The sequence below is a fragment of the Rhododendron vialii genome, chromosome 12a (genome assembly GCF_030253575.1).
Source record: "Rhododendron vialii isolate Sample 1 chromosome 12a, ASM3025357v1".
Lineage (NCBI taxonomy): Eukaryota > Viridiplantae > Streptophyta > Magnoliopsida > Ericales > Ericaceae > Rhododendron > Rhododendron vialii.
In genome coordinates this window covers 18,482,773-18,768,459 of record NC_080568.1, presented here as the reverse complement: position 1 = coordinate 18,768,459, position 285,687 = coordinate 18,482,773, and the positions used below count along the sequence as shown (strand labels likewise).

General features: G+C 38.6%; 16 protein-coding genes, 8 long non-coding RNA genes and 1 pseudogene across 43 annotated transcripts; 11 read left to right on the top strand and 14 right to left on the bottom strand.

Annotated features, from left to right (window-relative positions):
* Positions 1-23,553: 23,553 nt before the first annotated feature.
* On the bottom strand, positions 23,554-28,096 carry LOC131310075 (transcription initiation factor TFIID subunit 4b-like). 6 transcript variants are annotated; one of them, XM_058336875.1, is made up of 7 exons: positions 27,550-28,096; positions 27,289-27,364; positions 26,903-27,029; positions 25,790-25,845; positions 24,888-24,979; positions 24,705-24,788; positions 23,554-24,337 (listed from the first exon to the last, which is right to left on the bottom strand). In XM_058336875.1, the coding sequence occupies exons 4-7, from the start codon at positions 25,800-25,802 to the stop codon at positions 24,236-24,238; spliced, it is 291 nt and encodes a 96-aa protein (XP_058192858.1). In that variant the 5' UTR covers positions 25,803-25,845; positions 26,903-27,029; positions 27,289-27,364; positions 27,550-28,096; the 3' UTR covers positions 23,554-24,235. The 6 variants fall into 6 exon arrangements, 5 of the variants coding, with proteins under 5 accessions (XP_058192858.1, XP_058192860.1, XP_058192859.1 ...); XM_058336877.1 differs by having other exon boundaries at positions 26,903-26,965; XM_058336876.1 differs by having other exon boundaries at positions 27,737-28,096.
* A 4,296-nt stretch (positions 28,097-32,392) lies between these two features.
* LOC131310074 (uncharacterized) lies at positions 32,393-33,067 on the bottom strand. The gene is made up of 2 exons (XR_009195111.1): positions 32,954-33,067; positions 32,393-32,502 (listed from the first exon to the last, which is right to left on the bottom strand). It is a non-coding gene; the product is annotated as an uncharacterized LOC131310074 (long non-coding RNA).
* An 11,435-nt stretch (positions 33,068-44,502) lies between these two features.
* Positions 44,503-53,869, top strand: LOC131310073 (proteasome subunit beta type-5-B-like). Of its 2 annotated transcripts, none has more exons than XM_058336872.1 (8): positions 44,503-44,668; positions 45,446-45,571; positions 45,669-45,798; positions 45,908-46,014; positions 52,003-52,137; positions 52,228-52,331; positions 53,251-53,351; positions 53,502-53,869. In XM_058336872.1, the coding sequence occupies exons 2-8, from the start codon at positions 45,458-45,460 to the stop codon at positions 53,627-53,629; spliced, it is 819 nt and encodes a 272-aa protein (XP_058192855.1). In that variant the 5' UTR covers positions 44,503-44,668; positions 45,446-45,457; the 3' UTR covers positions 53,630-53,869. The 2 variants fall into 2 exon arrangements, with proteins under 2 accessions (XP_058192855.1, XP_058192856.1); XM_058336873.1 differs by having other exon boundaries at positions 44,646-44,838.
* Positions 53,870-58,770: 4,901 nt separating this feature from the next.
* LOC131310072 (xyloglucan endotransglucosylase protein 2) lies at positions 58,771-62,080 on the bottom strand. 2 transcript variants are annotated; one of them, XM_058336871.1, is made up of 5 exons: positions 62,012-62,080; positions 61,632-61,822; positions 61,370-61,470; positions 60,401-60,594; positions 58,771-59,388 (listed from the first exon to the last, which is right to left on the bottom strand). In XM_058336871.1, the coding sequence occupies exons 2-5, from the start codon at positions 61,816-61,818 to the stop codon at positions 58,989-58,991; spliced, it is 882 nt and encodes a 293-aa protein (XP_058192854.1). In that variant the 5' UTR covers positions 61,819-61,822; positions 62,012-62,080; the 3' UTR covers positions 58,771-58,988. The 2 variants fall into 2 exon arrangements, with proteins under 2 accessions (XP_058192854.1, XP_058192853.1); XM_058336870.1 differs by having other exon boundaries at positions 61,933-62,013.
* Positions 62,081-81,976: 19,896 nt separating this feature from the next.
* Positions 81,977-82,756, bottom strand: LOC131309523 (uncharacterized). The gene is made up of 2 exons (XM_058336142.1): positions 82,439-82,756; positions 81,977-82,330 (listed from the first exon to the last, which is right to left on the bottom strand). Exons 1-2 carry the CDS (start codon positions 82,754-82,756, stop codon positions 81,977-81,979), a joined length of 672 nt encoding a protein of 223 aa, XP_058192125.1.
* Positions 82,757-83,871: 1,115 nt separating this feature from the next.
* LOC131310071 (mannosyl-oligosaccharide glucosidase GCS1-like) lies at positions 83,872-97,951 on the top strand. The gene is made up of 22 exons (XM_058336869.1): positions 83,872-84,262; positions 85,023-85,096; positions 85,168-85,419; positions 86,430-86,604; positions 87,177-87,263; positions 87,524-87,592; positions 87,697-87,796; positions 88,680-88,762; positions 89,950-90,057; positions 92,170-92,291; positions 92,433-92,540; positions 92,629-92,702; positions 93,736-93,861; positions 94,806-94,873; positions 95,857-96,006; positions 96,084-96,134; positions 96,372-96,428; positions 96,646-96,795; positions 96,940-97,031; positions 97,181-97,290; positions 97,378-97,441; positions 97,525-97,951. Exons 1-22 carry the CDS (start codon positions 83,960-83,962, stop codon positions 97,667-97,669), a joined length of 2,568 nt encoding a protein of 855 aa, XP_058192852.1. The 5' UTR covers positions 83,872-83,959; the 3' UTR covers positions 97,670-97,951.
* Positions 97,952-99,154: 1,203 nt separating this feature from the next.
* Positions 99,155-103,862, bottom strand: LOC131310069 (nuclear pore complex protein NUP54). Its single transcript, XM_058336868.1, has 9 exons — positions 103,309-103,862; positions 103,144-103,197; positions 102,552-102,611; positions 102,329-102,439; positions 101,490-101,555; positions 101,281-101,367; positions 100,605-100,706; positions 100,351-100,506; positions 99,155-99,574 (listed from the first exon to the last, which is right to left on the bottom strand). The coding sequence occupies exons 1-9, from the start codon at positions 103,714-103,716 to the stop codon at positions 99,458-99,460; spliced, it is 1,161 nt and encodes a 386-aa protein (XP_058192851.1). The 5' UTR covers positions 103,717-103,862; the 3' UTR covers positions 99,155-99,457.
* Positions 101,306-101,556, top strand: LOC131310070 (uncharacterized). Of its 2 annotated transcripts, none has more exons than XR_009195108.1 (2): positions 101,306-101,424; positions 101,461-101,556. It is a non-coding gene; the product is annotated as an uncharacterized LOC131310070 (long non-coding RNA). The 2 variants fall into 2 exon arrangements; XR_009195109.1 differs by having other exon boundaries at positions 101,314-101,424; positions 101,455-101,556.
* A 1,652-nt stretch (positions 103,863-105,514) lies between the features above and the next one.
* On the bottom strand, positions 105,515-192,547 carry LOC131310062 (sulfite oxidase-like). 6 transcript variants are annotated; one of them, XR_009195104.1, is made up of 13 exons: positions 192,389-192,530; positions 189,403-189,518; positions 189,266-189,328; positions 189,119-189,155; positions 188,906-188,987; positions 188,664-188,782; positions 188,465-188,560; positions 188,028-188,138; positions 187,857-187,958; positions 187,693-187,740; positions 187,339-187,557; positions 186,538-186,837; positions 105,515-105,525 (listed from the first exon to the last, which is right to left on the bottom strand). XR_009195104.1 is itself a non-coding variant. In XM_058336861.1 (13 exons), exons 1-12 carry the CDS (start codon positions 192,461-192,463, stop codon positions 186,727-186,729), a joined length of 1,179 nt encoding a protein of 392 aa, XP_058192844.1. In that variant the 5' UTR covers positions 192,464-192,530; the 3' UTR covers positions 185,625-185,643; positions 186,724-186,726. The 6 variants fall into 6 exon arrangements, 5 of the variants coding, with proteins under 5 accessions (XP_058192844.1, XP_058192843.1, XP_058192842.1 ...); XM_058336861.1 differs by lacking the exon at positions 105,515-105,525 and adding an exon at positions 185,625-185,643 and having other exon boundaries at positions 186,724-186,837; XM_058336860.1 differs by lacking the exon at positions 105,515-105,525 and adding an exon at positions 185,765-186,089 and having other exon boundaries at positions 186,724-186,837; positions 192,389-192,547.
* On the bottom strand, positions 107,083-111,664 carry LOC131310064 (F-box/kelch-repeat protein At1g67480). Of its 2 annotated transcripts, none has more exons than XM_058336866.1 (4): positions 111,343-111,664; positions 110,097-110,250; positions 109,133-109,995; positions 107,083-107,903 (listed from the first exon to the last, which is right to left on the bottom strand). In XM_058336866.1, the coding sequence occupies exons 3-4, from the start codon at positions 109,660-109,662 to the stop codon at positions 107,276-107,278; spliced, it is 1,158 nt and encodes a 385-aa protein (XP_058192849.1). In that variant the 5' UTR covers positions 109,663-109,995; positions 110,097-110,250; positions 111,343-111,664; the 3' UTR covers positions 107,083-107,275. The 2 variants fall into 2 exon arrangements, with proteins under 2 accessions (XP_058192849.1, XP_058192847.1); XM_058336864.1 differs by having other exon boundaries at positions 110,097-110,164.
* Positions 120,420-120,692, bottom strand: LOC131310065 (ATP synthase subunit 9, mitochondrial). The gene has a single exon (XM_058336867.1). The coding sequence runs from the start codon at positions 120,690-120,692 to the stop codon at positions 120,420-120,422; it is 273 nt and encodes a 90-aa protein (XP_058192850.1).
* Positions 136,177-141,484, top strand: LOC131310061 (small ribosomal subunit biogenesis GTPase RsgA 1, mitochondrial). The gene is made up of 5 exons (XM_058336858.1): positions 136,177-136,927; positions 139,104-139,325; positions 139,425-139,619; positions 139,739-139,932; positions 140,805-141,484. The coding sequence occupies exons 1-5, from the start codon at positions 136,259-136,261 to the stop codon at positions 140,983-140,985; spliced, it is 1,461 nt and encodes a 486-aa protein (XP_058192841.1). The 5' UTR covers positions 136,177-136,258; the 3' UTR covers positions 140,986-141,484.
* On the bottom strand, positions 145,888-146,028 carry LOC131312214 (U4 spliceosomal RNA; annotated as a pseudogene).
* LOC131309522 (uncharacterized) lies at positions 154,276-159,401 on the bottom strand. Its single transcript, XM_058336140.1, has 3 exons — positions 159,318-159,401; positions 157,098-157,500; positions 154,276-156,752 (listed from the first exon to the last, which is right to left on the bottom strand). The coding sequence occupies exons 1-3, from the start codon at positions 159,399-159,401 to the stop codon at positions 154,276-154,278; spliced, it is 2,964 nt and encodes a 987-aa protein (XP_058192123.1).
* On the bottom strand, positions 165,605-181,309 carry LOC131310060 (uncharacterized). Of its 2 annotated transcripts, none has more exons than XM_058336856.1 (21): positions 180,701-181,309; positions 178,850-178,935; positions 178,627-178,728; positions 175,927-176,033; positions 175,736-175,836; positions 174,801-174,888; positions 174,228-174,316; positions 173,756-173,895; positions 173,486-173,651; positions 173,237-173,372; positions 173,047-173,143; positions 172,415-172,544; positions 172,084-172,212; positions 171,826-171,944; positions 171,615-171,739; positions 170,821-171,045; positions 169,790-169,950; positions 169,050-169,213; positions 167,581-167,663; positions 167,411-167,496; positions 165,605-165,867 (listed from the first exon to the last, which is right to left on the bottom strand). In XM_058336856.1, exons 1-21 carry the CDS (start codon positions 180,986-180,988, stop codon positions 165,724-165,726), a joined length of 2,766 nt encoding a protein of 921 aa, XP_058192839.1. In that variant the 5' UTR covers positions 180,989-181,309; the 3' UTR covers positions 165,605-165,723. The 2 variants fall into 2 exon arrangements, with proteins under 2 accessions (XP_058192839.1, XP_058192840.1); XM_058336857.1 differs by having other exon boundaries at positions 172,084-172,143.
* Positions 192,548-195,956: 3,409 nt separating the features above from the next.
* Positions 195,957-201,854, bottom strand: LOC131310066 (uncharacterized). The gene is made up of 3 exons (XR_009195105.1): positions 201,723-201,854; positions 196,530-196,722; positions 195,957-196,088 (listed from the first exon to the last, which is right to left on the bottom strand). It is a non-coding gene; the product is annotated as an uncharacterized LOC131310066 (long non-coding RNA).
* On the top strand, positions 197,700-201,418 carry LOC131310067 (uncharacterized). Its single transcript, XR_009195106.1, has 3 exons — positions 197,700-199,445; positions 199,657-200,102; positions 201,155-201,418. It is a non-coding gene; the product is annotated as an uncharacterized LOC131310067 (long non-coding RNA).
* Positions 201,855-201,873: 19 nt separating the features above from the next.
* Positions 201,874-202,460, top strand: LOC131310068 (uncharacterized). Its single transcript, XR_009195107.1, has 2 exons — positions 201,874-202,059; positions 202,157-202,460. It is a non-coding gene; the product is annotated as an uncharacterized LOC131310068 (long non-coding RNA).
* Positions 202,461-205,102: 2,642 nt separating this feature from the next.
* LOC131310056 (65-kDa microtubule-associated protein 8) lies at positions 205,103-210,078 on the top strand. 3 transcript variants are annotated; one of them, XM_058336853.1, is made up of 12 exons: positions 205,103-205,392; positions 205,704-205,907; positions 206,530-206,787; positions 206,919-207,131; positions 207,227-207,382; positions 207,460-207,619; positions 207,714-207,865; positions 207,951-208,038; positions 208,416-208,489; positions 209,235-209,309; positions 209,439-209,631; positions 209,770-210,078. In XM_058336853.1, exons 1-12 carry the CDS (start codon positions 205,309-205,311, stop codon positions 209,787-209,789), a joined length of 1,677 nt encoding a protein of 558 aa, XP_058192836.1. In that variant the 5' UTR covers positions 205,103-205,308; the 3' UTR covers positions 209,790-210,078. The 3 variants fall into 3 exon arrangements, with proteins under 3 accessions (XP_058192836.1, XP_058192835.1, XP_058192834.1); XM_058336852.1 differs by having other exon boundaries at positions 208,416-208,486; positions 209,232-209,309; positions 209,439-210,078; XM_058336851.1 differs by having other exon boundaries at positions 209,439-210,078.
* On the bottom strand, positions 206,004-206,551 carry LOC131310059 (uncharacterized). The gene is made up of 2 exons (XR_009195103.1): positions 206,429-206,551; positions 206,004-206,159 (listed from the first exon to the last, which is right to left on the bottom strand). It is a non-coding gene; the product is annotated as an uncharacterized LOC131310059 (long non-coding RNA).
* A 5,192-nt stretch (positions 210,079-215,270) lies between the features above and the next one.
* LOC131310057 (uncharacterized) lies at positions 215,271-235,137 on the top strand. 3 transcript variants are annotated; one of them, XM_058336854.1, is made up of 10 exons: positions 215,330-215,759; positions 217,500-217,619; positions 218,170-218,426; positions 220,794-220,960; positions 221,223-221,275; positions 221,367-221,484; positions 221,708-221,796; positions 229,217-229,330; positions 229,578-229,653; positions 230,075-235,137. In XM_058336854.1, the coding sequence occupies exons 3-10, from the start codon at positions 218,308-218,310 to the stop codon at positions 230,332-230,334; spliced, it is 996 nt and encodes a 331-aa protein (XP_058192837.1). In that variant the 5' UTR covers positions 215,330-215,759; positions 217,500-217,619; positions 218,170-218,307; the 3' UTR covers positions 230,335-235,137. The 3 variants fall into 3 exon arrangements, 1 of the variants encoding a protein (XP_058192837.1); XR_009195101.1 differs by lacking the exons at positions 218,170-218,426; positions 220,794-220,960; positions 221,223-221,275; ... (3 more) ...; positions 229,578-229,653; positions 230,075-235,137 and adding exons at positions 219,751-220,007; positions 220,147-220,199; positions 220,291-220,422 and having other exon boundaries at positions 215,271-215,759; XR_009195100.1 differs by lacking the exons at positions 215,330-215,759; positions 217,500-217,619; positions 218,170-218,426; ... (1 more) ...; positions 229,578-229,653; positions 230,075-235,137 and having other exon boundaries at positions 220,469-221,040; positions 221,367-221,544; positions 221,708-221,840.
* A 2,546-nt stretch (positions 235,138-237,683) lies between these two features.
* On the top strand, positions 237,684-243,355 carry LOC131310058 (uncharacterized). Its single transcript, XR_009195102.1, has 5 exons — positions 237,684-237,763; positions 240,614-240,717; positions 240,849-240,932; positions 241,646-241,755; positions 243,065-243,355. It is a non-coding gene; the product is annotated as an uncharacterized LOC131310058 (long non-coding RNA).
* Positions 243,356-249,619: 6,264 nt separating this feature from the next.
* LOC131309521 (eukaryotic initiation factor 4A-III homolog B-like) lies at positions 249,620-251,234 on the top strand. The gene is made up of 6 exons (XM_058336139.1): positions 249,620-249,691; positions 250,232-250,408; positions 250,490-250,538; positions 250,828-250,918; positions 250,966-251,029; positions 251,175-251,234. The coding sequence occupies exons 1-6, from the start codon at positions 249,620-249,622 to the stop codon at positions 251,232-251,234; spliced, it is 513 nt and encodes a 170-aa protein (XP_058192122.1).
* A 3,202-nt stretch (positions 251,235-254,436) lies between these two features.
* LOC131310054 (uncharacterized) lies at positions 254,437-257,024 on the bottom strand. The gene is made up of 2 exons (XR_009195099.1): positions 256,619-257,024; positions 254,437-254,681 (listed from the first exon to the last, which is right to left on the bottom strand). It is a non-coding gene; the product is annotated as an uncharacterized LOC131310054 (long non-coding RNA).
* Positions 257,025-262,071: 5,047 nt separating this feature from the next.
* On the top strand, positions 262,072-263,178 carry LOC131310053 (uncharacterized). Its single transcript, XM_058336849.1, has 3 exons — positions 262,072-262,328; positions 262,432-262,581; positions 262,822-263,178. Exons 1-3 carry the CDS (start codon positions 262,218-262,220, stop codon positions 262,912-262,914), a joined length of 354 nt encoding a protein of 117 aa, XP_058192832.1. The 5' UTR covers positions 262,072-262,217; the 3' UTR covers positions 262,915-263,178.
* Positions 263,179-285,687: the final 22,509 nt, after the last annotated feature.

Below are 285,687 nucleotides of genomic sequence, written 5' to 3'. Positions count from 1 at the left end.
ATTAAAAATTAAAAAAAAGAAGGAATTTTTTTTTTCTCCCCTAAGTTTCAAACAAACCCTATGAAAGTAGTAGTTATTTTTTTCATTAGCATAGAACACAAAGTTGTACGTACTATTTTATTTTCTATACTTTTAGCTAAAGCCTAAAGGTCTATTTATATTAGTCCAAATACCTTGGCAGAGCATTTCCAAATGCTTGAGAGTTTTTTTTTTTTTCAAGACAAGGCTATTTTTAACTTCCATAGACCCTAGTTGCTAAATTACCATTTTGTTAAATTTTGGCAAAATCGCTCTCAAGTTGTGCGGAATTTCTTCTTTCTTATTTCTTCACCTTAACTCATCGCAACAGTTGGATCATTCCAAGTGACTAAATTCATCTTGTGTGCTTGAAGAGTATATAAACATTTTTTTTTTTTTTCCTTTTACGTACGGGTACTAAAGATTTACTGAGCGTACTTTCTAAGCATATATAATACTCCAGCGTTGGCCGGAGTTCAGTAACCATTGGAATTAGTATTCACTTGGGGAGGCCTAAGTATAATTAAGAGGACTTGGCAATTAACATAATAGGAATTAATTAAGCGGGGATCGGATCAAGAACCACGTACATGCATCAACAGCAACAGCTACAGCTACAGCTATTGCCACGGTCGTTGTTCCAGGGAGCACTGCATGCCTCTCATTATTTTTGGACTGAAAAATAATATTAATTAGATTCTATCCGTGCATCTATCATGCATGAAAACTATATAATTATGTTATGGTGCCTGCAGCTTATGTATTTTTTTAGACATGTCCAATTTGTGGTGGGATAGATGATCTCTCTCTCTCTCTCTCTCTCTCTCTCTCTCTCTCTCTACTTTTTTCTTTTTTAAATTTTTTTCGCATTTGTAAGTTTTGAACCAAACTTTTATTAATTATTGATTATATTTGTCTCGTCGGAAATCACCACTTTTAAGCAAAAAAAGAATAAGTCTACTTTTAATTAACTTGCCAGGCACAGTATAAATAGGTTTTAGTTTTACAACAATTTTTTTTTTTTTTTGTCTCGTTGGAAATAACCACTTTTAAGAAAAAAAAAAAAAAAGAAAAGGTCCACTTTTAATTAACTTGCCAGGCATAGTATAAATTGGTTTTAGTTTTACAACAAATTTTTTATTTTTTTTGAAGCCACCAGGAGGCCAACTTCTCAAATTTACTTGACGTCATAATAAAGTACATTAATAGGGTGAGATTTTCCCATGTCCAAAGTGTTTACTAATTGAAGTACAATATTAGCTACTACTATTTGGTATAAAGTTATTGAAACAATTCCTAAAGGGTATTATAGGAATTATAAGTATTGATTGTCATTGGAAGATATAAATGAAAGTAGTTGAAAAGGTTTCTCCTTTAAGAACTCAAAGAGTTAGGACTCATAAGTCAATTTACTGAACTTTAAGAGTGTTATTATTTTTGTTTGATCAAAACTTTTAATTAAGGCCCTGTTTGTTAATCGGCTCCAGCCATGGGATTGGACTGTTCATTCTTTGTTTGCTTTCACTCTCAATGGCCAGACTAACGTAACCATGGGACTGTGAGTCCTGGGATTAAGGTAAATTACTAATACCTCTTGGGACATTGTAACGCCCCCAATTTCGGGTACGTTAAATAAACATTTTATTGATAAAACCAAATAAAGTCTGGCTCGTTATTACATCAAAACTCTCGCAAGAGTTCAGTATTTACACAAATGAAGGGGGTTCTAGGGTTCCCAACTACAGCTCCACCTGCTCCTCTATCCTAGCCAGCTTCTCAGCTCCAAAAGCCTCCAAGGTATACTGTTCATCTTGATCATCTACAATGTCTGACACATTATACCAGCGTCGCCACCAGTATAATATGTCAGGGTCACCAAACGTAACACCATGAGCTACGAGAGCTTAATAGAATAAATCATACCCACTAACCCTTAACTTACAAGCAGCAAATCGTAATACTAACGATTTCCACATAAAACATGCATATCTAACAAAACGGTTCACAATGACACATCCATATTCGCTAATCAACTATCGTTTATGTCCATGGTTTTCTAAGTTTCTCCTAAGCAACTTGTAACGCTCCGAATTTCGGAAACGTTAAATAAATAATAAAAGAAAATTTTCTCAAAGGATAAATCCGATTTACTGCGTCAGTCATTCCAAAAGCATACGTCAAAATATTACAACCATATCGAATTAAGTTTAAAGTTTCGAACAAGTCAAGTAATTACATTTTACAAATTTAAACGTTTAAGCTTTCAAAATCAAAGGCCAATTTTCTGCCAGAGCATCTAAGCGTACGGCAACCAGGGTTCCTCGCCTCCGTCCGTAGTAGGGTTAAAGTTAGGCTGCTCGAACGGCACTTCCGTTCCGTCTTCAGTACCTGGCGTTCGAGTTACCAGGGCAACATAGTACCATGAGCGATGACACTCAATAGCCAAAACCCACCCGAACCCATAACTTACAAGCAACAAGATTTATAATGGGAATGCAATAAGAATAACATCAAAAGAGAACAAATCCATTATTTCATTACTATTCTTTAACCTAAGTGAAATTTCGGACCTTATCCACAGATCCGTTCCTACCCATAACCTCTGGCACTAACACTGGTGTGGTTCGACTCCCCTTTTCCAGATCCGGATGAAAGATACCTAAGTTATATACCCGATATCCCATCCGCGACCATAAGTTCGGATAAAACTTCCCGGGTGCGCACGCGAGCACACTCTGTCTCGGTTTGTGACACAAGCACAATACCACCCTTATGTCCCGTCCCAAACATCCGAGAGTCGACCACCACCATGCCGTACCCAAGGTTTCGCAAACCAACAATTCACAAATTCACCACCAATCAATCTCCAATCCATATATCACCACGGGTTTCAAACCCGGAATCCAAATATCAGCCTCTCACTTTATTATCTTTTCCATTAATCCTGCTTTCACGTCTAACGAGTTAAATCCGCACATCGCAACCAACCCCGGGAACCTATTTGTCCATGCTATCATTACAATCAACATTTCACGATTAAAAATTTATACGAAACATGATAACAAGCTAACAATAATTAATTTTACGATATTAACAAATCATGCGGTAAGACTACTCGTGCGATAAAATTTATCTTGCCATAGAATTTATCATGTGATTATATTGATCATGCGATTAAACTAACCTCAACCGAAACTATTTAACTTAGGGACTTCTAATATCAATTCCTATCCTCTAGGGTGGTTTTAAAAGCTATTCAAACTCAAGGGTGGGATTTACAACTAAGCAACTTGAGGGGCTAAACTGTGATTACTCAAAACAAGTTTTAAAAAGAACAAAATCAGCAGTAGCATCTTTTCGGGAAAAAAAAAGTGAACACAGGAACAATGGTTTTCGGGAATTCAGTGGGTTTCGGCTGGGTTACGATCGACGGTGTCGGGTTCGATTATTATCATACCAAAACATAAAAATAATTACGGACACAATATATACGTAGGGAGGTGAGTTTCGGACTACCTCTCGTCCGTCGAAACGAGTTTCGGAGTGATTCAGTGGCGGGTCGGAGCGGCGGCGGAACTCGGTAGTTGGTGATGGTGCTACGGCTGTGGTGACCCGGCTGTAATGGAGGAAGGAGGTGGTTATGAGGAGGTACTGGTGGCCGAAGGTGGTGGTGAGCAAAGTGAGTGGAGTGGAGCTACGGTGGTTAGTGGTGCTCGGTGGTGGCTGGACATGGGGGCCCGGCTGGCTGTTCTTCTCTCTCTCTCTACAATTCCCTCTCTCTGCCGAAGTGGGAAAACAAAAGGGAGGCAGGGGTTTTAAAAATTGGTTTGGATTTGTCTTAAGGGTATTGACCCATGGAAAGTTATGTGCTGTCTACTAGTGAGGAATTTAGGGAGGAGATGAGGGATTTGCTCCTTTTTTCTCAGCCGAACCAATTTAAGGAAATTAGGGTGGGAAAGGTTTGGTCCGGATCAACACACGCACAAAGAGAAGAGTACTCGTCAGGTACGCGCGCACACGATCGATTACGGAAATAAAATTGGTGTGTCGACATAAATAATTATTTTTTTTTTCGTATTAAATAACTAACGAGCAAAATAATATATATATATATATATATATATATATATATATATTGGTAATTATTATTATTTATTAAAAATACAGGGTTTTTACAACCTATCCCCCTTAAGACAATTTCGTCCTCGAAATTAAGATGTACCTTCGATTTGAAACAGGTGCGGGTAGTTGGCTCTCATTGTGTCCTCGCGTTCCCAAGTTGATTCCTCTAGTCCTCGGTGTCTCCACAGAACTCTGACTAATTTGATTGTTCGTCCTCGGGTAACTTTTTCTCCATGATCCTGGATTTCTACCGGTTGTTCTTCAAAAGTCGTATCCTCGTCCAGTGTTACTTCCTCCCAATTAAGCACGTGGGTGGGATGGGCCATATATTTCCGCAGCATAGAAACGTGAAAGACGTCGTGAACTTTGGCAATCTGCGGTGGTAGAGCAAGGCGATAAGCTACTTCTCCAATTCGCTCCAAGATCTCAAACGGACCAACGTAGCGAGGTGACAACTTCCCTTTCTTGCCAAATCGAATGATCCCACGACGAGGCTTGATTTTTAAGAACACATGATCACCCACATTAAACGTCAAAGGTCTTACCCTCTTATCAGCATAACTCTTTTGTCTATTCTGTGCGGTCGAAAGTCGTTCTCTGATCAACTTTACCTTCTCATTAGTTTCTCGAACTAGCTCAGGTCCAAGTAAGGCGTTCTCTCTAACCTCGGTCCAACAGATGGGCGATCGGCATGGTCATCCATATAGTGCTTCGTAAGGGGCCATCCCGATGCTAGCTTGATAGCTGTTGTTATAGGCAAACTCCACCAACGGTAGGTGTCTCTCCCAACTTCCTTTAAAATCCAACACACAAGCTCGGAGCATGTCCTCCAAGGTTTGAATCGTCCTCTCAGACTGTCCATCAGTTTGAGGGTGAAAAGCTGTACTCAGGCGAATATCTGTTCCCAGTGCTTTCTGCAAGCCTCCCCAAAAGTTGGAGGTGAAACGGGGGTCTCGATCAGAAACTATAAATACTGGCACTCCGTGCAATCGAATGATTTCGTTGATGTAGAGTCTGCTGAAAGATTCCATGGTATCAGTCATACGAACGGGTAAGAAATGAGCAGATTTGGTTAGTCGATCCACAATTACCCAAATAGCGGTGTTCTTCTTGACCGACCTAGGCAATCCTGTCACAAAGTCCATAGTGATGTGCTCCCACTTCCATCCTGGAATCGGTAATGGCTGAAGGGTCCCTCCTGGCTTCTGGTGTTCAGCCTTCACTTGTTGGCACGTGAGACACGTGGATACGTACTTGGCTACGTCATTCTTGATTCCTCCCCACCAATATAGTCTACGAAGGTTCTGATACATCTTGTTCCCTCCAGGGTGCACGGCAAAGTTTGATTGATGAAACTCCCTCAGAACGGCTTCCCGCAAAGTATTCACATCAGGTACAAAAATTCGATCTCGGAATCTGAGACTTTTATCGGCGTGGATTGTCCATCCTGTTGCGGCTTTTCCTGTTGCCAATTGGTACCTGATGAAGTCGCATTCCTGATCGAAGGTCTGCACTATAAGAATCTCTCGGTGCAATGCTGGTGTGGCGACTAAGGCATACAAGCAAGCTCCTCCTTCACTATTGGCTGGTTGTAATTGAAATTCATTGAGAGTTGCTACCATCTCCCATTCTTTCATAGCTAGTCTAGCTAACTGTCCCCTTGTCTTGCGACTAAGGGCATCTGCCACGACATTGGCTTTGCCTGGGTGATAAGACAACGTGAAATCATAATCCTCTAAGTATTCCATCCATCTCCTCTGTCTCAGATTTAGCTCCTTCTGAGTGAATAAGTACTTGAGGCTCTTATGATCTGTGAAAACCTCGAATTGCTCCCCATAGAGGTAGTGACGCCAAGACTTGAGAGCATACACGACTGCGGCAAGTTCCAAATCATGCGTCGGGTAGTTCTTCTCATGCGGTTTCAGCTGTCGTGATCCATAAGCAATAACCTTCCCGTTTTGCATCAATACACAACCCAAACCCTCTTTAGAAGCGTCACAATACACTGCATAACCCACATTCCTCTCTGGTACGATCAATATGGGCGCGCTAGTCAATCTTCTTTTGAGCTCTTGAAATGACTTTTCGCAAGCCTCAATCCAGTCAAACTTAACGCCCTTCTGCGTCAGTCTAGTCATTGGCTTGGCTAGCGTGGAAAAGTCCTGAATGAACCTCCTGTAGTATCCGGCTAACCCAAGAAAACTTCGGATCTCGAATACTGTTTTTGGTCGCTTCCAATCCATGACTGCTTCCACCTTACTTCTATCCATCGAAATTCCTTTTTCCGACACAACATGACCAAGGAATTTCACCTCTTTCATCCAGAATTCACATTTACTTGCCTTAGCATACAACTTGTTCTCTCTTAACACCTGCAGAACTATCCTTAAGTGCTCCTCGTGGTCTTGCTCCGACTGGGAATATACCAATATGTCATCGATGAACACCACAACAAATCGATCGAGGTACGGCGTGAAGATCTTATTCATCAAGCACATGAATACGGCAGGTGCGTTGGTCAATCCAAATGGCATCACAACAAACTCGTAATGCCCGTAGCGAGTTCTGAATGCAGTCTTGTCGATGTCACTATCTCGGACACGCAGCTGATGATATCCCGAGCGTAAATCAATTTTCGAGAAACAAGTTGATCCTCTCAACTGATCGAATAAATCGTCTATCCTCGGGAGAGGGTAGCGATTTTTGATCGTGACTCGATTGAGCTGACGATAATCAATACAGAGTCGAAGAGTTCCTTCCTTCTTCTTGACAAAGAGCGCAGGTGCTCCCCATGGCGATGTGCTTGGCCGGATAAAACCCTTCTCTAACAACTCTTCAAGTTGAACCTTCAGTTCCCGCAGTTCCGCAGGTGCCATACGAAATGGTGCCATGGAGATAGGAGCAGTACCTGGTTGTAGCTCGATGGTAAAATCTAACTCTCTTCGCGGCGGTAGTCCGGGCAACTCGTCAGGAAATACATCTGCGTATTCACAAACGATCCGCGGTAGTCCCAACTCCATGCGATCCTCTTCCTCAAGCATAAGGCTCGCAAGCCATCCTGATAGCTTATCTTTCCACCTCGATTGTGGTGCTGTTGAGGCGGGATTCTGTCTATCCCCCTTAAAACGGAAACATAGCCCATCCGGAGAGTAGGCTGTCACGATCTTCCGGTGGCAATCAATCACAGCACGATGGGCGGATAACCAATCCATTCCCAAGATTACGTCAAAGTCAGCCATATCCAGGACTCGGAGATCACAAGTCAACCGCATATCAAACACTTCTATCTCGCACGTTCTGCATATCAAACTTACTGAAATCTGACCCCCTAACGGTGAAGTGACTCTCAACGATGACACTAAACGTTCGGTTTCTAGTCCTAACGTTTTAGCACAAGAAGCTGATATAAATGAATGTGACGCTCCGGAATCAAATAGTGCTCGTACACAAGTGCTAAAAAGAATAAGGTTACCTTGAATGACCGCAGGGTCGTATGCTTCCTCTTCACCCTGTAGTGCAAACACTCGTCCCCCGACTGGCTGATTCTGACCTCCCGGTCCTTTCCTCATTCCCTGGTATTGAAATTGGCGCTGTTGTTGTTGTTGTGAGTTCCAACCTAGCTTCTGGTGGTTAGGGTCTCCCTGGTACTGATTTCCTTGCCCAGCTGGTCTCCCCTGATACAATTGTTGCTGTTGTCCCCCATATCCTGAGCTTCCAGATCCTACTAGCTGCGGGCAGTGGCGCTTGATGTGTCCCTCTTGATTACAGTGGAAGCACTTTACCCCTCCAGGTGCTTTGTTCTGCTGCTGACTCTGATATGGTCCTTGGTTCGAACCTCGATTCTGGTTATTGCTTCTCCACGGTTGGTTGTTCCGATTGTTATTCTGATTGTATGGCTTTGGTGCGACATACCCCTGACTGTTATTGCGGATCGGCCCTCCAGATGCTGGTGCTGCTTTCCTCTGATTCGAAACCCTGATCGAGTCGTTGATCTCTCTTTCATTGATCAATGTGGTCTCTACCACCTCTGTGTAAGTCTGCAGTCGCATCCCAACTACTTTAGTTCTGAGAGTGTGCTCCAATCCCCATTCAAATCTCCTTGCTCTAGTAGCATCATTGGGAAGGTATTCTGTCGCATAATGGGATAGCTCCTCAAAACGTGCCATGTACTGAGTCACGGTCATGTTTCCTTGTTTTAGTGCCAGAAATTGCTGTGCCATCTCATCCGTCAGCGGGGTTGGGAAATACTTGTTCAGAAAAACCGTCTCAAACTGCGTCTAGGTAATGGTCGTAAGGTTCAAACTGGGCTTGATGGCCTCCCACCAATAATCAGCCTCTCCTTCCAGTTGATACGTGGCCAGAGCCACTTGATCAGCTCCTCGCAAAACTCCCATCGTGTCCAACATCTTCTTGACTTGTCGGATCCATGCATTAGCGACAAATGGGTCAGGTGCCCCATGGAAGGTTGGAGGTCTCTGCTTCCTGAACTCAGTGAACAGATGGGTACGGTCCGGGGCTGCTCGAGGCTGAGGTCCTCGCGGATTAGCGACAAGATTCTGGAGTATCTGGGCCACATTCCCTAGGGCGGTCGCTACATTTTGATTTGTGTCTCCATTGTTGTTGTCCCCACCTGAGTTGTTATTATGGTTGTTGTTGTTACCGCCGTTACCATTTCGTGTCCCCACCATCTACATTAGTCGAATTCGAAGGTCAAAAAAGGGTTTCTAGTTGGGTTGCCCATTTGCATAAAATTTTTATTCAAGGCAAAAAAATAAATAAAAAATAAATAAAAAAATACACAATATTGAACTGAAATATCATCCCATTAGTAGCCAAAAAGAGTGCAATCACAAGTCTCGACATCATATCAATACATAAAGGAAATCATACTACTAGCACTACCATCATCAGAAGAGTACTACGAGAAATCCTACTACTAGCACTGCTATCATGAACAAAAGAGTGCTACCAAAAGTACAGCGACCCTTCCCTTCTTAGTACTATAACTAGGGTTCGCTGATAAGTACTATAGTACTCTAGTCTGAATCGTCCATCGGTGGCTCCTCTGGGTCCTCATCCTCTGAGTCCGAAGATATGTCGATATAAATCGAAGGTGCGGACGCGGGTGGTGGGTAAGTTTGTCCAGGCGACTCTGGTGGCAAAGATGGACCAGCGACGTAAGACCCCACGCTCTCTGGTGACGGTAGTCTATAAGACATATAAGGCTGAGCTAAAGCCTCTGCCCTCAGGCGCTCGTACTGCTCATCGTTGGCAATGATCTTTCGAGCTTCCTTGTACTTCAGGCCGTGGTTCTTGAGGCGATAGTCCACCAGCAGCTTCTGCTTCTCCAGGGAGCAGTTCGGGGAGTCCTCGTGCACTTTTTTGATGTCCCACATAACGCTCTTCTCCGCTTGCCATTTGAGTTTTCCCTGAAGCTGACGTGCATCTCGGGGGATGATATGACGTCCTCTCTGCCTCCATCTTCCGTAGGTGTCAAAGCTCAGGTCGTCCGATTCCGACTTTGATGTTGATGAATGGCTCGACATCCTACATTTTAAAATTTAAGTTTTATTAGTAAAATATTATAAGAACTTGATAATTTCAAAGAAACGTAGCGATAGTGAATATATGGTATGCTTAGCTACCAATACTAAATATCCCCGAGCTTCTACCCATTACTCACGTCCTCGCGATTATCGTTAAACCTAAGCTCTGATACCAAGTTGTAACGCCCCGAATTTCGGAAACGTTAAATAAATAATAAAAGAAAATTTTCTCAAAGGATAAATCCGATTTACTGCGTCAGTCATTCCAAAAGCATACGTCAAAATATTACAACCATATCGAATTAAGTTTAAAGTTTCGAACAAGTAGTAATTACATTTTACAAATTTAAACGTTTAAGCTTTCAAAATCAAAGGCCAATTTTCTGCCAGAGCATCTAAGCGTACGGCAACCAGGGTTCCTCGCCTCCGTCCGTAGTAGGGTTAAAGTTAGGCTGCTCGAACGGCACTTCCGTTCCGTCTTCAGTACCTGGCGTTCGAGTTACCAGGGCAACATAGTACCATGAGCGATGACACTTGTTGAAAAATGTATGCATTATAATTTGTGAAAATTTATATGCATCTCTATTAATTATTTTGATGATTAATTCAATGATATTTTTATTCGGCAAATACAAAATTATCGAAAAGTCGATTCCCGAATTAAATATTTTCGTGACCTTGAAATATAGCATAAAGTCTCTTGGATTCATGATTTATATTTACAAAGACTTTATTGAGCTCAATACATGCTTTAACGGTTTATTTAGATGAAATTGTGAGCCACAGGTTGACGAACCGGCTGACAAGCCGGCTGTCTGAACAGAAAGCTGTGACAACCGGAAACAACCGGACGACCACCCGGATGACCACTCTATCAAACGGCTAGTTTCCAACGGCTAGTTTCCAACGGCTAGTTTCAAACGGCTAGTTTCCAACGGCTAGTTTCAAACGGCTAGTTTCCAACGGCTAGTTTCCAACGGCTAGTTCCAACGGCTAGTTCCAACGGCTAGTTTCCAACGGCTAGTTCCAACGGCTAGTTTCCAACGGCTAGGAAGCATATGGATGGCTATATAAGGCATCAAGAACTCATTAATGAGCACATATACACAAGCTACAACATTCCATATTATTGCAAGAGCAAATTCTCAAAAGATCAAAGCCAAAAATTCTCATTGTTCATCCACTTTCATATTATTCTTGAGAGAAAATTTGTACAAGTCGTGAGCGATAATTTTCATACCTTCTTCACATACTTGTATTTCCTAAGTGAGTGTTTGAGTCAAACACTTGAAAGCTTAGAAGACCAAATTCGGGTTGGAATTTGGGTGTTATTGTTTTTGAGAAGTTTTCGGAGAAAATTCTTGCGGTTGTGCTAGCTCCTCGGGAAAGCTAGAGGCATTCGGTTCTTGTAAGCACCCGCAAGACTTACAAGTTGTAATCTTTTAAAGATTAGTCTAACCTTCAAGTAATTGCTTGAGGAGAAGTGGAGTAGGGCCGGACCGTGGACAAATCCGGACCGAACCACTATAAACGGGTTCTATCTCTCTATCTCTCTATTTTGATTGCATACTTATTGTTTGCATATATTGTTAGAGATAAATTTTTATTGGTAATTATTACTAGCAATCCTATTCACCCCCCCTCTAGGTTGCATAATTTGGGTAACAATTGGTATCAGAGCCTCGGCTCTTGTTTGTAGATTTAACCATCTAAGAGTTAAGATCCATGGCAACCACTAGTAATGTTTCTTGTATCGAAGGTCAATCGTCCAATAGACCTCCCTTGTTCACCGGAGAAAATTACTCTCATTGGAAAAATAGAATGATGATCTTTATTCAATCCACGGATTATGATCTATGGAAAATTATCAAAAATGGTCCCATTATTCCTACTAAGAAAGTTGGAGAAGAGACTATGCCTAAACCAGATTATGAGTGGAGTCATTTGGAAAAGGCTTCAATAGAAAAGAACTATAGAGCTATGAACCTTCTTTTTTGTGCTATTACTCCCAATGAATATGATTGTGTTTCCGCATGTGAATCGGCTAAAGAAATATGGGATAAGTTAGAAATGTCACATGAAGGAGATAGTCAAGTTAAGGAGTCCAAAATTGATATTCTTGTGCATAGCTATGAGCTCTTCAAAATGAAACCGGATGAATCTATATCTCAAATGTTTGCTAGATTTGCTAGTATTACTAACGGTTTAAAAGCTCTTGGAAAGATTTACAGTCAATCCGAAATGACAAGGAAGGTGCTCCGTTCCATGCCAACCAATTGGGACACTACCACCTCCATCATCCTACAATCCAAAGATTTCTCAACATACACGATGGACAAGCTCATGGGATCTCTCATGACGGAGGAAATGCATCACAACCTCAAGGGTGAAAAAGAGAAGAAAGTTAAGGATCTTGCCTTCAAAAGTACAACAAGCAAATCAAAAAGCAAGGAGGATTCAAGCAACGAAAGTGAGGATGATGAAATGGCGCTCATCACAAAAACGTTCAAGAAACTCCTCAAAAATAGAGCATCTCACAAAGGCAGAGGATTTTCAAGAAAAGATGGAGGCAAAGAAGAAAATAGTAAAAAGGATCCAATCATTTGCTACGAGTGCAAGAAGCCCGGCCACATCAAAAGTGAATGTCCATATGCAAAAAAATATTCAAAGAAGGACAAAAAGAGAGCTATGATGGCCGCATGGGACAATAGTGACGATAGTAGCTCCGATGAGGACGATGAGCAACAAGAGGTCGCTAACTTGTGTTTCATGGCCATCGAAGAAAACGAGGTAGATCTCGACTCATCCTATTCCTTTGATGAATTATTTATTGCCTATAAAGAGTTGAAAGTAGAATTTGAAAAGGTTGTTTCTAAAAACAAATTTCTTAAAAAGGTTGCTAAAGATCTTTCACTAGAAATAGATGATTTAATTGAAGAGAAAGATATTTTGGAGGAAGAAAATGAAAGTTTAAGAACCTCTTTGGAAAAAGAAAAAGAGTATTTGAAGGATACTTCCAAAAACGAATCTTTAGAAAAACAAATTGATGATTTAACTAATTCTCTTTCAAAACTCACTAATGGAAAAGAAAGTTTAGACATTCTTCTTGGAAAACAAATGGTTTCTTTTCACAAGGCCGGAATTGGTTATAATCCCACTCAACACAAAAATCTTTTTGAAAAAGATGTTCCTCCTTCTAGCCATTCTAAATTGACATGTCATTATTGTGGTAAAATTGGTCATATTTCTCCTACTTGTCCTATGAAAGGATACTCATCTTCTAATGCAAAAAAGGTCTGGGTTCCTAAGAACCGTATCAATGCTAACCTTCAAGGACCCAAGATGATTTGGGTACCAAAAGTCAAGAAATGATGTGCTATTGTAGGTATGCTTCAAAAGTTCTCTCAAGGAAGGAAGTTGGTACCTTGATAGTGGATGTTCAAGACACATGACCGGTGACAAGAGGGCTTTCAATTCTCTTTCGCCTAAAGATGGTGGACATGTCACATTTGGAGACAACAACAAAGGCAAAATCATAGGAATCGGTGATATAGGTAATTCTCCTATTATTGAAGATGTTTTACTTGTTAATGGTTTAAAACACAATCTTCTTAGCATAAGTCAATTATGTGATAGAGGAAATCGTGTTATCTTTGAAAAATCCAAATGTATCATTGAAAATGACAAAAGCAACAAGACACTCTTCGTTGGACAAAGATTTGAAAATGTATATGTTTTTAATCTCAATGATTTAAGTAATTGTGATATAAAATGTTTTTCCGCTTTGAGTGAAAATAGTTGGCTTTGGCATAGGCGCCTAGGACATGCAAGTATGGATGCTATTTCAAAACTCTCTAGAAAAAATTTGGTAAAAGGTCTTCCTAAAATCAAATTTGAAAAAGATAGACTTTGTGGTCCTTGCCAACAAGGAAAACAAACCAAGGTTTCTTTTAAGTCCAAAAATGTTGTTTCAACTACTAGACCTTTGCAATTACTTCATATGGATTTGTTTGGACCAACTCGCTCTCCAAGTCTTTGTGGAAACTATTATTGTCTTGTTGTTGTTGATGATTTCTCTAGATTTACATGGGTGATGTTCCTAGCTCATAAGAATGAGGCTTATCCTAATTTCACTAAACTTTGTAGAAGAGTTCAAAATGAAAAAGGATTTGTTATTTCTAACATTCGTACGGATCATGGAAAAGAACTTGACAATTCTTTATATGAAAAGTTTTGTGATGAACATGGTATTGGTCATAACTTTTCCGTACCTCGTACTCCTCAACAAAATGGAGTAGTAGAGAGAAAAAATCGTACTCTGGAAGAAATGGCCCGCACTATGCTTTGTGAAAACTCTTTGCCAAAATATTTTTGGGCGGAAGCCGTTAATACCTCATGCTATATTTTGAATCGAGTTTTAATTAGGCCTATCCTCAAGAAAACTCCTTATGAGCTTTGGAATGGTAGAATACCCAACATTAATTACTTTCATGCCTTCGGTTGTAAATGTTATGTATTAAACAATGGAAAAGATAACTTGGGTAAATTTGATTCAAAATCGGATGAAGGCATCTTTATTGGTTACTCTCTTACTAGCAAAGCATATAGAATTTATAATAAGCGCACTAATCTTGTTGAAGAATCTATTCACGTTTCCTTTGATGAATCTAATCCTTGTGCTACTAAGGATGTTGTTGATAATGATGACTTAGAGATTACACATAAGATTCATGACTTGACAATTCAAGAAAAAGTTGATGGTGATACTCAAGTAGAAAGCTCTCAAATCAAAGAAGATGAAGTTATTAATCAACCTCAAGATGCCATGGGAGACAACCAAGATCTTTCCAAGGATTGGAGATTCGTGCAAAACCATCCAAAGGACTTGATTCTTGGAGAAGTTTCGAAAGGGGTAACCACTCGCTCGTCTCATAGAAATTTTTGTGAAAATCAAGCTTTTGTTTCTCAAATTGAGCCTAAAAACTTTCCGGAAGCTCAAGATGATGAAAATTGGATTTTGGCCATGCAAGATGAGTTAAATCAATTTGAAAGAAATAAAGTTTGGGCATTAGTACCTAAGCCTCTTGATCACACTATTATAGGTACTAAATGGGTTTTTCGTAACAAGCTAGATGAATCCGGAAATATTGTTAGGAATAAAGCTAGACTTGTTGCTCAAGGTTATAATCAAGAAGAAGGTATTGATTTTGAAGAAACTTTTGCACCGGTAGCTAGATTAGAGGCTATTCGCATATTACTTGCCTTTGCATCTTTCAAAAATTTCAAGCTTTATCAAATGGATGTGAAAAGTGCATTTTTGAATGGGTTCATAAATGAAGAAGTTTATGTCAAACAACCTCCCGGCTTTGAAGATCATGTATACCCCGATCATGTTTTTAAACTCTCAAAAGCTTTATATGGTTTGAAGCAAGCACCACGTGCATGGTATGATAGACTTAGTTCATTCTTGCTTGACAATGGCTTTACTCGTGGAAAAATTGATACTACTCTTTTCATTAAAGCCAAAGGTAAAGATATGCTCATTATTCAAATATATGTTGATGATATTGTCTTTGGTGCCACTAATGATAATATGTGCAAAGAGTTTGCTAAGTGTATGCAATGTGAATTTGAAATGAGTATGATGGGGGAGCTTAACTTCTTCCTCGGACTTCAAATCAAGCAAACTAATGAGGGGATCCTAATCAACCAAGCCAAGTATGCGAAAGAACTTATTAAGAAGTTTGGCATGGAAGGATCAAAGCCAACGAGCACACCAATGAGCACATCAACTAAGCTAGACAAAGATGAGAATGGTAAGGCCGTCAATGAAAAGATGTATCGAGGTATGATCGGCTCATTACTTTATCTCACGGCAAGTAGACCGGATATAATGTTTAGTGTTTGCATGTGTGCTAGATTTCAATCATGTCCTAAAGAATCGCATTTAAAAGCTATTAAACGTATTTTTAAATATGTTGCCGGTTCTCATGACTTAGGATTGTTTTATCCACGTGGAGTTGCATTTGATTTAATTGGTTATTCGGATGCGGATTTTGGAGGTTTCAAAGTTGATCGTAAAAGTACAAGTGGGACTTGCCAATTTCTAGGGCACTCTCTAGTGTCTTGGCATAGCAAGAAACAAAATTCCGTAGCTCTATCTACCGCCGAGGCGGAATATGTAGCGGCCGGAAGTTGTTGTGCCCAAATATTGTGGATCAAACAACAAATGGAGGATTTCAATTTGCAATATGATCATATTCCTATTAAATGTGATAATACTAGTGCAATTAGCTTAACCAAGAATCCAATTCAACATTCTCGAACAAAACATATTGAGATTAGACATCATTTTATAAGAGATCATGTTCAAAAAGGGGATATTGAACTTAACTTTATTAGTACCGACAAGCAATTGGCGGACATTTTCACAAAACCCCTTGGTGAAGAACAATTTTGTTTCATTCGACGAGAACTCGGCATGTCTAATCATTTATGAAAAAGTTGTGTTCTTGATGTCAAAAGTTTTTTTTTGGATTCAATGTTGAGTTGATTGAATTCGTAAATATCATACTTGATGGAGAGTACAAATGATCTTGATATAGAAATCACCCTCCAAACATTTTATCATATGATTCATTTTCCTGTGTTTGGTATGCAGAAAAACAGTTTTATGGTCTTTAATGCTACTCCTCTTAAATGTTTTCTGGACTTAACCTGCATTTGTCAGTGTAGAGACCCGTATTTTATTTCCATAATTCTTTATGTTTTATTAAGGCATGAGTTGTGATATAAAATGGAGAATGAGTTCGGATGTCGAATGTGCTAGAATTTAGAAGTTCGGGATGCAAGTGTAATATGCATGGGTGTATAAGTGAAGGTGTGTGTAGGGGATAATTCTCCCCCACATATATTTCTTTTCTTTTCCGGGCAGACACACACACGTTTCTCTCTCTCTACTCCCTCGACCGACTCTCTCTCTTTCTCACCTCTCCTCCAAACTTCTCTCTTCGATTTCATCGCCTTAGAATGAGATTTCGGAAAAATCCCAAGTACTAAAGTTGTTCTACGCGACGAGATCTTCCTATTGATCGAAGAAGAATCATGATCGGAGCACTTTGAGGTTTCCTCCATGTTCGGGCTTGCTTCTAACCCTCGAGGTAGGGATCTCCTACCTTCTTTACATGTTTAAGTGTTGGTTAGATGTACAAGAATCAAGTTTGATCATTTATTTTGAGTCTTGAACAAATCTGTTATATGCTGATAATTTCGTGGGTTTTGGAAATCTGTCTTTTGGGAGCCCTCTGCTAGAAATCACTGGCATTTGTCATGATTAAGACCTCAAGGGGCGGGTCAGGGTCGTGACAGTCAGTCGGATGTCCAAGCGGATGTCCAACCGGACAACCGTGAGGTTGAGACTTATTCAAGCTTTTGCGTTGCTAACTCAGATTTATTAAGTCTGTTACACTTAGTTTGTATGAACTTCATGGCTTAGTGCTTAAATTGTCTCTTATATACTTCGCCGATATGAATTTCTTGTCTCTAAGCTTGCAGGGATAATCATTTTCGGTAATACCCCTCGCATTCTTTAAAAAGCTCTCTTTTAGGGGGAGCATGTATTAAGGGGACACAACAATAAACACCCGAACACAATTTTCTTCCCCTATTCTTGTTCTTTTCGGCGCCACCCCTATTCTTGTCCTATTCGGCGCCGCATCCCCTATCCTATCTCTATTCGGTGCCGCATCCCCTATTATCTCTCCTTCGGCGCAGCATTTCAAACAATTCGGCGCAGCATTTCAAACAATTCGGCGCAGCATTCCAAACACTTCTCTCATACTCTATAAATTCCACAACACTCTCTCTATCTCCTCATCTATCTATCTCTCCTTCTTTCTCGGCCTAAAACTCTCCAAATCTCTATCCTTCAAAATCGAGCAATGGCAAACATACCGCAAGGATTACCGATTGAGTTTTACGAAAGAGATGCCGAACGAGCAGAGTTCAGGTTGTTTATCCAAACCATTTGGATGCAACTCTTTATCTTCATTCTGCTGTGTGCGTTACTTACCATGAGAATACCACCATGGTTCGGATGGAATGTAAATGTGGATACTCTGTGGTATTGGATTGGCATTATAGCTGCCGTTGTAGCAGCCATTATTCGAGAATACGAAAATCAAGGACGCCAAGCTCTCAATGAACGAAGATAGAGTGCTACAGGGCAAGAGCGGCATGGTGCTGGAACCATGGCCCTATTGTTTTTCTCTTTTTAGTTTTTTTTATGATGTCACAGGGGGAGAAAAAGCCAAGTTTTAATTGATCTATCTTGCCATTTTGGGCAAATTTAAAAAATTGCTTGCTATGATCTGATGATTATTGCTATTACATTGATCTATCTTGCCATTTTGGGCAAATTTAAAAAATTGCTTGCTATGATCTGATGATTATTGCTATTACTCGTTGATCATAGATAACTGCTTTGGTGCATGTATTAAGGGGGAGATTGGCATAACTCCTACTTGAATAAAAACTATCACTTTGTGTCATCATCAAAAAGGGGGAGATTGTTGAAAAATGTATGCATTATAATTTGTGAAAATTTATATGCATCTCTATTAATTATTTTGATGATTAATTCAATGATATTTTTATTCGGCAAATACAAAATTATCGAAAAGTCGATTCCCGAATTAAATATTTTCGTGACCTTGAAATATAGCATAAAGTCTCTTGGATTCATGATTTATATTTACAAAGACTTTATTGAGCTCAATACATGCTTTAACGGTTTATTTAGATGAAATTGTGAGCCACAGGTTGACGAACCGGCTGACAAGCCGGCTGTCTGAACAGAAAGCTGTGACAACCGGAAACAACCGGACGACCACCCGGATGACCACTCTATCAAACGGCTAGTTTCCAACGGCTAGTTTCCAACGGCTAGTTTCAAACGGCTAGTTTCCAACGGCTAGTTTCAAACGGCTAGTTTCCAACGGCTAGTTTCCAACGGCTAGTTCCAACGGCTAGTTCCAACGGCTAGTTTCCAACGGCTAGTTCCAACGGCTAGTTCCAACGGCTAGTTTCCAACGGCTAGTTCCAACGGCTAGTTTCCAACGGCTAGGAAGCATATGGATGGCTATATAAGGCATCAAGAACTCATTAATGAGCACATATACACAAGCTACAACATTCCATATTATTGCAAGAGCAAATTCTCAAAAGATCAAAGCCAAAAATTCTCATTGTTCATCCACTTTCATATTATTCTTGAGAGAAAATTTGTACAAGTCGTGAGCGATAATTTTCATACCTTCTTCACATACTTGTATTTCCTAAGTGAGTGTTTGAGTCAAACACTTGAAAGCTTAGAAGACCAAATTCGGGTTAGAATTTGGGTGTTATTGTTTTTGAGAAGTTTTCGGAGAAAATTCTTGCGGTTGTGCTAGCTCCTCGGGAAAGCTAGAGGCATTCGGTTCTTGTAAGCACCCGCAAGACTTACAAGTTGTAATCTTTTAAAGATTAGTCTAACCTTCAAGTAATTGCTTGAGGAGAAGTGGAGTAGGGCCGGACCGTGGACAAATCCGGACCGAACCACTATAAACGGGTTCTATCTCTCTATCTCTCTATTTTGATTGCATACTTATTGTTTGCATATATTGTTAGAGATAAATTTTTATTGGTAATTATTACTAGCAATCCTATTCACCCCCCCTCTAGGTTGCATAATTTGGGTAACAACACTCAATAGCCAAAACCCACCCGAACCCATAACTTACAAGCAACAAGATTTATAATGGGAATGCAATAAGAATAACATCAAAAGAGAACAAATCCATTATTTCATTACTATTCTTTAACCTAAGTGAAATCTCGGACCTTATCCACAGATCCGTTCCTACCCATAACCTCTGGCACTAACACTGGTGTGGTTCGACTCCCCTTTTCCAGATCCGGATGAAAGATACCTAAGTTATATACCCGATATCCCATCCGCGACCATAAGTTCGGATAAAACTTCCCGGGTGCGCACGCGAGCACACTCTGTCTCGGTTTGTGACACAAGCACAATACCACCCTTATGTCCCGTCCCAAACATCCGAGAGTCGACCACCACCATGCCGTACCCAAGGTTTCGCAAACCAACAATTCACAAATTCACCACCAATCAATCTCCAATCCATATATCACCACGGGTTTCAAACCCGGAATCCAAATATCAGCCTCTCACTTTATTATCTTTTCCATTAATCCTGCTTTCACGTCTAACGAGTTAAATCCGCATATCGCAACCAACCCCGGGAACCTATTTGTCCATGCTATCATTACAATCAACATTTCACGATTAAAAATTTATACGAAACATGATAACAAGCTAACAATAATTAATTTTACGATATTAACAAATCATGCGGTAAGACTACTCGTGCGATAAAATTTATCTTGCCATAGAATTTATCATGTGATTATATTGATCATGCGATTAAACTAACCTCAACCGAAACTATTTAACTTAGGGACTTCTAATATCAATTCCTATCCTCTAGGGTGGTTTTAAAAGCTATTCAAACTCAAGGGTGGGATTTACAACTAAGCAACTTGAGGGGCTAAACTGTGATTACTCAAAACAAGTTTTAAAAAGAACAAAATCAGCAGTAGCATCTTTTCGGGAAAAAAAAAGTGAACACAGGAACAATGGTTTTCGGGAATTCAGTGGGTTTCGGCTGGGTTACGATCGACGGTGTCGGGTTCGATTATTATCATACCGAAACATAAAAATAATTACGGACACAATATATACGTAGGGAGGTGAGTTTCGGACTACCTCTCGTCCGTCGAAACGAGTTTCGGAGTGATTCAGTGGCGGGTCGGAGCGGCGGCGGAACTCGGTAGTTGGTGATGGTGCTACGGCTGTGGTGACCCGGCTGTAATGGAGGAAGGAGGTGGTTATGAGGAGGTACTGGTGGCCGAAGGTGGTGGTGAGCAAAGTGAGTGGAGTGGAGCTACGGTGGTTAGTGGTGCTCGGTGGTGGCTGGACATGGGGGCCCGGCTGGCTGTTCTTCTCTCTCTCTCTACAATTCCCTCTCTCTGCCGAAGTGGGAAAACAAAAGGGAGGCAGGGGTTTTAAAAATTGGTTTGGATTTGTCTTAAGGGTATTGACCCATGGAAAGTTATGTGCTGTCTACTAGTGAGGAATTTAGGGAGGAGATGAGGGATTTGCTCCTTTTTTCTCAGCCGAACCAATTTAAGGAAATTAGGGTGGGAAAGGTTTGGTCCAGATCAACACACGCACAAAGAGAAGAGTACTCGTCGGGTACGCGCGCACACGATCGATTACGGAAATAAAATTGGTGTGTCGACATAAATAATTAATTTTTTTTTTTCGTATTAAATAACTAACGAGCAAAATAATATATATATATATATATTGGTAATTATTATTATTTATTAAAAATACAGGGTCTTTACACAACTCGTCGTGGACCGTGTCACCATTTTTCGTTTCTCATAAACCAAATCATCATTTCCAAAATCGTTTTTACACACTCAACCTCGGTTCCGCCGCTTTGGGTTCCCGAGTATCCACACAATGGTTCCGCCACTCCGGGTTCCCATTGGCACACAAAATTTACATTGGCTCCTCTCCACGGATAACCAAGCCATACCTCGGTTCCGCCGCTCCGGGTTCCTGAGGATCCTCACCATGGTTCCGCCGTTCCGGGTTTCCATGGGAACGCACACAACCTCACAATGGTTCCGCTGCTCCGGGTTTCCATTGGCACACAAAATCATTGAATTTGGCATTGGCTCCTCTCCACGAATAACCAATCCACAATTCAAAACCCTCGGTTCCGCCGCTCCGGGTTCCCGAGTATCCCACAATGGTTCCGCCGCTCCGGATTCCCATTGGATTTTCGAAAAACACACCCACACAATAGCTACCACGTCCGGCCATTATATAGTTTCAAAAATATTTTATCCAATTCAAAACACACCTTTTCGTTAACCACACCCTAGGTGTCATGTTTCTACTTTCTCGATTTCCGTGTCTCGTTTCATGCATTGACTCCGCCGTAGGACTTTTCACAAAAGTAATCATAAATCATTCATTGAAAACTTGGAACTAACTAACAAGATCATCCAACTCAATATTATACCACAAGTAATGCAAGCAATTTATGTAAGCATGCTCATAACCCTTTTTAAAGATCAAATTCCGAATACTTCCGTTCAAGCGATAATATTCCAATCTTTCGAAAACCGTTCTATCTTACTTTATGAAAAATTCTAAACAACATATGTTTATCGAAGTCATGTTCATACCACCATTAGCAAAATGAGTTTACTAACTATCATTCATTCCAAACATTGCAAGCAATAGATAATCTTATATACTTATAGAAAACGGTTGAGGACATTCTACATATACTTAGAGATAGCGTATATGGAACTCTACTTATACTTTGGAGTAGTAGATAAGGAGAATCTACATGATCATACAACTTTTATACTTAGAATTAATGAGTAAGGGAAAATCTACCGTTCTTCTTGGCAGTAGGTCGGTTTTGAGAATAGGTCGTCGGTTTTGCAAATCGGCGGCGTAACAGCTCCGGTTTGCTTCGAAAGGAAGAGAGATGGATTTTCTCTTCTTAGAAACAACTTTGCTAACTAAACTAGGCTACTTCAAAGATCTAGGGGTGGTTTTGGAAGTGGTTTGGTGGTAGCTCTCAAGAACTTCAAGAAAACTTTTAGAACAAAAGAGCTTAGAAATTCTAGAGAGAAGTTGGAGCAAGGAGTGAAGGTGTGAGAAATGACTTGGAATGGCTTGCTATTTATAGGCCAAGGCTCCTCCCTCTCACCCGAATCTCTCTCCCTCTCCCTCTCCATATCTATTTTTTTTTATTCAACTTGCATGCTATCTTTGAAAGATCAAGACCTAGTTCTAGGCTTGCATGGCTAGATTTAGTACTTTGGATTGGATTATGGAAGATTTGATGGAGGAAAGGAGGGGTTGTACAAGATTTGGTGTTTAAAAGAACATAAAAGGACAATGAAAGATAGATTTTGCTTGGAGGAATATATAACCATAGATTGCAAGCAAGTCAAAGTACAATGAAAGAAATCAAGGCAAGGTACACACCAAATCTCTCTCTCTCTCTCTCTCTAGTACATATATATATATACACACAAAACTTCTAATAAGGGCGCCCTTACCGTATTACGGTAAGGACGTCCCTTTCCCGACCAATTTGTGATGATCCGAGCCGCTCAATGTGTTCAGAACGTGATTTTAAGGGTACTCAGAACGTGATTTTAAGTGTACTCGCGATAAATTAGCAAAAAAAAAGACCGAAAAGGGCTTGATCCGAGCAGTTTTTGTTTGTATTTTATCGAACGGTTCAAATAAAAACTGCTCAAATCAAGTCCTTTCCGGTCATTTTTTTTGCTGATTTCTCGCGGGTACCCTTAAAATCATGTTCTGAACACATTGAGCGGCTCGGATCATCAAAATTTGGTCGGGAAAGAGAAGAAAAGGGGAAGCCCTTACCGTAATACGGTAAGGGCGCCCTTATTAGAAGCTTACTAATATATATATAATGTACTTAAAGTACTAAGGGATTTCAAAGCCAAGATTTTCTAATAAAAAATTCTAATATACACATGGTACTTTATAATAATACTAGTTTTAATGCCCGTGCTTCGCACGATTCGGCGTGCTCATTGAATGAATTGGTATCGGAAAGTGTTTTTGATTTTCATAGTGATGATAGTAAAAAAATAGCAAGAGGTTATTAAGCACAAATTCAATTTTTTTTTTTGCATACCTTATGTGTTCTAAAACTATGGTACCCTGATGTAGCTGCAGTGACTGTTACAAGTGTATTCTATTTCAGTGGCAATGCTGGTGGACGAAGGACAAATTATGTGGCCAATGGAGGACGATCGCAATATTAGAGCGCAACACGGAAAATGTCCTAGAAAATACGAACACTCCGTTTGGTTGTTATTGGAGTGTCCAATGCATCATTCAACACACACTTGACAAGCACCTTTGGCATGTACTATAAAAACTATCCCAAAGGAAAAAACAAGTTACAACGAACTTTTCTTGTTTGTCTCGTCGAATGAGAGAGACATTCGTCTTTTCAGCAGAAATCTAGCCCACAATTCTACGTGTTCCCTCAACAATCTAATTGAAGCTCCTACATTTCGGGAGCTGAACATCCAGCATATGCTACTTAGGCAATAGGAATGTAAGTACAACTTAAAAACCAAACTCAACCACAATCATATCCAATAGGAGTACCGTATCCATTTCTACCCAAAACCTCCTACCACCTAAGTGTAAGGAGCAAGTAAAACAAGAAAACACTTTGGAATTCCAAGAACAACCATCAGAGAGAGGACCCTTTTCGCTCCTCCTTCAATATCCTTTGCATTTTTTGCAAAGTTTGATGAAGGCTTGAAACTCATTTCTTTGCCCGTCTGAGAACCAGAAGCCACATCGATTCCCCCTCCTTTGCGTTTCTATCGGGCTTGCTCAGCCATTAGCTCTGCCATTTTGACAACATATCATCCCCTCCAACAGTAGTTCGAGCAGCAACATTTGCAGCTGTGGCCCGCATCTTGTCATCCTCGTCTTTGTTTGCCTGCATATGTGGTTAAAGTTGAAAAAAGGAAAAAACTATTTCCCCCACTTTTAGTGGTGAATATTTTTCTATCAATCATGCTCTATGTTACATGGAGTGTGGATCGGGTATTTAATGCGAATCTGTGTCTTTAAGTGCTCGTTTTTTCAATTTTCATTCAAAGGACACGGGGACCCACTGTTAAAAAATTCATATTCTTAAAATATTCCTTTAATTTCTAAGATAAATAGTGTATACAAGGCACATTTAGGTGTATAAGTTTTTTGCAAAGTCCATGGCAAATTAGAATTACAAAATATGCTTGCTTGGTGTCCAAGACAGGTGCTTTAAATCTATCTACTTTTAGAAGAGTTAAGAGTCCATGTACCACACAAATCATGCTCGATACCTTGAGTATTTTTACACAACCATCATCTCTCTTTTTTATCACCATCAACTTCGGCATCACCATCTAGCTGCAATCATTTACAAAAATATAAATAACACATAAAACACATATATCTAAGCAGTCAAATGCATATAATAAATTGAATTTGTAAGAGCAACTCACTTCATTGAGCTTTTGGAGTTTTTCTGCTTCCAACTGCTTTTGCTCTCCTTCCCTGGCTTTCTGGTTAATCACCAAGATTTGCTTCCGAACATCTAAAGTTATAAGCTTCTCAATATTACCCTCTACAAGACTTCATGTCAATATCAACTTTCATTTCTTTCTTTTTTTATCGTAAAGAAGAATTTTACTAATCTTAGAAACAGAGTTACAAAGATTACAATGAATCTTAGAAACAAGCTACAAAGATTAAAATGAAACGGGAAATCGGCATCACAACCAGTAACCTACATCCCAATTATGTTGGCACCTAGGCTAAAGACAATCATTTGCCACCCGCTACCAGGGAAGGGGAAGAGTTGGCGAGAAGCCAACCGAAAAAGGCAGAATCCTATCAAGTTAAAGGTACATCAGCAATCACAAAGAATAGATGGGATACATTTTGCCAATCATCCAATATGATTGCCGTAAGGAAATCTCTACTTTATAGCGGCATACATTTTTCCAAATCAACTTGCATAATTGGCCAATATGATTCCGAGGATTAAAGTCCTGCTCCCATTTTTCATAGAAGGACTATACAGAGAACAGATTGGACTTGCTCTCCCATTTCCACATTAGTGAATCCCCAACTATAGGTAATAGGCTGTATAATTAATGGAATTCAGTTTTACCAACATACCATTTAACTGTCTGCTTCCCAATCAAATAACCACCTTTTATGACTACGCATTTTCACAAAGAGGAAAGAAAAAAACGAGTAGGCAAAAAAAGATCGACTTGCTTTGGCAGTCTGTTCAGATTACTTATCAGCCCACGCATTCTTTCCTCTACACACTGGACTTTCAGACATAAGGAAGGTACAACATTAACAATGAAAAAAGCAGACTGGTCAAGAATCTCACCAGGGACAAGCATCACTCCACTTCATTGCTTCAACTTTTCACACTGCATTTTGACACTGCCACAATACACATTCCAAATTGTTAAGCAACGTGCTTCAAAAAATTGGTTCTCTCTAGAATATAATTAATTTGGATTTTTCCAAATCAATGTTCCTTGACAGAAAATCTAGCACAATTAGGAACCACAACAAACATATTTTTCCTTCACTAGCTCCCATTTTGAGTTGGGTGTAATGCATTGTTTAGAGGGATTTACTTCAAGATGAAACGATCACCAACTACAATAGAAAATTTGAAGGAAAGGTATCATTTCTAAGTTGGCAATAGCATGACTGCAAAATCTTTCAGTAACAGAAAGGTACTTACAATCAGAACTATAAATAAGAAAATTGCACTTTATGTACGAATTAAAATCTGCACGCCCTGGAAAGTTGGTATGCAAAACGAATAATTCAACTAATTATTACTCAAAGTCAATGAAGTTACTATTTTTAGTTATAGAGATTGAAAAGCTATTAACTGTTTTGTAATCCTAGCGGCTTTTCTTTTCCTTTCTTATGGGTGTAATATTTCTCTTCCATCTCCTTGGTACTTTTCTTTTGTTTTCTCATAGTTTAAAATAGCACTACAGCTTGTGCAAACAGGGATTTGCATCATAAACTTTTGGAATTCTCCATACAAAATCCAAAATGTTCAAACTCTTCAATGGATGAAGATAGCCTATTTGTTTATGTTCATTGTTCTTAGTTCATTCATAAATCTTGTACCAATTTGAGATTCATTGCTGCACTATTGCTTTACTTTCAGCTTCTACTTCGATGTTTCTTGAATTATTGCTCTTAATTTCACAGTCAACCTATGAGGTTCCAATTTGTTTTAATGCCAAAGAATTCACACTCCCAAGGATGTCTAAGGAACAAAAGTAACCATGAGAAGTAATACATAGCAAGAGATAACATATGGAAGTCAAAAAAAGATGTGCAATTCGAATCATCTCTAAAAAAAATAGTAAGACATATGGCACCAAGGCTGAAGGAAAGAATTTCAAATCAAATTACAGAAAATGAAAAAAGCAAAAGATTCCATGCAACGAAAGAGAGAAGCATATATGACTTGTGGTGAAGCACCAAATGGGATATGCTGCCCGCCAATAGTAAACCAAAACTCTTCCCCAAGCTGGACGACGAGAAAATTGAACAGGATCAGTCAACCAAATCCACTTTGGGGGTCGTGCGAAAGTCTTCAAAAGAGGCAAAATTTTACAGTTGTGTCAAAGAGCTATAGAAAAAGCATAGTAACATCATAGACGGCTAATGGGAAGCATGTCCAAATTTGAGTAAATATTGGTAAAAAAGAAAGTTTGCCTCTAAAACTGTATCATAAAGAATCAGTTCACAAAAACCCACTACCTTCAATCTACTAAACATGTATTTTAACAAGCAATTTATATGCATATATACATATACTGATATACAAAATCAAAGACCCACATGACTCACCATATTCGCGAATGGAGGGTTTTTTGTTTTGGTGTTAACTTGGTTCTCATATCAGTTCACACTCCATCCGCAGATTCTACACTCGAAGAAACCAAGGAGATCGGAGAAAGAAAATAAAGATGCATGTCCAAAGAAATTAATCGTCAAAAAGAGAGAGCAACCTTTAGAATCTCAACATCTAGGTGAAATCAAAAGTCGATCTTGTAACTACTGGACTGAGAATTTAAGAAAGGGATTTAATGCATAAATCACAAAATTTACCAGTGTTATGCGTATTCTCTTTCGAAGTGGAAAGGTTTTCGAGTGTGTTCATTTTTTTCGGCTACATCTTCAATAATACTTGCCATGGAAGAGAGGAGAGAGTTCTGATATTTATTGAGAAGAGAATGAAGAGGAAACTCATGATATTGGGTAAATTAACTAATCAAGGCGATCGAACCGAGCATACCTCTCTCTGTTAATCGCGATCGATCGGCGGAGGCAGTACACTATCTCAGTGAAATCCGAGACACAGAGTACAATTTCATGGCGTAAAATCCGGAGAACCAAGCGCCGATCTCCGTAAAATCCGAAATCAGTACAATTTCGTGGCGTAAAATGGGGAGAACCAAGCAATCGTTTCTTTTGTTCTCGATTGAGCGCCGAACAAAGGACAGTTCTTGCGTAAATGAAGGAAAAGCTAAAATACCTAAATTACCCGTGCCTCAACACATGCAAGAACAAATTCATAGACAAATCTAACGAGGGCAAATTCGTATTTTCACACAATGCCATGGCTTACCCACCTGGGTTCTTTTATTACAAGTGTATTGATAAGTATACATATATATATAAGTCCAAGTACACAAATATATATATATTAGTATGTACCAAGCAATCTATGAAGATCCCAAGTATCCAATAAAAAATTATAAGATTAAAATCTCTTATTAAAATAATCTAAATTAGCACATGTTTCTTATTAAAATATTAAATTAAGTACTTTAGGAAATTTAGGCTTTTATATAATATGAGATATATATGTACTCATGTCCCCATATTCAATTAAATAAGTAGGTACCAAGGATCCAAATAAAAAAAATTACAAGATCAAAATCCCCATTAAAATAATCAAATAGACACATGTTCCATTAAAATATTAGATTTTGTACTTAGGTTATCTTAGGGAAATAATTTATAAAGTACATACACACGCACACACACACACACACACACACACACACACACACATATATATATATATATATATATATATATATATATATAAGTATATCATCACATGGGAAATCTAGAAAATGATTAATTAAACAACCCTTGTACTTATTGGCAAGACTAATGCTATTATCCAATGGATAATAATTTCTCTAACGGTTATTGACCAATGGATAAAAGGGTGAGGTACTATATACACTAGAATAATACCATATGTCCTTTAGACATATGTATATATACCTATATATAACTATATCCTTGTACTTTAACAAATCTATCAAAAGATCTTGGATAAAAGATCTATTGTCCAATGGATAAAAGTTTTTCTAGCTTTTATCGTCCAATGGGTAAAGGTTAAAGGTCCAAAGGGTTCCACTAGGGTTTGGAAGGTTCAAAAAGGCTCAAAGAGGTTCAAAAGGCTCATCTAGGGTTAAGAGAATTAACTAGATGAACTGGTAGTTAGGTCCCTCTAACTAATTGATTAGAATCTAACTATACTTGCCAAGTAGAATTTCTAGCCAAGAAATATAATTTTAAAATACTAAAATTCTATTTATGACAGATTTTTAGAAATACAAAAGGAATTTTTGGAAGCGAATCCAAGTAAAAAAAAATTCAAAATTTTAACAAAATTTTTACTTACTAAAAATCAGAGTTGTTACAGACATGGTATTATCAATCCAGTTCGGAGTCCCTCCAATACAATGACAGAAGTACCCATGACTTTCTCAACTAATTATTCTTTGTTTGGTTCTATGACTATCTTAGGGCTCATATATGAGGGTTCTAGAGTCAAAAATTAATTATGAGCCTTTATAATAAAATAATCAAAAATAAAAAATCTTTGCACCGGTTTTAAACGGATTGAAAATTGGAGCACTTAATTTTTTTAGACTATTTATATATTTAAAAAATATGGTTAAAAAATTAAAGTGCTCCAATTTTTAATCCATTTGAACCAGTGCGAAGATTTTATTTTTTTTGATCATTTTATCCTAAAGAGTCATAATTAAATTTTTTTGTATGTTATCCTTCAGTTTTGCATAAGGGTAAAAATGGAAATGTTTACTATCAATCCAATCTTATCTCATGTGAAACAAACATGATATTAATAATCTCATCCCAAACAAACATACTCATTATCAATCATTTCTCATTACCAATTCATTCTCATTACCAATCTTAATCATAATCTCATCTCCTTATCAAACAAGGCCTAAGAGTATTAATTACAACCAAACTAGCCCCAGAGGGACACCTTTTAATTAGCTAAATGCCTTTATCAAATTAGGCGGCTAACTTTAAAACTTTTTCTTTTGGCAAATGTGAGAAATTGTATTCAATTGTGAAGCGAAAGCCTACACAACAAAGAGTTAACCCCATGGGGGCAAATGGGCGTCTACAGATCGGACAAAACCATTAGAGAAGGCAATTAGAACACAGTATGTGTAGCCCTATTTCAAACTCGCCTAACGAGATCAGGTTCGCAGAGAATAAAACTAATACCAAACACATGACCAACAAACCACCGCTCGTCATTGAGCAGCCCTTCTCTTGCCTAGCCCCCTACCAATCAAGCTCCCAAGTCAGCGACCCATAAAGCCACCGACGACCACGCAATTGCAAGCCTAGAAGCAGTGCGGCCGCGAACGGCAAACGGTTTTGGTGGAGAAGGGGGAAGGGAAACCAGATCTGAAAGCAAGGATTGATCCCTCTCCTCCCGTCGCCCATATTTGGGTATAAAATAAACCCAATGGAGAAGGAGAAGAGAAAGTGTGACAGCTGTTTTAGGGTTAGAGAGAAGTGCTCCTATTTTTTAGAGAGAGAATTGTGGCCAGACAAATTCTCGGCTAACAGTAAACTTAATTATCAAGAAAATAAGGGTCCTCTTAATTTGGTCCCTATGTAACTTCATGTTGCACATTTCATGAGTTTTATGCATTTTTTTTTATAACTTGATGTTCGGGCCAACTTACGAGCACCTTATGAGGAACCATAAATCCACTGTCTATTAGCGGGGACTCAATTAAAGCGGGAGCAAATGCTCCATATGAACTGACTCCAAATGAGTAATTATAACATCTAAGAGGTTTCGAACCTGCAAAGATTTAACCACTAGCCAGTAAATCCCAGGCTTTGACCATATATTCAACCCCTTGGCTTTAGTTCTATGCATGCAATTGGTGGAGAAAGGGATAAGCTTACTTTATGTTAATCGAATTACGTTTGTGATGCTCTTCCATGGGGAAATGTGCAGATATTTGTGTTGCTTACGCCTTGGACATCACAATTTTTGGCGGTGAAGGGAAATTGTTGCTGTCCCTTAGGCGCAACAGCTTGCGGCTGTGCCCAAGCTATGGGTCCACTCCGGTCTTGTTCCAATGATCGAAAGCATTCACTTCATAGAGCTCATTGAGTAGAACAACAATTCAAAAAATCAGCTCAATTGGATATCATTAAGTGTCTGATTGGACACATATAACTCTCGGTCCATAGGTTACAATAGATTTGATCCAGTGTTTCAGATTCATTTTTTTCAAGGTAAAAAGATTCCGATCAGGCACTTAATGATATCTAATTGAGCTGATTTTTTGAATAAATGAGCTGATTTTTTGCATAAATGTTCTACTCGATGAGCTCTATAAAATAAACGCTTCCGATTATCGGAGCAAGACTGGAGTGGACCCGCAGCTCGGGCACAGCGGCAAACTGCTGCCCCTAAGGGACAGCAGCGCCCCACACCCCCTATAGGCTAAACATTAATCAGCTCTTAAGCTAAAACGGTGGAAGTCTCAACGTTGCAGATTCTTTGAAAGCCTTCAAACCCAAGTCAGAAGGATATATAGCATGATGAATATTCTTTTCAAAAGTAGTTGTATGTAACTTTCGCTTTCTTTTTTAACTTTTTTTTCAAAAAGAAGATAATTTTAAATTTAAATATATTGAAATTAAAAAATAATTTTTAAATTTTTTTTGCATTGTTTAAAAGATCTCAATGAGATCTATCAAACAAGATCCATATTGGTAGAAAAATTATTTGCGTATGCACATGATTTTTTAGCTTGAAATTACCTTCCTTTTCTAAAAGTTCCCTTTTGGAGAAACCAGAACACCCAACTTGGAAATCAAATATGGTATACTTCCTTCATGTTTTACATTTTACATATCACACTGAGTTTGAGCAAAAACAGAAAGAAAATACTCCGTATAAATTGCAATAGTAGGAAAGTACTTAGAGGAAGTAATTAAAGTTTTTTTTACCCCATTTGTTTTTTGTTATTTTGTTGCAAGCTATTCGCAAGGAGCAATAGTAGGAGCAAAATTTTAGAACACAAATGTGTACCGAGCCGTTTGATGTACGTGGCCCATATAATTGGAACGGCTCTGGAATGTTGCGTTCTTAGATTTTTTGATTTGGAAATTCTCTGCATTGGTCTAGTGGCCGATAGTGTTTGGAAAGAACTATTTTTGGTATGTTAAAAAAAAACGTCAATTAGTAACAACTAACAAGGTCCAAACTTGGGATAACATGCATGCGCAACGGGCAGAACCATAAGTACTTTTTTTATAATTAATGGTAATGTATTATGAAAAAATGATATGTCTTATAAAACGAGAAATAAGTACTTAAAAAATAAGACCTTAGTGGAATGGAGCCTAATTAACTATATTGACTGAACCATAATAAGTTTGAATATACTTATTGTAACGACCCACTCAAGAAGGATTAACATAATCAGTCTTAATGAAAGCTTAATATCAACCTTAATGAAATTCATTCCATAAACGCAAGACAATGTCAACTAAGTATATTACAACCGGCTTCCAAAATAAAATTTACAAGAGAACTTTACAAGATGAGTTGCATTCACAAATGTTACTACAACTCTCCAAAAAATTATGTCAAAATATGAACTATGCCAAGAGGACACCAAGTCAACCCTCGTCCTTGTTCCTACAGCCTGTCAGACCAGTAGTGGACCAAAACTCTACTTCAATTACCTGAAAGGATTGTGAGTGTTACTACTTCATTCAAGCGGAAAGCATAAAACAATTTACACAAACAAACATGGATCGAGTTATGCTTCTAATCATAATTAGAAAGAAACATACTATTTTTCACAAACCATTAAGTAAGCAACAATATTTCAAGAAACCATAGGGTTGCTTCTCTCGCAACCAGGAGTTATGACGGTACCGTGACCCTGTGAACAGTGTAATTCCAACAATTTATATCCTGTTTGTGTACATCAAACAGACAATTTATACCATTCTTGTGTACATCAAGAAGAAAACAATTCCAACCAATAATACAACTATGGCATGCTCTTGAAATAAAATCATGTTTCAAGCAACTTGATCCATATCCACAACCGTCAAAAATTCCCATCATTTGCAAAAAAAAATATAAGTTTATTTTTAGCTAGCCTCTTCAATGAAATAGCACACTCACCTTAGAGATCCAAAAGACAAAAGCGAAACGCCTCCTTCTCAACCTTGAGGTGGAGACTCGTCCCCCGATCCTAGAATATGAATGACACTACACTTAGTATATTTCACACTCCAATTCATGTTAAAATGCAAGCAAAATGCGTCAATAAGTCTAGCATATGATCTTTTTAATCTCCATCCTTAGTATGATACTGAATGAGACCAATAAAATAAAAATGATGGATGATGTGTTTCAATGCTCCAAAGATGATTCAATGAAATTTGATACAAGAATTCCCAAGAATAAGACTTAGACCATGACCAACATGTACTGTTCTGACCGTATCCAAAACATAATTGTGAATTGAAGAATGACACTTTAACCATTGAAAAGTAAACTTCTTCCTCTTCGGATCGACAGGTCATTCATAAAAAACGGAGTTCGGGTAACCTTACTACGGCCTCGCGATTATAACCTAACAAATACTAAAACTAGTGCAGAGACAGATTTTGGGTCAACTTTAACAGCAAATCTGTTATTGCTCAGGTATAACCAAAGCACATGGGTTGCATCGTTGGAAAGCTCTACGAGTCTAGTTTTCAGCAAAAAAGCGGAATGTGATTTCGAGTCTCGAGCTAGGAGATATGACTGTTTTCCCAACTTGTGCCAGTGCAGTCAGCAATACGAGTTTCACAGCAGCAGTTCGGTGCGCGATTTTTAACTTTTTCCCCTCTTTGAAATAAATTCTGAAAATTTTACCCAATAAACTAGACATGCATATCCATCTCCAGTAAAAATTCCAGAAAATTACAAGGTCGGAAAGTCTGTGAGAAAAATTTGCTAAGAACAGGACAGATTCAATTATGTTCAAGCTCTAATTGACATGCCCCAAAGATGGACGAATTTGGTACAGTAAAATCCAATCTTCTATAACCTAATTAAGACTTAAACTACATGAATATCCAGGTATAAGATGGCTACCTTCAATTAGTTTTCCCCAATTCCTCCTCCTCTTCTTCTTCTTCTTTTCTTCTTCTTCTTCTTCTTCTTCTCTCTCTCTCTCTCTCTCTCTCTCTCTCTCTCTCTCTCTCTCTCTCCGTGATACAAAAGAAAGCGGTGGAGGGGTGGAATGGTGTAGAATACCGTAGAAGGTTAATTAGGGAATAATTATCCCATGAGGTTGGGTGTATGGGTTTAAATGTGCCATAACTCATCTCTACCCTTCATTCCACCTACCAAGTCAATCTCTTTTAATTAACTTAATTAAACCCTCAAATTTAAATCATGTATTGCTTAACAATTAATGAATGATATGCGAATAATAACACAACTCGTGTAACAAATAGCATGACTTATGCAACATAAAGTTAAATGACATATGCGATGCACGTGCATGCTTGGAACGGGTGTTACACTTATACCAGGGATAGTGAAATTCCTGTGTTGCTATCCGAATACTCAACAAAGAAAATAAAAGGTGTTGAAAAATAATAAATGGTGAACACAAGGATATGTCACGCCTCACCCTGCAAATGTCACCCAATTGGCCCAAGTCGGCATAGCCACATGGCATCTCACACAAAGACCAAACCATATTCCTAACTAAACAGAAATAAAACCCAGCGGAAGACTTCTCACAAAAATACAACCAAGTAAAAAAACCTCAACTCACAAGTTAAAGTAAATAAACATCATTCGATTAATTACAAAATACTTAAGTTAACTTTTAGATTAACCAACTACTCAACAGCCTAACAAACGCATCACCCGACACTAGTCCAAGCACTCCTCAAAGCGTTAACCGGTAGTGGACCCACTCTAAATCACCTGTTATCTAGCAATCCAAAAAGGAAAACCAAAGTGTGTGAAACATAGAAGTGCTCGATAAAATATCACAATACCCGAAGGAATATCAACATAAATATGAAACTCTAACATAACCGAAATACTCGAATGTAAATAACAGTTATATCCATCACATACTCCAAACACAATAATAATATCCAATGAACAATACACATATAAAATCACACCACAGGGAGTGACACGTCTGCCACATTCCCTTGTACCATGGGATTGTGTCCCACATAACATGCTCTCATCCATTGATAATTAGTCGGCATGGCATATGTAGAGACTCGTAAATCTCAAAAATTATTAAAAATGATTCATTAAATGAAAGGATAAGAGGGAAATGTTGGGTTTATTTGAATTTGAGGCTTATGTGTTAAGATTATAAGATGAGGGGGTGTGTGTGTGGTTTATAAAAATGCTAGTATATATAGATGTGTATGTATGTGTGTGAGAATAACATCCCCCTTAGGAATGGCAATGGGGCGGGGCAGGGCGGGTTTTTGCATACCCCGACCCTAACCCGAAAATCATTTCCCGACCCCGCCCCAACCCCTACCCCTACCTGTAATGCCCCTGATTTTAGGAATGTTAAATAGAAAATTTCATTGAGATCTAAATAGAGTTTGGCTCAATATTACAGCATAAATCTCAAAAGAGTACTTTTATTCAAATAAGGGAGAACTAGAGTTCTATCTACTGCTCCATTTGTTCCTCCATCCTGACTAGCTCCTCGGCTCCTCGGCTTCCAAAGTGTAGAGTTCACCCTGTTCGTTTATAAGATCTGACACATTATATCAGTGTCGTCACCAATATAATATGTCAGGGTTATCAAAGGTATCACCGTGAGCTATAAAAGCTCAATAGAATAACATATACCCATTAACCCTTAACTTACGAACAAAAGATCACAATTTCAATGATTTTCACATAGTTCATACATATTCGGCAAACAGTTAACAATGACACATCTGCATTCACTATTCAACTAACGTTGGTATCCATGATTTTTCGAGTTTTTCCTACGCGACTCCTCATAGACCGTATCACTGGTTTCATCTTTCATTAACCAAATCAACATTTCAAAATCGTCATTTTAACACACCCAACCTCGGTTCCTCCACGCCGATCTCCCGAGTATCCTCATAATGGTTCCGCTGCACCAGATTCCCATTGGCACACAAAACTTTGCATTGGCTCCTCTCCGCGGATAACCAAGCTACTCACCCAACCTCGGTTCCGCCGCGCTGGTCTCCTGAGTATCCTCACAATGGTTCCGCCGCGCCAGGTTCCCATTGGCACACAAAACACACACCACACAATAAGCTACCACGTCCAGCCACATTGTGGTTTCTAAAATATTTCTCCTTTCCAAAACACGCTTTTTCATTAACCACACCATAGGTGTCATGTTTCTAACTTTCTTGATTTCCGTATCACGTTTTCATGTATAGACTCCGCGGTAGGACTTTTCATGGAAATAAACATAAATCATTTATTGTAATCTTGAAACTAAACTAGCAAGATTATCAAACTCTATGTTACTAATCATGCTCAAATCACCACTTAAAGCATAACGCCACATGTACGGTCGTCTTTGGAGTGAAAATCACTTATGCTTTACAATGAGACAAATAATACAAATAATTCATAACACATGCTCATAACCATCCAAAATACGAATACTTCTATCAATGATAAAATCTTATCTTTCAAGAACTGTTCTTTCTTTCTTTGTGAGAAATTCAAAACAACACATGTTTATTAGAATAAAAGTTGATTATTCCAACATGTTCATGCTTCTATTAGCGAAAATAAGTTATTAACTATCATGCATTTCAAACATTATAAGTGACAGATAACCTTATCTACTTAGAGAAAAATGGTTAAGGATATTCTATTTCATACCTTGAACTAGAGAGTAAGGGCATTCTACTTTCCAACATACGATTCTACGTTATGCGTGGGGTTAGTGGACAAGGGACTCTACCTTTCTTCTTGGCGGTTGGTCGGTTTTGAGAATAGGTCGTCGGTTTTGCGAATCGGCGGCGTAACGGCTCCGAAGTGCTTCAAAAGGAAAAGAGATGGATTTTCTCTTCCTAGAAACAACTTTGCTAACTAAACTAGGCTACTTTAAGGATCTAGGGGTGATTTTTGGAGGTGGTTTGGTGGTAGCTCTCAAGAACTTCAAGAACTTAAAGAAACTTGAACTTTGGAACTTAGAATTTCTAGAGAGAAGTTGGAGCAATGAATGAAGGTGTGAGAAATGACTTGGGTGAGCTTGCTATTTATAGGCCAAGGCTCTCCTCTCTCCCTCTCCCACCTGAAATCTCTCTCTCTTTCTCTCTCTATCTCTCTATCTCTCTCTCTCTCTCTCTCTCTCTCTCTATATATATATATATATATATATATATATATATATATATATCTTTGATTTTTTTCACTTGTCAAGCTTGATTGAAAGCTTGATAGGTTAGGTTAAGGGTTGCTTGTACATCTCCCACCTAGTTCTAGGCTTGTATGGCTAGATTTAGTACTTCTAGGGTTGGTTTGGAAAGATCTTGTGGAAGAAAGTAGGGTTTGTACAAAGATTTAGTGATTAAAGAACATATAAGGACAATGGGAGATAGATTTTGCTTGGAGAAGTGTAAAACCATAGATTGTAAGGATGCAAGAAGATCATGGAAGATCAAGGCAAGGTACACTCCAATCTCTCCCTCTCTTCCTCTCTCTCTCTCTCTCGGCAAATCTCTCTTTCCCTCTCTCTCCAGTACTAGTACTATGGAAGAGTGTGTGTGTGTGTGTGTGTGTGTGTGTGTGTGTATATATATATATATATATATGTATATATGACCAAGTATAAGTACATAAGGTACTATATAATCCTTTAAGATTTTCAAGTATCCAATAAAAATAAATATAGGGTCAAGATTCCCTAATAAACTAATCTAATAAGCACATGTTTCTATTATATTATTAAATTAGAGTACTTTAGTACACATATTTATATATAACACTATCTTTAGAAAATCTAGGGCAATAGATTTATAAGGTACATATACATATTTAAAATATATATATAATCACATGGAAAATCTAGGAAATGACTATTTAATAAAATCCTAGTACTTGTTGGTAGACTAACCTTATTATCCAAGGGGTAAAGTTTACCCTAGCATGTATTGACCAATGGTTAAAGGAGTTAGGTATTATATACTAGAATAATACTTGAGATGACTATGCTTATAATAATTTATGAAGTACGTAGGACTATATAATCTTATATATGTATTTTAATAAACCTAGAATGGTACCTTAGGTGGAAAATCTAGGTTTCCTATTGTCCAATGGATAAAAGTTTTTCTAACTTTTATTGTCCAATGGGTAAAGGTTAAAAGATTTATCTAGGGTTAGAAGAAAGTAACTAAGTGAATTGGTGGTCCAATTCCTCCAACTAATCAGTTGGAAACTAACCTTACTAGCCAAGTAGGGCTTTTAATCAAGAAATGAATTTTAAATGACTAAAATCTAATTATAATGGATTATAGGAGTTAACAAGAAATATTAAAAGCAATATTATGAAATTGAAAGAAATAACGAAATTTAAATGAAAATTTTATTCATAAAAAAAAAAAATTAGAGTCGTTACACGACCTGGTTTTTTTGGGTTCCCCGCGTTCCCGCCCCGATCGGAGAACGGGTTTACCTGCCCCACCCCGCCCCGTAAAAATTTAAAAAAATTAAAGTATAGGTAAAAAAGTAAAAAAAAAATGCTAAATAAGAATAAAAATTATCCAAAAAATAAAACTTTTGAAATTATTTTTGTGTCTTTTGGTATCGCGATTTTACTTTTATCTAAACTTTTAATTGCAATCAATATTTTAGATACTTCATTCCATTTCTTTATGTGTAGAATTTATTATTAAAAAAATCCACTAAACACCAATAAATATCAATTTTTATTTCTTTTTTAAATTTAATTAGCCTACTTGACGATGAAGAGACGTTGTTTTTTGAATTAACGCTAAAAAAATGAAAGGACGTGTATATAAGTATATATACATATATAAATAAAAATATATATAAATACGCCGGAGCAGGTTCGGGGCGGATAATTTCAGGGTGGATATTTCGGGGCGGGTTCGGGGGTGGGGCACTTTCGCCCTGAACCTGGGCAGGTTTGGAAAATTTTACCCCGACCCGATACCCGAAAATAGGGTAGAAAACCCGTCCCGTTTAGGGTGGGGCGGGTACGATTGCCATTCCCCCCCCCCCCCCCCCCCTTCTCAAACTCACGCTTCCCTCTCTTTTTCTCTCTCCTCTCTCTCTCTCTCTCACTCTTTCTCTTGAAAACTTCACTCAAGGCTCGAAACCCACAAAGTTCAACCTTCATTCCACACTCGAGACGTGATTTAAGCTCAAGTTTCGTTGGTTAAAGCTTGGAAAGAAGTATCCTTGGAGGAATTCGAATTTCACGTTCTAGTGCTCGATCAATTGGGCTTGGATCTTCGTTTTTGTTCATTGAGGTAGGGATTTCTTGCTCTCTCTATGTGTATATGAGTTCATTGTGCACTTAGATCGTGCCTTGGTTCGTTATTGTTGTTGGGTTTTTGCCTTTAGAAGTCTGAAAATTCGCTGAAAAATTCTGCGGTATGGATACCCCAACCTTCTCTGGACAGCAGCCGCCCTGGTATCGATACCTCATTTTGGGGTATCAATACCCCATTGTTTTCTAGACAGTTTTGACATGCTTTGTTTTTTTCATGCTCGTTTGAACCCCAATCACTTCTAACACTCTTTAAACATCTTTGAATCACTTCTAGACTTGCTTGTTGATATCTCGAATGGTTCATTGATCTCTCGAATCCCTTTGGCCCTCGTTGGAAGATAAGAACATGTTAAGCTTAATGAAATTGGTATCCGTTGGTCGTTCTTGCTTTAGATTGATTTAGAGAACATATTTGGCATGTTAACATGATCGTATTAGAGTTGATATATGTTGAACTTGAGCTTATTAAAGATTGAAAAATGGTTACATGAATGAATATGAAGGAACGATACGAAGAAAGCCACGGATCCACCGTAAGGTGTGTTACTGGAAATGGGACACACGAGGTCCCAAATACCCGAAAGGGCACAAGAAAGCCACGAATCCATCATATGGTGTGATGCCGGAATAAATATGGGACGCACAGGGTCCCGAATGCCCGAAAATGAGATCTAAACACATAACGAATATAGTGAACTTTGGAGGTCATTACGTTGCTTGTAGTTGAATGGAGTTGGCTTCACGGCTCATGTCCTTATTGTCGATCATATGAAAATCTTCTTGTTGCTTATGTTCCTCTCGGTGCATTGATCATCTCATTTGCTTATAACTTGAGCATAGTAATCTCTACTGGGCTAGTATAACTCAACCTATCATTATTTTCAGGAACATCACAAGAGCACTGATTTTGGAGCGCATGGAGTGCATGTTTGACATCATATCTTTTGAAAGCCGACATCGAGAAGTTGTTCTAGCATCTTTTGTATACTCCCTTTTGAAAAGATGCAATTGTAACTTCATTTAAATTCTTTTGACTTGGAAAATAATGTAATCGCTAAATTTATCATCTTCTGTCTAATTCTGAAAATTTGGCCGAGGTGCCTATATTGTAACTCTTTTTAAACTTGATCTTTTTTCTCTCGAATGAATTTTTTTTTTTTTGATCGGCAAAAATAACATTTTATTAAGGGGAAAGGGAGAGGGGTTTCCAATCAAAGGTTGGAAAATATACCAAAATGGGTAAACCCATAACACCTAATGGCCTAAAAGCCCAGATAAAACAAATAAAGCCAGTAAAAATCTGAAGGCCTAAAAGCCCAAATATTACAAATAAGCCCAGCCAAAGAAACCCAAAGCATAACCCTAAAAATTTGAGAATACTTCGGATGAATTAGGGGAACATTTTGGGGTATTATGATGTAATATTGCGTTAGACTTTTATTGGAAACGCTATTATTATTATATTGAAAATTCAGGGCGTGACAGCATACGACATGGTATGCATCACACGCAAACCCTCGGCGGTACAAAAACCACCTCAACAAGCACACATATTTCTTGAGCATGCATAATCTTTAAGCATGCACATCGATGACCAAACTTTGTGTCTCACACACTATGCTCCCAACCACTGTTAATTAAACGGTATGGCTTACGACATGGAGCGCCTCACTCACAGACCTTTCAACATTATTGACACGATAGCATGATATACAACCACCTCCACATTAATATCTTATTGAATATAACCATGTCAAACACATTGATCACCTTTGATTTGACTGGAGTATACCAAACTTACGATTTCGACACTTCCTGATTAACAGGCTCACTACCTAGCCACAAGCTAACTCATATCAGTTATAAACACCTTGGAATATTTAAGCAAATATATGATAACACCCTATAATATTTCCACTATGTTAACACATGACAAGATGCCAACACACCCACCTAACTTTTCTTAAACCATTTAAACGCACAATTGATATCATCAACTTTCAAAGATAACGAGGTATTATTCGATACCCAACGAATACAAATATGTCCATTTCTAAGACCTAGAAGTGTGCCAAATCATACGTAAAGTTCGAATACAACTTAACCCCCAAAATATGAATAGAAACTTACTATCAACCTGTCATATTTTGGCCATAGGTTCTTTTAGGTTTATAATTAGATCATGAGACCACCACCATTAGAAAACATACTTTTTGTACATTAATTTTAATATAAAATTTACCCAAAAAGGAGTTCGGATGAAAAAGATATGTCCATCCGAAATTTCTTAAAAATGTAAATTTTAAGACTGTACCGCTACGAAATTTCTTAAAAATGCATATTTTAAGACTGTACCGCTACAGCCAAAAACCTTGTACCGGTACAGGTCCAAAAATCCTTGAACGACAACTTCTAGTCAGCTTGTACCAGTACAGTCAAAAACCTTGTACCGGTACAACTTGTGTTTTTAGCAAAAACACGGCTAGTTCTTTTTTCGATTTCCAACCTTTTCCTCTACTCAAATCACATCTTAAACTCATCAAAACTTCACAAAATAATGCTCAAACATGAAGTTATCGTAGAGCTACTTCAAGAACATCAAGTTCATGGATCAAAACCAACTATAAACATCAAATTCAAAAGATTCAAGGTAAAGTTCATCCCTAAACCAAAGTTCTCCCTAGAACAACCAAACTAAACATGAATCCAATATTTAAAGCATAAATCCATGCCAATACATGAAATTCAACTTGCAAAACAAGGATATCAAGTAAAAGAACATGAATTACCAAGTAGTGCTTCAACTATAAGTAAAGAAGGATCACCCCAAGCTTTTCCCCTCTTTTTCTCTCTCTCTCTCTTTCTCTCTCTCTCTCTCTCAGACACACACATGCGTAAAAATAGGATAAGAGGAACGAATGAGATATTTACAAAATATCTCCCCAAGGGAATATTATATGGTGTACTCACACCATCTCCTCACTTATACTCCCACTAATCTCTAAATACACATATAAATCACACACAAGGCCCTCGTAATTCCTAAAGCATACAAATTAACCCCGTAAACATATAAATCAATTAAAATATGACTTAAATATTAAATATCTGGGATGGGTATTACAATATACGTGGAAATCCTCTTAAAAATGGTAAAAATCACGAGAGGAAATCAACACATTAGAACCATCATTGCGTAGTTACAAAACGACCTTAATTTAAAACAAAACGTGAATCCTCACCGACTAACCAAAGATCGATTTGTCGAATCCACGTACACCGCACTAAGTATTTGATTGCCGAATGCCTTGAATTCTCAAGTCCTCCAGGATGCTTCCAGAAATCCATCGGCAAATGACTCAAATATTTAAAACAAAGTTTGGAAGAAACTTCTTGAAGTTAATCTTGTTGCTCGATGATCATATGATCATGTGTTTACTTTAAGAAACAAAGCAAAAACCCCCTTGGATGTATTCTAGGGTTTTAAAGTGCTTGGGGGCGGCTATCATATGTTCAGTGAAGTAGAAACCCTAATGAGCCGCATATAAATAGATAGCAGAAAACTGGCAAGTTGGTTGAGCACTGTCTAAAACTTTTCTTGAGTTGTTCGAGCACTGTTTCTGATAAATGATTCTATATTTCCACACCCTTGATTTTTTGACTCCCTTTCTTTATTGAGCTGTTATATGCACGAAATCCCTTGATTTCTTCCACTCAAATTATCTAACAATCTCAATTTCACAATTACAATATATTAATGACATAATTCCTCAACAGACACTCTAAATATAAATTACAACTCGATAATTAGGAATATAAATAAATGTGTGTGTTTTCATGAAATTTGTCGACAAAGAGAGGTCGTAACCTATGGACCTTACAGATAGGATCCTTTGCGGTCCCTCCATATCCTTAATACCAATGAGGGCTTTATTTTTACCCCAACAATTAAAGCACTAAGGGTTTGTTTAATTAGCGAGAAAAATATAATAGAGTGACAAAGTGAGAAAATGAAATAAAAAAAAAGAAAGAAAGAAAAAAATGTTTTTTTTTTCTCACATCCATTTGATTAAGATGAAAGTTCTACAAGAAAATAAAGAAGTTAGAGTATAATTGTTATTGATTCTTACAAGAAAATAAATTTTTTCTGCACTTTTTGTGAAATAATAAAATTAGTTGTGTTAGCTAGTTGAGAAAGACTGGTTGTGTTGATTTTGCATACATCATGATTCATAAGGTTGGGTGAGATGAGTAATATAAATTAAAGTAGCAGTAACTTTTGTGACTGCAACATCTATATATATAATAAAACAGATCGGTTTTTGTTGAAAATGTATAGGCATATAAATGAGAGTAACATTTATAGCCATCGGATCATTTCTTATTTATAAAAGATACGGAGAACATTCTCCTAATAAATCTATCCCTCTATCCTCACTTTTTAGGTAATGTATATCTCTATGTAAACTAATGTTGCCTTATATGATCAAATATGAAAATATCTCAAAATGGTAATTGACGTTTTGTGGAGATTACAATTATCCCGTAGAACAATCGCAGTACAGACAATTTATTTAAGTTGAAACTATGATACATTCTGACGTGCCTTTAGGTAAGAACATCCGCTAGTGATAGTACAAAAGGGGAGGTACTTAAATACTTTTTTTTGTTTTTTTTTATCCGCCAAAACGCCCCTCGATCGGTACTTAAATACTACTAGTAGTAAAACTACAGATTTTTTAAAAATTTGGGCTAGGCCTGGTCAAGTACAAAGTTCTCAGTCTGACCAGCCCAGTGGATCTCTTTAGGCTGCGTTCTCTTGGATTTAACTTAAACTTATCTTAAATCTGAAAATTTTGTTCTTATTTGAATTTTTTTCACATTTTTTAGTTTTGCACCAAATTTTGTGGGTTATTGATTCGTTTCGACGAGAAGAATTAGAAAAGTAATTTTTTTTTTACTTTTACCCAAGTATTTTGAGAAATAACCACTATTTAGCGAAAAAATGACCTATAAAAATTTGGTGCAAAACTAACAAATGCGAAAAAAATTCAAATAAGGACAAAATTTTCAAATTTAAAAGTTCAGTACAACGCAGCCTTTGCTTCAACATTCCAAAAAATCGAACCGGCAATTAGAGGTGATGTTGAGAAGGCCCAACCCCAACCCAGATCAAGCGGAGTTATCGGAATGGGCCTGTCACTCGGCCTGCTTACTCCCTCCCTTCCTTGTATTGTTGAACAAGAAAAGAAAACCCCCAGTTACTACTCCCGTACTCCGACAACTCTTTTGCAAATCTTCTGCGACTGGATTTCGTTTCTTTCTCATTCCAACAGGTGATCTACACGTATATTTATTTCCATTTCAATCGATCGGTATTCTGTAGTAGTCCGCCTTTGCCGTGTCTTCCGTTGCTGTCTTCCTTCGAAGCTTCTCCCTCTCATACTCTCTCACTCTCTCTGTGTGTACATAAACATGTATATATAGGAATTTACACTCAAATCCGGTATGCTTGGTTTTAAATTTGTTTACGGTTGTTTCGAATCTGATTACGAATTGGTTTAATGTAAGCTTTATTGCTTGTGTATATGTGTATAGATGTATATATATATTTGTCTATTAGGGCTTTTTAATTGCTTTGTGAATTAGGGCTTTCTTTCTTGTTCTTTATATTTTGGGGATTTTGTGTGGGGTTTAAATAAAGCCTTGTTTGACAAGTAGTCAATTACCGATTTTACTTTTCTAACTACAAACAAAAATCACCCTTAGAAAAATATCTCTTTCTAAGAAAATCACTCGGAAAATAAACCTCTTTTCAGACCCAAAAGACCCTAGTTCTGTGGAATTTAATGTGACAGTGCATACAGAACTACTCCGTGACAGATATTTTGTTTTGTGAATTGTAATTTTTTGTTCAAGTTTAGTAAAAAAAAATTGGTGCCCCCACTATAGAGAATTTCTGGATCCGTCCCTGGTCGTTATTTGTTGATTCTGTCCTATTCTAGGGTTCACTAGTTCGGTTGTGATTTTGAGTGCACTTTGTGTATATATTTTTTCTGCTCTATAAATTCTTGTCTTGGTTCTGTTGTTTTACTTTCCAATTGTCGAAGTAGGTATTATTAAGCATGAAGTTCGATGCAAGTGGTCTCGAGTCCCACGTGCTGCGTGGCGGAGTGAGCGATGACCTTCTCAGTGTGTTCCCAACTGCTCCATCTTTTGAGATTCCTGGTGCAACCGATGTGAGTTTGATACATATATTTTTCAGATTTCAACAAGCTGATTCAGTTGAGAGGATTTTCTTGACAAGTACTATTTGGTTGTTGCTTTGTTTTTCAGTTTGATGGATTTCAGAAAGAAGCTATCCAAATGGTGAAACCGGCAAAGGGCACAACAACGCTGGCTTTCATTTTCAAGGATGGTGTAATGGTTGCTGCTGACTCCCGTGCTAGCATGGGAGGCTACATCTGTATGTTTATGCATCCATGTTTGATATTGTGAATTTAGTTTCTTCTTTTGAGTAGTTGGGAATGTATAGAATTCTTCATGCTTACCACTTAAATCTGTAATTTTGACAGCTTCACAATCTGTGAAGAAAATTATTGAAATTAACCCGTACATGCTCGGCACAATGGCTGGTGGAGCAGCTGATTGCCAATTCTGGCATAGAAACCTGGGCATTAAGGTGATTCATTTATGTTTCCTTTATATGCATTCTATGAATTAGAACCTGTACAGGTATTCCTTCTTACACTCCTATTGTCTAAGGAATGATATTTCTAATGGTGGGTAATGACTGTTGTGCCGTTTTCCTTTTATGTGTAACTTTTCTTTTTGGGGTTATTGATTCCATGAAAGCAAACAAACCCAAACAGCAGTCAGGTATAGAACCTGGAAACAAACACAAATCAGTCAATCCAAAATGTATAAATAGAAGTAAGCAAAGGGAATAGGTCACCTCGGGATCAAAGATCCTGAAGGAAACCCTCTAGTCAGTAGTCACTAGCTAGAAGCCCTTTAGAATCAGCGTTCTTGTGATTTTCGTCCAAGAGCTAATGCAAACTCAATTGCCTTTTCTATTAGCCCAATCAAACTTCTAGCATCGAGCACTTGTGTTGGATAATCCTGCGATTTCTTTCCCACCATAGCTAGTAAATAGTCACAGCATGAGGTAGCATATATGGTACAAAAAATGCCCCCCCCCCAACCCCCCCCCCCCCCCCCCCCCCCCCCACACCAGTTCTATCCACCAGCTCATCTCTTCTGCCAAGCATAGCACACCTCTGTCATGTAATTCTCTAAAGCCCCCAAATTTGTCCAGCATAAGAGTACTCAAAGAATAGATGCTCATGGGAATCGTGAGAATTGCAAAGGACACATTTAGGATTCACATTTATTCCCAACTTACAAGCCCATCTTTAGGGTTTGTTTGGAACCTAGGGAAAAGAAAAGAAAGGAAGAAAAAAAACAAAAACAAAAACAAAGAATCAAGCACAATAAATTTTCCTCTACACTTTCCTTTCCTTTTCCTTTCTTTTCCCCAAGTTCCAAACAAACATTTAGTTGTAAGTCTCCTCAGAAAATCAACCATTCAATAAAAGTCCACCTAGGGACATGATGGATAAACCAAGTGATTTTTCCCCATAGAATAGAAAGTTGCATTCTCCTCAAGGCCTGCTAATGCTCATTTGTTAAATTCCTTCCCAATATTGAGGATGGAATCAGCAGGGATTTGAGCCACAATTTCCATGGTGATTGTGTTTCTAGGTCTAGGCCATCTCCACAAGCCCTAGTGTACAAAAGGATTTACCTTACCCATATTGAATAAAACACTCCCAACCTTAAAGACTGTAGACCTCCATTGCCAATGGTCTACGTGGTCGAAGGATGAACAATATCCTCAGTTTGGAAAATTTTCTAGTGGTCCAGGATGTGTCATTAGTGATGTTCACCCTCCACACACTCTTCCGCTTGAGTAAAAATGTGTTCATTGTGCACCCATCTGACCAAAAGGGTATCCTGGCTCAGTTTGAAATTTTTTCCTAGTGGTCCAGGATGTGTCATTAGGGATCTTCACCCTCCACACACTCTGCCCCTTGAGTAAAAATGTGTTCAGTGTGCACCCATCTGACCAAATGGGTATCTACTTTCTTGCAAAGCGCCAACAAGTGTATAGCCATGGAAGTCTGAATAAAGTTTTTAGCAATCTGAAGCCTTACCAACCTTCATCCTTAGCGGCTCGTTTGCCGTACAGATAAGATTTTTGGTTGGATAAGGAAGAAAGGTGGATATATTATAAGGGGGACTAGTTAAAGAGGGGGAATTAGCTTATACTTGGTTTGAGTCGTAGTATGGGTGATTAAGAGTGGTGGATAAGAGATAATGTGAGAAATTTATTGGCTGCCCTCATTAAATCATAGCATTGAGAATACAAAAAAGGTTTAAGGGGTAATTTGGTCTTTACCCCACCCGTATTAGCTAATCCTAGGGTGGGGGGTGGTGTTAGCTAAGATCCCTCCAAGGGGATAAGCTCTCCCTCTAGAGCCTTTCTCCGCCTAAAAAATGGGCCCTTGGAGTACAAATTGAGCTCCCAGCAACCATAGCTGCAGGTTTTCTTAATTTAGGCCCAGATGATTAGAAAGCCTTAATAAGCGTTCAATCTCATTCAAAGCCTACTGAAAAGAACTAATTTAACCAATTGTGCCCTGCCCCCTAAGGATAAGTTCTTGTTAGTCTATGACTAAATGCTTTCCGTGATTTTCTCTTTTAACTGCGAACAGTCTTCACTCCTAAGGCTAGTAGGAATCAAAGCCACTCCAAGGTATTTCACATAGAGAGATCCTTCAGGAATAGGGAGGACACTGCACAATCTGTTTTAGTTCATGGATCCACCCCAGCAAGGAAAATAAAGCTTTTCTGCATATTATGTTTCAAACCAAAGAAGAGGAAGGGAACCAGATAATGCCTCTGTAATGAGTGTTAAGGAATGGGCATCAGCCTCCCTGGGAACGAACAATTCATGAGGAAAAGTGAGGTGTTTAAGCTGCAAAGTATGACATTTAGTATGGAATGTGAACCCTTTCTGATTAAGTTGGTAGTGAAGCAATGCACCTTACAACGGACCATTTATCATCACTTAGAACATAGGTAAAGTAACACAGGCTACACAGCTCTTAACCCATTGTATGAATGTGCTTAGGAATGCCATAATACAGTCATAATTACAAAAAGAAAGGCCCAGCCCACTAAATCATATGCTTTCATAAGGTCCATTTTGATGGCACCTCTTGGTATTCCTTCACTCTTATGATAGTTCTTCACTAACTCCTGGATTAGCATAATATTGTCCAAAATTGACTTTCCCTGCATAAATATAGATTGGCAAGAATTAATAATACTAGATATAATTGGTTGGAGCCTGTTTGCTAGAACCATGGTGACGCACTTGTAAACCACGTTGCAACAAGCAATTGGTCTAAAGTCCTAATATATTATGGGACATTAGCATTAGGATCTATGAAAGATCTATGGAATCCGCTGGCTTAACATGTTTCCAGTGCTAGAAAAGAGTTGAACAGCCTCAATCACATCTGCTCCCATTGTCCCACAACATCCCTTTTCTTATAAAAGAAAGCAAAGACGAAGCAATAGTGCCACCCAGGGTGGTGGTGTAATTTCTACTACTCCCTCCGTCCCAAATTGGATGTCAATTTTTGATATCCGTGTCAATTTCAATTCCTTATATCTTTGATCTCAAAATATATGCAATATGGATCTTGGTTGATAGTTCTCGATTAATTCTATTATACAAAGTTTTCAAACTCGTGAAAAATATTATACATTGAAAGATATAAGCGATGAAAAATGACACGAGTTTCAAAAATTGTCATCCTTTTTGGGACGGAGGGAGTAGTATTTAAGGAAAAGTTGTTAAAGAAGTCTGTTTATGACTATGATGGTGAAGTGGATAAGTGGTTGGCTGTCAAGCCTAGTGTTCTCAGCAGAGGAATTAGAATGAGTGGAAGAGAAGAAGATTGAATATTGGATATTGCTGATGCATTGGAATCTGATTAGCTTAACCTTGCTTTAATACTCTTTTTCCAACATGAAAGAACAGTATCCTTCATTTATATCTCCCTGTTCAACTTAGATAATGTTATCAATGATACTCCTGAATTGGGTGAAGAAATTACTCCACGTGATGATTGTCATTGTCTTCCTTTATCCCTGGACTGATTTACTATAGAAAACATATTATCTATAAGCTTTCCTTTTCCCTGCTTTCTAATCACATGCATCTCTCCACTTTTGAGAACCTGGTTTTACATTTGGTCTTTGATGTTGACAAGGATTGCTTTTACCCATGTTTCCTTGTCCGACCGTGTGGACATTCTTGACACATGGCGGGCATATTGTGTTGGAGCAAATTGTCATGTTTTCAAGCCTAGAACCCTTTTACTCTCCCTTCAGAAAATAGTAGTGTCTGTTTCTCTTTTTATAACCTAGTTTTACATTAGATCTTTGAAGCTTGACTAGGTTTGATAACTGATTCTCAAAAGTTTCATGTATGGCCATTCAAAAATTTTTTGACACATGGCTAGCATACGATACCATACATGGGGCTGGCATATGGTCGTGGATAATATGGATTATATGTACACCTATGTATCAATAAAAGGATGTTGTTAGCCTGTTAATGCCATGCCCAAAATTTATGGCGCTACGCAGGTTCTAATTTTTAAAATTTTCCCTTTAATCATCCATTTGCACAACCCCCACACCCCCAACAACGCCCCGCCCCCCCCCCCGCTATTAGCGTTTTTTTGTTCTTTTATAATTCTTACCCCCCCCCCCCCCTCTATTAGCGTTCTTTTGTTTTTTTATAATTCTTCCCAATCCCCATCTCGTCCGAGCTATCTCTGTACCCCTCCATCATCACCAGCCATTATGAATAGATGGGTCCATGATGAATCGGTGGTGCTAGGAGCTTCAATATACCAATGAGAGCTTAGTTGCAGGAACCTTGTATCGGGGTGGGCAATCCATCTCAAAACCTCGCTCCCGCTTTCCGAAGTCGGACTCTCCTAGGAACCCCACTCCCCAACTAGGATACAACCTCTAGGGATATAAATCCGAAATGAAACAAAAGTAAAAGATACCCCTCCCAAGCAAGAGAAAATATGGAGTAATGAATATTAACTTAAATTTGCTCAAGTACACAATATTTACTTACATTTGCTAAAACAATATTTGCAGTTGACATGAATTACGAATTACTCCCTCTGTCCCAATTTGTTTGTGCAATCTCAACATGCGTGCCCTTCAAAAAATGTCTATATCTCACAACCTATAATTTTTTTAATATCCAAAACATCATATTATAGGACTAATTGAGATCAATCAAGCAAGCAAGGTTCATATTGGATATAAAAAAACATTATAAATTTATAGACAATTTAGGAGATCCCAAATAGTGGAAAGGGACAAACAAATCGAGACAGAGGGAGTATAATATTTACTTGTACTACATATTTACTTTTTTATAAATTATTCCTAAACGCTTCCCTTGGCACTCCCAAACAATGAGCTTCTATGGTCCTACGCCCCTGCTCTGGGCAACTAAGAGATAGAGTAAAGACAAACTGAAACCATCGGAAACCGCCAATGTTCGGCAGACATTCTCGCCACCGAAGCGGTCAATATCACTCTTTTCAACCCTTCGCATCCTACTCTGTCCACTTTATCTACTTTTTTGGTTTTGCATCTTTTATCTCTTTAAAAGAGAGCAATAGCTTATTTTGAAAACCATAGATCCATCTCCAGCCATCTAACCCAAACCCCATCATCTTTATCTCCACCAGAAAAAACTATAGAACCATTTACAAGGACCAACGGAAACCCTCAAAAGACACTGCTGTTGGAAGATTAAGTTAAGGACTGAGATTACTAGAATTGTTGTCAAGATCTTAATTACTTGAAGAATGAAATTCAGAGAAAGTGAAGCTTTTAAGTGTGTTGGCAATTGGTATGGTACAAAAGGGCAAGGGGAAACACGATTTACCAGTGATTATATTCTGTATTCTAGCATTGGGATGGCTATGGATGTGAATTTTGCAGGGATTGGTGTTTCAATTAACTTGTGGGTTTTTTAGACAAAGCAACGAACAGGCAATGGTATCAGATATGTATACAGCCGTTGTCATCAATAGAGTAAGATCGCCATGACACATTGAGGTTTTTTTTAGGCTCAATTGGATTGGTGAGAGATTGTGAGAGAGAAAATTGAGTGGGAGTTTAGTGAGAAAAAAGGGAAAGGGGAATAAAGAGGGGCAGGTGAGTTCGAGGAGCAGTTTTGTCCATGCAACGACATCTGTCGTGGCTCCATAGTTTAACAGCTAACCTTTACAAAACAGTTATTATTAAGCCAGAGAATTAGGTTCCTAGTATATGACATCTAGTGCCACTCTGTAGTTGCTGAGTGTGGTAGCCTTGCGAAACTGCGAAACCAACTTAATAGCTTGATGCATCCACGAGTTTGACTGGTTTAAATTTGACGGCAACATGATATTGCTATTTTCTGAAACTTTTGGTCATAAGATCTTGTAACCTGAAACTGTCAGTTTGATAGTTCGGTTGTTTTGGGGAGCTAACAACTTGTTTCTTTCATATTTAGTGCCGACTGCATGAACTTGCAAACAAGCGAAGAATTTCAGTTACGGGGGCCTCAAAGCTATTAGCAAACATCCTTTATAGTTACCGTGGAATGGGTTTGTCTGTGGGAACCATGATTGCTGGTTGGGATGAAACGGTAACATAACAGGATTGTGGAGTAATGCTTCTTGTGTACGTACTTGCATTCTCGGACTCTTGAGCTGTATTCCTTACTTGTGGCTTGTAGGGTCCTGGGCTGTACTACGTGGATAGTGAGGGAGGACGTCTGAAGGGAATGAGATTCTCTGTTGGATCTGGTTCACCTTATGCTTATGGAGTTCTGGATAGTGGGTTAGTTCTTTTCCCCATTCTGTTTTTTCATTTTTGTCGCAGTTAATTTTATGTTCTATGCTGATAATGTCGGTCTTGTCGGCTGTGGCTATGATATTGGGAAATCTTTTTCCAAAAGCTGCTTCCAAGTTTGTCTCTTCGATTGCCCTTATGACATAGTACATACCATAAAGTGGAGGATAGCTGTCATTATGCATTTTTAGATAACTAACTCTTCTGGGAGTCTCATATGAAGGGGGGATTTTAAAAAGAACTAAGATTGTGAAAGTTATAAATGATTGGATGCATTTGGGAAGGTTGCTTCACCTTCCCAATTCCCAAGGTTGCCTTTCTTTGTCCATGCTCCACCTCATGGAGCTCACTGCAAGAAATGCTATCTTGATATTGTGGTTGCTGCAGCGAGATTCATTACCATGATGTTGTCCCGTGCTTGAACAAATTGACAAAATTGAACTCCTTATAAATGCCAAAAAGACTCTCTGTCCTTTTTTGTCCGTTGATGCAACTCTTGCAATATCTTAACATTCTAGTTTTCAAGATATAACATTCTAGGTTTAGATCTTGGCGGTGTAATAAAGGAAAGCATGCATTGTTATTTAAGTCTTAACTCAACTGACAAAATTGAACTCCTTATGGATGCCAAAAAGGCTCTGTACTTTTTGGTCCATTGATGCAACTCTTGTAATATCTTAACATTGTAGTTTTCAATCTTGGCGGAGTAATGAAGGCATGCATTATTATTTAGTAATTCCTCACTCAACTGTGTGTATTCCGAATGAATTTGCTGGACCATTCGTAACTATTTTGCTTGATTTTCTCTCTCCATTTTCTTGTTTCTGTTTTCTGAAATATGTTGAAGCATTGGGTCAGATCTCTGTAATGTATTTGCTTATTCTGGTTTTCTCTGTCGACCTGGTAGCTATCGTTATGATATGTCAGTGGAAGAAGCTGCAGAGTTGGCTAGACGTGCCATATATCATGCTACATTCCGAGATGGAGCAAGTGGCGGTGTCGCTAGTGGTAAGCTCTCTCTCTCTCTCTCTCTCTCTCTCTCTCTCTCTCTCTCTCTCTCTCTCTCTCTCTCTCTCTGTGGGCGCATGACGTGCATGCATTCGCGCACTGCAGGACAGTGCATGTGAGATTTCAAACTTGTATTGTTTGTCTTTTCAGTATATCATGTGGGACCCAACGGATGGAAGAAACTCTCTGGGGATGATGTTGCTGAACTTCACTACAATTACTATCCAGTTGAAGCAACAGTGGTAGAACACGAGATGGCTGAGACTTCGACAGCTTGAGGGGAGATGGCTGTTTAAATCTCTCTTTCTGTAACTCCTTTCCAAGTACTGTTTTAGGTTCTCCAACAACTTCTGGAACAGGGCTGTTGCACACCAAAGCAATTTATTTCTGCTGCCATTTTTTTTGGGTTCTGAAACTTAAAATTAAAGCTTTACTTGGCGCCGGATGTTTGTGCTTATGTATTTAACATTATTGTTTGATGATCTTTATATTCCTACTACCTTGGTTTCTTTCTCCTTCGTCTTTGGTTCTGTACACTTGGTCTCAGAACGTGTGCTCTCTCTCTCTCTCTCTCTCACACACACACACATGCTCGCGTGCGTGCATACACAATCTGAGTCTTTGTAGAAGATGAAAAAATTGTGAGTCAGACTGTAGGTAAAAATCATTCTCCACCCTCAACCCGAACATTTTGCTTGGGTCTTCAAATATGGAAGTAATCCTTTTTTATCCCATGCACATGACGTGCCACTGAACTTGTCTACAGCAAAGGTGATTCAAGCTGAGCGAACCTGAGTTCTTATTAGTTGCGATTCATGATATGAACTGTCTGGTGCTTCTGCTTCTTCTTCTTCTTCTTCTTCTTCTTCTTCTTTTCTCTCTCTCTCTCTCTCTCTCTCTCTCTCTCTCTCTCTGTGTTTTTAAGCCAGCCTGTACGTTTTTTGGCAGCTTACTGGAGAAACTATGTCCCAAACCTTCGGTGGTGCGCCTTTTGCTTTTGACGTCCAATCCCATCCACTCAGCATCATCAATCTGTATAATGAAACACTGAACACTGTATTGTTCAAGGCTCAAGCAAACTCTGGAGCTGGCATATCCAGCTTCTATTTTTGGACGAACAAGATTTTTTTTTTTTTGATCAGCGATGAACAAGATTATTCCTGTTATATTAATACGGACAAAAGTTCAACCAAACGAAATACAACATAAAAATAAAAAATAAAGAAAGTAGCGTGAAACCAAAAGTCGGAGCTAGACCCATTAGTAACACTCGTGAAGGTGGGTGGAGTAGCGAAATGGAGTGAGGTTGAGAAGGGTAAGGGTCCTAAGGGATTTGAGTAATAATGTCCACCATCAGGTTATTCGTTGAATTTTGGCAATCTAGTACTTGCAGTTCAGCCCTTTAGGCCCTCCAGGACGGAGCTGGGACCAGCATTGTGTTGTGCTTTTTGGATGGGTATCTTACCGAGCCTATGAATGTGATATGAACCATTTATTTTGTTCAACATCTTGAGTTTGTCAGCGATGTCATAAACCGATAAACGAGACTAAGCAGGCATCGGTAACAATATAAACGAAACACGTACCTTTTGGAGTTTATGACTAGAATGGCTTCACAGAAAAAGGTGTTTCGTTTATATTTTTGCCGACATTTGATCAGTCTCATTTTTGCATAATTGACTAACTCGACAATCCGAACAAAGTGAACGATTTGGATTCACTCAAGATCTCGGGACAATGTCTTACTGGATGATTAGTGTTAGGCTTAGCTTGAATGGACTAATCAATAAACGAGGGGCGGCTTAACTATATGCGATTATGATAAGCATAGGTACTATTAGTTCCCCACTTATACATGCCACAAAACAATTCAGAAACTATAAAACAAAATGACGACCTAGAAAACAAAATTGAAAGCTTATTTATCCACACAACAAAACACACACACACACACACACACACACACACACACACAAAAAAAGAAGACAATTTGCTGGGAAAAGTAAGAGGGGAACTTATATGACTTTAAAGCTGTTTTTTCAAGTGTCGGTAGTGGGATCAAGGTTATTGGTGACAACACTTGGAGATATAAAAAGTGAGAATGCACTCTTACTTTTTAGGCTTTCCATAGATAGGAGTAGATTGGAGTTATCCTGCTAGGCCAATTTGTTTGACATAAATAATACTCCTAGTAAAGACTTCTATAATTCTTTTTTATACGTGCATGTAAAAGAGATTCCAAAAAAATTAACTATCAACGGGACAACCTTGAAGGTCTCTTCTTAAATCTCAAAGCAAACTGTAGGAGCTAAAGTTAAATTAATGGCTTAATGGGGTTCTAGTACGTTCCATCCCTGAAAGCACCGATGGCGGAAGAGAGAATTCAAACAGGCATGCTTAGCTAAGTAATCAGCACACTTGTTGTCAGCAGCATTACAATTACACCAAACAAATAAAATTAAAATTACATTCACTATTGAGCTAGACCTTGAAGGATTTAAATTTAAATAAGCTGCAGCTAAATAGTCTCCATTGCACACAAATTACGGAATTGGCATGGATATATAAATCCCAGAAAAACAATCTTGTTCCTGCTCTTCCAAATAAACCAACACATCTAGGCTACGATCAATGCCAACTCCTGAAAGGGGGATTCCTCCTGATGAGCAAACCTAGAAATCTACTCAAACCAACACATAACAAAGGTAACAAGTTTCATTGAATCTACGCTCGTGGCATGGGACATTTGTCAGCAGAGGGAGTCTTATATCTAAGCGAGAGGTCGGACCGATCCCATTCATCCTGGTCTAACTTCTAGCCACTCCTCTCTCAAACCTCCATAGTCCACTCACAAAGGAATAGATCAGGTTCAATGGTCTCTATTTCTTGAAAACGTAAACTTATCATAATCCAACATACTTTATTGAATATTCTTTTCTTTTTAAAGCTATCATTTCCATAAATTTATTATTTTTATGTCTTATCATGCCTTCTAAAGTTTGATAAACTTATTATTTTTGGTTTTAAAGAGGGTTGTGAGATTTCGGAAGGGCAGTGAGATTTTTTGAGTGTGGTGGTGAATGTAATGAAAGTAATTGATTGAATGATCTCAAATATATTCGACTAAATTTGAATAGCGAATACGTACAATGTGAACAATAAGGCACATCAGGATTTTTTTAAACGCAAGGATCTCAAAGAAAACAAATTGAAGTGATAGGATCTATATGAAAACTTTTTCCAAGTTTAATGTATAAGTTAGATCTCCAAATGGAAATGTTTATGGTTTATTTATTGTTTGAATGTACAAAGATTTAACAAACGATTTTTAATTACTACAGTACAACTTGATAAGGGTATTCCGGGGATATTCTGAATTCGAGGATCACATGGGTCGTTATTTTTGTTCAGAGGAGGTCCCCGCAATTTTTTTCCCCAATTAAGGACTTTGCAGCCGAATGTCAAAAAAGAAAGGAAAAGTAGTGCTTGATTTACCTTACAGCCCATCACCATCATCTTGATTCTGGCAGCCACAAATGGGCACTTTTTGAGTGAAAAATTTTCATTTGGTTCCAGATCATTCTTGGTAATTTGCATGATGTGATGGTTTATGAGCCAGCTGGTAATTATTCAATACTTTGCGTTTCACTTAGTGCTCCCGACAAATCATAGTATCATATACTACTACAAACGACAAGTTTTGCAAATAGAATATGATGGACATATTTTAATTAGGTGAGTGAGAGACAATGAGTGATTCACATCGTCTACATAGTACCAATTTTGTACTCTTTGTCGAGAGCATTATGTAGCGATGACGTATTGTAGTATGGGACTACTTATACCTAATACTACTTCACACGAACCTTACTTGGCATTTCGTTTTGGAAATCGGTGAACTCACACAAAAGACTAAAAATACTGTACAGTAAGTAAGCACCCTCATGTCAAACTATCTTGAAAATAGAGTTTGACCACAAAAATCCCTAAAATTCAGCTGGCAGCTACCTACTAGTATGACGCATATCGAAACAGAAAAACATGCCTCTAGGATCAGTCTGTTGGGAAGGAATCATTAATTGCGTGCCATCTCTCTGTAACACTTTTTTTTTTGGATGCATAAATGAATATGGCAAATGCTAATTGGTGCCCTGGGGGCATCGTTTTGGTTATAGTTAATGAGGAGAATTTATAAGTCCCAATGTCATCAATAAATTTCTATTAATTATGTTATTAAACTATAAGTAGTTATTATGGGAACAGTTCAAATTCATACCTCTTCTTCCCCTATTTAACTGCTACTCAATATATTAGGAGTATTTTAAACATGGTGACCTAGACTTTAAATGGAAACGTACGTCCAGGTCAGTTTGCGTGCACCACGACTAATTTTGGGGCCCTGGAGGTAATAATCGGGCATAACCCCAATGGCCCCAAGATTTGGGATGGTTGGTCTTGTTTTGGTTTAATAACTAAACCATATTTTTTGGTCTTCATTTAATTTTTTCCACTTATTTTATTTTATTTTTGTGCCAACTTTTATGGATTATTGGATATTCTCGACAAGAGGAATAAGCCAATTTTTTTCGTCTTTATTTAAAAAATTGACTATCAATCGTAAATTTTTTACCTTTTAGATTTCTCTCGTCGTTACGAAGCAATAATCCACAAAAATAATAATGAAAAACTAACAAATTCGGAAAAAATTTAAATAATGACAAAAAAAATAAGTCATTTTGCTCATTAGGCCAAAATAGCTAGGCAACAACATAAAACTGTGATTACTTCTATTTTCTACTGCAAAGTGACATAAAACACCACCATTTTCTTATCTTATAACAAAAGAAAGAGGAAGGGACCGGATAACATAACTACAAGGGAAATTATTGAAACACTTTCAATGATGTATTATTAAATGTCACCACTTTACCCGGAAAACCAATTAGCTTTAATGAGAAAATAATTAATACAGAACACACTAAAGTGGAAGCACATGCACCATTTACAACTACTAAATTAATGCCCTAAATTTTTGCCCCGTGTTGGTTACCAGGATCGAAATTTTGACCGCACCTATGTCGGGTCTGAGTCTATAATCTTACGGCGTCTTAGAGCGCCAAGAGGTAGATTCTTTGCCCAAAAGAATACTCCAATATACTATCCTATGCATTTTCAATCATAAAATTATACTCCATAGGGCATCAAACATTTTCATTTTGACTGCTTACGTGAAGCTAAAAGTGCACGAGAACAAAGATAAACAAAGGACCCCACGACACCCGGGGATGTTACTAATATAACCAAAATGGCATTGCGTAAGGAAGATTGAAAACAATTGAATAGTAGAGATTCAAGAACAACCAAACCAAACCAAACCAAACAAATGAACATGATACATACGACAACAGTTGGGCGGAAGTATGACAAATTAAATCATCAATAAGGTAGAAGTAGAACAACAAAGGAACAGATATCCCCACCACCACCACCACCATTCATTCTCCCAAGAAATTGAGTGCATATGGTTTGGCTGGTAGTACTTTCCACAATTTTGATACAAAAATAAATAGATGCAACATTAACATATATAGTAGTAGTAGAGTAGATGAATATATTTATGGTTTCCAGGATTAATACTTAAATGTCCCGGTCTCTCGCGCATTCAGGGGACATGGTGGGGTATCTCTTCCTATCAGTGCAGTAGTTGTAGATGGTGAAGCGTTGGCGGACCCAGCGGAGCCTCCGGTATTGGAAGGAGTCGAGGTCTTGGAAGTCTTTCTGGTCCCACCACCGCATCCCCTGGGTGGCACAGAACTTGGCCTCCACCGACGCCTCGCACCCGTCCACATGGAAGCTCTTGTACGATGCCACAAACGGGGCCTTGGACCAATCCGTCTTCTCCAGTCCACCCCTCGTGGCCCAGTCATCCGCGTTCCATAGGCTTGAGTATATCTTCATGGGCTGGTTGAATGGAAACTTCACTCCCAAATCTTTGCTGTTTTTGAATACCCGTATTGGGATATCGTCCACGAAGAATCTGGATCCATCATCAACCACCACCACCATCATTATAAAAGAGTATCGGGCACCCAAAAGTATTAGTTGAAAGTCATACAGTACATCTCTAATTATTATCCATATCAAGGTAAATCTGGACCCATCTTAACTGATACAAAAATGCTATATGTACATGGACTAAAGTACACAGATTTGATCCGAACCGTTTGAATGTTCATGGCCCCTACACTTACAAACAAGGCGAGACCCACGTGCATCGGATGATTCTTGTCTGGGACTCTGAATCTATGCACTTTCGTTATCATCCATATCATTGTTCTAACTGATCATATGACCGATATTAATTTGGACTTGATCAATGATTTCAACGAGCTCTAAAACTAAACACATTCGATCATTGAAACGAACCCGAAAAATGTCAGCAGCGCCTTCCTTCCCATGACAATAATCCCACAGGACCCACACCTTAAATGTTTTCTAAGTAATCTATAACTTTTCTCATGCGAGAGAACATCCAAGTCACTGTTTTGACTAATTGACTATATTTTGGAGCATATGATGAGTTTATCAACATAGTAGTGGAGCTTTGAAAACTAGTCTCCTTCAACCAATGTACTAGTGGACTTCGAAAAACTAGAAGACTCTTTCGACCAATGTACTGGTGACACATATATACAGTAGTATGATATTCATATCAAAATATAGATCACAAGTACTGTCTTTCTACCAAAATTCGAATGCAACTCCATTGCGAGTAGCAAATTTCAACCCCACTAATGTTATTGTCGCTCAACACCCACATGCATATCGTCAATATTCAATTCCCGCTAGATTTTTTTTAATAACTCTAGTAGATTTACTGATTAATAACTCCACAATATAGAATTATAGATCAATAGTATTGTCTTTTTGAGTACCATGTTATAGGCCACCATAGCATTGCTCAAAAGTTTAGTGTCAAATTTCAAAAGATCTGCAACTGAGAAACGAAATGCGAGGGAAGAGAAAGAGGTTCAGGAAATAAAGCTTACACAATCTGGTAGAGATTCCACAAAACAGAGTAAGAGTGGTATTGTTTAGTAGGGTCGAACCAGAGGTAAATTCTCTGCTCTCTGTCCCCTTTCCCTCCTGTGAACACATTTGTCTGCAATATGTATGGCTGTCCGCTCCTGTTCCCCAAGAACTCAAAGTCTATTTCATCGTGCTCCGAGTTTTGAGAAGATAGCTGATTTCAAAACCACCACATGATTAACATTACTATTATAACGTACTCAAAATGAAAACATTAGAAACAAGAGTACAAGACATTTTCCTTCTTCTTTGTAACAAGTATATGTGAAATACTGCCAAAGTGCCTTTGGTTCAATGGAACCAAGGGTGCACTTAGGTATCAGGAGTAAGGAGATTAGGAGTTCAACTTCTCTTCCAGTGTGTTATATAACAATATTGACTTCAGCCGGTGAAAAATAAAAAGTATCTGTGAAGTACTCTATATTCTTAAGCATCTGTAAATAAAAGAATAGTGATTGAATCTGAACCCAAATCGCCCTATATTCTTATGCTCCACTCAGTGTGTTCAGCCTAGTTGGCCAGGTGAGCTTAAAGTCTTTCACACATTTCGATTTCGATTAATTTCTTGGGTACCAATTCCCCAATTTACAGGCCGGGCATTTATTTTCAATGCAACTGTGCAAAAACCTGTATGGACTGACCCACTAGCCACTAGCGGGGGCCATAAAAAAATAGAGACAAAATTTCTTATGACTAGACTAATAGTAGTCAAGATACTTGTGAGGTTTCTAAAAAATACGGACAAAACACACAAAACGAAGAAGAAAAATAAGTTTACAAGGTTGGAGCCTAAGTCGCCTTGAGCACGGGCCAACCACTTGGGTTAATACATAAATCTGACTATAAACTATAGGAGTAGATTAGCTCAGAAAAAGAAACGTAAAAGAGAAAAGAAAGAAACGAAAATGTAAGTTCAAATAAGGGCTTACATAGAAAGCAGTAACAGTCCCAGCAGAATCTCCAGGAACCATCTTTATTTGCATACTGAAGTGACCGAATAAGTAGGATCCCTTTGACTGGAACCCAGTACCTTTTCTCACAATTTCAAAAAAACAAAACATTTTCAAAATCCCATGACAATTTTCAAATCTCCAAGAAATGGGTACTATCAAATAATCCCTATTAAATTAAGAGAAAAAAAAATACTACTCTGCTACTTACAACTTACTACTAGTAGTATTTTGTTCTTACCAGTGTATTTATCCAAGGATAGCTGAATCTCAGATTCTCCATTGAAGTACTTAATGTGATCGAAAGCCCATGTGGGTACGTAGTTCCTACCAAAGGGCACATCAACAGGCTTTCTGGGTGCAGCACCCATTGTTCCAGAAACAGAAATCAAGAAACCAAGTGATAGGATGAAAATGTAGGAAGCCATTTCTCTGCAAAAATGACAGACAGTAAACCATATTAACCTCATGAGATACCAAAAATCAGCATAGGTTTTGGTGATTTCTACGATTCGAATTCCAACAGGGAGATTTAATATTACTTTTTTTGGTTCAAGAAAACAGAGAATATGAAAGAGAAGAAAAAAAACATTTTGTTCTTTCCAACTCCTGGAGCATTACCTCGGAGAGAGAGAGAGAGAGAGCGGGGGGGGGGGGGGGTGGGGTGGGGTTGAGATGAGGAAAAACTGAGGACTGGAGGCCCTTTTATGGAGGGTCTGAGATATATCCCACTGTGATAAGTGTGATTTGAACTATGTTTTGGAGTTTCACAAGTTTACCAGGGTCAATGTCGGCCTATATAATTGTAATTGGCCTACAGGCAATCGTCCTAAAATTAATGGAGGACAAATGGACACTGAGTAGTTCTTCTATATTATAGCTAAATCTATGGCGGTGGGCAAGGCCTTTTTTTGGTGGGGCAGCTCCCCTCTAGTTTCTTGATCCAGTTTACTGTCCAGTTTTAGGCCTTTTATGGGCCGATTCCGGGCTCACAACAATGATCGGAATTGTTCATTTTGTAGAGCTCGTTGAGTTTGTCATTCATGCAAAAAATTAGCTTGATTGAACATCGGTAGATACATGATCGAAACAGATTGGTACAAAAAAAATAGAAATTTTAAGTTTCAAATTATTTTTTCATTCCATTTTTCTTGTGCAAATCTATTTCGATCGTGTATCTACCGATATTCACTCATGCTAATTTTTAATATGAATATAAACTCGACGAGCTCTACAACATAAACGATTCCGATCGTTGTTGTAGGCCCACAAAGACCCAAAACTGGACAAAAAACTGGAAAAAAAAACTGGAGGGGAACTGGCCCTTTTTTTGGTGGTTGTTGTCGGTAACATTATGGTGTTAGAATTTTTTGTTTCCCTTTTTACGAGTTTTAAAAAAAGTTTTTCTTTTTGGTGTGGTAACTTTTTTTAAGAGTTCAACTAAAATCTATTGAATATGAGTACTTGGTCTAATGGTTGTATAGCTAGATTTAAGTGTGGTGAGGTCATGGATTTCTCCTTTGAAGAGGAAGTTGACACCCTTGTTGATGAATTGTAGAGAGATTTTGATAGTACATAAATTCTTCTTAACTACTCATATGACCAAAAAAAAAAACCTCAAATTAATTGACAAAAAATATAAGGAAATGATTTTGCCACACCATTTTTGATAATGCCACACTCTGCAAGTGTATTTTTACACCAAAAAATACACTTGTAGGGTGTGGCATTATCAAAAAAGGGTGTGGCAAAATCACTACCCAAAATATAATAGCATGTAAATTATATTATCCGAGTTTTGATGGTTTACATGGCTTATGTGGGCTATATAAACAAAAGTCTAACACTTGTTTTTAAAACTGTAGTCAAGTATCATGCGGAAGAGATGAGTGAATCGACTCAAACTAGGACTAGTCCGTGCAGTCAAATATCATGCGGAGGTATGGATTAAGGAGACGAGTGAATCGACTCGGACCAGGACTAGACTGTGCGAGGTGAGGTCCTTCCATCCAACTTAAAATCAATTAGATACATAATACGTGAAGTAAGCTCTAAATTAAGTATATATATACTAATCAAAAAGTGTACGACATGTGGAAAAAAAAGCAGCAAGTATAAAGCTGCAAAATAAAAGGCATTTATGTTTGGTAAGTAATTGTAGAAACATAAGCCTGCTTCAAACCCGAGTAGCTCAAGTGACAATAACGATGAGTTGTAATTTGTGAACCCGACTTTTTGAGTTTGAAATTTGACAACCTTTTGAAATCAGGCCACAAGAGAGAATCTCTCATGAATCTCTTAATCCCTGCGTGGGCTACATTGATGGCCTTCTTTTAACCAAACTGTGAAGGAAAATATCAAGATGCACATAAGAGGGACTAAAGACCCCTGACCTTCGAACAAAAAAAAATGGTACTTCAAAGCAGGACAGTGCCATCGGATATGGATGAGCTAGCCATATCAAATATATTGCATTGATTGATACACTGAAGAACCGCCAAAGCAGGACAATGCGTTGTGTTAATCCTGGAAATGGAGCCCAGATCTCTCTCTCTCTCTCGTGAGAGGCATAAAAGAGCAGGTCTCTCTCTCTCTCTCTCTCTCTCTCTCTCTCTCTCTCTCTCTCTCTCTCTCTCTCTCTCTCTCTCTCTCTCTCGTGAAAGGCATAAAAGAGCAGGGCATGTAGCAATGTTGTATGTTTGTTCGGAAGGTAATGTTGGCTGCACATGGTACCAATGCATTGTCGATTTAATCGTTTTTCCGAATTAATTATGACCTAATGAATCCATCCATCTGTCTGTCGACCATTAATTAAATATTATAAAACTGCGGGCCCTGGCCCTCCTTGTATTTGCTTGGCTTTGTCTTTTGGTTTCCTTCCTCTGTTTTTCCTGTCTACTCGATCCGGCCAGTTGCTCATCCTTTATTATTGTTCTGTCTTTACTTTTATGCTTTTTGAATTTGCATATTCTACGTACCAGCTGGCAACTTTCCAGTGCACTGGAAAGCAAAAAAATGCTCTCACAAGTTGTCCTCAAATTCAAATTCGAGCATAAAAGTTACTACTCCACTCCTCCCTGCTGCGAATAAGTTATACAGTGTTCTGTGACCGCCGCCCACGTCGTGTTCTATCACCTCTCAACACCACACATTCTAGCGGGATCCAGGTACTTATTAGTGATAGATAGATCATACAGGAACGTGCATTTTTGACAGGTGTTGGGATACCATGTGACTGTCCCCGAGACCATCCAATAATTTTTCCCCGCATGGAGATAGACTGGTAAAGTTTGTATGAATGTGTGCTCCTTTCTCAGTTTTTGGGAGTGTTATATGTTTTTCTAATTCTATTCTCTCTGCTTTTATTTTATCCCTTATAAACAAGTGAGAACAGTTTACGTAAAAATAAAAGAGAGAAGGAAATGGGGGGGAAAAAGAAAAAAAAAAACAAGATTAAAGTGGATATAGCGATAGGTAATGTGAAAACTAAGCTCAGTTCAACCAAAAAAAAAAAGTGAAAACTAAGTTTGATAAGTGATATTACAGCAATGTCATTTAACATTTTTAATCATCACAAAAACGTCTAGAATTTATGCAAGAGTGAACAACAGCGGTGTAGTGCAGTAAACAGTGCGGTTTATTCTCGTACAAAATTTCTTATAGCTTAATCTGCAGATTTACGTTAGTTTAGACCGCCTCTAACTATTTTATGGAGGCAAATAAGGCATTTTGCTGCACTACAGCGTTGTAGTGCAGAGATGCAAAATAAAGGACCTAAAAAGAAAATAGATCGGATTAAAAATAACAACAGAGTGAAAATGTATAAGTCCACGAGATAATAGATGTGATTATAGACTAGTGACTAGTTACTATTTTGATAGGTTAGACTGAACGTGGGTTAATAAAGAGCACGTGCATGACTGTCTCACTCAAAAAGGCGGACAGCTCCCTTTCAAGTGAGGTCTCAGTCCACCGCCTCATGATTCACTTGTTTGTTCTTGGGAAATGGGAGAGATGTTGAGCGGTGCAAAGTGGTCGGATCGGCCACGCCAGTCATCTCGGTAATCAACGACTCGGATTTTAATCGAGTAATAGATGAGTCAGATGCAAATTCAATCCAAGCTATACGTGTCAAGATAAACGGCCAAATCAATAGCTCTACACCCACTCGATAAGAAGCTACTCGGCAGTATCCCCGGACGCTGTTCTTGGACCTACGGTAATTGTGTGAAAGTTCGACTATCGAAATTCAATTACAGCTTTTCATGAACCAACCAACATCCACCCGAGCATTGCATTGCATTGTAAGACTAAAACTAGACTACTGCAACTCTTTTACGTGTTTTTTTTTTGTTTGAAATAATATTTGGCTTTTTGTACTACTAAAAATCTCTGCGAAATAAAAAAGAATTAGTCTTACCAGTTACATTATGACAAATGAAGAAAAAAATATACCTTAAAAAGTTCTTGAAACTCTTTGTTTCAAACTAGTCCCGTCAATGGAATGAATTCAATCTAATTTGATTCGATTCAAATTCTATAACCCCAATGCTAATTGGATCGTATTTATTCGGATCCGACTCGTGAAATAATAGGTCTTTAGGTTGAGATAATTCTAAAACAAGTACTCCATTGGATTTAGACTAAATAAAATTATTATAACTGTAATATTTTTGGTCGGATTTGAATTTTCGGATAAGATATCTGATTTTGCGAATTTGGATTTCTAAAGTTAAATTTAACGAATTCAGAGCCGGATCAAATTTGAGCTATTTTTTATTCGGTTCGAAAGACAGACCTATTTAAAACCCAACAATTAACAAATTCAAAAGCACTTCTGGGGTGATGTTACCTCATTTTGTCCAGTTCCATATTCCGGAGTGGGGGGCTGTTGTCCTTTTCCTTTGAGGGAAGAAATCAAATCGATCGAACATCGATAACCTAGTAAACGAATGACTCTTTCCTGTTCGTGCTCTTTCCCTTAATTCTTATTCTTGCAAATTTGATTAGTTTTGAAATATTTTTGAATGATGCTTCCCTGTTCGTGCTCCCCTCGCACGCGTAATCTGTTATGTGATACTATAACCATGGCAAAAAAAAACACATACTGTATTAGGAAACAGGAACGAAGGGTAATCGGTCGGCCCACCGCCCTCAATAATTCACTACTATTTCACTTGTTTGTTCCTGGACGCTGGACCTACTGTAATTGTTTGAATGTGACACCGTTGAAATTACAACATTCATCATTATCAAAAAATAATTACAGCATCCAAAATGCGCTTTTTGCGCGCTTCTTTTTGGTTTGTTTAACAAAAAAAAATACTATTTGTCTTTTTATACGAGAAACTTTTATGTATAACAGGAATAGGAGGGGTGGTGATGTCCTCCGATCCATTTTAATTTTTGGTTCATTTTCTTAGCACATTTTGATAATTTGCTCTGTTCATTTTGTATACCTTGGCGAGAACATTAATCATACCAAAATTTGTGTTCATCGAATTTCAGTAAATACATGATTGACACACGTGAAAATTGCAGAAAAACAAAAACTGAGTTGCGATTCAATTTTTGTTTTTGGATCTAGTTTTTGTTTTTCTTCAATTTTCACGTGTGCAAATCATGTATTTACTAAAATTTGATAGATACTCTAATTATAATTTATAGAGAATTAAGTTTTGCACTGCTTTTGTTTACGTATACTTCTTTTTAGGTTTTTTTTTATTCAGTTGAATGTAGTATCTTGAATATTTTCAAAAATATTTAGGTAAAAGTAAAAAAAAAATTACTTTTTCAATTCCTCTTGTCGAGAGTAACTCGTGACAAATCAATAATCTAAAAAGTTTGGCACAAAACTAACAGACAGTGAAAAGAATTCGAATAAGAACAAAACAAAAAAAATTCCAGAAAACTTAGAAGAACAACGCCTACGTTTCCAACTCGCGTGATTAAACTTGTGTCCTCCAAGCAAAAAATGAATGCACCGACTTATGCCCTTTTTTCTGTATATAAGACTCTATATTTAGAGGTTGTGTGACTTGTGTCTTCACGCCTCAGCTCATGTACGGATGTAATTTATATATTGTACTAGTGGATGCCCGTGCCTGAAGGCACAGCTCGAACAATCAGCACACGGAAACTAATACTGAACTCGCATACAATATACAGCTCAAACAATCACAACACGCTAATTAATACTGAACTTGCGTGCAATATACCAACCTGTGTCCAACAAATTCAACTATGCTATAAACAATAACGCAACATATCTATTGATAAATATCATAATCTTAATGAAAAGGAAATGGGTAGCAAATATACAAAAAATAATGGAAGAACTCACCTCTGTGGTTTCGGTGAAGTAGATTTTGGTGGTATTGAACTTCCCGAGAGAGAGAGAGCACGAGGGGGGGGGGGGGGGGGGGGGGAGAGAGGTAGAGAAAGTAAAGAAGAATAATGCGAAAATCATATGAATGATGTATAGAAAAATTTATTTTCGGTGATTTACATGATGTATGTTTGGTAGCCTAGAAATAGGAAAGGAAGACACTACGAATACTGACCCAAGCACACAAATCATACATACTGACCATACGCGGGGCCTACTCCGGACCTGCATAGATGATCCGAGCCATTTAATAATTTTAAAATAAAATCCAAGTGGGTATGTGAAAAATCAAGTCCATCTGATATGTATAAGTGCTTGATCCAATCTTCTCATTTTTCATCCAATCTTTCCATTCTTTTTCGATTTTTAAAAAATGGGGAGATTTGATCAAGCACTTACGCATATCAGATGGAACTAATTTTTCATGGGCCTACTCATTTTTTTAAAATTATTGAACAGATCGGATCGTCCATCCGGAGCCCGGAGTGGGCCCCGTGTACTGTCGGTGGCCATGGTCGGTGTGCTCGGGTCGGTATCCATAGAGTTTTTGAATAGGAAAAGGAATGTTAGCTTTGATTTTGGTGATCTTGGTGGCTTTGATTTCAGTTTTGTACAAAGATTATAATATATGATTTTGGTTTTCATTTGAATAATGTCGTAATAAGTGGTTTTGAATACAATGCTTTAATGAGAGTAATTTATGGGAAGAGCGAGAGAGCGCTTCATTCCTTTGATCCAACGGATATAGTCTTATCACTAAGTACGATCGAACGGCTATAGATGCATCTATGTTTGTATGCCCAGACATTTTTAAAGAAAATTGTTCTGTTTTATAATATAGATTTGTCTTGTATCGAATATCTACAATTAATAACCAACGAGCATGTTAATTGAAAACCACAGATCAGCTGACCAAACAGTTCAGTTTGGTTTTAACCACGGATCTTTAATTGAAAAATAGTAACTGAACCAATAGAAATGGTTTTTATTTTTTTTTGAAATCATAACCTGACCAATGAACCACAGAACCAAATCAATTAGAACAGTTCCGTCCGGATCGGACCGATTTTGCACTTCAGGTGATTTCTTGAGCACCCCTACTCCCATTTGTGCTTGCATTCTATATGTTCCACGTAATGTGAGAGCGACACACTCCTGGCTAACCCATTAGCCATCGTTGTGTGGCGATGTAAAGTTATTCCCCAAGAACATGGATGAATGTGCCAACTGATATGCTTCTCGTACAAAAATCTATCTTAACCACTTACCATATTTATCCAGAATAATACTCAAAAAGAATCAACAAGCGATCATGATTTTCGTGTGAGCACGAACCTCACTATCTAGTTATGTACTCCCTCCGTCTCAGTTTGTTTGTCCAATTTCGATATACGTGTCTTTTAAAAAATTATTTATATCTCACAATCTATAATGTTTTACATAATTTCGAAAACATCATATTTTAGATCTAATTGGAATCTATCAAACAAGATCCATATTGCGTATAAAAAATATTATAAATTGAAACATATAGACAAGTTTGTAAGAGGTCCCAAATAGTAAAAATGGACAAACAAATCGGGACGGAGGAAGTATATAACTACCACAATAATCGTTGAAAATCTAATCCCTTGTTTGATCCCATCATTGAGAAACTCATTTTTCTCTACTCATTACATCAAAAAGATGCTTTGTTTGGTTCCCATATTTGAGAAATCCATTTTTCTCTCTGCACATTTCTCAATCTCTTTCTCTATCTATATCTCTTTACTCATTACCACTCATTACATCAAAAATATTTTCCAAAGATGGGAACCGAACAAAGGCAATTTTCCAAAGATGGGTCTTGGATCTTTGAGCCCATAAGATTTATTCATGAGAGAGATCTTCTAGGCTTGCACGGAAGGAAGCTTCCATTTGAAAATTAAAGTGAGTGGGGAGAGCAGCCTAGCAGGTGAGCAATTGTTGCCGGGTATTAGTGATGCGGTGGGCTAGGTTGCCAATACCATCCTTAGCCCAGGTGATCAAATTTTTCTAAGTTAACCTTAATCTCTGGAAAGTTTGGTAAAGAGGGGAGCCAGTGAAGGTGTTAGACCAGGATTGGCAAACAATGGTTATGCAGTTCTCATAATACGTCCAAAACTGTTCAAACTTGAATTGACGGTGGCAGATTGAGCCCGACTTGCTAGTGTACAAGATTAGTGGGGAGTGATCGGATCCATGGATTGGAAGGGTAGTAACATTGGTATCAAGGCCAAGGGATGACCAATGTCCATTAAAGAACCCTCGGTCAAGGCGTTCAAAAGTGCAATATTGTCCTTGGAAATTATTATGGGCCCGAAGACGGTAGCTCAATTAAGCTCAGGTTGAACAGGAAATCCGAGAACCTAGCAGAATCGGGGAGAGTGGAGGGAGTGGCACTAAGCCTGTCAAAGGGATGGAGGACTTGGTTAAAGTCCCCGATGCAAATTAAGACACCATCTTCAGAACCTAAAATTGATTTGATGCATGACCCGACCTCAGAGCGTTGACGGAGGTAGGGGGAGCCGTAGACCAGGGCGAGGCGCCAAGTCAAATGAAAATCATCCGTAACCGATAGAAGAATGAGATGCTTGGATTGGTGAAGTACATAACGAAATTGGAGAGGAAGGACCGAAAAGTGTGTGCATCAGATAGTTTTGGACGACCACAATGTTCCTGTTCCTGTGAATATGATGCAGCAGATACGGGGATCGTCTAATGGTGTAGGGCAATCAAAGCATATATTATTCCTATTGGTGGAGCGTGTGAGCAATGGCATTGAACTAATACCCAAAAATGAATGAGGGTGCAAGGGAAGGATACCTGGGGGATTACCCGAAGCAGGTAATCCATGAAGCTCAATGTGCAGGTCCGAAGAAGGGAAAAGCAAAGCTGTATCCTTTGGGTTTGTGCCCGAGCAATGTTTCTTGTGCAAAAACACCATCAACATCTTTCCCTTACGCTTGGTCGAAGAAGAACTAGTGCCCCCAAAGTCAGACGAGAGCTCAGTTGCCTCAGACAAGTCAGCTGAGTGCATGCTAGTCGTTGTGGGCCCAGATCGAGGCCTAGTAGTGTGCAGTCCAGATGAGTGTCCACCACAGCCAGAGTCACCCATTCCAACCAAGTTCAGCCCAATGGTAGACTGCAGGGGTGCAACGATCAACGGAGAGAACTGTACCCAAGAGATTACCCAGGCGCACTGCCATAGTAGGTGTCATATACGCCAAAGGAGCACTAGTAACCTGTACTCACATGTCAGAGAAATCCATGCGGTGGAGGGGAACATCAGGCAGCCAAGGGCGAAGAAGCAGTAGAGCTCCGTTGATGTTCCAAGGACTTGAGAGGAGGAGATCATCCCTGTCAGCTAGTGTTTCCACCTGAAAGATGAAGTTTTTACCCACTTTGTGGATGGTGACTGGGCCTTCAAGATGCCAGTGGGTGTTGATGGCTTCTTGAATTTCCAGCAGGGAAAGAGACCGATAATCTACAAATCAACCAACCAGACACCCGAACCAGCGTTCACGTTCGTGGTGAATGGATGGGATATGTGGTTAAAGAACTTCCAAACCCACCCGTGTGTGGGTTGGTGCAGAAGGGTCGATGGGAAGATTGGACGACAAGTGGGTTTTTGTAGCAGCCATAGAGGAAGGGAGAAAGCGAAGAGTCTAGAGGAGATAGAGAAGAAAAGAGAAAAGAATCAATAAATAGATTAGTAAAAGAAGAATGAGAATTTGAGACATGCAATTATGGTTTTGAAAAAAATCAAGTTTTGCCCTGCACACGAAATCGGCGATGCCTGTCCCCAGGGTTGCTGTGATGATGAATGGGGATGGGATGCTTTGATCACCGACTAAAGAGACCTGCTATTCCCCAAACCCCACCCCACACACACACACCCGGAGATCCTGTCGAGCGGCACCCCTGCCGAGCGGTCAATCCAGCCGTTCATCTCTAAATCAACGGCTCGGATCGAAATATCTTTTTCCTTTTCCTTTTCTTTTTTTTTAAATCCGTTCGATACCTTTACATTCAGACTATCCAAAACACTGCTTGCCCCCCCCCCCCCGCTTCTCTCTTTCCTTCCAGTTTGGTTCTTCCTTCTTCTTTTTTTTCTTTATTTCTTTTTTTTTTCCAGTTTGAATTTTTATTTTTTTTTTAATTTTCAATTATTTTTTTATTTGTTTCCTTTCCCATTTACCTCCCTTCTTTTTTTTTTGGTTAACTGAAATTCTATTTTCAATTAAAATTGACTTTATACTTAATAAGTTTATATTATTTTAATTAGTTAATTAATTTGTCTTAACAATGTATTCTGGTTGGTGGTAAATTCCCGTGTATAATCGTGACTATTTATGGGAGATGCTCTTCCCATTACGAACATTATTCTCAAATGACCAATTATCTGAAATTAAAAAGTTGTAGTCATTCATTGTTCCGCCCTGAATTTTTCACTGCGGAGTTTCAATTGATCATGTTTATCCGACTGTTTTATTTTTCTTTTTTTGTCCTTTATAGAATAAAAAATATAGTTACAAAAATAAGTGTTTCAATTTTCAATCCGTTTGAATCAGTGCAAAGATGTTATTTTTTTGATCATTTCATCCTAAATGGGCATAATAAATTTTTGGCTCCAAGGCCTTTTAATGGATACCCTAAGAGAGTCTTGAAACTAAATAATGAGTCTTAGGGTGTTTGTTGAAAGGCCTGAAACCAAAAAATTCATTATGACCATTTAAAATAAAATAATAAAAAAACGATCTTTGCTCTGATTTAACTGAATTGAAAATTAAAGCACTTAATTCTTGAATTATATTTTTAAATATACAAAGGGTGTATTTATAGAAATTAAATAAATAAGATATAAGTAATTAAATTAAAAAATAAATTAAAAAGTAGGGGGACCCAGGGGCTCTGCTGCCTGTATTGGCACAGTAGCCCCTACGAAGCCCCTAAAACGTTTCCGTTTTAGTTTTAAAAAAAAATAGAAACCAGCCATTTGCAATCCTATGGAGTAGAAACGTGATTTGAAACAATATACTACTGAATCAGTTAAGAGGATCTATGCTAAATAATGGTTAACAAATTTATTAAATTGTACTATAGTTAAAAAAAAGTAATCCTAAATATAACATTTGTATTCTGAATTAGTATGTCGTTTGCAAAATACATTTCGTAATTAGTTTCCGAACACTAATTGTAATCTTAAATGAATTTTTTGCTTTACGGCCTTTCAACGAGCATCTTAAGACTCATTATTTAGTTTCAGGACTCTCTTAGGGTGTTCATTGAAAGGCCTTGGAGCCAAAAATTTATTACGACCATTTAGGATGAAATGATCAGAAAAATAACATCTTTGCACTGGTTCAAACGGATTGAAAATTGAACACTTATTTTCGTAACTATATTTTTTAATCTATAAAGGACAAAAAATAAAAATAAAAATAAAACAGTCGGATAAACATGATCAATTGAATTTTTTTTTCTCTCAATTACTTTACAAAGCCTAGAATTAGACTTGAACCTACTATTAAAGAGAGAAAAAAATTCAAACTGGAAAGAAAGAAAAGGAAATAAAATGAAAAAAAAAATCAAACTGGAAAGAAAAGGAAAAAAAAAAAAGAAGAAGAAGCAAACTGGAAAGGAAGAACAAAAGAAAAGGGAGAGAGAGAGAGAGAGAGAGAGAGAGAGAGGGAGAGGCGGGGGTAGTCCGGGAAAAGGGGGGGGGGGGGGGGTTTAGCAATTTACCCGACTAAATCGTGGCATCGCAGAAGGAAGCGTGGACTTGTGGAGATGCGGCGTCAGGAGGATGATTGCTACCACTGGTGTGGTTTTGGGATTAGGGTTATTGGAGATTGAAAAAGTTAGAGAGAGAAAGTCCTTGGACTCGGTGTTAAAAATCCCCATTCCAATACCAATAACTACCACATACCAATTCAAAATGCCTAATCACATCAAATTAGATCATCTAGCAAAGTCTCGTTGTGCTTTAACCTATTAAACCACAAATGTGCAATCCAAATAGGTTATGTTCGCAAGTGGAGTCCTAGCTCATAAGTAGGCACCATGAACTACTATGCACAAGATTTAGATTTAACTCTCACTAGCTACAACTAACAACTATTTCAAAGTTCTCAGATACTTTTTTTTTTTAATAAGTAGAACCTTCACGAAGAGGATTTTCGGACTGGACTAAACGAGAGGGGACTCGTTTTGGATTTTATATTGGGGGAGGTGAAGCCGTCAGAAGCGGAAGCGGCAAATTGCTTCTAACATAAGAAAGCTCATCATTGCCCAAAAATCCAAATCATGTCTCTCAAATCCAGGACAAGACTTGACCCCCTAATTCAACACCCAAATTGGTTGCCCTAAATATTGTGGAAAGTGAAAACGATAGAGAAGAAAGAGCATTTGAAGGTAGAGATGATGTGGCAATGATAGTGCTCCAATTGCCCCTCTTTTGCAACGCATCAACGGCACGATGTTTCATATTTAACGGTTTATTTTTCTCTCTCTTCTTTTATCCTTCTTTCTATAATTTGTTTGAGGGGGATAGAAGTGAAGTCTTAAGGATGTGTGAAGTAGATAATAGTTGGGGCGGCTTTTATGAGGGAAATGATTGATAGTAGTTCAATGGTGGCTATGAAGAGAGACTAGGGAGGAAAAAAGGTTAAAAAAATTCAAAGGGTGTTCAACACTATTTTCTTATAACAATTGTATTTTCAATCAGAGGGTATTTTTGTCATTGTAGTGCATTTGACACCGTTTGGACTTTGGAGTGATTCAAGAGAAAGGGTACTTAGAGAATCTCCAATCCTTACCCATTTTATTACTCATACCCAAAATTTGGGTAAAAAGCTTAAGAACTCATCTCCAATCTCATACCCATTTTGAGTTCTACCCATTTCTTCACCCAAATTTGGGGAGACTCAAACCCATTTTTTGAATCCTTCTTTTCACTTTCTCATTAATTACCATTTTGCCATTCTAATTTCAAATGGTAAAAAGAACTACGGCTCTTTTGCAAAAATTCAATTGCAGAGCAATGACTTTTCTCCTTCAATGAAGAGCAACGACCCACACACACACACATACATATATATACACACACACACACACACACACACACACACACACATATATATATATATATATATATATCTTTATTATGCCACTTTTCTTACCACTCCCCAAACCCCTTTCTCTTAAATTTTGTCCTCCCAGCATCGTAAAAAATATCTCTCTCCCCTCAGCATACAAACATCATCTGTTTGACTTACTCATAGTTGAAGTATTTGGAATCATCAATGAATGATTATCAGTATTATAAGGAGTCTATCAGTTTGGAAGAAAGTAATGGAGTAGAAATTATTACTCAAAATTTGTTTGTGGAAACAAAAAGCCAAAAACAATCTATTAGCATTTATCATGGTGGAGTATGAAGCTCTATGTAGAGCTTATTTGGTTGTTTCACAAGATTCAGTTGTAGGTACAAATCAGTCTAAGGCAAATTTCTGGGATCGTGTTCGCTCATATTTTTCCTCCCAAACAGGTGCTCAATCCCAGAGAAGCGTTGTTTCGTTATCACACCGTCGGCAAAAAATTTAGCGAAGTATGAGCAAATTATGTGGTTTTCTTGATGAAGTAGAAAGGAGGCCACGAAGTGGAAGTGAAGAAATGGATCACGTAATTTTCTTTTACCCAAAATAACTAAAATTTTGTTATTCTTTCTAACTTGAATTTTCCTCATGATTTTCAGATTGGGTAGGCTAAACATACATATTGTAACTAATGCTTGTCCGTGCCTACGCCACTTGCTAGCTAGTGACTCAAATACTAAATCGATTCATTAGTGTGTAGTATATGATCCTCTTCTTAGTGGCATAAAAGAGAATTACCCATGTTTACGGCACTCTCCCAACTATTCATTTAAGCTAGTTACAAAAAACATTCAATTTGCTTATAGAGTTCGTACCAATTTCTTTTACTCCTCCAGAAAAGATTAAAGAAGTATGCCAAGTTGGGCTTAATGAAGCAAATAAATACATCCAACAATTTTGTAACTTGAGGGCAATTTCCAATTTTTACTAAAAGTGCTAAACACGGATCTCTTCATATATATCAACTACTTTGAGCATTGTTAACCCATTTAGCACTTTTAGGGGGGAAAAAAGAGGGGGGGGGGGGGGGGGGGGGGGGGGGGTGGGACTTCCCCTTTGTCGTGATCTTTGTCGTGATCCAAAATTTAATACCGAAACTGATTATTGATCCAAGGTTAATACATTCAGAGGATTTTTGACTAAACAAAAAATAAGAAATTGTCACCAAAGTTGTTTCCTTTTCTCTTCAAATTCAACAATTCTACATACTGTATCCATAAGAGATAATCCATATGGGAGCCTCTGAGATGTCGCCGGCTGATGGCATCAATTGGGTTTCCAGAGAGAAAGAGAGAGGAGAAGGGGAAAGTGAAAGACTAAGAGAGAATGAGTATAGTAAACCACGTGGGAAAATGGGTTTCAAATTTTGTAAGTAGACCTTTTTTCTTTCAAACTATAAGCCCACGATTGCACATTATTTACGAAACATGCCATCCAAAACTTAATTTGTGAGAATGAAGAGGGAGAAATCTGGGCCGTTAGATTTGTTAGTATGAGTAGATAAAATTTGTGTTAGGGGAAAATCTGAACCGTTAAAAAGGAATATTCCTAAAGAATGTGGTCCCTACACTATTGTGTTTTATTAGATAGATGATCAAGATTTGAAGTTTTCTTTTGAATCTTGTTGGGAAATGTTGCGCTACCCTAGTAAGTGGGCCGAAATAGGTAAAAAAACCTACACCTTCAAACCCCTCTACTGCTAATCTGGCATCCGCCGATTCTGAGGCAAATTTGGGCCAACAACCTTCACTAGAGGGATTGTGTAGAGACCAGTAAATTATTATTTTTAATTATTGAAATGTTTATTAATTGGCTAATTGGGAGAATATGGTTTATTTGGTGGCTATTTGAATTAGAAATTGAAATGAGAGAATTGAAACTCGAGGGAGTGGGTGTATGATTAAAGGATATAGGAGTATATATATGGTGTGTGTGTGTGTGTAGGAGATTATATATCTCTCATCCTCTCTCTCTCTCTCTCTCTCTCTCTCTCTCTCTCTCTCTCTCTCTCTCTACCGTCCCCCTCTCTTTCTCTACCGAAATTCTCTCTCCTCTCCTGTCACTCAAAACTCCTCCAAGACCTCAAGAACCTCTAAGATCAACCTCCCTTCGGCCTTCCAATCGTGTTCTCGAGCTTGAAATTTTGTGGGTCAAGCTTGGAGGGAAGTTCTTGGTCGATTTCGGAGCTTTGGAGGTCTAGGGTTCGCTTGGACTTCGACCAATCACTTGGGTCTCGTCCGAATCACTTGAGGTAGGAATTTCTTACTCTCTCTATGTGTTTATGGGTTGATTATGTGCCTTGATGATGCTTGGTTCATTGTTTGTTGTTGGAGTTTCGTTGTTGAAAAGCTAAAAAATTTGCAGAAAAACTCTGTGGTATTGATACCCTCAAAAGGGGTATCAATACCCCACTCTCCTCTGGACCAGACTCTGGCCAGGTATTGATACCTCGATTCGGGGTATCAATACCCCTCTTCTGTTCCGGACAGATTTGGTTCATTTGTTTCTTCTCGTGCCCGTTTGAACTCTGAACACTTCAAACATCTTTTGAATAGCTTCAAATCACTTCCAAACCTGATTGTTTGTACCTCGAAAGATTCATTGACCAATCGATCACTTTGGGCCCTCGTCGTAGCTTAGAAAAGTGTAGAATTAAATGGTTAGGATACTCGTACATTATTTTACGCTTTTGGTTGATTAAAGTAAATGTTGTGGTATGTCTCAATGATCGATATAGACTTGTTAAGCGTTATAACATAAAGTGATAATTGGTGAATTGAGAAATGTACTATGGAGGCGTTATTGAGTATCGTAGGCCATCAAGTATATCGTAGGGTACATAGTTGATCGATGGGGGTTTTCCTAGCGGTCCGGGTGAGAATATGGTTATAAAGACCCGTAAATTTATAAAATCTATTGAAATATTTTGTAAGAAATAAAAGGAGGAAATTGATTTGAGTAATTGAGAATTGGGGCTAATGTGATAAAATGTTGCATTTGAGGGGTAAATATGTGAGGTGTGCATATAAGTGTGTGGGGTGAGAGGCAGGGAATTCATTTTCCCTTCTCTCCATCTGTCGGCTCTCCCCTTCTTCTCTCGGTCTCTCCCTCTCTCTCTCACTCACTCCCACTCCCACTCGGACTCCACCCAAATCACCCAAAACCCCCACAAAACAACCTCAAATCCTTCACCCGTTCGCGTATTTCAGTCCGTATATCGCCGGTTTGAGCTCGATGGAGGCGTAATCCTTTCGTTTTCAAAGTTTGGAGTTAGGGTTTGGAAAATCATTCAAATTCGTTCTTCAATCTTGAGGTAGGGAGTTCTAACTTTCAATATATGTTTATGACTTGTTTATTGTAGCTTGATTGGTGTCTTTGATCGTTGTTGTTGTTGAAGTTGTTGTTGTCGAGAAACCCATGAAAATCTGCAGAAATTCTACTCGAACAACCTTTGTTATCGATACCTTAGCCTTTGTTATCGATACCTTTGTGTTCAAAAACCCAGAAAATCACTTGTTATCGATACCATTTGCCATTGTTATCGATACCCTTGCATCTGGAACCATTTTTGACCAAATGGTATCAATACCTTTGTGTTAGGTATCGATACCTGTTGCTTATCTCCAGTTTTCATTGATTTGCTTCATTTTTCACCGTTTTGGTTTTTAATCACTTCCAACCTACCCAAACACTTCCCGAATAATCCCTTAACTTGATTACTCATACCTAATGACTTCGTTGAATGTACCCATGACCTTAATGCTCATTCGAACTAGATTTTACGAAAATCGTTTTAGAAATCAAAGTTGGATTTGAACGGTACGGACTAGTTGGAAAAAGGATTTCGAAACTTCACGGACACGACGAGAACATTTCAGGACTCATCAACGGGTGAGTGCCTGGCAAAGGACTTCGGGGTTCTTTAACAAGCCCGGCAGGAGCTATATGCTCATGTTTTATACTTCAGGACCTCCCATCAGGTAAGGTGCCTGGCAGAGGACTTCGGGGTTCTTTAACAAGCCCGGCAGGAGCTTCGGCTCAAGACACTTGTACGAAAAACACTTGGACACATGGTGCTTGAAAGGTTACTCATTGAGTCATGCAGTTAGTACTGAACTAAAATATTGGATTTTGAATTGTTGTTGTTTACCCATTCATCAAGACTTGTTGTCTTGTTCATCATGTGATCACTCCTACGTTTCATTTGCATACATTGTTAGATTAGAGCTTTCTACTAGGCTAGTGTAGCTCAAATCTTACATTATCTTTCAGGTACTAACCCAGGGCAGTAGCATCATGATTGGAGTGCATGGAAGTGGATATTCTTTTGAAAGCTAACATTGAAGGGTTATTTAGCCATCTTTGTAAATCTATTTTTGGAAGATGTCTTTGTAACACTATTTGTAAATCTTTTGACTAAGGAATATTGTAAGTTCTTAACTCTCTTTTGACATTCGGTAATTATGACGATTTGGGCCTCGGAGCCAAAGATGTAACCCCATGGAAACGTTAACCTATTTTGGGGTATCGTACAGATAATTGTGAGGTTTTATTTATGAAAATCCTTTATCATTATGTTTAAAATCGAGGGTGTGACAATGGTAACCCGTATCCTCGTGCCTTGTCTCGTTGACCTTCCTAGGTTCCTTTGGCACCCAATCTATAAGATTCTCGTTTAGAACCTAGCGGGTGGTGTGTCAGGGAGTCGTTGTGGGATCGGTACGTGACGTAGGGCGTCGTGATAGACTTTGAGGGATTACGTGAACCTAAGGTATTTAATAATGTACAAAAGGACATGTTAGTGAGTTTATAATACATTGAATGATGACGAATGATAGACTGTGACCTTGGGAAGTGTTGTCATGTTGTATTCGGATTGTTAATGCTTATGTGTTTGTGTGAGTTGTGAACTTTGAATTGAGGGTCCTGCAACGTAAGGCGTGGTAATGTGGAGACCAGGTGGAGAGAATTCACTATAAAGCAAGGTGTGGTAATACAGTTGAATGTCTCGCATGATGAAGGAAGTTATGACTGATTGTTGAAGTTTACGCTGTTGCTTGGGCCGTGTATTGCTTGAGATTGTAATTGTGGAAAAAGGGAAACAAAAAAGAAAGGAACTTGGTTTTGGAAAAATGATTTTTATGAAAAATCCTCCGGCTATTCTTGAGCAAATCAACGGTTTTCGGTATTCGTGCGCAGAATCAACGGACTCCGGCTTTTCAAACTCGAATCAACGGAGCTTGACCCGTAGAGGTCGAGAGTATTTTTCAAAATTATTTTGAAAATCAAAAAAGAAATGTTTCCTTTTATGAAAAAGAGGTTTGATGATAAATGGTAAAGGATGAGAAAGTTAATAGTGGCAATCATTTGAGGAAACTTAAATGGTTTGAGAAACTGTCGTGGGTTATTTAGATGGATGTATATTTAATGCTACTTCTAGCTTGATGTATGAATGGTTAGGGATAGCTATAAGACGTATAGAATCCCATAGTCGTAGTTTGTCGGTTCTTCGTGATATTCCATTGTATCTCTTGCCCACTTATTGGAAACCATTCACTCTTATTGCATGTTTCATCGCATTTACATATAGCTTGAGTATAGAAATTCCTACTGGACTAGTGTAGCTCAACCTATCATTTTCAAGTATGATGCATGTCACTGTCATGGAATGCTTATAGAGCATGCAGATGTATGAGTTAAAGCTATTTTTGGAGAGTACTTTATTATCCTTGTAAACTAAACCACCTTGTTATGTATTTTCTATTTTGGATCGTCGTATTTGTGGCCAAGTTTGTAAAACTTGGGTTCCATATTGTATTTTGGGGTATCGTATGTACTATTGTGAGGATTTTGTATTTCAAATAATATTGTTATTTATGTTAAAAATCGAGGGCGTGACAGATTGAAACGACCAACTAGTATAAAAGCAAATCTCGAGTCACAAAAGAAGGCCATTGAGGATGTCAAGTTTGATCAAATGGTTGCCAACCAGAGTAAACTAATTGATATCTTGACAGGAATGTCCTCCCAAAGTATTGAACGAGACCAACAAAAGTTTGTCGATCATCAAATGAAGGCTCAATATAGGGAGGCACATCTACACCACTTAGCGGCAATTAATGAAATGGAGAAAAGGAAGGAGGATCATGACACAATGTCAATGGACATGTCCAAATTAACTCCTATCTAGAAAGCCTACTACGAGAGACTTCAACAACAAATCATTGCTCGAAATGGGACACAATGAGTATAAAAACCAATGTTGAATATTGTGTAATATGCGCCTTAGTTATTGCTCGTGTCTTTTTGGAAGTAGCAATATAACTTCATTATTTCAGCTTTAATGTTGGGATCTATGACAATGAGACTTAAAAAAGATAGTTAAAAGTCTCTGTATGATCATTTGTTTAATGTAATTTCCATTTGACCATCCTTCGAATATGTTTCAGCTCTGATAGATTTCTTATTGTTCCAAACGGATAACTAAAGCTTTTGAAAAAAGTAAGGAGTTACATGCTCAATTGAAGCTTCCAATTGTGATGGACAAAAATCCTTTTGATGGTTAATCAAAAGTGATATTCATAGGCATAAACATAAAACAATACTTAGACTAAACTTTCACCATTTGAAGCAATGTGGCACATATAAAACCACCAAATTCTTCACCTATGCAAGACTTAGCTTCCACATAGCAGCAAAAAAGAGGATGAGACAGTAGCAGTAAAAAGGAAGTATACCATGATACAAAAAACATCTACAATGGCAAACAAAGCTACATTTCTCCATGACGTTGCCTAAGATGCTTGACTAAGTCCTTGCGCAGAGCGTGATGGGCATCCTTGTTTCTAATTCCAACACAGAGAGACATAAAGGATTCAAAGTTATAATCAAGCTTTCGCGAAATAGCTACTATTTGGTTCTTTTCCTTTCTTGTGTAATTAAAATCTTTGTAACGACCCCTAGTCCTTAACGATCATATTGTGCAAAATAATACATGTCTTTATGATGTCCCCAAGCATGTTATGATCCCAAAACCTTGTTGGTCTTTGCACAATTGCAAATCAAGCTTGAAGAACCCCAAATACCCACTCCACATTCTTTCTCACCGACTCTTGCATTTTCAAAAAGTGTTATTTTTTTGCCATTAGGGAGATGAAATAGTTTGAACAATTGTCGCCCATTGAGGATATATGCCATCAGCCAAATAGTAACCCATGTTGTAGTATGTCCATTGATAGAGTAGTTAGCGGGAGGAGCTCGCCCTTGGACAAGTTCATCGAAAAGAAGAGAACAATCTAAGACATTGCAGTCATTGTGGGATCCCGGCATTCCAAAAAAGGCATGCCAAATCCACAAGTCATAAGAAGCTAACGGCTTCCAAAATTATTGTTGACTTTTTTTATGACCGATATATGCGCCTTTCCATGCCATTGGGCAATTCTTCCACTCCCAATGCATGCAGTCCAAACTTCCCAACATTACGGGAAATCCGCAAGCCTCACCAATAGCAAGCAATCTACTAACATCATCTACCGTTGAAGATCTTAAATACACATCACCATATATTTCGATAATTGCCCGACAAAAATGTTCGAAGCATTCAATCGTAGTGCATTGTCTTAAACGCAAGTAATCACCATTTGCATTAGCTGGCATTCCGTAGGCAAGCATTCGCATTGAGGATGTCATTTTTTGAATAGAGGACGGTCCACTTACTTGGCACGCATCTACTTTCTGAACAAAATAGGGATTGTGGCCTTCAATAGCTTCAAGATTTCGCATAAATAGCTCACACCTCATCCGAAAGCGTCTACGAAATACTTCAGGCGGGAAAACGGGATTATCAGCAAAATAATCAGCAAATACTCGATCATGGCCCCATGCTCTTTAGCGTCGGTAATATGGACGTCCCGGAACAAAGCCACCCCACTGCTTGCGTTTTCTTGTACTCTTAACATTTCTAGCATTAAGGTATGATTTGCCTTATAATGACCTATAAGTGTGGTTATGGTTGTATCTTCATCATCATCAGAAGAAGAGGATGAGGATGATTATGGGAAAAAAAAGCAAGTGCTGAACTTTTCGAAGGCTCCATAAGGTACTTGATCTGGTATGGTGTTTAATTCATTTTTTCTGGAATTGGATGAGATTTGCCTGGTCTTGAAATTGGAGAAATTGGATGGAATGAAGTGGAGGGGAGAAGGGGGGAAAACTAGAGGGAAACGAAATAAAGGAAAAACATATAGGGAAATGGAGTGGAGGGAAAACATACAAAATAACAAATTTGGGTAAAAGTATGGGCTTAGCATTGGAGAGGGTTTACCCAAATGGAGCTTTGGATCCAAATTTGGAGAAAAAAATGGGTAAGGATTGAAGATGCTCGTATATATTGTCACGTAAAATAAGAGAGACAAGTGACATTTCAGTAACTCCAGGGGAGGTCATCGCGTTTGTAAAAAGCCTGAAATTTCTCTCTCTCTCGCGACCAGTGCTCACTAGAGGTGTGCACAGGTTAGACTGGTCGGTTATCGAATTTTTGGGACTCGAACCAGTGCTCAGTCTAGGGGTGTGCACAGGTCGGACAAGTCAGGTTCAACCCCGAACCCGACCCGACTGGTCGGTTATCGAATTTTTAGGACCCGAACCCGAACCGAAGGAGGGGATACCCGTCCGCGTAACCGATTTTTTTGGTCGGGTCGGATCCGACCAAAAATCGAAGTAAACTATATGAATTCGTGCCTTTTGGTCGGGTCGGGTAAGAAAAAACAGCACCCCGAGCCCTTAACCGAAAAACTGATTTTTTTGGAAAAGTGTACCCGTACCCGACCGAATCATGTGTTCGGCCCCGCCCGAAACCTTTCGGGTCGGGTCGGGCGAGGCTCGGGTTTTTTGCACACCCCTGAGTTGAGTGAGGCGGCCCGACTCACCTCACTGCTCACCATCTGAGAGCTTTCAGATGATCACTGCGGAAAGGTCTCCGCATCCATAAACCTTAATCTGAAAATGACTGGAAGTGGCCGGCGAAGCGCTCGGAGCCGAATCAAATCCTCCACAGACAGCGGCGATGATCGCTCTCTCCGTATCGAAAAACCAATACCCCATCCCCAATATCGAAGGGACAGAAGCAGAGACCACAGTCTCATTCGTATCCCAAGCGTCAATCTCAAAGCTCTTCTAGGGTTCGGCATCGTCCTGTTTCTGCTCGTCTTGTTTCTGATTCACCATCTTATTAATCCCGTCGAAGGACCTCAGACGCCCAGGGTCGTCACCCCTTTCCCTGCCCCAAAAATCATGGATCTTCCTCAGGTGAAACTCTTATATGTTTGTATATGTGACTATGTCTACAATTCAGTTGTCCGGGCCAGGATATGCGACTAATCCCGAGAATCAATCCCACCGTCTACCAGTTGGAGCCCAATTAAAGTCGGGGTAAATTCGGGAGCAGAGCCATAAATTTTGGTTAATGTGGTGAAAAATCAGATCCATATGCAAAATATTATTCCTATTTACTAATTTGAAAAAATATATAGTAAGAGGTTAATTGTAAGTAGATATACACTGATAATCTGAGTTTGCTTTATAATTGGTTCCAAAGACTTGTAGTTTTAAAACAATTCGTAATAGCCTCATTAATAGTACTATCGACTCTAGAGAAAACGAGAAGGCATGTGATTTCTAAACATTTAAAGTAAGTTGGGGCAATTTTCAATTTTTTTTGTGGGGTCGAAATGGCAAAATTTTACTCCAAACTATCAAAAATCCTTGTGGAAAATGAAAGTGAGTGGGGTCAAGTGACCGCATTTGTCCCTACATCCCTCCGCCTTTAGGTAAGTCCCCTTATGGACTGCTGGCCCCTAAGGAGTTGGTAATAGTTGAGAGGTTTTGAACATGAGACCTTAGGTGGGAGCGAACCCCTAAGTCCAGGCCTTTTACCATCAGGCTAACCCTTGGCCCCTTAAGTTTCACACACACACACACACACACACATTATGGAAATATTCGTATACACGTATATTGTATTCATATTTTCCTTGCTCACCAATTTGGATGAATGAATCTGTTGTAGTTTCAAGGTGGGCACAAGGAGAGCTTGTATTGGGGAACTTATCGCCCTAATGTTTATCTCGGGATTCGTGCAAGGTAATTCGACTGCCATTGGGCTAAACTTGTCAATGGCTTGGTCTCTTGTAGTTAACATTCATAGTTATCAGGACTCCCCAGTCTTTGGTTGCTGGATTGATGTGGACTGGTGTCAAGGATGGAAGATTTTCCATGCGTCATGTCTGTCAAGATGCAGACGAGTTGAAGAAATACGGTTGGATGCGTCACAATGGCCGGGACTATGGACATCAGGAGCTAGTTGACCAAGATATGACCTTGATGACAAGTTTTTTTAAATCCAAAGAGGATGGCAGTGGCTATGGAGGGGACTGGACAGTTCGAATTGATGTGCGAAATGAGAAGTAAATATCTACACATCTTACTGCACTTTGGTTTTATCAAATGCATCTATAAGCTTGTTTCTTTTTGGTGGACATATACCTAAAGTTGGAGAGTTTCTACAGAACTTTCCTAGAGGATAATAGCATGTGAATGTGAGGTGGATTATAAGAAGTCTGTGTTTGTTAGTCTTGATTACATCCATACACTCCTCATTTGACCATCTTAGAGGAGTCAATCATTATCCTTTGTTATGTTTTTACATCTATTTATGGTTTTCCTGGTTTTTGTTTTATATGCTAGATTTGTTCGGAAGAATTGGTTAGTATTTTGGTTTTAGCAGTTCGGGCATTAAGCTCGTGCTTTTTGTTTTGAACTTTTACGGAGTGTGAATGGTCCTCATACTAATGTGTTAAATACTTTTTCTCATTTTTACGGATAACTATTAAGGGGGAGGGGGGGTTTGGTAAAGTTTCTTGCGGATCTCTCTATTGGTGGAGTAACAGTTACACATAAGCAAAAAATTGATTGGTGTTAATTAACTGGATTATACAAATGAAAACAGGGATCATAGGAAAATGTCTTGTTCCTTTTCACTCTATTTGATTGTTGCACATCCAAACAATATGGAAATCCCACCCCCTCCTAGAAAGTGTGAACACATCAATTTAATGGGAAGCAATCAACTGTTTCAAGCTTGGAAATTTTCTTATCTTGGGATTCTTTATTTGGTGGAAATAATTGGTTGTTTGCGAATTTAGGAGTAAACAATCGTGGCCCAGGAGGCTCCTTCTAGATTTGTGCCTCATCTTGGACTCGAGGAGGTTTATCAATTTTTCAATTGTCTTTAAATGTTCTGTAGCAATTGGTGATCACATTTCCTCTTCTCGTAATCCAAGTTATTATTAAATTATTTTATTATTGTAACATCCTATGTTTTTCTGAATCCTGATTATCTTCTATTTTTTATTGCAAGTTTTGGAAGTGAATGGCTTATTGTTCTCGTCATTCTTGTTTCTTATGTCATTTGCAGTTCCAAACTTAGTGAGGACTTGCAGCAAACTGCCCACCTTTTCTTTTATCTCGCTGATGAAGATAGGAATGCTTTAAGTCTGAGTCGAGATCTCTTGGACATTCATGATAATTCTCTCCTAGCTTTCGGATCACGAAAAGACATTGGCAGTTGGCATCTACATTTAGCATCAATGGTATGTTGGCAGATAGATGCACTGTAATCTTTGTTGTGAAAGTGGCATTAAGGATGTGACTTGGGTTTCCAGATTTTGAGTAAGAACTGAGCTTTCCTTGGTCAGAATATCTGTCAAGCAGCTTGTGCGCCCGCTTCTCTGTTGTCTCAACTGTTTCTGTAACTTTATAAACACATAAATAAAGTAGATTCTGAAGTTTTGTATAGCTTGCCTCCTCTGTTTGTTAATATAGCATGGAAGTATTCTCTAGCATCTTCTGGAATGGCGCATAGACAAGCTTAAAGCTTCCTCCAACTTTTTTTTAGATCACACATTCTTGCTGTTACTCACTTTTTCCTTGTTGCTAAACTTTAAACTATCTGCAGCAGTCCTGAAGTAGTGTAGGTTTTCAGACTTGCGCAAATTGCATAAAATGGCTGCCCTGTTTGCATTTTTTGGTTCTTTTGTGTAGGATTTTAAAACTATGTCGCCCACACCACTTGATTACTCAAGCATCCTTGTGCTCGTCCATGTTTATATACTTCTGACCCCAATAATATTCTGAATTCAACTATCAAACCAATCTCTCGCAGGATGATTTGGAAGTCCATTATTCTGGCTTCAAGACACCTCATATACACAATCTATCAGATCTTGTCCAGCAAAATCTTGGAGCCCAAGTATGTGTAAATTGAGATTCAGTTGTTTGTCATAATTCTCCATGCTAATCCTTGTTGACTTATTCCATGGGCGAAATGTTCATGTGATTCATTTGCTTGCATGTTCCGTGTCGCAATCTTATTTCTGTTTCACCTGGCAACCCCAAGTAATTAGCATAAAGGGGCGTTAAGTTCATTGTGTTTCTTCTTTGAGTTTTGCATGATTATTTCATTTATGATGCTTGTGTGAATGTGAGTGCTTGTGCTTCCTGTCTCTTTAGGTGAGAAAGTTTGGTCGTTTGCAGCTCTCAGACACATCCGATGATTCTTCAAACATTTTAGTATTTCAGGTAGGCTGTCAGGGAGGTAATAGTTGACTTGAGTTCAAGCATATGGTTGCTGTTCTCAGGTTTTATTTCTTCCTACCTCACATGGTTTTCTGATTCTTATGCAGATATCAGGTAGCATTCCTTTCAGAGCCGACATAGCTTTTGTATCTGGAACTGACTTAGGAGGAAATTCAAGACTTAAAGACCGTCTCAACAGCCTTACAGGTATCTCGTTTCTATGTTTCTCTGTCTTGAGTAAAAGAAAATTTTGGTTTATTATTACAATTGTGCCCTAGCTCTATGGAGCTTTAACTAGCGGGAACTAGCCTCTCCAACTAAAATATGGTTTTGCCGAAGAAGACTAAGATTTGATTGGTTTTGCATGTCTAAGCAACATTTGGAGTCAATAGCTCACTTTCCTTGGACTGTTCAGTGACTTGGGATCTTTGTTACATGAGTCCTATATTGGTTTAGTGTGTTTCGGGTGTTTTTGGGAGGGGTGATGGAGCTTCTTCTTTGCTGGAAGGGGCGAGAGTGGGTAGGAGGGTAGGAAGATTTGGGTGATGTGTGAGGGAGATGTATCATTGTGATCAAGAGTCCTTTCTATAGATTGAGGAGTTATTTTAGGATATAAGAAAGGATCAACAAATTTCAGGATTGAAATGGAAGTGTGTGTTAATTGTGCTCTTAGAAGAAGTGATCAAGATGGGTGCACCGTGATCAAGATTTTTGGTTAATAGGTGATGTGATGGTCTCAATGCCATTGACTAGAAGTCAGCATATCGGTACCTTCTACTGACCATTCATTCCCTTCAACAGAGTTCCCTGGTTTATTAACACTGAATCTTGTCTAAAGTCTAAACTTTCCACTGTTTGGGCGCCTGAAATATCTGCTGAATGTGGGATCTTATTAGGGATTGCTTGAAATTGAACTGTTAATTGATGTATTCCTTTGCAATAAAAATCCATTTTGTATGGACATGATTGACTTTCCCACACCCCCCCCCCCCCCCCCCCCCCCCCCCCTCCCCCCCCGTCAACTTTAAATATTAGAGGTTCTCTGTTTGGACTGATGAAAACTTGAGATAATTTTCCTTCATGATTTCAGGTACCTTACTGACTACTCGGCTAGATGAGAAGGAAAGAGAATTTGATGAAAAATTCAAAAATTCATTTTCTCTGACCGATGAGGTACCCTTCATATGGATTCTTTTACTCTACTTTACCATCTCTTGTTATGAAACGACACCACATGGATATTTAGGCCTTGTTTGATACGTCATGGCATGTCTCTGATAATTTTGTTGCTTGGAACTAGTCACTTTAAGCTAGACATACTGTTGAATGCAGGAAAATGATGAACTCCTTAGGTACAGGGTCTATATATTATCCGTTTTTGGTGGTCTCATGTGAATACTTAAGTTTTGATTTGCATTGTTCCTTCTTTGTGATTGTTGAAGTTTTCTGTTTTGAATGCTGGTTAAATTGTAAGTAATCATCTTTAATCACAAATTCTCGTGCGACGACTTTGAGATTGTATCGGGGTGTGATTTTTGGTGAAGACACAAACCATATTGGTTGCTTTGTTCTGACCGCATGACTTCTCATTTTCCCTGTTTATAAGTGGCGGTTAATTGGTAATTGTAAGTCTAGTTATCATACAGCTTGACTATATAACGATCGTGAATACCTTTTACAAGGAGTAACATTAGGGTTTTATCTAGTAAGTCAAGAAATAATATCAAGCCATAGTATTTCACATAATTGATTTTACGTTAACTCCTCTTTATGCATTGCTTTATAACCAAAAGCATTCTGCCCAACTTTTAGGTTATTTGGACATTTGTAATGCAAAGCATTGCACATTGAACCAAATACCCTTGAAGTTTTCAGAGGCACTGTTAGAGACACTAGGTGTTGCGGTGACTCTTTAGGTTGTCAATTGCCTGATCATTCAAGAAGAAGAATTAAGGTCCTATTTAATTGGCTGAGGGGATATATTATCCCACTGAATTAATATTGGATAAGTAATCACGCTCGCTGATACCACACATCACTTGGTATTCCATAGCCTCGTTTGTGGGATTGGTTGTCCAACAGATATGCAATTCCTCCAATCCCATAGTCTAATCCATAAATCTAAGATTCTAACAGGCTCTAAAGGGAAAAAAAAAGGTTATTCAAATTTAAGAAGGTAGACCGTACCGGTCCATTTAAAGAACACACTAATAAATAAACACAGGTTTCATGTCTAGCAGTTAAAATAATTGCTGTGACCATTTCATTTTTCTTTAAGTTGCATACTTGCATTCAACTACAGCCAATCTACGTAATTCAGGAAATGAAACTGTTCTGATATTAACATATGTTGTTTTCAGCTTGATTTTGAGTCCATTTCCATTGGTAAGGCTGCTGTTGCCAATTTGATGGGTGGAATTGGCTACTTCTATGGCCAGTCAAAAATCTCATTACCAAAGACCTCTGATGTAAGTTTTATGGATTTGTTCATGATTATCTTAATCACATTCATTTTCTCTGTCTTAGTGACTTTCATTGTAATAAACTACCTCCATGTAATATGATTAACTCTTGCAAATACAAAAGTCTTGGGAATGTTGGGGTTGGTTTACAGGTTACCTATAATAGGTGTATTTGGTTTAGCTTGATCGCCTATATGGTTTAATAGGCTCTGCATGGTTACAAATTAGTGTGAACTTTCGGTTAAGTAACTGTAGGCACAACTAAGTTCATAGACTTGTAATTTTTTCCTGTAATAAAGTTGAAGTGTAAGGCTTTTTAGGGAAAATTTCAAAATACCTCCCAAACATTGGCCTCAATGTCTAATAGACACCCAAACTTTTGAAAACTTCAATTTTACATCTAAAGTATTCCTCCGTTGTTCAATTAGACACCTACTGTCGAAATCTGTTAAATAGTTAATGGTTTTTGCTGACTTGTAATTACCATCTTTTCTTCTTCTTCCTTTCTTTGCCACCTCTCCCCTCCCCTCCCCAAATCCTGACTTGTAATTACCATCTTTTCTTCTTCTTCTTCCTCTCTTTGCCACCTCTCCCCTCCCCAAATCCTAACCCTAACCCTAAAATCTCTAATTCCCTAATCTCAGTAGTCATATAACAAGAACACTTGAAACCCACTTTCTCTTCTTCACCTTGAATCATTCCGAACTCTTTTAAGCCATGGAAATAAACTTAAAGTCTTTGACATTCCATGGTTATTCGGTTGCGATGACGAACAGTCCTCGCACATATCATGTGATTGGGCTAATTTCTGATGATTGGAGCAGTAACCCACTTGTGAAATCTCTTTGGCATGGGATTGACAGAGAAAATCTCTGAGGGAATTCTTACTTTTCGTGGAATCAAAGAAGTGGCCAACTCGAGAACACCAGGGGCAGGGTGTTTTGAAGCCGAAGTAGTTGGTGAATTTGATGATCACGTAAGAAAACAGCGAGTTAAAGAGGAGAATGATTATTAGGATCCATTCGAGAACTGTGTTGATGAGGATTAAAATCAATCTGTTGGTGTTTGCGTGCAACATGGTTGTGAATTTGTTGGCAGCCATTCTCTCTCTTTGTACATGCAGAAGAGAGAGAGAGGGGTGGAAAACTGCTAAGAAGAAGGGGGTTGATTGTTCAGAGAGAGAGAGAGAGCGATAGACGTGTCACATTGTAAGTGGGATGAGATGCCATGTAAGCATATTTAACGGAGCCCAAACCTCCAAGCCAGGTTGACAGATTTAAAAGGTAGGTGTCTAATTGAATGATGGAGTACTATGTAGCACCGACACTTCAAAAGGGCGCCGTGTCCATGTATTGGACACGGGAACGCGGTGGGGACACGCGGGGACACGTATTGGACACGCCACGTGGCGTGTCCAATAATTTTTAGTATTATTTTTTGATAGGGGACACAGCGGGGACACGTCTAGGGGTCAAAATGTAATATTTTTAAAATTTTTGGGGGTTAATATGAAATTATTCAAAACATTTGGGTTAAACTGTAATTTTTCCTTTGAAATTTTTTTATACATTTTGTGAAATTATTCATATACAATGGTTCATAATTTTTTTTTATATATATATATATATATATTTATTTATTTTATTTATACACGTGGCGTGTCCCCAGCCGTGTCCGTATCCCCATTTTTTTAGAATTGCCGTGTCCGTGTCCGTGTCCGTATCCATATCCGTATCCGTGTTCGTGCTACATAGATGGAGTACTAGTTTAGGTGTAAAATTGATGTTTTCAAAAGTTTGGGTGTCTATTAGACATAGGTCAAAAGTTTGGGGGATATTTTGAAATTTTCCCGGCTTTTTATGCAGAACAAGATTTCAGATATGGTTTCGATATTTGATAAAAGATGATAAGGACTTTTGATTCTTTATTTAGGGCTTCCTGACACATTTACTTTTTTGTTCACAAGCTTTGAGCAGCAAAACCGCATAAAACTCTCGCTATTCCACTTGATTGGTTTATTTAGATGCTTTTACTCTCAAGAAAGAACTTCAATTTGTTGCGCTAGTCATTTTTCTTTGGACATTTTGGAAAAATATCCTGTGCGATGCTATCTTGCAGTTTAAAAGTGGTGAAAGATATATTTCTTACTGGCCAGCTGAACTTTATACAGCTGTTCCCAGCCGACCATTCTTTCCCAGGGGGTTTTTATGGGATGAAGGTTTCCATCAACTACTGATCTGGTTAGTTGCCTGTTACTGCTTGGTCTATATCTGTAGGTTTATAGCAAGTATTTTACATGGAGCTAATTTCCTGCAATTGTCAATCAAGCCGTAGTTTCTTGCTTATTTTGCATGTAAATATTGTTCCATTATATTGAATAGGCGTTGGGATATACAAATATGCTTGGATATTGTTGGACATTGGTTAGACTTGATGAATGTCGAAGGATGGATTCCACGTGAACAAATTTTGGGTGCTGAAGCTTTAAGGTGATTCTAAGTGTCTTGTTTGAGCATGCATTGTGATAAGTTCGGAATAATCTGTCATATTTAATTTTTTAACATTTTTTTCCTACAGTAAGGTCCCTGAGGAATTTGTTCTTCAGCATCCAACAAATGGAAATCCTCCAACTCTATTTTTGGTTCTACGTGGTAAGTTTGCATCTTTTAATAAATTTTTAATTGAAATTTTTTCTTTTTCTTCTGTTAGAAAATCTGATGTTGATGTTGGTTTGCTTAGCCAAGAATTTCCATTTCTCCCAATATGCTTACGAAGAGTATTTTGGTTGGTTATTTACTTCTTTATATTAAGTATCTGAGGGATTATTGCCTTAGATCGCATTACTGTGGAATGTGGATTGTTATCTCCTTGACGTACAAATTAAAGTAGATGAGCCAGATATGACATCACAGGGTTTTAATCTTCTAGATCTAGTGACTGCTTGATTGACGGGTAGTAAGCACTTAATGTCAGGAATTGGTTCATTATTTGGCACAATCGAAAAGCATGTTTCAATGGTGCAGTGTAAAAGCTTCAACGATACCTTATAAAGTAAATAAGGAGAGGTGGATAATGAACTTGAAGATTAAAGTTATTCCTCCTGAGAAGTTAAAGAAATATTTTATTGTAAAGCATGTGGAAAGTGATACTTTAAGTTTTGACTACATCCACATAAAACTAGTAGTTACCCTGCTGGAAACCTTGATCTACATTGTTGGGCCCATTTCTTAACAGATTAAGCTTTTGGGATAATTAGTAACTTAACATGGTATCAGAGCTCAGTTTGGCTCAAGTCTCTCCCTTTTGTATTTGTTCTCAGTTTGCATTCTTATTCTCTCTTCGTATTCTGCTTTGCTCTATCTATGAATATTTGCATATCCACGTGCAAGATGGGGCTTCATATGCATTGTTGGACCCACTTTCTATAGCTTAAGCTTTTGTGACAATTGGTAACTTATCAATTATGTGTACCTGTTCAATGAGATCTTGTCATGTATTTGCACATCTTCCACTTGTTCCTTCATGCATAATTGTCGGTCTTGAAGTTTTGTGATACTAGTTCTCTGTTATTCTAGCTGAGTTGTAGTCAATTTTTTTGGGGATGTTCCCACATTTGATAGAGAAGAGTGGGATCTCGTGTTTGAAGAAATGAGTTAAATCGAAGCTCCAATATTGCTTTTCCAGATTTAGTTTTTGGCATGAAGAAAAATAAGTTTACAGCTGCTGAGAGGGATCAAATTTCTTCCTTCCTTGAACGGGCTTTTGTCCGTCTTGAAGCATGGTTTCAATGGTTTAATACTACGCAATCAGGTAATCTATACTTCTATTTAAACTTTCTTTCTGGGGTCATATGCTAATAATATACTTGTGACAACCTCGTCTATGATGTAGCAAATGTTCACTATTCACAAATGTAGAGATTGTCTCAATATTTTATTTGCAGTGACCTCATCTCTAATTAAACAATAACTGGGCTAACTGCTTCCAGACACTGCATAATGGTCCCTCAACCCTTCTAATTTCCCTATTTTAATATACATAATTTATTTTATGTTGCTAGATTTAGCATGAGTACTTCAGTGTTTTGGAGGAGGCAGCAAATTTGATTGCATTTTTTTCTGAACTGACATTCCTAATTTTCTGTCTGATGGTTGTCTTCCAACATGGCATTGCTAATTTTTCGTCGTGGTTGCTGTTTAATCTTCATTGGATTGATCTAATAGACCACTTCGTGTTTGTTGCATTTGTATTGCATGCACTTGTTTCAGCGAAGGCCGTTGAACTTGTCTGGTATCTCCGGTTATACACATGCTGCCTGTGTAAGATGTATATACGGTAGCACACAACACCTTTTGTCAATGATGCATTGGGTGATTATTTCTTCCATGTGGAGATATCAGTGGACCATCCTACCACCAACCTAGATTTTTTTGCGTTCTAATGAATGTGGCCTCTTTTTCCTCCCTCTAGCCTTCTTGTGATAGGATGTAACTGCCTGTATGTTATTGAATCGTCAACAGTTCTGGATCTTCTGTCTAATACAGACACCTCCATTGACATGTCTAGCCTTTAATACCGAATAGTGGGCAAAAAGTAAGGATTGTTATTCTTCAAGTCAAGCAATTTAAGATCGTTATGGCAATATTGAATCAAACTTGGAAAACACTTCAGTGTTTCTGAGAGAATGAAGATATGTGCTGCAGGTTCCTTATTTCTATGAGTATTTTATTTTTTCTTTGGTGTTTGATAAATAGGTATGGCCACGAGTAGCTATTTTTGGCATGGAAGAGACAATACAACTACCCGAGAATTAAATCCCAAGGTACCACTTTACACGATTATTGTTAAGTCCTGAATATAACAAAAAAGGCTCTTTATTTCTTCGTGAGATTCTGGGTTAGGTGTGGCATCATATGGAATTGAGTTCTCAAGAGGTGGCTTTTATGTTTTTGATTCAAATGTTAGTTGTCGGACATAGGCCTATACATGGTAGGATCTCTTTTCATAACTAAGCTTTCTATAATACGAACAAATGCCCAATGGGGAACCTCCTCTGTGCAGAACCCCCTCTCTACACAGGATAAGACGTCAATCTGCTATGTGAATCATGTTAATCAAGGCACCTGCTCCAACTCACTAAATTTATGGCCTGCCTTTCGTCGTAGACTACCTCTGCCTTACTGGTACTTGCTCCTCATCCAACATTTGGTTGTGTCCACTTTTTCTCCTTGTGTCTCAAGTGCCCTAGATGTTCTAGGTTTCTCTCTTTCTTTCTCTCTTTTCTCCTTGTGGTTTCAAGGCCCCTAATGACTCTAGGTTTCTCTCTTCTCTCTTTCTTTGATCTTCTATGTATTTTGAGAGTGCTTCAAAGACATAAGAACTGCAGTTTCTTTATTTTGTGCAAGTTTCCAGGTTTCATCAGTATGTCCTGGTATTATACGATACACTAGTTTATGTATGACTAAATTCGTGATAAACCTTAAATGGTACCTGAAATTACACCGGTACCAGTACAAACCATTGCAATAACAAAAAACAGTACCTTAGGTGGTATGGTTTTCAGAACCTTGAGTGAGATGGGTCAAGCTCAAATAGTCAAGTACTTGGCTCTCAAGTTCACTCGAAAGGGGCTAGCCATGGAACTAGTAGAAGTGTGTGAATTCTGAGGATTCTAGATCTCCAATCATAGTTTAGTTCATCCATTTATCCTACTTTTCCTTGTTGAATATTGGTTATAAATGGATTTGCTCATCTAACACACCAAAGGGTTGTGCTGCTATATTAACCATTCACTGGAATGTCCAGACACTCTCCTCTGGGTTCGATGACTACCCACGTGCATCACATCCAGGTGATGAAGAACGTCACTTGGATCTTAGATGTTGGATGCTTCTTGCTGCAGATTGCATGTATTCCATCTCAAAGCTTCTTAGGAAGGAAAAAGAACTGGGAAAGGTATGACATTTAGAGTAGACATTTGCATCTCATGTTTCATCTCTTGCCATAAGAAACTCTAAAATGATATGATGCAGGAGTATGGTTCAACAGCCAAGCTACTCTCAGATTTTGCCATTCTAAACCAGGTTTGTGCAAAGCTATTCATATTTCCATTAATTCTTTTTCTTCTAGACCTTTTTTACCTTTTGTTATGGTGATCAGTGCTCTTTTTGTAACATATATTTAGGAAGAGACTGGAAACGGAAAAGTAAAGTATAAAATTACGTGAAGCCTTTACTATAAATAATTTTGGTTCCTACTATGTAAGAATATGTGTTTCAGAAGTTCTGTAAGAGATACATGTTTGCTTAATGTTTTTGCAGATGCACTTTGATGATGCATATGGAGCTTATTTTGATTTTGGAAATCACACAGAAAAGGTGTGCTGCTTGCCTGCTTGTGTATCTGTGTTTCTGGTAGATTATGGTGACTACAGTTGTCGAACTTGTATTCATTAACAACTAGATGATATTCTTGTAGGAAACTGAACCAAATCTAGCATTCACATTTTGTTTGATTACCATCCTAAATCAGAAATGAAGTGACTTTAGCTACTGTCTATATTGCTAATTTTCTAAAAGTGAATCATGGTTTTAGGTTCGTTTGAGTTGGCAAGTAGTAGGGGGAACCAACCATTATGCAAGTCGAGAGCTAGTCCGGGAAGTTTTAGAGAGGCCGAGGTTGAGGTTTGTTCCTCATATTGGCTATGTCAGCCTTTTCCCATTTATGTGGAGGATTCTTCCGCCTGTAAGTTCCATGAAGAAGCTTATCAGGAAATAATTTTTTTCTTAGTCTGAAGTGCTTTTTTTTTTTTTGTCTCCCTTTTCCATTTTATAAGGTTATTTTCAGGAGTTGTTACATGCCATTCACATCTACTAATTGCATGCACAGGATTCATTGATTCTAGAAAAACAGTTGGATCTCATTTCGAACCGGAGCATTTTATGGACTGACTATGGACTGCGTTCTCTTTCCAAAACAAGGTGATCCAATGTATCTTTCATAGTGTATAATCCTGTTGCTGAATTATGAGCTTCTTTATCTATAGATATCACGACATGTTACTTTACTACAAGTTATATTCTTGAACCAGTGGAGAACTTAATTGGTAAATTCCTCTCATATGCCACAGCTCAATGTATATGAAACGCAACACGGAGCATGACCCACCTTATTGGAGAGGTCCTATTTGGATGAACATGAACTACTTGATTCTTTCCTCACTTCACCATTACTCAAAAGGTACAAACAGATACTGTGTTTGTGTGAGGGGGAGAGTGACCTTGTAGTTTCTACTAAAATCTAAACCATCTGCATTGGCTCGTGCAGGAAATGGACCATACAAAGACAAAGCCAAGACCATGTACAGTGATTTGAGGAGCAATTTAATTAGGTACTGTTTGACTTTTTTGTTTCTGAATAATGCCTCGCAACATCACTGTAAAAACCCATTAATGTTCATTTGTAATGTGGCAGAAATATTGTGCGGAATTATCAGCAGACGGGGTATTTTTGGGAGCAGTATGATCAGAAGAAGGGGAAAGGAAAAGGTGCACGTGTATTTACTGGGTGGACATCACTTGTCTTGTTGATCATGGCTGAAGCTTATAGTGAATGGTAGGACTAGTCATTTTTCTGATTTTTCAAGAAAAGAAATGGCAAGATCAAGAGGAATTACAACTGGTAATTTATTGTCCAAGGAAGGAAATAGGAAAGAGGAGAGAGTATGTGCAATAGAGGACGATCTTAACCGTGATAACAGCCGATACTTTCTTTTACTAGAGGGAAGAGTAAAACAGACAAATCGTCCTATTTGCAGTTTCGTACTGTATTAATCTCCCATTGAAATAAGCACTTGTGTTGCAAATGGAGTACATTTTTATAGACATTTAAATTTGTATTCCCCTCCTCTCTCTTGCTGTTCTCACATTAATCACAAAATTTGGAACATTAGCTAGAGGCTGAATTGCCTTCATTGCTTTCTTGGCTTGTGATTCAGCTGATTTGCTTATGTTACGTTACTGTAGTTCAGTACGGATTCAATCCTAACAGAAGATTTGTTTTTTGGAAGGCAAAGAAATTTTATTAATATTTGAAATTGTTCCAAAGATGAACAAGAACAATGAATGATGGCATTATATTCCTAGCGTGAGTCCCAACAAAGTTACAAAGCTCGGAATAATTCTATGTCCATTCAAAACCCAAGGTTAGTAAGAAGCCAACCACGGGAACACCTGTTGAAACAATCCCACTCCTAAACAAAAGATGGATTAGTGCTTAATGGTTTGTATTCTGGGGTTTTAGTGACCCCTCTCCCTGTTTAAGGATTTACCCCTGTACTCTGTATACTCTCTCCATTGATTTTCAGCTTTTGCAATGAAATTGAAATTCCCGTTCTCCAAAAAAGAAAACTGTAGACTTTTTTTTTTTAATCATGAGAAAAGCCAAACAACGGCTACACAGAAACTCTTACATCCGAAACTGAAAGTGACAAAATACTTAAAGTAGAAGGAAAAATAGAACGCCATGATAGAGGTAGGAGCCCCGTCGAAGCAAGGGATGCAACCTCGTCTGCCACTTTGTTCCCAGTCCTTCGAATCCACTGCAGAGTTATACTCCTTTCTTCAGCCATCTCTTTACTATCTTCCACAAGAGCTATGCAATTCCATGGAGGAACCAACTCATTAACACACAGTTCAATGGCCTGTTTACAGTCCGACTCCACCATCAAGCTTTGCCAACCTGGGTCCATTACCATCGCACACGCCAACTGGATAGCCTGCAAACTCCCCCTGGAGAACCGAATCTACCTTGAAGCCTTTAACTGCTCCATCCACAACTTCACCCCTGCAGTTCCTTAGGATTACTGCTGCCATGGCATCCCGCCCCTCGTTGGACACCGCCACATCGCAATGGGCTTTAATATGTCCAACTGGAGGTGGCAACCAACCCTGAACGGCATGGTTTGGAACTTGGTCATCACGACTTTGAAAAAAGGGTTCAGAAGCTTCTGAAAACTCCATCCTTGAAGTAACAATTCACGTCAAAATTGTCATGGGATTGACACTGGACTAGTGAAAAATTGCTTCATTCCTAGCTTTCCAAATGAACCAAACAAAAGTTGCCACCGTACTGGATGCAACCAATAATTGATTAAGTCTTGCAACATTGAGAGAATGCCAATACAAACTTCCTTTCTTTTTGGATCAAAACAATTCAAACTAGAATAATACATCTATGAGTTCAGCTGTGTCCAGCAGACTAAAACATGTCGGTATTCAAAATGCAAACTAGATTTCGACGGAACTATCTCACAATTGGCAACAATTTTAATTTTAATAACCCATATTTCTTTTCCACTGCCGCTAACTTGTCAAATGCAATGCCTCTGCTGCAAAAAAAATCTCTTTTAGCTAGCATCTTCTTTCATTTCCGTATCCTCGGCCATTATAATCTCCGTATCTCTGAGATCCCGCTTCAACACATTGCCTAGCCTAGCAATGGCTTCAGTCTGCTGTTGCAAGACCTGCTCCAGAAAATAGACCATGCATTCGATGTCAACCAACTAAAACCATGCATTTAGACATACTGTAAGGCTGTGTTAGGATCATGGACTTATGAAGTACTGATTTGTGGAGGGGAAAGGAAACAAAATGGGAAGAAGGGACTAATTAATTAAAATATATCTTCTTAACTACATATTCACATCTTTTTTCTCTCTCCATCTACAAATCCCTGAAAAAATCAAATACTCAAAGACAGCCTAATTGTTGGGGATTTGGAATTAGAAGAGGACAGCAGAAAGTGAGGACCCTACTTTATCAGATCTTTCCGCCTGGAAAACAATTAACTACATAGAACCTATAGATGAGAAGTAATAAAGAATGAGAAACAATGGGTAGATATTGAAGTTAATTGCTTCTCTCATACTTACTTTTCCTCATTGTTTTCCATGGTACCGAATAAGGAACAAGGGTAATTTTGCATTATCAGAGAAATTTCTTTGATAAGGTGATTTACTTCGCATTTTCTTTTCCTTTTCCCCAAACATAAGGTAAATGACCTAAACAGGCCATACCAAACCAAAGTCTGATGTCCCAATCAATTAGGACGCCTGGACCTTTACTATATACAACAATCCAACTCACGTTCCCTACATTCATACTTACATTAAGTAAGAGTAAAAATGATATTGCTAATAGTTATTGCAGAAAGAAGAACATAAATACCAACTACTAATACAATAGCTGCAAAGCTTTCTCTTCCAGCCTCAAGTACAGCATATTGAAGGTTGGCACTTACCTCCTGCATATCAGCAAGACTCTGATCGTGTATTTTGGTTGATCCTGGAAGATAAATAGAACCACCACCACCGCCGCCGCCACCATTTGCCTGAACACGAGCTACAGTGAGCAGATTTTGGACCCTCCTGGAAAGTTCTGCTCCAGATCCTTTCAACTGTAAAGGTATCTACTCGTCACTATGAACCTTTTTCACAAAGCCAAAAAGACTAGGGCACATGAAAAGACTGGAGAACAAAATCAAGGACCACCAACCTGTCTAGTTATCGTAGCCAACTTCTCAGCCAATTCAACTTCTCCTTTCATTAAAGGCATTCTGCATCCCTTACCTTCCAATGCCTCTACTATTCTCATCACCTTTGGACAACATATAAAAACATCTATAAAGACGGAAAAGTACTATGCCCACATGAGTTCATTTTTCATGCGAATGATAAGACTGTATCATGCATAAAGAGAGTCAGGAAGAATCTGTTTTCTTTCTCATTAAGCAACTAATGGTTACAGTCTTTTCTTTTATAGGCATTACAAGGTGTGATCAAAGAAAGGCAGTGAAAGTTTGTTAAAACACTCTTAACAACTCTAACAAAATATAACCACAGCACTAAACCAACACTAACACTAATTTACTCTGTTGGGTCTGATTTGCTAAGTTGGTTGAGTGAACTAAGCTTCACTCCTATCAATCCCACCAGATCTGATAGATGTGTTGCATCAGTAAAAATATTTAAGTGATTAAAACAGAACTGTTCAAGCAAGCTGGCAAAATGTACCACATCCAAGCTGCTTAACCATTTGAAGTGCAATAGATAATGATAATTGACCTGGTCAGGTAGATACAACCTAGTTGCTTGGTCAACAACTTTTATCATTTATTCATCTCTATCTCGAAGGTAATAATTTACAAAGCTAAAACAACAAGAGGTCCTACTCTTAATAGGCGCCTTTGAAGACCTTGCTCTTTTTGTCTCAATCTTTCAATCCAAGGAAGAGTGTCAGCTTGAAAATGCCTTTGAAGCTGCAGTGCACGTATACGAAATTGAACATCATAAATCAATTGTCTTGCACCACAGGTGTGGGGAGAGAGAGAGAGAGAGAGAGAGAGAGAGAGAGAGAGAGAGAGAGAGAGAGAGAGAGAACCATCTTCACATTGCTTTGAGTCATTCGCAATCTCTCGGCATCAGAGAGTATAACTTCATCCTGAAGCTGCATCAAATCAAGCCTATAATGTCAAAAAATTGAAGTACCACAGCAGAAATAGCTGTTTACAATACAATAGCCAACCAAGCATTTAAATATGTGGGCATAACAGAATGTAAATGAATGAGAAAATATTGGGTATTAAATATTTCCCAGCATAAGTAGTTACTATCATATCGCATTTAAAAACGCACGTGAAGTTAACAGGATACAATCCGTCTTGTTTGGGTATACCCCAGTTAACTGCAGTATTTCAGATCTTAATTAAACCATACCTTCTCTCCAAAATACACAAAAAAGAATCCTTGAGATAGTATTGGACATTAGGAGGAGTTGTTCCTAACTCCTAACCCATAAGCATGAGCATAATGAGTAGGTAACATACAAACGGAACACAATACTTATGGTAAGCTATATCATAATATAGTGTGTAGCGAAACATACTCACCGAAAAATAAAGCATGTCCTTGACTGTTGAACTATTCATTTGAAAAAGGAACCCTATATCCGAACATTGATAAAGAACGTCCACCCTGTTATCAATGAATGAGCCTACAACTTGAAGGATGACTATTGTCTGTGGGCTGTTTCATGTAGCTTTAAGATTAGTGGGTTCAACTTCAGCCACACATTCTCAAAACTATCTTTAGGAAGTTCTTTTGAAATATGTTTTGACATAAAATTACATCCTGACTAGGTAAAAAGATCTTGTAGAACTAAAATAACCACAAACAAAAATCAAAATGACAACTTCTTCTCTACATACGAAGACAAAGTACCTTGAGGCGCTGCGAGAGGTCTTTGAAACCCTGAACCAAGTGAGGCCAAAGGCGTTCACGGTTAGAACTCTCCATACCCTCTAGCTTCCCCATAGCTTCCGCCCACATGATCTGGTGATGCAAACTATTTTCCAAAATTAGCATAAAATCATCAAAAAGGTAAACTGTAAAGCTTTTGCGATGAGGAAGAAAATAAGTAGGGTAGCCAAGTTAACCAACTCACATCCGATACACCAGTCGGCTTTATCCTAAATTGCGGCTCAGTAACGCTGAACAACAAATGCTGCCAAACCAACAGAAAGATCCCGTAAATCACTGGGTCCTAAAAAACTCAACTTATTCGTAGAGAAGAGTTCAAACCATTCAAATGCATCAAAACAAATGTTCATGCCAGTTGTTATTTCAATATATTTTTACACAACAGTATCCAATGTTTAGCGGGGGTTATTATTTCGTTTTATTCTAAAAAGGAGAGTGATAACAAGAAATCAGGATACCTAAGAAAAGGTCAATGTTGCTCAGTTAAGTAAGGGTGCATTTTCGCTTTGTTATTTGACTACAGGTTAATGGCAATTCTCAAGTTGTTTCTGCTAAATGGTATTTCAGTTGATGTATGTGAGGAGAATGACCTGCCTAGAAATTTGTGAGAACATTGGTAGTCCATTTAGTTAAGCGGGAACAAAGCCTAACAGCCCTAACTACATTGTGTAGTAGCTTATGAACATATATTACAACATCCAAAACCAAATCTAGATTCTAAATTCAAGACAAAAAGTTGGTATTTCAGGGGAAAAGGAAGAAAGAAAGAATCAAACCTTAAATGCATACTTAGGGTTCCCAGGATCCTCCTTGTAAGCATCAACAATCGCCTAATAACGCGCACACACACAGGGCAAATTGTTCAATACCGCCAAAAACTAAAACAATAACCGACCAGAGATTATCAGAGTTCATTTTTTAGGGTTTTTGGAGAAACATACTTGGATGTCGCGATCCGCGAGAGAGAAAGGAAGAGGAGCCACGGGGGCCATCTGAGTAGTCAACTGAGCATTCCCGAAAGGATTCGTTGACTGACCGAACGGAGTGAGCTGTGACTGCTGTTGTTGTGGTGGTGGTGTAGTAGTAGTTTGGCCGAAGGGAGTGGAGAAGTTGAATGCGCCGGAGCTCTGTTGCTGTTGTTGTTGTTGTTGTTGTTGGGGATTGAATGAAGGTGTAGAGAAGAGAGAAGACGTACCGAAGGCGGAAGTGGAGAAGGAGGGGGTGGAGGGGGTGCCGAAGGCGGGGGTGGAGGAAGGAGTGGCGAAGGGGGTGGAGGGAGTACCGAAGGGGTTGGGGGTCAGTGATGGGGTCCCGAAGAGGGACGGAGACGAGGACTGAGCTCCGAACATTTTTTAGAGAGAGTGTGTGCACGACGGAGAGAGAGGGAAACCCTAGATAGGCTGAATAGTTGCCGCCATTTTTTGGAGGAGCTGGAGTGCTTTCACTTTCACCCTCCGTTTTTTTTTTTTTTGATCCGCACTTTCACCCTCCGTTTAAATTGGGAAAAGATGCGGAAGAAACCAAAAAGGGGCTTGTTTGATAAATGTGTTGGATTGGACACGAATCATAGGATTAGAGCCCCTTCCAGAAACGAAATAAGAACTTATTTTTTATGTAATAAGAAGTCTTGTTCCTGAAAATAAGAAGGCTACTACTTATTTTGGAAAAATTTATATAGGTACCGACCGGCCGGGGAGGAAAATCGTACCGGCAGCAGCGCCGGACCGTCTCCGGCCACCGGACGGCCGATCCGAGCAGTCCAAAAATTCTATAAAAAAAAACGAGGGGGCCAAAGCGGGAATCAACGGCATCCGAGATGTGCAAAGTGCTTGATCCGAGCACCTCTTTTCCGTGTAGGGTGCTTGATCATATATACATGGAAAATGGGTGCTCGGATCAAGCACCCTACACACCTCGGATGTCGTTGATTCCCACTTTCGCCCCCTCGTTTTTTTTTTAGAATTTTTGGACAGCTCGGATCGGCCGTCCGGTGGCCGGATACGGCCCGGCGTGGCCGCCGGTACAATTTCCCTCTGCCGGCACCCATTATCATAGCAACAGTTTTATTTTTTGTATAAGGCAACTTCAAACTCAAAAATTATGTGTTTACGCAAATAATTTTCCTACCACTATGGATCTTGTTTGATAGATCTCATTGAGATCTTTAATACGAAGCAAAAAAAATTGAACTTTTTTTTTTCATTTGCATTATTTTTGAGTTTGAAAATGTGAAAAGAACTTTTTATTTGAATTTTGTAGAATGACCCTTTTTATTTTTGGATGAGAAGTGGCAAAATAAATACTTATTTTTTAAGAAGGTTTCCGGAACGGAGCCTAGTAAGGAGATATGATTGAGATTGAGATGGAATTATAGAATGAGATTCGTAAGGAGATAAGATTAGTTATACAGTATTATGTTTGTTTCCCACACATCGGATAGAATTGGAAGATGAGCTGTGCTACGTGCACAGCAAGCTGTGCACAGCAAGCTTTTTCTCCCGCCTCGGGTGGCACAAAGATGATCGGAACCGCTCATTTTGTTCAAAATATGTCGTTTAAGGTCTCTGTAAAAAATGAGCTTCGTTCGATATCGTTAGAGGCGTTAACAAAACACCCAAAATCACTTCAGAATTTAGGTTGGGTGTTTTGTTAACGCCTCTAACGATATCGAACGAAGCTCATTTTTTACAGAGACCTTAAACGACATATTTTGAACAAAATAAGCGGCTCTGATCATCTTTGTGCGACCCGAGGCGGGAGAAAAAGCGCTCTGTGCACAGCTGCTGTGCACAGCTTGCGTGCACGTAGCTTTTCTGTTGGAAGATTGATGTTCCAACATTATCCTTGCGCAAAAAATGTAAGAAAATAATAGATATTTTTAACTCACCCTTCAATAGTGGACTAATGCATTGATAATCTAATTTTTATACAGCCAATACCATACCCATTATATCAGTGGTAACAGTGGTGATTTCCGGTGATTTTTTGGTACACGGGTCAGATCTCAAGGGTAATTGCATAATTTATTCAAATGACTAAGGGTAATTGGGTCAATGTAATTTAATTTCATAGGATAGGATTGTTAATACCTAGTCCTCCAAGGTTTTACTAATCCTCCCTAGTGAGGGGATTGCCCATCCCATAGGATTACTAATTCCCTTCCATTTTGTGAAATCAAACATAGAATTAGGGGATCCATAGGATTAGTAATCATATCCCACCCTCTTAACTCACTTATCAAACAAGGCCCAAAGGAAACACAAAGTTATTACTGGAATAAGGGCTGGTTTGGCAAAATTTCTCCCTTTTTTTAAATTTTTTTCGTATTTGTTAGTTTGACATTATATCTATCCAAAGTTCTATTGATTTGTCTCAATTAGAAAAATTGAAAAAAGTAAAAATTATGATCTAAACTAGAAAAATTTGAATAAAGACTTTAAAAAAATATAAGCAAAAAAAGCAAAAAAAAATTTATACTTTTGTCTTTATTCAAAAATTATGAGTTTTTGTCATAATTTTTTATTTTTTCGATTCATCTCATCTAGATAAATAAATAATTCACAAAAAAATTATCTAAAACTAACCGCTGCGAAAAAATATTCAATAAAGAGAAGAAAAAAAAAACAAGTGACTTATTTTTTCAAACGGTACTGTTTCTAGTGGAAAAAAGGGAAAAAAATCCCTAAAACTTTGGCCGACGAAGCGCAGCTCCACACCTTATTTAATTCCAAGCTTAGGTCCTGAGATTTTTTTTAATACATTATTTAAAAGGACATTACAATTTATTTTGGACACAAGTACCTTGGTAAGCTATCGATATCCGATTGACTTGATTTTTATGAGGTTATTGTAAGCATCAATTCGTACAAACTAACGGTTCGGATCATATTCCCTTACAAACGGATTGTAAACAAATTTGTAAAAGAACAGCATAAATAGAACTTGCAGGCTAGTTGAATGCTTGCTCCAAGTTAATCTAGTCTTAGGCTCAATTCAAGTTCATCTAGTCTTAGGTTCAAGTCTTTCTATCCCACTAAATTCACTGTCAAATAATATTGTACGTATGAAGTTCTGGTCTTTCCTTCAAAAAAAAAACCTACTGCATAAGCAAATTATAATTTTTCATTAACTATCTCAAGTGTTTCTTTTGCATTGCTCGCCGTAAAAAAAATCTTTCCACAAAATCCATGATCTAATCTGTCGCTGAGAAACTTAAACATGCAAGTCTTCCTTCTACTTGGAACAGATCAAATATTTATGTTGTTTGTGTCTACAGGCTTTGACCACCAGACCTACCCCTTGGGGTTAACAAGTGATTATTCACTTCTCACAAATCCAATACCATTCCACCATATTTAGGCATTGAACAAGAAACAAACATTGTGATTCCTCCACAATCATACACATGGTCTGTCATAATGGAACTTTTCTTCTACTATTATACAAGCTATAAAACTCTAATTTGAGTTGAAGATTGCTAACTGGTACACCAAATTGTTCTAAATCACGATACTCCCTTAGGATGTTGGAAACTACATCTACGTGGTCCTCCATCAAGTGCATAGAACTCACATATGAGTAGCTACAACGAGTGTCATGCAATTGCCCAAGAACGCTAAATAACTTCTCTGGTATGCGATTGTGTGCTTCTGTACTATCAGGAACAATAACACTTGTATTGGCATAAGAGTAGTAACAGGAAACCATCCACAACAAAAGCCAACTAAATCAACATTCCCATAATAATAATAAAAAACCATCAATACAAGTCACGCAAACAAACTCAAAAGCTTATGTTAATCAGCAGAACAGACCACTGATAATCAATGAGAAACGTATTCCAAACAAGGTCCCATCAAAGTAACAGAAACATTCCAAAATCATAAGAGTTCAACACAGATACACAATCTATGCCTTGATTGTGACACTGCACAAGCACAAACCAGAAGGCTTTATCTGAGAAGTCTGCCACTCAGAACCTGGCGCTGCATTAGGGTCATACAACAGGGTGAGGCAACCGGGGCCCACCTCAAGCGAAAACAACAAGAGCTTTTCACCCAGAATCCCAAATTGGAACCCAATTCTCGAGCTCCCAGTAACAGGTACAGCCACCATCTTCCAAGTATTGTCCTCCGGGTTGAAAATTGTCAGTTTCCTTTGATTTTTCCACTCCATACAAAATAGCTTCTTTCCAAGCACAGCATGTGCAGTGACCATGACACACCCGTTTTTCATCTCACCCCAAGCATGCATCTCTGGGTTGTACACATCGACAAACTTTGAGTTTCCGATTGTGAAGCTCGACCTTCCACCCATAACATAGAGCTTGCCCTCAAATCCACAGGCAAAGCAGCCCCACCTTGGTCGGCGAAGAGACTCAATTAAGGTCCACTTGTTGTCATCAGGGTTGTACACCTCAGCACTGGAGAGAGATTCGCCATCCATCCCATAGCCGCCAACTGCATAAACCATTCCATTGACTTCTGCACAAGCAAAATCATAGCGAGCCACATTCATGTTTGCTAGCTTGCTCCACCTACAAGTATAAGTTATGCATTGATACTGTCAAATAGGACGACAAGAAATTTGATTCCAATGGAAAGCATGACCCACAGTTTACGAATCTCCAGAACCACAATGCGATATCAAATGAAAAAGATACTGAGAGTTGATTAAGACACCATAACACAAAGGTGAGGCTTCCATGCACCAGTAATGCCATTGGAAAATCCCTGACAATGTGTCAATGACAAAGGGATTTGATCACAAATGGTCTGATACAGAGGAATAAAAAAGAATCTAATTTTCGGATATATCCCTTATTTCCCTGGGATTGTAGTTCAATTGGTCAGAGCACCGCCCTGTTATTGAATGAAGGACTCACCAATGACATCAAACTATTGAAAGAGACAAAAAAATAAAAAAACTAATGTGGAAAAAAAAAAATGAAGCAGACAAAAATATAAAAAACCAGAGAGCATTATGGGAAGAGAAATACAAACCAAACTGTGAATTAAATCAGAAAGAGGCATGGGTGTAGGAATAGGAAACCAAATTCCAACTTTAACCAGTGTTGGTTTGCGTTGGTTGCTTGGACACTTGAGTTATGAAGAATACAGGGTAGATGCTGAACTGAATTTACAAGCCAAGTGGGAGCACATGCTATCCCGACTCCAAAATAGGCTCATAAGCCATAGTTCATAGAAATACAGCTCAATTGGGTCATTCAAAAGAATATATAAGTTTGTTGCTAAGTAAATGGTTTCATGAAAATGAGTGAACATATTTAAGGTGCAATAGATGAACATGACGGCAAGAGATTAAATTATTTACACCGCCACGTCGTCAAAACAGTGGTCCCAATTAATAGAACATTGTGACGTGGCACAATGTAATTGATTTGGAAGAAACAAATGTTTACACTGCCAGTGTATATAATTTATTCTCTTCCTACAATTGATCTTGAGGAAGCCAGTATGACTTGGGCAAATGATTCTATGATTTGGCTAAATAAATAACATACCTATTCTAAACCACTTCTCAACTTAATTTGAACAAAACCGCCAACTTAGATTAGATTCCAAACATGAGAAATCAAAATCTTCTCTAGCAGTGTAGCAGCACCACAAACCATTACAACCTTCTAATAAACTATGAACTAACTAGAGTTACCAACCTTACTAGTTTACAGAGTCGCATCAGAGGAACACATAAGCAAGAACAAGAATGGCAAGAAGAAATGGGAGAAACATGGCAGAAACAAACCTGTTGAGGCAAGAATCATATTGGTAAACATCCCCCGAGGAAACCCCAGTTCCATCTACCACAGAGTAGCCAGCCATTACCAGAAGCTTTCCATGGAGAACTGCCACCCCAAAACCAAGCTTGACAGGACCAGGCATTGATGGGAGGACTCTGTGTTTTTGTCCCAGACAATCCAAAACCTCCCAGTGGCTCCCTTCCCCTTCACCATCCACAATGAGGACATAGAGCCACTCCTCAAGCATGCCAGCTAATTTCCGGACGGTAATGAATTCTTTGCTTTGCATAAATGACCTCCACCGCCTGCAGACACCACCCATAGCTGGGAAGTCGGGACGCGGAACTAGAGCCAGGCAATACTTTGCTACGTCATCCGGCAGACCAGGTAAGATGGGGCCGTGAAATTCATCAGCCGTCTTAAAAGTTAACAGTGAATTGCTTTTTGAATGAGTTCCCGTATCTTGTTGGAATGAATCGATGAAATGCATATTTGATTTCAAAAGTCTCTTATTTCCGCAAACAAGACCAGGCATTTTCTAGATTGTATAGTCACACACATGCTGTGAGACTAACACAACTGTCATGGTTGATTGAAAATTCCCCTAAAACAAAGAAAGCAAAACAGCAAGCATTCTACTAAAGAAATTCTTCATGATATCCTTCTGATAAAGGGATTTTCAACGACCAAGCCATGAAGTTCGTTGCACAACGGATCACTTCAGCTGTAAATGCAGATGATTTTCTATGTTTTGTCCGACTAGACTCAATTCCCATGCCAGTCGTTAGATTACTAGATTGGTTGTTTTTGGCTGTTCTTCCTACTACTTCCCTTGAATTGTTTCCCACCCGGTACATTGCCCAATTGCCTGCACAAAATAAAGTTAAGTTACACAGAATACAACAGGATAGGAAAGAAGAAAACCAAATCATCAGAATCCAAAGTGTAGGAGTTTGAAAGAGGTGTTACCGGCCAAGGCCATGGAATTTGCCAAGTTTAGCCCCCTGTAACTTCCATCTTGTCGCGATGCGTAACCACTTGCAATGGCAAACCCAAAGAGGAAAGTCGATTAATTTAATGCCTAAAGATAATTATAACAGCTTCCAGTTTCAAAGTAATTCTCCTGAAATAAACCAACAGGAACTCTACGATAAAGTCAACTAGAATTAGATAATGGCGGTTGTTAACTATTTGCATCCAGAAGATGGTTCACAGATGCCACATAGTTCAACTTCTAAACGTGCAATATACAAGGTACTGCATATTTCTTTGCAAAGAAACCAGCCAAACTCTAAACAGAAGGAAAAAGTAAATTCATACTTTAAGGTGACGTATGAAAGTGGAACCCAAGTTACCCAACTTTCAAATGGCTTCTAGTTTTCTACTTCTACCCACCAACCCCACTCCCACCCACACCAACCAACCGACCCACAAAAGAAAAAAAAAAAAATTATCAAACACAAAAGGAATGGATGAAAAGTAACCAAAAAAAGGAATGGATGAAAAATAATGAAAAATGCAAAACAAATGGAGCATAGAATTCATTGCATTTTTTTCATCAGAATCACTTAAAATCACACATCAAGAAAATGTCCAGCTGAAATTAGATCAAAAAAAACAAAAAAACAAAAAAAAATATAAAATTTAGATTCTTGTCGATGATCATTTCACAAATAAAGAGATTCAAAGAGCAAAGTCAATAATTAAAACACGTCGAAAAAACTTTGCTCTTTGGACTTGTTTTACTCATAGACTTTGCTCTTTGAATCTCTTTATTTGTCAAATGTTTATGTCTTCATCTCTTTATTTGTCCAATGTTTAATTTTTCGGTTAGACACATCGAAATTCCAGCTCAAAGAAATCGATGTGTTCCCATAACTTCAAAATAGAGAAATCGTTATATCCAAACACGTCGAAATTTCAGCTCAAATATGACTTTTTTTCCCCGGAAAATCCAATTTGCTTCCATAAAAACAAAGAATTCGCAAGTTAAATGTGAGGGCGAAGTGGGCCTTCTTTATTCTTGGCAAACGAAATCTTGGCTACACATTTCATTAGCTTCCAAATTTGGAAAAGTATAAAATCTACGTAAAACAACCAGATTCAGGTGATAAAGTTGAAATGGTGATAGATCATAGATCTCACCTCAGAGTCCGGACACAAAACATAAAAATTAACGTACGAACCAGAAAAAATGGAAGCTTGAGAGGTTTACCTGGGAAATGTTAGATCTTTGAGGAGCTCGGAATGGGTGAATCAAATCAATATAGATATAGATGTGGATGTGGATATAGCAGTGAAGAATGAAGAGAGAGAGAGAGAGAGAGAGAGTGAGAGAGGGATTTCTAAAAATAGATTTAGAGAGAGAGGACTCGGTTAGCATGGAATTGGGATTTAAAGACCCGATAATGCAGCGAAGAAAGATGGATAACCCTGCCAAATCCCGACCACGTCAGAATGAAGGAGATTCAGGCTCAACCGGTGTGGTGTTATTAAAGTAACAATAGAAGAAAGTGACTCTAATTATTCTTTCCCTCGAAACCGATAATTTTTCCGCCTTCCCACTTATTTTAATGTGCAGTACTATCTTCTCGTTCCAAAATATTTGTCGGTCCACCAAAAATGAACTTAAAAATAATAGTTATTTTTTTTTCAAGAAAAAAAAATACAAACTACTTTATTATAAATTAAAAGAGCTTAGTAATAGTAGATTGTGAAAAAGTTTTGAATTTTCCATGAAAAAATATTACTTCCTCCGTCCTAATTTAACGGTCTTTTTTTAGAGTTCGTGTCACTTTTCAATTAATTATATTTTATAATTTAAGTATAATGTTTTATGTGATTTCAAAAATATTGTATTGTAAAACTACTTGAGATCTATTAAACAATATCTATATTAGATATAAAACTCATTACCGATTTTAAGATATAACTACTTTTTTATCTAGTTATAATAGAACAAGTGACTATTAATTGGGACGGAAAGGGTATTATTTTGCAGACCAGACAAAATTTTTGGGATGGAGGGATAATTTGTTTCCTTGAAAAAATATTACTCCATTTTCAGGCCGGATCTGTGTACTTTTATCTATGTTCGTAGTATTTTTTATTTTTGATAATAATATTTAGAAAAATGGAAGATAATATTTGTATCGACAAAAGTTATAAATTTTGTACCTGCTTCATACCGTTTTTAATATTGAGACAGAACATGCCGATCTCGGTGTGTATCATGATAATGCTCTGTATCTACACTCTACACCTTTATTAACATTCAATGTACCTGAATATTGGTTTAAGAGAAAAATAATATAATTAACATATTACATAATCAAGTAATATCTAAGGTGCCGTTTCGGTTTACTCATTTAAAAAATAAGTACTTATTTGCAACTTTCATGTTTAAAAATAATAAGCTTAATGAAATAAAAAATATGCAATATGAATCTTGTTTGATACGTAGAACTTATCTATCAAACCCTACCAAAAAAAAATTAAAAAAATTAATTTCGTAAGCCTATTATTTTTAAATTTGAAAACAGATCCCTATTTTTTAAGCACTTATTTGAGAAAGTAGAACGGGACATCTTCCTATACTTTTTTTCAACAAAAAGAAATTAACACTCATATTTTTGTACTGTCTGAGAATTCGGACAATGACCCAAATGGCCCGGTAATTTTGAAGCTATGTATAACTATGTTACGTGTCTCGTTTTAGAGACGGTATTGTACGCATATGCTGATACAATTCCAAATTGACAACTTTACTTTAGACAATCAAAAAGTAGTATATATGCACCCATTTGATTTCTTCGTTAATTAGTAAACACAGATTTTCAAACTCTTTTTTTTTTTTTTTTTGGAGGGACACAACTGCATTATTGCGTGGTGAAAAAAAGTTTGGAGAGTCACGTTGCCATCTTGGCCATCGAATATAAGTTTGATTATATTTCTACATGGTTGCATGGTGAAAAATGAGTTTGGAATGCTACATGACTATTGTACGTACAAAAATCTATAGGATTCTCCCACCAACACTTCCTACCACTATACAAAACTTTGGTGGAGGCTTTGGAGGTATTTTCGATTGTGAAAAATTTGTAGATTTTTATTTGTGGTTGAAAAGTTGTTAGGTGTTTTCAGTAGTGAATAAGTTGTTGAGAAATGTCAAGTTGTTTCCGGTAGTGAATAAATTGTTGATAGGTTTGTGAGTAGAGTTACTGTAGCAAAAATAATTTTTATTGACAATTTTTTTGTTAGTGAAAACGAGATGATAAAATGCGTTAAATTTTTAGGGTTTTTTGTTAGTGGAAACACCCCTGTAAGGATGAAATTATGTTGCAACCTTAGTACTTAAGTGTTGGCATAAGACATCGGTGAGATATATATGACAAGATAGCCAAGATTTGAGGAGTACTTAGGTAGATAGGTCGAACGCAGCCTTGGATTTGGCCTGCGAGCCGCCCATGGCTTTAAGACTATTTGGTTCCGACCTTCTTTAGAGAAAGAATGTATAGATATGGGCCAATGCGTTTTTTACGGTAAAGAAAAAAGATACTACTAGCTAGGAGTACGAATGTACGATCGTCAACTCCATCGATCCCTCTACGAATCAAACATGACAACCAACTCTAATATTTTGTGTTGGTTTAGTTTAATTTGTTGTTGAACTGTCTTTTGTTGGATAAATAGACTCATATTTCTTAAGAGATTATTGGATTTATGTATTAGTAATACATTTAATATCCGAACAAATACAAGAAACAAACCAAAATTTAAAAGAAAATAGTAAAAAATTAAAATCAACCCCAATGTTGAAATCCATCGATTCAGGCGTGAAGTTGGTGAGATAAATTAACTAATAAACCATCATCTACATTGAGTTGTATATAATATCCATTAATATATATATATATATATATATATATATATATATATATTTCTAGAAGTGGGAGATTAGAAGGAATAACAAGCTCATGCATGGGCGGTTATACTAGTTTTTCAAGGAATTCAAGTGAATTCCCTAATTTCAAAAATGCAATAAAGATTTTAAATTTCTTTTACATATAATTTAATTCTGCTTTTGTATTATTTGTACTGAATAATTCGTACAAGACCAAAAATTAATGAAAATTTACTCAATTTTTTGCTTAAGTAGATCATATAGCTCTACCAAACAAAATAAACTAATTTACTCAATTTTTTACTTAAGTAGATCATAAGTCTGATAGATTTTAAACCAAAACAAATACATTCATTTTATATTGCGTTTTGTATATGAATATTTATTTTTTATTCATTTTCGTACCACTAGGGTAAAATTTTGCAGCCACCTAAGCAATTTAGTTTTCAAAAAATAGTAAGAGACCAAAAATAGCAAGTAATCACTTTGCTTTGAATATTCTTTTATTATTTACATTCGTTTGGTGGAGTATGTCTTTAGCTGATTATGCGTTGATATAGACGTGCGATTTTGTGATGCAAAAGAGAGAGCATCACCATCGTCTACGAGCAACTCGTGCGTCGATTGTCAAATTACAGATTTTGACAAATACAACATCCATCTCACCCGATGTCCCGATGTTTACAACTAGTAGTTAATGCAACACCTTATGTACAGTATTAGGGTTTATCTGTGTCTAAAAGCACGATGAAAAACGCTTTGAGCACACTAACCCGACTTATCTTAGAATTAGGGTTCCCAAATAAGCTTTCTAACAGAGTTCATTTAACCAACTAGTACAATGTATGGCACACATCTATTCAATGAATTGATCCCTACAAAATGTCTAAAAATATACCTTTGCTGTTATGTACACCCCTCCCACACAAAACAAAACTTGTGATTTTCATTGTGCGCCTGCCACGTGTGTGGCTAATCCCGAACCCGGCAATCCGGGACGTTCAATTTTTCTGACGTGGATAATTTTTTCTGATGGACCCAGATAGACGGACACTCCTACATACCAGTTCCACCGAAATGAAGAAGACAGTTAGAAGTTCTCTTGAATAAACTAAGACAGTTAGAAGTTCTCTTGAATAAACTAAGGTTACGATGTGAATCTCTCAACTGCTGTGTTAAGTTTGTAAAGTTCTCATGAGTTCTACCTTACTCACATAATAATCTTATAATTAAAATGGCATTTGTTCCCGTTCTCACTTCTCACTCTATACTCGTACTGCACTCCCAACTGTTACATTCACGAATTTTAATTATTTGAAAGACACTTTCATTGTTTCACGCTTGCTCTAGCACTTCCTGATCACCCGCGTATTATGCGACTTTAGGTTTCACAACAGTAAGTCTATTTCTAGAGTCTCTCAAGAAGCCATGTAAGAAATCAACATAATCGAACATCTTTTAGAAAAAGTCTGTTTTTGTTCTTATTTGAATTTTTTTCGCGTTTGTTCATTTTGCGCTAAATTTTTTTTGACTTTTTGATTCATCTCGACGAGACAAATCGAAAAAGTAAAGAAATTTTACTTTTACTCAAATATTTTGATCGAACAATGACCACTCATAAGTAAAAAAAGTCGACTTTTTTTTACTTAAAAGTGCTTATTGTTCAAAATATTTGGATAGAATGGATTTTTATTTTATTTTTTCGATTCGCCTCGACGAGACGAATCACTACCAAACGAAAAAAAATTCAAATAAGGACAAAACGAAGAAAATGAAAAAAGTTGTTGGAGGAACACCACTAATATTAATAAGCTTGGAGCTTTTTTTTATCTTTATTTAAAAAAATTACATTTTTTAATTTTGCATTAAACTTTTGTCGATTATTTATTCGTTTCGATGAAAGAAATCGAAAAAGTAAAATATTTTGACTTTTACCCATATATTTTCAAAAGTATCTAAATTTTACTCCGCATTTTGAGCTTAACTTTATTGAACAGTTTTGTCATTTGTTTCCAAGCCCAAAAGTCATTTGATCAACAGTCCACGTCTGATTAATTTGACTTTTAGTTGAGTTTGGATTTTTTAATAGTGTATTTGAAAGAGAGAGGTGATCCATCACTTCAAATTTATCATTACTTTAATTTTGTTGGAAGCACCACGTGAATAATGACACTATTTTGTATGGGGGGTTGTGGTCAGCGCAGGGATGATGGGGAGTCTGGATCGAAGTCGTCAGGGTATGGGCTACTTTGGTTACGGTGGATCACTGGATCCCATAAGGAGAGCGTAGGAATCCAAAGGAGTACAATGGATGTTGCAGTGATGAAGAGAGAGAGAGAGAGAGAGAGAGAGAGGTTTTCTAAATATAGATTTTTCCAAAGTAGTATAATGGGAGGGTACGATAATTACATAATACGGAGTACTACTATGCGTTCTCCGGATCCGGATGCTGTAGTGTACCTCGACACTATACCGTGTAGTGCGACTGATCTGGCCGTTCATTTCGACAATAGATGACTCGGAGGATTTTAATCCGAATAATGAATGGCTCAAATTTGTAAGAACTCAGATTAAATTCAAATTGTCCGTGCCGAAATAAATGACCGGGTGGCCGCAACGGGTACACTACAGCAACCCCATTCCATGCTCTCCCACCCCATAAACAGCGGCATATAATTGTCGTCTTTTCTCTTAAATCTTTTTCTCCAGGAGTTTGAAAAAAAACTTTGAGCGCACCATAAGCATCTCGAGGAAAACTTTCTATTTTTTTTATAGTTTAGGTGTTTAGACTATTTTGCCAGCGCATTAATGAAGTTTAGAAGACCAATTCAACCATCTACTAAGGGGTTTGATTAAAACGGGACAATGTTTTTTTATAGATTGATTAAAAAAATTGATAGCACATTGGAAGCTTTCAAACCTTAAATCGAGCATCTCCAAAGGAATAGCCAAAATTTTACATCAAATAAGAACTTTGGTGACTCATATGGCAAGTTGGAGAATTATGGACTCCAATGGACTGTTCAAAACTTTTTTTATCACTTTTTTTTTAATTTTAAAGGACCCTATTTACCCAAAAAATTAACAAGTCACCAATAATAAGCATTAAATTTGATGAGGTGGCAATGTGAATAGTACTCTCTCTCTCCCTTCAAAGTTGAAGAGAGATCTAGAGAGAGCTACACCAAAATAATGTAGCAAGTTTACTTTCTCCCTTGAAGATTGTTTTGTTTATGTGGTTCGTCAAATATAGTTTGGTTTCGATTTTGCTACTTCCTTTGGACATGAGAAAGAATATACCTAAATTTTAGGTTTTGACCACGAAGCCAACCACACCCCGAATAAATACTATGTTGTGTGTGTGCAGCCCAGAAACATTGTTGTAATGTGCTGGATCAGCCCGCACCTGCTAATAATATGATGCGGCCTCGGTTTGTTGAGTTTCGTCTGCGCAAGAAAAAGGTTATCATGGGTCGAGACTTTCTCCTTGTTAACTGCAACTGTCTTTTAGGGTCTGATACAGGTAGGACGTTCTAGTTCTTCCATATGCCAAGTCTCTCGGCTGTTGAAGTTAAAGTAAAAGAGTCCTCTTCTGTAGCTCATGGTCTTGGCATGCCTGATACTATTTTGCCTTCGGAGGTTTGTTTGGGTGTTCAGGACGTCGATGTCCAGTTGTGTATCTGTTTCCCCATTGCCCAAACCTCAGGACTTTAGTTTTAAGGAGTTCTCGTCTGATTAGTCGTCGTCCAGTTGTGTGACTGCATCTATAATGCCTAGCCCTCGTCAACTTCGTTGTGAGAGTTCCTTGTCCGACAAGGTGGGAGATGTCCTCCGCGATACTGCTTCTGGACCTCAGAATTTGCAAGCAAAGAGGATCATGGCTATCTGGCGTGACCAAGAAGCGGACTGTGGCCCTACTTATGCTAAACATCCCAATAATCGAAAACGGAAGACGCTGGACAAAACCAAAGCTCGTTGTGGTTGTGACCAGGCTATTCAACACCCCAATTGGAGAAAGCGGAAACGAGAAAGAGTTATAGAAGATGACAAGCATATGTATCGCGTCCCTCAATGTCTTGCATTTCATTGAGTTATCTAGTTTTTGCTTTTAATCTTGTTTTGCTAGTTTGCTATTCATGTGTTCGGCGTTGAGTCTTGGTTGCTCTTTTCTGTTGGGTTTCGTCGGAGTGTCTGTTTGGTTTGCTTAAGTTGGGGCTTTGTTGTATGTTTGGTTCGCCTAGTTCGCCTTTTGTTATTTTTATGGAGATCTTGTCTAAGTGTTGTATAACTCTGGATGTACTGTTTATTATGATATATATGATATGTTTGTGTTTCCTCAAAACAATAATAATAATAATAATTGACACAATATATAATTGTCGTATTTTCTCTTATCTTAGATTTTGCCCTTTGAGTATAAAGAATAAGCGTTATTTATTGAGTAAAAGGAGGGTTTGCTATAGTGATTCGGGCGGTTGGTGACCCCTTCGAGAGTTGCAGGTCCTTACTACTGCATGAATGGTAGCTCATGCTCAAAACTCCTTCGACATGAGTCCTAATTGTTGCATTGCGGTCCATTTCCGGCTTCGCTTGCCCCCTCATACATTAGTAGGTGGGGTGGTTTAGAGGGCGCTCGCCCCCTCTTTAGACGTGCTTCGACTAGGTTGCTCTAATCTCGTTGGGGATTCAGTAGGAGGGCGCATCATAGGTGTGGGCTACCTGCCCAGAAAAATTGAAGAGTCGCCACCCGGATTTGAGATTTGCCACCTGAGAAACTGTTTTGATTGAAAATGATTGTTTGGAATTGAAAACCAGAGATTATTTTTGGATTTGGAAGCCATTTTATGAGAGGGGAAGGGTTTCACGGCACCCTTCTCGCCTGATACGAGATCGGTCTTTACTCAATGTTTGTGGGATTTTAACAAAAGTATTTTATTTCATAAAAACAATTAGCAAGTATGTACAAATACCAAAAGATAGCAGTGCATGCATGTGCAAGGTGGACTGAGATACATAGAATGATGAAGCAAGAAAACAGAATAATTGTCACTGGAATCACTCCCGAGCGCTCGGGAGTGGTCCTGAGCGCTTAGGAGTGCTGTCAAGCCATCCTGCAAATTTGGTTAGACGTATTCACATGCTAGTACTGCCAGCAAAAACACAAAGAAATCAAAGTACAGACGTGCTCAGTCAGAGGCTTAAATAGCTAAGAACTGGTCTTAACCATTCAAATTTTGCTTCCTTGCAACTGTAAATAAACCCAATTGAGCTCTAGAAGAACCAATGCACACTTAGTGTCTACTAAAAAAACAGAAAATGTAGCATTTGATGACAAAACAAGATTTTGGTGACAGCAGCACTCCTGAGAGCTCCGTAGTGTATCCAGTGCCCAGAAAAAGTTTTGTTTTTTTGTGTTCCTCTTGCTCTTGTTGTTAAAATTAGATAAAATGAGCTCATAACCAGTATGAGGAATGGTATGGGCCCTTGATCCCCCTCAGAAGTTTGAAAACATTGAATTTCGAAGTATAAAGTGAGCTTTTATACCTTTGCTTGACTTGAACTTGGCTTCTTGAACTGACTTTGATGTTTGAAAATGGTTAGAAAACAGTTTGAGAAAAGGATATTTAGGCCTCTATTTCTCTTAGAGATTTTCCTTGAGAATTAATAATTTCTTTTGAAAAATGGAGGTTGTTTTGAAAGAGTTTAAGAGAGAGTTTTGTAGGCTGATTTTTGACAGCAAAAAAGGGAGAGACTGATTTTTGGTGCCTTTGAGTGTAGAATGAAGGGGGTATTTATAGGAGGGGAGAAAATAGGTTTGGATTTTGAAAATTAAAAGAAAATGAAATGGAAAATGATTTTGGGGGAAAAAAATGCCATGATGAGATGCCCTACTGGCTCAGTCAGGCCTCTGCTACATGCAGGCTTGAACTGCAGGTTTGAAAACCTAAAAAAGCCATGGTTAATGGTCAAGCTCAACATGCATTGGCCTGTCAGAGCTCCCCAGCGCTCAAGAGTGGTCCTGAGCGCTCAGAAGTGACTGCCAAACTTCAGCGGGTCGCCACGGTCACTCCCGAACTCAGTTTTGGGTGTTTTTTGAAGCGTTGGAAAGCTGGTTGAGTCCTCTTTCTAACCCAATTGGTTTCATTCAAATATATTTTATACATTTAAATGTGTGACCATATTACCCTTAGGGTGTCAAAAAAAAGATGGTTTTGGTTTGAAAAAGTCCAAGAAACATCGTTCAAGCATTAGCCGAGTCCTATTTTGATTCAGTTTCATCATTGGGGAGCCTCAAGGGCACAAATTAAGGATAATTAATAGGTCCAAATTAGGATGTCTACAATAGGTTCCTCAAGAAGCTTAGCAGTAGACAGTGATTGAATCTTCGATCAGAATACAAATAAGATAAAAAAAGAAAAAAAGAGAAGGGCCATTATTAGGGCAAACAATGCAATAGCTTTGGTTAGAGCAAAGCCCAAAATGGCATAACCAAATGATTGTTTAACCAATAATGGATTTCGCGCCACGGAATGAATCGAGAAACTAAAGACGTTTCGTATACTAATAGCATCGCTCGCTAAAGCAATTGTAGCAGCTCTAGCACCCATTGATTTTGCACCTGCTAACATCTCGAGTGATGAATTATTGTCACGCTTTTTCATTTTCTTTATCTTTCTTGTCAAACCATTACCTTTGATTGATACTCCCAACTAGCAGCCTCGATCAATGATGGCCGTCATGGTATAAGTTTTCACACAACTAGATGAGGCACTTTGTCCCCGGGTTGGTTCACTAATCGAATGCATTGGAAGGTTCAGTTTATGAGGCTAGTTTGAAACCCGGACTCACTGATGTTCACATACTTTTGTTTCTTTATGCAATTACACAAAAAGCTTCCAAATCTGTGGCTTGTGCTTTGCACTAAAAGCCTAGAGAGGGGCTATGGAGAGGCGCGCAACCTTGCTTTCTCACTTCGCCAAGACTTGCTCGACATTCCTTCCTAAGGTCCGAAATAGGGTATATTAGAAGTCAGGCCTTACCCTACCCTGTCTGGTAAGAATTCCCCCCATAATCAAAAAATAAATAGTGGTAAGTGATGATGATAAGCACCCGAGAATGTAATGTAAGGTGCGCTAGTATCTAGTTTTAGTCTAATTTAATTACTTATTAGTTATCATTAACGTGTTTGCTCGTATAGTGTTCTAGTTCTATTTTGTAGGTAAATTGCCACAAAAGGAGTGTTCGTTGCATAAGTCATGTCTTTGCCCGAGCCGAACCTGTCATGGCCAAGGCAGAAGATGATTTGCCCAAGCAGAAGATGTTTTGCCCGAGCAGAAGCATTTTTGGCCCGAGCAGAGCTTGTTTTGCCCGAGCAGGAGGAAGGATGGCCAAGGCAGAATTCTGAGCTATTGAGGTCGGCATCGATGGGATGCCATTTGTTACATCAATGCCGAGCCCCTTAGTGGTCCAGTCTCTTTTTGAGCTCGGCATCGATGGGATAAAATGCTTTACATCGATGCCGAGCCCCATAGCAGAGCTTTCTAAGGCCGTTGCCATCGATGCCGAGGGGCTTAGCATGGGATTTTCGGAGCATCTAGGGAATATTCCAGGCGCGGAGCTTAAAAGTATAAAAGCTTATTTCATTGTTTTGTACATGTAAGTAGATAGAGGGTAGACTTAGATTTGCTTACCTAATTTTAGATCTAGATCTAGATTCAAATTGTTCTTGAGTGTTCTTCATTTTTTCAGCACTTATCTTTTAATTTTCTGCCCTTAGTTGTTACTTTTTGTTATTGTTGCCTTTATTAAAGTTGTTTATCTTCCCCCGATCTATCTTAATCTCTAATTTTCTTCTAGTCTTGTTATTTCAATTATGTCAAGTAGTTTTTCACTTGCTTTTATCTCTCTAGATATGAGTGAGTAGTTTCAAGGGTTAGGTCATGGGATGATTAGCATTTCATGACTCGGGCGAAAATTGCATTTTGCACCCAATAAAGCTTTAAACTTTGATTTGAAAATTGATGTGGGGTTCGGGTTTGTTTGTCAAATCACCGAGGTGTTAACCTCTTTGATCATGTGTAGGTGGGAGCTTCGCCTACCCACCACCCATGATGCTTAGAGCTCTTTCGCACGAAGTATTTGCCAAATGAACTCTAGAGCTAGCTTGGTTCTCAAATCATTTTATCTTCCGATTTGAGAACTTTAATCAAGTATCTTAAATTGTATAGTTGGGTGAAAAGTGTAATTTAGCTTGAGTCTTGGGTGTTAATAATTCCTAGACCTAGCCTATCTTTTTTCTAGTTAATTCCTTTTTAATTTAGCCCTTTTATTTCCACCGTTAAAGTAAAACAAAGTTGGCTGTCTAAAAGCCGAAAGCCCCTACTTGCATCTATAAATCCGAGCAAGCCATATAATTATTCCCTTGGGTACGATCCCGGATTTCCGGTTTATTATGCTTCAACAGACGTTTTAGGCCCTACGCTTGGGGCGTTATTCCATTACATCGGAGCAAACGAAGCAGATGAGTTCGCAATTACTAGTTTACTACCGGGAGAAAGCCACCCCCTATCTCTAAAAGGGCCCGTCATTTCGTTCATACCCTTTATGATACCTATCATTTGGCTACCATTTCATTTGTACTTTTACTACTAAATTTATGGCAAATACAACAAAGTTTTTGATAACTCAAGTGTACCAAACTAACTTATGTGCACCATTCCCATCATCTACTATGTCCACTAGCAATGGCCCCAAATTAAAGGTAAAGGCAAAGCACCGTATGGGCGGACCCCAAACAAGTTGATAGAAACTGAGAGATTCCAAACTTGAAACTTTAAGATGAAATAAACTCCTAAATCTCAAGCCTTAATCACAACTTAAACCCCTTGGGTTCTCCAAATTTCAAAGTTAATGGTGCTAATCTTCTCATTAACTTAGGCGCGCCAAAAATGCTTCGCCGAAACCTAACCTCTTGGAAAGGTTCACACCCCAAGCGTAGGGCTAGGTCGTTGAAAGCATAATAACCGGTAAAACCGGAATCGTTCCCATAGAGAAATCTTCTTGAGTGAATTTGGATTAGATGTTGCGTAAAGAGTTGTGGCGTTCAAGTGGCCAACTTTGGTATTCGATTTGAATGACGGAATTTAAACTTGGAATTAAACTAGATTAAGATGGTCGAGTCAAAGGGATTGATTTACCCATGACTTAGGGCTTGTTTGATAACCTAAATTCAGCACTTAATACTGAATCAATTAAGTAATAAGTGATTCAGTAGGTTTGATAACCACATTTCATATTACTTAACAAATTAAGTACCACTTAAAATATAGGCTAAAAAGTTGAAAAAAATTAAGTAGCTTTGAGCTACTTAATTCTGGCTGAATTTTTGTGTACTTACATTCAACCGTCATACTACCACCACAACCATTTCCACCAACACCTCCACCACTACCACCACCTCCACCACTCCACCACCACCACCTCCACTACCACCACTTCTCCTCCACCACATCACCACCACCACCACTCCCTCCACTACCACCACCACCACCACATCACCACCAACAACTCCACCACCACCTCTTCCTCCACTACCACCACCCCCACCAGCTCCCCCACCACCACCACGACATTAGCTCCACCACTCCACCACCACCACAACCACCACCACTACCATCACTACACCACCCCTCTTTCCACCACCACCACCGCTCCACCACTCCACCACCATCACCACCACCGCCCCTCCCCCACCACCACCACCACCACCACTTCCTCCACCACCACCACCACATCACCACCACCACTCCACCACTACCATCATTACACCACCACACACCACCGCTCCTACCACCACCTCCACCACTCCACCACCATCACCACCACCGCCATTCCACCACCACTACCACCACTACACCACCACCACCACTACCAGCACTCCTACTACCTCCACCACTCCCCCACCACCACTCCACCACCATTACCAAAAGTATATTGTGACCGTTAGTAAATTAAGATAGAATTGGAAAAAAATTAATTCATCATTTTTTTAATTCAGTACTTAATATATTTATCAAACAGCTTTTCAGCTTAAAAATTTCAGCATTCAGTTTTCAGTACTTAATTTTTCAGCTTTCAGTTTCAGTTTTCAGTTTTATCAAACAGCCCCTTAGCCATAAAACGGTTTCTTCATCTAACTCATGTGTGGACCGAAACCGTTCGGATTCCACTAGAAGAATTAAAAACTGAAAACTACTTGTAACTTAACTCAAAACTCTGATTCAAATTGAACTCATTTAATGCAGGTGAGAGACGAAAAAGAATCGTTCGCATGTGTAGGATTATCAAGCTCGTAGCACGATGCGATAAACTTCATTGATCAAAGAAGCCACCAACCTCATGATCAGAGCTAGAAATCATGGGTTTAATTCATTCAAAACCTTGAGATTAAGCTAAAGTTTGGGGGAAACCATTTAATAGACCAATCCATAGGGTGAACCTCACCTCATGACCAAACCGATTAACTACTCACTCATAATAAAAAGACTAGAAAGCATGCTAAGAAATGAGAACATGATTAACTGATAGAATTGAAAACAAACTTGATTTATATAGAGATTTCACTAGTGGCTACAACATTAACAAACGAGAAATTAACGTACAAACACCACTTACTTGAGAAGTTGAAGAATTAAAGACAAGAGCTTGAGAGCTTTAACTATGGAGTTCTAAAAACTTGAAAGACTTAAAGTGTAAAAGAATACCTATTGGCCATAAATGGCATTAAAAGCTATTTATAAGGCTAAACAATTAGCCATACAATGGACCAAAAGGCCCCTAAAATATCCCAAAAACATGCCTAAAGTAGAAACTTTCTATAAATAGAAGGTTGAAACATTCAGCACAAAAAACTGATCAAAGGACATTGGTACCGGTACCTCAAAAACATGGTACCGGTACCAACTCAACTGTCTTCAATTTCAGCAACATGGTACCGGTACCTTTCTTTGTTTTCTGCAGAATAGGACCAGCTTGGTTCACCAAGCCTTGTGGTGTCCCGACGGCCTTTCATTGCTTGATTTCTTGACCACCGGGACTTGGCGGACATATGCCATGGGTACTTGGACTCTCGGGTACCCTTGAGAACCATCCTCGATGCATTAGGCTCGCTTGAACCACTGTGTCACGTTCCTTGCCAACCTTGACCTCCGGCCAATCTTCGAGGCTTCTTGTGACACCGTTAGGCTTCGGTGACAATGAGATGAGTACCGGCGGGCATTTGGACACTGGTTTATCCCGGAACGTTGATTGGCATTCAAAACCGTCTTAAAAGCACGTTTAACCTGAAATTCACACAAAAATACCTTACGTGCGATATCGGATAAAAACGACAACTTTAAACAAATAAAAGCCACAAATTAGAGGATTAAAGCCCCAAGATTATACGATCTTGGGTGCTAATCAGCTCCGTTCATCTAACTAAAATAAGTACATATTTTTCAAATGAGTACTTATTTTTGAATTAAAAGTGATGTATTGTGAGAAAATGATCTATCTCGTAAATCGAAAAATAAGTACTTAAGAAATAAGAACCTCTAAGATTCTTATTTTTGTAGTATACCACCTTTAATTCAAAAAATAAGTACTTAGAGCGCGCATCTTCAATAAGCCCGTCGCGCCCCCCCCCCCCCCCCCCCCCCCCCATTTCGCCACTTTCGACAAGCCGAAGGTCCAAAACCCTCACGCAATAGCCTCGTCTCCCACCTCGTCGGATCTGCGATTGCTACAGTACTATGCCAACTCTAGCGGGCTACTGTAGCCCCGCCCCATCTCTCTCTCTCTCTCTCTCTCTCTCTCTCTCTGGCGAGCTGCGGTAGGTCGGATATCGGCGAGCTGTGGTTTCTACTTTGTCACCGGTTCGTCGGCGGGATAGCGAGAGCAAGATCCGATTCGTCAATTGATGAATCCATGTCGCATTCGTCGAATTCTGGTGGGATATTTTTTTTTTTGTTAATCGATAGAAGAGATCATTTTTATATCAGATATAAAGTACATAGTACAAACCTCGGATACTACATCAATTGTGAGAGTCCACGAGACAACCTGCTTCGTCCCAACCTAACCGTTGAAATAGGTCGATTTACCCCAAGCGTAGGGCTAGGTCGTAGTCAGCATAATATCCGGAAGTCCAGTATCGTTCTCACAGAGAAAATTCTTTATAGCTTGCTAGGATTTTTAGAAGCGAGGATTTGTGGCGTTCAGGCGGCCAACTTTTGGTTTTGCTTTGAATGGTGATAAACACTTATAAAAACAGCTAGAAAACGAGTTTAAACTTAATTTAACAAGCGGCAAGGCGTTGGGGTAACGAATGCCCGAAACTTTAGCCATCAAACCATTCTCAACGAAAACACGGTTGAATCGCACGGCATAGGCTATCAACCGGAGGATTTAGCTAGGAAACCATTAAAGACTAGAAGTGTAGTTTAGTAAACAAGTGAGCTCTTTCATTCTTTTGGCAAACACGAGGCGAGACATAGCTCACGGAACCACATAAGCGAGCATATGATCACCAGAGATTAACATTGACAAGTTTTGTTACATAAAAGGCGAGCCACACACATTTACAAACCAAACTTCAAGTTTTTAGTTGAGAAAGGCAAGATAAACATAAGTCACGAGGCATTAGTCATCCCGTGGCCAAGCCTAATCGACTACTCAAACATAATGAAGAAACTAGAAAGCTTGCAAATTATTGAGAACATGCTCAACCGAAGAAAACGAAAATAAACTTGATATTGTAAAAGATCCAACACCTACGAACAACTTTAATACTCGAGAAATTAACGTAAAATGAATACCTTGAAGTGTTCTTGAAAAATTACAACTTGAAAAGCTTAAGAAGACATTAATGGAGAAAAACCTAAAAGTAGTAATGAGCTAGCTACAAGGAGAGAGAAGGAACCCCCTATTTATACAAAATGGGCACTCTTCCACAAAAATATCTAAGAAACATACTAATAAAGACAAGTATTCCATAAATGGAAAGCCCAAAAAGTAAGAAATATTTGGCCGAAGGCTCTCCGTATCGATACAGAATATGCTAAGTATCGATACCATGCTGTTAAGTCAAAATGGACCATCTCTCGTAGCTCTCCTATATCGATACGACCCTTATTCCGTATCGATACAGAAGTCTCTAACTTCCCACGAAGCTAATGCGTATCGATACGCATTAAGGCTGTATCGATACGCGTAGCTTATCTTCAGGCCTTCAGGCAACGTTCAAGACTTGGCACCCGATGGCTCGCCGGCTTGCCCGACGCCTCACACCTTCGCTCTTGGGTCATGCTGGCAGAAGTTCCACCGGGCAAGGATACTTGAACTTCCTTGGAAATTAGCCTCTTGATCAAAATACGCCCTTTAAGGACGTTTTGCCTGAAACACTTTACAAACTACCTTACGAGCATAATTGAATAAAAACGACAAATTATAACTATAACATCTATAAACTAGGGGACTTAAGCACCACGACAAAGCAAATTTAGGCGTTTATCCCAACCAAACCTAACAACTCAACCAATACAAGAGCTTAGCCCATTATATGGTAGAAACAAAGAAAGAAAGGAAAAATCTCTTTAAGGGAAGAACACCCACGTGTAGGTGGGGAGATTCGAACTCCTGACCTCCTCGTGAGATGCAAGCGTCCTGAGCACCTGAGCTAGCCTGTGGGGTTTGATTCAACAATTTTTTGGTTAGTACTATTTGATTTCAATTTTTGGGTTCTTGAATTGCATTTTGCCGTCACCATTAAGAGCATTCCGGCGAGCTGTGGCCATCAGGAATGGCAACAGGGCGGGGCGGGTTTTTGCATACCCCGACCCGAAAACTATTTCTTGACCCCAACTGGGTTTTTTTGGGGTACTCTCGTTCCCGCCCCGTAAAATTTAAAAAAATTAAAGTATAAGTAAAAAAGTAAAAAAAAATGCTAAATAAGAATAAAAATGATCTAGAAAATAAAAGTTTTGAAATTATTTTTATGTCTTTTAGTATCGTGGTTTTATCTAAACTTGTAATTGCAATCAATATTTTAGATACTTCATTCCATTTCTTTATGTGTATAATTTATTATAAATATTTGAAGAAACTTTTTAAAAAATCCACTAAACACCAATAAATATGAAAATTTATTTTTTTTAAAATTTAATTAGGCTACTTGACAGTAAAGAGACATTGTTTTTTGGATTAATGCTAAAAAATGAAAGGACATGTATACAAATATATACTAGTGCATGCCCGTGTCTGAAGGCACAGCTCGAGCAATCAATTATGTACGCACATGCAAAATCTCAACCCCTGACCAACAATTTCAACTTTTCGAAAAACAATTCCATAAAGTTTTAGAAATCTAAACGCCCAATCGACATAGTATGACAGAAAAAATTTAACATAGTAGAAATCATCATTCACGAGATAAGAAAACCTTTGGTTTAGAGATGAAATACCAATCAAACCTAGCAACTCTCAATTAACGTTTCATAAAATCTAAACACCCAATTAACATAGTATGCCCAAAAAAGTAGGAAGAAAATTTTAGTAATTGTCTGTGCCTGAAAGCAAGACGCAATATAAATAAAGTATCATTTCCTGATAAATACAAAACTTCTTGATACTATATAAATTATAAATATATCTATCCTTGTAATTAAATTCCTAAATCATGGATTATAATTGCCCGAGTAATGGATATGATCGGTTTAATGGTTAACAAATACTACCTTTTTTGTCTAGTCCCGTTCGAAGGAGAGGAAAAAATATATAGATTAAATTAAATTGGGAGGTAGTCATGCAGATTTTAAGGGTTTTAAAATCTCTTGTGCAATTTACATTTTCTTTCATATACTTATTCCAATAATTCCGTTTTTTACCAACATGGTTTGCACGGGATAGGTTCCTTTATAGGTTTAGATTTTTATTCCTTTAATTCTATTTTTTACTTATTCCTCTAATTCTGTTTTCTTCCATATCAGAAAAGCATGTAAAACATAAAAGGAATGTAGAATAAGGGTGGAGATTTATGCATAAAGATCTCATATCAGGAAACCTGTAAAACTTACAAGGAATGTAGAACGAGGATTGGAGATTTAAAAAGGGGATAAGGTAGGGCTGTTAGATTTATGCACGTAGGATTCAACTACTGAGCTAATTTATTGGAATAAGTATATGAAAGAAAATGTAAATTGCACAAGAGATTTTAAAACCCTTAAAATCTGCATGACTGCCTCCCAATTTAATTTAATCTATATATATTTTCCTCTCCTTCGAACGGGACTAGACAAAAAAGGTAGTGTTTGTTAACCATTAAACCGATCATATCCATTACTCGGGCAATTATAATCCCATGATTTAGGGATTTAATTACAAGGATAGATATATTTGACAATTACTAGAATTTTCTTCCTACTTTTTTGGGCATACTATGTTAATTGGGTGTTTAGATTTTATGAAACGTTAATTGAGAGTTGCTAGGTTTGATTGGTATTTCATCTCTAAACCAAGGGTTTTCTTATCCCATGAATGATGATTTCTACTATGTTAAATTTTTTCTGTCATACTATGTCGATTGGGTGTTTAGATTTTCTAAAACTTTATGGAATTGTTTTTCGAAAAGTTGAAATTGTTGGTCAGGGGTTGAGATACTGCATGTGCGCACATAATTGATTGCTTGAGCTGTGCCTTCAGGCACGGGCATGCACTAGTATATAAATACGCTGGGTCGGGTAATTTCGGGGCAGGTATTTCAGGGCGGGTTTAGGGGTGGGGCACTTTCGCCCTGAACTCGGGTGGGTTTGAAAATTTTTACCCCGACCCTGATGCCCGATGCCCGAAAATGGGATGGAAAACCCGCCTTGTTCGGGGCGGGGTGGGGTGGGTACGATTGCCATCCCTAGACTGGTCGTCATCCTCTTTTTCGATTTCAGAGGCAAGGGTTTTTTATTTAAAAAAAAATGGTAATTGGGATTTGAATAGCCCAATTGCTTAGGCTGTTGGGAGGTACATACCTGTAAGGGCTAGCTAAACTAGCATTTTGGCCTTTTAGATAGTCTCTTTGGAATGGACTTGAGCCTATTGGAGATCCTCTTGGAGGAACTGTGGCCGCTCGCTTTCCCTTTTTACTTAATCTTGAAACTATTCCTCTCAATAAATCACTGTTTTAAAAGTTATTTTATGTAATCGGTTTTCACACTCCCTTTTATTTTATGAAATTGATTTTCACACTCACTTTTTTATCTTATGTAATTGATTTTCATATACACTCAATTTTTTTTTTTGTGACAACATTCCCTCTTTGTCCTCTTGAGATGTGAATTATAGAATAATTTTTCATTTGTATACTCTTTCACACTTAAAATGACACCGTTGTAAATTCATATCACAATAAGACAAAAAAAAAAAAAAAGTGTTGTTATAAAAAAGGAGAGTGAAATCACTATCCTTACATTATTTCTAATTGACAACTAACTATTTACATGTCAATAAAGAGGTGAGTAATATTCACCCACTTTTCAAATGGGTAAACAAAATCAGATTTTTATTACCTGACAATCGCCCGGTAGGGAGGTTCTGGCATTGTCATACAAATAAAAACATTTTCATTAATTTGCCCGGTTATATATTTAAAATGACTATATCTCGTCAAATAATTAAATAGACTCGCGGGATGGTCGGTAAGGAATTGGTTGATTACTCAAATTGAAGGGAAGTAATTCCTCAAAAACAAAAAACAAAAATAGAAGGGAAAATGGTCGTGCCTTGACCAGGTAGGAGTCATATTTGATCAGCGTGCCGTTGAATCCTAGACCAAGTCACTTCGCGGAAACTGATTACTATCGTTAACTGATTAATCATTAACCACACGTTTGACTGCTAATTAATAGGCTAAGATAAGATAAGGTAATAATATTCGATCGGCAGTGGGCACCTATGACCTACCCAACCTCTTCCATTGGGGGTGTATATGAGTTTTTTAGAGCATCCCAATGGAAATAATCAAATTCAATAACCAAAATGTGCTACGTCAGTATTTGATTATTCATTTAGTTCATAATCAAACTTAACAAACTTTACCTCCACATTGGTTATTTTTGCATCCCTATAAAAAAAATCTCACAATACGCAATGCACCTATGTCCAATTGCAAACGAGTTTTAATCACGCACCCGACTACACCAAATTATTCGTCTCGATGAGACGATTCTAATGTGGGGTGTTTTTTAGTTTTTTAGTTTTGAGTTTGGTTATTGGGTTTGGTTGTTGAGTTTTGGTTATTGGTAAAAGTTAAGTTTGGTTATGGAATGGATGGAATTTGATTATTTGCTAAAAGATTTGTAACTTTGCTTATTACAATGTGAGGTGTTTTTTTAGCATTGTTCTTAAGTTTGTTTATCCATACCAATTTGCTTATTATAATGTGGATGCTCTTATTGTCCTATTTTGTATTGAATAAATAGAGTATTTTATTTCAATAAAGTAGGACGAAAGTTCGAAGTTGCTAAAAAAATGGTAAACGTTGGACTTTGGATCCGGCCACTTGTATTATTTTTTTCGTAATGATATCATGCGAATGATTTTCTTTAATGATAGAGAAGATACTCACTTTGAGCATGAGAAGTAACAATAAATTTTATTTGGATTCAATTTTCATTCCACCGACACAGTGACACTCAACAAATAACTGTTTAAACAAACATGTAATGAAATTATTCAAAAGTGTGTATTATATTGACAAAATTTACCCTTTTTGATAGCCGAATAAATAATAAGGATTTCTTAATTCTAAATATTTTGGCCTAAGGGTAATAAATTTGTTCTTTTTGACCAAAGTGGTGAACCTTTCAACAAGTAAAAAATAAATAGTAAAGACAGCAGAACAGCAAAAGCTGTACAACAGCCAGATACAGATTTCGTTTGCGCCCAATTTGGGTCCCAGAAAGGTGATCGGAGTCGCTCATTTTGTTCAAAACATTTCGGTTAAGGTTCCTATGAAAAATCATCTCAATCTGATATCGGAAAAGGTATTTATGAATCATCCAACTTTGCTTCAAAATTTAGGCTAAATTCTGAAGTAAAGTTGGATGATGTATAAACACCCTTTCCGATATCAGATAGAGATGATTTTCTACAAGGACCCTAAATGAAATGTTTTAAATAAAATGAGTGGCTCCGATCATCTTTGCGGGATCCGAGACGGGCGCAAAATCTATCTATACACGGCTACTGTACAGCCATTGTTGTACCTCTCTGCAAAATCTATCCATACGTGGCTACTGTACAACCATTGTTGTACCTGTAGCAGGGTTCAAAAATAAATGCCATTGTTGTACCTGTAGCAGGGTTCAAAAATTCATTTTGATTCAAACGAACAAGGCCTATTTTTAGACCTGATTTTTAAGATACTTCAAGGCCTTGTTCATTTAAAAATAGAGGCCTTGTTCGTTTCCAAATTTTACTTTGTTTTTTTAACTTTGTGTTCCAATTATTACCTTATATATTTCTCCAATCATTACTCTATTTCTCTAATTATTAATTTCATTTCTCTCTCTATCTCTCTCCACTCAGTACCCATTTCTCCAATAATTATCCTATTTTTTTTCTATCCACTATCAAAACTAAAATACCCAAAGTTACCAAACGAACAAGGCTAGAGTGTCCCTACAGGCAAAATCAACTTTTCACCTCCTGGCTAGGATGCTTATATAATCTAGGTCGCATAATCCTCCAATGGGGAGGCTCTCTACTTGAGCTCTCAATTCTCTCTATAGGCTCATAGCTCTCGGTCTACTGCTTACACACGCGAGTGCATATGTGACTTTAGCTTTTAATTCTTTGTAATGCTCCGCGTCAACTGACCTGCTTAACCCTTAGCCTAATCAAGCGGCTCGAAAGATTAATCTTGAGTTATACAGTAGCTCCTCGCAATCATTTATATACTGACTTAATTTCATTTTTCCCACGGATGTGGGAGTACTTGAACGGGATCTCACATTCTCCATTCCATTTTCTTGGTCAAAATATTATTAGGAGTTGAAAAGTGCAAAGGTTTCTGACGCATCGAAAACCCACAAAATTAATCTGGGTTTGTTGAGCTAGCAATTGGAAGATTTCTCTTTGACAGTACGATGGATCATGCAAGCTAGAAAACAAGGGGACAACACAATCCTGATAGTTGAGTACGTATGCTTTTGTTTTCCCTCTCTTAATTGTTGTCTGCTCCCTTTCTTCTTATTTTCCCTTCTTTTATTTCTGTTCTTTTAATCGATTGATCACAAAAATATATTGAGATTTTTCTTCCATTAACTTGCTTGTGTGAAAACTCCATTTGGCCTTCTATTGCGGCAGTGCAAACTCGCTTGTGACTCAAACCGTCTATTATATTTGGAGAGAGAACATTTACATTGAACTCAAACCGTCTATTATATTTGGAGAGAGAACATTTACATTGAACTTGATTGCAGCTCTCTCAAAACAATAAAGGGACGAAGTAGGTTAGTGTAAAAGTTCAAGAATGATATGGACACATTGGGACTAATTTAAGGCATACAAGTGAATGATAAAACACATTGGGTTATTTTCAACCCAATGCGTCTATGGAACCAAGATTACACTCGGATATGTTGGATACAATCATTAACAAATAATTATTCCGCGCTCTTGAGGCACCACGTGACGGTGCTCCAAACTCTTATCTATCACACATTTGTGTAAGTTCTACACACTTTGTGGTAGAAAAAGAGTTTGGAACACCTCGTGTCACGTGCGGTGCCCGAAGGTCATTGAATAATTTTCCATCATCAACAAAAATATTGTGGAGGACGAATTTGTCCCTCCATGGACAATGTCCCTTTACGTAGTATATGCTACCACCAATTAAAACCAGTTGGGCTTTTGGTAATGAACTTTTAGTTTCGGTTTGGGCTTTTCTACTTAGTCGGGGTTGACATTTTATGCGGCCTCAGATAAGGCTGAGAAAAACTCAGATCCATTCAACAAGGAAAGTCTGTTTTCTATGTAAAACCCAATATAAAGAGAGTTGAGTTGAGTATTTTGTTTTCCAAAACTCGAGCATCATTAGAACTTCAGAAAGTAGGGTGCGTTTTCACTATTTTTTTTTTGCCTTCAAGCTAATGACAATAGTTAGGTTGTTCCCATTGAATGGTATTTTTGTTGAGAAATGTGATGCGAGGAGAAGTATCTGTCTAGAAATTCACAAAAAAAAAAAAGGACTTTAATTTGTGAAAACACTCCTTTATTCTTTTGTTCTTGTGGATACAACATACGGAGTACCAGATTATCATTGAATTGAATTTAAAACGTTCTAAATATGCACGGGAAGGATATTATCTAAGGCCGTTTCGTTGTAGGAGTGAGAAGAGTTGTATAGAATTTCCGTTTGACCCAAAAAAAGAAAAAAAAAAGTGTTCCTTCCACGTGTTGTAGTGACCTTTCGAATGCATAGAGAAAAAGAGAATAAAAAGATTATAAATTGCAATCTTTGTGAGTTATTTTACGTTTAGTTAATTGATGAGAGAAATGAGGTTTGAAGAAACCAACTACTCTAGGGGTAGCCTTGGGGAAGAAACCAACTACTTTAGTTTTTAGCGAGCCTAGGGGATTAGATTAAGGGAGTAATAGTCTGGAAGGATTGGACGTGGTGTGCAGGGTGCTTTAGGGAGTAGCCTTGTCGGATGCAGACATCTTCAGTTCGAGCCTCTTCTCGGAGCCTAGTTCCTCTGTAGTAGCTGTTCTCTTAGAGGTGGGTATTGCGTTCGACTCACTAGGTTAGATTGGAGTATTAGAATCTTGGTCTTCATATCCCATCTTTGACGATTGTGGTGACTAGTATTTGGCTGAGGGCGGGTTGTTTTCTGGCGAGCCTTGGAATTTGGTCGAGAGAGTAGTAGATTGGTTGGATTGGGTGTGGTGTGCAAGGTTGGGCCCCCTGTCGGATATCATCATCCCCGGATCGAGCCTCTTATCTGTACCTAGTTTCTCCATAGTAACTGTTCTGCCTCCCCTCAATGCCGAGTTGCTATGTTGCTGCAATTCCTCAGTGATGGTTCATCAGAGGGTCGTTATTCGATTACGACTACTTTATTTTATAGTCTAGCCTGGCGGGCTGTGTCGGGCAGTAGTTAGCTTTCATGTCATTAGTACTTCTTGTATCACTTTTGTATCATATCCCGTTATGCTTTCTTCCTGATGAATAGTATAACGGAGTATGATAACAAATCATAGTAAACTTTGTTATTTATTTCAATCTACCTTACTCTCCATGCGGGTTGTGCATGGTTTATTGCACTTTTTTCACTTTTCTTTTTTTCCTTTTATTTTCCTCCTAGGGTATGCCTCTCGTAGGCTGTATATTCGGTTAACCTTTTTTTTAATTTCAAGTTAAATTACCCAAAAAGAAGAAGAAGAAACCAACTACTAATGACTGTACAAGTACAAGTAGTCAAAGTACGTTATTCTATTTAAGGATACTCCCTCCGTCTCAATTCTTTAGTTTTTTTGGAGTCTGTGCCACTTTTTAATTGATTATATCTTACAATCTACTACGTAATCTTTTAGGTGGTTAACATTGTTTAAAAGAGCTCATTAAGATCTATCAAACAAGATCCATATTGCATATAAAAGGTATTACCAATTAAACGTTAGATTTTTTATCCAATTAAAATAGGACGAAGGACAAATATAAAATGTATTACCAATTAAACGTTAGGCTTTTTATCAAATTGAGATAGGACGATGGACAAAAGAATGGAGGCGGAGAGAGTACATTTTAACACTCTAGTTAGAACATAACAAAAATTAGTTGGAGAAAAGGTTGTGGGTTTTCACCATATATTGCTAAAATAGTACTTAATGAAAATGGATGATATTTGGTGAAAATATTGAACGAGTAAAATTCAATATTTTCCTTAAATTGTCGTTATTTCTCATCTTATGCTCAATTTCGCTAAAAAAAATAAATATTTATATATTTATTTAAAAATATGCAAGATTGATCTTTTTTGTAAAATGATAAATAAATACTTAAAAAATAAAAAAATTTCCGGTAATTTTCTGTGTCCACTCCATGCGAGTTGAGCTACAAGAGAGTGGAGAAGAAACAAATGGAATCTGCTCTATAAATTCCCAACGCTACTCTCTCTCTCTCTCTCTTAAGCCCTAAATGCCGTTCCCCTCCATTTCCATCCTCCGCCACCTCCCTCAGCCGTGCCTCACTCCACGCAACATCTCCCTCCGCCTCCTCTCCCTCGCCGTCACCGCCAGACGACAAAACCCTAGCAACAACCCATCCAGAAAGTTCCAACAGTCGAGCAAAAACCTCCTCAAGGCCCGCCAGAACACCGCCAAGCACTACTCCAACCTCGCCCCCATCCTCTCCCCCGACGACCGCCCCCACCTCTCCCCCAGCCAAGCCCTCGGACTGGTTGCCGCTGCGCAGGCCAATTTCATGCGCGTCATCGTCCAGTCCGAGGGCTCGCAAGACCACAACAATAACAATGATAATACTAGTCATAACAGAGTGGGGGTTGAGCTGTTGTGCGTGGTGAGGGCGCTGTTGAAGAAGATAAAGAGGAGAGTTCTGGTAGGTGACAAGGTGCTGGTGGGGTCCATTGATTGGGTGGACAAGAGGGGCATGATTGAGAATGTGTATGAAAGGAGGTCTGAGATCCTGGATCCTCCCGTGGCGAATGTGGACCACTTGGTGGTTCTGTTCTCGATGGATCAGCCGAAAATTGACCTGTTCGCGCTCACTAGGTTTTTGGTGGAAGCTGAGTCGACTGGGATTCCACTCACCTTGGCTCTCAATAAGTCGGAGCTTGTTGATCAAGAGGTTTGGTTGTTTCAAAAATACGTTTTGAGTTAATGATGTTTAATTCTGTGTTTGCATCAGTTTAGGGTTCATTGATACGGTAGTATTAGGCTATTAGGAATTCAATTTTATGTTGCGCCTGAAGTTGGATTTTAAGCACACTGACTGCAAATGCTTGACTTGTGCTTTTTTTGAGCTTTAATTGCCTTTATGTATGAATTTGGGGTGTATGTGGGATTCAACATTCTCAAATTGTTCCTCTTTTAGGCTTATTAAAAATTTAATTCTATGAGTTGCGTAAGTCATATGAAGTTTGTCAGACCGTTTTTCCACCATTTCTCTTAAAACCAAAGTGTTAGGGAAAGCTTCAATTAAGTCTTTTACGACATTTGATATAGCAACCGCAAGTTTGTTTTTAGAGTTGTTGCAGAGAGTGACATTGTATAACCAAATCTATAGAGACACTCCGGGCCCAACAAAGTTGAAGTTGAGGCTGTATTTGGATTGATCAAGGATTTGGGTAACAAATAGGAAAAAGTAATGGAAAAGTTCAAGGATTTGTTTGAACACGAAAAGGAAATGTATCGGTTTCTTGTTTTGTCTACTTATGTTTGGGTGGGTACGATAGAATTCTTTTGTGATTTTGATTTGCATTGCAAATTGATTATTTGCAACATAAGTTTAATGGTCTAGAGATCTGACAGCACGCACATCAGAGCAGCCAAAAATGTTTACTCAAGTGTGTTGTTTACCCAAAAAATAGGTAAAATCAGTGTTCTAAATGGCGGCCGCCTAGGCACTTGGAGGTACCCTGCCGCCACGCCAATACCCCTTGGCGTTTGATTTGGCGCCCAGGGAGGTTTGGCGGTGTTTGGCAGCCGCCTAGGCGGCTTTGGCGGTCTTGGCGGCCACCTAGGCGGCCTTGGCGGCCATGGCGGTCTCGGCGATTTGGTGCCCAGGGAGGTTTGGCAGTGTTTGGCGGCCGCCTAGGCGGCCTTGGCTGTCTTGGCGGCGGTCTTGGCGGCATCATCGACGTCTTTGGAGGCCTTTGGCGCCCTAAAATGTATAGTATTAAACTAATGTAGATCGAGTTTTGGAAGGGTATGGAGGAGAAGAGTTAAAGAAAGGAGATGAACTTTTAACTTGGCATTAGGGATCTCCGATCTCGTTTATTTCTACTTATTGTCTTATTCAACTTATTTGCTAGTTGTTACTACTTAATTTCATTTGGGTTTGTACATTAAACTTTGCATTATGGTTATGTAGAACTTTGAACTTGTATTATGGATTCATAGAATATAGTTTGATTGGATAATGGTTGGTTAAAATAAAAAAAAAACGCCGAATTGCTTGGCGGCGCGGCGCTTGGAGGTGGGTCTCCGCCCTACTAGGGCCAAGCGCCATTTAGAACATTGGGTAAAATAAAAAGGGGATCCAAATTTGATTGTAAGGAATAAGGATTAGTTGGTGTTAGGTTTAGTTTAGAGACCAAATGGGTGCTCCATTTGATGTGGTAATTGTTTGTTAAAGTATGCCTTGAAGTGTGAAAAAATGCAAAAAGTACGCATGGAGTGTACATAAAAAACTACCCAACCCAACCCAACACCCTTTTCCCTTTGCATCCCTCCCCCCCTGCTAAACCCAGCACCAACTGTGGCGAGGGTGTAACCATATGACCAAACATGTTAGCTGGGGTTGCTTTATTTGATCAATTGGCCAGCTAAAATGACTCATGTCAGTTAACATCTAGCAAAATAATCTCATTAAATTGTTAAATGCACATGCTTTGAGGCCATGTTTGACTAGCTGTACTAATGGTGAAGGGATATATAGTCAATTAGTTGAGGATTTGTATATCTGATGTTTTTTTTTCTCTCGCATGGAGGGAGAAGATGGGGGGTGGGGGATTTGTGCATTACATATGTTGGAGCATTTGAATGCTGAAAATGACCTCTCGCAGGATTCGTAACAATTCTGGATCTAACCCAGCCAATCAACAAGTACATGAGATGATACCTTAATCCCTTGCAAGCATGATTTTGCTTGGTAAAGGTTTGTTATGAAATTGCTTGTTGGAAATGATGCATTGACATTTACCCCTGCTTTCATAGGATTTGTTGTATGTGTTTGTGTTACTCTAATTGTTATTTTTTCTGTTGGTTGTTGAATCTTGTAAAAACCTTGATGGATTTTGCAGTCACTAGAGGCATGGAAAACTAGGCTTCGCAAGTGGGGCTATGAACCAATTTTTTGCAGTGTTGAATCAAAACATGAACTCGATACTCTTCAGTTCACTTTGAGAGAACAGACCTCTGTAATCGTGGGTCCAAGCGGTGTAGGAAAGTCTAGTCTGATCAATGCTTTGAGAAGCCATAAGCCAGTTCTTGGTGCCACTGAAGTGGATAACTGGTTTGATTCTGTAGGTTTGCTGTCTTTGGTCTTATGATATTCTGTTGTCTTGTCTACATTGTGTGTTCCCAGTCAGTCATTTGTTCCCCTTATCTGCAACCTGCTTCAGATGTTAGACAGCAAATGGTTTGAAGATCAGCGTGTTGGAGAAGTGTCAACAAAAAGTGGCAAGGGGAAGCATACTACTCGCAATGTCTCTCTACTTCCGCTATCTGGAGGCGGGTATCTTGCTGATACTCCTGGGTTTAGCCAACCTAGTTTAATGAAAGTAACAGAGCAATCACTTGCCCAATATTTCCCAGAGGTTCTTAGTTTCAACTTTGTGCATTTGCCTTTTCGTTTGTTTACGTTGGTCTGCCAGTCTCTGGCATCACGTCGTTTGTTTGTCTTCATCTGCTGCCATTACTTTCCTTCACTCTTCAGATCCGGAGAATGCTAGAGGATAGTGAACCCACAAAATGCTCGTTTAACGATTGCTTGCATGTTGGTGAACCGGGTTGCGTTGTAAATGTTGATTGGGAAAGATATCCATACTATTTCCAGCTGCTTGATGAGATAAGAATCAGAGAGGAATTTCAGTTGAGAACAATTGGAACCAAAAGAGAGGGAGACGTAAGGTATGATCCGTAGCTGAAACTTTATGTGTCATGCTTGTCCGTTTGGTTGTGGTGTACAAACTCAAGTTGACCACATGATTCTTATAGTAGCCATGTATTCATGTAGTACCTCGCAATCACTAGTGATTTATAAATTAAATTTCCGTGGAAAAGTTGGAAATGCTATCCTCCTTTGCTGTCCTCTAATGTAATGACGCTGCCAAGAAGTTCATTTCCTTCAATGTACCATGTCACATTTTTTGACTATTTGTCAAAGCTGCAGAACTGGTTATTTCGTACTAGTCACTGTTACCATTTGTCCTTCATTGTGACACCCACAACATAGTAAATAAGGGAATTCCTTTTTGTTTATGGGTCTCACGTTGCTTTATATTTTGTGGCATTTACTAACTCTTGCCATGGTGCCATTCTGATCACTTCGAAGGAATAGGCTGGAACTACTGGCTTCATTGAGGTTGTTCCTTTATCTGTTAGTCTCCATGTGGTCTCTTTTTTTGGTTGGTAGTCTCCATGTAGTTGTTCAGGATATAAACTTCCAATCCCTGAGAAAATGTTCCTACCTCATCGTTCATGTTGGAGTTTGCAGGTATCTGAAATACTTTTGGAATTGTTAGAAAACCCAGGCATACTCATTTTTTATTGTCTGAAGAAGTACATTAGCCACCTATTTGTGGATATTTTCATTATGTTCATAAAAAAAAAAAATTGCAATGATTTTGGATCATTGTGATTAAACTGTGCTGCTGTGCTTGAGAAGTTCTGATTTTCGATGTAATTTGTTTAGCTTTTGTGATTAACTTAGTCTATTGCCTTGGATGTGTGTTATTACATGATTCTTGTGCTGATTAACCTCTGTATTTTAATGCCTGCAGATACAAAGTGGGAGATATGGGTGTCAAGCAAGCTGAACCAAGGTTGGAGCGTAAGAAGCACCGGAGACAATCTCGCAAGACGGTCAACCAGTCAATAATAGAGGAGCTGGACGAACTTGATGACGATGACAACTTGCTAGATGATTCCATACTAAGAGCCTTGAGGCATGAAAGCCAGTAGGAAACATGTCTCATTCTATAAGCCATGCATAGTTTCTTTACCTGTAGATCAAACAAAATAATAGGAAGAACACATTGCTCTACCCCGGTTTACCATGGAGGTTGAGTGGTTCACAAAGTGCTATGGGAAGAGATGAGGATTTGCCTTTAGAAATGGAGCAAAGCACTTGCTCGATGAAAGCTAAAATTGAAAGAAGGTTGGATACAGAGAATCAATCTGCATACGACGGTTTTACGCACTCATGCTCCACTCATATGGCAGAGGTGCGATTGTCAACACTTGCAATCTATAACGAATGCCTTAGAGCCTACAGTTTTCTTTTACACTACACTTGTATTGATTTGAAATCGTAACATTTTAGTTTCTGTAGTGCCTTGGTCCTTGGAGAATTGAATCCTGTGTACATACCTAAACCTCCTACTTAGTAGGCTTCAATGGCAATTTTGTGCATCCTCACTTTGCTTTAATGGAATAGAACCGCATGCCTTTTTATGGCTTACTACTTGTTTGGACAAAATTTTAAGCACACAAATACTATTAGAAACGAGAAAGCAGCTTCGTATGAGCTCTGGCCTCTTCTCTGTAGGTACTGCTTTCAGTGGATGGACATTTGTTTTCTTAGTCCCTTCAGATAAACTGCTACACAAAAATTAGGCGGATGACCCTACCATTTTCTACATCTCTTGAGTTCGATTGCGGTAGTTCTCATAGCGATTGTTTGAGGTTCAAGAACTCCAGGTTCATCTGCTGCAGGCCAAGTGGCTTGGGTTGTATCTCATATACTGGAACAACCATTTTCTTTAGCTTATGCTACGGTTATAATGTACATGTCATCGTCTAATGTGGCACTATGCATCTCGCTGTAAAACCAATTACATGTGATGTGTGAGCTGTGTGATGTGGTCACTGTCATATAAAATACCACATGAGATTTTCGAAGTCCTAAAAAAATACCTTCGAAATTACGATTTCGAAAAGAAAGAATTTAGCACATCCTATTCCTACAGTAAGGGTTGGAATTTGTATTGAAATGCTGGCAGGTATATGGTGAATCTTTAGCGTCCTGACATGTCTCAAGGAAAAATCTCATAAAAATGTACATTTATGCTAACTTCATCTAAGAAAAAATTTCACCAATCCTGAAATATAAATTTCTCTCACAGCAATAAAATCAGAACTATGTGGGCATATGAAGAAAAAATGCCGCCTTCGTGAGACCATATCTCCATTTGTTTTACTGACAAATTCAACTAATTCATATGTGCACGGCTTAACGCCTCATGTTAATCAAAGCACAATACATATATGCATACACACATAAATACAGTCTATTTCAAATGAGGACTCCCTCATATTAGTTAAAATGCCGACCTCTTCATTTCTAGATCAAAATTTATCCGAACTGTTCAATGTGCTTAAAACATGATTTTAAGGGTACCCACGAGAAATCAATAAAAAAAATGAGTAATTTTTATCATATTAAATAGTTCGGATCATCAAAAGTTGATCAAAAAATGGGAGGTCCGGTCAGCATGTTCCACTTTTAAGAAAAAGTACTTTTTGAAAAAAGAAGGTAATTTCAAGCTTAAAAATCATGTGTTTACGCAAATAATTTTTCTATCAATATGGATCTTGTTTGATAGATCTCATTAAGATCTTTTAAACGGTGCAAAAAAAATTAAAAAAATATTTTTCATTTTCATTATATTTGAGTTTGAAATTACATTCTTTTTTCAAAAAGTATTTTTTTACAAAAACCGGAACACCCAAATCCTGTACAAGGGACAACAACAAAGCCGCCAATGCATCATGCATGTGAAAGAATAAGAACTGCTGAACCATCGACAATTCTGAGATCCGTACCACATTGAGATGACTTTCCCCATGCATGGAGGACCGCAGTCCAATAATCAGCGAAAAGAACTAAACGACAGATATAATCGAGACCCAAGCAAATTAAGGCCAAGATGGAGAACAGTGCTATACGCACAGATTTTCTCAAACAGACAGCGCATACAGATGAATTTTGGATCCATTTTGAGTTTCACAAAGATGATCGGAGTCGCTTATTTTGTTCAAAACATCTTGTTTAAGGTCACCACAAAAAATCAGCTCATTTGAATATCGGTAAAGAGGTTTACAAAACACCAAACTTTGCTTCAGAAAATAGCCTGTTTTTTGAAGCAAAGTTGGGTGTTATGTAAACTCCCTTACCTATATCCAAATGAGCTGATTTTTTATGAGGACCTTAAACAATATGTTTTGAACAAAATGAGCGGCTCCGATCATTTTTACGGGATCCAAAACGGGTACAAAGCCTATCTGTAAGCGCTGTCTATTTTAAAAAATCTGTGTCAAGCACACGTCAACCCTCGTATCAATACCCTTAACCATGACTTATTTCATTTTATGCAGTATAAGCATAAGCTGTGTAATCTATCAGTAACAGACCAAACAAATAGAGCAATCATTGCTATGCATCCAAATTATCCATTTTATCAATCTGTAACCATGCATGAGATAACACTATGAAAGAAACAAAACAAATCCATCCACCACAAATACACTCCCACAGAGAGGGAGAAAGTCTCGACAAAGGGAGGGGCAGCCAAACCCTTGATTAGGAGGTGCAAGGATTCTAGCCAACTAGCCTAACCTTGTTGATTCATCAAAATCATTTAATTACACAGACAAATACCCCTGCTCACCCATTGTCAGACAAAATTGTGGACCTTATATGAATTCTGGAATCCCACACTGGGAGGGAGAACAGTTTGATACAATGGTGATGCCAAAAGGAAGTTTACGTCCAGTTGAGTTCACTTTGTCACAGTTTATGAAGCACATACATGGACGGGTATGGGATACAGATACGGCAATACCTAAAAAAATAGGATATGGATACGTTGAGGATACGGTTGTGAAAATCATAGGTTTTTATTATTATTAGTCTCCTACTAGGGATAAAAATGAAGTGCAAAGAAATAAAAAGAGTAGTTGAATTGCCAATATTAAGCATTAAGCACATGTCCATGTCAAAAGTCATTCCAAAGAATGAGAACGCTAACAAAAGTAATACAAAGCATCCAACATTCAATACATGTGCCAAAAGTCCAAAACAAGAAATGAAAATTCCTATTAATATCCACTCATCAACGTTCACCTTCCATTGTCAACTTCAATTGCATCCCCTTCACCTTCATCGGTAAATATTACGGCTTCTAATACTATATATATCTATCTTCCACTTACGAATACTGTGCACATATATAACATATATCCATGTATGTCATAATAAAGTAAAGAAATAGAGAGAGAGAAACAGGGAGAGACCAATCGAGAGAGAGGGAAGGGAGATAATTTGATTATTATTATTATTATTTTTTTTTTTTGAGAGAATCTGGAATCGCGATCTAGGGTTTGTAAGAATCGACTTGTTCATGTAGAAACTTTATGTCCATCTCAAAACTAATTGGCAATGAGTGGAGAGGTCCCAGATGTTATTAAGTGATCACTCATTCCACTCCACATTTGAGGTTTGTCACGTGTGGCCACTTTTGGGTCCTATCATCGTGTAGCTTTTTAGCTGGTCTGTCATCGTGTGGTGTGGATTGTTAATTTTTAAAATGTGGGGTGAAACGGGCCCCGCTCTGATACCATGTAGAAACTTTATATCCATTTCAAAGTCAATTGGCAATGAGTGGAGAGGTCCCAGATGTTATTAAGTGATCACTCATTCCACTCCCAAGTAATGTGGAATTCTATTTCCTTAACATCCCCCTCACGTGCAGCCGCATTTGAAGTTTGTCAGTTCAAGCCTCATGTTATCGATTCCAACAATCCCAATCATGGGTTTATATTTTGTATTTGTATTTTTTTATAGGATCAGTATTATTACAGCTTCCCACTTATAGTTTCTACTTAATTCTTAAAAAAAAAAAAATTCATTTAAGACACCGCGGTATCCCAAAACGTGTCCGGACGTATTCCGTGCGTATCTCTCGTGTATCCAAAATGTAGCCAAAATTTAAAACATTTAATTTAAATACAGGATACTTATTTACCGTATCCGATATTTATCGGACACATATCGGTATTCGACAAGTATCCAATACCCATAGGCGACTAATTTCGAAGTATCCGCACTTCATAGCCGCAAATTCGATAGATAACCGTTACAACCAAACAACACAAATATCACAGTTACACAGTTTTAGAGGTTTTATGGACAAAATCACAAAAAGGCATTTGCACTTACACTGCTTGAAGACTAGATAGTGGTTTCAAACTTTCAGAACAATCAAACGGTCAAACCCATCAACATAGAAACCATGAAGAGTATCAACTCTATACCAACAAAATCAGGCCCTTAAAAATTGTGGGGTGAACGTCTCTTTCAATGTGATTAAAATTCATTGTTCTTTTTTAAAAATAAAAAAAAAACCATATACGAGGACTAAATCTCTCAATTTAGAGGGCTTAGGTCCCGTTTTAGAAATTTTCTTAAAAAATAAACAGTTTTTTTCACATTTTCAAATTCAAAAATAATGTAAATGAAAAATAATTTTTCAATTTTTTTTGCATCGTATAAAAGATCTCAATGAGATCTTTCAAACAAGATCCATAGTGCATATTTTTATATTTCAATAAGTCTTTCATTTTTTAACTTGAAATTGTCTTCTTAAAAAATAAAGGCTCTTTTTGAGTTCTGAAACGGGACTTAAGACCCTTTGCCCCAATAATATATCCACATTCTCTCTCATTTTCATGATGTCACAATTATGATGGGAATGCAGATAGCGTACATACCAATATGTTGACTTGTACTGCAGCAATCTTGTCACCGAAAGGTCTACGCTCAACACAGAGTTAATAATCTCAGCTAACGAACCACTAGTAAACAATATTTGAACTGAATCACATGTCTTTAACCCAAAAGGGTGCCTTTATAGAAAGGGGGATTTGGGTGTAGTTCCCAAATAGCAATAGAAGAGCCTCGGTTAAAACCTCAGTGCCTGCATCATTGCCTCCGAGCACAAAGATGGGGAACTAGTCATCCCAACAGTAATGCTACCCATACAGATTTTGTGCACAGATTTTTTGTGGGGCCTATTACGGGTCCCACACAAATAATCCGAGCCGTTCATTAAATGTAAAACATTTTTTCAAGGGCCCCCGCAAAAAATCAGCTCAATCCGATACTCATAGATGCTTGATTCATCATTTAACTTTTCATTCGAATCTCAGGATAATGAAAAGTTAAATGATTGAATTAAAGACTTATAGATATCGGATTGAGCTGATTTTTTGAGGGGGCCCTTGAAAAAACGTTTTATATTTAATGAACAGCTCGGATTATTTGTGTGGGACCCGTAGTGGGCCCCACAAAAAATCTGTGCACAAAATCTGTGTGGGTAGCATTACTGTCATCCCAAAGCCTCTTCTCATAGACCCTTTGGCCGCCCATAGACAATTCTAAACAAAATCTGATACGAATTTTTTCAAAAAACCTAGAGGATTCCAAAATTGAACAGATTCAACCCATAAAACATATCATAAAGATATACAGGGGACCAATCCCAGCGTCTACTGGTGGGGGCTAATTAAATACGGAACAACAGACCAGACCCAAAAGAGTTGATAGCACTTGAGAATTAAACACACACATACATATACAAATACATACACACATGCAAGGGACGCGTTGCACATTGTGGGGGCGTGATTTCTTCATGCTCCTTCTGGTGTGGCCGCCTCCGAATGTGGGACCGTGAATGCTAACGCCAGTTTTGATGTACCTACAGAACCGGAGGGGGCTGTTCCTCCGGGAAGAAGCTCCGATGAATAAGTCAGTAGGTGGAAAGAGGGAGAAGTTTAGTAAGAACAATATGTTGAAAGAGAGAAGTGCTGTTTAAGCCCAGATTAGGGATCCCCCTCTCTCAGTGGTAATGCTTCTCTATTTATAGGCAAAAGGGTAATGTGCTGAGCAAGTTGGCTCTACTTTCCACGTGTCGCATTCTGCTCGGATGGCGCCTTCTAGCCGGGCCATTTAATGAACACCCTTTCCCAAGTCTTACAGAACCACATGGGCCGATGTCAGAAAGGTCACATCGTTCAGAGCCGTCACTTCGAATATCAGATACGACAGCTCACATATCGCAAGATATTTCTGGAAAGTTCCATAATCATCTGTACTCGGTGAACCCTCATCTGACGCATAATAAATTCCCGAGCTTCGGAGATAGTTTCCGAAGAACAACGTATCCGAACAAGAGGAAATCCCGAGCGTCGGGAAAGCGCAAGGTGAACTTGAATGCATCCTGGTTCGGCGGAGGCACGCGACGCTCGGTGAGACGTTAATCTATCCTTCGGATATTTCGGCCCCCCACAATAGCCCCTCAACTCTTGCTTTTCTTGCTCGGATGAAAAGGAGGAGTTGAACAGAAGTTGGCCGAACAAAAATGTAGCTCCGAAGAGCGAACGACTAGACGAACCGTCAAAGTTGAACGGACAGAAATTATTTGAAACGCCTTGAGATGTGCGCGCAGCCTTTCATTAAATGCTTCTGTAACCGTCGATTTGAAATGATGCCAGGTGTCGCGATTTCACTGGGTAGTGATACGACACGCTTCAGACCCGCCACGTGTCATTCATCGAGCGGGACATCAGTCTCCCGCCCAAATCCAACGGTCAGGGTGAGAAACCGCTTCGAATCCTGCACTCAGTATAAAAGGGGCAAGGGGAGGAGAGAGAAAATCACTTTCTCTCTCATTCTCGATCGTGTCTCTGTTCAAGCACCGTCTTAGACCAAAGATCGCCAGAAATCTGCAGATTTGAAGGTTTTGATCACAGATTTCTCTTGATTTCTCAGGTATTTCTCGAGTTCTTTCATCCGTTGATATGATTTGTGTGTTTTTTGAGTACTTTTGCCCCTTTTGTTGGCTTTTTCTTTTTCGTTTGGAATGAAACGACCGCCTGATAACCCAGGTGTTCGTGTGTTCTTCCGAACATGTGAACACCTTCAAATCGTGTTCTTCCGAACACGCGAACACCTTCGGATGTGAGGTTTTTCCAAAGGGGCAGTCTTTAAGAAGCTTTACAAGCCCTGTTAAGCTTCTCAATCTCTGTTTCCCCATTGGAAACGCGTAGGGTTCCCCATCGTTTCCCTGAGCGGTATAAGCCCTTCCTTCGGAATTTCTTCCGAAGGGATATCGCTTGGGAAATAACCGAGCAGAATTGGGATCTCCCCTAACAACACAGAACACCGAACGTAGGCACTTAGATTCCTGGTCATGCAAATCGCTAACGGTCTTATCCCATGCACTTATTTGTTTCTAGGTATGGAGTCTGCAAAGTCAACTACTTCGGGCGAATCTTATCGGTCGGTGGATTCCGAAGATTCGGAGTTTGGTAGATCCGAACCAGGGTTAGCCGAAGCTATAAGAGATTTCGCCCGGAACTACCGAATGGGGTCAAGTGGAAGGATCCCCGAAGGCGTAGAAGGAATCGACTACCCTGCCATTGTGGCTCCTCTCCGAACAGTGGGGCCGGACCCCGAAATTATAGATATAGGCGAGTCGTCATCCGAAAGTCCTCATGACGAAGCAGAAGAAGAAGAAGAAGAGGCCGAAAGAGCTGACGAAGCCGAGTCGAGACCAGGGACTCCACTCATTTCGTCAAGCCGAGCGAATGAAGGAGCCGGATTTGTTGGGGAATCCTCGTCGCATCCGCCGAAGGCGAAGAGGAAGATCGTCCCAATGGATCCCGATGTGATTCTTGACCGAACGGGGAAGGACCCCTGCCCTTACTTGGAATGCTTCCAAGATAAGAAGAGCCTGGACACCTTCCGAGCTGTTTACGACATCCCCAACGACGTTATTATTACACCCGTCCGAGGGAACCGAATAAGATACAGTGACGAACACGTCACCGTCCCCTTGATGGCAATCACAGAAGGGGGCCTTCGGTTCCCGATGCACAGAGTTTTGAGAGAGATACTTCATCGCTTCAATCTCACTCCGTGCCAACTGAGCGTCAATTCCTACCGCATCATTCACTCGGTAATCGCCCTTACTGAGGTGAAGATGTTCCGACTAGAAGCCTTTCACTTTTTTGAGAATTATATGGTGTCGAGAAACGTTCGGTACTCTCGATATTACCTCTGCTCCCGAAGGAAGATGCAAAAGATCATTTCCGAGGGCATGTACGACTCGGAGAAGTGGGCGTCCGACTACGTCGAGGTTCGGGGAAATTTTCAGTTCCCCGAACACGAATACGGCCAATTTGAAATAGCCACACGAAGGGGAACGCCGAGTAAGAACACTTTGTCCATTATTTCAAATGTTTATTCCTTCTGTTGCTCTGTTTTTACTTGTCGAAAATTTAACTAATCGATTTCACGATTTTCTTCGGCAGATACCACCAAGCTTAACAAGGTACTGTTAAGGGCGGCCAAAGGTTGCGGTCTCGCCGACTCCTTGCTCACTATCCCAGCAGAGGAGAGAGACGCCCCAACCATCCTCAAATATAAGCCTACCTACGGCGGTTGGATCCGAAGGAAGGTGACCGAAGATCCTGAGCAATTTGAGGAAATCCCAGAAGAGCTACAACCAAGCATCGACAAACCTCTTCGAGGGACAATCCGACTGCCAACCGAAGAAGAACCTTTTCCTGAAAGAGAAGAGATGCCTCCAAGGAATATCAAGGATGTTCTCCAGAAGAGACTGGAGGAAAAAGAGAGAGAGAAGGCCCAGCTTCGAAAGGCCGGAGCTTCGGGTGCTTCGGGCTCGGCCACAAGCAAGAAAACCCCACCTCCCCCCCCTTCCAAAAAACGACCGCTGAGCGCCCCTCCTTCCCCGAAGGAACCACCCGCGAGCAAGAAGTCAAGGGCGGCCCCGAAGGGAAAGGGCCAAGAAGGGGAGTTGCCGAAGGAAGGTGCGGTAGAGGGGGAAGGGAAAGCGCCTTCCTCTGACCTTGACATCCCATGGATGCCGAGCTTCATTACTTCAAGCAAGAAACAGGTTCTTAAATCTGACAGCCTGAGGGAGGACCCCTCCTTAGCTTACGCTCTTCACTCGGGGCTAGCTTTGCCGAGGGATGTGCAGAGTCCCCCCAATCTGAAAGCAGCCCTGAGTGAATATTACTATCATGTCGGAAGGGTAAGCAAAAATTTTTATTTTTAGTTGCAATGATTTTTCTGTACATTTGCTCTATTTCGTCGGAGTAACCTTCACTTTATTTTGCTTACAGGCCACCCAGTCCATAATGAGTACCCAACTTCACCTCACCGAGCATGACAAGAAGGCGAGACTGATGAAACAGTCGGTGGAGTACAACAAGGGCCTGGCCGAGGATTACAAGAAGGGCCTGGAGCAATCCGAGCTTGTGAGGCAAAGCCTCGAGGTCCAGATTGCCAACTAGAACGACCTTATCAAGGGGCTGCAAGAGTCGGCCGAGCAAACCAGAGCCGAGGGCAAAGATGAGGGGCTGGCTGAGGGGAGGGCCTTGGGGAGAGAAGAGATGAAGAAGGAAATGGAGAAAGAGATGCTGGGGCAATACGAGAAAGGATATGCCCAGGCCGAAGAAGATGTGGCCGATCAAATCCTTGAAGTGCGGGATGAGATCAAGGAGGGCCAGCACAAAGAGAGTTTCATGCTCGGCTATAATAGGGGTCTTGACGACGCAGGCGTTGAGCCTGACGACGAGAGGAGGAGTCTAGTGGAAGTACCACCCTTCGCCCTTGCCGAAGTTGCAGTAGAGGAGACAACAGCTGACGCTGCCGACTCGACCACCCTACCTGCCCCTGCCGACGCTCCAACCCTACCAGCCCCTGCCGAATCTGCAGCAGATTAAATTTGTTCTCGTTTAGTTTTTGTTTTTGAATATTTTTGAATATGGTTGGCTCCGAACAATGGAAACCCTGCCAACCATTGGATGTAACTAAAACATGTTGGAGAATTTCTTTTTGAATGACAATCGTCTATTCGTTCGGTATGGATGTTGTTTCCAAGTATATAAATATTTGCCAAGTCTTTTTATTCGGTATATACATCATAACTCAGAAATTTTCGAAGTCTTTTCATTCGGAAGGACTGTTTATGTGATTTTGAAGTCACTAAGAGATGAACTCAGGTTTACCCATATAGTAGCCCCCTGCCCTATTGTATTACTGGAGGAATAGAATAAGGCAGTAGGATGGGAAAACTGAACCGAAAAAGTGATCATGGGTTTCGAGAGTTTCACCCGAACAAACAAATGGCTTCGAGAATTTCATCCGAACAAACAAATTATCATGGGCTTCGAGAGTTTCACCCGAACAAACAAATGGCTTCGAGAATTTCACCCGAACAAACAAATTATCATGGGCTACGAGAATTTCACCCGAACAAAAGATGTTACCGGGGCTAGATGAAATACCCCATGTACAAGAATAAAAATAAAGTAGAAGAGGTCAAATGGGGAATGCCAGCACTAGCCATGGAATTTTCTTAGTTTTTGAGCATTCCATGGATTGGCGATTGGCGTTCCATCCATCTCAGCAAGCTTATAGACGCCGTGCCCGATCTTCTCCACTACTCGGTAAGGGCCTTCATAGGGATCCTTCAGCTTGGTCAACTTTGTCGCTTCGGTAACCATCCGAAGGACTAAGTCCCCGACGTTGAATGGTCGAGCACGAACATTGCGGTTGTAGCCCCTTGCAACTTCTTGCTGGTACGCGGCGTGCCGAAGGTTAGCATTGTCACGTAGTTCTTCGGCTAAATCTAACTCGGCACCCACAAGAGCATTGTTGTCTACAGGGTTAAAATTCTCCGTCCAGGCTGTAGGGATCATAGTAGATAAAGAGAGGACAGCCTCCATACCGTAGGCCATAGCAAACGGAGTACGGTCGGTGGACCGCCGAGGTGTTGTTCGATAGGCCCACAAGACGTGTGGAAGCTCTTCCACCCACTTACCGAGCTTCCGATCCAGACGGCGCTTCAGCCCCCGAGTGATTGTCTTGTTCGATGCTTCGGCTTGTCCATTACCTTGAGGATATGCCATCGAGGAATTTTGGATGGTGATGTGGCGCTTCGCATAAAAAGCTTTGAGAGCGGAGGCAACAAATTGGGAGCCATTATCAGAAAGGATGGCGTACGGCACGCCGAACCTGGAGATGATGTGCTTCCAAATAAAGTGTTCCACGTCCCCGGTGGTGGTCTTGATCATGGGGGAAGCTTCTACCCACTTGGTGAACAAATCTGTGGCAGTGAGCATGTACTCAAATCCTCCAGGCGCCTTCGGCATCTTGCCAACTATGTCAAAAGCCCAAACCGCGAACGGCCACAGACTGGTGATCATTTTAAGGGGGAACGCAGGCTGGTGGATGAGAGATGCTTGCTTTTGACACCGAACACAGAGCTTCACGTATTCTTCGGATTGTTTGACCATCTTCGGCCACCAATAGCCTTGTGTCAGGGCACACTGTGCAAGGGACCGTCCTCCTGAGTGAGCCCCACAGCTACCCGAATGAAGTTCCTCCAGAACGGCTGGCACAAGGTCGTCGTGGACGACACGCAGATCGGGGCCAGTGAAAGTTCGCCGGTAGAGATTTTTGTTCGGTCCCAGGAAAAAATTGGCAGCTCGGCAACGGATTTTGTACGCTTCGCGCTTGTTCGTCGGTAGCACTTGGTTCTTCAGGTAAGCAACCACAGAATCCAGCTGGCTTGGGCCGAGGGTGATGGCCATAACCTGTTCACACGGCTTTTCGAAGCTCGGTTTGGGGACCTCGTCAAAGGTGATGGTGCGACTGCCCGAGGTCTTGTAGACTGAAGCAAGACCTACAAGGGCGTCAGCATGGGCGTTATGCTCCCGAGCGATCCACTCCACTTCTACGCGTCCAAATCTTCCGAACAAAGCTAAGACGTGGCTCACGTAAGCATTCATACGTTGATCTTTGGCTTGATAATCATCGTTTAAATGCCCCACAATGAGCTGAGAGTCACAAAAGACATGAACCGAATCTGCATCCAGCCGAAGAGCAAGTTGGAGGCCTGCAATTAGAGCTTCATATTCTGCCTCGTTGTTCGTTGCCGTGTACCCAATCGAAACCATGCTTTCATGAACAGTCCCGCCGGGTGACACAAGGACGATGCCTGCACCAGCTCCATGAACATTAGAAGCTCCATCGGCGGTCAGTCGCCAAGCGTCGCCGGAGAAGAGCTTCCATTGTCGTTTGGGTTTCTTGCGTCCGAGGGAATACCGAGCACAGAGTGGTTCGGCATGACAGCTGGACGGCCCTTCCAAAACCTCTTCTTCTTGAATCCGAGCCTCTTCAGCGGCAGTTGCCAGGGCATTGGCCTCGTCTTGTAAGCCGGGGGTGAGTTCGGCAAAGAAGTCGGCCAAGACCTGCCCTTTGATAGCTGTCCGAGGCTCGAATTGGATGTCGAAGTTGGCCAAATCTTGAGAGAACTTCAGGATCCGGCTCGACGTGTCCGTTTTTCGAAGAACAGCTTTGAGAGGAAACTCAATGAGGACCACAATCCTATGGGATTGAAAGTAGGGCAAGAGGCTCGTTTTAGCAGAAACGAGAGCCAATGCTAACTTTTCCATAGGCAGATACCTCGTCTGAGAATCCGTCATCGTTTTACTGGAATAGAAGATCGGTTGATGGTCCGTCCCCTCTCTCCGAACAAGGACCGCGCTCGTTGCATGGTCGGAAACAGCAAGGTAAAGATATAGATCTTCATCGGGTAGGGGCTTGACGAGCAAAGGAGCGTGAGATAGGTATTGCTTTAAAGATTGCAGAGCCTGCTCGCACTCCTCTGTCCATACAAATCTGCATCGGCTTGTTGTGATTGCTCGAAAGAACGGGCGGCAGAGATCGCTCGAACGTCGAATAAAACGATTCAAGGCAGCAACCATCCCCGTGAGCCGCTGTACCTCTTTAATTGTCGTCGGAGCTCGGAGCCTCTGCACAGCCAAAATTTGGGTAGGGTCAGCTTCGATTCCTCGGCGACTCACCATGTACCCTAGGAATTTCCCCGAGCTAACGCCGAACGCACACTTCTCGGCATTGAGACGTAGCTTCCTATGTTTTAGAACAGCAAAGACCTCTCCCAAATCTCGAAGGTGATCCCGAGCGAATATGCTTCTGCAAACCAAATCGTCAATATAAGCTTCTACTTTTACGCCGAGCATGCCAGGAAACATCTTCGTGATGGCGCGTTGGAAGGTGGCGCCTGCATTCTTTAGGCCGAACGGGACAACCTTGTACGAGAAAGTTCCCCGAGGCGAGATGAAGGCCGTTTTTTCCTAATCTTCCGGATCCAAAGCTATTTGATGGTAGCCCCGATACGCGTCCATGAAGCTCAAGCGCTCACATCCTGCCGTTGCATCTACCATCTGCTCAATCCGAGGAAGTGGAAATCGATCCATAGGGCAGGCATCATTGAGGTTCGTGTAATCGACACAAATCCTTAGTTTCCCATTTTTCTTCGGGACAACCACTGGGTTGGCAAGCCAGGTGGGGTATAGCACTTCCCGAATGACGCCAGCTTCCAACAGTTGATTCACCTCTGCTATCACAGCTTCGGTATGTGCGGCCAACGAGCGTCGGACTTTTTGCACAACCGGTCGCCTATTTGGATCTACATTCAATGAGTGCATGGCGAACGAAGGGTCCACGCCCGGCATGTCTTGTGGAGTCCAAGCAAAGACCTCTATGTTTCTCATCAAGAATTGATACATCTCCTCACATTCGTCCATGCTTAATGAACTCCCGATCAAAAAATATCTTCCTTCTTCCCCAGGAATGGAAAAACGTATTAGCTCATCGGTTGACCGTTGTTCGGCAGGTACACCAACATCCTCAATCACTGGGGTAGGAGCGGCAGCCACGCATTGTACCTCCATGCAGCTCTGTTTGTTCGTTACAGTGCTAATGTAGCATTTCTTGGATTGGATTTGATCGCCTCGGAGGCTTTCCTGTCGTCCGTTCCATCCGACGAATTTTACCACCTGGTGATAGGTTGAAGCAACCGCTTGCATTTCGTGTAGCCAGGTTCGGCCAAGAATGACGTTGTACGGACTTGGCGAAGCGACCACCACAAATTTGATCTCCAGGACGCGTGATCCAGCTCGCACAGGGAGGGTAATCAGGCCGAGTGGCCACACCGGGGCTCCCGTAAAACTGACAAGGGGAGTTGACGCCGTCCGAAGTTGAGCGGGAGATAGTCCGAGGCTCTGATAAGTGGAGAAAAACATGACATCGGCCGAGCTTTCCTGATCTATCAATACCCGTTGTACGGTTGATTTTTCAATAGCAACAGTGACAACGAGGGCATCTGCATGTGGAAGTTGCACTCCTTTTAAGTCGTTGGAAGAAAAAGTTATGGTGCCGCCGAAGCTCGGATCTTCCCACTTTCGCTTTCCCGAAGCGCCCACGTTGCAGACTGATAGAGAGGTGATAGCCTTGTCAATTTCTGAACGAAGCTCGGCCGCCCTTCCTTCGGAAACTAGCCCTTGTATTACGCTTACGAGATTGCCAACAAGAGGGGGAGGTGGAGGAAGTGGATTTTGCCGAACGTCAATCCACTGATTGAGGTGACCGGCAGCTGCTAGCTCTTCTAGATACCTTTTGAAAGGTGGGCATTGTGTGGTGTAGTGGCCACGTTCCTTATGATACGTGCACATCCCTGGTCCGCTTCCGACGGTGCCTAAGAGTACCGTTGGCCAAACAAAGAACGGCAATTTGCCAATGATGTTAAGAAGTTTATAGATAGGTTCAGTGAATACCGTACGCTCGGCGACATACTCGTCTGGTCGGGGTTCTCTTTTCGTTTGTGTCCAGGATTGTGGCTGAGGGTGCTGTGGGGGTCGGCCCTTGTTGTTCGACTTATTCGATGCCTGGCCCGAGCTACCCTGGCTTCCTTGCCCTTGGCGAACGTTCGATACCTGCTTCTTTGGCCCAATCGTCTTGGCAGGTTCAGCCTTTGACGTGTGTCGCTCGGCCATTGCTTCTTCGTGAACGCAATCCTTCTCGATTATTGTCATGAGCTCTCCCATCGTCTTAGGTGGATTTCGTGAGAGGTCATGAAACATTGCCGAGGTTGGATCCAACCCATTCATGAAAGACTCGGCTACTACTCCTTGATTACAGTCAGGAATAAGGTTATAGACTTCCCAGTAACGCTCGGTATAAAGTCGCAGTGTTTCTCCCGTCGCTCTTCGCATGTTCACCAGCATCGATAATGTCTTCGGTTGAATGTTGCTGGTAACGAAGCGTTTGCTAAACTCCAATTCTAGCTCGTTGAAGCAAGAAATGGATTTGGGCTTCAACTGATTGTACCATAACATGATCGGTTCACTGAGAGTGAGCGGGAAGATTTTACACATAAGGGCGTCAGAAAAGTTATGGAGGCTCATGGTTTGCCTGAAACGACAAACGAATGCGACTGCGTCTTCTTTTGCCTCATAACGCTTCAGCTTCGGCATGACGAATCTGTCTGGCGGCCGCTCTTGTTGAATAGCATCCACGAAGGGGGAAGCCTTTGCCTTCCCGAGCTTCGAATTGTCTTCGGCTGCGACCTGCGGGACAACAGGGGGAGGAACATCAGTATGCCGCTCCGGAGTCTTTCTTTTTTCCCGCCGATGGTGCTTACGGTGCTCCTCTTTTTCCCTTGGTGGTCGAGCAGCTAACATTAAGGGCGCATATGCCTCCCCCAAGCTCGTCAATGGAGCGTTCCGAGGCTGAAGAGCCGGGTCGATGGGTTGATACACGGTTGGCAGGCCTGTGAATTGATCGTACAGGATAATCGTATTATCGTGCTCCGAACGGTTTCCTCGGCTTTCGGATCGGTGGCGACTGCCAGAGTTTGCCGAATGCCTTCCGTCGTGTCGTTCGGAATTGTGTCTCAATCGAACCGAATATTCCCGGTTGCTGCTGCTGCGTACGTGCCGAGGTGGATTGTTTAAATCCACGGGCCTCTTCCCACTTCTTGGACTCAATTGTCGTTCGGAATGATGTTGCGTTCGGACGGACGCACCTCTTCCGTTAGTTCCAGCTGTTGAGCCCGTGGCCGAGGATCGAGTACTTTCGGCACGAATAATGCTCGTCAACCGAGGTTATGGAGCGCCTTGCTCAAGACGCTCAAAGACAGTCCGTCGCTCGGGAACGGCGATTTCGGCTGTTTGATCTGGGCGAGACGGTCTGCCCCGTTTGCGGTTTTTCTTCGGTCGACTGGGCTCGGCTGGATGTTCGTTTGTAGGGGTTACAGTCAACCCTCCGTCTCGCTCCTCTAGCCGTTGTTGCAGCATGGTAATAACCGCTGCCTGACGTTTTTGTTCGGCCAAGGCGATATCCAACTCGATCGGTGGAAAAGAAAGTTGGCGGGCTACGTGTGGAACCGCCCTAGCCGTTTGACGGGGCTCAAGGTTGATAGATCCGTAGCCCTCCAACCCAAGGGTAAAGTTCTCTGGGCCCGGAGGGGAGAGATGTTGAGCCATTTGTTCCGTGTAAATACGAAGAACAAACAGGATCTGAGATGAACACAGGCCCTCAACTGATTATGAACGCGAAGAACACAAAGAACACCCCGAAAGTTGTTTTCTCCTCCCCAGCAGAGTCACCAATTGTGGGGGCGTGATTTCTTCGTGCTCTTTCTGGTGTGGCCGCCTCCGAATGTGGGACCGTGAATGCTAACGCCAGTCTTGATGTACCTGCAGAACCGGAGGGGGCTGTTCCTCCGGGAAGAAGCTCCGATGAATAAGTCAGTAGGTGGAAAGAGGGAGAAGTTTAGTAAGAACAATATGTTGAAAGAGAGAAGTGCTGTTCAAGCCCAGATTAGGGATCCCCCTCTCTCAGTGGTAATGCTTCTCTATTTATAGGCAAAAGGGTAATGTGCTGAGCAAGTTGGCTCTACTTTCCACGTGTCGCATTCTGCTCGGATGGCGCCTTCCAGCCGGGCCATTTAATGAACACCCTTTCCCAAGTCTTACAGAGCCACATGGGCCGATGTCAGAAAGGTCACATCGTTCAGAGCCGTCACTTCGAATATCAGATACGACAGCTCACATATCGCAAGATATTTCTGGAAAGTTCCATAATCATCTGTACTCGGTGAACCCTCATCTGACGCATAATAAATTCCCGTGCTTCGGAGATAGTTTCCGAAGAACAACGTATCCGAACAAGAGGAAATCCCGAGCGTCGGGAAAGCGCAAGGTGAACTTGAATGCATCCTCGTTCGGCGGAGGCACGCGACGCTCGGTGAGACGTTAATCTATCCTTCGGATATTTCGCCCCCCACACACATCCTTTCTGAAAAACTCTGTGAAACCAAATTCGATAGAAGATGCAATGCTTACATATATAAGGGCTCGTTTGGATGCGAGATTAGGTTTTGAGGTATTATGTAAGAAGGGGGATTAAATAGTAAGGGATATTGGTTAATATGGGATGGTCCACATTGATGTGATGTTTATGAAGGGGTATTAAATAGTACTTGGTTTGGATGAGGTATTAGAAAGGGGGATAAAATAGTCCTTGGTTTGGATGGAGGATTAATTTGAGGTATAAGGAAGAGGGATTGATGTAAAAAGCTGTTAAATAACTTTTTTGCTCTTATGCAGTGTTTTATGACAAAATTTGTTAGTTTCATTATAATTAGAATAAATACGTGCTTTTTTGAGCAGTAAGGGACAAAAAAAAGAAAAAAGTGCAAGGCTTGATTTGGGGAAAGTTTAGAAAAAAAATTAAGTGTTCCGAATTTCAATCCGTTTGAATGGGTGGAAAGATTTTATTTTTCTGATCATTTAATTCTAAAGGGTCATAATTACATTTTGACTCTAGAACTCTCGTTGGTTAGTCCTAAGATATTTATGGTTGTACGACTTTCTCAGGGCTAATCAACGAGAGTCCTAGAGTCAAAATTTAACTATGACCCTTTAGAATTAACTGATTAGAAATATAAAATCTTCCCACCCATTCAAACGGATTGAAATTTGGAGTACTTAATTTTTTAACCATATTTTTTAATACGTATATAACCTGCAAGTAGAAAAATTAAGTGTTCCAAATTTCAATCCGTTTGAACTGATAGAAAGATTTTAGTTTTCTGATCATTTTATCCCAAATGGTCATAATTAAATTTTGACTCTAGGGCTCTCGTTGGTTAGCCCTAAGAGATATTTGGTTCTACGATTTTCCTAGGGCTAATCAACGAGAGCCCTATAGTCAAAATCTAATTATGACCCTTTAGAATTAAATGATCAGAAAAATAAAATATTTTTACTCATTCAAACGAATTGAAATTTGGAACACTTAATTTTTTTGCTTTTGCTCAAGAAATGGGTACCTGGGGTTGGGAAGGGGGATTACGAGGGGTACAATCGTCTGAAATGGAGGGGGATTCCATAATAACAGGTTGAACCCTGCCCATGGCTAACACCCCCTCAGGGGGTATTAGGGGGTGTTGTGGAAGCCGGGCTAAAGAGAATAGGCCCTCTATTTTTGACTGCCAAACGGGGTATTGGGCTGGGCCCCAGGTGTTAAAAGGGGGAGAACACAACACCCCTTTACAATACCCCATCTAAACAGGCCATAAAAGCTAAAAAACAAATGGATCAAGATAGAAATGGATGGCACAAGAACTCTAAAACTGAACCGCAATCTACGGATCGTTGAAATCATCGAGCATATATGTATATTGATGGAAAGCCTAAACACGCTTAAAAGTTTATGAAAAATGAAGAGCATGATTTGCGAGAGGAGACTGACCTTGAGTCCACCGAAGAAGAAGAGAAGACAACGATGTCTGAAAACCAAGTGAAAGTTTATGAAAAGTGAAGAGCATGATTTGCTAGAGGAGCCTGACCTTGAGTCCACCGAAGAAGAAGAGAAGACAACGATGTCTGAAAACCAAGTGAAAATGAACGATCGTTACAATTTTATCGGATGTCCCATAAGGCAGAAACCAAGAGAAAATGAACAATCAAGTCGAAGAAAGTTCAACCTTTTTCAGTTAATGGATCATATAAGTTTCAGTGGGCGACCCAACTAAACTTTGGGCCTTTAAGCCTACACAAATTAAGAGAATAGTTCAGTCTGGGGTAACGCTAATGGGAGCAGCTCCTCTCAAGAGTCAAGACTACATCCCCACCTTAACCATCAAAACCCCATTTTGTGGGTTCCACAAGGTCAATGACAATAATTCGAACCATTCCTATTGTAAATCTTATCGAAACGAAATAATATGCAAAAAATTAATTTGATTGGCTAAAATCCCATTTGTGGGCTCCATAAGACCAATGACAATAATCCGAACCGTTCTCATTGTAAATCTTGTCAAGACGAAATAGTATGCAAAAATTAATTTGATTGAATATAGATAAATTCTAGGATCTTATCCACTGGTCTTTGGAAGAAGCCGGTGTTTAGAGTGTGGATTAGGATTTGGGGCATTTTGTTTTGTTTATTTATTTTTGTATTCTACTTTTTAAAACTGTTATTTGTATTCTACTTGATCCTAGAAAGACTACATTTCATTGTAGAGTACATTAAATTATGGTGGTTCTTTTTGTCGTGTTTTTGTGTGTGTGTGGCATATATCCTTATATCTATCACTTGATTTTAATGTTCTGTTTTGCTCAGGTGAAACTCCCATTTCTCCATATCTTTTGGGGTAGTTGGATCAAAGCACGGTGAGTTAAAATTTGTGTTCAAAGGAGACCAGATAAAAATATATTTTTCAAGAACATATGAGAGATTGTTAATATCACGCGGTCAATAATTTTGTTATATCACCCTTACAATGAGTTTTTACCTTATTTTGTAGCCATGAACATAGTTTTTTTTTTGTAAGTATTGCACAATTTTTTCCTATTTTCTACAAGTGTGCAATGAGAATTGAGGAGAAGGAAAGTACTTCATAGTCATTAACTTCAGTTCTTTTAAGTTGATTGTGCCTTGTGTGTTGGTGGATCACTAAGTAATGAATAATAATGCATTATAATGGGTGGAAATTGTTTAGATATATATATATATATATATATATAATTAGTGGTAAAAATTGGTCGGTAATTTCCAATTTTGAGTTTTAGGCTGTTTCGGAACAAGCAGAAGGTTAGGAAGGTAAAAGCTCAAGTCTCTTCTAACGGAAGTTAGCAAACAATACCGACAAGGGTGGTCAATGTCATTTTAGAAACCTAATGGGAAGTCTTTGTTATTGTCAGAAACCTCAGGTGAGGTCAGTGTAATTTAGCTCATAAAAATGATATACAAGGCAATTCAAGAGATAATGCTGACAATTGTACTCATCTCCAACTGCTTTTGACGAGCTTCGTATTCTTTGTCGTTCATCTTGTATGATGAGACCTTGTTCAGGTTTTTCTAGGTGAGAGCATAGGCAACCTTGAGGCGGCTAAGGTAGAAAATGACTTTACCTTTTCGCCTCTCTTGCAATGGGCTCCTTGAACTTGAAGGGTATGTTGAGAGCGCTAATGCTGTCATTGTTCTTTTCGTGCTTGCTCCAAGCAGTATATCTTCTTAAAATTTCTGGTGCAATGTACCAAAAAAGATTGTTTAAAGAAGAGGAATTGGATTGATGAATCTAATGTACTACTATCTTTCTTTGAAGATTAATCTAATATAGACTATACAAAAACATCCTTAAATTTCTATAAACATGGAAGAATGCCTCTAAATTGTCAAAACTAGAAATTCCTTTAGGCTCCGTTTGAATAGAATGAAAGTGATAGAAAATGCAAGAAAAATGAAATAATTACACTTTTATCGTGTTTGATTAGCATGAAAATATAGGAAAGTGTCAGAAAGTAAATTTTTTTGCACAACTCATTAAAGCATAAGTACAAAACTTCAATTTTCTTGCTAAAACAAAAGAAAATTTTCTTTTCTTTTTCAATTGTCACATCTTATGATACTTCTCATTATGTTCATAACTTCTCATTATCTACCATGATCCATGATGTATGATAAGGGTATGTTAGTAAATATTTGTTTTTCCCTCATCATAATTCTCACCTTAGCATTCGCAATCGAAAACATAGAGTTCGGCAGAACATATTGTCTAAAAACCTTGCCACAGGCTTCGGAGAATGAGAATGACCTTTTTTTGGGGGTTGTGACAGTTCCTCCCATCGAGCTGCTCATAAGCCAATCCAAGAACACAATAATGAAATTACAAATGAAACTATAGATTCCTTTCATCAAATAAAATCATTGCATACAAAAGGCATATCCTTAGTGTGCCTAGCATTGGAAGAAGTGTAGAGTTGGTCTTGGACGTGAACCAAGAACCAAGTTGGATGGATCCAATTGTAGAGTTCCTACGAGACGGGACACTCCCCTCTGATAAAAAAGAAGCTCATAAGATAAAGACAAAATCCGCACGATTTTGGCTATCCCCAGAAGGAAAGTTGTATAGGAAGTCCTTTACTGGACCTTATTTACTCTGTGTGCACCTTGAAATGGTGCAAAAGTTTCTCCATGAGATCTACAAAGGGATGTGTGGAAGTCATGCTGGGGGCGGGCAGATCAATTGCCCACCGAGCAATAACCCAAGGGTATTGGTGGCAGCACATGCAAGAGGATGCAAAGGTGTATGTGAAGATTTGCGAGAAGTGTTAGAAATTCTCACCAATGATCCGAACTCCAGCCGAGGATCTGGTACCATTAACAATTCATTGGCTATTCGCACAGTGGGGACTGGACATCGTGGGTCCACTCCACAAGGCAATTAGGAGCAGAAAATTCCTTTTAGTTGTGACAAACTATTTCACAAAGTGGATTGAGGCGGAGCCATTGGCCAAGATCACAGAACCAATGGTGGAAAGGTTTGTCTGGAAAGCATTATTTCAAGGTTTGGGATTCCCTACTCGTTAATTTCTGATAATGGGGCGCAATTCCAGAAAAAATTCAAGGCTTCCTGTTCTCAGTACGGGATAAGAAACTATTACTCTACCCCAGCATATCCTCAAAGCAATGGGCAGACAGAGACATTGAACAACACCATTTTTGATGAGATCAAGAAGAGGTTGGATAAGAAGAAGGGCAAGTGGCCCGACGAGTTACCACTGGTCCTATGGGCGCACCGAACAACGTCAAGAAGGTCTACGGGAGAGACCCCCTATTCATTGGCGTATGGGACAGAGGTTGTTATACCACTCGAGGTTGGTTTGCTGACCAATAAGACCGCTTTGGTTGAAAGTGAGGGCAATGACAGAGCCCTAGAAATTCAGTTGGATCTCGCTGAGGAACGGAGAGAATGGGCTCTCGTACATTTGGCCTCTTATTAGGAGCAGCTCATGAAGAGCTACAACAAGCATGTTCACCCACGAGAGTTTGATGTTGGGGACTTAGTGCTACGAAAGGTGGTCTGCAACACCAAGGTGAAGAACGAGGGTAAGTTGGGGGCCAACTGGAAAGGCCTGTATCGAGTGACTAAGGTTGTGGGCATAGGAGCTTATCGGCTGGCGGACTTGGATGGGAACCCAATGCCAAGGCCCTGGAATGTCCACAATTTAAGGAAGTTTTTTGTTTAAAAGACTTCGGTTTATTTTTATTCAGTTTAGTAGGACGCTAACGTGATTTTGTGGGAATTATGAATAATATTCTCTTGTTTTTTTATTTTAATTTAGTTGCAAGGGGTACGGGTAACGCCACCTTGAGTTCCAAAATTATGAATAAAATTCTCCTATGGCAAGGAATTATGAGTTTTCAGAATTTTTTTAATACAAATCTTCTTTTGTTTTTGGCAAACTACTCCGAAGTTCTATTTTTTGGTGGAATAATTTGGTTTATTTGGAACTGATCCTTCCACCACCAAACCCTTGCAATCTCTAATGACCACTGCTGCCTAGGCATTATTGTCTTTCGGCAAAATTGCAACATCACAATTAAGTTTGAACCAACCATGGGCCGGAGATCTGAACCTGGGCAATCGAATAGACTTCTTGAGATTCACCAAGGGCCTCTCCTCTGGCCTCATCAAAGTTGGCTCTGGATTTGAACGGGTGGAATTGAAAATAAACTCCTTGCGTGACTTCCAAATAAACCAACCTATAAGCGCTACTTTGCACAGAAATTGACTTGCTTGCTCAGATTTCTTATTGTCCAAAGCTTGGGAAGTCCACCTCTGACTTCCAAATAAACCAAATTGTTTATATATATATACAGAAATCTTCAGGTAAGGACCTTAAAATGAGGACTTTATATGCGGACCTCCCATTTCTCGCCTTTTCCGATCGGATTTCGATGATCCGAGCTGCTCAATGTGTTCAGAACGTGATTTTAATGGTACTCTCGAGAAATCGGCAAAAAAAATGACCGGGAAGGACTTGATTTGAGCAATTGTTATTTGAACCGTTAGATAAAAAATAAACAAAAATTGCTCGGATGAAGCCCTCTCGGTCTTTTGTTTTGCTGATTTCTGACAAGTACCCTTAAAATCACGTTCTGAACACATTGAGCGGCTCGGATCATCGAAATTCGATTGGAAAAGGGAGGTCTGCATTTTATTAAAATAAGATAGTCCTTATAAGAAGGGGACTCATATATATATATATATATATATATTATCAATGGTGAAAATTGATCGGTAGTTTACCAATTTTGAGTTTTAGGCTGTTTCGGAACAAGCAAAAGGGTAGGAAGGTAAAAGCTCAAGTCTCTTCTAACGGAAGTTAGCAAACAATACTGACAAGGGAGGTCTGTGTTATTTCAGGAACCAGATGGGAAGTCTTTGTTATTTTCAGAAACCTCAGGGGTGGTCAGTGTAATTTACCTCATAAAAATGAAATTCAAGAGATAATGCTGACAATTATGCTCATCTCCCCCTGCTTTTGACGAGCTTCATATTCTTTGTCGTTCATCTTGTATGATGAGACCTTGTTCCGATTTTTCTAGGTGAGAGCATGGCGACATTGAGGTGGCTAAGGTAGAAAAAGACTTTTCCTTTTCACCTCTTGCAATGGGCTCCTTGAACTTGAAGGGTATGTAGAGACTACCAATGTTGTCATTGTTCTTTTCGTGCTTGCTCCAGGCAGTATATCTTCTTAAAATTTCTGGTGTAATGTACCAAAAAAGATTGTTTAAAGAAGAGGAAGTATCTTTCTTCGATGATTAATCTAATATAGACTATACAAAAACGTCCTTAAATTTCTATAAACATGCAAGAATGCCTCTAAACTATCAAAATTAGAAATTCCTTTAGGGTCCATTTGAATAGAGTAAAAGTGATAGAAAATGCAAGAAAAATAAAATAATGACATTTCCCTTGTGTTTGATTGGCATAAAAATATAGAAAAGTGTCAGAAAGTAGATTTTTTTGTACAACTCATTAAAGTACAAGTACATAACTTCAATTTTCTTGCTCAAAACACAAGAAAATTTTATTTTATTTTTCATTTGTCACATCTTATGATACTTCCCATTATGTTAGTAAATATATGTTTTCCCTCATCATAATTCTCAACTTAGCATTCGCAATCGAAAACATAGAGTTCGGTAGAACATATTGTCTAAAAACCTTGCCACAGGCTTCCGAGAATGAGAATGACCTTTTTTAGGGGGTTGTGACAGTTCCTCCCATCGACCTGCTCATAAGCCAATCCAAGAACACAAGAATGAAATTACAAATGAAACTATAGATTCCTTTCATCAAATAAAATTGTCGCATACAAAAGGTGCTTTCAACAAAATCAGGGCAGCTCATAAATTGTGCCTGAAATTTTTTTTGAAGGGATCTAGAAGATGTAACTGGACAAAAAGGACGAGTAAGCAATAACATCCACCCAGTCTGGAAATAGGGCTTTCAACTTCCTTGCATCTTCCACCAAGTATTGGTCTAACACAGCAACTTCAATCCTTATGGCTTCGGAACTGCTTGCCTGCCAATTAACACAAGTAGCAGGGAAAATGAGACAAAATCACCAAAAAACTGTATCAAAGAAAGGTCTGGTCATAACATGTACAGGCAAGTAAAATCAGCTGATTGTATGCATGAGTTTTAGTGGGACGAAAATTGGCTGCACGATTTTCGGAAATTAATACGACTATGATGGTATGACAAATGGTACATGGATCCATCACAATGTATAAAGTACCCGTGTTGGACACTTGAAAATCAGGGAGGGGGGGGGCTGCTGTCCCCGAATTCGGGGTCCACTCCGGTCTCGATCCAATGATCGGAAACGTTCACTTCGTAGAGCTCGTCGAGTAGAACAACTATGCAAAAAATAAGCTTAATTGGATATCATTAAGTACTTGATCGGAACCTTTTTATCTTAAAAAGAATGGATCCGAAACACTGGATCAAATCCACTGTAACCCATGGACTAAGAGTTATATGGGCTCCGATCAGGTACTTAATGATATCTAATTAAGCTAATTTTTTACATAGTTGATCTACTCGACGAGCTCTACAAAGTGAACGATTCAGATCATCGGAGCGAGACCGGGGTGGGCCCCAAAATTGGGGCAGCAGCACGCTGCTGTCCCCTCGGGGACAGCAGCCCCCCCGCGTCCGAAAATCGGTAAGGGTATGGGATCCAGTCAGACATGTTAAGTTTAGTTAAACAATAAGGTAACAAATATATTCTCCAACTCAAATCTCTCACGAGTTATGCACAGAACTCCTACACTATGCGTGAAAAAGTCTAAGACAACTACTATTCTGGCTTGTCCTGTATCTTTGAAAATAGAATTTATGTACCAAGGATTTCAAATATTCTGGCTTGTCCTGTATCTTTGAAATAAAATTAGATGACAACGAAGTTTTGTAACATAGTGTATGACGATGAAGTTTGCAATATATGGTGTCTCGTTTACCTTTTTTCGATAATAAGTGGATTTGTTTGGTTTTCGTTTGTTTTTGTTGGTGAGGAAGCCAATCCAATAGGAAAATCCACGTTAATTATGGTTCGTAAGTTGAAATTAAGAGGACAAGAATAAACCAGGATGAATAAAATCTAGAGGGTCTGCTATCATTTAGGAGAGTTTGAATTCCACCTATAAATAAGAATAGCTTGGCATATTGAACAACATTAACTATTGAAATGCTGATTATAAACCATACTCAGTAAGCTGATTCACCATCTAAGACTGAAAATTGAGTTCAGTAAACATATGCTAGAATACCCCATCACATAAACTGGGTTCCCATCTCTCATTTTGCTAGGAAATCACATTTTGAGCAGAGGAAAAGAACATTATCGGCTACAAAAAGTCAATATGGGTCATAAGTATCTGTTATTTTGTTGCAAACCACATTTTGAGCAGCGGCAAGACCATTATTGGTTACAAAAGGTCAATATTGGACGTAACTACACTAAAATGTGAGTAGATATTGCAAACTGTAATACAGAATGCTGAAAAAGGGAGGCACTACAACGACGAATACGAACAAATCATTATAAGAGGTTAGGGCTTTACCTCCAACCAGAATGTCCAGTTATCAGGGCTTGTGCCACTAAGTCTACACATGTATGAAGGTGGACCACCTTTGAATGCTTCAGGAGCTGTAAAAATATTTCCAAGCATGAATTACACAAGGAGAAAGCATTTAAACTCATAACAACAGAAACCGTTGATATATTTGTCACCTGGAAGTACACTGTTTGCAAGTGACCAATTAGATAGAGGGCCAGTGACGTTAAGAATTGCAACCCAAACCTCCTTTGAAGAACTGAAAGAGAGAAATGTACAGAAAGATGTAATTCCGAACCTTAGCTTTTGATGTTGAAAGTAAACCATATAAAACCTCAAAAAGTGTGAACCAGCCTAGCATTGTTATTAGTCAATGTTTTCAAAGGCGTTTTCTGGGCTCGCCTCGGGGCGTTGGGGCGGTGAGGCAATGCCAAAACACCTCAGGGTATGAAAATTTGGGTGGTGAACCACAAAGTCAGTCGCCTAATTTCCTAAGGCGCACCGAGGCGGCACGCCTCAGTCGCCTTTTAAGCCCCGATAGGTGAGGCGTAAGCCTCAAGAGAGAAATTTTCCTAATCTAATTTTGGTAATTTCGTAATTCAAACCCTCTCTCTCTCTCTCTCTCTCTCTCTCTCTCTCTCTCTCTCTCTCTCGTTGAAGTCGATCATCATCTACGGTCGTGCTCTGTTTTTCTTTAAACAGTTGTGCTCTGTTTTCCTTTTCTAAGTGACGAGTTGATGTGCTCTGTTAATAACTAATAAAGTGATAAGTTAATAAGATAAAAATTTAATAACTAATAAAGTGATGTTATACGGTTTCTCAATTAGTTATTAACTAATAAGGTAATAATAAGTCATTAACTGATAATTTACTTTATGCTATCTTTTTGTATTAATCTATCTTTTATGAAATGGGCATTTTTTGTATTTTTAAGTTATTTTATTAATTTAATAATTTAAATAATAAAAAATCAAAAGGCTTATGCCTCAATGCCTCGGAGCTACGCCTCGCCCCATGGAGGGTCAAGCGCCTCGCCTTGCACTTTCGCATATGAAACCTTCGAGTTATTAATACCAAAAAATAAATCAGAACAAAACTTTTGAGCAAGTAGTCCATAAAAACAAATAACTAAACGAACTAGGAGACTTTAAGTTGCAGACTATCATCTCGGTCAATTATACGCAACACATATAACATTTAGGTTACGTACAATTCAATTGTATTAAGGTATTTTACAAAAATAACATATAAATATGTCCACTGCCTAAACTGGAAGTGTAAATAAGTAAGCAAGATCGTGATCAAGGAAGAGTTTTTTTTAAGTTACTAGTAGTCCCAAAAGCTTAAGCTGTTAGGGGTATCCAGCTATTTAACACCCTCCCTCACGTGCAACCCTGTCTTGCACGTGGATATACAAATTTTCATAGATAGAGCAAAACAGAACACGAAAGGAAGAAGCATAATGCAAACGGGGAATAAATGCAAACGGAGAGACTTGAACCTAAGACCTCTTGCAACCTAAGCTCTGATACCATGTTAAGTTACCAGTAGTCCCAAAAGCTTAGCTTAAGCTATTAGGAAATGAGTCCAACAATGTATATCAAGCTATTTAATAGTTTTAGCGCACACATTATAGTCAACTCACCCCAAGGATAACTCCAAGTAGACCTTCCGATTACCATTGCCAGAGATCATTTGTGGCCTATAACTCGATAAATGGGGGAAATATCTATATTGCTCCAATACATCATCACTTCTCGCGGGGAACTTCAAGCTTCTTGAAAACAAGTCAACGAGTGGATAAATTGCCTGCACAAGAAACGGATACTTGCTTCACATCTCACCCAAAGAAGTTAACGAGAATTATTATCGCTCCTAAGTAGAACCTGTGAGGCGAGGTCCTACATCGCCTGGGTACCAAAGTAATATGCAGAATATAACCGTGAGGGCACCCTCACTTCAATAGCTAGCTTTAGGGGTTGAGTACTACCCAAGACCGTGTAAGCGAAGTCCCACATCGCTTGGGTACCAAAGTAATATGCAGAATATAATCGTGAGGGCACCCTCATTTCAATAACTAGCTTTTGGGGTTGAGTACTACCCAAGACCATGTAATATGGTATCAGGTATGCCAAGGATGGGTAGAGTGCGTGTCCCTGGCCTGCACTCGGCAGGTGCTGCCGAGTGAGCACGCTGGGCGTTAGGGAGGGTGTGAAGTGAAGTCCCACATCGCTTGGGTACTAAAGTAATATGCAAAATACAAGTGTGAGGGCACCCTCACTTCAATGGCTTGCTTTTGGGGTTGAGTACTACCCAATACCGTGTAACAAACTCGTCAATGATTGTGAAAACATACAACGAAAAGCACAAATGCAATTCTCATACCATCCAATCTTCCCGGCTAGATAAATTGGTTGTTCCAAAAGATATCTCTGAGCCAATTTTCAATTCCTTCGCCACTTCAGGTGCATGTTTAAAAACATAATTTAAAGAATTCGAGTCAACTACAGAGAAATCATAACTGGAGTCTAGAATGCGACCTGCGTCTGTCAATGCCAATAGTAAAAACACGTGTTAGAGAAACAAGAGAAATCCATATGGAAGTACCTTCTATTTTACCATAAAGATCAAAGTGTGAGAGAGGAAAAAGGACATATACATGCAAACGTGGCTAATATATTTCCACTAGATCAACACTTTAAGCAACAAAAATAACTGTAGCTAATTTATTACAGAAAATAAAGGAGAAGACAACTTCTTCACCTTGTGATTCAGAAGTCAGATAACTAAAAATTTTGGAAGTGATAAATCAAGCCTAATTTGTAATGCAATGGTCCATTATTAATACAGACAAGTAAGGACATTGTTATCCATTATTACAACGGCCTTTGAGAGTTGAATTTACTTCAATAATACGGACAAGTAACTTATTGGAGACAACAAGTGTGCAAACAGATACATGCTAAAATTCAAAGATCAAGAAAGGGAAGGGAAGAAACTCTCACAAACTACAATGGGCCGAAAAATTTAATTGTAGAAAACATCAAGTCAGAGAGAGAGAGAGAGAGAGTTCATCATTTTAGTATAGTAGCTAATACATAATCTCATATCTCTAAAAATGCCCAACTTACAATCAGTGTATTAGATCTTTCCTGTTAATCATGACATCGACACGGCCGCAGGAAAACATAACATTCCTTCAATACCAAAAAATATTTTCAAAATACCTGCAGCCTGCAGGTATGCTTATATAATCTATCAATTCCTTTTCTCTCCTCACCTAAGATGATAAGTTTCAGCATAAATGATTGGATAGAAATCAAAACCAAATGCTGGAGGAGATTCAGTATCGTCTTCAAATAAGAGTTTAGGCAACAATAGCACTTAAAGCGTTTCTAAGAATCTTTCTTCAATACCTGCAGTCAAAATTGTATGCTGGAAAATAACCCTTTTAGGTGCGTCAATGCTATATGGAAAGAACTGTGATGACAGTGCCATGGAAAGCACAGTAAGATGCAGCAAGAATTTTATGATAGCAGATCTGGCCAACCAATGGCCAAGGACTGGTATAAGGGGTCCCACACACAAACCGGTCACAATTCCAATAGCTGCTGCTACTATAACGTCAGGAATGAAATACCCTGCGAGCAAAGGTTTTACTTTGATGTCAAAGCTTGTATACATCTCTCAATACAAACTAACCCTGTATAAAGACTAGGTAAACAGTGCAAGATAAAGAGAAGATGGCCTGAGGATGCAGATACTAGATGATGCAGGGCAATCAAAGAAAAAAACTGAAGAATGAACCTTAGGAATCCAAACCTAATGAACTCTAGGAATATGCGCCTACGGAAAGTAAAATCATTTGCTGCCATTACTAAAAATAAAGTTTAATCCGAGTCATCCATCATTCAAAAACGATAATGTCGAGTCCTTTAAATAGGCTCTTCCAAATGATGACAAAAAGCTAAACTTAAGATGACCTAAAAATATCTCACTAAGATTCAAAAACAAAATTTTCCTCAACATATCAAATAAATCCACTACGATGCCTGTGGGTTGGTCCTTCCTGTTTCCCTCACTAAAGTCCAATGAAATTTCTTCTAGGAAATATTTATCATCACAAGAGAGCAAAAAGTACTGTACGGAACTAAATCATCATGAGACTACAGAAGAGCTTCTTAAACTCGAACTGCCCAGAAATACATACCATGAGGAGGTGGCAAAGAACCCATCATGCCCATCTTCTCAATTATGAATTGGGCAAGAAACCCACCAAAGTAGACCGAGTATGTAAGGCTGGGCACTAGAGGTATCACATAAAATGCTATTGACCTGAAACCAAAGACATTTGTTAGACTGTCCTTCATGCAGTGAAAAACAATGTTAAGATATTGTAAAAAAATTGACATAATTGCTACCTGAGTGATTGACGACCAAATGACTTGAGCGATAAGCAAAAGCAGATCCATGCAGGAAGCATAAAAACTGACACGGAAAATGTCAAGAAACCTCCACTCAACCCAGCTACAAGATAAGCCTGATTTCATGAAGTCATTTCAGCCAATTGCCCAATTCTAATTTAAGTGTTCTTGTGCAAATACCCGATAGTTATACCCATCTAAAGTATATGTAAAAAGATATGAATTATGACTCAGCAAAAGGCCCAAATAACACACCAAAGTCACCAAAGAATAAAAGCCAAATGCTCCCCAAAACCTCGCTTCGCCAGCTAGTTCCTGCAAGATTTGTAGTGATATGTCGTCTGAGTGTGTAAAAGTGGAGTACGAAAATATGGATCTAGCAACCTACAAAAGGCAGATATTTAACAAGAATTTTTTATTTATTTTTAGTTTACACCGCAAGAAAACTAACCATGAAATGTTAGTCCAAAGTTGTCCAAGCCAAAATGCCATTCTTAAAAACCGAACTTTATTTTCCATTATGCACCAAAATACAGTATTAAGTAGAACATTTTATTGTTAATAAGGTAAGGATTAAAACTTGTACCTCTTCTGATGATTTAAGAGCAGAAACATCTTGAGAGAGAGGAAAAGATCTCAAAACAATTCTCGGAATCAGCAGACCAACAAGTGAGCATGGTACGAACATCATGAAAGCCAAGTATGGATGAGCAAACCTGCACTCAGAAAAGCAGGATACATATGGAAATCATCAAGTGAAACAAAAAACAAGAGTAGGTCTAGGTGGCCTATTTCAATCATCATGAACTTAAGCAACTTCTGAAGAGGATAGGACTCTATACAAGCTTTTCTTATAAATTGTTTTGCTCCTTTTGTTTTGCGTAATCCTACCATTGATACAGTTCACTTGATTTTAATATCATTCCCCGCCTTTAAGTGAAACAGAGACAAAGAAGAAGAAGAAGAAAAGACCTGAGCTCTTGCAATGCATCATACATAGATAACAGGTTTTCCTCAAAGACAAGGCCCAAGTAAAGAATGGAAGTATATTGCTTTCAGTCAAACTATTAGCGAGATCTTATGATGTATTAAACAAAATATCCTTACAGGTATGGACAAATAAATGGCTCTTCATGGTAACACAATACACGATACATGCAACATTTCTTCGGGGCAATTGATTGATGGAAAGTAATTCAGAAAGAAACGGAACCCTACCAGTTCATTGCATGGCCAGAGAAAAGCACTCTCAATATAGAGAAGATCATTGGAACAAGAGCTGCAAGTATGACCCCAACAGCATGGAGTAACATTCCTGAAGATTTACAAGAATTGAAGTTGTTTATACAAGCACAATAGACATAAATAGGACTTATTTTTTAAATAATATAAGCAGCGTTGCATTTACCTTTAATGAAGTCAAAAAGTGTTGCTATCAAACAACGTAATCCAAAATTCCCTAAGCGCAATAGGAAGGGCATGAAAAGGTAGACAGCAACAGGAATGCTGTGAAGTACCATAGCTTGCCTTCTGGAGTACAATATCTGAAAGATTCATAAATTAGGAGGAATTTTTTTATTTCTTAATAACAGGTTCTCTAGTGATTGTACTAATTTTAAGAGTTCTATTAACAACTTGATTTAATAGACTGGCATACCAAGAACCATGATAAGTAATCAAAGAAAACAGCCCTTTCATCATCAAATTTATGGGTAGAAGCTCCACGAGATTCTCGTTCAAAGGCAGTTTGTAGCTCGGAAGAATTGGCAAAGGCTTTAATTAGACTGAAAATATTGTCCCCACGTGCTTGGATGCTGCCGGGTCTGGTTGACAGTTTGCACATGTGTCAGAGCAAGTAAACATAACAGAAACACCTGTAAACTTCTAAGTAACCTTAATATATAAAAATAGCAGTTGTAATGCATACAATAGTCTTTCAACTGTGTCGTAGGAGGTATGATAAAAATAACCACCAAGGATAAAAATCACATCCAGTCCAGGAATCTTGCCATAGTCATTGGCAAACATTCTGTAATCTGTGTCTCCAGGAAAAGAAGGGAAAACATCCTGTGAAAGAGATAATGAAAAAACAACTTTATAGCAATCCATTAGTTTTGTAAAATAAACTTGCAATCTGTAATGTAAACTATAACAGTTGGATTTGCACCATAAAAATCTATTATAGTATTTTGTTACTAATCGCTTGTTAGATGCATATGTCTACCTAAATTGTTTAAACAAAAATCTTCAACCATAACTTTTATCCAAAAAAAAAAAACATTTAAAAACTGAATACAAGCTTTACTCCAAACATTTTTACTAATCAGAATTGATGCTTCCATTATCAAATATCAACTAATATCAAAGTGTTCAAAAGAAATACACTTAGAAGTATCAACCTGAGCCGCACTATGTGCCATAGGATATAAAGCTGACTGAGCGTACACAAGCGAAGGCCAAGACCCCGGTCCAGATTGGCAGACTAAATCTGTTCATTGGACAATAATGCATCAACAAATAGACAAAATAGATCCATTCCAAGAGACATGCGGCCATCAGATGAACTAAAGTTGTAGTTGAGACAAGAAGATAGTTTTCCTTATTTCTATTGTGAAGACAGAAACACTTCTTTATGTTTTTCGGCAGTTAACAGTCTCTTTTCAGTTTTGCACTTTCTATTGACAATGCCAGACAGGTGAGCTTTATCACCAGAGGGTTGGGGTAGATACTGTAATCTACTAATCTAACACCTCAAATTGACAGGGATTAAAGACCTTGTTTGGTTTGGTTTGATTTTTGGTTTAGGAATCCCCTCGTGCAAGCTTTGAGGTCATCAGGCACTAAGCCAGTTAACTCACCAAAGAGAATATGACCTACAAAGAAGCTCTTTACAGTCCAAATAGATATCAAAAGCACATAATCAAGAATTTAAGAAAATAGCAAGAGAACTGTAAGCTGTGGAAGAATCTTACCAGGGCCTCCTGTGCCAGATGCCTCAATATTAATAAAAGCTCCAATTGTATCACGCCATTTATGTGTTGTCATGAAGCCATGCGAACCCTGAAATATAGGAAACCATATCTTAGAGGAAGACCGTGCCCTTCTACAGGATTAGCTAATAATAATGCAAAACAATATATTACTCCCTCCGTTTATTCATGTTTGTCCAATTATCCAATTTGGGATGTTCTGAAATTCATATTCACTTTGAAAAGTCAAACCGCAAACTTTATACATTATTCAACAGTATTGATTACCGAACGGTTATGATTACTGTTGAAAGTGGAGATTTAGGGCAATGTTGGAACCTATGCCTTTTCATTTGAATTGAGTGCATAGGTGCATGTCCCATTTAATAGTTATAATTCCCGAGGGGCCGCTAATGAAATGGAGGGACTTATGTTTCTACAATTCCAAACGGATATAGTAAACAGATCATGATCTACCCAAGTACATAGATGAGTAGTCACAAGACTCACAACACAAGTAATGATGCGCAGATCAAATTCCATGCTCACAATTGAGTAAAAAATTGTTACTCAACATCAAAAGACATCATAAAATTTTCTGAATAAGAGTGATACCAAAAAAAAGTAACTGCATGTGCACTAGTAGATTTAGCTTTCTACACTATGTTGCTCTTGCACTGTGGAAAGATCAACTGGAAACTGTTGGCACCGTTGATCACAACATCAATGTACTTTTTGTCAAAGCAAGTCATTGTTTGATTATATGCTACAAAACATGAGTTTCCTGTACTATTATAACTATACATGAAATAAGAAATCTGAACCAAAAATGCTGTCACATCAGCTCACAGAAGGTATAAAAGAACACTTGGCCACTAATTTAGCAAAAAAATATCAAATGGTAAATCTTCTTTGCAACAAGTACAAAAGTTTCTTACCAACATAAAAAGTTCTTCAGCACCATTAAATAGGAAAATAATTGGTCGAGTAGGAACCCAGCCAGAATCAACAGTTAGCCTTGCTATTTCCAGCATCGATGCTGTTAAAGAGGAAATCATACAGATTACAGTTAAAAAAGTCTAGAAAACAGGACATCGCAAAAGCCATAAAGATTATCTAGAGAACCCACCAACACATGAACCACAATCGCCAGCGCCGGGAGAACCAAGTGGACTATCAAAATGGCCATTCACTAAAACTGATGGGTCAGTGTCCTGTGAATCTACAGACGATATCCTGTGACTCAATCAAGTTAGTTCAAGGTGACATTCTCTGATGATGGCTCTTTTCCTTGTATGACATAGACATTGTAACAATTGCCAGTGCAAGCTGTGCAACTGAATGCACAAAACAGCACAAATTGATGATCATCGTACCTTGGAAGTGAGTTTAGCTACACCTTTTCATTGGTTGATTGTAGTTTGTACCATATCAAATTCAATAAGAAATAAAACTGATTACCCCTATGAGAAAATGTTCCTTGTACGTTATTGCTTTTTTCTAGTTGAAAATGGAAATATACAAAAAAGCTGACAAATGACTAGTTCTCCCCAGGCTACACAATACGAAATTCATATCTTACCTGCACAGTACATAATACAGAACTCCCTAATATCTTACATAATAGTGTCATCTTAACTCCATTTTCATTGATCCAAAAAAAAAGTAAAAATGTATCATCTTAGCAAACCATAAAACAACCAGAATGTGAAACACCATACAAGACATGCAATATTGCAAGTTTTTAACATCTTTGAGATGAATTACAAAAAGTTACTGTTAGAATTTGTCCCACATTAATTAATTATAACCTCCAAAGCTACTATATGAGCATAGGCGGCCTCTCCATTCATTGCTAATTGGTTTTGAGTTGGATAATTTAACATGGTATCACAGCTAGTCTTTCTAAGTCCTTCGGACAAGACTCTCTCAATTGGTTGCTGCATTGTTTGTGCCTTAAGCGCACTGTATTTCGATGTGATCCCTATGCTAACGATCCTATGTTTACCTCTCCACGTGTAGGTCAGGGGTTGAACGTGCGGTGGAGTGTTAGAGTTTGTCCTACATTGATTAATTACAACCTCAAAAACTAGCATATGAGCTTGAGCGGCCTCTCCACTCATTGCCAATCAGTTTTGAGTTGGATGCCTTGACAGTTACAAACAACAAGTCTAAGTAGAAGAAAGAGGACGAATAGGAATAAGATGGTGTATTGGATCATTAAATTTACCAATAATTCACTCCCAAATCCCAGTTACATATAAGTGGATCTGGGTAAGGATACAAATATCTTAAGCACCAAATTTAGTCTGCTCTCAATTGAACAAATTTAGTAAAATGTCTGTTTACCACTAGCCCGTACCTAAACTAAAAGATAATGTACATAATTCACATGGTTCCCAAATTGGTGTATCTAATCCAGGGAAAAAGAAGGGAACCCTTGTAGCTATAAACATAACTGCACTGTGAGTCTGTGACCAGTATAACAGCTGATGATACGAATTTAATGGATTACGACTTAATGAAGTATTGAACAAAGTAGACAACTGATGATAATATCTCAGTTGGGGGTGTAGGTTTTTATTCCAAGTTGTTGAAAAATTGAGGATAGGAATAGGACGCATGTGGAAGCCGTAATGTTGATAGTTTTGGTAAGTTCTAGGGGTTTGAGGCATAAGTATGCTCTATCTGACACGAACAAGTTTATTCCATCTAAGCACATATAAGATTATATCTGCCTTTTTCTAAATCCTTGGTGCATAAGTATGCTCTATCTGACATGAACAAGTTTATTCCATCTAACAAGCATGAACTGCAAATCACATACTGCGTTACCAAGTATTCGCATCTTCTGTCCCTCATGACGAGGTGGAAGATAGATTAGTGTGGTCTGCTTTAAATAGCTCAGTTTCAGCTTGGAATGCAGCCAGAGAAATTAGGCCTTAAGTGGATTGGTTAAAGCCGGTGTGGTTATGAAGCATATTCGCATCTTTCATTTTGTGGATGGTTTGCTGCGAAGGCTGCCCATGAGGGATGGGTTAGTGAGTTAGGGACAGGGGTGGACTGAGGGGGGTGCAAGCGGGCCACGGGTCCCTGCACACCCCCCAATTATCTCAATAATTCTATTACATTTTAGGTTTTGTTTGTAAAAAATATGAAGAAAGGTCCCCTCAAAATGGAGTCATTAATATATGAGGATGATATTTTGTTTTTAATTTATGAATACAAGTGATTCGGTCCCCCCACATCAAGAATCCTGCGTCTGCCACTGTCTGGGGAGTTGCTCAGGAACTAGGGTGTGTGCTCTGCAGGTCTGGGCAGGAAAGCCATGACCACCTATTCTTTGGTGGTTGTTTTTCTTCACAAGTCTGGGGTCATTCGGCTAAGAGGAATGGTTTCCAAAGGCAACCTGGGAGGTTTTCAGAGCTCAAAGCTTGGATGCTTAGGCCATGCAGCCATGACTCAACTGCTAGTAAACTGTAGAGACTATCTTTTTCTGCTTCAACTTACCACATTTCAAGGGAGAGTAACAACCTAATTTTTTCCCAGAAGAGGATGGATGAAGCTGTATTGTTGATAACATTGTCAGTGATGTTAGAGCATGCTAGCTGTCTTGGAACAAGATACCTGTAAATGATGTGGAACTTGCATAGAAGATTGCTGGTTGGTTAGTCTGGTTGTTTGTAATGGATAGGGGTGTTTTAGTTATTTGTTTGTTCGTTTGGGCTCTCAATGATACTCCCTTGGCCTAGTATTTTTGGTGTGGTTCTTTTATAAAAGAATTATCTTAGCAAAACTCAAAAATAAATAAATAAGAGGCAGTGCATACCTTAATATAATGTTTGTATGGTTTCTATACCCCATAGATAAGCTATAACCCAAAAAAATCATGTTGAAGGTGCCATTAACAATGGTGTCCTCAATCTCAAACCTGCAAATAAGACAATTCCAGAACTTTTCAGCTCGAAAAAAAAAAAAACCTTGACACACATTATAGAAATCACTGCTATAACAAACTAAAAAATCTTGAGAATGGGCAGCCAGGTACCAACCTAACATTAGATCCAGCTCGCTCCTTGAGCATTTCAAGCTGTGTTTTAATGTATCGAGCAGCATCATGTAATCCTTGACGCCCTTCCTATCAACAAATCCTACAAAAATTTTCAGAAAACAATCCACAAAACTAACTCGATACAGCCGGTTTAACTTTGACTGTATTCTATCGTGTCTCAGAAATGGAACTAGGACAGACTAAAGTAAGTTATAAATCCACTACATACAAAAATACCAATATTATGTCCTCTCTTTCCATTTTCACTTCCAATGATGTGGAAAACTCGAAGTCAACCTCAACTTGGCTCCACGGCTTCGGTGTAATTCATTCACGTGAAAGTTTTTGCTCTCTTAATTCTTTGGGTCGTGATAATGCCAAAACTATTTTTGTTGGTGCCAAAACTTCAGTACATAAAAGTCTTGTACATTGCACATGGTACAAGTCTTTTGTGCACTAGAGTTTTGGCATTATCATTTCCCAATTCTTTGATTGCTGTTTCCGAAATCAGTTGTAGAAACCCTTCCAGAAAATGATTTAGAAATGAAAACACTCATCATTTTCATATCTTATACATGATGTAGATTTTTTTTTTTAAAATTATGGAAACAAATTTTCAATATCTTCTAAAAAAATAGGTACTTGACCACACAAAAACAAAAACACAAGTATAAAACAAAGTTTGGAAAACAATCAACCAACATTTTGAAAACTGACAACTTATTTGTAAAAACAGAACAAACAAGTTCCAGTTGATTTGGACTACTACCTCCTTCCTTAATTCGTCATCAAACAGAACGGGGTTAATCAAGAACTTCCCATCACGAAATCAAGCAAAATTGCAACTGTTCCATATAGTCCATTCCAAAAAGTCGTACCATTCTTCGAATCACCAAATAAAACTCTTTTGTTTATCAAATCCTTTCTTTTCCTCAAACAAGTGATTAATGAACTATCCATTTACCAATTAGTGGATAATTAAACAAGGATGGACCGAGGGATGGATGAGCCGGGCGACCGCCCTACTCACGTTTCAAATTTTCCCCAAAAGTTTGACATTATATTGGTTCACCTGCCCAACCAAGAGTTTTTGAAAAAAAGATTACCAATACTTTTAGTTTTTTACTATTATTTTGCTTTAAACATGGATAGTGACGCAGAAGATTGTATGCAGTTATAATAGTAATAGATGAACATATGTTTAGTAATTGAATAGTTAGATTAGATAGAAACTATATATGACAACCTTCGGTAGTATTTTTCAATTTATTTTGGCAAAACATATATCGTCTTTTATATGTTACAACAAATTTTTGACTTTCAACCATCCAATCTTGAATTCCTGTGTCCGTCTCTGTAATTACTAACACATGGAATTTTTTTTTTTTTCGGGCAAGTTAAAATTGTATTGAAACAAACCAACCATTGAAACAACACCGCTGAGGCATACTCCTGAGATACAATAGAAAACAGAACCTTACCACTCCCTAGCATTACAAAGCTAGACAAGCCCCACACAATTGACAATGGTATGATTCTTGGGGTCTGCCGGTAAGAAATTAATTTCTTGTGAAATCCCGAGTCTTGGCGTGATGGCCTGCCTTCGGCCGGACCAAGGAAGGGATTAGTTAAGATGCGTGTAAACTGCCCGGACACCCCTACTGTCAAACACCCCCAAGAAAAAAAAAAACATAGCTAGACAAGAAATAAGCAGCCAAGCGGCAGCAAAGCAAAACAAACAAAGCCCCACCAAGGCCATGAAAGCACACAACAAAAATCAACATTAGCCACCAGGAAAACACAAAACTAGAAGGGGAAAAAAAAAAAAAAGGGCGGTGGAAATTGGACTGACCTGTCTACCGTCGATCTCCTTGGACAAAACTCGGACGTGCTCGACGGCTCTGGCTTCAGAAAACCGGTCGAGCGGAGCGTCGACGCCGAGAGGGGTAATGAACTTCATGTACATAACGTGGTAGGCCAGAGTCGACATCAGCCCGTACATAACCGCCAGCGAAATCAGCAATTTGAAACCGGACACGTCTCCGGCGCTCAAACCCATTATCGGCATTTTCCTTCCCAAGCCCTTGGATTCTAAATCGCGCCCTGAAGTTTCAGTTGAAATCGATACATAGTCATACATACATAGTCGAAGTAAATATTATAGTACTAATGTATGTGTCGGCGTATGTATGGTTTAATTTATTTATGTATGTCAGGTGTTGGAAGCTGAGCCGGCTTTGTTTTGTTTGAGAGTAACGGGAGATGCTATGCTGGGCTTTAGTGGAGGAGTATTTGTCAGAGGAAATCAGTTGGTGGTGGTGGTGGGGTGGGGAAGAAGGAAACGGAAGCTCAAGGGTTAACGTCGAGCCTTCCTAGTATGTATCGGCCAATCTCAATCGTAAAACGTCGTCCCTCTTTCGAATTATAGTAGGTAGTTGACTTCTCTAAACAAATATGGTAGGATCCGTGAAAGATTAGTATTTCCTTCCATGAAAACCACATAGCGATTTTATTTAGGGCTTCTTCATTTCAGTTGTATTAAATGCACGACGATGGATTGTAATATTTATTAGTACAAATGAATTTCTTAATTCTTAGTATTCTATAAAATAAAAAAAAAGTTTTTATTATGCGGACGTTGATTTATTTGTTATACCAAATAAAAAAAATCAGATTAATCGGATGTCAATAAAATGTTGATCAGTCCATACTTTTACGAAAGAGAAGCGAATTGTTATACTCTAGTAGTTTATTTCTATTGTAGAACATGTGCATCGTTTAGATGGATACTTGTGTTTAATCATCATTTTTTTTTAAAGTGAATGATGAACTTTCTAAAGGTTACGGAATAAACAACTTGGATTGTTAAATGACATTGTAATATAAGTCCATTGTTGCGTCATATGAGCGACCATATGTTAAATTGTCCCATGAGAGAAACCTATAACTCCTCCATTTTTTTGGGGTCAAAGATGGTATTCCCTCCGTTCGGATTTGATAGTCTATTTTGGGAATTCGTACAATTTTTAATCGATTATATCTTGTAATTTATAATATTTTATGTAATTTTGAAAATATTATCTTATAGAACTAATTGAGATCTATCAAACAATATTCATATTTGATATAAAATTTATTATCAATTTAAAAATATAACTTATTTTTTATCCGATTAGAATTGAACGAGGGACTGTTAAATCCGGAGGGAGGGAATAATAAACTTCATAAGAAAGTGAAATCAGAGCAATACATCAATTACGATTGCTATCCTTGTCAAGAAACGAAAGCAACCAATCCGCTTTACTACCCATCATTTTCTAATCGTATATTATTGGTCTTTCTACGTAAGGGAAAAAATTTCAGTGACAAGTGGATCCCACGTGGTGCTCGTTCGACATATATGAGTCGTTCATTGCGTTTTTGGACTATTTAGATTTGAAGAGAGAAAAAGAAGTGAAAAAGTGTTAAGGTGGGAGAAGAGAGAGTTTCAATTCAAACCGACTAAAAGTATATTTGACGGCTCAAATATGCTGAACGGGTACCATGTGGGACATCCGGCACCGAAAAATTTCTCCTGAGTAAAGGTTCCTCTGGAATCAGCTTTTAAATTTGTTGGGTTCGCTGACATTTGTGGCAGTATTGGTTTTTTTTTTTTTTTTCCGGAAAAGCCTTAATAATACAATATCAAAATGAGAGATATTTTGAAGAACGATTAAAAACAGAAAACCTCAAACTTTTCTTCTTTTTTTTTTGATCCACAGAAAACGTCAAACTTGAAAGACTGTAAAGCTCTTGTCAGATGACATATGGTTATGCCTAACCCAGGTCCTCCGCAAACCAAAAATATACTCAAATGATAGAAGTGTTTCTCTTTTCTCTCTGCAATAGGGCCGGATTCAGGAATATAGCATAGCATGGTAAAGACACCTGTTAATCATAATATAAAAAAGTTTTTTTTTTTGTCAACCACAGTAAGTTTGTACAAAATTAAGGCATACATTACCAACTACAAAAGTCTATAACACATACTTTAAGTTAAATTAGGTAAAAATAAGTACAAAATCTCAGACAACATTTTAAAGTATGGTTTAAATGAATATTGATAAGTTATAGAATGATCGAGCTTTTTTGTTAATGACTTAATTTGAAATATTTCTCCCAAACGGTTAAAATGAAGAAAATCAAGAAAAAATGGCTCCAAACAGACAAACAGCTCCTAAAGTAACAACTATAAATGTATCTCTCATATAATAAAATTCAGGCATAAAACTAATTCTATATGTGTATTTTCGAAATATATGAAAGTGTGTATGTTTATATATCAGCACATTTTTATAATTATGCTAATTTATAAAAAAAAATATTTTAATTTCGAATGGAAACACGCGTTCGAGTGTGGGCATGTGCCCCGTGTGACCCCCTTTGAGTCCGTCCCTGATGAGATCCGTGTTATGTACGGGACGAATACAAGTCCTCGAAGGTAATGTAAATTGACATCAAACAAATTTGTGTGTAAAGAATTCAAAAATCATTCACCAAATCTACCAAAAAACAAATAAAATCCAATTAAGCAATCATCTCCAAAACTTAAGCTAAAAAATAAAATTGTCTTATAAAGTCCCCAATGCCAATAAATAATATCGTTAGTGAGTCATAATGTGATCCCTGCAACTGATCGCTCCCGTGAAGAGCCACTCGGAAAGCTAGGTTACTCGGTGGAGACATTCAGAACTGGTCGTTGGACCCAAACATTAATAAAGAACCTTATTAAGACTAGACAAGCGAAGAGTCTTCCTTCACCTGTGATCACGTTGTACCCCACCATTCACACATTCCGCCATTCCTACATATATAGATCAAGATAGTTAAGTCTCCTCTGCGAGACATTTTGTTTTCAGAAATCCTATTGGTACCGACGGGTACCATAGGGAAAATGTACCGACGGCCGCCGGACGGCCGTCTCCGGCCACCGGACGGCCGATCCGAGCCGTCCAAAAATTTTAAAAAATAAAATCGAGTGGGCCTACGCGAGAATCAATGGCATCCGAGGTGTGTAGGGTACTTGATCCGAGCACCCATTTTTCGTGTATATTTGTATATACGTGTATATACACGAAAAAGGGGTGCTCGGATCAAGTACTCTACACACCTCGGATGCCATTGATTCCCGCGTAGGCCCACTCGGTTTTATTTTTTAAAATTTTTGGACGGCTCGGATCGGCCGTCCGGTGGCCGGAGACGGCCGTCCGGTGGCCGTCGGTACATTTTCCCTATGGTACCGTCGGTACCAATAGCACTACTCTTTTGTTTTGGAGGACGCTTTGGATGTTGGCTATTTGAGGGCCTAACCCTTTGTAGTGGTTCTTATGATCTTCTATTAGGCTGTTGATTTTACCATTCCCTTTTTTTGTTAACGTCACTCTCTTGCAATTATATTTTTTGTGCAAAAATACGCTTGTAGGGGAGTGTCGTTAACAAAAAATGGAGGGACAAAATCTTTTTCCTACTATTAAGGCCTCGTTTGATAAGTGAGTAAGATGTGGTGGGATTAGTAATGAGATGGGATTAGAATTGGAATTGGTAATGAGATGAGATTCATGTTTGTTTTGCACGGGATTAGTAGAGATGATTGTTATTTGCATGTTTGTTTTACATAGGATAGGATTGGATTGAAAGTATATATTTCCATTTTTACCCACAAACAAGGGTTATAAAAAATACCCGATTATTATAAAAATGCTCCATCTTTAAATAAAATATGGAGAAACAAACAAAGAATAAAATTTAAAAATTATTAATCCAAAAATCTGGTATTATTTTCATTACTTTAACCTGCCCTTTTCTTTTCTTTTTTCTTCTCATATTGCATATTATTTTCTATTCTTTCTCTTTAAAACTAAGTACGAGAAAATTGTTTCACTTTTTTTTTTCTTTTCTTTGTAGGCCATTTTTTGTTTAAAAGTCTAGATGAGATTGGATTACGACCATAATTTCCTCAATGACCCTCAACCATACAATTAAAATAGAATTCATTAATTGTTCCAGATTTTTTTTTCTTTTTTTCATCAAACAATATTATTTTAGTTGTGGTTTGCTTGATTAAGAAGAAGATACGTTATCGAAACAACAATGATACGACCGCCGCACCACATGACCACCGCACGACTGTGAATTTAGTAAACATACTTACCGATATCCGTTGGAGATGATTTTTTTACAGGGTCCTATAAAATATTGCTTTGAAATTTATGAATATTTTTCTATATTTTTGTGGAGCCCGGAGTGGGCCCAATAGGCGTGCAATGGCTGTGCAGTGCGGTGACTCTAGACATCCAATTATAAAAAATAGCATGGGCAATGAGGTAATTTGGCATTAGAAACCATGGGATAGGATTACTAATACCTAGTCCAACATGGTATTGTGAATCTTAGGTTAAGTGTGTTGTGGGATTGCTAATCCCTTGTGATTACTAATCCTCCCCTCCTTTGTGCAATCAAACAAAGTATTAATGACCCCATAGGATTAGCAATCCATCCCAAAAGGCCTTACACACTTATCAAACATGCATGGACCTCTTCTTCACTCAAAAACCCCCCATAATCATCAAGACTAAGTTAATCTAGGATCATACTATGATTATCATTGTCAATACGGACCTCCTCTTCACCAAAAAATCCTTGAATAATTGTCTGCGTGTATTCCATTTGCAAAACAAAGATAGTACTTATCATTACCTTTGAACTCGAGGCCCAATCAATTCGCCGAGCGAGAGACTTCCTTTGCACAATGATCTTCTGATCTTGCAGTCAACGTTAAAAAAAACATAGTGCAAAACAAAGATAATGTCACCATTAGTATTGCATTTGACATATAAATAAAACTATAAATGTAAACTAATGCTAGATGTAGGCAATCTTGCAGAAGTCGACCTATTCTTGATTTCTTTTCCCTGAAGGCGAGTGAAATTGAAATTATGAAAGGAATCAAATTTACCAATTAGATCTGGGGATTGGCTTGAAAAGCAAGTTCCAATCCTCCGTTAATCAGAATATCAGATTGCCAAAATAAGCGAACAACAACTACGTACACACCATCTGATTACATTTTGTTGACCTACAAGGAATATAGAATCCCGATAACCCAAAAAAGACTTTTTATTGCTATGGACAAAATTAGCTTGACTAATTTCTAATAGTATCTTCGAACACTGAAAGCTATGGATGACGATGCATGGCAATTCCTGCAAAAATATTGGTAATTAGAAAAACCAAAGGAATGACTCTCAAAGTAAAAGTCTTGAGAGCAATATTAACAAAACATAATTCGCCACAAAGTAGAATAACATAAACGGCGAATAAAACAAAAGGAAAGAGTCCAATATCAAAGGCAAAAATTGAAGTTATCCCATATGTAAATGGAGAGCATATTCTTGAGATAGTTAACTTTGTTGGATTCTTTTTGTTTGAAGCATGTTTTTGAGGGTTACTTTTTGTCCTTGAATTCACAAGGGCCAAAAAATAATTGACTTGATCAAACTCTTACCGACATTCAATTGAGCTGAATCGGTCTTTCTATTGTCAGTCCAGTGAGCTGACAATAAGCACACAAGAAGACAAGGAAAACACATAATCCTGTGTACCTTTTAATCCACATTCACTCACTTGTTATTGTAGAATTTTCCATCCTACTAATTCACTGCAATTTTCTTGGGGCACATTCGTACATACAATAACATTGGCACATCATTACAGAAAGAGATATACATGATGTTTGGTAGCTATGGTATTCCCCCTTCAGAGGGTCCAACCTAATCATTCACCAATCAATAGAAAAATATGGAATTATCAGCCGAGGCAAAATCATGTTCCTTTTACCATCTATGTGGGTTTGACGTGAAGTTGGACCCGATGCCATGAAGTGTTGAGTATCCCTCTTAGGTTCCATATCACTGCAACATTTTCAGGTTGGACATTTGCTGCAGAGTCAACCTGCTCACAGTTATAGGTAAGATAGATGATGCATCAACAAAGTAAACAAGAAAGTCTAAAGAAAAAAAAAAAGAACACAAGAGAATGCGTTTGGTAGCCCTTTTAAGTTTATTATTGTAACCTTATAAAAAGCAGGAAATATAAGAGGGTCTGGTGGGCCGGAAGAGGTTGCCGGTGGGGAGGGAGGGAAATCACCAAGGGGCTGGCAAGGCTCAGGGAAATATTGAATACTCGTTTTGAAATGAAATAAAAAAAGATTCGGAAAATTTGTAAGAGGTTACCATTCTTTTGATATAAAACAGCTCTAAAATGTGTTTTGCTTATCGACTTTACGAAAACAATTGAAACAAAACAGAAAATAGGAAACGAAATGGTAACAAAAATGAGTCCCAAAACAATTCCCAAGGTTCTTGCATTTGAGTTTAGCTTTGACAGACCAAGTACCAATCGTTACCAAATGAAGTTATATGGTTATGTGGACAAAGTCTAGCAACCACTTACCGCTTTGGCAACTATCTCCGTGTTCTGGGAAACATCACCTGCGACCTCAAAGAGCACCCAGGCCCATTTATCAGTCTCTGCATCATCATCAGAAACATATGGAATTCCACTCTTTTGGTATCTGGATGCTTCCACCCATGTTTTGCCGCCGTCAAACGATACATCTACTCTTTCAATGCCACACCCACCCCCGGATACTGCATATCCCTGAACTGTTATCTGTATACGAGGATGAAGAAGAGGAAGATGAAGTTCATCATCACTGATTCACTATTATTCCACTAAAGGGAAAGCGGGACTTTAAATTTTCGTCTTGGGCTCAACGAAAATCAAGGAAGTCAAAATTCAACATACCTTTCCAGGTTGCATTGTGTTGACATCCTCCAGCGAACAGATCACACTCTGCGAAGCCAGTCAAAGATGTTGTGCAAGTCAAACAACAATTTCGTGGTTCTTTGATGGAAAATGCTTATGGTCCTCCCAACATGAACTATTCATTTCCAATACAGTTAACAAACCTGGACTGGAAAATCCATTTGTGGCCTTCGGGTAGACCAGTCGATATTTTCCCAGTTAACCCAGGGAGGAAACATCTTGTAGTCCCTTTGCATGAAAAAGCCCTGTTACACGTGCAAAAAATAATATAGACTGACATAAAAAAATGTTAGAGATTAAGTCCAAAAACAAACCTGACATTCTTGTGGCATTATATTGATTGAATCCAGCCATTTAACAGAGCGGGCACCAATAACACCAGGGACAATCACACGAAGTGGATATCCATGATCCCTGTTCAGAGGCTTCAGAACAGAAACCCGAGTCATATTTTCTTTTAGAAACGTAAAAACATGGACAACAAGTGATAGTACTCCCTAAGCTGTACACTGGACATTTAGAAATCAAGTTGGTGTTGAATCAAGTTAGTACTCCCTAAGCTGCACTCATTGAATTGATTTTTCCAAAAGCATGGAATGCAGAGAAAAAGGATTCAAGGAATTTAGAGGATGTACATTTTGTTTCTGCCATTGAGAAAGAAGTAGTACATGCTTTCTAGCTTAACGTGTAGAATCAATAAGGAATACATGGAGGTCCTTCAGGAATTGAAGGCACTAACAGTCCAACATACCTTTCCGTTCATCTCATATGCAAGTAAAACATCAGCTTCAGAGTTTGTTGCGTGAATCAATGGAATTGATGCCTTATATGGACCTCCATGCTCCTCCTAATAATGACATCAAAAGGTGGGAAAAACCAGTTCATGAGGAATATAGTCCAACAAACACTATCTCCTATGAGAATAGATTAAACAGATAATAGATGTTCACCTTGCACATATCAACGCTTACGAATTCTACGTGCCTTCCGCCAAAAGATGTGGTTCTCGACAATTTAGTAATTCCCACAAGTTCAAGGACATCAACCAGTTTAGCTCCACTCCAAATGGCTGAAGCCAGCAATCAAGAAAACAAGATTTGCCAGAAAAAACTAAGAATAAGGCAAAGTACAAAAGAGAACATCTAAAACTCATTGTGAAACCATACGAATAGAGGGTGGGGGGGGGGGAAACCATTTCCAATCGCAGACACATCCCAGCCAACACCTTTCACTGCTTTTGTTTTACTCATTGCAGTCCTTCTATTACCTGCACACTGCTTAGCTTAAAAATGAGGAAGAACCAACAAACCATTCAAATTGAATTGGCAAACAGACGTTATACTGCTTGTACTAAATAAATGACCCTATTCAAACTAACAACAAAATCAAGTACAAAGAAACATACTTGTAAGGTTGACATCACATTGTATTTTGGTAGCTTCCTGTTTCATAGAACGATAATTGTCATTTTTTTGCTGTTCAAAAAAAAAAAAAAAAAAAGCCTCTGATACTTTCAGTCTACTTCAGAGTTTATGCTAGTTGTAAATCTTACTTGACATCGGCCAAAGAGAGTTCCATCAGCTTTTCCACCAAACCACCAATAGATAGCCGGTAGCTGCTCTGCCAAACAAGTTATGATAGTTAGTAAAAAGGTGGATTCTGTGGAGATTTGGAGGTAGGAACAGTAACCTCTCAATGTCATCAACAACTGGAACTGGCCCATGGTTTCTCTTGTAGAAGAAATCCACCGGAGTTACATAAGAGGAAATCAAGGTCGTACGAGGGGGCTCAGCGTTGAAGGGTTCCTACAGATAAGAATAAAGTCATGGTAAGATTTTGTAGAAACCACAAAAGAAGAGTATTTACATGGTTTGGTAGCTCCACCCTAAGCGAATGAACACCTCATTATTTTAAGAACTGGTCTTCTAGATAGCTAACATGTCTAATTATTAAGGTTAGTCTATTATTTAATCTATGAACACTCTTTGATATTAACTTTGAGCACACTTCAACATTATTTTGAACCTTAAACTAATTAATCTTGAATGCTAATCATACAACTTACTGCCAACCCAAACAGCCAAACTATGGAATTATATCTTACACAAGTATCTGTTCTTTGGTTATGAGTTTACTGCAAACACAAATCAATTTATAAGCTATTGGACTAAATGTACATGCAACACTATTTTCAGGTTTGGCTCTATACATTTGGAGACCTTAGGTGAACTTGCAACACGGGGCCCCATCTATTTTTATTATTCAAAAGGAGTATTTTTGTTGGTAGCAATAGCTATCAACAAATATATTTGTAGGCTATTATCACCGCCTCTAATTGTAGGCTACCACTTTCGGACACCACCTCCGGCGACCTCCTTCAACCAAAAACTGGGTTCCACCTCCAATGATCGCCTGCAACTACCAACAACAGGGACCAATGAACCCCCCCCCCCCCCCCCCCCCCCCCCCCCCCCCCCCCGCGGCAACCGCCTCCTACCAACGACCTCCTATGACCAACACCTCCGGCAACTAGCTCCGATAAGTTTCCCCAATTGGCGACCTTTGACCACCAACTCCTGTGACATCCGACCACCTTCTACTACCTCTAACCAGTGACCACCTCTGGTGACCTCCAACCAACATATCCAGAAACCTCTGACCACCTCTTATAAACACCACCTCCGACCATATTTTATCTTTCTATTTTTTTAAAGCAAAAAAAACAAATGCCAGCTGGTGCATTTTCAGACAGATATGCTCATCTTAAAATTTATGAACATATACAGTATAAATTTTCTGATTGAATTTTTGAAAAAAAAATAAACTTATCTTATGAAATGTTTTAAAAAAAAAAAAAAAAACTAACTTTGCCAAGTTTATCTATGCATCTGCCAAAAATGACAAAACAACGTACATATATTTATAATCTAATATATGTAATAAGATTATCTCGTCATCTGTTCAAAGTAGTTAATAGATAAACTTATATTTGCAAAATTTATCGTATCTATCAAAAATAATGAAAAGATAAACTTATCTATGTTCATTTTGTCACTATATCTGTTCAAATAACTAACACGTAAGCTTACTTTTGCAAAATTTATCTCCTATATCTGTCCAAATAATAAACAGGTAAACTTAGCTTTCCAAAGTAAATCACACTTTAGATGATATGGCGAGAGAAGCTAATTAATTGTAAATTTAATATGAAAGGGTAAATAAATCAATACATGTGAGGATATCTGATTAAAAAAAGAAGTGAACCACTCTTTAGAATTACAATTAATGGATCCTAACCCTTGCTCAAAATGTTAGTGGAGTGAGACTTGGTCCAAAAACCTTTAGTGAACTTTAGACCAATTTTTTATTTATTTAAGTACTTGCACATATATGTACACATTTAGGACTCTAGTTGATAAGCTATATTGCTATTAAGCCTTATTGTTAGTTGTTGAATATGCACATGGAGAAAAATAATTTCCATTATGTACAGAAATTTCATCAATCAAAGAGAAGTTAAGTGATTTATTCATATATTTTTGAGGAAAAAACCTGTTAACATCAATATATATGTTAAAACCGCTGATGAACTCATATCAATTTATCATTATTTAGATAATTCTTGGATCACACAAATACGCTCACATGCAAGGATATAATTTTGTTCACTAAACCAAAAAAAGGATGGACATTACCTACTTCATTTGCGGTACAAACCAGTTCCACCTCAATTATCTAATTTGTTTATTTTGTAAGTCTTAAACTTTTTATCATTCCTCCAAAAGCTTATATCATTGCAAATTGGTAAGTGCTTGATCAAATTATACAATTATTTTGGCAAGATTATGAACCAAAATTCTAAAGCAAGACACTTGTTATTTGACCAAATACTTACACATACAGGGATCAACTAATTTTTTTGCTTGAATTGTTTAAAAATCAAGCCCTACAAATGAATATTTATTATCTATGTGAAAACCAAAGGTGGACTATGCAAATTTGAGTAATGTTCACCTACTTTTTAGATGGGTAAATAATATAGTAACACTCAAATAAGCTTGTAACTTTCCTTGGTTTCTCATGCTACAAGAAGAAAGCAATCGTCACATCACCAACGACCACCAACTTGTGGGTATGTGGTTGTCGGAGTTGGCTATCATCAAAGTTCTTATTTCATAGTGTCCCAGTAATACATATTCCTGGCTACGCCACTAATGAGCTCTGGGAAATTGAGGTCCAAACTTTGTTTGGTGACCGTGGTCTCTTCAGGGGTAGCTCGTTCTAAAAATTGGGATTGTAATACCGAAAACATAAACACAACCATTCGGCACGAATTTACCACTCAAATGGCGAGGCATATGTATTATGACGCAGGAATAATCCACCACTCAATTTGAAGTGAAAAACATGATGTCCAGATTTGAGTTTTTCCTAGTGGTCTTATTGATTAGTAGTAGAATCCAAAATCTAGAATAGCTAGTACATTTTTCATTAATTAATATCCCAATTCCCATTTTAATTACATCTATCTAATCTAAGGTGTGAAAAGAAAAATACCACGATAGAGTGAATTATAAATTAAGTAGTAGTAGTAAATGATTTAGGTGCGTGGGAGAAATTACAAATTAGAAGACATGCAGATGGTGTTCGGAGGTGAAGGAATAATAAAACTTGCCTTGGAATTGATAAGGAGGCTTGGATGACGAGAGGGTTCTTTGGAATAATCAGAAGGGGCTCTTAGGCCTGGCATTCTCTATCCTTCCTTTCCTGCAAGAATTTTACACACACAGAACACACACACACACACACGGATAGAGAGAGAGTGTGTGGCAATGAAAATGCAGAAGGAACACTGATCAAAAAAAAAAAAAAAATGCAGAAGGAACATTTGGTTAATAGCGGATCAAAAAAAAAACATGTGGTTAATAGTGAACGACTCCACCAAATTTTTTGGGTACCGGGTGGGTACCACGCAGCCGTGCCATGCTGCGTGCCGTGTTGCCCGCTTGGCCTATTCAGGCCATTCAAAAGTATATTGAACGGTTCATATTGAATCATTCTCTCTCCTGTCACCCCATCTCTCTCCTCTTTCTCTCTTCTTTTTCTTTTTTCAAATTCGAGCCGTTCAGAACCGAAATAGATGGCACACCCCACCTCTCTCCTCTTTCTCTCTCCTTTTTCTTTTTTCAAATTCAAGTCATTCAAAACCGAAATAGATGGTATGGATGCACCGAGCGGAAATCACTTCGTACCCACCGGCACTCTGAAAAACTTGGGGGGCATTGCCGTTCTGTGGGTGCTAGGGGCAAATAAGTCCCGACAGATGGAGTACTTTTTGAAATTCACAAGTCACGGGAAGGAGAACATTAATTCCCAAAGACATGGTATTCTTAATTTATCAAGACAAAAATACCCCTAATCCAAAATCCCACCAGCCCTAGCTTTCCTGAATCCACAATGGTGTTCATTCCCTCTCTACTCTCTCAGAATCCAGACACCTCCATTGCCATAGCTTTCCTGAACCCATAATCACACAGAAGTAAAAAAGGAAAACGAAGAAGCAATGTTAATTACTTCCTCACATCCACTCTCCGTTCCTCTCAAGCTCTCTTCTTTCTCTCTCTCCAGCACAAGTCACGACCATCTTTTCCACGGATCAAAGCTCTTGATCTTGATCAAAACCAGATTATCACGTTTCAGCAAAGTCGGAATAGGCGATGTAGAAAACCCTAATTTCGTAGCGGAAGTAGAGCAGCTTAACCCCAAAGGAGGAAAACCGGAATCAAAATCTTTACCAGAGATCGCAGAAGCCATCGGAAGTGAGAAACGAGAACCCCAAACCCTTCTCCACAATTCTTTACAGGTTGTCCCATGGTTGTTGTGCCCATGTGGGTGTTTTCCCGGCTACCGATGAATTCGTCGGAGCATAGATCTGAACGTAACCGTTAAGGACGGTGGGTTTGGGTTAAGAGGACTTTGTAGGGAGAGAAAGAGAAGAAGCAACAGCTTCGTTGGCTTTGAAATGACCGAGGCATTTAGAGTTTCAAATATTTGTGGGTATATTAGTCTTTTTACATGGTCTTTTTCCATGCAGAGTATTACGAAATACTTTTATCCGTTTCATAATTTTAGAATTCTATGAAAACTAGTCCATTGGTTGGGACTTATTTGCCTCAACGGCACCTAAACAGCAAATATTCCGAAAAAGTTCTCAATATTCACGGAGAGCCACGAAAACCTCGGTTCACACCCAAGTTTGCGCCCATTTGCCACCTGGCATTTTCTGTTGTGAGATCCTTGTCGACCTGAATCGGGGGAATTCTCCTATTTTCGGCGACAAATAATTATACGAGTTTCCCTCCGCTAATATTACGATTGTGTAGTATGTACAGAGTAAAAGTTGAGCATAAATTTAAAGACCATTACCAAATGGAGTATAATAGTACTCTCTCTGTCCACTGCGATTTTGCATATTATTTTCAAAAACTTATATGTAATTGAAAATAGTACGCTAAACTTTAATGAATATTTAAAAAAGAATGGAGTACTAAGGTCTAGCTAAAAATGAAGGTGCTTGGCCTATGCAAAGATATTTATTTGGTTTTTTTTTTTTCTATTTTTTACTTTTTTCCTCAAAATTTTCTATGTTTGTTAAATTCCTCTTGTAGAGACAATTTTTCTTTTTGGAAAATTCATGGGACAAATTCAAAAAACATAACATCTTGACCGGATCAAAAAAAAAACCCTACCTAAACATGAAAAATAAGCAGCATATTTTGCTAATTTTTTGAATCTCGTGAACTTTTTCGATCCCTTTCCTTTGAGACAAATAAACAATATATTACTCTTATAGTCCTATTGATTGTTTAACCCCGCATCTTTAACAATGTTTTAAGTATCCTTTTGGAAAAGGATTTGCTAAAGTTTTTTTTTATACTTTTTTTTTGGAAGAAACACAAGAAATTTTATAAAGTAAGTTTTTTAATTTATAGTTATGGCCGAGCATTTGTGTTTTGGAATAGTGAAGTTCAACAACTTTTCTACAATTGAAGTTACATGACGTAAATCAAGGGTGTTGGCTAACCTTGCAAATTAAAGTTTGTTTTTGTAATGATATTAGCAAATAAATCATCACAATCATATGGTGGTTACAATTTTTAAATTTCAGTTTTTAGTAATCATGGCCAGCAAAAGTAGTAACATTGTAAAGAAAATTTTTTAACTCTAACAGGACTGTTATCACAAAAAGTAATTCTGCATTGCCACTAGTATATCATATAGATTCAGTGGCCAAGTCCAAAAATAGGAGTCTAGGTGGCTTTGGTCTGTTAGTATTAATCGACAGGTGCGTAATTTGGCCTGAAACATGAGTTGCTAAAGAAAAGTTTAAAAAAAAAAGAAGTGTCAAGGCATTTTAATCATAAGGTTTTGGTAATTCAAATTCTAGTTGTATAGGAATCATATGTTGGAAAAATGGAAGAATTGTTCGAATATTTTAGTGAGCCTAAATATGAACAAAATCCATTTTTAAGGATGAATGAGAATTGTCTCATTTGGGAATTGCAAAAGCTAAGTTTATTTAATGGAGGATGTGTGCATGCTCACCGTCACTAAACACTTAGACGAGGTTGGGGCCAGGGTTAGGACTCAGGATTCGTAGCCCGCGGCCTGTGGTCTGAGGTCTGTGGTCTAGTTTGAGATAGTTTGAAACTGAATTGGGCTTTGGGTCCAAAATCTCTAAATAATGAAGAACTTGGACTTTGGTTGGGTTTAGGCTTGCTGGGCCTAAAGCTTGTTATTGGAACCGGGCTTCCATACTTGGTTTGAACTGAAATTGCTGTGCACAATAATAAGCCTCAATTATTGGGTGAGAGCTGATTCTTATCAGGTTCAATGAAGGATGTTCCTTACCAGCAGCTCCAATTCAATTGCCCAACCACTCTTTCAGTTGTTCTTGGTCCCTCAAGCTAGACTTGTCTATCCCATTGGCCTATAAAAGGCACTCAAGGCTTTTGTTTCAGACACACTGAGAAAAATACAAATCTTCTTCTTTCTAAAAAGTTTCCACTCCTATGGATTCTTTTGTTCTAGAGGGAGAAAGTACAAACACAATTTAGTTCGACGGGTAGTCTTGGTGGTGCGCTTCTCCGACTGAGTTTGACCGAGTATTCCTGGGAGACGAACACCAACACAACCTTTAGCACCTTCGATAAGACGGCGAATTTGTCTTTAAGGGCATGAGCCTCGATTTGCTTTCCTTGATTCTTTTACAGTTTCTATATTTATAATTCTAAATCAGTTACTGTAATTGCTACAAACTGTTTTTCCTAACATCATATACTCACGCCATAATAAGGTGGTGGTTTTAAATAGACCTGGGTAACAGGTCGTGTCGTGTTCGTGTCGGGTCAGTCGGGTTCATGTCACAAACCACCCAACCCGACCCCGACCCCTTTAGAATTCGTGTTTCTCAAGTCGTGTCATTTTCGTGTTTCATGACAGAAATGCTCAACTCTAACCCGTTAACTTCGTGTCCGGTTCGTGTCGTGTTATCGTGTCTGTTGTCCAACTATATATATATATATATATATGTTCGTGTTAATGGGTGACATAGATTAGTAACCGTGTTGGTCATGTCAAATCGTCTCTTGCTTGTTCAACCCGAACCCGGCCCATTTAGAATTCGTGTTCTTAAGTCGTGTCATTTTCGTGTTTCGTGTCAGAAATGTTCAACCCTAACCCGCTAACTTCGTGTCCGGTTCGTGTCGTATTATCGTGTTTCGTGTTCATTGCCCAACTCTAGTTTTAAACTCCACCATCCCTTCCCCAAGGGTCAGGGTAGAATAGGAATTTCCTCTTAGGAAAAAAAATTGGCAGTTTGGAATTTCAAAATCTACGTGTCGTTCACTAAGCACTACTGTATTTTATTTTTTATTTTTTCAATCAAAGGAATTATTAGACTCAATGGGGAGTTAAATAGGGGTCCTGTACAATGTACACTATCCAAGACTGAAGTAAAGGGAGAAGGAATTCTGATTTTGAAGTCGGCCATTTCTGCCATGATTTTCCAATTGGGTCCCTTGGTGGGATAGGCTTCAGTGCAAAGTCCAGGGGTATCCCCGTCTTTTCCCCTATTTTGTGGTGGGGACAGGCTACTGTTTGGGCGAATTTCCAAATTACTAATTTGGGTTTTTGGACTTTTCAACAATTCCGTTTGTGTCCTCAATAAAGGTGCGTTATTTTGTCCTTATGTGTCTGGTATTTTAAGTTTTGTTCAGGGTTATTTTTGTCTTTCTACCTTCCTATCTCTAAACACGTCTGACGTCTCTGTCTTCTCCTCTCTCATCTGTCGATTGCTCTCTCTCTCTCTCTCTCTCTCTCTCTCTCTCTCTCTCTCTCTCTCTCTCTCAATCAATCCAAATCCATTAGGAGCAGAGAGCAGAGCCAAGCTCTCCCACCGTCCTCTCTCCCTATCATCCTCCGTCTCTCGCCCTCCCCCCCCCCCCCTCCCTCCCTCTCTTCTATAACCCAACCCCAGCACAACACAACCCAACCCTAACACAGAGGCCGAAGAAAAGCATGCTTCTGTCAAAGCAAGCATTGAATCGAACAGAGATCTACAACAGCGTGGAGACTTCTATTAACTCTGACGGGGAGCACAGTAAATCGCTGGCCGACGAAGAGGGGGACTATGCTGAAGCTTCTGAACTTTATAGCCGTTCCCTAGAAATCAGGTTAGGGTTTTTTTAAAAAAATTTGGATCCGCAAGTTAGGGTTTATTTGGCCATTTTCCAAATTGTCTTGGTTTGCTTTACTATTTTTGTTGAAATTAGGGCCAATGATTGGTTGTGATTGTTTGGTATTAAAACCCTAACGTAGATTACGGTAGCAATGAGAGAAATTTATCTATCTCTTCTCCTTCTTTGGTCTCTTTGGCACTTCAAAGTATCCAAGTGTTCGCGTCGATTTGTTGTTAGATTGCCGTTTTAGGGTTAGTTTTTTTTTTTTGGAGTGAAGTACTTGGTTAGTTTGATATGAAGCAATTCTGAATTTTATTGTATTGTTTTTGTTGTAGAAATCTAATTTTAGTATTTTCCATGAATTAGGATTGAGGACATCTATCTTACCTTCTTTGCAGCGTAATCCAATGAGAAATACCTTCAACTGAGAGTTGTATTTATAGCAATATTCATTACATCAGTTCCTTTACTGTTAATCCAAGAATATTGAACGACCCATCCCTTTACCAAGTCTACCCACTTTACTCGTCTTACCATCTGCCTTTCGTTGTTTTCCACAGTGGGTACTTGACAGATGTTAAAAAAGAACAAATGTCTGGATCATTTTTTGCAACCCCCCCTGTTTGCATTGCCAAATTATTTCCGATGCTTCTATATTATGTCGTTTCACCTTAGCAAATGTCAAACTCATTTGCAGAAAATAGGGTTATTACTCATGAATGAAAGTATTTCTCTAATCAAGTTTTAATCCAACAGGCACAATATTTTCGTGTGAAGCACAACAGCAGCACTTGAGGCCGAAACCATAGGTAAGCGACTGGCCATTAGTAAAATACAAAACGATCATCTACCAAACGAACGAACTTGAAAAAGATAATCTGTAATTTGCCCATATTTTACAACAATCTCCAAAATCAACCCAAATGACCCAAAAAATAAACAATAAACTCTAAGTACATTTAATTATTAGCCCAACAAGCTAGACTGACTTTCCACCGCAAAAATGAGATTTTGGTGCCGTAATGAGATTTCGTTTGTTTTAGTGATGTGAAACCTGGAATTCTTTTAGGGTATTGATATGTTTTTGTTTTGATGTGTTCGTGTATTATAAGCGGACAAAGGTTTTTTGGAACCGCTATTGTTCTCTTTGCATCTGTTGATTGGTGTTTTACCAGATAGTGAGTGATCTTTTAGAACTATTGGAGCTTTATTCTGGTTCAAGAGCAGAATCTGCACATTTCTTAAAGCATATCAGGGCATACAATAGTACATTTTCATTTACATCGCGGTGAGTCGATCTTTTGATCCTACGTTTCCACAACGGTGGCAAGAAATCGACATTTTTTGAGCCAAAGGGCAGATTTATCATTACACTAATAGTTTTCTTCCCTCCGCTCACGGTAGTTAAGGGCTTTGTGGAGCTGCTTGGGTTAAATTTGTAGTTGTACATTGTTTTGTAAAATGCAATTCAGTTATTAGTTTTGGTGTTGAACTTGACACCACTGCCAAAAACAGAAGTTTCTTGAAATATTTGGTTCCTAACTCCATCTTATTGTGGCCTATAAAAAAAAAAAAAAACCCCATCGTATTGTGTGGGAATTTTGTGTTTTCTAAGGCTGTTGGTAAGGTGTTGCCTACATTAAATGAAAAATTAACTCAAATGACTTTTCGTGTTCCCAACGTCAATGTCTCAGTGGTTGACCTCACCATGAGACTGGAGAAGAAGGCTATATGACGAAATCAAACCTGCTATAAAATAAGGATTGGCAAAGAGAATGACTTTATGTATGTTATAGAGCTACTTCCTTGTTTGTTATATTTCCGGACAGTTAGTTTTGTGAGTACTAATCCTTTGTCTCTTTCATTGAATTTTTCGGTTCATGTTTATCTTTCTCGGGCGGTTATCAGTGAGGAGTCAGAAGGAAAGCTAAAGGGAATCTTGGGTTGCACTGAAGATGAAGAGGTCTCGACTGACTTTGAAGGAGACAACAGGTAAGTTACGTGAGTTCATGTTGTCTTTCTCGAAAGCAAAATCATTGGCCCTTGCTACAATAATTGATGAGTACTTCCCTATTTTTTCCCAAAAAAGCACCAATGAGTTTGAAATGCTGCTTGTTGTTTCTTTATAGGCAATTTGAAATGCTTGTTGATGAGATGCCAGAAGAACAATCTTCTAATTAACGAATTGATTTACTTTGTGTAGGTTGTTGCTCTGTAGAAAATGGTTGATATACCATTTATTGTTGAACATAGTGTTTCCAAGTTTTATTATCTTCTTGCTCCTCTAGGTCAGAAAGTGCTTGCTGATTATTAGGCCATAATTAGCATGAGCTCTCCCTGATTTTGTTTGATTATGCTAATGTTGGAGCTACTCCTAATAATCAGTTGTTACCCAGGGTCTAATAATCTAATGTTATTGAATATTTGTAGCATATTCATTTTACAGATTAGTATGCATGGCTTGATAGTTTTGTTTTCTGTGTAGTAATGCAGTGTTGCTTTTCCTTCTTAGAAGGGAAACACTACTTGACTACCATACAAAATTGCTTGAGATAACTTTAATTCGCAATATTTGTTACAACTGAGAGATGGACTCAATGTTAGAGTACGTGTGGGACGTTTAACGAATTCAGGAAATATTTTCTTTAGGTATGGTCTTCCTTCTCATTTTGCTAACATTTGTAGTGGAAAATTACCAAATATTGTTGCTCGATGAACTTTAAATGCGAATGAGATTCCGGAGTTATTTTGTTGCCTTTGCTAGTTAAGACCCGTATTTTGAACAATCTGATTATTTAGACATTAGGTGCATGGTTCTTTTATGGCTTTAGTTGGATTCTTATGTAGTACAGTATGAGCCCAGTGTAAATACAGATTACTCTAGAAATAGCTTAATTTGCATGAAAGATGTACTGGTCATTTATAGATACAGATTACTCTTCAAATCACTCATTTACATTGAATAAGTTGGTGAGAAATGGAGAGAAAAGTACCAACAAATTGTTTGGTTGGCCCTTTCTCCTTAGCTCCCCTTTCTATCTCAGATTCAAAGGGTCTTGCTGAGACCCTAGCTCTGAAGCTTTTGCTACTTTCTCACATCAACACTTTTAGAATGACTTTCCATCATGAATCATATTGCTAAATTAGTTTTGCTAAAAGTAGTTTTGGTATGATGGAAAGTCATTCTATCTTTAATACCAGACAATCACAACCGAAATGCATCAATTAATGTAGTAAACTATGCCAATTAGTTTTGGTATTGCTATCTTTATATTGACTATGCTATTCGAAATAATGGAGAATGGTATCACTTCAACTATGCGTGGAAATATTCCCCCTAAGCAGATTCGTAGAAATGTTGCCAGCCATGCATTTCATACTATTATCAGTTTAATTAAACTTCTCAAATCTTGTTGTTCAAATATCCCACATCATGAGCTTGATTCGAATATGTTAGATAATGGTTTACTTCTTAAGGATTTTCAGTAACACTGTACAAACTGGTAGAGAAACTGAACAAAGGCAAGTTTAAAAATTGGAGAAGAAAAGGTTAAAAACTTAACAGACAAGTTTGCATCGTAAAGTAACTGAACTTTTTGTTTGATGTTTTTTTTTTTGGGCTACTATCGTACAAGTGTTGATTCGGTATGGATTCACACTTGTAATTTGCGTAACTCTATATTTGTAGTCTGAATTAGCAGGTGGTGCATGTGGCAAGGGATTTGAAGCAGCTAGTAAATCGGTAGTGAAAGAGCCCCAAACTCATGCATATGCCACTGGAGCTTTTAGTCAGCATTGAAGTGCCAATCTTTGTTATAAAATCACTTTACTTGCTACCATCAATAATACACATAGTGAAGTCTCTAATATAGTTATCGAGATCTTCCTTTCCTGTGGATATGTGTTTTGATTTTGAAGAATCCATTCAGTGGTTCTGGAGAATCAAATAAGTGGTTTCCAATGCTTGTATTTGGTTCTGTTTCATCCACTTTCAATTGTTTATTAGGTGGTGGATTGTGGCAAATTCTTGATTTTTTTGTTGGGGGCTCCAGTTCAGTGCTTCCTTGATCCAATCTGAGTCAAGGTGTATCAGAGATTAGTTTTGTCTGTGGAGAATTGTGGAGGAACCAACCCAAGATGTAGCAGCGGTCTCCAAAAACAACCCAAATAAGTCAAAAAATTAAACAATAAAAGCTAAGCACATTTGATTATTAGACCAACGAACATGACCGAATGTGCGTAGTACATTGCTAACACCCTAGTAAATACTTATGTCCCCATCTTTTTTGGTTTGAATGGTTATGTTCCCAATCTGACTTTCAAAAAAACCCCAAAACACCCTTCATTTATTTGAGCTCATGGTTTATTTTTTTAATTTTATCCGATAATTCCAAACCAAACGGTTCGGGATAGATTGTGCCACAATCTCGAGAATCCCGCCTTCCATTATTCCCTTCTCCATCTAAACCCAATTTTGGTTTTTTTTTTTTTATTAAGAAGAAAAAAGGAAAACCAAGCGGCAAAGCAGATCCATCAATGGGTTGAGAAGAAATCGTGATTAAACGCAAAGCAGGTTACAAAGTTCGTATGTGTATGATGAATACAAGTATACATGCTTACTTAGTTACTTTAATTTAAAAGGTTTCTTGATTTACTTAATCACGATTTTCTTGTTGAGTTTTGATCCATTTTTTCCCGTCAAGGTTTCTGAAGGGGTAAGCTGGTCGGTGGTTTCACCAGAGGCAGTGACATTGTTTTGTTACAGGTTTGTTGTTGCGGGTGGTGGTGGGATAGATTTCCTTGAGCAGTTTAGGTGGTCAGATATGCAGCGGTGGAGAGGGGAGACAGGAGGGGGGTATTCAAAATTATCATGCTTGTAACTTATTTGTCATGTTTCTTGTAAATTTATCATGTGTACAATAATGTGTAGTTGAACGGTTTTTATATATGTTTATGGTGAATTTGCAAAAATAACCCATAAAAAAATGGTCGATTTTATGTTCCAAATTGTTTTCCATGGTAATTTTGCAAAAAAAATTAATAAAAAAACATCCGATTCGACCATACTCCAAAAAATTTCATGCATACATGATGTATATGAAAAAATAACTCATGGAATGGTTGTCCTCAATTTTCATGGTATTTGTGCATAAAATTGCTCGTGATAATCATGGTAGATTTGAATACCTATGTTTCATTGTGCAGATTGCAGAAATTTTTTAAATTGATCGTATTTTGAGAGAGAGAGAGAGAGAGAGAGAGAGAGAGAGAGAGAGAGAATTAATTGGCAAAAGGGAGCATGACCAATTTAAGGATGAGAATATAAGTATTCAAACCCACGAGAATGGGTCCCCTAAATAGGATGCCTATTTAATTTCTTCTAGACAAAAAACCACCCTCTCCACTTCTCTCATCTCACCATATTCTCTACTTCACTCTTCTACTCTCACTACAACAAAATTCGGTTCTGGCGACGCAACGTAGTATATCGGCAAAGGTGTATTTGCATCGCCAAAGAGTTTTGCAAACGCAAGTACTTGCGTCGGCACGCTGTTTGCGTTGCTATGATGACAATGGTATTTGCCGACGTGAACACCTCTGTCAGTAGAAAGCAGTAAATTTGGCGACACTCTTTTCGGACGAAAGTATGTTTAATGTGAAAAAATATAACACCTTTGCAGACGTGATACTTGTAGCCAAAAGGTACCCCATTGGTGACACCAATTGTCGCGTCGCCGGAAGGTTTACTAAAAGCATTAGATTAGAAGACAAGTCGTTGATCTAAAGAGACAAGAGAAAAACAAACCAAAAGACTAAAAAACAAAAACATAAATTGAGAACTGGTCAAACTAGTATCATAGCCTTCTCCCTCTGCCGTATAAGGATAGTTAAACCCTAGAGGGGAAGGGAAGGAAAGGGAGAAGAAAGATAAATGTGACTGCTAGGGGTTTTGAGTGAGAGGGAGAGTTGAGTTCTTCATACGAAGTACCACTTGGGATGGAGTTGAGGAAAACCTACAATCTTCAATGGTATGAAAAATAAATAATAAAAGTCAGGTCAGGAAAAATACCTTACTTGATTCCCATCACTCTTTTCTCCTTTTCCCTTCACTCTTTTATCTTTGTTTCTCGAAATTCCAAACACAGCCTAGCTTGTAGGAGAAAGCCGTGCGTGCTATGTTGAGCTATCCTCTTTGTGCATTTATATGTGCTTAACAAATTGGGGGGCTTGAGAATAATTCGTCCGAAATTTTATGAGAAATATGTTCGTTATAGACTTTTTTTTAAACTTCGGTCAATATTTTCCTAGTTTTTAATGAAAAATGCTAACCTCCGCCCAAAGAATGAAAGATAATAGGTAAATTGTTTATTGATATATGAGAAATGTATTGATATTTATGAAAGTGTGTTAATATCCGTGATATATATATATATATATATATATATATATATATATATATATATATATATATATATATATATATATATATATATAATGAGGCGGTTCCGAGAACACTTATTAAAACATCTAAAAAAATACCTTAAACCTCAATCTCATAGTTCCCGATCAAATTTTTATGATCCGAACCGTTCAATGTATGTAGAATGTGATTTTAAGAGTGCCACGCAAGAAATAGCAAAAAATATGACCGAAAAGTTTTTATTTTGAGCGGAGATTAGCAAGACCGATTTCTAATAAATAATGTCCAAAAAGGTAAACCTTCAAAAACAATTGAACACTTCATTTAGAGGCTTCTTCAAAGAAAAGGACAGCTCAATTCCAAGATTAAAGAAAAAGGTGGGTAAGGTAGAGGGTTTTGTCGTGGATAAGATTAAACCAATCCCTAATTCATGCAATAATGACGCTAACGAATGTGAGATCAAAACAAAAGTCAAACAGTAAATAAAAAACCACCTTTACCACTATGGTGTGCTAGCTATTCATCACCACCTCACGCAAAATTTTATTCAAAAGGGAGAATTTAGATAATAGTTACCACGACCTCCGACGTTATAATTAGACTCTCTCCCACAAGCCAACATAGTAGCTAGCTATTCATCACCACCTCCCTCAAAATTTTATTCAAAAGAGAGAACTTAGATAATAGCTACCACGTCCTCCGACGTTATAATTAGACTCTCTCTCACAAGCGAGCCACACACGTTCGAGTATTATAATGATAGTAGCAAGCCACGCATTCAAGTATTATAAGCATCATGTAGGTTGTGAAGAATAAAAAAGACAACATTTGTAACCCACCCAGGTTCGAGTATTCTAAGTATGCTTCTGGTGACCATTGAAATTAGTTTGAAGCTAGATCAACCTAAAAAACCTAAACCAAATTCCTTTTAGACACAGGTTGCTTAGGAATCAAGTCCCTTATAAAGCCTTAAAGGTGTGTATGTGGCATAAAATAGATGCTGCATAAGCATTGCTATAATATATGAAAAGGAAACTTGATCTTCCCCGAATAGATAGAGAAGTAAAGTTTTTCTCCATTTTTCAAATTCAAAATAACAGAAGAGGGAAAGCAAGAGCATGGGGGATCAAAAGAAATGGTGAATCCTTAAACCCAAAGCTTCACCATCACCATCACCAACCTCTTTCAGCCTTATCTTGTAAGCAAGTACTCGTACCCAAAGCACTACCCTTCTCTCTCTCTCTCTCTCTCTCTCTCTCTCTCTCTCATATAATTTCTTCATACAAGATCACAATCTCCGCAATCTTTGGTTGCTTATGAAAACTCGCTCTCTCTCTCTCTCTCTCTCTCTCTCTCTCTCTCTCTCTCTCTCTCTCTGGCAGTGCAGATTCCTCTCTTAGGCTCTTAGCTCTTCCCTTTCCAGATAACAACCAGATGGGATCCTTTCAAATACCAACGCGAATGCGAAGCTCCGCATTGCTAGAAACATCATGTGGATATTTGCTTCAAGAATTGCAGGTAACACTGTGTTTGGTTCATTGGAGTGAGCCCATGTTGTTCATTCCCTTGGAATACTAATTCTAACGAATTTGTCACTAAAAAGTAGCGTAATCAACATCACAAATGGGATTACCATTTTAGTAGCATAATTAGCAAGGCGAATGGAATTATCCTTTACTGATTAGGTGAATAGCCATTTCATCAGGAGACCAAGAAATGACAATTCCATTCGCTCCCTATGTCATTCCAGTGAACCAAACACTACTCAAGTGAATATATACATAATCCATCCATAGTTGCATAACTGACTCGTTTTTAACTGAAAACAGATCATATGGGATGAAGTTGGTGAAGATCAGTTTGAAAGGGAAAAGGTTCTACTAGACCTGGAGCAAGAGTGTCTAGAGGTTTACAGAAGAAAAGTTGACAGCGCCAACATTTCAAGAGCTCGCCTTCATCAGGAGTTGGCCGAATCAGAAGCTGAATTTACACACCTTCTTTTGTCCCTCGGTGAACGATCACTCCCTGGACGGGTATGTAGTTTATCAAAAAGGACACTATAACCTAAAGTAAATACATTTTAAAGGAAAAAAATGAAATGAATGGTGCAATACTTCAGAACAATAATGTGTGGAATAAACTTTATTCTACTTGGCTGTTAATGTGAACAAGCAAAGAATTAGTGACTTTGCACGAAACAAGTTACACACCAGCAATAGGAAAGTAAGATACAGAATCTTCAGAGGCTTAATAAATAGCAATGATCAAGCCACATTGACCATGGCCTGTCAAAAGACATGAATCACCAGTCATGAAAAACAATATTTACATATATAGCTAAGTTCAGAAAATTTGCAAGAAAATAATAACTGGGGGCAGACTTGAAAGTGCCAATGTTGGGAATAAACAAGACCGTCTGTGAATGTCCATATGATGGAGGACAAAAATAGCAATCTCACACAAAACAAGCTAGTACAAAGTTGTAACAGGAACATGATCTACACAATTTCAAGGCTTAAAAAACAATGAGGAAGCCTCAGTAAATCATTCTTACCTTCATTGTTTATCTGACAAAGAGATGAATGGATGTGGGTCATAGTTTGGTATCATTGATCCTGGCAAGATGGTTATTTCTGAATATTTTGTCCTTGACAGCCAGAGAAAATGACTGGAACACTGAAGGAGCAACTAGATTCGATTACCCCAGCTCTGCGGGAGATGCAATTGAGGAAAGAAGAGAGGGTAAAGCAATTCCAAGCTGTGCAAAACCAAATACAGAGAATTTCTGCAGAAATAGCAGGTCAATCACAATGCGACGAACAGCCATCCAAAATCACAGTAAATGAGAATGATCTTTCCCAGAAGAAACTTGAGGAGTATCAAACTGAGCTACAGAGACTTCATAAAGAGAAGGTACTACAATATAACACCAAATTGAAATTATACAGTGAGGACCTTTGTCCAAAAAATAAATAAATAGAATTTGCATCAAACTGATATCTTAAAGGTTATCATTTTCTGGTTCTTTTCAATTGATGTCACAGAATGACAGACTCCAAAGATTGGAAAAATATATGAGCACAGTCCAGAATCTGACTGCTACATTGGGAATGGATTCGTCAACGATCATCACAAAAGTTCACCCAAGCTTAAATGCATTATCTGGATTGTCAAAGAACATAAGTGACAGTATTTTAGCTAAGCTAAACAGCACAGTGGAGTCCCTGGAAGACGAAAAGCGCATGCGACTTGAGAAGGTAAAAGTAACCTTAAGAAGATAAAATTTAGGCCGTTGCTCAGAAAAGCATCAATTGAATGAATTTTCTCTTCCGTGAATTTTATGTCCTTGCAGCTTCACCATCTCGGTAAAGTGTTAACAAACTTGTGGAATCTAATGGACACACCTTATGAAGACCGGCAATTGTTCTCCCATATCACTGGTTTACTGTCAGTTTCATCAGCTGAGATATCCACTCCTGGAATACTAACTCATGATATAATACAGCAGGTCAGTCCAAGTGTAGTCTGTTATTCTCCATATCGTTAGCTTCACTAAAGATTTGATGTATTTCAAATTGTTACTAGGCTGAAGCTGAAGTCAAGAGAATAGATCAATTGAAAGCAAGCAAGATGAAAGAGCTTTTCCTCAAGAAACAATTTGAACTTGAGGAGATATGCCATGGATCGCACATGGAGATCCCTTCGCGATCCGAGATGGATAATATCATAAACCTAATAAACTCTGGTGAGATTGTGTGCATAAAAATTATCTAACGTCGTGTAATATTGTTTTCTCAAGTTTAATGGTAGTTCACAGACTGACTAATGCCTGCAAATAGGGGAGATTGATTATGCTCATCTCCTCATGAGCATGGATGACCAAATATCCAAAGCAAAAGATGAAGCTTCTAGCAGAAAGGTTATAATGGAGAAGGTGGAAAAATGGATGTCCGCATGTGAAGAGGAGAGATGGCTGGAAGAATATAGCAGGGTCAATTCCCTCGACCAATTTATTTACACATATTTGATCACCTATGTGTTGTCTGAATATTAACCAAACCATTTATATTTATCAGGACGAGAATCGATATTCAGTCAGTAGAGGTGCTCACAAGAATCTGAGGCGCGCAGAACGTGCCCGAATAATGGTGAACAAAATACCTGGTAGGATTCAAGAAAGTTTTATGAATCTTAACAACCACAACAGAACGTAGTAACTTCCTTTGTATTTAATCAAGTCACAAACAAGAAATATGTTCAAAGAAAATACAAAGCAACTAAGAGAATGGTTATATATGGTATTGATAATTTTTTTTGCTCGGCAATATGGTATTGATATTGGCAGATATAACCTCATGTATCATGAAACAAAAAAAGAAAAGATTTATATAGAAGATCTATTAGCTCGTATGAAGTCCAATGTAGGGTGTGCCAACCAGTTTTAAATCTAACTCCGTAAATCTATGAGATAAGACGAATGAATGATCAAAACTCAAAAATATCTAGAAAGTGAGTAATTCATGTCATGGTTTTTCTTGCAGCTTTGGTGGATTCACTGATAGCCAAGACCAAAGACTGGGAAGGCGAAAGAAATAAAACCTTCTTATATGACGCGGTAAGAAATTGAGTTATTGATGAGTACACTTGGTATTATTGTGCCAGTTGTCTTAACTCTTAAGCAAGGTGAAGTATCAATGGAAATGGGCAAATTAACCTCTATATGTCATATTAAACAGCAAATGGGTTACAGGGTCCACATGCTTGACAGAGCATAGCATGTAACATATTCCTCGAAGGCAGAGTAATTTACAGAACGGATGGCATGTCAATTGAAGAGATTCTAGAAGTATGTCCATCAGTTAAGTGCTAAGGACAATCCAACTTATCTCTCTGTTAAAGGTTCCTGTACCTAGAAAACATCAGAAACTGGTCCATTGTTCCCAACACCCCAGCCTAGATGCACAAATAAAATCCTTGTTTTGTTATTATTTGTTTCTTTGTAGCAGCTTCATAAAACATGACAGAAAATACTCACTTATTTTGGCTTCACCAGAATTTCCATTAAGGTGCTACAAAACTGCTTCAATTTAGCGTAGAACAAAGTGAAGCCGCAGATTACTTTAGTAAGTTCACAACTAATCAAAAGCATCAGACGAAGGTATATTACGAACATTTCTAGACTCAAGTTAAAAGCATGTTACATAGTATTGGAAGAGGACTCATACCGCTTCAGTAGAAAACATGGAAGTATGTGTAATTCAGATGCACACATAATTTTTTGTTGGGTATCTTTTGAGTATGCCATTCAATGATGGCAACAATTAACAAATTCATGCTTATTCGGAGGACTATGTTTGAAGGTACCTCTGCTGGCAATGATGGAAGAGTACAATATGTTAAGGAACGAAAAGGAAAAAGAGAAGCAAAGACAAAGGGTGAGTATTATTAGCGCATGTTCGCAACAAAGAGCATGAAGTTCAGCACGAAACTTTAAACAGATACATAGCCCATGTGAAAACTTTTCAATTTACCTACTCTCTAACAAGTGGGCCTTATATCCACAGGAAAAGAAGAAAGTTCAGAGTCAAGTAGTAGTTGGGCAAGAAAATTTATTTGGACCAAGGCCAAGCACCAGCAGTCGACGTCTTTCAAACATGAGCTCAATTGGAGGTTTTAGCAATGCTACTCCTCTAAACAGAAGGATTTCTCTGGGTATACAGCAGCTCGGATCAAATAACATCAACTCAGTGACACAAGGTATATCATTCATAAAAGAAGGGAAAAAAGCACACCGACAAAAGAGATTTGCACTAACTGGCCTTGCTTCTCATTTGATAGAAGACACAGCTTCAGTTGTCTCAACCTATTCTGGACCATTTTCACCTTGATTTTCAGGTAATACATACAGGGCCTGATTATGATGAAAATTCAGGGAATACGAGAAACATCCCATACTATAACTCAGTTGTGATGTGAGTTCAATAAATTGTTGTGTAATTTATGTCCAGTGTGTTTAGAGTTAATAGCAGTCACTTTCTCGAAGCAATGTTGAAGGGTTGGTCTGTATCCAAATCACTGCTCGCATGTTTTGCATGGGCAGGAGGAATAAGATTGCATATCCAAATTATGTCTGTAAAGAACCTGACCTCCAACCTCAAGGGATCTGTGGAAGGAAATTCAAATAAAACAATCTTTTGTGCAGAATGTGTACAATGCATTATCACCTTAACCAGTTATTTTCACTTAGAGCAATATATTCAAACATGTTTCAGCCAATGAGCACTAATTCTCTGATGCCCAGTTGGAAATAGTATGTTTCACTTACTTAATCAAATGAAACTGAAGGCAAAAGAAAAAGAAGAAAATTCGTGGTCTTGATTTTTTTTATTTAGACATATATGACAACAAAAATATATTGCACCAACAAGTAAGATTCTATTAGGGAAAATGACGGCCAAGGACGTGTTTTGATAATTAAGATAACACATACAACTGCCAGGGAAGAGACTACAAGCAATTCCACGGTCCTGAAAACAAACTACAAGTAACAAATGAAATCAAGCTCACTGAGCTCAATACCAAATAATCAATGTAACAAAAAAGATCAAACTAACTAAAAACCAATTATGCCATGACAGAAAATAGCAGCAGAAGATGAACATCGCAGCAAAACTCGGAAATGCAAGTGCTATAAAAACAAGGCACAGATATTGGAGGGGTTGTACTATAAAAACTAACTAAGAGGTTGGCCTTGGCCTGGAGATAGGGGTTTGCTCTCTCCTAAGGTCTCAGATATTGGAGGGGTTGTAAGGATTAATTCGAGATGCGCGCAAGCTGGCTGGGGACACCATGCATTACCAAAACAAAGAAAAACAAGGCACATAACTTCACTCATCAACATCATAATACGAGCTAAACACCCCCTTACAGTGTAGGTTAACTCCAGTTGAATACTGAGACTAATCAGCACCTCATATCCATTCATATGCTATTACAAACGGAACAGTATAGGGTTTCTCTAAAAGAAAGAAAGAAAGAAAGAAAGAAAAAAAAAAAAAAACAAACATTGCCAGATGAATTTTGCGGGTATATTTTGAGGAGAAATGTTACACACACAGCAAAAGTGCACAGATTTTGTGCACAGATTTTTTGTGGGGCCCACTACGGGTCTCACACAAATAATCCAAGCCGTTCATTAAATGTAAAACATTTTTTCAAAGGCCTCTGCAAAAAATCAGCTTAATCCAACACCTATAAGTGCTCGATTCAATCATCTAACTTTTCATTATCCTGAAATTCGAATGAAAAGTTAAATGATTGAATCGAGCACCTATGAGTATCGGATTGAGCTGATTTTTTGCGGGGGCCATTGAAAAAATATTTTACATTTAATGAACGGCTCGGATTATTTGTGTGGACCCGTAGTGGGCCCCCACAAAAAATCTGTGCACAAAATCTGTGCACTTTTGCTGTGTGCGTAGCATTGCTGTATTTTTTAGAGCTGCTAAGTGCTAATGGTACAGCAGTTGGTGTACAGCAGCCCCGTACAGATGGATTTTGCGCCCGTCTCGGGTCCCGCAAAGATGATCGGAGCCGCTCATTTTGTAAAAAATATATTGTTTACGCCTTTTCCGATATTGGATTGAGATGATTTTTTACGGGGACCGTAAACAATATGTTTTTTACAAAATGAACGGCTTCAATCATCTTTGCGGGATCCGAGACGGGCGCAAAACCCATCTGTACGGGGCTGCTGTACACCCACTGCGGTACCTCAATCTTTACTGGTATATTTTTCCCAAATGATTTCACACGGCCAAATATATCCTGAAAGTAATTCAAAGAAATCATCAAATCGGTACGATTTTCATAGGAGACGAACCTGAGAACCCTTGTAATAAAATTCCGGAAAGTAAACTTGCTCTCAATCACGGATGAATGTCTGGGAATGAATATTTGGGGATCGGAAAACCGTTTTGGGGGTTTTCTGGAACTGGCGGGAAATTTCAGTAGTGGAGTATTGTGTAAGAACAAATCTAAACAGTTTGGACTTTGGAAGCGGGAGAAAATTTTAGGGCTCATTGTGTGTGATTTGGAAATTGCTTTTTTGAGTTAGATTTTAAAATTCATTTACTCCCTATGTCGAAATCTATTGGTGGTTCAATTTTGTTGTACACAATCCAATTTTTTCGTACAACCCACCACCCATTTTTACAAACACAATTTATTCTGCACAACTCAATAAATTTTCGAAAACTTCCCAACATACCCCTCCTTTTAAATCCCTTCCACCCGTCTTCATCAAAATTCTCAACATCCCCCTCCTCTTAAATCTCCTCCACCGCCTTCATAACCACCACCATAGGAAGATATTCATGTCTAAAATGGCTCTCTAAACACCCCTCATCTTAAGAATCTGTAAAAATTAATGTCTTGTCATAATTTTGTATTTTGGGCTTTAGAGTTAGTTTATGTATATGGGTCATGTATTCACGCTAATTTTTTTGGTGAATAAGCTATGGTAAATTCTTTTGTTGTTCACACTAAACAACAAGTTATTAATTATTGTGAACAACTTAACATTTTCACAATACTCTCTCTCACAACAAACAACAAAAATTTTCAACAACTTATTGGTTAGTGTGACAACTTAAAATTTCTCAACAACTTATACATAAGTGTGAACAAGTTATAATTTTCAATAAATAAGTTTGTGGTGCACAATTTACCCCTAAGTAGGTAAAAAATGGAAGTGCCTTGTTATTGTATTTTGTACTAGTTTGTAAAAAGTATAGGACCCAAGTCCAATTTAGCGGCTATATAAACAATGTAAGAACTCCCTACTCCCTAGACATTAGAATGAAAAAAAAATCTCAGAGAGCTCCCTCTTGTTTCCATTTCCAGCTTCCACCACGTGCGTGTTCTCCTCGAAATATTCTCGGCAATAAATTTGGCCTTGTTCGTTTAGAATAATTACTTTGTTTTCCAATCATTACCCTATATCTTTCTTTAATCATTATCCTGTTTTTTCAATTATTAATTTCATTTCTCTCTCTATTTCTCTCCACTCATTACCTCTCTCTCCGATCATTACCGTATTTCTCTCTTCACCCACTACCAAAACTAAAATACCCAAATGTGCTAAACCAACAAGGCCTTTGCCTCTTTGGTTCCCATTTCTTCCGTAATAGAACAAAGGTTAAGGGTAATCTAAGCCAACACCCCCCCCCCCCCCACATCTATTGGTAAAGGCTTAACCTTGTTAACGGAATGCTGCAATTGACTAATTTTACGTCTTGTCAAATTAAAATGGTGGGTTCCAATGTAATGGCTCTTCATTCCCTCCCCCTTTATCCCTCTCCGCCGTTTTAGGAATTTATGTTCGACGTGTAAATGAATTCCTAATCTCGGTTAAGGGGTTCCCGTGTTTGAAATTATAAATATTTATCCTTTATTCTAAAGTAGATTGCTCCATATTATGAATATTTGGTATGAATGTTTTTTTTACGTATGGGGATTTCAATTTGAGAGAGAGAGATAGAGAGAGAGAGAGCTAACAAGTTGCCACCTGCAAATCATAGACGTCTCGTCGGGAGAACCTCACATCCATTTATGGACTTCATTCTTTGTCCAACTCTATCCATCTTTTTTTTCGTTTAAAAGATCTACACCTGAAACCTAAGCCTCAATCCGAGTACCCAACCCTCCTCTTTTGCAAAAACTGTAAAGCAATCGTTTACAACACAATTGTTCATAAAAGATATCTTATTCTTGGGCTATAGTTCTGTTTTGATACCCGTCACAATTGGATATGCAATACGTATTTGATTACTAGGCATGATTTAGTTGGGGCAGTAAAAAGCAAATAATTTTTTTGAAGGATAATGAAAATTGGATTCTGATAGAGATGTTAGATTCGATGTACTAGATTAATACAAAATTAGAGAGAGAAAATGATGGTGTATTGGTATTTTTCCTGGGTGTTCTTTTATCTTGATGGAAAAGAGAGATAGAGAGAGTACCAGTATGTGTCACGTTGTTTTGTCGACGAGTAGTTTGCCGATGTCTATTGCAACTTTGAGGTACTTGAAATTGTTATCATTAGAGAAATTAAGCTTGTCAAGTTGATTGTCTCATTTTTCTCTCTAGCGGTGACCTGAGTTCGAGTCCTACGGAGAGCAGATTTGAGATTCAAGGCTATTGATAGTCTTTGAACCCCCGTTGACTAACAATTAACACCATGCTAACCCCCATTAATGTATACCATACGCCAAAAATAATAATATTGTTATCGTATTTTTTTTGTTTGAACATCAATTTATTCGGAATAGTTGTTTTTTGGGTGTGGTTAGTTACAAATTATGATAAAAAATCCCAAACAATTTGTTGAACACGGAACAAAATTGGAAATAATTTTTTTTGATTTTTATTGTCTTTGAGAAATCTTTATGTTTACCTATTTGGACTATCTCTTTGTTTTTTTATTTTTCCCTTGAAACGAATAATTACTCATAAAGTTTTTGACGAAAAGCTAAACCATTTATAATATCCATCATATTGAGAAAAAAACTAATTTCGTCTAATAACTCCACTATAGAGATTTCATAAGCCTACAAGTCCACATATTAGTTTGGTAAGCCCAAAAGTCTACTAACCTAAATCCTAAGGTACCTTATGAAAATACCTAAAATCCTAAATTTTATAAAAATGCCTAAACCACTAAAATTCTAAGATAGGAAAGTGCATCGTAAAATCCTATGAAAGTGCCTAAATTCTAGGGTATCATACTATTTAATAAGAAAGTGCACCCTAAACTTTATGAAAAATGCCTAAATTATAGGGTACCCTACCCTACCTTAGGATACCTTATCCTAGGGAGTGGACTGGGCTTATTATGAACTTTGTAAATTGGACTTGACATCTTACAAAACTAATAGGTGGACTTGTGGACTTACAAAATTCACATAATGAACTTAAGACTATTTTTTTATTTTATTTTCCGTCAAATACCAATTGGCATAATTCTCTACAGATTCTTATCAGAAAGGGTTTAAGTGATAATAGTGAACAGATGAGCTTACCGATGAAAGATTTTCAAGATGAGGGGTGCTTAGTGATAAAGATAGACAGAAGAGGGGATGTCCATTAGTGCTAGGTAACGGACACGAAACACGATAACACGATACGAATCGAACACGAAATTAACGGGTTAGAATTGAGCATTTCTGACACGAAACACGAAAATGACACGACTCAAGCAATACTAATTTAAAATGAGACGAGTTCGGATTGGGTGGCTTGTGACATGAATCCGACTGACACGACACGAAGACGACCAGGTATAAGTGTCGATGTCCACATTAGTTACCGTTAGCCACTAAGTAATTTTATTTATTTTTTTAAATTCTTCTCCCTCTTCTTTTACAAAGAACGATCGTCTCTTTTTCGCCAATTTGTTTTTTTTTTTTTTTTCTCTTTCTTCGGCGCCTAGGTTCTGCTATTTCAAATCGAGCCAGCGACGGCTACAGAGAGCAGAGGCAAACACACACGCTGAGAGAGAGAGAGAGAGAGAGGGTTGCGAGTTTGCTATCGCAACGCACAGAGATTAATCAATTCCAATGGCGATGATGGCGGGAGAGTCGGTGGTTCCGGCGAACAGGGGGACGGGGACAACTACGGCTACGAGAAGCCCTCCGCCATCCAGCAGCGGGCCGTCGTCCCCATCATCCTGGGTCGCGATGTCATCGCCCAGGCCCAGTCCGGCACCGGCAAGACCTCCATGATCGGCCTTACCGTCTGCCAGATCCTGGACACCCAGTCCAGAGAGAGTACGCTATACACTGTGTCGTTTTAGGGTTTCAGCAATTTTGAACAACATCTAGAGAGTAAGCTTCTCACAAACCCTAATATCCTTGCCCTCCTTTTTTAACTGGGTCGTGTATTTAGGTACGCGAGTATGTATATTTAGGGTTTGGTTTGGTTTTCGTATTTGATTCTGGAAATCCTGTATTTTAGGGATTGGTGTATGTTGTTTGTAACAGAACCCTATTTTCGATTTATGCCTTGTTTACTCTTGACTGTCGACACCCATTCTAGAGAGTGCGCTACTCGTCTTGTGAAGCCCTAATTTCCTCAAAACTATGTTGTTTTAGGGTTTGAGCGTTTTATGTTGTTTCTGGAGGAATAGGGTTTGTCTTGTCTTCGTATTTGGTTTCAGAAATCCTGTATTTTAGGGCTTGGTGAATATAGCTTGTTGCAGAACCCTAATTTTGATGGATTTGTTGTTTTCTCTTGTTGCTATAATGCATTTGGTTGCAATTTTCAATCAAATAATAATTTCCTCCATGATTGCTCTCGCCGTTTGCCAGTCCGTACCCTAATGTCCTTGCCCCTCTTCTCTTTTTTTGGGGTTGTGTTTAAAATAATTTCTATAAAGTTACATGTTTGGGTTTTTTTTGGGTTTTATGTTGTTTGTGGACACGTAGGGTTTGTCTTGTTTTTGTATTTGATTTATCCTATATTCTAGGGCTTGGAGTATGTTGTTTGTTAGAGGACCGTAGTTCTGATTGATGTCTTTTTCTTTCTGTTCTTCCCATACTATATGCTTACATGCTTAGAGAGTACGCTAGGCTTCTTACAAAACCCTAATTTTCTTAACTACGTCTTTTTAGGGTTTATGCATTTTTTGTTGCTTTCTTTATATTGTAGCATTTGCTTAGTGTTTGGTAGCATTTTTTAATCATACCGACACATCTTTCTTTTTTTGGGTCACTATTAGGGGAACACCCATGGTATTGCCCCAAATACTGTCATCCCAACTGATGATAAGAAGAACTTATCTTATATGGGCTCGTGTATGGTACATGCACAAGTGTTTGATTCATCTAATTCCCATCTTAAAAACATAGGGACATGAAAGATAGACATACTAAGTTGTTAACAAATCTATGTTTTGGTCCTATGTGTTCCTAGGATAAAATTGTTTTTAACAAGTGCTATATGTTATGCTATACACAATGTGCAAGATTTATGCAAAGTTTTTTTACCCATTTAGTTATTTCTGCTATTTTTCTCTATGCAGAGTTCTTTTTGTAGAGATTATTGTTAAATGTTGAGGATATTCATTTGGGGAATTTATTTCTATGTTATTGATATTGAAACATGATGAGTCTGGTGGGATGCTAAGCTAGGTTTTAAGGATCAAATTTTTGATGTCTACAGATACCTTCCTTTGTGTGTGTGTGTGTAGATTCGGGATTTAGGGGTGATTTAGTTTAGTAATGAAAATCTTTGTCATGGTTCATGTGTTTCTGATGCTAGTTTATGACAATTTTGTTTGTATTTAATTATCTAAGCATGCACCTAGCTTGTGCTGGGACATAATTTGGGTTTGCATTATTGGTAGTTCGCTGCGCAGACATGGTGATGTGTGCAGATCCTGCAGGGAGTGGCATGGTTGTATATTTAGAATGTATATAATATTTGAACTTTATTGCAGGTGGTTTTGATATCTGCTACCCTTCCTAATGAAATTTTGGAGATGACGAGCAAATTTATGACTGATCCTGTTAGGATTCTTGTTAAATGTGATTGAGTTGACTCTAACTATTTTCCAAAAATTTCAGGGTATAAAGCAGTTCTTCGTTGCAGTAGAAAGGGAGGGGTGGAAGTTTGATACTTGGTGTGATCTTTATGATACCCTTACCATCACCTAGGCTGTTATTTTATGCAACACAAAGTGAAAGGTATTGGGTTCAGTAGTCTTGTTCATGATATTGAGTCTTGATGTACTTAATGTCTCACTGTGATGCAAATAATAGGATATTAATAGTAGATAAAACGTAATTGGGATCTAAATGTATATGCATATTGGAGTCGAATTCTGGTATCTCTAGGTATGCAGCGGGAACAGCTGTTGGCATCGGCTTAAAAATATATTTCTTTTCCGTGTAGTTCAAGGAAATTATGTTGAAGCCTCTCCATATCCACCTACGTACCTGTACGCACCCTAGATATACCCAAATCGTAATAAGCTATAACAGTATTAGGAAAAAATCGGTTACATAATCCATGTACCTTATACCCTGTACAATCTGTCATGTCCGGGCTATGCGAGCATCAAATATGTATTCAGAGGCATCATTGTTGACGTATCCATGCTTCATACATCTCCAGATGCAGTTTTATGGTTGAAATTGTTAATGCCCAATTAAGATTGCCAAATCTGGTGTTTTACACAGTTGGCCCTATACTTTTGATTTATTGCTAACTTACTACCAATTTTAATCTATTCAGTATAGGCCGTTATATAATAAGAGGCAGTTTTTCGGATGGCAACTTTCCAATTTGGGACACATTTGCCCCTCAATTGAACTCTCGTTGGTTCTGGGGTTGAGGGTATTCCCGTTTTTCTGGTGTAGGCAGAATGCGTGAATGTTATTAGGCCACATTGCCACCCCCCCTCCCTTCCTTTGTGTGGTTCAGAGGGAAACAGCAAGAGAGGAGTTTTGGGGTTCCTTGCCTTCGTCTGCATTGCCGCTTGCCGTCGAGAGGTAGCTGTTGCGACTGTTATTCTTTTCTTCCCGTTTCTTTTTTTGGCTTTCCCCTTGTGCTCTGTGGCTCTTGCAGTGTGCTTATTGGGAAGAGATGTCTGTTGCCGTTGGTTTCTGGCCTCCTGTTTGGTCAGCTGGTTTTTTTTGGAATCGTTTGGTCGTGCGGCTTGCGTGGATTTTGCTTCTTGTTTGTGGTTGTGCTACGTGCTTTAGGGTCAGCTGGGTGGGTTTCTATTGTGGTTTGTGGTTGTGCTACGTGCTTTAGGGTCAGCTGGGTGGGTTTCTATTGTGGTTTGTGGTTATGGTCCTTGCTTTGTCGTCGCGCTGTTTTGGTGGTCAGCACTGAGTTGGATCTGGAGTTTTGGCCCTTTTCTGTTGTGCTTTGTTTGATTATTATTATTATTATTATATTCAAGTGCTTTCTCCAGTATGCGAGGTGATAGGGATTTATAGAGCCTTTGAGCGTTAGAGATGTAGTCTGTACAGGGTGATTCATGGATGAATGATTAATTCAGTTTGGTGGTCAATTCAGTCGCAAGAAAATGCTAAAATTTCTGTATGCATTGGGAAATTAGGTTGTTCGTTGATTTTTGCTGTGGTTGCACCATGCGTCTCTCCTTATTGTGTTTTGCCTAGGTTCATGTTTATATTATTCGCTTTGGTTTTTCCTATGTACAAAAGTTAAGTGTGTTGTGAGTATGGAATGTACATGTATGTGTAATAATAAATAAGATGAATCCTCCCCAAATTGTTTTGTGATTGATTTCCTCTTTCCCATGTCCCTGCTAAAGTAGTTGTCTGTGCGTTCTTTCTTGGTTGGGATAGATTAGGCATGGTTTTTATGCATAAAGAAGCGCAGCCATTTGTTATTTATAAACTGCTCATGTTGAAAAGGTAGTTTGTGTTGCTGCTGTTTCTGCCAAGGGGAATCATGCGACATATAGCCATTCAGTGTTGTGTGATCTTAGTAGCTGCTGTTGGGTTTTGTTTCATTTTTCGTAGAAACACCAGCTCTGCCTTATATGCTCATTCTCTAAGCACCTTATTGATGTGAAAAGTGTTCTGTGTGGTTACCTCTGTTGCTCATTAATAGTGACTGTTGATGTTGGGTTTCTGTCAGTGACAGTAAATGTATGTCTTGGTGCTATTGGTGTGATTGGGTCACATAGGAAATTCGCAAACCTTTTGGGAGTTTGTATTATGTAATCTCACTATATGTTGTTCGATTTAGCTCTGGTTTTCCTAATCTCTCATATGTTCGTGATTTTAATAGTGTTCTTATGCCCAAAATGGTGTTACATGTCCAATTCCTGCGTTTGGGTAGTGTCAAGAGTCCGTCTGGCATATCTTCGAGGACGGCTATTTATTTTCTAGAAACTGCTGAGGCCAACAAGTCATTGCTGCTCTTGCGCTACGTACTGAAGACAATCATTTGGTTTATTGAGCATTTGGTCAATTTGTTGAAGATTATCAAGATATTCTGAATTTTGGGTGATGTCATCAAGTGGAATTATGTCTTCCAGTTGAATGCATGGTTGGACGGCATTTTGTACCATTCTTTTGTGCGGTACTGCGAGGAGGGTATTAACATGGGCTATTTTGTTATTTCACCTGTTCTGGAATGTTATGCATTGTATCAATCTCATTTTTTTTTGTCTATATGTACGTTTTGGTTGTGCATTTTCTGATGGAATTTAGTTTTCTGCAAATTTGCTTTTAGGTGTTAATGAGTGCTGGCATTTAAAGAATCTGTCCATGCCTGCTGTTGCTGAGGTTAGTTGTTCTATTATCCTAGCTCTTTGCGTGTGAGTTTGATTTCATAAGCTGCTAGACACAGTAATGGATTTCTTCATGTTGTTTGTAGAGGTTACTCCGTGCTCTTTATCAGCACTTTCGCGCTGATGGTTCAAGCACTTGGGTTCTCTTGAGACAAGGATTGAAGGCTTGGCCAGTAGAAATTGTTAATCATGAGTTGGTTGGGATGATTTTCGTCAAGCATATCAGTTGGAAGTTGACCATAAGCTTATTCTCGCGTGCCATACAACCATGTTTGATAGATGTGGCTGCGACCACTGGCGGCTTTGTGATGGCGTCTAGGGTTTCGAATCAATTTCTCGGAATTTGTATACGATTATCCTTGATTGTGTGTCTATTTGTTAATTTTGGGTTGTTCTTTTTGCAGGAAAGGTTCACGGATTGCTGGCACGTGCCAGTAAGCTGAGAGGCCAAACCCCAAAGGTGGCCAAGCAATACAAGAATAAGCCACATGGTAGGGCTCACAAGCGCATGCAGTATAACTGTCGCTTCATCACTGCCGGTAATTCTTGGCCAAATGGTGTTACATGTCCCATTCCTGCGTTGGGGTAGTGTCAAGAGTCCTTCTGGCGTATCTTCGAGGACGGCTCTTTATTATCTAGAAACTGTTGAAGGCCAACAAGTCATTGCTGCTCCTGCACTATGTACTGAAGACAATCATTTGGTTTGTCGAGCATTTGGTCAATTTGTTGAAGATTATCAAGATCTTCTGAATTTGGGTGATGTGATCAAGTGGAATTATGTCTTCCAGTTGAATGCATGGTTGGACGACATTTTGTACCATTCCTTTGTGAGGAGGGTATTAACATGGGCTATTTTGTTTTTTGTTTTTTTTTGTTTTGCGTAAATATGGGCTATTTTGTTATTCCACCTATTCAGCGATGTTATGCATTGTGTCAATCTCAATTTTTTTTTTGTCTTATGTACGTTTTGGTTGTGCATTTTCTGATGGAATTTGGTTTTCTGCAAATTTGCTTTTAGGTGTTAATGAGTGCTGGCATTTAAAGAATTTGTCCATGCCTGCTGTTGCTGAGGTTAGTTGTTCTATTATCCTAGCTTTTTGCGTGTGAGTTTGATTCCATAAGCTGCTAGACATAGTAATGGATTTCTTCGTGTTGTTTGTAGAGGTTACCCTGTGCTCTTTGTCAGCACTTTCGCGCTGATGGTTCAAGCACTTGGGTTCTCTTGAGACATGGATTGAAGGCTTGGCCAGTAGAAATTGTTAGTCCTGAGTTCCACAAAGGTTGGGATGATTTTCGTCAAGCACATCAGTTGGAAGTTGACCATAAGCTTATTCTCGCGTGTGAGCATAAATGGATCTTCCATACAACTATGTTTGATAGACGTGGCTGCTACCACTAGCGGCTTTGTGATGGCGTCTAGGGTTTCGAATCAATTTCTCGGAATTTGTATACGATTATCCTTGATTGTGTCTATTTGTTAATTTTGGGTTGTTCTTTTTGCAGGAAAGGTTCATGGATCGCTGGCTTGTGCCAGTAAGCTGAGAGGCCAGACCACAAGCGCATGCAGTATAACTGTCGCTTCATCACCGCCGGTAATTCTTGGCCAAAATGGTGTTACATGTCCCATTCCTGCGTTGGGGTAGTGTCAAGAATCCTTCTGGCGTATCTTCGAGACTGCTCTTTATTATCTAGAAACTGCTGAAGGCCAACGAGTCATTGTTGCTCTTGTGCTACATACTGAAGACAATCGTTTGGTTTTTTCTCATCCTGTTTTGGTGTCACCTTCCCTATACAAGAGTGTGCAGCCTGTATTTCGCCTCGAACCAGCAGCAAACCCTATTTGCACGGGAGGTGCCGACCAGCTGTTTTTGCCTCAGAGAAAAATAGGACTTGAGGAGTACGTCTTTGCAATCGGATGAAAGAGAACGTATAGGTTTTCGGCTCTCCTAAAATCGTTGCTGTCTCCTCCGGTTCAATGCACAGTTGGTAATCTTCGTCACAAATTTTCGATATGTATTTCGTTTTTTCGTATGGGTTATCTCAATTTAGGTTGTTGGATGTAGTTTGAGTACCCTTTTGCTTGACTGATTTCTCTGTAAGAAGGTCCTTAATGGGGTCTATATTTCTTAGCGAGCATGGATTTAGATATTTTGTCGGTGCTTATTCACATATGCAGCTTATTATTTAAAATTTCCAGCATATTTAACAAAATACATGATTAATGTTCCTCTTATTATTTGCTATGATCCTTTTGATGAGTTTGTTACGTTGTGGACCTGTACTTGTGCCTGTCAATTGCTCTGCTCTATTTGTGTCTTTAGGGACTGATCTTGGTGTATTTTGGTAAAGAATTTTTACTAAATTAGTTGCTATAATAGTTTAATGTTCGTGATGCTTCTTGTACAGAGAGTGATTTATGCGTGTAGTTGTGTATTTATCGCTAGAGGAGGGTTCATCGACTGGGCATGGGCCGGGTTTCAAGGCCCATTGCTTCCCTTCCCACAAATTAGAAACAGTTTGTTTAGTGTAATGTAATGTGTTTTTATATCGATGACGTTCTCTTTGATCCAAAAGAAAATAAAAAATAGTCTTCTCTGCTTGGGTTGCTTCTGGTTGAATTAATCTCCCTGAGTGCCTCCACAAATAAAGATGTCTGCTCTGAATCATTTAGAAGTTTTTTGAAATGTGAATGAGTCAGCTTAATTTTGTTTACATGTATATTCAACCATAGGTGATGTGTATTGAGGCTCAAAATGTTATTACAATTTGCAAGCGGCATGTTACAGAGTTGCTGAGAAATATATCCAAGCATTCAGCGCAATTGCCAAATAGGTAAGCAATCGGATTTGTAGTGTTCAAGGGATTTAAAGCATTGTTTTTCTATTTTCATATGTTCTCTACAATTTCCTATATCCTTTCAGGGCACTACAGTGCTGCTTCCTGCATCGGTTTCTGCGCCGGCCACCATGATAGCTCAAGTTTTGAACGTGTACAAAACCTTGATTGGGGGCAATGCTGGTGATATATTCAAAACTTCAAAGACATCTCTCCACCTGAAATTACAGCAAATGTTAAGCCTCGACCTCCCTCTGATAATACTAAAAATGATAGCTCCACTCTAGCCAAATCAAATGATGGAGATGATTCAGTTTTTCCGCTCCAGAGCTCTAAGAAGGAACATCAGACTTGTTGCAGAGCCACCGTAGTGACTCAGCATGGTAGATGTCTGTTATGACCTTTAGTCCAGTTAGTTTTGTTACTTTTATGTTGCTTATTCCATTTTTACTTACTTTAGTCAAGAAAAGCGGATAATATTATATATAGACTCTTGGCAGTCCATTTTCACATAGAGTCAGTACATGGTGTGCCATCTAAGGCAAAAGTATCCGGTGAACCAAATGCCAATTGTCCCAAGACCATTATATACTTTTCAGATTTATGAAATTTACAAATTTTTAAACAGGCATATATGCATGCTATTTTTTCATCACTAACTAAAATTCTTATACTCAGTTCTAAAAACTTTGTTCATATATTCTAAGGCAGATGATATGAAGACGGGATGTGCACCTTCTATTTTGATTGACCGGCGTTATATCTTCCAGTTTGGATGTCTTTGTAAAACATGGACTCTCATGAAGCAGGTTAGTTTGACGTTGATCTATTTTGTTTCAGTTTTTATGTTCCATGAATAAATTCAGTTGCCTATCACAACATTTAACTTTGGCATTCTTCATCAGGCTTCCTAGAATTCTTAAAAAATTATGGTATCCATCAAATTGTGTTCAAAATGGAATCTAGGGAAGGGACAGTTCCTGTTGAACTGTGAACGTTTTGACTGATTGTAAAACATTCTTGCAATGATGGTGGATCAACAACAATGTTAGTATGTTTTGTTGTTTGAAGAGGCGAAGTGCTCACCTTCATTTCTACTTTGATCTATTGTTTGAGTTCAGACTAAAAGTGGTAATGTTCAGTCATAGTTGATACATAATTGTCTCTTTATTTTCCAATTTTGATGGCAAATTCTATTTTTCATGAACATCATGTTGACTTCTATCTCAGTTGTCAGGTTATTTTTATGCTTTTTTACTTGCCATGTTTCTATCCTGTTGTGGGGTCTACACTTATGCAGAATGAGTCAAGAAAACCCAATCAAATGGCCATGATGGCGGAGAAGAAAAGAATGGAAGATCCAACAGAGTTTAGGGATGTCTCTAAAGAGAAGTGGATTGACGAGAGGAAGAAAAAATTGGCAAGCTCTTGGATGCTAATGCTTTGGATATGATTAAAGCAGCATATATGCTAGGCACAAAAGAGATGGCAGCAAGTACAAGAAATAGGAAAAAGAGCATGCTCCATGTGGCTGGGATGGTATGGTTTTTCTTCTTGTTTGTGTATATGAATACTTTTCACTTTGTGACGCATACATAATTCCTTTCCTTGGATATTTATTTGCATCTGAACAGAATAGTCTTCTACCCTGAACTTCATGTGGTTTGATTTACTCATCATCTACTTGTGCTAGCACTATCATTAACTGTATCTCAAGTGTCATGTTGGAAATATCTTTCCAAGAACATGTGTGATTTCAGATATTTCCCGCAATCTACACTTAGCTCTTGGCATGTTGGAAAAAGCTTTGTTGAGATTCGAGAACAATTTTTCTTCTCTCCACCATAAAGTTTAGTTTTATTAACGTTTCCCACATTCTTCCTCGATTTCTTACTTGATTGTGTGTGATCATGTTCTCTTTATCTTGTCATGTTTTCCTCCTTTTTGTTGCCTACTTCGGAATAATGCTTTGGGGAGGAAAGAAGTAAATATGGTGTGATAGTGAAACTGACATTTACCCTCTTGCTTGAACAGTTTTTAATCAGAAAACATTGTACAATGCTTACAAGAAAAGGACAAGGAACGACGAGATTGACATCGAAGAGTACAATAGAATGAAAAAAGCTGATCCAGAATTCTACAGAGAAGCTTTAACCCCTCAATATGGAAAGGTAACCACTTAACTATGGAAGTTTTTTGGGCCCGCTCGGGCTTGATACAAAGAAACTTGAGTAAAACTCATTGTTTACACCTATTTGACAGGCCCTGAAAACTTTAGATGGCAAAATAGAAAAGATGGTGAAGGAGTTCAAGGAGAGAAATGAGAAGCGCAAGTCATTCAGCTGATGGTAAAGGAGTTTTCTTTTTCTGGTTTTTCCCTTTCTTTTTGTTTTTGCTGGTTGGTGGGGTGCTGGTTCTTGTTGGGTTTCGGGCTTGTCTTTGGGCAGTTCTGGTCCTTTTTGGTTTTGGCTTGTCTCTTTCTTTCCTTGTTTTTCTGGTCTTTGTTTGGTGTGTTGGGTAGAGGCCTAGGTGGGGACTTTCTGCTGCTTTTGGCATTGGTGATGTTTTTTCTGATGCTGATCCTACATATATGGTTGGAGGATTTTGCTGGAATATGGAAGCTTGGAGCTGCATAATGGTAATTTATTAGTGTTGAAACTGATGTTTCAAAATTCAGGGAGGCTCATTGGTTCAACTCCCAGTCTGGGAAGGGCTATGAGATCTCTGTTTTGGTTGCAGTTCTGAGGGCTATCTTTTCGTGGTCTTAAATATACTCTTTCAACTCCTATTCTGGGAGGGCTAAGAGTCTAGGTGATTATTGATCGGTCTACCCTTATCATCTCTCAAGACTTGGAGGGTTAAGAGTTCTTCCTCATGCATGAATTTCTGGAGATTTTTACTTGGTTCTTATCAGCTCCTATTCCTGGAGGGCTAAGAGCCATATAAGTGGACCAAGCATGTTGGTCAAATCTGGAAAGAATCTGCTTGTAAGCTGGTGTTTTATGCTGTGACCATTTCGAGGTGAAGTTGCTGGAATTTTTTCTATTGGGGCACATCCCTAGTCTTCTCTTTTCAACTCCTAACGTTTAGGAGGGCTAAGAGATATTAAGGTTGAGCTCTTGTTTGACTGAGATTGCTGCAGTAGAAGGCTAAGAGATGCTAAAATAGCACTGGTTTTGATGTTTTTTTTCCCTCAGGCTATATGGATGTCAGCTGAAGCTAGCATTTGATGTATTTGGGGGCTGCTGTACGATAAGCCTAATCTGAGTTTGGCTTGCTGTTTTTGGAGTTTCTGCTGCTGTGTCACTCTTAATGGGATAACATTCATGATGTGTCTCTATCTAGAATGGAAGGATGGAGTTAGACTGAGACTGGAAGCTGTTCATTCTGTTTGGATGTGCTTTGGAACTGATGAGATAGGTTTTGGGACTTATTTAGGACCTATTGTATTGTGTTTTTGTTTGGGTTAAATACCGAGACACCCCTCTAATAGAATTTTGCCCTTTGTCTCGCTCACCCTCTAATAGAATTTGCCTACGGCCAGACCCCTTGAGCAAAGTTTCCATTTGGAGCGGGTAATGCCGTTGGATGGAAGTAATGGAAAGACCAAATTGCCCTTACATATATATCACCACAGACCTACATATCCTCATTTCAACACTTCATCTCTTCAACCCTAATCCTCCAACACCCAGAGGCGATCTCGACCAAACCACTCCGTTCTGTCAAACCAAACCCTAATCTCAATCATCTCCATTCTCCCAAACCACACCCTAATCTCGATCATCTCCATTCTCCCAAAGCAAACCATAATCGTGATCATCTCTATTCTTTCCATTCTCCCATGTACCAAAATCTCGATCATCTAAATACACAAATCATGTAGCTATCATCTAGTATCGACGAATCTCACTTGAAGACAAAGACGATTTGGTGGACGATTTAGGGTTTGAGCACGATTTTGAAGACGATTCTCACAGCGCTAAAGTACGTTCTGTTTTTATATGTATGCTTTCTCTCTCTCTCACTCTCTCTCTCTGCGTTTATATATATGCTATATGATTATATAATACGGTTGTTGGGGTTTAAAAATTAGGGCTTTGCTTAGTCTCTCTCTCACTCCCCCCTGTCTCTAGAGTGGTCCCTATTAGGGCTTTATATATACACGTATATATATACATATTTTTGAAGGGTTTTTAGGGTTTAAAAATTAGGGCTTTGAGGCTTTGTGCTTATGTGTCTCTCTCACTCTCCTCTGCATGTCTCTGTCTCTATATGTATGTTTATATGTATACATATTAGGGTCCCTACATATTAATTAGTCTTGGACCAGAAATTGATGTTGAAATGTTAAAACTTTTTCCTTTTGAATATATGTTAGTTGTCGAGTTGTTTCCAAACAAGGGTCCAAACAAATTTGTTCTTCATGCACTCACTGACCCTTTTGTAATTTTTATTTTTTGTATTGGGTTTGTGCTGTCACATTTAATAGTTGAAGATGGGGGATGGTGGTAGGGTTCAATTGAATATAAGATTTGGGGGGAAATTTGTTGGACATCCTCCAAATAGCTACATGGATGGGGACGTGTGTTATTCTAGAGTGGTCCCTTATGAGTTTTCCTACTCTAATTTATGTGAGATCCTTCAAGAAATAGGGTGTACCCCATGGGCTTCACTTAGCTACTTAAGAACCGGTTATTCGATTCATAGATGTGGCTGCGACCACTGGCGGCTTTGTGATGGTGTCTTGGTTTTCAAATCAATTTCTCGGTATTTGTATACGATTATCCTTAATTGTGTGTCTATTTGTTAATTTTGGGTTGTTATTTTTGCAGGAAAGGTTCATGGATCGCTAGCTCGTGCCAGTAAGGTGAGAGGCCAAACCCTGAAGGTGGCCAAGCAGTACAAGAAGAAGCCACGTGGTAGGGCTCACAGGACAGGAGAATTGTCTTGCCCCCCCCCCCCCCCCCCCCCCCCCCCCCCCCCTCTCTATGTGTGTGTGTAGTTATTCCTGAGTATATGCTCACTATAGCTCCTTTTGATTGTGAGAAAGGGCGTGATAAGAAAGAGAAAGGAGCCAATGATATGTGTGTAGCTATTCCTGAGTATATGCTCACTATAGCTCCTTTTGATTGTGAGAAAGGGCGTGATAAGAAAGAGAAAGGAGCCAATGAGAAAAATATCATTTTTGTACTTTCCTCCCCATTTATCACCAAAGTACTCAACCGAAATGAGTGATTAGGCAAGAAACTCTAATCCTTGCTTTTCTTTTTTCTTTTTAATAAAATCCCTCAATCCAAAGGGCTGGAAGTCTCATTATGTGCATGTGTCAAATAGAGCGGAAAAAGTCTTTTGAAACATCCAGACTACTGAAATCTATAAGAGTGGCATTCAGGGTGGTAGCGCCGAGTAGGATTAGGTGAGACTTAGTATGTTCATGTTATTAAACTTCTAAGGTGATTAATAATACTTCTGACCCATCAACATAATTGAATGTTTTTGATGTTATAAATAATTTGATATATTGCTGTTGGTGTTATTAATTGGTGCTAATTGAACACGTTTATAGAATACCCATGTGGAATTAAGGGTCTTTTGAAAGAAAATTTGAGTTTTGAGCCTTTTGCTATCAGTAATTGTGTTAGTAGATGCAATTCAGTTGTAGTAGACCGTTTGGAGAATACCCATATGTAAGTAAAGGTCCTTTGAAAGAGATATGGAAATTTGAATGATATATGTAATTGTGTTTGCAGATACCATTCAGTTGTATTAGACTCTTTTAGGTTGGAGATTTCTTTTTCAAGGACTGTCATATAAGTTGAACTTGTAATCTTGAAATTAGAATTGTTTTTTTTTTTCTTGGTTTATTTTGCAACTTTGTAGTTAAATATTAAATAATGTACTTGGAACGGTTGATTTGATGTGAATGCTATGTTTCTGGTCATTTAATTGTTCATTTAGCGGTGTCCAAAAGGTTTTGTAAGTTTCCAACTTAAATCATGTTGGATAGAATTTGTTAGGCAACTACTTTGTTGAAGGTTCTCTTGAGTATTTTACGGTAGCTGATTATTTGTTTGTGTTTCAGGGATAAGTTGATAGTTGATTGTTTGTGATGTTTATGTCTTCTATCACATGTGATAAAGCTTATTTAATTTGTGTGGCCGTGAACTGTTTCAGGATTTTATTGACCCAGTTGCCAGAAATCAGCCTTCCGGGGAGCAAGATATCGAGATGGGTACTCGAGTCACCAGGAGTGCATCAGATTTGGGAATGGATTCTTTCAATAAGCAGGTATAGCCACCTTAGATTTTCAGATTTTTAGCTTCGTTTGATGGTTTAGGGTGTCCTGATGATATATACTGTATTTTTTTTTGCATTAGACATTAGAGGGCAATAACATTTCAGTTTGATGATTGGCTTCATGAATTCTTGTAAAAATTTGTTACCTTTTCCGTTCAATATGTTAAGCAAAGGAGTTGGACAGCTTTCCGTACGATTTGAGTAACAAGTTCATAGGATTGTTTTTCTGGTATCCTAGCCGTTGAAGGAACTTTGGACAGCCCCACACACTAACATTGATCTGCATCTATACTTGGTTTTACAAGGCAATAAAGGTAATTTTAATCAAGTCATTTCTCGAGACAGTTTCCCATGTTTTTAAATTTCGAAATTGTATGTTCATACGATCTATCTAATCCTTACGCTAACGTCCATTTATAACAACATACAGCTGCTGCATTGTTGAATCTACATTACATAAGCTATGAATTAGAACTTGTGAGAGTATTAGTTTTTCTTTTTGTATTTAGCTTAGTGGAACTCAAGAGGTACGAGACCAGAAACACTTTTAGCTTTACCTCCAAATACTCCAAATAAAAAAAAGAAAAGGGAGAGCACAAATAAACAATACTTGTTGCTTAACAACACATGCACACTCATACAGGTAGATGATGTAACCCAATTAAGTTTGAATTCAATCTAAAAATAATACCAAATTGATGAAAGATGTCTGTAAGTTTTTCTTTGTTGTTGCAGGTTCAGGAAGTATTTCCTACCATTGCACCTGCAGTGGGCTTATCTGTCGGCTTGGCAGTTGGTCAACTTCAATTGCTGATGAAATTTCAGAACTCATTAAGAGACCTAAGCTTGAGGCGGGTATCTGTTATGACCCTGGAGCTCCTTTGCTTTATTTGCAAAGTTCAGTGGACAGATTGGTGGCAACACCTGGAAGGCTGATGCACCATATATTAATTCTACAAAAGGTTTTACACTTGAGCATCTTTCTTATCTGGTAAGTAGGAGAGTTTTACTTTTACCCACAAGGCTGATTTAACTAATTTCCCTTCTAGGAATAATGTTTGTACTTGGCATCAGTAGCATATAATTTATGTGAATATTTTGCTAACGACTTGGGTGTTTACGGACTGCTGCTTAGTTGCATTAGTACTCAATGGTCTAGGTGTTTCTGAACTTATTAACTATATATAGATCTCTCAACATCTGATTTTGCAAAGTAAATCTGAGGATCTGACACTAGCCCTTGCGAAGGTGACTCGTACAAATTAATAGCAGAGAATTATATCCTTGTTTGGGTCTCGATCTTTGCAGAATCGGGTGTGTTCCAGGCGAGCATCTTCAAAGACGATCTTGAAACTCGATCGATCGTCATGATCGACGTACACAACAGAAAGGAAGTCTGATTTTGAAAATTATTGATAAGCCATAAGCCTATATATCGGTATACTTATATGCATGCTTGGGTTTCGATTCCACTGATGTAACCTGTGAATGACAAAAGTAGTAGTAATTAGTTTTTTTTAACCTGATGAATCAATGATCATAGTAATCTGCTTGCATAGAGTTTTTGTAACCCACCCAAGCAGATTTCCAGCATAAAAAATACAAGTTCATATTGTCATTGCATAAGAAAGTGGTTGCATAAAGAGTGTATCTTTTTGTAGCTGCTTTAATTGTTTATCTTTTTACAGTTTAAAGTGGTTATCTTTTCATAGTTGCTTATTGTGGTTATCTTCCACGGGGCCTCATATCTGCTAAACACCATATCGAAATGTTGTGCCATCTGGCTTGCAAAAGCTCGGAGTTTATAATGGTAAATCCTTGGGAGGTATCTTTCACTCTATCTTAATTCATTCTTTCCATTTACATACTGTCTCTGGAATATTGACTGGAAGTGTTAAGCTCTTGTTATAATCAAGACACGTTCCAGTGCACATTGACTGTTTTGTGTAGAATCAAGAGTTCGTTGGTTGAGAGTGGACGGATATCAGGAGGTAAGATTCAGTAGCCATTATTGTTCGTGTTCGTTTTTTCTTGGTGTTGAGTTGTGAGTGTGCATGGTCGATTGTTTCTTGCTCCACAAAGAAGGCTTAATAAGTTAATATTCTTGCAAACAGATGTTCGGATTAATACAAAGTACTTTGCTTAATAATGCCTTTTCTACGTGCATAAATATATGCTTTCCTAGCCCTTTGCAGTTTTTCATTTTCAGCCTTGAACCAATGACTCCCAGTTTTCCAGCCTCAGTTTTGATGCTATTTTCAATGCCACATATGAGATCAGAAGATAGATCATGCCCGGTAGAGGTAAAATAGGAGGTCGACTCAAAGAAAGTGACTTCACTACTCACAAAATAATGTCGAGACTCGGGATGGTAACACCTATATCCTTTTTGGGTACGAGAATACCCAAGAAAAATACATTTACGAGCCCGCGGAGATAACTTATCAAGATTAGGATCAAGAACATGCACAAATGCCACACAACCAAACACTCTAGGAGTGAGAGAAAATGGCGAACTATCAAGATATAGCAACGAAAAGGGAGACCTTTGATTGAGAATCAAAGGCGGCATACGATTAATTAGGTAACACGCCGTAAGAACGGCATCACTCCAGAAATGATTTGGTACCTGCATGTGAAATAACAGGGTACGGGCAACATCTAACAAATGGTGCAATTTACGCTCAGCAATACCATTCTGTTGGGCACTACGAGTGCAACTAGTCTGATGAATAATTCCACGGTCAACACAAAAAGAATCAACAACAGACTGTATATATTCCATAGCATCATCAGAATGAATAATTTTAATACGCTTGCCGAACTGAGTAAAAATCTCATTATAAAATTTAAAAAGAACATATGGTAACTCGGATCTCTGTTTCAACAAAAATAACCAAGTCATACGAGAGTAGTCATCAACAAAGACAACAAAATAGTGGTATCCCGTAATACTCAAAGTTCTAGAAGGACCCCATATGTCTGTATGAACTAAATCAAAAGACTCTTTTTGATGACCATGACTACTACTCGGGAAAGAACTACAATGATGTTTCCCAAGCTGACAAGCCTCACATTCGCGACTAGACACACAACTCAAAGTAGGAATAGCCAACTTAAGTTTGGCCATGGAAGGATGACCCAAGTGGAAATGCCACTGTAGAGGAGATATGGTAGCACTCAATGCAGAGGGGGTGACAAGATAGTTGCGATCAGCATCCAAAAAATATAGACCATCCTTCTCATGCCCTGGACCAATCATCTTCTTGGTTTTGAGGTCCTGAAAAACACAAGAGGTAGGCGAGAAAGTTATTGAACAATTTAATTTTTTAGTCAGTTGACTAATAGACAACAAATTAAATGGAAAACCTGAGGCATAAAGACTAGAAGGTAAAGTGAAAGAACAAGTGGGATGGAGAACACCTTTCCCGTGAACAGGGCGAGATGAACCATCCGCTAAGACAATATGATGATTAATATGATTCAACTCAGAGAAAAGAGATGAATTACCAGACATGTGGGTGCTAGCGCCGGAATCTAGAATCCAAGGTGGAGGTGTAAAAGTGGCACGTGCAACATTACCTGAAGTTGCTAAAGTAGCGGTAGAGGAAGTGGAAGGCAAGACTGTAATCAATGTCTGAACCAACTCATGAACCTGAGTAGTGAAAGCATCATGAGAATCAGTAGGAGGAACATAACTGGAAGGTGCAGCGGATGGGTGAGGTTGGGGCAATGGAGGGCTATCAGTGACCTGATGAACATAATCTGGTTTACCGTACTTCTTCCAACAATAAGGCTCAGTGTGATTAGTAGCATGACAATGATTACATTTTCTATCACCACATCCATCCATACGACCACCACCACAAAAACTGCCATGAAAATTGCGGCCAGTGCCGCCACGACTATTGGCACGACAATTGCCATGAAAATTGCCACGAACACCAGTACTGGAAACGAAAGCCGAAGACTCCGGAATAGGAGCAACATTACGAGACACATTAGATGATTGGCCCAAAGAATGAGAGAGACGAGAATATGCATTGGCAGCTGTGGGAAGAGTCTCACTAGCAACTATCTGATCCTTAAATCCACAAAGCTCAGAGTCTAAACCAAAAAGTAGAATATTTGCTAGATGTGAGTCAGTGATTTGCTACTTATGTAATTACTGAGCAGGCTCTCTACAACAGAAATTTTTTCATATGGGGTGATAGTAGAATATTTGAGCCTTTTAGCATTTATTAACTGCTGTCAAAACTGATATAAATGCCCATTGTTCAAGTTCTTAGGTAAGGAATATATGTAGAGATTAAAGCAAAGGTATTGGTTGGTATACCTGTGATTTGGTGATTCTGTTTCATTTTCTGGAATACAAAGAGCCTCTTTTTACCACATTTTTCAAGTCTTTTTTTTTACGTGTCAACTTTCGCATTTTGGAAGAATTGAAAACAACAGCAAGAAGTAATGACCTGCATGGATTACTTGTGATAGAAACAGTGTACTAGCTTCGTTGAAGGTTTACCTTGAATCTGGCAGTCACCTTCTCTGTGAAACAATGTCTTAAGTTGGGTGATTTTCTTTTAGAAGTTGGCAGTCACTTTTGTATCAGCTTATGTTTGATTGGAATATCACATGAGCCATTTGTAACTTCTAACAGAAATCAACTTGAATCTGTGGCTTAGTTCCCTTTGATCAAACTTATGCAGCTTCCCTTTGAATCTGTGACTCAGTTTCCTTTGATCAAACTGATGCAGCTTGCTTTTGTTAAACTCATCTGCTTTACGTTTCAAAAAAAATCATCTGCTTTTACCATTGTGACCATAATCTATATTCTGATACCACAAAAATTCAAACTCATTACCCTGTAAAATTATGCTGATCACTAGGCCTGCCTATGGACTTATGCTCCAAACTTTCTGTAAATATAGTTCTTATATTAGCCTATGCTTGTAAATGTCTGCACACAACACTTAACCCCATCACTTATCACTTACACCATGTATACTACCTTACTTAAGTAATGTAATATACCTATGTAACTCTTCTATTATCATTCCTACATTTCCACCTTAACCGTCAAAAACAACATTAATCTCCGCCCTCACACAAAACTTGTTCTCTTCAATGGGCATAACATTCGTGCTTTGCACGTGGCCACACCTAGTGTTTTAGATAATCAGCCAGATATCTATTAAGTTTGTATCGATGATTTAGGCCTATTTCATAGTAAGAATCCAAAATTTGAAATTCAAGTAATTGGACCTGTCCTGAAGTTGGCCAAAATGTGTTCCCGTCAGTTCCTACATTTGAAAACAGAGTTTATTAACTTTGAACACTAGAATAACGCCCTTTGTTTTTACAATCAACCTCTTTTTATTGAAGGTAAAGCATACATTCCTTGTCTTGCTCAACTCCCTTGTAGTTTCAACTTACATGTCCATCATTCTACTGTTTCATTCCATCTAGTTGATCAAGGGACAAATTGGTTGCTGAAACTTTCAGGGTATGTGGTTGGTGCTTATTTGCTATTGAACTTGTGCATATTACTTTTAGGATGTAGAATATTATCGACGCCAATATATTGTAAAGGAAAGGATTTGGGGACCATCTTTGATTCTTAAGGACAATGCATTGGGAGGGAAATATTTTCTTTCTGTTTGTTGCGCTTGAGTTCTATCATTTGGATTTAATTGCCATGTTTTATGTACAGGTTGATTGGCTAACTGAGAAGATGCGTAGCAGCAACTTTACTGGTCTTTTCTATGCGTGGAGATATGCCCTAGAAGGAGAGAGATGCAATAATGAAAGAGTTTTAGGATGTTTGGGATCGAGGGCTGGATGTTCAACAGGCAAGTACTCTCTTTCGTTTAGTTGTTCATACACTGTTGTATTATTCTGTGAAGTTTCCTTCCAGCTGTGATTTGCAAAGGGACCAGTTAACAGTTATGTCGACAATTGTGAACCGGTGATGCTATTTATGTACTCGTCTAATCTATATTTATTTAGCATAATTGCTAGCCCAACCGGATCTAATTCAATTGACAATTTTGGATGTTGAAACACAAATTAGTGGATTCGATGTTACCTCGTTTTAATACGGATTATAGTGTACATACTAGATACGAAATGTACTTGTTGCTTTGAATCGATGTTGCCTTAGTGTACTATGGATCAAAGCTTACGTACTAGATCCAATAAGTATTTGTTGCCTTGAATCAATCTCGCCCTCATTGCAAGAGTTGGATCAATTTTATAGATCTAGAAATTTGTGTTGCTTCGGTTGGAAATAAAAGGACCATGTTTACTTGATGAGAATGAAATAAAGAACTGGTTCTTACGTCCTACTAGTGTATGATTACTGACCACGAGAAAAACACATGGTGGTTAGTAGGCTTTTGGACTACTAGTCATCTGAAGGAAACATAGTGAAACACATGACGGTTAGTAGGTGTTTAGATTACTAGTCATGTGAATAGAAAATAGTGATTCCTAGAACTCTGAAAGACTGATCACTAAGTGATAAGAACTCTGAAAGTGTGCATTTTAGATTATGCAATCGGAAAAACTGTGGTTCCTTATAGGTTAACAAGACTATTGGCCACAATAAGTAGCTCCTAGTAGAAGGCTACTACTGGTCACTAAAGAAGTGATTCCTAGTAGAGGGCTATTGGCTACAGAGGAGGGAATTTGTCAAAATCTTGTTAGACCAAGTATCTTTGATGGGTCTTAAACATATGTTGCTCCGATTGAAAAGAAAGGCCCAATTCATCTTATAAATCCAGTATTGAGAAATTTTTGTTGGCTCGATTGGTTTTGGAACATGTGGATGCAATGTTATGTCAGTTTAATACGGATCGGAGTTTACATACTAGATTCAAAAGGTACTTCTTTTCTTTTATCAATGTTTACTCGGGCAAATATGGATCAAAGCTTACGTACTAGACCCAATAAGTATTTGTTGCCTTGAATCAATGTCGCCCTCATTGCAAGAGTTGGATCTATTTCTAGAAATTTGTGTGTTGCTTTGATTGGAAATAAAAGGACGATGTTTGCTTGATGAGATAGAAATAAAGAATTGGTTCCTACTTCCTCGTAGTGTATGACTACTGACCACGAGAAAAACACATTGCGGTTAGTAGGCTTTTGGACTACTAGTCATCTGGAGGAAAAATGGTGAAACACGTGACGGTTAGTAGGTGTTTAGACTACTAGTCACGTGAAAAGAAAATAGTGATTCCTAGTAGGTGTAAAGACTACTGAGAACTCTGAACGACTACTGATCACACTGAACACTAAGTGATTCCTAGTAAAGGGATACTGGCGACCGAGACGGAGTTTGTCAAAATCTTGCTAGACCAAGTATTTTTGATGGATTTAAACTATATTTTTCTCTGATTCAAAGAAAGAGATAATTCATCTGATAAGTCCTGTATTGAGAAATATTTGTTGCCTCGATTGGTTTTGGAACATGTGGATTCAACGTTACGTTGGTTTACTATTAGCCCTTAAGAATTGCATTAATATACTGTCCCATGCATGCGTTGGAGGCCAAAGTGTTGGCGAGGATATGAGAAGGCTAGAAAGTGGAGTTCATGTTTTGTCTAGAACTTCTGGGAAAGTTTGTGACATGATCAAGTGGAGAACATTGCGGACATTGCAGAGTAGAGCTATCAATATGTTGGTTCTTATGAGTATAGCTTCCTGTTATTGTGTTTTTTCCCATTTAGTTATTTCTGCTATTTTTCTTTGGGTCCGGTTCTTTTTGTAGAGATTATTGTTAAATGTTGAGGATATTCATTTGGGGAATTCATTCTATGTAATCGATATTGCAACAGGAAGAGTCTGATGAGATGCTAAGCCTAGGTTTTATGGATCAAATTTATGATGTCTACATATACCTTCCACCAGAGCTTCAAGTAACACTGTGTGTGTGTGCACGCGCCTTTGCATTGACATTGACTTGTCTGCTAATTGATCTCATCTTGAATTTGAAAGAAGTTCTTTTATAACTTTGAGTACAAATGTAATCCTGAATTCTTCGTCAATTCTTGTTTTTTTTTTTGGGGGGGGTGGCGTTAGGGTTATTCCTTTCTTGTGATTACAAAATTGAGTGTTTTCTTCTACCTTTCAGTGAATAGATCAAATCTGAACAACTCGATGAATCTCGTTTGGAAGAAGTCGGTTTGAACTCGATGAACATGAACATCGACGCTCGGTATTTATTAGTAAATCTCGAATGGAATGGCAGCTGGGTTTCTCCTCAGTTTTGGGTTCTTCAGGCTCCCTTCTCAATTCAGTTTCGACGCTAACCACCTTCCAACTGATTTGTTTGGGTTCCATTTTGATTTCAGTTTTGAAAGTTCCTCCAAGTCATGAAGGAAAGCGTTGGGAGTCGGATTGGGTTTGCCTCTGTGTCATTCCCAGGTAAATAGGCACACTCTTCTCTCTCTCGCCCTCAACCTGTATGTAATTTTTTGGACCCGTTAGAATTTTGCTTTTTATGTGAAAAATATACCATGAAAAACCAAATGGTTATATGCAAATGCAAGAACTTCAATTTATCATCAAAAGTTCATAGACTGAGAGAATAAAAAAAAAGAGGTTCTATTGGGCTTAGTGAAAAAGAGTTCTTGTATTTCTGTTTGACCAAAAAGAAAAAGAAGAGTTCTTCACTTTTGGAAGTCTCAACTTTGGTGTTAAGACTTGGTTATGTTTCTTTCTCCATATTTACCATCAATCGAACAAAAATCATGGGGTGGAAGTATGGAATACACCATCTTGATTATATTTTAGGTTCCATCTTTATTGGTTTTGTATACGGGTGGCAAATTGAATCCAAACCTACCCATGAGAAAATAGACCCAACCCAGCCCATTTATTAGTTGGGTTAGAACGGGTCCAACCCATCTAACTCATTTATTAATTGGGTCTTAATTGGGTCAACTTAAATGACCCAATAGGTCATGAACACAACTCAACAAAAAAAACCAAAGGGGACACATCTCGATCAAAAAGCATGCGTCAAGCCGCCTCCTTTTAAACCCCCCGTCCTCCTCCTTCCACATTTGGTTTCTCCCTGTTGAGTTTCTCTCTCTAGACATTGCTTAGGCTGCCCCTCTCTCCCCCTCTCTTATCATCTGATCGCCCAATTTTGCAGCCCTCTCTCTCCAATTAGCTTCCAATTCTTTTTTCTTGATAACTGAGCTATGCCCATAGAACCAACATAAATGATAATGGTACAGATTATACACATCTGTACCAGCGCGTACAAACCATTTGTGGGCCCATTTTGGGTCCCAAAAAATAATCGGAGCTGCTCATTTTGTTTATGATCCCTACAAAAAATAAGCTCAATTCGAAATTGGTAAAGACGTTTACAAAATATCCAACTTGCTTTAGAATTCAAGCTAAATTATGGGACAAAGTTGGCCGTTTCATAGATGCCCTAACATATATTGGATTGAGTTTATTTTTTGTAGGGACCATAACCAAGTATTTTAAACAAAATGAGCGGCTCCAATCATTTTTTGGGACCCAAAACAATCCCACAAAGGGTTTGTACACGCTGGTATCTGTACCAAACTACCAATAACACCACTGTAGAATCAATCCTATGTGCGTATCTCATTTGTTGTTGACTAGCATCAGTGCATCACAGAAAAATGACAGATTAAATCAAGGGCAACTGTATTTAAGGCCTCTACCTAAATGGCTAAATGTAATAGGCTCCATATTACCCAAGTTCTAAAAAAAGAAGGGGGGATAATATGAGAATTTTAATGTACATGGGTATTTTAGTCATTTAGATGTATAGGGGTAATATAGTCATTTTAGAGTACATGGATATTTTAGTTACGTTAAAATTTAAATTTATATGTAATTGGATTAATGGGTGGGTCGGGTTTTGATTTTAAATAAATGGGTCGGGTTAGGTATGGATAATTGAACTCATAACTAATGGGTTCTAAATGGGTCAATGACCCATTAAAGACCCAACCCACTTATAACTTACCCAATTTGGCCCAAATCCACCCATTTGCCACCCCTAGTTTTGTAGGAAATGTGAGTTCTATGACGATCAGAAATCATAATATGCCAAGTGAGATATGAAGAAAAAGGGACTGTTCTGTGGCCTGTATAATCTATTCTTCTTATAAAAGAGTCACTTGTTTGTCGACTTTTCCATACCCAAAATACCCTCCCTACTTTTCCCAATTGAATTCTCAGCCCCAAACCAATGCTTCTCCCACCACCCCAAATGGCACATCCGGCAAACGGCTACCCAAACTACTCCATTACTACAACCAACTGTTTCAATGGACACTCCCTCCGCCCCCCGGCCCCCTCCCTTTCCATCCGCATCCCCAACCTACAATTCAAACTTCCATTGAACCTCTCTCCACCGCCAATGTTCCCAGCCGCTGGAAAAAAATGCGGAGTAAGTCTATCTTATCCATCGTCTGAACCCACCCCCCCTCCCTACATCCATGGAAGTATGGAACACATGTACATATGCATTAGCAAATCTACCAATTTCAGTTCAACCAACAAATCTACCTGTGGTTTCTAATGAAGTCGGCATAATGCACACCACATGTTCGATTAAATTACTAACACATGGTTTGGTTATGGATGATATGGTTCTAAACATCAAATAGAAGGAAATAAAGCCGTGCTCTTGCTCGCTCGCTCTCTCTCTCTCTCTCTCTCTCTCTCTTGCGTGTTTGATTATAGGTAAGCAAATGAGACTTTATGCATGTGCAATGATTATGCGGTTGATGTGGCCAATCGAACCATGCGGACTCTTAAGGATTTGAAATTGAATCGTTCGTTCGAATTTCGTTAGAGTCTCTAAGGGCATGATTCGAATCCTTTTTTGATGTTGGGTTTCTCTATTTCATATTGTGGGTTTTGTCTTTTTAATTTTCTGAACCAATTTTCTCTTTCAAAACCTTTCGTAGTTTCAACTTAATTCTAGGGTTTCGGCTTTGATCGCTTGGCAAAATGTCGGGTTAAATATCTTGATTTATGAATGTTTTAGTAGCTGAGGGTCTGTGTTCCCGTATTTTTTCCATTGATATGTAAATTATCTAGAATTTGTTGGGTTTGAGAAGTTGAGTCTTTCTCTATCTCCTTTTGACAAAAGTGGAAAAGTTCAGTTGGGGATACAATTGATGAGTATTTAAAACCAGATTGCTCAGATTCAAAAGTGAGAAGTGCACATGATGTAGTGACTTCGCATGTTTATGTGCCTTGCGCTGATCAATTGCTCAGATTCAAAAGCGAGAAGTGCACATGATGTAGTGACTTCGCTTGCTTATGTGCCTTGTGCTGATCAACTGGAGCACAAGAAGAGCAACCTCTTGCAAACTCTCATAGTATGTGTATGTGCTGTTACATATTTCTTTCTCTGAAAATAATAATAGTTTAAATAGTTTATCATTGTAGCTATTAGTTTGTGATGAATGTTAACCCAATGAGCTGTTATAACATTTTCGTTTTCTCTAAGGCTTTGTGTGGACTTAGAATGAATGCAAAGCTTGCCCAAATGGGGTTTCACTTCCCGAGTGGATTCTTAAATCTCGGGAAATAGGTACGGGCATACAACTCTTATTTTGGATATACAGCTGAAAAGATATATACTGCATATTTTGTACTCCCTCCGTCCCAAAAAGGATGACAATTTTAAAAACTCGTGTCATTTTTCATCACTTATATCTTTTAATCTTTAATATTTTTCATGAGTTGAAAAACTTTATATAATAGAACTAATCGCGAACTATCAAACAAGATCCATATTGCATATTTTGAGATCCATATTGCAAGATATAAGGAATTGAAACTGGCACGGATATCAAAAATTGACATCCAATTTGGGACGGAGCCAGTAGCATTTGATGTAATTTTCTTTTTCAAGAAGTCCCATTCCAAGTGTCTTTATTTGGAAAGTTAAGCTTTGGTATAGCTTCCCTTCTTTTCAACTGTATTTAAGAATTATAACTATCCCCCCCGGAAAAAAAATCCAAATAAGACAAGGACCTTTTAGAAATTTTGTATCAAATGTTCGTTCTTTAAACATTTATGCAAGTCAAGTAATGAAAATAGATTGGCATAGACAGTATAATTGTGAGGTGTTTAGCTCATATGATAGGAAACACTCAACTGCAGGCCTATGAGACATGCAAAATGTTCTCTTCAATGTTATAAAGTTTCTTTTTATTTGGGCCAAATGAAAATAATAAAGAACTAACATGGCTGCCCCTTTCCATTTTAAATCCTGCAAGTGGTCTTCAGTGCAAACTTGAGGGTATACTTGAATCACCACTTGAAAGTGGATATCATGACAAATGTGAGTTCTCGGTTGGAAATTCTCTGCAGGGCAATTCAACTATGGGCTTTGTGGTTGGAAACTTCAGGTAGTCAATTTATCTTTTAGAATTCACATCCTATAAATTCTCAGAGATTATGCTAATTGTTTAGGTTTAGATATCACCTGTAAAATCCTGGCTTAAAAAAAAAAAAATTTTAGTCACGTGATCCGAATAGGAACTAGAGACTCTTAATTAATACTAAGAGTAAATAGGGCTTATGCGACGTGAATTGTGGTCCGAATAAACGAGTGAATCTTGGTAAAATTTTATAAATATTATGGGTCGATTGAGTTACATCCGACACACGGTATGAGTTACGCAAAGTTAGGATTTTTGCTTAAAAATCCGACACCACCATGATAGTTCTTGTATTTTTATTAGTCTATGTTGACTTTTTTGGATTTTTAGGAGACTGGAATTCGGACGCGTTCGGACAGAGTTCGCGTTAATGGAATGCGAAATATGTTGTGTCAATAGGGAGATTGTAACAGGTGTACCTTTTACCTGTTTCACCTTTGTCTCGCCGAAATATATATACCATTATGGTTAATTAGCAATTTAAAAAGGCAAAGCAAAGTTAAAGAAATAAGGAGAATGGTAAAGAAAGAGAGAGAGAGGCTCCTGCACCCTAGACTTCCATCCGCCGAGATTCATGGCTTACCATTCCGTTTGTTTTCACCGGAGGGATTCTACTGTTCCTTTTGGTAATCTTTCTCACCCATTAATCTATTTATAGTTAGTAATATGATATGTATACTATTTATAATAGAGGAAGTAGATTTGGGGCAAATCACTTACAACCCACACATGCAAAACACACATGCACAGCGCACATATCACTGGGAAATGGCAGCCATGGCTGCCGGCCAACTCGACACCACTTTGGCCATTTCATCTCACCCCGATCTCCAGCGTACATCTCTCACTCCTCGCACTCGCCACACCTGAACCTCTCTGTAATTTCCACACCAGTGAAACCCTTTCCGACAAACAATTCGGCTTCGGAACTCGCCACCGTAAATTGATTTAAGTAGGTTATTTGCAAGTGTTGCTATGACTGTTATAAGCTCTAAATTTAAGAGATTGAAAGAGGAATTTGATTTTAGCTAATTAAAGACCCAGCTAAAATCCTACGTGCCTATCCTAACAGATTGTAGGAATTCTATCTTAAACTTCTGCATTTTTGTACCCATAGCTTCAGAGGAGATAACAGTTAAGTATATATTACTTTCATATTAGAACTATAAAAACTATACATATGCCGACCCGACGGCCTAACGAAGGAATTAAAGTCAAGTACTACATCAAGTTCAACAACTGTGGCAAGTAGTAATTCATAGTACATTTTGTATAGGTACCGGTGCATTGGACTAGCTCGGTACGCGACAAGTTAGACGCAATCTTTTTGGTGAGCTACGCAATACCTTGGTTACATGCATTTTATTTAAACGTTTTGATGTGAAATGGTATTTGCTTTCAAATGCTGGAAAATGTGAGTCATGTGTTTTATTTATGAAACTTGTTACTTTTAGCAAAACCGTGAATTATCGGAAAGTGGCCTATTCACGTGTGTTTTATTATGGCTGGATGTAGACCATGGAATATGATTTTGGTACTTGAACGCTATGAATTGCTCAGACTTGTTTTCTATGCTATGTTCGTACGGTGTCCCGAGTCCTAGGGGACAGTAAAGAGACTAGTGACATACGGGAAGTAAAGGAGTGTAGGCCAGGCACCCTAAGTGGTATCGATATCATAAGGTTGCTCTCTCTGACCTAGGGGTTGCTCCCCTCATGTTCTAGCAAGGCTGTCGAACATTAGTACTATTTTCATTCTACTCCAATGAAACCATGAAGCGTCCTTCTACTTGGACTATTATGAATGACTTGAAAGTATCCTATGTCGATGTTGCTTTCTGATGAATTTATTCTATCTTGCTCCTATTGAAAGTGAAGCATTATATGATGTAAAAACATATCCATGGTCAAACCTGTAACCTTGGTATTACGTATCTCATACGAGCATTCGCTTATGACCTATTCCTTATATTTTTAATTTTTTTCAGGTTAATGTAAGTAGGCGTGAGTGGAAGTATAGTTTTGTGGAACAGCCAAAGCAAATGTAAAGTCTAGTGTGCTTTTGTCTTCTCTGGAACAGTGTACAAAGTTAAGAGTGGTAAAATGTCTATAAATAATGATCTGTAGTTGACTATGGAGAATGTATGTTTCAACGCTTCCACATCTTTCTTTGAGATGTTATCTTAATTTTGCTCTGAATTGTGGAATGAGAAGTTAGGCCTTGGAGACCTTGGTTCTGGCTGGTCATGTAGCCCACACAGGTTTGGGACGTGACATCACCAACTGGCTCACCAATGGATTTGTCCAACATGAAAGATCGTTCAGGTTGACATAAACTTTCTGGAGTAACTGCAGTTGCAATGCAGTTTGAAGAATGCCAAACCAAATGGAAAACTATTTTTAGTCACTGCTATAACTCCTATAAAATAGAGTTGCCAAAAAATCCACACGCCTTTTGTGAAAACCCACAGTGGCGATCTTTCGGTTTCAAAACAACAAAATACCATTGTTCTAAAATTCGCTAGGCGCTAGTCGGGCGAGAGAGGGCCGCCTAGCGCCTAGGCTGGGACTAGGTGCCAACTGTTAAGCCAGCACATTAAGGGGCTGTTAAGTGGTGGTTTAGTTGGTTGATTAAGAGGCAGTTATAGCATCATCAGATTTCGGTTAAGTGTTTCTACTCCAGCTCAGCGTTGGTCCCACCTCAGCAATCCTTGTGAGAGCTTTTCATCCAATAGGAAACTGAGAGAGATGTGTGTTTCTTTTGGGTCTTAGTGGTATAAATAGTAAAGGGCCAATGCTTTGTAAGGGCAACGAAAAACAGATTGAGTGAAATGAAATTGATTTACTTCTCTCTTTAGCTTTTCTTTATGGTATCAGAGCGTTCTGACGCAAGTCCTTCAACTCGATCCTGAGGCATCTTCTTCAAAGATTCAAGGACAGATTCAGACATTTGTTGTTCAGTAAGCCTTAATTTCTTTCAGTATTGAACGTAAGAATGACAGTCATCTTCTTCAGCTACAATTCCACCTGCCCTAGCATTTTTAGTTTCTAATTTTCATTCCTTGGTGAACATCAAATTGGATTCTGGAAATTATTTGTTGTGGAAAACGCAAGTGATCAATGCTTTTCGTGCGAATGGTTACATAGGCTTTTTAGATGGGAGTACACAATGTCCTTCTTCTACGACTCAAGATTCTTCAAATAATGTGATTAATAATCAACTTTTATCGTGTTTGACTGCAAGCTTGTCTTCAACAACCCTACCACATGTTCTAGGGTTTGAAATTGTCTCACAAGTCTGGTTTTCATTGGCTCAGAGGTTTAATTCTCTTTCTAAGTCACGAATTCATGAGTTGAAAAGCCGATTGTACAACGTAAGTAAGACTGGATCAATGGATAGCTATATTGATGAAATTAGAAGTCATGCACAAAAATTAGAGGCTGTCGGGCATCATGTACCTGATGATGATTTGGTGTTTTAGACTCTGAATGGTTTGCCAAAAGAAGAATTTAAACAGCTTAGAACAGCTATTGATGCTAGAGGTGGAGATATTACATTTGAGGAGTTAACCACAATTCTTCATCCCGAGGAGGCAAGACTTCACAAGGATGAGTCAACTTCGGTCAAGGTTTTTGTTACAACATCCAAACTACCTGAAATACCTAAGAATCAACATTTTGACGCAAATGCATCAACTAGTTCTCTTATGTATCCTGAGAGTAGTGGAGGTTCTGTTTCTCAAGCTCAAATGTTTCAACCAATCAATGGACCTGGACCATTCTATCCACAATCTTTTCCTAAGTCTAATAGAAACAACTCTTATGATGGAGGTTTTAACAGAAATAGAGGAGCAAGAGGTTTTAACTTTGGAGGCAATCAAAGGCCTGAGTGTCAGATTTGTGGCAGGAATAACCACACAGCACTGTACTGTTATTACAGACACAATCTGCAGTTTCAGCCTCCTAATCTGCATTATCAATCGTCTCCTTACATGAATGGAAGACCTGGTCCTTTATCTTGGTATGGGCATCAAGGGGGTTATTCAGGCTTTACTCCACCAGGTGGTTTTTCAGGCTTTACTTCACCAGGTTTTGCACCTTCACCACAGAATTCTGCACTAAGACATAATGTCTACACTAGTTTTAACAGGCAGTTTGGAGGGGGTAATGGACATTACCCTGGACACTCTGCTTCTCAGTTTTCTAGACCTTCTGTTGCTACTACCTATCCTCCACCAGTGGCAAATATGGTCAGTTATGCAGGACACCAAGGACTACAGAATACTTCTAGTGTCGATTCTTCTAGAGTCCCTCCAAACTGGTACTTTGACAGTGGGGCATCAGCTCATGTTACTAATGATTTGGCTAATCTTCAACTCCATCAACCTTGCCATGCAGGAGAGGGTGTTATAGTTGGCAATGGAACTTCTGTTCCAGTGTCTTATTCTGGTAAAGGTCTTTTGCCTACTCCTAACATCAATTTCAAACTTAATCATGTATTGCATTCACCTGCCATAACTCACAATCTTTTGTCCGTTTATCAATTTGCAAAAGACAATAATTGTTCCCTAATCTTTGACTGTAATGGATATGTGATTCAGGACAATCACTCTCCAAGTTCTTCACAAGGGGCCATGCCATCAGGGTTTGTACCCAATTCAGACCTCATGTAGTGCTGTTTCTTCTTCCTTCTCAAGTTCTTTTCAGTTCTCATGTGTCTTCAGCTTCTGTTTGGCATCAAAAGTTAGGACATCCAAGTCTTTCTCTATTTCTGTCATTAATAAAGTTAGGACATCCAAGTCTTTCTCTATTTCTGTCATTAATAAAACAGTTTCAATTGCCTGTTCATAAACCATTTGATGTGACTGTTTTCAGTTGTAATCAAGCGAAAAGTCATAAACTTCCTTTTCCTATTTCTGTTACTACTTCTGTTAAGCCTTTTGATCTTTTACATATGGACGTGTGGGGACCTGCTCCTGTCCCTTCTGTGCAAGGATTTAGGTACTATTTGCTCATAATTGATGATTTTAGTAGGTATTCTTGGTTGTTCCCATTACATACTTACACAATTCAAAACTTATGTCCAAACTCAGTTTGACACTCCTGTTAAGACTGTGAGATCTGATAATGGAGGAGAATTTGTGAATAATTGTCTCAAGCAATTGTTTTTGCTGTATGGAGTTATTCATCAAACTTCTTGTCCTCATACTCCTGAACAAAATGGTGTAGTAGAACGAAAGCATATACATCTCATAGAAACCACTCTAACCTTATTCATGCTGGTTTGCCTAAACATTTTTGGCTTGAAGCTTTGACAACTGCTATCTTTTTAGCCAATAGGTTGCCTCATAGTCCTCTGCAATATCAAATTCCTTATACCTTACTTTTTCATACAGCTCCAGATTACTTTGCTTTAAAACCTTTTGGTTGTGCTTGTTTTCCATGGTTGAAACCATATAATACTCATAAGCTTCTTCCAAAGTCTGTTCCCTGTATATTTTTAGGATGCTGCTCTACTTCCAAGGGATATTGTTGTTATGATCATATTCATGATAAAGTCTGTGTCAAGACATGTGAGATTTGAAGAAACATGTTTTCCTTTTCAGGATCTCGTAGCTGGGGCTTCCTCTTCTACTAATACTTCAGTCTCTTCTTCTTCTTTTCCTATTTCTCTTACTTCTTTTGATAATATTGTTGTCCAAGTTCCTTTGTCTTCATCTGTGTCTTCTTCTCTTGTCTCTTCTGAGTCTTCTTCCTCTGATTCCTCCCATGCTATCATACCAACTATCACTCCTCTTGTTCAAGAGTCTTCTTCTTCTGATGTGTTAGTTCCTCAGTCTTTTGATACTCCTGCTTCTACATCTACTGTTCCTTCTTCAGTAGTTTCTTCTATTCCCTTGGTTCATCCTATGACCCCTAGGTCTAAAGCAGGTATTTTTAAACCCAAACATCCCCTATCTCTGTTTACCTCTATTGCTCCAACTGCTGAACCTAAAATCTTTACAGAAGCTATCAAACACTCTGTCTGGCAGCAGGCTATGGCTGAGGAATATGAAGCCTTGGTCAAACAAGGAACATGGACCTTGGTTCCTCCTTCTCATGGTAACATTATCGGTTGCCAATGGATATACAAGATTAAAAGAAATTCAGATGGTTCTATAGCACGGTACAAGGCTAGACTTGTTGCCAATGGTAATCAACAACATGAGGGGATGGATTTCACAGAGACTTTTAGTCCTGTTATCAAGCAACCCACTCTTCGAATTGTTTTAAGTTTGGCTGTACACTATCATTGGCCTTTGAGACAATTAGATGTCTCCAATACCTTCTTACATGGTCTTATTTTAGAAGATGTGTATATGAAACAGCCATTGGGTTACAAGGATCCTCTTCATCCAAATCATGTGTGCAATTTAACCAAAGCTCTTTATGGTCTTAAACAAAGCAGGCATGGAGGATTGCAAACCCAGTTCTTCTCCTATTTCTGCTAAAAAACCTAGTGATCCTAATGATCCTCTTTTCTCTGATGTTCATTGGTTCAGATCCTTGGTTGGTTCCCTTCAATACCTTACTTTAACTAGACCTGAAATTTCTTTCTCAGTCAATGTTGTCTGTCAACACATGCACCAGCCTAAATTGAGTCATTTTGGGGCTGTTAAAAGGATTCTCAGATACATTAAGGGCACTCTCACTCAGGTCTTCATTTTACTGCTGGTTCTTTAGTTCTCACTGCCTTTGCTGATGCTGACTGGGCAGGGGATCCTGTGGATAGGCTATCTACCACCGGTTTTGCAGTATTTTTTGGTTCTAATTTAGTGTCTTGGTGTGCCAAGAAACAGCCTACAGTTGCTAGATCTTCTACAGAGGCAGAATATCGTGCAATGGCCCAAACTGCTGCTGATTTGGTTTGGATTCAGCAACTTCTGTCAGAACTGCAAGTTTCCATCTCTCCTCCTCATGTCCTCTGGTGTGACAACAGGTCGGCTATGGGCCAATAATCCTGTTTTTCATGCACGAACAAAACATATTGAACTTGATTACCACTTCATCCGGGAACAGGTCTTGGCCAAAACTATTGTTCTTCACTTCATTAGTTCCACTGCTCAACTTGCCGACATTTTTACCGAAGGTTTACCAGTCTCAAGGTTTCTGTTGCTTAAATCCAAACTAATGGTTGGTGATCCACCCATTAGTTTGCAGGGGGGTGTTAAGCCAGCACATGAAGGGTCTGTTAAGTGGTGATTAAGAGGCAGTTATAGCATCATCAGATTTCGGTTAAGTGTTTCTACTCCAGCTCAGCATTGGTTTTACCTCACCAATCCTTGTGAGAGCTTTTCATCCAATACGAAACTGAGAGAGATGCGTGTTTCTTTTGGGTCTTAGTGGTATAAATAGTAAATGGCCAATGCTTTGTAAGGGCAACGAAAAACAGATTGAGTGAAATGAAATTGATTTACTTCTCTCTTTAGCTTTTCTTTACCAACTAGTCAGCAGCCTGCCTAGTCTAGGCGTTGGACCACTGCTTAGTGCTTAAGCGGAGACTAGGCGGCCGACTTTTAGAACACTACAAAATACAGAATATCTACCCTTCAAATTTAAAATGAGATACAAAGAGGGAGTTCATTACCTGAACTTTTCATCAAAGTTCCATATTCATTTCAAATTTTAGTTTCTTAATCTTGATACTTAAAGTTGCACAGGGATCTTTGATGATGCATTAATAGACTGAAATTGAAAGGATTACTCGAGAAATCCGATGACAATTAGAACAAACAATTGGTGGAATATCTTTCCACAGACCTCGCAATCATTTCAGAAGAAAAAGAAGGACCATGAGGAACTCGTATATATCAGGAGTTCTTGTTTCAGTTTTCAGACAAATTGGTGTAGGCGTAAACTTGCAGGTTAGAAATCTTATAATATCTTGTATGTCGATATGTTGCTTCTCGGTGATGTTACACTTAAAATAGCTATTCATCTTTTGATCTTTATCTATCCTCATTACTTTGGTTTAAGAAAAGTGACAGGTATAGTTTCCCACAATGCGACTTTCTAGTTTTCTAACTTGAGTACTATTTTGGGAATCGTGTTTTTCCCCCAAGTTTGCTTCTGTGATATGTCCAAAATAACTGCTTCAGTTTACTTTGTTCTCCTAATTTAAAAATCCTAATTTTAGGTGAATGACGCAGTAGCCTGATTTTAAGTGTATATTGAAGGCCATTGGAGTGCATTCAAGCATAAGGTGATTTCAATCAGGTCATTTTCTCTAGAAAGTCTCTTACCGCTGTTCTTAATTGGAATTTGATATAAATGTGCTTTGTCTGATCCCATACCCTAACCTCCATTGACAGTAACAGACAGCTGCCACATTATTAAATCTACAATATTCTTTATGTGTTGACATTTCAATTGAATAGTACGTCGGTTTAATATTAGCCCTTTAGAATTGCATTAATATACTGTCCCTTGCATGCGTTGGTGGCAAAAGTGTTGGCGAGGATATGAGAAGGCTAGAAAGTGGAGTTCATGTTTTGTCTGGAACTTCTGGGAAAGTTTGTGACATGATCAAGTGGAGAACATTGCGGACATTGCAGAGTAGAGCTATCAATATGTTGGTTCTTGTGAGTATAGCTTCCTGTTATTGTGTTTTTTCCCATTTAGTTGTTTTTGCTATTTTTCTTTGGGTCCGGTTCTTTTTGTAGAGATTATTGTTAAATGTTGAGGATATTCATTTGGGGAATTCATTTCTATGTAATCGATATTGCAACTGGATGAGAAGCTAAGTTGAGGTTTTAAGGATCAAATTTAGGATGTCTACATATACCTTCCACCCGAGCTTCAGGTAACTCTCTCTCTCTCTCTCTCTCTCTCTCTCTCTCTCTCTCTCTCGCTCTCTCTCTCTGCGCGTGTGCGCGCGCGCGAATGTGTAGATAGATATTGGCTTTGCATTGGGGATTTAGGGGTGATTTAGTTTAGTAATGAAAATCTTTGTCATGATTCGTGTGTTCCTGATGCTGGTTTATGACAATTTTGTTTGTAGTTACTTATCTAAGGATGCACTTTGGGTTTGCATTACTGGTAGTTCGCTGGTCAGACATGGAGATGTTTCAGATCCTGCATGGAGTGGCATGGTTGAATATTTAGAATGTATGATATGATATTTGAACTTTGCTGGTAGTTTGATATCTTCTACCCTTCCTAATGAAATTTTGGAGATGACGAGCAAGTTTATGGTTGGTCCTGTTAGGATTCTTGTTAAACATGATGAGTTGACTCTTGAGCTAACTTGTCTTTTGCTCTTTATCTTCCTTTTGGGTTTTGAGAATCTAAAATTCAAATTTCGTTCCTTGTTAATTGCTTTTAAACTATATTTTCCAAATATTATAGGGTATCAATCAGTTCTTTGTTGCAGTAGAAAGGGAGGAGTGGAAGTTTGATACTGTGTGATCTTTATGATACCCTTTCCATCACCCAGGCTGTTATTTTATGCAACACAAAGCGGAAGGTATTGGTTTCAGTGGTCTTGTTCATGATATTGTGTGTTGATGTAATTAATATCTCACTGTGATGCAAATAATTTATTCTAGGGTTATTTACCTGGACACCCCTCCAAGTATACTCATTTTTCACAGTCACCCCATAAACAAATTTTACCTATGGTCAGACCTCCTCATTAAAGTTTATTTTTTTCAGCTTTAACTCCGTTAATGGTATAAACATAAAGAGACCATTTTGCCCTTACTAATTCATTCCACTCTCTCTCCCCCTCTCTAACACCCATAGCTCTCCCTCTGTGTACAAAATCTAATCCAACACCATTTCCGGCACATGTTCCGGCAATGAAGCCACCCTTCTCTGCGACTACCATATTTCTCTCTAAAAAATCGAATCCGAAGGTGGCTCAGAGAGAGAGAGAGAGAGAGAGAGAGAGAGAGAGAATCAAAGAAATGGGTCTAATTGGATTTCCCTCTCTCTCTAACCCTAGCCCTCTTTTCCATTGCCGCCGCCTGCCCCTCTCCCCTCCTCCCCGCGGGCTTTCTCTACTCCTCCCTCTTCCCCTATTCTTGATCGCTTCCTTCTCTGTTGTTTCTCACCGGATTGCGTCTTGGCCATTTCTCCTTCCCTCATTTGTTTCGACGTTTCTACCGATCGATCCATTTCTGGGTAGTTGCGGTTTGATGCCTAACGACGATGGTGGGGCGTCATTTTAGGTGGTGGGCTTGGACGGTTTGAATCCTTCGGTTGGTATCCTCTGGGCCGATCGGTTGCTATGCCTAACGGCCAAGGGTTCCCCGTTTTGCTGACAAGCGTGGCCGGTCTTATCTGGCTCCAGATCTGTGTCTTTCGGCCTGTCCTTGGTATGTTTTGGTGGTTAGGAGCGTGCGTGCGTGCGGAACCCGCTGGTTTTTCCCCAGCCGGTGATGACGGTGGCGGGTGATGGCGACGGGTGGCACAATACATAGGAATGGGTAACTACACTTGAAATCCCAGCTCCTCAGGAAAGGATCTTAGCCAAACAATCTCGCATGTAGTATGAGCCATAGCACGGTACTCTGTTTCTGCACTAGACCTTGCAACAACAGTTTGCTTCTTACTCTTCCAGATAACTAGGTTGCCACCTGTTCAAATATAGTATTAGTAGTAGTCCTACATTGCGTAGTTTACTTATTTAATATGTGAGTCGTCTATATAAATAAGATTGTTATGTGTTAGGGTTATTAACACCCTACACACTTTTCCTTCCTAAACAACATGGTATCAGAGCAGGTTTTTTACCCTAATCCTAAAATCCCACTGAATCCCTAACCCAGCCCTCAAAACCCTAACCCTAACCTGAATATCCATCACCATAGTCGTAGTGAACAGTGTTTGTCGACATGAACAATAGTCGTGAACAATGCTCACAGTCGTGAACAGTACCAAGAACCCCTCCACTCTCGTCTGATCTCCAAAACCCTAACTCACACCTTCAAAACCCAAAATCAATACCTTCAAAATCCAAAATCAGTGCTTGAAAACCCTAACCCAGCCTACCCGGTTGCTGACAGCCCTTCCAAACCTACCCTGCTATTGCTGACCTCCAGCACAGCATCTTCCGGTGCCGACAAATCTTGTAGTCTATTTTTTTTGTGTCTTCCAGTTCCATCGCTCATGGCTGGTCAGATCTGTTCTCTCTGGTTCTTCCAATGGTGTATACTGCAATCTGCTAATCGTCTTTTGACTTTCTGTTTGCGTTTCTATGCTAACACTAAAAGTTGTTGGTGTTAGACTACTATTAGTATCAGTAATTGTGGGTATTTGTATATAAGTTGTTGGTAGTTGTTGCTGGTCGTTGATTTTGTTGGGTTTTGTTGACTGATTGTTAATTCGGTGAAATGGATGAGTCAAAGTCTGGTTCTACATTTGTTTCTAGTTCCACTATTGTTGGTAGTGTCTAGTTCTTCACGATTTCGGGAGAAGCTTTCTATTACCTCCACCCCATTGAATGGTAAAAATTATGCTGTTTGGGTTAAAGCAGTTGAAGTTTATTATTTGGGCTAGACACAGTATCATTATTTGATTGATGATCCCCCCGCAAAGACTGCCTCTACTTATTCGGCATGGGAGATTCAATCTGAGTTGTGGAATAATGAGTGCTGCTATCCGTACCGACGGATTTCCCACCGAAATCGTACCGACGGCCTCGCCGGACCGTCTCCGGCCACTGGACGGCCGATCCAAACCGTCCAATAATTCTAAAAAAAAAAACTGAGGGGCCCTTCGCGAGAAATAACGGCATCCGATGTGTGTAGAGTGTTGGATAATACATATATACACGAAAAAAGAGTGCTTGATCCAACACCCTACACACATCGGATACCATTGTTTCTCGTGTAGGGCCCTTCGGTTTTTTTTATTTAGAATTATTGGACGGTTCGGATCGGCCGTCCGGTGGCCGAAGACGGCCCGGCGAGGCCGTCGGTACGATTTCGGTGGGAAATCCGTCGGTACCTATATCTTTTCCGTGGAATAATATGGAAGAGCATATTGCTAGCACGCTTGTTTTCTTAGATACTGCCAAAAAGGTATGGACACAGGCTCAGGAGATGTATTTTGGTGTTAACAATCTCCGTTGGACGTATGATCTTCATCGGTTCTTTTCTATATCCCCCAGGGTGATTTATTTTTGGAGGCTTACTATGCCAAATTTCACGATATTTGTGAGGAGCTCAATATTTGTGAGCCTTTTTCATTTGACATTCAGGTTGTGCGATGCCAGCGTGAGCGTATGCAGGTTGCTCGATTGCATCATCCACCTATGATCCTGTTAGTACCTGGCTCTTGGGGTCTCGAGATTTACCTTCTCTCAGTGAGGTATTTAGTCGCCTTCGTCAGTCTTCCATATCAGTGTCTACGCCTGCCCCCTATTCTAATCGTTCAGCATTAGCTTCCACTGTTTCTGGTAGTTTTGGCTCTTCCTTCAGCTGCGGTCGTGGTCGTGATTCTGGGTTTAGTGGTCGTGATCGTGATTCTAGATTTAGTGGTTATGGTTTTGGTCGTGTGTTGGTGGTTGTGACTCTGGTTTGGTGCTCGTGGGGTGTCACGCCCTCGATTTTCAACATAAATAATAAATACTTTTAATAAATAAAGCCATCGCTGTAATATAAATAATACCCCAAAAGACCTTTTTGTTCACTGTTCTCAAATAAAATTTAAATATTACATTTCCAACTCGAAGGCCCCAAGTCATCGAAATACCAGTATCCTACGGAAATATTATTACAATTTATAAATAATATCTTTCCTAAAAATGCTCTTTCAGATCTTGTGCTATGAAATCCTTCTTAAATACCTTTTAAAGGTTTGGTCATAAATGCACAACAAGCACTCCATGCCAACATCCTTGAATCATACCTGAAAATGATAGGGTGAGCTACACTAGCCCAGCAGGGAAATCTATACTCAAGCTATATGAAAATGCGATGAATCATGCACCTAGAGTGAGTGAATACGATGAGATCTACAAAGAAACATGGGTCTTCCACCACGAACGAGCATACTACAACCAGGGAATCATGATTTCATAAAGATAACCCTAATAGCTCACACGTCAAACTAGAAGCAAAAATCGACTCGAATTATTCCAATTAGACCACAACTTGTCCTTAACCGTCGTTTGTCCATCGCTACGCAATTACTCCATTCTACCTCGATCTATACAAATATGTGATGATCATGCACCAACAGTGGCACGTGAGCAACATTATATATGTACAACGAACCCCAGGATGCTAATGACAATGAGTATATCTATCAGCAGAACAACACGAACATATCATTGGATTTCCTTTTTGAACATAATTGATTTGTCTTTTATTTCTCAAGTATTAGCCATCATCCCATGCAACAAGAACTAGTTTCCTTGATTTGTACCGAACAAGAGGCTCAATGAGGAAGGATAGTAATCCAAGATACAGTTCAAAGTCGAATGACAAGTCAAATATTAGATTAACAACTTTATCTCTCTTTTCATTTCTCAAGCAACACAGGTCATAAGTCTAGCTCAACCAATCAACAATGCGTGATATGTGATGCAAAGCAATGCACCGGGCAATGTTGGGCCTCGTAACCCTCGCCAAGGTCCCAGAAGGTGAACCGGGCTCCGTCCATGTTGACGTGAATTCCGGGCGGTGTTGGGTCCCGTAAACCTCGCCAAGGTCCCACCAAGAAGGTGAACCGGGCTCCGTCCATATTGACGTGAATTTCGGGCGGTGTTGGGTCCCATAACCCTCATCGACATCCCATGAAGTGGATGCGACTCCACATTCCGGGCAATGTTAGGCCCCGTAACCTTCGTCGACATTCGAAGTTGGATACGACTCCATCCATTGTCCATATGCTATGACATGCCACACCACGATACATACAAAGTTTGATATCACACGTGACCATAGCACTCGAATCATAGGTCCATAAACATCCTTCATTATGCACAATCCATCCACAATCAATCTCACACCCATTATCGGGTTAAAACGATTATACAACATCATTAAAAATTGCATACTTAATATTTTTCAATGACTCCAACGCCAAAATATCACTAACTTACCAATCTTTAAAACCCATAAGGACCCATAGCCCATAGCGTCGTTTAACATGACAAGCGATGAAAAAAGCACCTCTGTAAGCTGCCCAGATTTCCAGATTTGAGTTCAATCTTCTAAAAATCACTATAAATCGATTTCTTAATATTTTTGAGTGATTCAAATCCCAAAAGTTGCCCGATTGAACGAAGCTAAAAAGGTATGAAGGAAGCCTTGTCAAATCTGCACTCCAAGGATGGTTAAATAGGCATTTACTGAAGCAATATGAATCTGTCTCGCAGCATGACAGATTGACACACCTCCACTCAAACGATCATAACTTTCTGTGTACTAAGAGTTTTGAGACGATTCTAGTGGCAAATGAAAGCTGACTTCAAGACCTTCGAATCGATATAAAGTTTGCATGAAACGGACATCGGACGAGGAAGTTATGGCCATTCGAAGTGGGCTGAAATCCAGAATACGAGACAGATTGCAGACCAGTGTTCTAAAAATCACCATCAATTCAATTCTCAACGGTTTCGTATGATTCCAGCAGCATTAGAACGGGCTCTAAGTCTACTCTATTTCATACGAAGGAACCAAAATTCAAATATGAGCTTAAGAAGGCGTAAAACCCCAAAAACGCAGGCCCTGTTCTGCTGATTTTCGGAAATGGAAGGAACAAGCTTAAACAACGAAGCAAGATACGATCTAGGTACATAAACACCGTATAAACGCATAACAAGAGCATGAAATCCTTACCTCAAGGGTTTTGAGCAAAACCCGACCCTTTGACCAAGTCAACCGTAGCTCCGCGAGGTCCGATCTTGATTTTTCTTGGATGGATAGGAAGCCTGCGCTCCGTATAACAACTTTAATTCTTGGGCTTTGTTCGAAATCACGCCCTCAGTAGATGAAATCGAGGAGAGAAGTGTAGGGGGTGTTTTTGGAGGAGGAGCAGAGAGAAACGAGAAAGAAGAAGAAAAAAAGAAGGAAAAGGGAAAGAAAAAATGATTTCCCTGTACGTTCCAACATATATATACATATTCACTTATTGCACTTTCACCCCTACACCAATGATTCCTTCACATCAACCCCCTAATCATATAACTACAACACTATTCGTATTTCCATGTGTCACGCCTTTACTAATAATTACAATACTTCTTAAAAAAAATACGGGCCAAAATTACGGGTCTCTACATGGGGGTCGCATGTTAGGGGGGTTGGCCGTGGTCGCGGCCGTGATTCCAAGTTTTGTGTACATTATTTCGGATCAAATCATACGGTGGAGTTCTATTATGATCTTCATGGTTTTCCTCAGACTCATCAGGTTGCTATCTCTCAGGATGCTTGACAGCTTACTCATTTTTCTGCCAACAATGAGGTGACTATCTCTGCAGAGGAATACTAGCTCCTTATGTCCATTCAGTCTCCAGCTGCGGGTTCTTCCTCCACTGCTACGCTTGCTCAGACAGGATCTCTATACGGGGAGGAAGATTGGTGGCGGTGCTGAACGTGGTCTTTGTGGTTGGTAGTTGCCAATTGGTTTTTTAGTTGGTTACTTTTGGTTGTTGAAGTTGGTTGGTCGTTGACGTTAATTGTTATTGGTCGTTAAGGTTGGTAGTTGAAATTGGTTTTGTTGATCGTTGAAGTCGTTTCGTTGGTTGCTATTGGTTGTTGTTCGTTGGTCGTTGCTGTTGAAAGTTGTTTCATTGGTCGTTGGTTATTGTTTTAGCAAGTTGGTTGTTTTGGTGATTACTGTTAGTTGTTGAAGTAATTGTTTCGTTGGTTGCTATGTAAAAAGCTGGAGAGTTTCCAACTTGCGGTGGAGTGTTAGAATATAGTATTAGTAGTAGTCCTACATTGCTTAGTTTACTTATTTAATATGTGAGTCGTCTATATAAATAAGATTGTTATGTGTTAGGGTTATTAACACCCAGCAAACTTTTCCTTCCTAAACAACACCACCAACAAAAGTACAGTAACCAATTGTTGAACGTCTATCAGAAGGTGACCCTGCCCAATTTGCATCCGTAAATGCCTCAACACACAAATGACCATTAGAACGATAAAACAAACTGAGTCCAGGATGAGCCTTAAGGTACTTGACAATGCGAATACAAGCTTCCCAATGTGGAAGACAAGAGACAGACATAAACTAACTCACCATGCTAACAACAAATGAGATATCAGGACGTGTATTGGTAAGATAATTCAACTTACCAACCAAGTGACAATATTGGTCTGGATGAGGAAATACCTCCCCCTGATCAATGCAAAGTTTGACATTGGAATTTATTGGAGTCTCCACAGGTTTAGCTCCCAATAAACCTGTCTCCTTTAGAATATCCAGAACATATTTCCTCTAGGGCAAACTGATCCCATCTTTGGACCTCGCTACCTCAATTCCCAAGAAATATCGTAGCTTACCCAAGTCTTTAGTGTGGAACTGACTATGTCAATCCCTTTCTGATCTCCAGTAATAATAATGTCATCTACATAGACAATGAGTAATACTTTCACTCGAGCCGACATAAGGGAGAATACAGAGTGGTTTGACTGACTTTGACGCATGCCGAATTTCACAATGGCATCACTAAACTTGCTAAACCATGCTCTATGTAACGACCCGCGCTAGCTGACCTGCTAACCATTCGTCTAACCACGTGGCTCAAAAGGTTAACCTCAAGTTATACAGTAGCTCGACGTGACCCATTATATACCGTATCAACTTCCCACATCTCATCGATGTGGGACTGAATTTCCTTCTTTGGGGTCTCACAATCTCCCCCACTTAGGATCGCAACATCCTTGTTGCGTCCCAAGGTCCATTACTTTCACCCACCAAACGATGTGAGACAAGTCTCTGCTTAAGCACCTCAAGCTCCTCACTTGTCGGGCCCACCCAAGCATGTCTCTTCGCGGGACCTGCCCACACTTCCGGTTGGTGCAAGCTCTAATACCACCTGTAACGACACGCGACAGCTGACCTACTAACTATTCATCTAACCACGTGGCTCAAAAAGGTTAACCTCAAGTTATACAGTAGCTCGACGTGAGCCATTATATACCATATCAACTTCCCACATCTCACAGATGTGGGACTGAATTTCCTTCTTTGGGGTCTCACACTCTAGGAGATTGCTTAGGTCCATAAAGTGCTTTGCGAAAACAACATACCTTATGACGCTCCCCATGAGCATCAAACCCAGGTGGTTGCTCCATGTAGACTTTTTGCTGGAGATTGCCATGGAGAATGGCATTTTTGATGTCAAGCTAGAACAATGGCCAACCAAAATTTGCGGCAAGAGAAATAAGAATCCGCACAGAACCAAGCATGGGAACGGGAGAGAACGTTTCGGAATAATCAATGCCATAAGTCTGGGTGTAGCCTTTGGCAACCATGCGAGTTTTGTGACGCTCAACAGGGCCATCAGGAAAATACTTGACATTATAGAAGCAGGAAGAGAAACCAACTCCCATGTACCATTATGATGAAGGGCATACATTTCATCTTCCATAGCTGTCCGCCACTCAGACCAGGATAATGCCTCTTGAACAGTGTTAGGAACAAAAATGAAGGAGACAGTAATAGTGAAAGCATGGAGAGATGGAGAGAGATGAGCATAAAAGACAACCCGACAAAGAGGATGAAAAGTGCTAGAGATATTAGAAAAATCATATTTTACCGATGGGTGGCGATTCGCACGAGTTGGATATCGAGGAGCAAGAGGATCTGGCGAAGATGGTTCGGCAGGCTGGGAGGGGTTCTGTCGGTGGAGGCAGGGTTGGTGCCGGAGGCTGGGTTGGTGATAATGATGCAGATAGAATAGCTCATAAGCCTAGTAGAGTTACAAAGGAGCAGTGGCGGTTTCTGGTCTATTATTGAAATGATAGAGATGTAAAGGTGTGCGAAATAGATTAATATAAGAGTTATGATGTTATAATTTCCATATATTGTTGTCAAAGATAAGAGAAAATTAAAATTATTCATTTTGATAGGAGAAGAGTATAAACAACAAGGATTACAGGTCCGAACAAAAATTACTACACACAAGCAGACGGACATGACATTATTTGGTTGAGCAAATGGTTTGATAGATAAAAATTGTTTATTTTATTTTATCGTACTTCACAGCATTTTTTTGACATGATTGAGGTTTTACTTTTGATATGCATTAATGGTGATGCTAAGACAAGGATGACGGAAAAAACCCTACACGTATTGATACATTCATCAAAACACGTGATACATTTATCACAACACATATACGAAAAGGTGGTGGAGCAGTTAATGAAGAAACTTCTGTTATCGTTGTAAGTTGATTTGTGGTTTTTATGTTCTTTGGTTATTGTTATTGTTGATCTTGTTACGTAATAAGCTTGTATCTTTAAATTTTAACAAATTGAAAGCGTTGCATTGCCAAGATGGGTCTAGTTCACATCCCATGTCAGAGGGTGTGGGCTACCACAGCCCCGGGTGGATTGGGGTGGCCCGAAAATTATGTTTTGATTTGAAAAAAAATTGAAGAGTCGCCACCCGGATTTATGGTTTGCCATCCGAGAAACCGTCTTGATTGAAAATGATTTTTGAATTTGAAACCAGAGATCGTTTTGGGTTCGGAAACCATGTTACGAGGGGGGAAGGGTTTTATGACACCTCCCTCACCCGATTCGAAATCGGTCTCTACTAAACATTTGAGGGATTTTCTGAAAATACTTTTTGTTGCATTGTCTATCTAATGAACAATTAGCACGTACTAAAAAAAAATCAAGTAAGACAGTGCTTGCTTGTGCTGGTGTACAATGTATATTCATCAAATGATGCAAGATATGAAATGATGCATGCAAAGTGCAAATCTGTTTTTGAGATCACTCCCGAGCGCTTAGGACTGCGCTCCTGAGCGCTCAGGAGTACCGCTATACAGCCTTGCAAATTTTTGTTAGACAAGAATACAGCAATATGTGGAACTAATGAGATATGAACTAATACTCAGCAAATAGTTCAAACAACCAAGAACTGGTCCTGGCCATCCAGACTCCGCATCATTGCATCCAAAACTTTAAAAAAAAAAAATGAATAGACCTTCCAAAAATATTAAAATGTATTTTGGAAAATAACCTTCAAGGAAAATGTGACTTTACCATGCTGCCTTTAATAAATCATTTTCTTTCTGTTCTCTGAAAATAAAAAATCACTGGAAACAGACGGAAGTTTATATTACCAATAATGACATTTGAAAGCAACAGGTACTGGATCCATTAAAATTTTTATTTTCCTTAAACATTCCACAGAAAAATGATAAACTTAATCTGAATCACTCCCGAGCGCTCGGAAGTATTCCTGAGCGCTCTGGAGTGTTACGAAGTATGTTCCAAAAAAATCTTGCTTGCAATTCCTATAATATTGCTTCCATACAAAGATCATTTAGCCACACATCCAGTATAGGGGGCCGGAATGGGCTAGATGACTCCCCTCAGAAGAATAACAGCATATTTGATTAAAAAGATAGAGAGGTTTTACCTTTTTAAATGAAACCTTGCTTCTTGACTAGATCTTGAAAAAGAAGTGTAGGGAAAGAATTTTAGAAACTAAGATTATGTATGAACCTTAGTTTTCTGAATTTTCTTGAGTGCTTTGGAAATTGTTTGGATTTTTGATTTGGCTTGGAAAGATGGCTTTCTTGCCAGATGAAGTTTTCTTATGAGAATGAGAGAGTAAAGATGCAGTATTTCGTGGTCTTTTTTCTGGTCCTGAAATGCAGCATTGAGGCTGCTATTTATAGGCCAAGGGAATTTGAAATTTGAAATTTAAATAACATAAAAATATTTAAAGAGACATGATTTGATCTTTTTGAAAATTCAGGTCAAAATCACTGTAGTAATGACCAACGTGGTGGAAAACATAGCCTTGTGATGGCTGAAAAAGCTGAGAAATTCAAATTACCATGGAAAATCTGTTGACCTGAGCGCTCAGGAGTGAATCCAAGAGTGAGCCAAAACCTGGGGTTTTTGAAAGTAATTCCTGAGCGCTTGGAAAATGGTTCCGAGCGCTTAGGACTGATTTTGCCAAATTGATTTTGATTTCGAAAGTCTAAGAAGCAAGGTCCCGTTGTAGCCGAGGCTTGTATTAATCCAAATTCATCATCGGGGGGCCAAAAAGCCACAAATTAAGGATTTTCCACAAGTTCAAATTGGGGTGTCTACAGAGGGTGCGATCTTCACTCAATCTAAAGGACCTGAGAGACCCAAGCGTACTTGAGGGCTAGGCTTAGGAGCAACTAAGAGTAAGCTGTTTGGTGCGAAGAATAATGATCAAGCACCGTCCCAATCCTCTACCGAACGTGATCGATAGTTTATGAAGATGAAATCCAAAGTGCAAAAGATGAAAAGGTTCTTAGAAGCTATGGGTTACACAGATGACACAAATGACGATTCAGACGATTTCAATGAGGCACCCAACGAGAATGTACCATATTCATTTTCATGAATTAATATACTGAATATTGCATTTGTTCCTTATGCCATTTTCTTTGCTAAACTTGACTTTATATGCACTTAATTGTTAACAGCATCCAGATGCCTCTAGTGCGCATCGCCAAATGACAACTGGCAGTAACCAAGCAAGTCCAGAAGATATAGATCTTCCACGCCAGTTGCAGCCGAAACCAACTCTATTGCCACAACCGAATCAACAATCTAATTCTCATCAACTTGATGTGGTATTCTCCTTTCCTTAAAGATCAAGCTCAAATATCTTGTTATGGCTTTCATGTTTTGATTTCTCTTTTGTTCCAGTTCAATTGCTAGATGGGTCTAAATGCATTGTCCACTTCCTTGCCATAAGGACAACATAGATGCCATTCGAACCCAGAAATCTACTTGCTTCTTAAAGTTCATATTGATGTTGGGTGTGCAGTTCTGTTAGCTACATTTCCTTATATTTGAATTGAATCTCCCAGATAGGATCTGTGGCTGCTGTTGAACTTGCCATGTGGCAGCAGGTTGAGACAAGTCGAAATGCTCATGAGATGGGTTGCACCACCCTCCTATAAGCTCCATAATCTATTGTAGTTGTCTTTCTTTTAGTTTGAGATTACAGTCTTGTTGATAATTGAAATCATGGGCTGAAGCTTTGTTCCTGACAATGTGTTTCTGTGTACTCCCTCCGTCCCAATTTACTTGTCCCAGTTCTATTCGAACTGGATTAAAAAACTAGTTATATCTTTAAATTGGTAATAAATTTTTTATCCAATATGGATCTTGTTTGATAGATCTCGATTTATTCTATAATACAATGTTTTCAAAATCACCTAAAACATTATAAATTACAAGATATAATCAATTGAAAAGTGACACGAACTTCCAAAAGTGACAATTAAATTGGGACGGAGTTAGTATATGTTAGACTACAGGAGTCACAAAGAAGAGAAGAACATCGCAAAATGGTTCAAATTGTGTTTATTGGTGCAATGTAATTGTTGGCTTGTATACAATGTGTTTTTGTGTCTTCGTGTCTGTTGTATCCGTTTTTGTATCTGTTGTATCCGTATCAGGTGCGTATCCGTATCCGGTAAGTATCCTATACCTATATGTGACTGGTTTTGGCGTATCCGTGCTTCATAGTATGAGAGTTGGGGATTTTTCTCTTTTGTGTAGCTGAATGTCTATATATAGCTAGATGTAAACATATGTGCTTTACTTGTCATGTAATATGATCTTTTGTGGGCATGACAACCCATAGCGAGATTTTCCGGCCAAAGTTTGCAGCATGACAAAATCCCATACTCGTCGTGTAATATGATCTTTTGCTCTTCATAATTTGTGTCTATGCATTAATGATGCTTTTACTCAAATTTGTGTTTAGTTGTTAGTTTGTACATTGCAGTGCTTCATACCATTACCAGATGAATGTGTTATTCGAAATTTTACTCGAGTAAGGGATGAAGATGCTCTTACATGTTATCAGATTAATATTGCGAAGAATTCAGCTACAGATTGTTTTGCCTTTTATTGATAGATAAGTGACCGAAGTTAGAATTTGTCAATCTTGGTGGTAAACAAGATATGAATATGTTATTAGTATATGGAGCTATTGACATAGCAAAAGGACCAAAAAAAAAATGATTCACCTAGTTGACCCTCACTTATCTGGTCATTAGACTAAATTGATTTGTCTAACTTAGCTTATATCCATATCCATGTTAGATGCATACAATAACCAAGCCTTGGATTATTTTCTTTAAGATGGACAGGGTACTGTTTTTTGTTGGATTATTGGGCTTTTTGATATGGTACAGAGCAATATGGTTAAATATGCAAGTTAAGCACTATGAGGCACATTATCACTCAATTGTCAATTGTAAACCGATCTTTAGGGGTGGCTAAGTATTATCTCATATGGGTTGTCATGTATTCGTAGAGCAGTACGTACAAAATATTGTAGGTAATGATGTAAATAATACTGCTGTTGATTTCAAAATCATGTCTTCCAAGGCAACTATGAGTTCTGTATTGACTCCTTGGCAAGAGATAACGAGTTTTGATTATTGAGAAGAAAAATGGCAATAAAGAGATTTAAGAATCCAAAATAATATGTTAGGTTTCTTAGTTGGACTAATAGTGAGCCAGTAATATTTTCTCCAGCATGGTTTAAGTGAGCTGTAACCCAAGATTCTGGGAGAAGCTTGAGAAGCTCAGGACGGGAAATTTGTCGGGGTACATGGACACAAGAAACTTGGTGAGGTGCATTTATGGTGAGGAAAAGGGCTTCATCTGTGGAGGATGGTAAGGACATGTCAAAAGCATGGTTTTGGAGACGGTAGGCCATTTGGTAGTGAAGGGTGGCTGCATATGTGGAGGAGATTTGGGAGGCACCACCAATTTGAACTTGGACCTTCAAGGCGGATAGCAGATGAGGATCTGCTAATGGCATGTTGAAATTGGGGTAGAAGGTAAAAATCACAGTTCCAGCATTTAGAGTGGTTTGAACTGTAGCGATGCATGCGTGCTGATACTGTAAAAACCTGGTATCGACCAGAGCAAGTCTGGACGTAACAGGCAAACCTTTTCTACCATGGAAAGTGACAGCAAGTCAGATTGCTCCAAAGAGAAGATGGGTAAATCCTTGTTGTTGCCAAAGACGAGGCAAATCAACCGGGATTTCCAAAGGTAAAAGTTGTTCAGCTTCAGTTGCTGCTATGAAGCACTGATCAAATTTAGAGGCTTGAACATACTCTTTTATGGAGGTTGGGCGTTTTGTGGAGAAAAGTTGGGTGACGGTCTTTTTTACAGAAGTTTGTGGTCTGACAAAAGCATTATAGGGATTTAGGAAAGGGAGATCAGTAAGAGGAACCTTACTATCATCAGGTAGGTATTCAAACTCATACAAATATTCTAGATTAGAAGAAGAAGATGAGGAATTTCTACTGGTGGAGGAACATGAAGGGACTAAGGATGATGAAGCAGAGGAGTGGGTGGTAAACAGGTGATTCATTTTTAAGAGTAGAATTCTGGGTTCTCCTTTTTCCTCAGTACAACAAACCTTTTTCTTTTTTCAACGTATAGATCTTCAACCAATTCTGATGAATAGAATTCTGTATACTAGGGTAGATAAACCGAGACACACTGCTCAATAGCCAAAAGTCTCAAGGTACTTTAACCCACTGATACAATATGCACCGTGTACAGTAATATCTAATTATGAGTAGTTACTGTTTGTATGATGCAATAGATGATGTAAGCAACCTTTTCCTCCCTATAAAAAGGAGGACATCCCCATAATGTAATCCAGGCTAGTCCAAGTAAATGAATACCAGTACCAGTGTTCTATAATATCTCCCCTCTTGTTTCCTTTATTGCGATCCTAACCTACTTAGTGTTTGTACCCACTTGGTGTCTGTAAATTTGGTATCAGAGCCATGTCTTCCATTCTAGCTTAAACCTTCTTCTGGGAACTTCTTTTCCAAAACTACTTCAAATCTTTTTTAAAAGAAAAACTTGAAGCGTATGCTCTGTGGTTGCCTTCACAGGATCCTCCACATCAGAAACTTCATCAACTATTTTGGTTAAAAGAATTTTGTATCAGTGGGTTAAAGTACCTTGAGACTTTTGGCTATTGAGCAGTGTGTCTCGGTTTATCTACCCTAGTATACAGAATTCTATTAATCAGAATTGGTTGAAGATCTATACGTTGAAAAAAGAAAAAGGTTTCTTGTACTGAGGAAAAAGGAGAACCCAGAATTCTACTCTTAAAAATGAATCACCTGTTTACCACCCACTCCTCTGCTTCGTCATCCTTAGTCCCTTCATGTTCCTCCATCAGTAGAAATTCCTCATCTTCTTCTTCTAATCTAGAATATTTGTATGAGTTTGAATACCTACCTGATGATAGTAAGGTTCCTCTTACTGATCTCCCTTTCCTAAATCCCTATAATGCTTTTGTCAGATTTTGTTCGAGAGGAATATCTCAGCATGAAGTGCTGTTCATTCAAAAGGAAAGATCTCGAGACTCACTATGACCGTATGTCTCAGAGATTTTATCTTCTCAACGGCATGAATGATGCAGCTGGGCATCCATCCAGATGATCGTCCCAAGACTGGTTTCTGCATTCCAGATCACCACTTCCAGTGGTCAGTCATGCCTTTTGGATTGAAAACAGCTCCATCCTTATTTCAAAAGGCCATGATTCGGGTATTTGCTCCTATATTATCCTCGGCCCTTGTCTATATAGATGATATCCTACTTTTTTCTCCTGATATTGAGTCTCATGTTGTCCTACTACAAATTTTCCATTCCCTAGTCCAAACCCATGGCATCATGCTTTCAGAGAAAAAGATGTTTCTTGCTCAACCAGAAATTGATTTTTTAGGGATGCATGAGTTGCTTATCAATAAAAAGAGTCAATCTTTAGTATGAAGAATATTTCTGTGAAGCTCTTTCAGCTTTTCCGAATATATTGCTGAGTTGAAGACCTTAATGCTGCTGATTTTCTCACCCTTTTCGAGATGAAAGTTGCCCAGACTTAATTTGGAGGTGTTTCTATGCAGGATCAAGGTTACTGGACGCTGCATAGCCTTGCTGTGAAGCTACTGATCTACTTTAATGATGCTACTCAGGTTTTGGGTGATGCCATTTGCTGGTTTGTTGATTCTCAGGTCAGATTTGGAATGTTTTGAAATGGTCTGTGCTAGTTTCTGCTTTGGCCAGCCTGCTCTGCTCTATTTTGAAAAATATTTGATTGGATGTATTAGAGAAATTGAAAGACAACAATGGGTTATGGCAGGATGTATTTTGACATTAGTTGTGGTATGAGACATTTGATATTTTGAGAGCTTATATGTTAGATGTGTTTGAGAGGTTAAATGTTGTAGATTGGTTAATTGGATGTGAAAATCCTCTGCACTTCACGAAAGGTATTTTTCATCTCATATGGGGAAATCTATGTTCCACCCAAGCAACTGTTTAAAAGGACCAAAGCCGCTGTAGTCCGCTCCTCTGCACTCTTAGTATTATGCCCGTCTCCGCGACTGCGTGCCACCTTCAAGTGTGAGACCCTCCTAAACCACGGAAGGTAGTCCTGGTGTGACTCCCAAGGGATTCCAGGTCTAACCGGAACTTGCTTGTCCTCATGTAGCATATGATCACGCCAATTTTGCCAAAGAGCATATGTATACTGGTACACCACACTATAGGTAGCAGAAGTAGATCCTCTAGTACCCCACAACGGGGCTAATGGAGGCCCAAGGACTAACTGCACAAGGACGAACTGTCTCAAAACTTTGTCCGGTAGGTAGGGCTCAACGACGATCACGCAACAAATGCAGCCAGTGTATAAAGCTATATCTGCCACAACTTGCCTACGTTCTCTATACGGGTCAAAAACCACCTGGCCAACAAATTTTTCATTAGTCAAAAGATTGGTTCAATAAAATTTAAAAGTATGTGAATGTACAAAGATCGAACTCTTATACTGTGCTTAAAATATCCTTGAGACCTTGTAATAGGAGAATTTTGGCGTGGTTTGGTGTCCCTAAGATGAATCTGACACATGAAACCCATGAACTCTCAGCTAGTACGAAGTAGACCAGGAATCAACATGGCAATGCAAAGTTCAAGTCCCGATCAAATTATCCATCACTTTCATGCGAGCTCTCTTAGCCAGAAATATCTCATTAGTTTTAGTATATTAATTGTTGGCTCATGATGTGGTACCCATGTCAATACAATTACCAAAATGACTTCATTATCTTTTTCCTTTTTGTTTCACTCCAATCGTAGCACATGTTGTATATATCCATGAAACAAAATAATCTGTTCTTTCCAAGAAAACCCCAAGATTAATGTAGTTGTGATAAAGCTTATCTAGGGCTTTCTCAATGATTTCAATCAGTGAATCCACGCACACAAAACACTTGATTTTCTTGAGCTAGTACATGCCCTGTAGCCCTTGAACATTGAGCAAACCAATGAACTGAGGAATTTTACCATTCCAATGTCAAAGATGCAAGAAAATAGAAGAAATATGAATTGAGAAAAAAGAAAATGAAAAATACCCACCACCACCCGTACATGCATTCTAGCCCTTGAACGTGCAACAAACTCAATCAATGAATTCTATCATTCCATTGTCATAGATGGTAGAATACAAGTAAAAATAGAAGGTTGAGAACTTGAGAACCCTAGAATCTAAATGGGAGGCAAGAAAACAGAAGAATTGAAAAGAAAAACCCACTGATAATGCCAATAAACTACCCATGCTCTTTGCAAACAAGTAAAAACATAACATTTGTATGACATATATGCATATCAATTATCAAAGTGTCCGTGGATGTATAACACCTCAAATACCACTGTCATGGAAGGATTCTGTTCAAAATAAAAACATATAGAATGATTTTTTTTGACCCCACCAAATCGATTGGCCATGATAAGAAATGATTTCTAGGGCATGATTTTGTTTTGATTTCTAGGGCACGATTTCTAGGATATGGCTTTCGATTCAAATACTCAAATTTAAAACCAATAATCGAGTTCTAATATCTGATATAGTTTGTAAAAATCAAAATTTTGGATCCGAACATTACCAGTCGTGTGGCGGTAGTGGACGGAATGGTGGTGCTGCAGATGATGGATGATACCCAACGGTGGTAGTGAAGGCGAAGACTGCTTCTCTTGCTTGTCGTGGTAGTGGCGTGGTGGTGTAGGTTGCTTGTGCTGGTGGTGGTGTGGCGTGCTGGTGGCGTGCCGTTTGGTGTCTGACGAAGAGAAGGAACAAGAAGAAAACAGAAGAAGAGGAGAATGACGACGTGAGAGAAAAGGGGGATGGGGAGAGTTCAAAAAGGGATAACCCAATAGGTTTGGGGTAATTTTGGAAGTTCCTGGTTATTTGTTGGGTTGTGTGTAGTAAATTCTTATAAGATTTTGTGGTTTTGTCTAGTAAACGTTTCATGCAGTAAATTCACAGTTGCATTTATAAACTCCCATATTCTTTTATCAATACACCAAAAAAACTAACTAATGAGGGCACAAGACCTATTCATAGACTTAAAATCTTACACACACTAAAATGACAACAATACTCCTAAATTCTACTGCATCAATTTTCAGATAAAAATAAAGTACTGTCATACATGCTTTTTCAAGTTTCTTCGCGAAAAATTAAGATCTCCAATAGTTCTTTAATTTGGCGCGATTAAATTTTTAATTTGGGACAAAAAACTTGAACTTCTTATTTTTATATATAAAAAAATTGCATGTCTTTTAATAGAAGACTGCCATTTTGAGATGAGCAAGGTAATTCTTTTAGCACTCGATATTAAAAATATAATAGTTAATTTTGACACTCCACTTTTTTTATAGTCTTTTAGTGTTTAAGACAACTAGCAACGACCCGTGTAATGCATGAGATTTTAACATAACTCTATAGACGTGTAAAATGCTAAATATTATTTTTGCCTCTAATTAATTAAATTATCATTCTTTAGTGGAAATAACCTACATTTCCAAACTTATATATAAGCAATCAAGAATCCATAGATATCCCATCGGCGGCCACCAACCACTCTGCATTCTTAATTAATAATAATCCACTAAGATGAGGAAAAAATATATGTGAGAATTACAACTAAGATTGATAAATATGAATATAGGTTAATTTAACATCGTTACAAAACTATTCCAGCAAAAAAAATATTGTTTTATTTTGTCTTTAATTCACTTCAAGGAAAAATCTTTTACAAACTCATAATTGATGTTTAATTCTTTGAGATTCATTTTTTTTCGCTAGTATAGTTTTGTAACTACATTAAATTAACCTAATATTCATATTTATCAATCTTGGTCGTAACTCTCACATATATTTTGTCCACATCGTAGTGAATTATGTCTTTAATTCACTTCGAGGAAAATCTTTTACAAACTTATAATTAATGTTTAATTCTTTGAGATTCATTTTTCTTTTCACTGGAATAGTTTTGTAACTACATTAAATTAACCTAATATTCATATTTATCAATCTTGGTTGTAACTCTCACATATATTTTTTCCTCTTCTTAGTGAATTATTAATTAAGAATGCAGAGTGGTTGGTGACCGCCGGTGGAATTCTCGCGCGCGCGCACACACACACACACACTAGTGCATGCTCATGCCTGAAGGCACGGCGCAACACATGCCCGTATCCAAAGGGACGGCGGAAGCCACGCACCACTTTCTAAACACAATCTAAATGAAGTATCAAACACCGGTTGTTTTTGGAATAATTTTTTTTTTTGATTTTTTTGGTTGTATTTAACTCCATCTCATATGGGATGAATTTCGTGTATATATATGTCCCACCTCATATGAGAGCACGTTACAAATATCCGTTAAATAAAAATGTACCCATAGGATAGAAGCCGAGGTAGAAATTTGAAAACCTTGGATCTGATTTCTCTTTTTGCAACGTGTAAAATTTGAAAATAGCATAGAGAATGTGGAAGATTGGTCTTCTTTTTCAAAGAAAATCACAAGGCTGAGGAGGGGTGTCGGCTTTGGGAGCGGAGAGCCAGATAGGGAATGTAGGAGGGAGAGAGAGAGAGAGAGAGAGAGAGAGAGAGAGAGAGAGAGAGAGAGAGAGAGAGAGATCTCAATTTTGAACGTACAATGTGATTAGTAGCAATTGTTCAATTATCACTGTTTGAGAGAGAGGGAAAACTGTAGGATTTATAGGGCAAATCAATGGTTAGGATTTATAAAGAGACAAGATTTATAAATAAATAAATAAATAAATAAATATATATATATATATATATATATATATATATATATATATATATATATATATATATATATTTATATATATATATATATATATATATATATATATATATATATATATATATAGACACACACACACACACGGGATCCAATGAGGGATCCCGCACGGTCTTACCGTGCGGGACTCCCCTTTTCCGATCGAATTGCAACGATTCAAGCCGCTCAAAGTGTGCAGAACGTGATTTTAAGGGTACCCGCTAGAAATCAGCAAAAAAATGATCGGAAATGGCTTGATTCGAGCAGTTTTTTACTGAACCGTTCAATAAAAAACTGTTCGGATGAAGCCCTTCTCGATCATTTTTTTGTTGATTTCTCGCGGGTACCCTTAAAATCACGTTCTGATTACTTTGAGCGGCTCGGATCGTCGCAATTTGATCGGGAAAGGGGAGTCCCGCACGGTAAGGCCGTGCGGGATCCCTTAGGAGATCCGGACTGTGTGTGTGTGTGCGTATGTGTGTGTGTATATATATATATATATATATATATATATATATATATATATATAGGGCGGTTTCGGAGATAACTAATTAGACACCTAAAAAAATACCTCATAGTCCTGATCAAATTTTAATGATCCGAGCCGCTCAATGTGATCAGAACGTGATTTTAAAGTTACCTGCGAAAAATTAGCAAAAAAAAAAAAAAGACCAGGAAGGGCTTATAGGTTATTTCCACTAAAGAATGATAATTTAATTAATTAGATGCAAAAAAATATTTAGCATTTTACGCGTCTATAGAGTTGTGTGAAAATCCTGTGCATAGCATGGGTCGTTGCTAGTACTATATAGTATAGATAGATGACCGCTTTCGATTGCGTTGGGTAGAATTAGGAGAAAATTGATATTCGTGCTTCCTTTTTTTACTGATGACGCTAAAAATGGAGCGCAATCCTTAAAAAAGGGAGCGTGAATGTAACGCCCCGATTTTTCAAATAGTTTTAAGAGGCATTAAATATTAATAAAAGGAAAAGTTTGCTTTATTAATGACTAAAACAAATAATTCGATATAAGAAATTGTTTATTACAACTGAATGTGGAAATACTAAATTTGACTGTGGTACTAAATTTTGGCAAAACTCAGAGCTGATTCTTAAGCTTGATACGGGTCCCAAGCATACACTGGCTCAGTTTCCATCTCTGGATTCATCTCTAGATAGTACTGCCCTCCTTCAGGGTTCTGAGTCTCCACCTGATTTTCTGCAAAATCTGAGACGGATGCCAGACAATCCGTGCCTAAGTGAAAGAGTTCACCCCGTAATATAATCCAATCCAATCACCCCCTTACATTACAGCGAGCAGGTAACAATATATTATTAATGAAAAAAAAAGGGGTAAAAGTAGCTCGCATAAACCTATTCATTACTGACCAATAGCCTAAGGGAAAGCTAGTCATGCCCGAACCATAACTAGGGTTCGCCTGCCTTATCACCACATCAAAATCACCACTGGACTCCCACCAGTTCTATCATCACAAAACATCACTGGATCATCCGCCAGGTTTTATAATCGCAAAATCTCACTGGACCACCTGCTAGGTTTTATCATTTCAAAACATCTCTGGACTATCTACCAGGTTTTATCATCGCAAAATCTCACTGGATCAACCGCCAGGTTTTATTATCACAAAACATCTCTGGCCTATCCGCTAGGTTTTATCATCGCAAAATCTCACTGGACCGCCTGCCAGGTTTTATCATCATAAAACGTCACTGGACCAACCGCCAGGTTTTATTATCACAAAATATCTCTGGACTATCCGTCAGGTTTTATCATCACAAAACGTCATTGGACTAACCGCCAGGTTTTATCATCAGAAAACATCTCTGGCTTATCTGCCAAGTTTTACAAAACATCACTGGACTACCTGCAAGGTTTTAATCATCACTGGACCGCCGCCAGTTTCAAATCACATTACTGGACTACCAGCCAGTTTCAAATCACTTCACACAATTCACCTGCGGGCATCTTCTAACATCTCTTTCTCCCAAATAACCATCATCTAATAATGTCTAGGTGAAATCCTACTCGTGAACCACCCCATGTTTCTAGAGTCCAATCTACCACAATAAATCAAGAGTCGGAGAAATAACAAGTAATCAAAGTGATAATTGAAATAAATAATGAGCGGGACAATCACGTAACTTTTTATGAATGGGCCGTTGCCCTTAATCTTGTATGACTAAGAAGTTAATAATAATGCAAGAAACTTTTATCTAATGAAAGTTTTTCTAAAAAAAAAAAAGAGTCTAGGCTTGTATTAATTTTATTTAAGAAATTTAGATAGATTAATAAACACAATAAATAAATAATAATATTAAAAATAATAGCATGACCTTAAAAGGATTCCTACGATCCTACGTAACGTGATCAAGTGTCAAAAATCGGGTCCGGATGGTCACGAGATCATTTTAAATAAAGATATTACCGGAAATTACCGAAAGTAAAATAATTAGGTAATAATTAATCTATTAAATAAAATATGTTGAAGTTAACAAGGTTTTATCTTAGGAGTGTAAAGAGTCTAAAAAAAATTATTCGGGCATTAATAACATAGTTTATAAGGTCGCAAAGCTATTTCGATTGAAAACTTTGTAAAATAAATAATAAATAGATAATTGAATAAATTTTTTTTGATATTAACAAGTTATTATCTTTGAGGTGCGAGAAGTCTAGGAAAAACGCAAGGTTTGACTTGGTCAACCGTGCGGTGGGAGCTTCCACTGCCACATTTTCTCTGGACCTTGCAGCCCGCACCTCGCGGCCGCGAGGTTGAAACTGTTTTTTTTTTCTTTTTTCGTTTGTTTCGGTTTTGATGCATGGGACTACAGGGGAACCTTGGTTAGGCTTAAAAACACTTAAATATACTTAGAGGAGAGTTGGATAGGATTATAATACCTTGGTTTGATCAAATTAAATAAAAAACGAAACTTTGATCTTTGGGGAAGAAGACTTCGGTTTTGATAGATGGGGCACCTTGGGACCGAATTGAATGACGTTTGGTGTTGCTTTGAGGTGTAGGAGGTGATTGGAAATGTTGGATTGAGTTTCGGTTGGGTCTAGGTACAAAACCTAATTTTCTCTTTCTCACTTTCTCTCTCTAAAACTCCATAGCTTGGAGCTTGGTTTCCTTCGGTTTTTCTCTTCTTTTCAGACTGGTGGAGTGTGGTGAGTATCGTGATGTGCTCGTGGGTTACTGGGGTAGGGTATTTATAGGTGAATTTTGGAAGGAAAAGATAAGATTGAATTTAATGGAGTTGGGTTCATGGAACTTGAATTGGACGAATTGTGACTATTTTTGGGGCTAAAGCGGAGGCAGGAAAAGGATATGAACGAATTGAATTTGAATTGAGCTTGATGATAAAGAAATTTTCAGTTTGGGTAAAGCGGGATGAATTTGATTTTTCTTGGTGGGGAAGGAAGAGAGGGAGTTATGGCTGGAGAGAGAGGGAGTTATGGCTGGAGAGAGAGAGAGTTGTGGAAAAGAGAGAGAGACTGCAGAAGGGAGGGAGAGAGGTACGGAAAATGCATGCATACATGCACGTGCGTATGAAAAAAAATGCATGCAAGTGTGTGTCTATATATATATATATATATATAATGAAAAAAAAATATAAATGATACTATTATTACTATTCTTAAAAAAATATGGTTGAAAATCCGGGTCTTTACAGTGAATATCAACTTCCAATTAGGATTAACATTCTCATATTCATCCTGTAAATGGGACAAAAAAAATGAAGAAGAAAGAGTGGCGTGAATAACCAACTAACCTAAAATGGTTTGAAGTAGCGGCATCGGCATCCGTGGTAGAAAGGTCGAGGAGAAAAAGTGGTGGGGATGGGTATAATACTTTTGGTTCTATAGTTTTGGATACTAAAAGAGGAAGAGGCATTTTAGGAGGCAGATTAGGAAGATGCAAAGATTAAGTTTCCTCCAATATTAGGAAGATTACGCTTTTTGTTCTATAGTATTGATTTATGTTTCCACTAGTATTCCACTATTCACTCCTTAATGTAACTAATTAAGGGAATTAATGTAGGGAAAAACCTACCACAAAGATATTTACTATTAATTATAAAATTAATAAAAATGAAACTTAAAATATGAATGGAACACACTTGTTGTATCTACGTTAATTCTCTCGAAATGTCATCCTGTTATACTATAAGTGACTCAAGCACACAACACACACTGATTTCAAAGGAAAAACTCCATTTGTAATGCCCCTCAATTTTTGTCAGTAAAAATTTCGTTAAATATTTGAATTTTATTTGAATTACTTATTTTTTTTTCTCTTGAGTGGCTATATGATTTCTTATTTTCCGTCGTAGTTAGATTTTGGTTATTGGTTAACTCTCGACTAGAAACCCTACTTGGCCGAATTAGTTAGTTTCTAACCGACTACTTGGAGGAGCCGAGCAACCGAACTCATCTAGTTACTAGATGAACCTTTTGGACCCTTGAACATTTGCCTTTACCCATTGGTCCATAGTGATTAGGGTAATCTTTGTCCATTGGACAATAAGCTTTTCATTATAGTATTTGATTAAAAGTACATGTAGTCTTTTCAAAATCTCATTTAAGTATAAAAGTACTCGTACTTCTTTTATCCTTTGGTCTTTACCCGCTAGGAAAATTATTACCCTTTGGTTAAAGCCATTAGTCATTTCTTTGATTGATTTGTACTTGAAAGACTTGAAGATTTGACTTATACTTTATTATTATTTAAATGGGGAGAATTCTAGCCTTTTTATTTAATTGGGGTACTTGGTACCACACCTATATTTAAATATAGGGCTTTTGTCACATGCTTTAAAGGACAACTTTAATTATTTTAAATAAAAGTTTCCTTTTAACCTTTGTCCATTGAACAATAAAAGTTAGGAAAATTATTGTCCATTGGGTAAAAGGGTTAGTCTTTCAAACAAGTACATGGGTTCATTAAAATAATATTTTTCTTAAACTCCATGTGATAAAGTACACATTATTTTATTATTAAAGTACTTAGTAGCCTTTAAGGCCTAAGATTCTCCTAGTACTTTTATATTATTTTATATTGAGGTTTTATACCCAATTGGATTAATTTATTGGGGAATTGATCTTCCTAGAGTACATTAGTACACTAGTTTATTTATTTAATGTGGCATGTGCCTAATTGGATTTCTTTATTGGGTATTTGATTTTGTAAATCTTGTACTTTGTACCCTTCTTATTCTTTCTTGCATTTATATATATATATATATATATATATATATATATATGTATGTAGTGTACTTTTGCTAGAGAGAGAGAGAGAGAGAGAGAGAGAGAGATGGACCGAAAGAGAGAGATAGGAGAGAGAGAGAGGGAGAGATTTTTGTAGTACCTTTCTTGATTTTTCTTCATCTTTTCAAACCCTTAGGTGAATCTTTTTCCTAGCCAAAACTAACTCTCCCTTGTACTTCTATGATTTGTTTAAAGCCAAATCTTGTACCATTGTCTCCAAATCTTCCAACAAATCTCCCATAGTCCAATCCAAGGACTAACCTAGCCTTGCAAGCTACCATAATAGGCCTAAGCCTATTTGGCCTAATGACAACCTATGATGGGCCATTATCCTAGCCTTTATTAGCCTAAGATTTTGACTACAAGCTAAACCTAGGTTATAATTACCTAGATTCACTTAAAAAGCCTAATGATCTTATTTGATTTCATAGCCTTACACCTAAGATTTGGCCTAAGATTGAAGAAAAGGCTATGACTTGATTGAAAGGCTTGATTTGTCATCTTAATGGAGCAAATCCATGGAGGATTTGGAGAGAGAGAGGGCCGGCCATGAGAGGGAGGGAGAGCCCAAGATTTTGCCTATAAATAGCACCCCATGTTTGCCATTCAACTCACACCTTCAACCATTGCTCTTCCTTCTCTCTAGAAATTCCAAGAGTTCTTGCTTCCAAAGTTATTGTTTTCTTGTGTTCTTGAGTGTTCTTGAGAGAAACCACCAAACTACTTCCAAACCCACCTTTAGATCTTTTAAAGTAGCCTAGTTAAGTTAGAAAGTTGTTTCTAGGGAGAGAAAAGTTCATCTCTCTTCCTTTCGAAGCAAACCGACGCCGTTACGCCGCCGAATTCCAAAACCAACGACCGAATCTTCGTAGCCAACCACCGCCAAGAAGAACGGTAGCTATCCTTATCTACTATCCCAAATATAAAGTAGTTTTGTACCCTAATGCTAAATATAAGTTCATTGGGAAGTAACTTTAATCATTTTATTTAAAGTAGATAATGTTATCTTTTGTTGGAAACGTATGAAATGCATGATGTTCGTTATTAAGTGATTCAAGCATGTCAAGTAGTTTGAAATGGATGATTTTGTTAGATTGAATATTACAATGAATGATATCGTATGTGAAAAAGTCCCACCGCGGAGTCTATGCATGATAACGTGACACGAGAACCAAGAAAGTAGAAACATGACACCTAGGGTGTGGATAATGATGAGATGTGTTTTGAAACCGCAATGTGGCCGGACTTGGTAGCCCATTGTGTGTATGGAAACCCGCAATGTGGCCGGACGTGGTAGCCCATCGTGTGGATTGTGAAAATCGCAACGTGGCCGGACTTGGTAGCCCGTTGTGTGTATGAAAACTCATAATGTGACCGGACTTGGTAGCCCATTGTGAAGATTGCCAATGCGGCCGGACGTGGTAGCCTCATTGGTAATGTGGCTTGGTTATCCGCGGAGAGGAGCCAATGCAAGTTTTGTGTGCCAATGGGAACCCGGGACGGTAGAACTATTGTGAGGATACTCGGGAACCCGGAACGGCGGAACCGAGGTTGGGTGTGTTAAACAAACGGATTTTGGGAAATGTTGATTTGTATATAAAAATGGAGACACAGTCTACGATGAGTTGCGTAGGAGAAACTCGGAGAATCTTGAACACCAACGATAGTTATATAGCGATTGCGGATGTGTTATTGATATTGTCTTTTGTAGCTGTGTATACACGTATCATGTGGAAATCGATGTCTTATTGTTTGTAAGTTAAGGTAGGTGGGTAAGAATTTTTTTATTGAGCTTTCGTAGCTCACGGTGCCTTTTTGGTGACCCTGACATATTATATCGGTGGCGACACTGGTATAATGTGTCAGACTTTGTAGATAATCAAGGTAAGCAGTACACCTTGGAGGCCTTTGGAGCGGAAGAGCTGGCTTAGATGGAGGAGTAGGCGGAGCTGTAGTTAGGAACCTTAGTTCCCTTCCCTTGTGTAATAAAAGTACTCTCATGAGAGTTTTATTGTAATAACGAGCCAGACTCCATTTGATTTTATCAATAAATTATCTTTTTAACGTACCCAAAATTCGGGGCGTTACACCATTCTATATATATACTCACAATATATACAAAATTTGAAAAAACCCTCTCCGGGGATAGCCACAACCAGCTTTCCCTCTCAGACCTCACCCTTTCACACTCACTCTGCTACCACACTCAACCTCTCAAATACAATATATATTTATAGGGAGAAATCAGGGGAACACTCCAAGAGCATCATTCAATGCTCTTTGCATGCGAGGATCTTAAGGTTGAGATTTGGTAGCCTTTAAGTCTCCTTTGGCTGCCTCAAATCCAGCTGCAATCTTAGCAGCCCATGTGGGAAAATCAACAATCACCCCTTTTCACCACATGTGGGGTAATCGTTAAATCCGTTTAGCCTCTCTAGCAAGCGCATGTGTCATTTCAAGTCTAGCTTTCAGGACCCTCACACCGGAGTACCCATGCTCGACTGAATGCCTCTTTGCTTGACTAGATCTTCTAAGGCTAAACCTACAGCGCTGTCCGGCTGCAATACCGCCACTCTAGCATGTTCCATTTACCAGAGCACCAACACAGCTACCCTCTGCTCACACCAGAGGCTCCATTCGCCAAATGATCTCATACACCACCTGGAAAGAGGCTGACTTCCATCTCTGTTGACACACCGCATCCCCCGCTGAGCTATGCTATACCTCCAAACCAAGATACACAACTCGTGAATCTGGGACGTCTTCATCTCCTGCCAGATTTCAGTGGCCCATACCGGCTTTACAGCCGATATACCGCACCCCCTGACCGGAGTACCCGCATCCAAAACTGGATGACCCACTTGCCATCAACCATTGTGAATTCCCAGGAAAAAGCCATCAACCATTGTGAATTCCCAGGAAAGAATGGTGGCGACTCGGCCTCCTTAAAAACTATTCTCCTTCAACCCTTAAGTTGTTTTGCCAAAATTCACAATGTTTGCAAGTATTCTGCAACAAAGTCCATTTATATCGCGCTCTTTCGCTGCTAGAGCGCCTGCATCACTCCTTCGGATGCCGTAGTCTACATCCACCAATTCACGAACGCCAGTGCCTAGTCACAGGACACATCTCAGTGACACCGTCTCTCCTCATCATGTGGCCACACATCTGGAGAGGATCTCAGTCACATAATCTACAAAGGAAGAGATCTTGTAAAGCTTTGTCTTCATCTCCATCTCAATTCCTCTGTTCGAAGCACCAATGAACACTTTCTAGCAAGCTGTTGCACTCATCATTACCGGCCGGTATCTCGCACACCTCTTGATTCTTTCCCAGGCACACACATCAGTACGTCTTAGGTCTCGACTCCTCGTACTCCCGTGCCTTTCTGTGTGCGTCCTCAACTGCTGCTCATTTAGTTCATTGTCAATGCACACTCATACTACTTGACCATGCCTGGCATCAGCTCCACTCTGCCACTGCACTCCCTCAAGCCTGCATAGATGGCCTCTCATCCGTTAGACCAAAAATCACCATCCGATCAGCTCCTCCTGTAGCCCGAATAAAAAAACTGCATCTCTAAATGATAGGTATTTCTGGATTGATCCAGACTACCTCTGATTCCTGTTGATCATCTCCGCAAACACCTCGGTTGCCCTAATCAACCTCCAATCACAAGTTTGTCAATCCTCCTAGTGGGTAGCTCCTTCAACACTGTCCTCCGCCATTTTTTTTGAACTTCTTGCCACTCTCTGTCATCTCTCCCTGGTCTCCTCGGGTCTCCTCCTACCACTTGTCCATCATCGCTCCATTCCAAGCTTTTCCCAGCATTCCTAGATCATCCATCGATAAAATCGATCAATTGCCCTAGTAAGCGCCTGTGTCACTGCCAAACCCAAGCTCTTCCATACCCAAACTGGGACACATTGCTCAAATGAGTCTCTCCTTACTTACTAGCTCCGCAACAGATCACCACTGAAAAATCCTTGTTGAAACAAGCCTCCTCACAACCCAATCGGGCTCCAAACATCCGTTTCTTGCTCCACTAAGCAAATGCACCAGCTTAGGAGCCTTTGCACGGAAAACGGAGCACATGGTTGGATTCGGAACATCGAGATAGTCAAAATTGACTACTCACAGGCAAAAAAATGAAGTTGTATCGACTTTGAAATCGCGAAAAAATACCATGGACCTTTCCTCCAAAAACCTTGAACCGGTCTCTGGATCTTTTGAACATGACAAATCTGACCCTTTTGAACCTCCTGAACTCTTTAATCCTTTTGACCCAACATACTGACCCCCTTTGACCCTTAAGGAGTCAAATTAGTCAAACAGGTCAGACCCGGGACCCCTCTGATGATGTGGCGCACCTACCACATAGGATAGTTTCTAATTTCTCCTCTTCTTCCACCAATCTGTTCTTCCTCGCAAAACAAATTCAGAACAGAAAAAACAGAGCACACCAGGGCTTTACTCCGGCAATCAGTGTGTGCAACTCGATACTCCAATCTCCGCACCAATCGCATTGTTAGACTCGTATCGACAAGAGCTTCTAGATTCGTGGGTATGGAAAATTTTTGTTGTTTTCCGATTTCAAACCAGTTCGTTTGATTGCCATTTCCGGTGACCCCCTCGCTCTGATACCAATTGTTGCGCCCCAGTGGTCACTCACGCATACAACACACACTGATTTCAGAGGAAAAACTCCATTCCATATATATACTCACAATATATACAAAATTTGAAAAAATCTCTCCAAGGAGAGCCACAACCGGCTCCCCCTCTCGGACATCATCCTCTCACGCTCACATTCTGCTACCACACTCAACCTCTCAAATACAACATGTATTATTGGGAGAAATCAGGGGAACACTCTAAAAGCATTCAATGCTCTTTGCATGTGAGGATCTTAAGGTCAAGATTTGGCAGCCTCAAAGTCTCCATTGGCTGCCTCAAATCTAGCTGCAATCTCAGCAGCCCATGTGGGGAAATCAACATAATTGCCATAATTTTTTTTAATCAGCAAAAAAAGGTGGGAGGGGGGCGACCAGCGTAGCAACCTCTCTTGGGGGCGTGACCATAGGGGCTCCCTACCTGTTATGGAATGTCTAGTTCGAGCCATAACTAATTTCTGAAAGGACAAACCGTCGTCATAGTACTACCTAGGTACAAGTGGACATAAGTGTTTACCCCCAAACCCCCTTGCTACTGGCAAAACTAGTAGGCCCGGCCCTAATATTTTTGAGGCTCTAGGCGGAGTGAGAAAATGGGGCCTCTTATCTTTTCTATATATATATATATATATATATATAAAGTCACATGGCTTAGTCATCTCGCAATTGTAAATTCTTAGATCCTTTCTCTATAAAAGGAACTGAGAATGATGTAGTAAACAAGTGAAGTTTAGTTTAGAGAGAGAAGTCAGTATTTCAGAAGCTCTGCTTCTTTTGTAATCACCCTAGTCAAGAGCTGAGTCTGTGTATACTCCAGCTTCCCTACCCACTAAACTACTTGTAAACCTTCAAGTCATGAACTGTTTCTGATTCAGCAATTGAAACCAGACAGTTTTAGTAAGTATTTTCTTACTTTGATTAATATACATAGCAATTGGTATGTTTTCCGTTGAGATTATTTATGAAAACATATGCATATACATATAACAATATAATACTACATTGTAATCATTCATGTTCCCACCATTTTAACAGTTATAAATAAAATATTGGTGTGTTCACACTACTAGTTTACAATTGCACGATTGAATTTTCCATAATGGAATATTATATGTCATTATAATGGCTAGTGCTTTCTTTCCATGTTAGTGCTTTCTTTCATCTTTTCCCAATTCTAGCATACTAGTCACATACAGTACTGCATACTAGTCATCTACAGTGTTTTCCTTTCCTCTTTAAATAATGCATTCAATAGGTCATCAGTCACACTACTGAATTGTTAAGACATACTCTGATCCCCCTTGTTCTTCCCTACTGTGTTTGTGCTTCTGCCCCCTCATGGTATCAAAGCCAAGTAGGATATAGTTGAAGGAGTAAACACTAAGTAAACTGTAAGTTATTTTTCTTCCTATTGAATTTTCAATTAGTATTTTAATTCTGCTATCATCGTTTGAGCATTCTGTCAATGGCCACCCAAGTTATTGTCTATCCGTTTTTGTAAGTCCTAGTGTGAGGCAATCGTGTAGGATTAAAACTAGGGTATGCGTGTATACAGGATAGGTCTTAAACATGGTAATCTAGGATTAAAATATTGAAAAAAGAATCTCTAGGATTAAACACAATGAATAGATTATTTAAGTGTAGTTCTTCAGCCAGCTCCTCAATGGCTTCGTTATATGAATTTCCATGACATAGTCAATCAAGAAGAACATGAGTACCAAGATTTAAATACAGAATTAGGAAATTGGAATATACCCAAAATCCTAGTAAAAGAAATTTACAAATCAAGTTTTTTAGAGGATACTTTTAGAACTGATCAAGTAGCAAAAACTGTAGAACAGGTTTATGCTATTTACTAAACAAGAAGAAAGATGCACACTTCTTAGTAAAGAATCAGTCAAACGACACCTCGAAAGAGGATATAGCTATATTCATGTAGGATTAGTACAAGTAGCTATTAAACCCCTTACAAGAAAAGGACTAAACTCTCCAATCTTATTATCCCTAAGAGATAGTAGATTCACAGTCTACAGTGATAGTCTGTTAGGATTAATGGAGTCAAGCTTACATAATGGTCTAGTTTATTTTAACTGTTACCCTGATTTACCTCTTAGTCTAAAAGACAAGAATATTTTGAAAGCCTTAACTTTAAATATTCAAATTGCTGGAGCAATTACTCAAATGCTCGAAAGAAGTCAATCAATTGCCTTGATTTACCGTATTTATTATAAATGTATGAAAACTAATTTGAATATTCATGCCTTAGTCAAAAGTCCAAAGGACAAAACTGTACTCATACAAAGCAGCACTAATGCTAATATACAAGTACCCAAAATCATCTCCTGGAGTGATATCCAGTTACCAGCCAGTTGGCTTAGTGAAAATGAAAGTTACCCACAAAAAATGCAAAATGATATGATTGATCTAGACTATATTCAACAATACCTAGATGGTACAGTTAGGATAAGTTTTGATCAATAAAGAGTAAATCCTCCTCTTAGAATTAAAGAACTAAGCAGGTCAAATAGTTCAATAGCTATGTCTAGGCAAGATAGAAATTTACTTGATCCTAGAGTTAAGCTAAAAGGTGTTGAATCAAGTTCACAAATCAGTAACCTTGTTATTCTACACAGTCAAAATTTGAAGAAGACACCTCCCAAGGGTCTCCAACTCAAACTGATCTTGAAGAAGTAACCTCAAACCCTGTTGATCCATCTTTATATGTCATAAATAAAGATTTTAATATTGATATTGACAAATTATTCTTAGAATTTAAGTCAAAAGAATATAAACAAAAAAGAAAAGAATATGCTAATAAATATACACCTTGTCAACAATATAAAATAATAGCTCATTGGGAAAGGTTTATGGAAGAGACTAGAAATCAAGTTTATTTTTTCGATTACCCAGAAAATTACTATAAAAAAATCAACACTATTACAAAAATGAAATGGAAAAAGTCGGATAACACTATCATCACTTCTAGTCACCCTCCTTTAGATTCAATAATTATTGATTACAAAGGATCATCTATAACAGCATCTCCATTCAAACTACCAAATGAGATAGTTGAGTGCAAACAAATTGTTGAACAAATTAATTACACTAATCAATGTCTCAAAACTATAAGTAAACAACTGGATAAAATAGAAACTAAAATTGAGGAAGGATCATCTAGTAGCATTCCCTCGTCTAGTAAAAATATAGAAAAAATCCTTATATTCCTTCCTGAAAAAAGAACAAGAATTAGTATAAACCAGAATCAAAATATTCAAAAAATTGAAGAAATATTGACAAAGTTGGCTATCAAATTGGAACTAGAAACACCCCAAGTTACCACAATTACGAAGAATCATGGCACTAGCACTTCTAGTCAAAGTTCACCTACTTCTTCTGATGAAGAAATTTCACAACTACAAAGACAATTCTCTGGCCAAGAGATAAATCGTCTCTTCAACCCCCCAGCAAATCCTACCAGTCTCACCAAAAATTGGTAGTTAAAAGCATGGTGGGATAAATATCTCACCAATGAGTCACGTGACAAGATACAACATGTTGTCCAAATTGATGAGAATGGTTTCCCAATTTTTGATAATGATATTGGTATGAAAGCACCGGATGGAGTTAACACTCTTATCTATACCATAATTAAACATTTTATTGGACAACCTAGTAACGTTACTTCTAGAATACATGATCAGCTAAGTAATTTGCATTGTCCAACACTAAGCGATTTTAGATGGTACAAAAATATTTTTATATCTAGAGTAATGCTTAGAGATGATTGTACAAAGTCATTCTGGAAAGAAAAATTTATTAACGGACTCCCTAATTTATTTGCCCACAAAATTAGAGATGTCCTTAGTCAACCTACAGGAGTAATTGAATATGATAAATTAACGTATGGTGATATTATTAGTACCATTCAAAAAGAAGGATTAAGATTGTGTATTGATATGAAAATTAGTAAACAAGCTCAGAAAGATAAAAATAAAGCCAAGTATGAGCTAGAAAACTTTTGTGAACAATATGGTCTACCTCCAGTTGCACCATCACGAAGAAAACATAAATATCATAAGAAAGTTGAGAACAAGAGTAAAAATCACAAGTATTGTAGGAATAGTAAACCACAATCCTCTAAAGATAAATATTACGAAAAACCTAAAGGTCAAAAGAATAAAAAGAAAAATACAACCAATGATGTAAAGTATGACAAAAGTAATATTACATGTCACAACTATGGTAAAAAAGGACATTACAAAAATGAATGTAAAGTTAAAGCAAAAATCAGTCAACTTAATATATCTGATACTGATAAACAACAGATTTTAGAAATTTTTAGGATAGAAAATCTAAGTAATTCAAACAATGGTGAAGAAATTATTAAATTTTCAGAATACCATTCTCTTAGTGATAGTTCAAGTGATGATCAAATTGAAATTGGATGTACTGATAATTGCTGCAAAAAAATAAATGCACTTACCAAAGCATTACCAAAAGAAGAATTATTAATTGATCTAATTAGTAGAATATAAGATTCCGAGTTAAAACAACAATATGTTAAAAAACTCAA

Bases quoted from the DNA above. Each gene is read 5' to 3' on its own strand.
- LOC131310075 (XM_058336875.1), bottom strand. The intron at 24,789-24,887 runs GTGAGTTGCTCT...GATTGCAGCTAG, and splicing joins AACTCCAAAAGCTCAATGAA to ATGGTGATGCCGAAGTTGAT. The intron at 24,338-24,704 runs GTACATGGACTC...CCACATATGCAG, and splicing joins TATCGAGCATGATTTGTGTG to GCAAACAAAGACGAGGATGA.
- LOC131310073 (XM_058336872.1), top strand. From the start codon at position 45,458: ATGAAGTTCGATGCAAGTGGTCTCGAGTCCCACGTGCTGCGTGGCGGA. The intron at 45,799-45,907 runs GTATGTTTATGC...TAATTTTGACAG, and splicing joins TAGCATGGGAGGCTACATCT to CTTCACAATCTGTGAAGAAA. The intron at 52,138-52,227 runs GTAACATAACAG...TGTGGCTTGTAG, and splicing joins TTGCTGGTTGGGATGAAACG to GGTCCTGGGCTGTACTACGT.
- LOC131310072 (XM_058336870.1), bottom strand. From the start codon at position 61,982: ATGTTTTTTTTCTTCTCTTTCATATTCTCTGTTTTCTTGAACCAAAAA. The intron at 61,823-61,932 runs GTAATATTAAAT...TCATTTTTGCAG, and splicing joins GTTTTCTTGAACCAAAAAAA to AGAAATGGCTTCCTACATTT. The intron at 61,471-61,631 runs GTAAGAACAAAA...TTGTGAGAAAAG, and splicing joins ATCCTTGGATAAATACACTG to GTACTGGGTTCCAGTCAAAG.
- LOC131309523 (XM_058336142.1), bottom strand. From the start codon at position 82,756: ATGAGGTGTGAGCTATTTATGCGAAATCTTGAAGCTATTGAAGGCCAC. The intron at 82,331-82,438 runs GTAATGTTGGGA...TAATTTTGGAAG, and splicing joins GTGAGGCTTGCGGATTTCCC to CCGTTAGCTTCTTATGACTT.
- LOC131310071 (XM_058336869.1), top strand. From the start codon at position 83,960: ATGACTGGAAGTGGCCGGCGAAGCGCTCGGAGCCGAATCAAATCCTCC. The intron at 92,703-93,735 runs GTAAGTTTGCAT...TTGCTTTTCCAG, and splicing joins TCTATTTTTGGTTCTACGTG to ATTTAGTTTTTGGCATGAAG. The intron at 96,796-96,939 runs GTAAGTTCCATG...TTGCATGCACAG, and splicing joins TGTGGAGGATTCTTCCGCCT to GATTCATTGATTCTAGAAAA.
- LOC131310069 (XM_058336868.1), bottom strand. From the start codon at position 103,716: ATGTTCGGAGCTCAGTCCTCGTCTCCGTCCCTCTTCGGGACCCCATCA. The intron at 101,368-101,489 runs GTTCTCTCTCTC...CGTGCACTGCAG, and splicing joins CTCAAAGCAATGTGAAGATG to CTTCAAAGGCATTTTCAAGC. The intron at 100,507-100,604 runs GTTGGTGGTCCT...ATACCTTTACAG, and splicing joins TGGCTACGATAACTAGACAG to TTGAAAGGATCTGGAGCAGA.
- LOC131310064 (XM_058336866.1), bottom strand. From the start codon at position 109,662: ATGCCTGGTCTTGTTTGCGGAAATAAGAGACTTTTGAAATCAAATATG. The intron at 107,904-109,132 runs GTTTGTTTCTGC...TTATACTTGTAG, and splicing joins TATGATTCTTGCCTCAACAG to GTGGAGCAAGCTAGCAAACA.
- LOC131310065 (XM_058336867.1), bottom strand. From the start codon at position 120,692: ATGAAAAAGCGTGACAATAATTCATCACTCGAGATGTTAGCAGGTGCA.
- LOC131310061 (XM_058336858.1), top strand. From the start codon at position 136,259: ATGCCGTTCCCCTCCATTTCCATCCTCCGCCACCTCCCTCAGCCGTGC. The intron at 136,928-139,103 runs GTTTGGTTGTTT...TGGATTTTGCAG, and splicing joins CGGAGCTTGTTGATCAAGAG to TCACTAGAGGCATGGAAAAC. The intron at 139,620-139,738 runs GTTCTTAGTTTC...TTCACTCTTCAG, and splicing joins TTGCCCAATATTTCCCAGAG to ATCCGGAGAATGCTAGAGGA.
- LOC131309522 (XM_058336140.1), bottom strand. From the start codon at position 159,401: ATGGGCAGGGTTCAACCTGTTATTATGGAATCCCCCTCCATTTCAGAC. The intron at 157,501-159,317 runs GTACCCATTTCT...TGTTCATCTCAG, and splicing joins ATCCCCCTTCCCAACCCCAG to ATCCTGTTTGTTCTTCGTAT. The intron at 156,753-157,097 runs GCGCTCCATAAC...ATCAATTCACAG, and splicing joins CTTTGAGCGTCTTGAGCAAG to GCCTGCCAACCGTGTATCAA.
- LOC131310060 (XM_058336856.1), bottom strand. From the start codon at position 180,988: ATGTATGACTATGTATCGATTTCAACTGAAACTTCAGGGCGCGATTTA. The intron at 172,213-172,414 runs GTACAAGTTTTA...TGCCTTTTGTAG, and splicing joins CTCTTAAATCATCAGAAGAG to GTTGCTAGATCCATATTTTC. The intron at 171,945-172,083 runs GTGTGTTATTTG...TCATGAAATCAG, and splicing joins TTTATTCTTTGGTGACTTTG to GCTTATCTTGTAGCTGGGTT.
- LOC131310062 (XM_058336860.1), bottom strand. From the start codon at position 192,463: ATGCCAGGCCTAAGAGCCCCTTCTGATTATTCCAAAGAACCCTCTCGT. The intron at 187,741-187,856 runs GTTTGTTAACTG...CTGGCTTCGCAG, and splicing joins AAATGGATTTTCCAGTCCAG to AGTGTGATCTGTTCGCTGGA. The intron at 186,838-187,338 runs GTAAGTGGTTGC...AACTGTGAGCAG, and splicing joins CGGAGATAGTTGCCAAAGCG to GTTGACTCTGCAGCAAATGT.
- LOC131310056 (XM_058336852.1), top strand. From the start codon at position 205,309: ATGGGATCCTTTCAAATACCAACGCGAATGCGAAGCTCCGCATTGCTA. The intron at 207,383-207,459 runs GTCAGTCCAAGT...AATTGTTACTAG, and splicing joins CTCATGATATAATACAGCAG to GCTGAAGCTGAAGTCAAGAG. The intron at 208,487-209,231 runs GCGGTAAGAAAT...GGACTATGTTTG, and splicing joins ATAAAACCTTCTTATATGAC to AAGGTACCTCTGCTGGCAAT.
- LOC131310057 (XM_058336854.1), top strand. From the start codon at position 218,308: ATGTTATTAGGCCACATTGCCACCCCCCCTCCCTTCCTTTGTGTGGTT. The intron at 218,427-220,793 runs GTAGCTGTTGCG...GCGTTGGGGTAG, and splicing joins TTGCCGCTTGCCGTCGAGAG to TGTCAAGAGTCCTTCTGGCG. The intron at 221,797-229,216 runs GTAATTCTTGGC...GAACTGTTTCAG, and splicing joins CTGTCGCTTCATCACCGCCG to GATTTTATTGACCCAGTTGC.
- LOC131309521 (XM_058336139.1), top strand. From the start codon at position 249,620: ATGAGGAACTCGTATATATCAGGAGTTCTTGTTTCAGTTTTCAGACAA. The intron at 250,539-250,827 runs GTAATCGATATT...TTTTGTTTGTAG, and splicing joins TTTGGGGAATTCATTTCTAT to TTACTTATCTAAGGATGCAC. The intron at 250,919-250,965 runs GTTGAATATTTA...CTTTGCTGGTAG, and splicing joins ATCCTGCATGGAGTGGCATG to TTTGATATCTTCTACCCTTC.
- LOC131310053 (XM_058336849.1), top strand. From the start codon at position 262,218: ATGAAGATGAAATCCAAAGTGCAAAAGATGAAAAGGTTCTTAGAAGCT. The intron at 262,329-262,431 runs GTACCATATTCA...AATTGTTAACAG, and splicing joins ATGAGGCACCCAACGAGAAT to CATCCAGATGCCTCTAGTGC. The intron at 262,582-262,821 runs GTATTCTCCTTT...TGAATCTCCCAG, and splicing joins ATTCTCATCAACTTGATGTG to ATAGGATCTGTGGCTGCTGT.